This window comes from Dromiciops gliroides, chromosome 6 (genome assembly GCF_019393635.1).
Source record: "Dromiciops gliroides isolate mDroGli1 chromosome 6, mDroGli1.pri, whole genome shotgun sequence".
NCBI lineage: Eukaryota > Metazoa > Chordata > Mammalia > Microbiotheria > Microbiotheriidae > Dromiciops > Dromiciops gliroides.
Window position 1 is genome coordinate 146855853 of NC_057866.1, and position 288358 is coordinate 147144210.

The 288358-nt window shown below is 33.8% G+C and overlaps 1 pseudogene; it reads right to left on the reverse strand.

Moving 5' to 3' along the window:
• Positions 1-77074: 77074 nt before the first annotated feature.
• LOC122732113 lies at positions 77075-85194 on the reverse strand (annotated as a pseudogene).
• Between the last annotated feature and the right edge of the window lie 203164 nt (positions 85195-288358).

The window sequence follows — 288358 nt, forward strand, 5'->3', positions numbered from 1 at the left end:
GCATAATATATTTTGTTCCAACCTTTTACCTTTGCTCTGTCTGTATCTCTCTGCTTCAAATGTGTTTCTTTGAAGTACATATTGTAGGATTCTGGTTTTGAATCCACTCTGCTACCTTCTGTTTTATGAGAGAGTTCCTCTTATTCACAATAAAAATTATGATTGCTAACTGTGTATTTCCCTCCACCGTTTTTTCCCCTTTGGGAATAAGTAGACTCCTTCTAAATGCTTTAATATTAATATAGTTATTAGAAGTTATATGCAACATTTTTCTATTTGGAAATGTGAACATTTTTAACTTAGTAAGTTCTTTATAATTTATCACTGATGTTCACCTTTTTACACCTCTCTTGAGTCTTGTGTTTTTGTATCAAATATTCCAGTCATCCTTTTTAAAATTTAGGGATGTTTGGAAGTCCTGTATTTCATTAAATATCCATTTGCCCACCCTGTTATTATGTTATTATGTTAAGTCTTGCTGGGTATGATGCTTTTGGTTGTAATTATAGTTCCTTTACTTTCCAAAATATCATATTCCAAGCCCTCTTCAACTTTATTGTGGTAGTGCTTAAATCTTTTGTTATCCTTACTGCAGCTTAATCATATTTGAATTGTTTCTGTTTATTGGCAATGTTTTCTCCCTGACTTGGGATTTCTGAAACTTTGTTTCATATTCCTTGGAGTTTTAATTTTGAGTGCCTTTTCAGTGGGTAATTAGTGAATTCTTCAATTTCTATTACCCTAGTTCTAAGATTTCAACAAATTTTTCTTTTATAATTTTTTGAACTATGATGTCTAATTTCTTTTTTTAGTGATAAGATTCTGAGTCTGGATTTTAACTCAGGTCTTCCTGACTCTAGGTCCTCATCTTATATAAGCCTATATGAATTAACTTCACATCTGAAAAAAAATCATGTGTACATACTACCAATTGCTAGTATGAGATAAACATATCATTTACTACAGTAAGTAATGTCACTTAGAGATTTATTTGTTTTTTCTTGTTTCATTATTTCAAGTAATTCATTAAACATTAAGATTTTTTACTTTGAATTAATAGCTTTCTGTGGGCACATATGTATAAGAAAAAATAACACAAAATTTAAAATAATTTATTTTAAGCACTCCTAGAATATAACATGTGGACATTATAATGGTGGAGATGATCCAATATAGATTTTTCTTACTTCAGGCACTAAATATACCCTAGTAAATTTCTGTGTATATTGAATTCTCTTAAGTCAAAGTATATCTTAAACACTCTATTTTTTGATTACTAAAAATGATTCTACAATGGATTGTTGATGATTATTTCAAAAGGAGAACTCCATGTTACACCTTTACTTGTTTCACAAAGAGTCAATAATTTAGCAATAAGCATTTATCAATCACTTATTCTCTACTAGGCACCATTAGATGAGTAATAGAGGTACCTACATACAAATGAAATTATCTGTGCCATAAATTTGCTTACTTTCTTTTGGAAGAGATAAGGTGTACACATGAAAATGCATAAAATAGATATGAAATAAGTGTAATTGTTCTAGGGATAAGTCTGTAGTAGGTGAGAAATACAGAAAAATAATTTCTAGATAAGGGGGTACCTGAACTGAGCTTTAAAGGAAATTCACAGCTTTTAAGAGTCAGAGGTGAAGAAGCAGTGTATTTGAAAAATTAGCAACAACCTTTGCAATGGCATATAAATTAAAATGGAGTTTCAAGTAGAATGAAGCACAAGTAAGTTATTTTCTTAGCAAAAATAGTTTTTGAAAGGGAGTAATGTTTAATGAGGACCGCAAGGTAAATAGGGTTTGGATTATGAAGGCTTTTCAATGCCAAACAGGAATGATGAGAAGTATGGATATTTTATGTAGGAAAAATCTGGATTTTCATATATTGCATAATAGGATTCAGAGGCAGAACTTCTTACCTTGAGAATCATTTAATCTAGGAGTGCTTAAATGGAGTCCACACAAGTATTATTTATTTGCTTATTTACTCATGTGTCCATTTATTTTTATATTTATTGATTCCTTTGTTTGCTTGTTTGGTTATCCAATCATTTATTTCATTATTTGTCCAATTGTTAATTGATTTAGGTATTTATTTCAAAAGTATTCATTTCCTTTGTAATCCTACTTTTATTTTTTTTAAATGAGGAAACTGAAGCTGGGAGATAAAATTATTTCCCCAGATCCTAAAACATGTCCTTTGATTCCTATTGCCAAAATCATTCCAGTGTAACAGGTTTGCTTATAGTGTATATACATTCATGCATACATGCATGCATACACACATACATATTTGTGTGTATATATGTATATTTATATCATGTGTGTATACACATGCATACACTGCCATATTCTCTTCCATTACCATATTTCCACTGTATCAGATTTCCTTGAAGGACTGTTAGATAAAAAATGTATTTACTTTCTTTTATCAAAAATAAAATCTATGACCAATGAATACAAGATCCCTAAATGTATTATCAACACAATAAAGAACTTTCTAATTTTTAGAGTGACCCCAAAATGAAATGGTGCTCCCTATAATTTAGTGAGTTCCAGCTAAATAAATTTGCTTAAGCTGAATAGGGTTACTATTGGTTCAATTATACAAAATTTCTACATTGGAACCTATGATCACACATTCATAGAGTTAGAAGGAAAAGTATACAAGTCAACCTCTCACGGCTGAAGAAGTTGAAGTTCAAAGAACTTGTGTCACCTGTTAAAGGTCACACAAATAGTAAAAGATAGAACACAAATTCAAATACATGTGCTCTAATTTGAACACAGCACTCTTAATCCCTTCACCATTCTGAAATACATGTTGGATGCCATGTCCTACTTATAAGAATCTTTGATTCTTTGGAGGGGCAACAAACATAAATTTATATGAATCTTAAAATTTAGGAATTAATATAAGCAACCATTATTGCAATGTGTTTTGTTTCTATATAATTCTATGTCGTGAATTAATAAATATGAAGAGCAGTGAGGGCACTTGTAGGAGACAGTTTGGAGTATGATCTCAATGCATAATTTACTTTGCTGTTAATTTCCCTATGCACTATGTATGCATATTCATAAGGAACTATTATTTAAAGGATTGATAATACCAATAACATTAATAAATTTCATTAACATTAAAAGGAAGAAGCAATATTTTATGTACCTTTCTTGTCTTCTTAGGATTTTACCTTGGGAGAATTGCCAAAGTCAATAATTCACAGAACATGCATTTAAATATGTCTCTATATTCTTGAATAAATAAGCCTTTTGATAGTTTTAAGGACAATTAGCATAATTCTTCTGTCAGGTATAGATTTTGGATGGTCAAAGATGGAGGTGTATATATCATTTAAGACACTCTGGGGCAGAGGGTAATTATTCCATATGTACTATAGCAATCATGTAGCCCTGTATATCAGCTAATGATTGGTCCTGGCTCCTATTCCTCTGACAATTCTCCCATCAAGGAAAAATCACACACACACACACACACACACACACCAGAAACCCTGTCCTTTCTTTGTATCAAACATTCTTTTTGTGGTACTCATATAAAAAATCAAAACAAATGGAGAATTTTGTTTTCATTTGCATTTGTTCCACTTATTCATCTCTCTCTCTCTCTCTCTCTCTCTCTCTCTCTCTCTCTCTCTCTCTCTCTCTCTCTCTCTCTCTATATATATATATATATATATATATATATATATATATATATATAAAACTCAGAAGTGAAACTATCATTTTTCATACCATTATAAATTCTAAGAAATTATTATGATGTTATATATGCATAGAGTCTCAGAACCACAAAATAATAGAGATAGAAACCTTTTAGACCATCTACTCCTACTCATGTACTTCCACAAATGCCAGAGAGGGCTCTGATAATATGGTATGGTATATGAAGGAAAGGAGACATTTATTAAGCGCCTGCTATGTACCAAGCATTTTGCTAAAATTTTTACTTATATAATTTTATTTAATCCTCTTAGCAACACCATGAGTTTGGTACTATTATTATTCCCATTTTAGAGTTGAGTCTGAGACAGACAAAGGTTAAGTGACTAACCCTATACATATAGCTACTGAGGCAAGACTTGGATTCAGGTTCTCCTGCTTCCAGGCCCAACATTTTATTTAATGAAATGAAGGATATTCACTTAAGCAAAAGAATAATTGACCAGAAGAAGGAGTATATTGATAATCATCTTCAAGGTTTTGATTGGCTGGTATGTGGTACAGGCACAACACTGTTCTTTTTTGACTTAGAAGAGGAAAAAATCCTGGAAGAAATAGGCAGAATATGCAGAGATACATTTTGGCTTACTATAAGGAAAATACTTCCTAACAGTTGCTGCTATCCCAAAGTAGATTGAGATATCTTGGAAAGTTGTGGACTCATCCTTACTGGAGGTCTTTAATGAAGTAAGTAAAAATTCTTTGTTGGTGATGCTGTCATGGGAATTCGTTTTGAGCATAAGTTGAAGGACATTGTGAGATTCCATATATTAAGATCTAAATATGAAATCATGGCTTTTAATGAGTTTGGCTACCTACCTCTGGATATTGTTTGGTTTCTCACTTTATGTATTAAAATTACATGTTTATGTTTGCCATGATGGTAGATACTTGTAGAATTTCTACCTCAGAGGCTGAAGCTAATGGATCCCTTGAGTTCAATAGTTCTAGGATACAAAAGCACTAAGTCTGATCATATTCTTGCATTACTATGGTAAGCACCTACAAGTGGGTTGACCATTGAGTTGTCTAAAGAGGAGTGAACCATCCCACATGAGAAATAGTCAAAGTTCTAATGCCTGTAAGTAGTAAGTTTAGACACTTGAGTGAACACTGTATTTCCTGACCAGGAGACTCGAGAGATCTATTTGCAAAAATCCAAAATAAAGCAAGAGGAGACAAGACAGGATAAGATAAGTAAGATAAGATGAGATGAGATGAGATGAGATAAGATGATAATATGGGTTGGGATTGGATGGGATAGAATAGGATAGGATAGCATTTGATGGATCTAATTGAATACAGTATTCCTGATGTTTAGTGAATAGGTCAAAATACAGAGAGACTCTCACCTCATGAGTATTGCAATATTCCTCTTTAATTCAGTGCAAGAATACAATTGTTATCTTTCCTGCTGTTACATCATACTATTACTCATACTGCTTATTTCCAGATAAATTATTCTCCAGTCATGCCTTCCTTTTATCATACCTGGGAAGTTAATTATTTTATCTAATTGTAAGCTTTTAAAAATATTCTTTTATATTTCATTTTATCTGCACCCCATATGTTAACCTTACAGACCCTTTCTGAATCATAATTCCCTCATCCACTGTGTTAGTTATCCTTCTTGGCTTTGTGTCATTTGTCAAAGTTGAAAACCATACTATCTATTCCTTTAAGTAATTGATACAAATCTCTGGCTATTCATTGAATTTCAAAGCATAATTAAATGTCTATAATATTGATTTTGTAACTTTTTGTTCCTTTTATCATCATAAATCACATTGTCAAGGAAATGTATTATTAGAAAAGGAAGTAGGCTGATCTGATAGTTTAACAACAACAACAGCAACAATAATAACAATATACATTTATTTTGTGCCTACTGTGTGCCAGGCAATAACATTTGGGGATACAAAAAGAGGCAAAAGACAGTTCCTGCTCTCATGGAGCTTACAATATAAAACAAACTACATCATGCAAATAAATATATACAAATCAAGCTGTATAGATGATAAAGAAGGATTAATTAACCAAGAAAAGGCACTGAATATAAGAGAGGTTGAAGAAAACTTCCTAAGGAAAGTAGGATTTTAGTTGGGACTTAAAGGAAGGGGAAATTTAGTAGTCAGAATAGAGAAAGGAGAGAATTTCAGGCATGATGGATGAGCAGAGAAAATATTTGGAGTTGAGAGACTACGTATCTTGTTCCTTGAATGAACTAGAGAATGTTGTCTCTGAATTGAAAAGTATGTCCTAGGAAGTAAGGTATCAGCTTGGAAAGATAGGAGGGTACTAGCTTATAAAAGGCTTTGAATGCCAAAGAGAATATTTTATATTAGATTCTGAAGAAAATGGGGACCTCCTAGAGTTTATTGAGTAGAAGAGAGGTAGCTGACATGATCAGACCAGAGATTTGGGGAAATCACTTTAGTGTCTGAATGAAAGTTTGGAGTAGGGAGGGAATTAAGGCAGGCAGACACAACAGCAGGCTATTGCAATAACCAAGTTGTGAGATGATGAAGGCCTGCAATAGAGGGGTGGCAACTTCAGAAGAGAGATGGAGGTATATTTGAAAGATGTTGCAAAGGCAAAATTGATAATCCTTGGCAACAGGTTGGATAAGCCTAAAGTACTGGGATAATGGTGTTGTCTTCTATAGTAAGAGGGAAGTTGTGTTTGGGTGGGGTAGGGGTAAAGATAATGAGTTCCATTTTGGCTATATTCAATTTAAATTGTGTACTGGATATCCAGTTTGAGATATTTGAAAGTCAGTTGGAGATATGAGATTTGGGGTCAGCAGATTTTTGAGGAAAGTAGATAGATTTAAAAAGTATCACTATAGAGATGGTAATTAAATCTACAAGACCTGATGAGATCACTAAATGAAATAGTATAGAGGGAGAAGAGAAACAAAACAAAACAAAATCAATTACTTCAGGACCTTGAGGGACATCTATGGTTAGAGAGTATGATCTAGAAGAGGATACAGCAAAGGAGTCAGAGAAGGAGTTGTTCCAGATAGGCAGGAAGAGAACCAAGAGAGAGAGTGGTATCCTGAAAATATTGAGAGAATAAAGTATCAAGGAGAAGGGAGTGATCGACAGTATCAAAGGCTACAGAGAAGTCAGGAAAGATGAGGACTGAAGAAAGCCCATTGGATTTGAAACTCAGAGATAATTAGAGATCATACTTCAAAGGAGGGCAGTTTGGGTTAAATGATAAGATCTAAAGCCAGATTGTAAGGAATTAGTAAGAGTGAGATGAGAAAAAGTAGAGGTACCTACTTGTGATGATTAAAATCTAACAGTGATGTCGAAAAATCTAATGGGTGTTCACCTTAAATTAGAAACTCATATCACTGGAATAGAAGAGATAAACCAGACTATCAACCAATTATATACAAAAGATTAGTATTTGATAAACATATGAAAAATATAACCATAGGAAAGGATCATTTAAAAAAATAGTTGGAACATTAGTTGATAATCTGTCAGGAAAAAGATTTAGACTGATGTATTATACCATACACCCCTGCATATAACTATGAAAATGATGAAAGGAAATGGAACAAAGAATATCAATTGTGAAAAGAAGATCTTTTTTCAATTGAATAAAAGTAATTACTATGGAGAATAATACACACACGTGTGTATGTATGTATTGTGAGAAAATAATGGGTTTTGGATCACCCAGAAGACCCCCCCTCCCCATTTTGAGGTGATTATATTAAAATTGATTGGATTGACTTTGCTGATTGACTCACTTGCAGTTGACTTGATTGAAACCATACCTAAATGAGAGCCTGGCCCTCAGAGGGTGTGTTCTCTGAACTCTGACCTTGGCAGTTTCTGTTCATGGTCCAACCTCCAGTCCAGTGAACCAATGGATTTGGGTGATGCTAGCCAATTAGCTTGAAGCAGTGTGTAAGGACCACCTCTCATTGGGACGTGCAGGAAGCTTCCAGTCACACAGGGAGAGAGGTTTTTTTGGGTTTTTTTTGGCCTAAGACTCATAGGTGAAGTCACTTTTTTCTCTCTTCTTCTCTAGATCCTAGCTAGGCTTTCCTAAATTTCAGGGCAATGTGCTCTATCTTAACTGATACCTAATATGATTTAATAAATGCTTAATACCCCCAAACTGGTGCAGTAGCCTCTAATTTCTAAGTAACAAATATATGATAAACCCCAGCTAAAATACCCTACACTTGGAACAGTAATAGGGCCATCACATTTAATTTTATGTATGTATGCATGCATGCATGTATGTATGGAGAGAGAGAGAGAGAGAGAGAGAGAGAGAGAGAGAGAGAGAGAGAGAATATATATTCAGCTCTTTCACAGACCATCATAAATCCCTGTCCCAACATATAAACAATAAATCCAAAGCACTGAGCTTCAATATGATGATAGCTGGACCTGAAAAAATAGATTGTTCTAAGTTCATCTTGCCTGACTCCAATTAATAGCAGCTCTAACCAAGAAAATCTACTTACCCTTCCTGTGGCATAAAAGTGCAAATAGGTTTCACTAAAATGGAAAAAAAAGTTAGATTTTAAGATCAACAATTGACTGAATGTCTTTTAAACCAGAACAACCTAGTGAAAACTTCCTCGTTAGAAGTTTGCTCATGAAATAATGAGTTTCTTAGTCAGAGTAAACCAGAAAGATTATCGTATGATATAGATGGCTGACAATCTAATTTGATACTCAGCAATTAATACTACTTTTGAAGTATGAAAAAAGAAAGTTAGAAGTTTTTACTGTTTTATTATTTTTTCCAGTTTTTAGTTTTATTAAAGGAAAGGCTTCATTTTTCCACAATTGTTATAATTTTTCAATAGCACCAAGATTTTTAAAAGATAATTCTCTTTGTTCAAATATACACAAAGTATTTAATTGATTAATCTTATGACATATTGGTATATAAATTCACCTTCAAGCATAATCCCTTATGAAAAATATAACTATAATATATACTATATAAATATAGTATGTTTACATATATTTAATTATATAATTAATATAATATATAATTCACATAACCATTTGTATAAATCTATATATTATACCTTTATATTTAAATGCATATGTGAATATGTATATGTAATATATGTATATTCATACATATACAGATATATTTGTGTAGAATATGTGTGTGTGTGAGAGAGAGACAGAGAGAGAGAGAGAGAGAGAGAGAGAGAGAGAGAGAGAGAGAGAAAGAGTAAGTCTTTCCTAAGTCACTGACATGCTGCCATTTCATGAATGGATTTAAATCCATATTGGGAAAATGATGCTTTTCTTCCACATGCTAAACTTTAAGATTAATAAACTTGAAATGGGGAAAATTCTATTTTGATAAAGGAGGAAAATTCTAAAGAATTTGGAAGAAAATCCACTTTAGCTAGTGCCTTAGTTAAAATTTGGACTGCAGAGGTACACCTCTTTTTGTTGTTCCACTGCATGTCTTTATTTGGGACAGCAAGTCATTAGCATCTAAGCATGTAGATACATCACCAAAATCAACAATCAATATAAGAATGTGGTTACAATGCAAATGTAATCTAAAACATGCACATCCACTCCAATATCCAACTGGCTTCCAATTTAAGATAAAACATTGAAGTTTTTCTGAAACTCTAAGGACCAACTTTTCCTCCCTCCTCTAGAAATAGAGCTGTTTAGAAAGAACAATGAGAGTTCACTGTTGGCTTACTATAAGCAAACCAACTGTGCCAGGGAGGTGTAGCTGTGTCAGGGCTCCACTCAACCATCTGGAGGCTACAGGATTTCCAAATTCATGGAAGTCTGGAGAGATAATCATTAGACTAGACTAGAATAGGTGGAACATATCTACACTGGGAAAACCAACCATTTACTTTCACAAAGCTTCCTGTTAATAAAGAGATTGTGGATATTCTTCCTATCCATTCCTTATAATAGGCTTCCGCCACTCACGGATGACTATGGATCTGCGCCTTGAAGAGCCACAGGCCACAGTGTGGCTGTGTAGTGTGATACAGGAGCCACAGCTCCTGCTGCAACAAAGATATTGGAAAACTGTGCTCTCTGTTGTCCATCAGTTCCTGAATCTCATTTGTTTTTCTTCCTCCAGAGCTTGGAGGCCTATCTCAGCTGTGTGCAAGCTGCTCCTGAGTACTGAACTCCATGGGGCGAGGTCCTTGGCCATCTCCTCCCAGCTGCCGGTGTCTATTTCCAGATCCCTTAAGTGTCACTTGCATACATCTCGGTAGAGAAGCTGGGGGTGTCCAGCAGATCTTTGGCCTGGGGATAACTCTCAATAGAGTAGGTCTTTAGGAACGCACCTGTCTTGCATGTGGTGCACATGACTGAACCAGCAGAGCCATCTTTGTTTCAGTAGCATGTAGATGCTTGGAAGTTGCAGGTGTTGGAGCACTTCTGTGTTGGTGATCCTATCTGACCAAGATATGCCAAGGATGCACGAAGGCAGTGCCTATGGAAGCTGTTAAGCTTCTTCTCTTGTCTAGTGTATGTAGTCCATGTTTCGCTGCCATACAGTAAGGTACTCAAGACACATGCTCTATAGATGGCGAATTTATTTCGTCTTGTCAGTTTACTGTTTGCCCAGACATGCTTTCCTATACATATAGGAAAATAGAGGCATTACATACTTCAGTAATATTTACTGGGAAAATTATTACCTCCAAATCTACCCTATTTCTTTACCCTTGCAATAAATAAATATTTGCTTCACGGAGACCAAAACATCTAGAGAAACTTTTATGTTGCTCATCTATTCATTTAAGTGCTCACCCATTCATGACTGCTAATATCATTCATTCATTCATTCATTCATTCATTCATTCATTCATTCATTCATTCATTCATTCTTTATTGTGTTGATTTTTTTTGTTTTATTATTGTTGTTTTTAATTCAACTATGAATTACCTAAAGCAAATAGTTGAATTCCTATACTTCTTCAGTGCCTTGGACCTGGAGAATGTAATGTGTAGTGAGAATTATGAATTACTTTATAGGCAGGATCAAATCCAATGAAACAAACAATTTGAATTTGGAGAGTTTGTATACTAGTCACAGATACTATTTCAGGACTGAATTTAATACAGTTAATTACGTTCTAGATGGTATGTATAACAAGCATATTATTTCTTCTTCTCTGTCCCTTCTATTTGTTCTCTTCCACTTCTTCCTCCTTTTGTCATTTTTATATTAATAAATTAATAATAATAATAGAAAGAACAATAGCAATAATAATCTAGGATTTATATAGGCTTTAAGGTTTTCAAAGTGCTTTATACTTTTATTTGATCCCCACAACAAACCTTTGACATATGGACTATGTTTCCCCCTCCCCTTCCCCATTTTATAGATGGGGAAACTGAACTTGACAGAGTTTAAATTACTTGTTCTGGGTCACACAACTAGTATCTAAAGTAGGATTAAAATTTATGTCTTGTTGAGGTTCAAGTCCACACTCTATCCACTGATTTATCTAGCTGTCTAAGACTATAAATTGCAGAGTAGTTGCCTAGCTATATTGGTGGAGGGTTTTTCTTCATTGGGCATTCCATTCTCTATATTAAAAATATCAAAGTTCTGCTCAAAAGAAAACAACTATAACAACAACAACAAGAACAAGATTTCAGATTCCAAACTATGCTGAAATTTCCTAGCCAACAAATGATAGGAATTTTTTTTTTTTTTAGTGAGGCAATTGGGGTTAAGTGACTTGCCCAGGGTCACACAGCTAGTAAGTGTTAAGTGTCTGAGGCCGGATTTGAACTCAGGTACTCCTGACTCCAGGGCCGGTGCTCTATCCACTGAGCAACCTAGCTGCCCAAATGATAGAAATTTAAATAAAATTTTAAAATGTTTTTGTTCCTGTCATGCTTTCTTCTTGTGATATTATTTCCTGCATTGCCCCCTCCCAAACTGATAGAACATTGTATTTAATCACCTTTATGGGTGACATATGAATATCTTCACTTTTTTATCATCTTCCCTCAAATGTACAATTGTTCCTGCTGGTATTAAAGTATATGAAGTTTAAAGGAGACCCTCCAGAGGAAATTGTTTCCTTGATCCTCCCCCTCTCTGCTAGGTTGATTATTGACTCTATCAGGTTTGGCCCTCAATTTTAGAAGTATAATTCTGTCAACTTTCATTTCATTTCTCTTCTATAAACATGATTCACAGTCCTATCTAAATTTCTAAGCCACCTCTGAATTAGATCCATCACCTTGTGAACAACTCTGACTACTGATTCAATATCCAGTTCAATTTGACATTTTGACTTTTGTTTTCAATTTTGATACTTTTGATTCCATACAACCTACCATCTTAGAATCATCATATGGCAGCAAAATGAAATGACACAACGAAAGAAAGAAACATCTTAGAGACCACAGACTCAATATTCCTAAATAAAAATTCCTTATTAAACATATAATGCCTATACAAATATGCAAGGATTTCTGATTATCTCAGCATGGGGAGCTCACAGGTTGGCAGTACCCTCCATTTATAAAAATTGAATCTCATCTGTGACTTATAAGATAAATCTATGGGAGTTTCCTCAGACACATAGGCATTAAGCTACTTTCCCAGGCTCACAGAGTCAGTAAGTGTCAAAGATAAAATTTGAACCAAGGTCTTTCTGACTTCCAGGCATTTTATTTGCTATTCCATATTTTCTTTGCCTACACTATGCAGGGTGAAGCTATTAAGATTCAAAATTACCTTAAGATTTTTTACCAATTATTTTGGACAATTTCCTTATAATTGCCTGTATATAAGGAAAGGAAAATGAAAAAAATGCATAATATTTCATAATAAAAAACAAAAATGATAGTAATAAAACCATCATGAGTTTGACAATCTTTTGACATTGTGGTGATGAATTATAATGGTTGTTTTATGCTGTCCTTTATTTATAATTTTGTAACATATTACTCTGAACACAGCCAATATTTAGAAAATATTTTTGATTGGTTTATAACATTAATTATCCTGGACACACTGCCTGAAGTCATTCATGTTACATTTTACTCATCCCCCAGAGTTCTCTAGTATATTTAAGGTGCCTTGGGATGTTTTGGCTCTTTGCCATTGGTTCTTGTACCTCCCTCTCCCCCTCCCCTGATTGTGTTACCCCAGTTTTAGCAGGTCTCTTACTCCCCAGCACTAAGTACTTACTCCAAAGGTATAGCAAGTCTATACATACATACATTCCCTGTAACACCTGGGAGTGTAATCACCTTCCCCCCCCCCCAATTTGATACTCTGAGAGGAACAGGATAAGGTTCACAGTTTACTGCCATTGTAAGCCTAAAGTCTCTCATTGTTCTTTCCTCAACCCTACACTGCCCATACAGAGACACACCACTGGGCTTTAATTTCAGGAACTGGAGTTTCTTTGGGCTTCCCTACTGGAAGTGGCTGGGGATATAAGGTCACCAAGGCTGGATTCTGGATTTCATTGGAGATTCTATGACCTTCACCTTGAACTGAAAAATATAAATTAAAGAAACAAAAACAAAATCCCAAGCCTATTTCTTGGTATCACAGGAAAGGCGGGTAGTAGAGGAAGGTCAACTTTCTTTTGATCCTTCTGACTCATGGCCCCCATTCTTTGTGTGAGCATGACATTCCCCCTCTCTAAATGCATGGGGCAAGAAAGACTGTCCCCGGGGGCAGCTAGATGGTGCAGTGGATAGAGCACTGGCCCTGGAGTCAGGAGTACCTGAGTTCAAATCCGGGCTCAGACACTTAACACTTACTAGTTGTGTGACCCTGGGCAAGTCACTTAACCCCAATTGCCTCACTAAAAAAAAAAAGAAAGAAAGAAAGACTGTCCCTGTCTAGTAGTATTAAAGATGCTCTTGTTCGGGATATGTTGCCAAAGGAAAGCCTATTCCCACCCATGCAGTAGAGAAACACAAAATGTCTTCTCCTTGAAACAGTCTGCATCTACCTTGGGAGATATGAATATGGGCAAATTCAAGCCTGTTTTTTAGTTTATTGATTCTTAGCTGGGTCAGGGGTTGATTTTTCCAAATGTTACAATTTTCTGTGGAAATATATCAAATAACTTCAAATTTCTTTAGGTAATTTATTTGTAGGGACACAGAGCATCTACAGTACCATGTCTAAAACAATTTTCAGTTCTGACACCACATATTATAATAAAGTTACACAAGTAAAAGTGTAACCAGAAGAGAGTAAAGGGTGAGCAGGATGACAAAACAATTGGAGACTATATTATTTGAGGACTAGATGAAGGAATTGAGACTCATTATCCTGGAAAAGAGAAGCTTTGGGACAATTGGCATGATAACTGTTATCAAGCAAGCTATTCAATTTTCTCTTCTTGTTCCCAGATGGAAGAACTAGAAGTAAGTTGGAAAGCAATAAATTCACACTTACTGGAAGGGAAATGAGAATATTTCCTTCCAATTAGAGCTGAACTGAAATGTAATGGTCTGCCTTAAGAGTGAGGAGGTTTCTACTCACTAGAAGTCTTCAAATAGAGACTCCATGTTCACTTTTCAGAAATATTTCAGAGGAGATTTTTTTGGTCAATTAAGGGCCCCTGAGATCTCTTTAAACTCATTGTTATTTTAATACTCTCATTGTAGAGATGAGAAAACTAAGACCCAGAGTTCTCAAGTGGCTTGTCTGAAGTCACAAAGCTATTTAGTTAATATTAGAACTGGGACATGAAACCAGGTGTCCTAATTCTGAGTCTTTCCGATTTATAGAAATGATTGTACATTTTTTTAAAATAGAAAATCCCATGGTGATGCCAACTCATGCCATTAACCTTGGATTCTCAAAGATTGGCAAAAACACAAGTTCTATTGAGTACTACCAGGCAGGAAATGCTACAAGTATAGGTTCCAGTGACAGACAGGGTATAGGAAGTCTAATGCCTGTCTACCTAAGGGTTTCAGTAGAGGGATGGCAACAAAATGAGGACTTTATGTGTGTGTGTGTGTGTGTGTGTGTATGAGTGTGTGTATGTAGTAGGGCATACTGCATGCCTCAGAAAGACTGAAGAAGTAGCCAGGTGGCATAACAAATAGCGCACTATAAATAACCCTTAGAATCATTGACTTGAATCCCTCATCTCATATTCACTAGCTGTATGACCTTGGATAATTAACAACTTATCTCCATTGTCTCTTAGTTTTCTCATCTGTAAAATGAATATGATGGTAGCACTTAGTTATCATCATTGCTGTGACAATCAAATAAGATAATGTAAGGTAATGAATGTAAAGTATTTTTGATAATTATTTTGCCATGTGAATAACAAACATGATTATTAATATACAGCTTCTAATACAATAGAAGTCAATTTTGCAGAGTGTAAACAACCACAACAACCCATTCTTTCTTGAGGCAGGACATACCTAAAATCAACTTGTGAAATCTCTCTCTCTCTCTGTGCAGATATGTATATCATATCTCAGTATATGTAATCTGTGTGTATGTATGTGTGTGTGTAAACACACTCCAGAGATTACTTGGAGAAATAATCTATTACATTAATTATTATTATGCATTATCATGATGAAGAGTAATTTGTATATATTACCATCATATTGACATCCAATTTAATCATTTTATGAACAATAGGTTAAATATTTTAGAATTGGAAAAAAATTAAACATCTATGTTTAGATCAAGTTTTGATCCTTATCCATGTGACCTGGAACAAGTAATTTAATTTCTCTCAACTTTAGTTTCCTCATATATAAAATTAAAGTTATAAGTGCAGCATGTGCCTTTACTATTTTATTAGAAGGCTTAAGAAAAAAAATTAAAAAGCACAAGATTTTGTAAACTTGAAAGCTTTCTAAAGTTGTCAGATACTGTTTTGATTCCCCATGGATATAGTGAAAATATCCTTGGATTGAAAATCAGAAAATTTGTTCAAAATGAGTTCTATAACTTAGTACCAATTTGGGTGAGGCAAGGCAGTCACCTGAAAGTTTTATTTTCATCAAGTAGAAAATGGAAATAAGCAACACTCATTTCCATTAAAAAAAGAAAACAAAACAACAAACACTTGAAAGTATTGAGATAATTTAATTTTACCTTAAAATAATGAAGAAAAAAATCTACCTAAAATTATTAGCAACTATTATTTGTAATGGGGATAAACTAGAACCCTTCCTAGTAAGAACAGATGTGAAACAAGCAGGCTCACTGTTACCATAGTATTGAATATTGTATTGGGAATCTTAGCAACATCAATAAGAGGAAAGAATGAATCAGAATAGGGAATAAGGTAATAAAATTTCTCCTCTAAAAGATGAGATGATTGATATGCTCAGAAATAGCCCAAAGACAACTAAAAGTTAGTTAAAACAATTTTAGCAAAGTAGCAGGATATAAAGTAAATCCACACAAAGCATCAGCATTCTTATTTATCACAAACAATACCCTGGATGAAGGGATAGTAAGAGATACCCTATATAAAAAAAAAATAATAATTCTAGACATTATAAAATACTTGGACATACCTCTGCAAAAATAAAACTAGGAAGTATATGAAGAAATAAATACTTTTTATAAAAATAAAACAATATTTTAATATTTATTGAAATATTACTTGTTCATGGATAGGCAGGGCCAAAATTTTAAAAAAAGACAATTTTATCCAAATTAATTTATATATTTAATGACATCCCAAATAAGTTACCAAATATTATTTTACTGAATTAGAAAAAAATGACAAAATTCATTTGGAAGAACAAAAAGTCTAGAATACCAAAAGAAGTAATGGAAAAAAAAATAATTTAAAGGATAGAGGTTTAAGAATACCATATCTTAAACTGTATTATAAGGCAATAATTATAAGTCTTGTACTGACTAAGAAATAGTAAGTTAAATCAATGGAATAGTGTAGACAAACAACTTACAGCACCAAATGAATATAATAACCTTGTATTTGACAAATGAAGTTAAGATTTTGGAATAAGAATTAATTATTTGGTAAAAAAAAAAAAGTTGGGAAAACTGGAAAAAAGTTTGGCAAAAATTGGGCATAGACCAATATCTTACACCATTTATGTTTGTAATGATTGGAATGATGCCACCTGCTGCAGACTTACTGTAGAAAAGCTCCTCCATGAAGTGAAGGTCTCTGAGGACAAGACCATGAGTCTTTTCATTGGTGTCAGGAAGTGACTTTTGCTTGTGGGAGGAAGAAGAGCGAGCCTGACGCTTGGACACGTACTCTTATTCCTGAGGAAGCTGGTAGAGAAGGGAGATAGAAATTCTCTCTCCCTTTAATAGATAGAGGAGTTTAGGCCTTTCTCTCTTTCTTTAACAAATTCTTATTCTCCTTAATAAATGCTTAAAAGCCTAACTCTTGCTAAAGCTTATAATTTATTGGCAACCACTCATTAGATATTTTAGACAGTTTAGCTAAAATTTTAGCCCTTAACACATTCAATATAAGGCCAAAATGGATATATGATTTAAATATAAAGAAATATTACAAGAAACTTTGAAGAACATGAAACATCAGACTTATAGATAGGCAAATAATTTTTGAATAAACAAGAGAGAGCAGTGTGAGGTGTAAAATGGATAATTCTGATTACATTACAAAAAAAAAAAGTTTTGTAAAAAAAAAAAACCACATTTACCCAAGAACATAAAGAAAGCAGAAAATTGGGGGAAAATTTTCACCGACTTATTCTAAGATAAAGGACTCATATCTTAAATATATAAAGAACTTTGTCAAATCCATAAGAATACCAGTAATTTCCAAATTGCTAAATTGTCAAAGGATATTAAAAGGCAGTTTTACAATGAAGAAATCAATATAATTTAAAGTTATTTGAAAAAAATGCTCTAAATCATTATTGATTAAAGAAATGTAAATTGAATCATCTTTTTGAGATATCATTTTATACTTATCATATTAGCTAATATGATTGAAGAAGAAAGGGAGAAATGTTGAGGGGATGTGGAAAAATTAGGACACTAATTCATTGTTGGTGGAACTGTGAACTTTTCTCACCATTTTAGAGAGAAATTTGGCATTATGCCCAGAGCCATTGAACTTCTTTTACCTTTTGACCCTGCAATATTACTAATAAGTCTATTTCCAAAGATTATTAGGGAAAAAAGAGAAACAACGTATGTGTTCTAAAATATTTATAGCAGTTCTCTTTTTGAAAGCAGAAAACTGGAAATTGCAGGAATGTCCATCAATTGGAGAATGGCTAAAAAACTTTTGGGATATTATTGTGATGTGAAATGCTGTCCTCTAAAAACATGGATAGACTTGTACAAAATAATGAAGACCACAATAAGCAGAACCAAGAGAACATTTTATACAGTAACAGTAATATTATTTTCAGAATAACTTTTATCAAGCAATTCATTTTGACTATTATAAATACTCAAATCAACTACAAAGGAAGTATGAAGGATGAAACTGTTTTTGTCCAAATCCCTGATAAATAGAAGTTTGTATAGAATGATTATATATATGTACACATATATGTATACATGTGTATGTATATGTATGTATGTATGTATGTATGTATGTATGTATGTATCTGATTGTAGCCATCTCCAAGATAGGGTGGGGAAGGGGAGGAGGAAGGACAAAATAAAAAAAGAAAGTTAAAGGATATCTTTATTAAATATTTAAAATTAATAGCAAGCTGTATCTAATAATTTTTGGGGGGTGAGGGAATTGGAGTTAAGTGACTTGCCTAGTAAGTTTAAAGTGTTTGAGGTCAGATTTGAACTCAGGTCCTCCTGACTCCAGGACCAGTGCTGTATCCACTGCACCATGTAGCTGCCCTGTATCTAATAAATTTGAAGTTTCATGTGTAATCTTTTCTTTTATTCTACTATGACATGGAAATGGTTGTTTTATTTGATAAGTTGAAAACAAAATAATTAATAATACAAGTATGGATATTTCTATTGTACTACTTCAGATAATTATTTAGAAGGTGTAATGACATAGAGTGGGTCCAGGGCTTTGCACACTTTAAAGCATTATATAAATATTAACAATATCATAGCTTCACAATGATAATAATATGGTATATGTATTTGTATGCATATATAAGTATATATTAATATTTGCAAACATATATGTTTATAATCATGTTTTGTAAAATCCTAAACTTCTAATTTCACATGCACACACATACATACACACATATACCATATATACATATCATGTGTACACGTATATGTGTATTATACATCATATAATATGCATATATATAAATCTATATTATACATTCATGTATGGGAATATGTATACACATATAAAATATATTTATGCATTGTGTATACATGCGAATGTTCTAATTGTATTATATATGCATGTACACATGTTTTACATGATATGTATTATATATTTACACATACATGTTTGTATACACATATATTTTACAAAATGCTTAATTCTGTGACCTAGATTCTTTCTATGATCTCTACTTTGCAGATGAGGAAAGTAAGGGAGACAGAGATTAAATGCCTTATACATCATCACACAGCTGGTTTCTAAGGCCAAGAATGCAAATCTTCCTTACTCGAACCCATTCCTCTATCTACTACAACACTTAATTGTATGAGAAAACCTAATAAACATCAGTTCAGCCACATAGGTGCCATTACTAGAGAATATGCTTTGTTCACAGGTAAGATGCTGTTGCTGCTGAAGCTGCTGATCCACATATTCTAACAGATTCTCTTGCTAATTTGTGAATTATAAGGTTCTTCTGAATCCTAACAACTAGGGATAAAGTTTATACTTATACTACATATCACATGACTCTAATAATAATAATTTTACAATTCCTCTTAATTAATTGATAAAATGCAATCAAACTTGCTAAAGTGTGATTTTTAAAAAATAGCAATTATTGGCTATTCACATATTAACTTTTATTTCATTCAAAACTATATTTGATAATACAAGTTCAATTCTACTGTGTGTAAAAATTATGCTAAAAGAACTTAGCATACATAGAATGTATTTTATCTGTAACTGACTTCCCTAATATTAATGAAACACATACTTAGAATGATAACAAAAAGTTCTATTTTAATATGAATGGTTTCCATTTGTATTCAAGGCAGCATGATTATTAAGTCAAAATAATGACATCTCTCTATTTCAGAATTTAGTTTTGTTTATTTTTTGAAATGCTAAGTGTAAATGGCTACAGTAAGTCATTTTTTATTTATATTATATGATATCAAACTTTCAGTCCATATATTATTTTTTATTTTTTGGTTTTTGGTTTTTTGTTTGTTTGTTCATTTTTTTGGCGAGTCAATTGGGGTTAATTGACTTGCTCAGGGTCACACAGCTAGTAAGTATTAAGTGTCTGAGGGCAGATTTGAATGCAGGTCCTCCTGAATCCAGGGCCATTGCTCTATCCACTGTGCCACCTAGCTGCCCCTCAGTCCATATATTATTGATGGGAAATTACCTCATTTCAAATGATGAATGTATGAAGCTATGTATAATGAAGAGAGACACAGGTTACTATAGAGTTAAAAACATTATGATTGCTTCCATTGACAATTTTTATTAAGAACTTGTCACTACATCATGATTAAAAGGTCAGGAGAAGAGCTGTTTTGGGTTAAAAGAGATAAAGAGGAAAAAAGGAGAAAGCAGCATGATAATTAGGTATATCATCACTGCATTTCAGGCTAAAATAGTTCCCTTAGATCTATTTATTCTTTTCAGAGGAAAATATTTTGTGTTTGAATTAATTCAAGTCAATGAAGATTAATTAAGAGACTTTGATGTGGAAAGAATTGTACTTGCTTCAATTCTTCACTATCCTTACATCTATAAAACATGTATGAAAGATAATTTAATAATGAAAATATCCCCCAATTATGATCAGGGAATTTAAGTTTGAATTCAGGCTATATACTTATTCCATATTCATTATTCTTTAAATTTGTTCATTCAAAATCCTTGCTTCAAAGTTGGAGCCTGATGTAGCCATTTTAGGAAAGAAATTTGGACCTATGATTCTAAACTATTAAATTCTTCATGCCTTTTGACTCATTTATAATGCTACTAAGGAGATAAAAATGAGGGAAACAAACACATGTATGAAGAAAGAACCCATATGTACAAAACTGTTTGTAAGAGCACTATTTGTAGTAATAAAGATTTGGGAATGAAGAAGGTTTCCATTAACTGAGGAATGGATGAACAAATTATTATATATGAAAGTGATAAAACAATGCTATAAGGAAACAGTTTCAGAAAAAAATGAGAAAAATTATAGGAACTGATGCAAAATGAAGTGAGAAGAATCAGGAAAAAATTTATATAATAACAACAAAAGATAAACAATTTAAAAATACTTAGGAATTCTGAACACAGTGACTAACCACAAATCCAAAAGACTCATGACAAAATGTTACTTAAGAATAGAGACATGAGAGGTTAGAAATTAAAAATATAGTTTAAGGCATATTTTCTTTTCTTATTTTTTCTCCCCAGAAATAGTTAATTAGAGGATTAGTGTGGCTTAAACATACATATTTTAAACAGGATTTGCTTTTCTTGCTTTTTCAATGGGTAGGAAACTTTAAGTTGGAGGGAGAAAATTAAAAATTAAATTAAATTAAATTTGAGAAAATAAAAGGGCCATCTTAAACTAAATTTACTATGTTTCCTGCAATTGTGAGAACATAATTATTAATAATAGCCTTTTGGGGAAAACAGGTATACACCTACCCCCCACACTCAAAGGCTTAACTCAGAAACTTTAGCTAATCTCTTTTGGGACCAGCCCTGGAGCCCATTTGTGGATCAATAGAAATAAAGATTGAGTAGAGAATAAAAACACACCTTTTCAAGAGTGCCTCTCCTCGTAGAGGGTTTATTTTTGCAGTATGTCCTGCAGCAATGGACAGCTTATTTTAATATGGGCCACCCAGAGGTCAGGCCAACCAATGGGATTTAATGATTTTAGGCAATTAGCTTTGATCATTATGTAAGAGCCACCTCTATCATAAAAGGAAAAGAGACTGGGATCATGAGGTGAATACCATTCTGGTGGAAACAATAGGTGAGGAAGACTGTGGTAGCTAAGCTCTCTGTCTTTCTAAGTAATGTAGAGTTTCTGAACTCTGTTGGGGGTCATGTGTTCTCTCTTAGATAATATGGTGCTAGGTTTTTGTTTTGGGTTTTTCTTTTTTCTTTCTTTCTTTCTTTTTTTTTTTTTTGGCTTGTATTAAATGCAGTCAATGCTCTCCTAACATTTACTATGATTTAATAAATGCTTATTACCTAAATGGGTGCAATAGCCATTAATTTATAACTAACAATATATCTTCAAAACCCCAGCTAAGTTCCCCAATAATATAGGCAGAAAGAGTCTAGTTACCGCAATATTTCAAATGACATTCAATGATGTGTTTCATTACATCAAAGATTTCAGAATATTAGAAGTAACAGATTTTTAGGCACACCACTAATGGCAAATGCATATTTGTCTTCCAAGGAGTCAATTGCTTTTGGGAAATCTAGTACAACAGAACTTGAAGCTTGAAGGAACATTAGAAGACATCAAGGCTGATTAGTTTATTTGCAAATAAATAAAAGAGGGAGGTTAAATTATTTACCAAAAGTTGAACAAAAGTAGGTAGAAAACACATAATTTGAATGTAGTTCTTATGATTCCAAGTACAGTTTCCTCTTCTGACTCATTTTGCTTATTAGAACATCAAAGGGTACAGTTAGGTGGCACAGTGGATAGAGCACTGGCCTTGAAGTCAGGAGGACCTGAGTTCAAATGTGGCCTCAGACATTTGACACTTACTAGCTGTGTGACCTTGGGCAAGTCCCTTAACCCCAATTGTCTCACTTGAAAGAAAGAAAGAAAGGAAGGAAGGAAGGAAGGAAGAAAGAAAGAAAGAAAGAAAGAAAGAAAGAAAGAAAGAAAGAAAGAAAGAAAGAAAGAAAGAAAGAAAGAAAGAAAGAAAGAAAGAAAGAAAGAAGGAAGGAAGGAAGGAAAGAAAGAAAGAAAGAAAGAAAGAAAGAAAGAAAGAAAGAAAGAAAGAAAGAAAGAAAGAAAGAAAGAAAGAAAGAAAGAAAGAAGGAAGGAAAGAAAGAAAGAAAGAAAGAAAGAAAGAAAGAAAGAAAGAAAGAAAGAAAGAAAGAAAGAGAAAGAAAAAGAACAAATCAAAGGCAAAATTTGGATCCAGTAAATGAGAAAGTAGGCAATAAAAATGGAGCTCATCTCCTGTTAAAGTAATAAAAATCACACATACACGCACACACACACAAATATATGCATATAAAGTTTCCCTTTCCCTTTCTGGGTTTAGTATTCCTCATGAATTGACTCAGAATACAGTTTGAAGTGTGGTTCCATATACATTTGGCATTTCAACATTGTTGGAAGACAAAGTAAAAAGCTTTGTATGCTGAAAAATTCTAAGGATAACATGAATTTGATAGTATGAATTTCTGGTGTCTTTTTAAAAAACATTATTTTTAATTTTGCTTTTCATATTTCATTCAATAAGCTATTATTAATTACCTAATACATTCAAGGTTTTATGTAATGCAATCAGGATACAAATACAAAAGTTAAAAAACAGTTTAGAATTTTATGTACCTTGTCTTGTACTAGAAAATACAATATGTAAAAATAATAAGTTATTATGATACAATTTTAGGAGGGAAAGAATTTACTAGACCCATCAAGAAAACTTCATGTAAGAGATTGTTCTTGTACACATATACATACAGATTATATGTGAGAAGGTATAATAACATCCATCATATTTTAGGTGAATTCTAAAGGGGAAGGATGAGTAATCAAACTTTCTGATAAAGCATCAGTAAAAATCATGCATACACATATAAATTTATACACACACACATATTAAGAAAGACAAACAGGAAAAATTAATGCTTAAAAGAACCACAAATAATGAAATAGTTTTGCTGTTAAACATATGTGGATTGAATGTCATTGCATCTAGAAGAAAAAGAGGAAAGGTGATATTGACATAATTACTAAATAAAAAAATAATTAATTAGCCTATGATAAAGGAAATTTACTAAAATCATGTAGACTCATATAAATTTAAAAATGGTTATGTGAAATTAATATTAAGATAGAAGAAAAGGGACATATTTGGGAAATAGGAAATTCAGAAATGTGCAAAATATTTATTGTAATAGTAGGAATTCATGTTTATGAAATATATGGAATTTATAATATATGCACTCAGCTATTGAGAAACAGGTTAACAAATTTTGGTATATTGATGCAATGAGATATGATTTTGTTATATGCAATGGAGAATAAGAAAATTTCTGCAGGGTTAAACTTTCATGAAGTTCTATGAGAAAAAATACAGAAGGACAACATAAATGATGATTCCTGTTCACATTTTAAAAATATGTATCAATTGAGAAATGGCCCTGATTCTTACAAATTTGACTGTGTTATACACATATATTTAACATACATGCAACATATATGCAATATAACACAAGTGTGTACACACATATGTGTATATGTGCATTTATACAATACTTATGTGTATATTTGCATACATATATATGAATACAAAGGAATGCATTCATACAAATTCTGTGTGTATTCAATCACAGATATACATATATACATTTATGAATTTGCATGTACATAATGCACATATGTATATACATTTGAACATACATGTGATTGACTATACACACTCAGAATGACTGAGAACTGACTGAATTTTATATAATATCATTCCCAGGCCAATGAATTTCTGGAGTTGACCCAACATTATATTCTGGCTTTTGGGTTCTTTTCCCTTTTCTATGATATCCTTGGGAAAAAGACCCATAAGTGGTATTGCTGGGACAAAGGGTATGCACAGCTTTATAGTCCTTTGGGCATAATTCCAAATTGCTCTCCAGAATGGTTGGATCAGTTCACAGATCCACCAACAATGCATTAGTGTTCCAATTTTTCCACAGCTTCTCCAACATTTATTATTTTCCTTTTTTGTCATTTTAGCCAATCTGATAGGTGTCAGGTGGTACCTCAGAATTGTTTTAATTTGCATCTCTCTAATCAATAGTGATTTAGAGCATTTTTTTATATGGAAATAGATAGCTTTGATTTCTTCATCAGAAAACTGCCTGTTCATATCCTTTGACCATTTCTCAATTGGGGAATGTCTTGGATTCTTATAAATTTGATTTAGTTCCCTATGTATTTTAGCAATGAGGCATTTATCAGAAGTACTGGCCATAAAAATTGTTTCCCAGCTTTCTGCCTCCCTTCTAATTTTGGATGCATTGCTTCTATTTGTACAAAACCTTTTTAATTTAATGTAATGAAAATCATCCATTTTGCCCTGTGCTGTGCCTCGCTTTTGCCCAAGTCAGACTGACCTTTCCTGAAGTCTTCTAAATTATCTCTGGTTGAAAGACTGTGTCTCTCTGTCTCTTTCCAAGTTCTATAGTTTCAGAATCTATCCAGAGGCTTGATTTAATGTTCTTTTTGAGGAAACAGATGGAGAGCTCAGGCAGCTTGCTGACTCCTTTCCGCCATCTTGGCTCTGCCCCCTAAATTATTTCAATAGTCTGCAGGTTGGTCTCCTAGTTCACTGGAGTCCATCCTTCATTCTGCTATCAAATTGATCTTCCTAAAGTGCAGATCTGATCATGTCACTCACCCATCTAGTTTGTAAACTTCAGTGGATCTCTATTACCTCCCCAGTTAAATATAAGAACCCCCTGTTTGGCTTTTAAATCCTATAATAACCTGACCCCTTCCTACCTTTTTAGTGTTTGTTTAACTTACATGTCCCAAATATATTTTAATCCAGTGACATTAGCTTTTGTGCTGTTCCTAACCTAAGATATTTCATTTTTCAAGTATAATAATTTACACTGGCTATTTCTTATGCTTGAAATTGTTTTCCTTATGAGTCTTTTTCTCCTAATTTCTTCAACTTTCTTCAAGTCAGATAAAAATCAACCTTCTAAAAGAAGCTTCTCCCACTCTTTACTCTTGGTGCCTTTGCTCTAAGATTAGCCCCTAATTTTTCCCGTATGTATTTATTTGTGTATAATTGTTTGTATGTTATCTGTGATAGGAGAGGGGAAAAAAATCACTGAGAGAAGAAACTGTTTTTTGTCTTTTCTGTATCCCCAGCACTTTCCACAATGCCTGACCCATGGTAGGTGCTAAATAAAGGGAGAGTGACTCATTGACAAATACCAAAGATGTTGGAAAATAACCTCTCAGTGCCAAAATCATTTTCTAAAGCCAAAATTGAAGAATTGTTGTGGATCAGAATTGGGACTGTGAGTTTATTCACTAGGAGTTCATTACCAAAGTAAAATCATGGATTTGCGGTCAGAAAATATCCAATCAACAGCAACAATAACAACAACAAAATGTTGCAGTTTTTATCTGTATGAATGGCTATAAAGAAAAAAAAAATGAGTCCCTATTTTCAGGCAACACACATTCTACTAGGAAAAGACATGAACTCTTCAATTTTGCTCATCCAAAGCCTCAGCCATTTTAGGCACATTTTCTATATTTTCAGAAGTTATTTTGTTTCTTATGCTATTACTCACTTCTCTTCTTGAAAGTTATCACATCTAAAATCTAGCACTTTCTGAATGTTAGAAGTTTGGCATCTTGCAAAAATACTTACTTGGGTAGAAGTGGAGAAACAAGGAAAATGTATCACAATGGAAGAATAAAGATAATAATGTGGAATCACTATACAGAAGGACAACATGTTCTTTCATCCTCTTTTTCACTGAGGAAAATGATAGACAGTTGATGATGCATACAAAGGACAGTAAGGCAAAAAAGTAGAGGTGAATCCTTGTTGTGGTAACTGGGTGGTATAGTGGATAGAACACCAGGCCTGCAGTCAGGAAGACCAGAGTTCAAATCCAATCTTAGATAGTTACTTGATGCATGACTCTGGCTGTCACTGTTTGCCTCAGTTTACTCATTTGTAAAATGAACTAGAGAAGAAAACTCCAAATGTGGTTATAGAGAGTCAGATATTAATGAAAGTGACTAGACAGTAACAACGAATCCTTGTTAGATAAATGACGGGGGGAATATGAATCTTGAAAAGAAAGTATAGTACTTCCCCTCCTTCTTCTTTCTAGTTTTTTAATACTTCATTTTCATCAAGGTCATCTATTTTGGACACAGAGGTTAGGTAGAAAATTCTTGTAAATTGATAGATTTACAGAAAGACAGACAGACAGATAGCTAGCTACATAGATAGATAAATACACACATGCACAACCAATTTGATACAAACTCAGTGAGATATTCATCTTCAATTATTTGAGAAAAATTTCCAGGCTGCATGAGGTTTAAAATATATATATATATATATATATATATATATATATATATATATATATATATACAATGTCCCTTATTTTTACTTTGTTTATGACAAATATATGGAATCACTTATTTTATTAGTTTTTGCCTAAAGATTTACAATCTCAAAATGTGTTATTACTATGAAGAAATTATTCTGAATGCAATAATTGAGTGTAAATTGAAAATTGAGAATACAGTTCTTTAAGGGAAAATAATGTATTGATTCTTACAGGATTTTAATGTGAAAATGAAAATACCTTTTTCCATTTAATTAATTGCTATAATAGAATATTCAAAGAAGGTGTTTTTCATTCCAGAAAATAGCAATTATTTGTCTCCTAAACAGATGAGAAGTGATTCTACCTTTATGAAAGTGTCATATCCTCATAATCTTGATTTTTTTCCCTTAAATTATTGTTTAGACCTACTCACAGTCTTACCATAAAATTAAATTCTATTGGTCATTGTAGTAGAAGAGATATTTATGGATATTTTCATTGTTTTTAAAATAAAATATATGCATTATACAATTTTTTATTCAATATTTTTACTCAGATATTATTTTTTCAAATGTTAGTAGATATTTTAAAAGGGAATTTATAAAAAATCTGACATATTGGATAAATTATTCATGTATTCTTCATTTTATTCTATGCAACAATATAAACTGAAATTCTTCATTTCAAAGAGAATTATAAATATTATTGCAATGTTATTTTGTAATACCTATAATTGGGGAAAAGATTAATTTTAGCTTGGATATGATTATTTCTTTAATCTCATCCCACCAATAAAGTTTTTTTTAATATATTTTTGACTATGGTGTGTGAGAAAATAATGGGGTTCTATGAGACCCAGAGGACTCAGATTGAGGGCCTAACCCAGAGAGCCTTCTCTGAACTTTTTAGACCCACCCAGAATCAGTCAAGTTGGACCTTGGACTGTGAATACAGACAATAGAGGTTAAAACCACACCTACCTGAAAAACCTTGCCTCTCAAAGGCAATTACTGTGCCTCTCAGCATGTACTGAATCAGACCACCCTCAAATCCAGTAAACCAATAGATTTGAATGATACTAACCAATTAGCTTTGAGCAGGATGGAAGGGCCACCTCTCCTCCTGACCTCAGGGAGCTTATGCTTCCCAATCTTGCTCTATACCTTAGGACAGAGAAAGGGCAGCCATGTGACCCACTCTTGGGGCTCTTGGCTTTTAATGTTCAAGGAGGAAGGATGAAATTATTCTCTCTCCCTTCTATCCTAGGTATGTAGGTTTTCTGATCTTTCTGAGCAATGTGCTATCTCTTTACTAATATTTAATATGCTTTAATAAATGCTTAATGCCCCAAACTGGTACAGTAGCCTTTAATTTCTAAGTAGCTACATATTAGAACTCCAGCTAAGTTTCTCTAAACTATGGACAGTATATAGGGCAACCCCATATAATTTTTTTGGAGGGGGCGGGCAATGAGGAATAAGTGACTTGCCCAGGGTCACACAGCTAGTAAGTGTCAAGTGTCTGAGGTCGGTTTTGAATTCAGGTCCTCCTGAATCTAGGGCCAGTGCTTTACCACTGTGCCACCTAGCTGCCCAAACCCCATATAATTTTAATCACCACCATTGACTAGATGACCTTGGGTATTTAAAGGTTTCGATAGAAGAAAACAACTTTTGTAAAGTCCTATCTAGCTGAATAGGCTTTGAGTAGTCATGTAGAAAGAGATTTTTTTTTCATTCATTTGAGGACCATACTGCTAAAGTTCAAATGATTTCATTATCAGAAAATTGGCCATAGAGTAATTAATTTTTCCCTGAAATCAATTCATGAAAGTTTATATTAAGGCATGCATGAAATGCTTTATTTTTCTGTATTAATGGAGGACATACAATGATGTAATAACAATATTTTTATATAGGACATATAATATTTTCACAGAAAGAAGCAATGTGATATAGATAATATTGAAGTTTGCCAAAAACAAAACAAGAAGTGAGTCAAAATAAAAGAACACAAATCCAAAGAAGGATAAAGAAATCATTTCATCTCTGTCTCTTCCAGAGGGAAAAAAAATAGGAAAATAAACTGAAGAAATTATTTAGAAAAAAAAGTCTAAATACAATGTCTAAGAAAGAAGAAATAAATTATTATGGTTTTTAAAAAGTAAAGTAAAACTTAAGAAATAAATTACTGTTAATGATGAAATGCAGCCTTCCTATAAATGTCAAAATCACTAACGATGGAGTGAGTCATTTGGGAAATGTAAGGGACCTCCTTTTGGAAGATGACATTCGTCACTCCCGTATCATGTGGATTGGGGCAACCTTTCTTATTGTCTGCATAGCTGGAAGAACCTAATTCTTTACAGCTATCAAACTGGGCCAGACTCTGTCTTGTTCCAACTACATCTAGACAATGGAGGTCCCAGAAACTGAGGTAATATAAGTGGGGTAAGAGGGTATATATCCCTTTCCAGGTATTGGAAAGGGATTTTGTATATTTTTTTCTATTCATTTGAATTAAATATTCATCTGATAAAACTAGTTTGGCTATGAAGGAGCTAAATTAAATTGGGGCTTGGGGGAGCTCTCAAATTCAAGAACACAGTTGTTGGGAGTTTGAGACACATGGGTTGAACACAAACCCCAATATTTCCTTTCCAGCGTACTGGAGAACCTTTCAGTGATAACAATAATTAATTCAATAACAGCAAATAGACCACAGAAATGGGTTTGGGATTTATTTTTTAAAAAAGAGCTTATAGGCTTAATAAAACTAATTGAAAGGCAAAAGAAATAAGATGGCTTGGTGAGAGGTGGAGATCTATACCAACTGATTTTCATCATCTTAAAATGAGCATGGATTTTGTTAAATAAAGTAAAAATGAAAACAAAGGGAAAGATTGACATCATTAAAAGTAAAACCCATAAAGATCCTTCAGATAAATTAATTATAAGAATAAAACTATTAACATAATGAAGAAATATTATGGCAAATGCCCCAGGGAAAGGGAAAAATAGTAAAATAACTACAAACAGAATCCAAGAGGTAAAGGATAGTTGGAAGAAAGTATGCATGGGAAGACAGCTTAGGTTTGAGTTGATTATGGGATGACAGGATGGGATGATCCTAAAAAAATTTAATTGGGCAGGAAAATGTAAAACAGAGCAAATTATCTCATACCAAGGAGTTATAAATCTAAGAACTTTTACAATGGAGGTTATTATGGTGTGGCGGGTGGGTAGTAGGGGAACTTTATTCACATCAGAACTGAGTTAAAGAGGAAATAAAATTCATAACCAACATATAAACATGGGTATACATATATGCATATATTCATTTATGTATACCAAGGAATACTGTCATATCCAGCTGCTCTATATCCTCCTTTCCATTCTACCACATAAAAGTCATTGGCTCCATGGACTCTTGGTTATAAAAGTCTCCTTAAATTACAGAGAAATAGGAGAACATGGGGATAGAACAACCAAAGAACTAATTGAAGGGTGAATTAGAAAGGAATTAATCTCAAATAGATATCTGAAAAGGGATAGTAGAGGGGTGGGTGGAAGAAGGAGAAAGAAGAACAAATAAATAAATGAATGAATGAATAAACAAACAAATAAATAAATAAGAAAAGTCAATGAGTTGAATAGAAGCTTAGATAAGCAATTTGTGATAGACATCTGGAGAGAACTGAATGGGAATATAAATAAATATGTTTCCTCTGATGTATATTAATGATATAGCTACATATAAATAAAGACACATATGTTAATATTTAATAAACATACTAAATATATCAATACAACATAATTTAGAAATATATAAATAAGAAATATTGAATGGATCCTTTTCAGACCATAAATCAATAAAAATATAAAAGAACATGGAGACAGATTAAAATTAATTGGAAACTAAATAATGTAATTTATTTTTTGGTGGGGCAATGAGGGTTAAGTGACTTGACCAGGGTCACACTGCTAGTGTCAAGGGTCTGAGGCTGGATTAGAAAAACAATAAAATAGATGAACCATGAATTAATATAATTCTAAAAAAAGAGAAGAAAAACAAATCAGTATCAAAAATAAAGAGGGTAAATACACTAAAGATGAAATTAAAGCAAATATCCAAAATTATTTTTCCTAATTATATTCCAATAAATGTCACAATCTGAGTGGATGGAAAAATACTTACAAAAACTATAAACTTATCAGTTTAACAGAAGAGGTAACAAAATATATAAATAAACCATTTTAGAAAAAAAATTCAAACAAATTACAAATAAGCTTCCTAGGAAAATAACAACAGGAACACATGGATTTATAAGTGAATTCTTTCTTGTCCAGTCATTTCATTCATGTCCAACTCTTTGTGACTCTATTTATTTATTTATTCATTTATTTTTGTTTGTTTGTTTTGGCAAGAATACTAGAGTGGTTTGCAGTTTCTTTCTCTAGCTCATTTTATAGATAAGTTTGATGTGGGCTGGAATTTGGGGTCAAATTGATTGTGAGTCATCCCAAAAGAATTACAAGACTCAGTGACTCAGTTTCCCAAGTTTTATTGCAATAATATATATGGGTTACCACAGGGAGAGAACCAGAATATTGGAAAGGTATCTTTCAAATAAGGAAAGGAAAGACAGTTATATTTATACTATCCATAAATTGATTATCAGTCTCATTATAATAATCTCCACCTTGGGGAGGTACAGGGGAGGGCCTGTCCTTCTCATTATAATGTTCTCCACTTAGGGGTGTTACAAGGGAGGGCTTCTCCTTTTTTTTTTTAATTAATATTTTATTTTTTTCCTGTTACATGTAAAGATAGTTCTCAACTTTTGTTTATACAAGCTTTCCAATTTCAGATTTTTCTCCCTCCCTCCCCTCCCTCCCTCCTCCCCTAGACAGCAGGTAATCTGATATAGGTTTATATATATATATATATATATATATATATATATATATATATATATATATATATATATATATATATATATATATAAACATTAATCATATTTCTGCATTAGTCATGTTATAAGAGAAAAATCAGAGCAATGATGAAAAACCTCAAAATAGAAAAAACAACAGCACCAAAAACAAAAGAAATAGTATGGTTCATTCATCATCTATACTCCACAGTACTTTTTTTTTTTTCTTGGATTTGGATATCCTCTTCTATCATGAGTTCCCTGGAACTCTTCTGTACCATTGCATTGGTGAGAAGAATATAGTCCATCACAGTAGATCAACACTCAATGCTGATGATACTATGTACAATGTTCTTCTGCTTCTGCTCATCTCACTCATCATCAGCCCATGCAACACCCTCCAGGTTTCTCTGAACTCCTCCTGCTCATCGTTTCTTACAGCACAATAGAATTCCATTACATTCATAGACCACAACTTGTCCACCCACTCCCCAGTTGATGGGCATCCCCTCAACTTCCAATTCCTTGCCACCACATAAAGAGCAGCTATAAATATTTTTGTACATGTGAGTCCCTTTTCCCTTTCCATGATTTCTTTGGGCAAAAGACCCAAAAGTGGTATTGCTGGGACAAAGGGTATGCACAGTTCTATCCCCTTTTGGGCATAATTCCAAATTGCTCTCCAGAATGGTTGGATCAGTTCACAGCTCCACCAACAATGCATTAGTGTTCCAATTTTTCCACAGCTTCTCCAACATTTATTATTTTCCTTTTTTGTCATTTTAGCCAATCTGATAGGTGTCAGGTGGTACCTCAGAGTTGTTTTAATTTGCATCTCTCTAATCATTAGAGATTTAGAGCATTTTTTCATATGGGAATAGATAGCATTGGTTTCTTTATCAGAAAACTGCCTGTTCATATCCTTTGACCATTTCTCAATTGGGGAATGCCTTGTATTCTTATAAATTTGATTTAGTTCCCTATATATTTTAGAGATGAAGCCTTTATCAGAAGTACTGGCCACAAAAATTGTTTCCCAGATTTCTGCCTCCCTTCTAATTTTGGATGCATTGCTTCTGTTTCTACAAAAAATTTTTAATTTAATGTAATCAAAATCATCCACTTTGCATTTCATAATATACTCTATCTCTTGTTTGGTCATAAACCATTTTCCTTTCCAAAGATCTGATAGGTAGACTCTTCCTTTCTCTCTTAATTTACCTATGGTATCACCTGTTATGTCTAAATCATGTATCCATTTTGACCTTATTTTAGTATAAGGTGTAAGATGTTGGTCTATGCCTAATTTCTGCCATACTATCTTCCAGTTTTCCCAGCAGTTTTTGTCAAATACTGAGTTCCTATCCCAGAAGTTGGAGTCTTTGGGTTTATCAAACGCTACATTACTAGTGTCATTTACTACTGCATTTCCTGTGCCTAGCCTATTCCATTGATCTACCACTCTATTTTTTAGCCAGTACCAGATAGCTTCGATGACTGCCGCTTTATAATAAAGCTCCAGGTTTGGTACCGATAACCCACCTTCCTGTGAATTTTTTTTTTCATTATTTCCCTGGATATTCTTGATTTTTTTATTTTTACAGATGAATTTTGTTATTATTTTTTCTTGCTCTATAAGGGAGGGCTTATCCTAATTTGGAGTTCCTTGGGTCCTAAGCCAACCCCCGAGGTGGGTACCTTTTCCAGGGGAGATGTGTTTTGGGGGTTTATGTGTCATAAGGTGAATCTGGGGACAAATTTGGCCTTTTCTGTGCATGTCTTTTTCTGATTCCAATGGCTAGTTTAAAAATAGAATAATTTTTCATTAGAATTTCTATAGGTTGTCTTTTTCCTTTATTGTTATTTTGACCTGACCTGGTCCATTATGGATGTTGATCACTATGGGTACAAGAACCTAACATAAGTTATCCATTAACTGGGATCTGACTCCCTTTTGAAGCTAATATCTGAATTAGAGATTGGGTCTTGGGTTTTTCTATTAACCCTTTTTTGCCTCCTACATCATTCCCCCCTTTTCATATACCCCGGGAAAAAGGACGAAGATCATTTCTTCTGTTACTACTTCCTGTTGAGTGGGGGGTGAAGTAGGGGCCCACAGGGGGTTTATGAATTGAGGGAGATGTAGGAACTAGTGTTACAAATGCAAGAACCACAACATAAAACACAAATGATTTACAAAGAGACCAAGGGGCAACAGGGACCTAATATACAATAAATCTAAGAGTTCCATGAAAAACTTGACAAAGCAAACAGTTGTGAACAGTTTTTGCCATCCGCGTAATCTCTGCACGGCAGCTCAAACTTCAGGAGGCATGCTGAACCATATAGACTCCGCCTCAGTCCAGGACCACATTTGCCAGAGAATTAAAGCACTCTTCCAATTCTTGTAACCCTAATGCTGTAGAATTAGAAACTTATTCCATTACCAAAGTTAAATTTGTAAGCATAGCTTAATGTTCAAGTTACCAAACAAAAGGAATAGTAAAGACAGCAGTTTTTCAGTCCCACCAAAGAAAATTATCTCACATTCCTCTTCTAACTCTAATATGAGAAGAGGTGGTAGCATTTTTACTCTATATTCCAAATAGCCCAAGATAACATATGGGCTTAAGCAGTTGGTAGTTAACACTAAAGACTTATAATCTCCAACTTGATTTAGGAAGGGGAAATACCTTTGGGGCAAGATAGGGTGCAAGGGGACCAGGGCTAGGGTGGACCCGTGAATGGACCTAGCAGCTGATCCAGCAGCAAGGTCTGCTCTGTGATTCCCTTGTACTATGGAGTTGGTAGCTTGGTGCCCTTGGCAGTACATAACAGAGATCTGACTGGGCAGATTTATGATAAAACCTAAAATGCATAACTATGTTTCTTAGTTACCATCCTCCGTCTTATCTGCAATGGGGAGGAATTTCACTTTCTTCTAAACCAAAAAGATACCCAGTTAATTTAACCTTATCATTATACCATGTAAACATGAGCAGGCAGATGACAAACCTGAATATTAATATACCTTGTTGTTTGACATAAAAAGTGACCACACATTTAAACTAAAAACCGTAAGGTCTTACATACTTGCATTGTGCTCATTTCTTCTACTGACTACTTGCTCTGATTATAGAAATCTGCTATAAAAGAAAAAGCAGAGAAATGACTATAAGGCCAGGATAAAACATCCTTAGCTCTGTTTGATTTCAGGTAAAAGTTACAAGTGACCACCAGTCATACAGTAATAGGCAAATTCAGAGATAGCCAGGTGGGGAAACTTTTCCTATTCAGTAGGAACATAATGAGCTAGAAGGAGCCTACCTTGGATTGAGTCCAAAAATTGTCCTCGGCTTTTTCCCAGATACTTCCACCTGTAAGCAACACATTCCCTCTTGTAGCATTGATTTGTGGCATTCTCTCCAGTACTTGCATTACTGGCTTAACCATCCAAACAATTATACCTGAATTCAAAACTCAAAACAATATAAATTACAGTCCCAAAATATTTTATCTTAAATAGCAAACCTCTACTCTCATGAAATTGCAATGAGCAAAAAAGATTTAGCAAGTCATACACATATATTGCTTGATTTTTCCTTTCTTTTTCTCAGGTTTAAACTTTATCCTGGTGTAAAGATCAATCATTAGAAATTACTTCTATACAATTAGCAGCCTTATAAATCCTCAATAAAACCATTTCTTGTAGCCAGCTCTTTTCTGGCAAGTTTACACATTTTTTAAAAAATCTAGAAAGTTTTTTTCTGTGTAATGATTTACCAGCTTCCAATGCTTTCCTCTGTCTTAGAAGAAACAAGTAATGTACCTATTGTTAAAACCATCAATTGCTTTTTTGTCCCCAATAATTTTAACACAATTACAAATTTAACACAATTTTAACACATATACCTCAATTTAAAAATAACTTTAAAACTTTAACAGTACTCTTTGGTTTCTTCCAGAATTCACAAGCCTTGAAATGGCAGGTGAACATTTAAAGTGGCAGTGCACCTTAAATATACTCCCCTCTTCTTTTTTTTTTTCCCCAAGATTCCAAATTCTTTGAACAGTCAGTACAAAACAGCACAGTTTTCTTTCTATTTGCTTTTACCAATTATTTAAAATACTCTGGACAGTTTCTTAAGATTTTCTAAACATTCTCTCTCTCACCCACCACTCTGCTCCGGTGCTGTGCAGCCAGCCAGCATCTGAGAAGGGGGTGGGGGTGGGGGAGCAGCAGTGCAAGTCACGCTTGACTAACTTATTTAAAACTCTTACACATTACAAATAGTTCCTGATTTTTTAAACCATTCCACTACAAAAGATTTCAAAGTAGCAGCATTTTTTTTTCAACCAGCTTTTACAATGTTCATCTAAGGCTATGAATACCTAGCAAAAAAGTTACATTCCAATTCCAAATTCAAAACTCTTAGGTAGACACACATCTATAAACATATCCAGAAGTCAGAGACTTCCCTTCCCCCACCTTCAGAGCCTGGCCATTGCTCTGAAAGGCTATGGCGGTACAACCAAACATTCCCCACAGATTGTACAACACAATTACAACATTTGACAGGCATAAATACACAAGACAACATGCAGGCTAGCAGCTTCACACAGACAAGCAAAACAAACAGCCATACCTTCAATCTTTCTCTTGCAAATAAGTCCTTTGTTTCTTTTCACCCATGTCCAACGTTTTCCCTTTTTTCCCCAAATTTGTAGGGATATAACCGAGGGGTCATAAAGAATGTTTTCTCTCCCTGTCCCTTTAAGGTAGGTTGGGCTAAGACCATACCTGAGAAAAATCCTACCTCAGACCTCGGGGGCCCACCCAATGTGACTGAGGTTTCTGAGGCCACAGAGGGGAAAAACACAATGCATACTCCATATCAGGAAACCCAAGAGCCAAATGAGGGGGTTGCTGAGGCTGGACAGTACTGCAATAAAACATCACCCATTTTCTTTTCCAGGTCAGTGCCATCAGACTTGTCCCTATTTTTCAAGATACACCCCAATGGGGAGTCATTAGGGATGCTGGCCTCCTGACCCATCTGTAACCTCCCAGAGGTTACCGACACTGCACCTGCGTCCATGTGGATGTCCCAAAAGAGCAAAGAACCCAATCCAGGGTGTCCCCCAGACTGCTGGATCTTGCCAACAACAATTCCTTTCGTCCCTTTTCAGAAAAAAAAAAAAGGAAACCCCTCAGGGTAACTCACTTATCCGGGATCAACAAGATATATCCCCACTCTCTTTGGTGAGCCAGCCAGACTCCCAAAGGAGCCAAAAAACCAAACCTGTGTACAGGAGGTTAAAAGCAAATCCCAAACTTACCTTAGCAAGATCTCACCCCTCTGAGTCTGGGACTTGAAGTCACACGGGGCACCAAATAATGTGGGCTGGAATTTGGGGTCAAATTGATTGTGAGTCATGCCAAAAGAATTACAAGACTCAGTGACTCAGTTTCCCAAGTTTTATTGCAATACTGTGGGTTACCACAGGGAGAGAACCAGAATATTGGAAAGGTATCTCTCAAATAAGGAAAGGAAAGACAGTTATATTTATACTATGGATAAATTATCAGTGTCATTATAATAATCTCCACCTTGGGGAGGTACAGGGGAGGGCCTGTCCTTCTTATTATAATATTCTCCACCTAGGGGTGTTACAAGGGAGGGCTTATCCTAATTTGGAGTTCCTGGGGTCCTAAGCCAACCCCCGAGGTGGGTACCTTTTTCAGTGGAGGTGTGTTTTGGGGGTTTACCTATCATAAGGTGAATCTGGGGACAAATTTGGCCTTTTCTGTGCATGTCTCTTTCTGATTCCCATGGCTAGTTTCAAAATATAATCATTTTTCATTAGAATTTCTATAGGTTGTCTTTTTCCTTTATTGTTATTTTGACCTGACTTGTTCTGGTCCGTTATAGATGATGATCACTATGGGTATAAGAACCTAACATAAGTTATCCATTAACTGGGATCTGACTCCCTTTTGGAGCTAATATCTGAATTAGAGTTTGGGTCTTGGGTTTTTCTATTAACCCTTTTTTGCCTCCTACATCAAGTTAATTGAGACAAATGGGGTTATCTGACTATCCCAGGTACACGTAGGTATTAAAGGTTGTGGCCAGCTTTCAACTTTGAACCCAGGTCTCCCTAACTCTAAGCCCAGTCAGTGCTTCATCCAATTAGCCAAATAGTTATTCACAAGTGAATTCTACCAAACACTTAAAGATCAGCTAATTCCAATATTAAATGAATTATTTGGAATAATGTACAAAAAATGTTATCCTTCCTAACTCTTTTTACGAAATAAATTATGGTGCTGAAATCTAAGCCTGGAAGAACAAAAACAGAGAAAGAAAATTAATGACCAATTTAAAAAATCCTAAATAAAATAATAGTTAGGAGACTATAACTATATATCACAAAGATTATACCTTGTGACCAAGTAGGATTTGTATCAGGAATGCAAGCCAAGTTCAATACAAGGAAAACTTAATATAATTGATTATTTCAATAACAATATTGGCAAAAATATATGATTAAATCAATAGTTGCAGAAAAAAGTTTGACAAAAACAATACCCATACCTATTAAAAATATTCAGAAACATAAGTATTAAAAGGGTTTTTCTTAACTTAATAAGATGAGAAGCATTTACCTTAAACCATCTGCAAGCATTCTTTTTAAGAGGAATAGACTAAAAGTCTTCCCAATAAGATCAGGAGTGAGACAAGTCCATTATCACCACTATTAATCAATATTGTAGTAGAAATGCTAACAATAGCAGGAAGAGAACAAAAAGAAATAAAAAGAATCAAAATGGGTAATTAGGAAATACAGCATGATCTTTTTGAAGACAACATGATGATACAGTTGGAAAATCTAAGTGATTCCACTAAAACTGGTTGAAACAATAATATTAGAAAAGTAGCAGGATATAAAATAAAACTACATGTATCATCACCAATTCTATGTGTTACCAACAAAACTCTTCAAAAAGATATAGCAAGTGTCATTGCCCTGCAAAGAAAAAACAAAGAAACAAACAAAGAAGAGATAGCAAGAGGTACTTTATTTAACATACCCATAGACAATTTGCAGGGGGGGTGGTGGAGTTTAACAACACTCCCTGGGCCCTAATTCCTTAATTTGTAAAATGAAGCAGTTACATTAGAAAATTATTAAAGTCCCTTCCAAATATAAACTACTACAAGGATCCTTAATTCAAATGCCCTCAGTCTTATATGAATCTTCAAACTATTAATCATCAACTCTTTCTAATTTGTCCTTTACATGTATGTATGCATGCATGAATGTATGTATGTGTGTATACACATACATATAGTTTCCACAGGTAGACTGTAAGATCCTTAAGGACAAGGTCCATAGACCTTACCCTTATTTTGTATATTTGTAGTGTAGGCCCAGAGTAGAAGCTTAGAAATATTGTTCAAATGAATTGAAAAATAGAAACAGATATGTAGGGCTTTCTTTAATGGGGACAGTGCTTGCTCATTCTAAAATTTGAGGTTTTAAAAGTACTAGATATAATATCTAATTTCATACCTCCTTCCATTACAAGAAATTATGAATCAATCTCTAGCACCCTTATCTACTACTGTATAATCAATATTTATTCAATGCCAGTTTCCAAGGGATTACTTTTAGGGAATTGAAATAACAGAGTAAGTGGTTATTCCAATGACTGCTACACTGGCAAGTACTTGGCAGAATTATTTGTTGGTACTGTTTCAGTTTTCATACATTTTCCCTAATGTGGTCATCACCTTATTGATGGTAAATTCCCATAGGAATGGAAATGTTTTATGATATAAAATTGCATTTTAATTTGTATTTTTATTTATTTGATTAAGAGAAAGTTACAAAATAGTTTATTCTTTCCCCAATCCTTCATTCTCATTAATCTTTTCCTTTTCTGTTTCCAAGTCTGGACATGCATAAATTGATGTGGAGAATTTTTTTAAAATGTCTGAGTGAACATAAGAGAAATAGAAAAGAATTTGAAAAATGTATAATGAACTTATGAGCTCAAAATAAAACCTACAATCTCAATTTTATAATAACATCTTTATACATTTCTTTTAAAAATTGAAAATCTAAATTTATTTATAATCAAACATTTATATTTGTATGTTGCAAATATGTGCATATTTCTTTATATATGACTGCATGTATACATTTGAAAAATAGAAAAAGTCTCAGTTACTGTTGCAAGAACTTTGTATTCAATTTTGTGAGGGAAATGAGAAAGCAGGCTTGCAGAAATTTTTTGTATAGATCAACATATATCATGATAAAGCAAGATATTCTTTAAATGAGTACATGACTGATACCTAAATAATGACATCTTAAGCAAATTAGGGGAGTGAGAGAGAAATCCCCTTTCATTTCTATAAATTGGTGAAGCATTGATCCTCAAACAAGAAATAGAAAGGATAACTAGTGATAAAATGAATAATTTTGATTATATAAAATTTTTAAAATTCATGGGAGATGAAAAATGGCAAAAGCATTGATCTATAACTATTTGCAAATTAATTTGAGGTGATACTACACATTCATCATATTCAGGTAGCTGAAAGAGAACAGAAATTGTTTAGTGAGCAAACTGTCCATCTGATTGCCAAACAGATAATTATGGCTGATATAAGCAATATTATTTTATAGTATAAGAAAATTTTGCAATATTTGAATTCAAATTTTTTTTTGGTGAGTTCTGGAAGATGTAACTTGAATCAACAATATTTAGAGAAGTTTATTGGTACTAAGCTCTCAAAAATATAGTGGCTGTCTAATGGACTTTATAGATTGCTTTTGAGTCAAATGTGGAAATTAGTTATATTATACAAATTACTGACAACTCACTGGATCATTACTAGTTTATCATATTTTTTTCAAAATTATAGTTTAATCAGAATTATGCCATATTTCTATAGAATACAACTGTTCTATAATTCTCAAGTAGTATTATAGATTATAAATTAACCAAAATATCACTACTTGGTACTATTGTTTAACTAGAATTCATTGTTGTTCTTTTCCCTCAGAATCCAAGACTGTCTCTCCACTCAACTTTGTGAAATTGGAGTAAATAATAAGCAATCCTGATGTCTGAGTTAAAGAATGCAGAATAAAACACATTTTTAGATGCGGCCAAAGTAAGAATAACTTTTGTTTTGCTGTATGTATTTGTAAAAGGATTTGTTTTTATTTTCTTCCCCCATTGGAGGAATGGTAAGAGGGAAAGTAACATTCTTTTTACTGAAATAAAAATCTAATTAAAACATAATGGAATCAAAATCTTTAAAAAATAGAAAAAGACAAAAGCAAACAGATGACAAAGTCCAATCTTCTTTCTAGTATAGTGATGATCCTGAAGCACAAGCAACAACAGAAAACAAATTCACAATGTCCATTCACAGAAATTCACAAATATATTTAAGGAAGAATTACAATTATGTAGCATTAATATTCCATTGCTCAAATGTTGCAGTTACTAAAGAATATGCTATACATTGATCATACAAAGGAAGTTCTATTTGTTTTGTAGGGTTCAATAATGTGTCATTTTGAGCTGTGTTCAACCAAATTTTGAATTCAAATGTATTTTATCATATATTTAAAGTTGGAAGTAAAATTAGAGGTAATTTGTTCCAATTGTTTCATTTTATGAATAAGAGAAAATGAGGCTGGAGGTGTACACCTTTTTATGATTATGAGAATACATTTTAAAATGAATTGAGGGTGATTAATCCATATATATGCATATGCATATATATGGATTAATCACCCTCATTTCAGTGTAAGTATGCATGTATGTGTGCATTCATTTCTATATCAACACATATGCACATACACACATACATACTTGTATATGTATACACACTTATATAGAGATAGAGAGACACACATACACACACATACACTACTCCTTGGGTTTGATGACTGCCAGACTAGGAGAATCATGTTCAAACTTCATACTTTCATCCATACCTATGTGACTTCAAAAAAGTATACTCTGTCTTTCGTTTATCCTCATATGTAGAATTTAGAGTGTAATGAATTTGGAGTCTGAGGGACCAAGTTAAAATCTTAGCTTTGATATGTCTGACTTTGTGCTGGTCAAAATGTAACTAACTGCCTCCTAGAACTCTGGTTTCTCATCTGTAAAATCAAAAATACAAATTCAATAAAATTTAATTAAATTTTAAAAATTTTATATTTCTTTTAGAATTTACAATTTAATTAAATAAAATTTAAGTTCCCTTCTAGTTCAAATATATTCCTAATTCTCTAAGTCATTTACAATTTGTTATCTTTACAATATCTACATGTCTTACAATGTACCTCTGAAATCATCTCCTTCATCAATTCTTATTGTACAATAGTAATCATATGCATATATCATAACTTTTTTTTTACATTCTCCAAAGGATGAGTATGTCCTTTTTCAGTAGGTCAGTAAGTATTTGTTAAATACGTACTTTATTAAATATACTCAGCTAAGCCCTGGGGATATAAAGAAAAACAAAACCAAAAGGAAACATAACAACAATAACAAAACCCAAACTGTGCTAAATCAAACAGTCCCTGCTTTCCTGTGGATCATGATGTAATGGAGGAGACAACAAGAAAATAAGTACATCTAAACAAGATGCATATGGGACAAATTGGAGATGATCAACAGAGGAAAGGCACTAACATTAAGGGAGAACAAAAAAGCTTCTGTGCAAACTTGGATGGTAGTTGGAACTTTACAGAAGCCAGGGAAACCTGGAGCCAGAGATGAGGAAGGAGGATATTCTAGAAATGGGGAGGAACCAAGAAAAATTCCAAGCATCTGAAAATAGTGTCTTGTATGAAGAATACTAAGGAGGTCAGTGTAACTGGGTTGTAGTGTAAATTGGGAAGAGGAGAAATATTTAAGAAAACTTGAAAGACAAAAGGGCACCAAATTTTGAATAGCTTTGGATATCAAGTAGAAGATTTTGGAATTATTATGGAGATACTGGAATTTATTAAATTCTGTGGGAAGGGTAACATCAAACTTGCACTTTAGAAAAAACACTTTAATGGCTGAATGGAAGATGGTTTGGAGTGGGAAGACAACTAAGTCACTCAGACCCTTCAGAAGGTTATAAGTGCAGGCATGAAGTTTATCGCAGTGTCAAAAGAATAAAGGATAAATATACCAGAAATATTATAAAGGTTGAATTGACAGGAGTAAACAACAGATTGTATGTGGAAAAGAGGAGTGAGAGTGAAGTGTTGAGTTTGAAATATAAATTGTCAGCCTGACTTACTGGGACTGCTATAGTACAATAAAAAATAACAGGGAAGTTTGGAAGGGGAGAGGGTTTAGGGGGGAAGATAATGAATTTGCTTTTGAATATGGTGAGATGGAGATATTTATGGGACATCTATAGCTAAAATAGCTAACAATTATATTGTACATACTATGTGCCAAGCACTATGTTAACTGCCTTACGATTATTATCTCATCTAGTCTGCAAATAAAACTGGAAAGTAGACACATTATCTTATTATGATGAGGAAATTGAAGCAAGTAAGTGTTTAAGTGATTTTCCCAGAGCCATGCAGCTAGTAAGTTTCTGAGGATAGATTAGAAATTCATATCTTCCTCACTATAGGCCTGACACTCTATCCACTCCACTTAACTGCCCAATGTGGTTGTCAGTACCTAAAGAGGAAATGGAAATTTGCTTCTGGAAGTCAGAAGAGAAGTGACATCTGGATAAGTAGATTGAAGAATCACCACTTCAAGGATGCTAATTGAAAACTTGGAAGATAATGAGACGACCAAGTGAAATATTAAAAAGCAGGTGAATCAAGTAAGCAGCCCTTGGGCCATGTGCCCACATGGCCACTTGTGGCCCACAGCACTGTCAAATTCAACCTGAAGCAGTTTAAAAAAGTAATTGGGAAATATTTAAAAGCTATAATGGGGGCAGCTGGGTGGTGCAGTGAATAAAGCACTGGCCCTGGATTCAGGAGGATCTGAGTTCAAATCTGGACTCAGACACTTGACACTTACTAGCTGTGTGACCCTTGGCAAGTCACTTAACCCTCATTGCTCTGCCAAAAAAAGATATAATAAAACATAATGCATATTGATATAATATAATTATATATTATATATTAATATGTGTTTTTCTAAGTAAATGTATTGACCATTAGTCATCAATATGTATGGTTTAGTGACATTTTTATTTGAATTTGACTCAACTGATATAGAGGGTGAAGAGGACTCAAGATATAGCCTGGGTACACTCACAATTCTTTTCCATCTTAAAAAAGAGCTTTTGCAAGTATTTTTGTCCACATTACTTCTTTCTATCTTTTATATTTTTGTAGGTATAGACCTAGTGGTGGTAGCACTGGGTTAAAGTTTATACTCAGTTTATCAGCTTTGGTTGCACAATTCAAAACTGCTTTCCAGAATGACTAGACTACTTTACCTTACCACCAACAACATATCATTTTCACTCTTTTGTCGATTTTGGCAATTTATTGGGTGTGAGGTAGTAACGTAGAATTGTTTTACTTTCCATTTTTCTAAGTATTAGCAGGTTAGAGCATTTTAAATATGCCTATGGATAGCATAGATTTCTTTTATAACCTATTTATTCATATTATTTGGCCATTTATCAATTGAAGAATGACTTATTCTTATAAATATAACTCAGTTCTTATTGAAAAGATTTTCTCATTTATATGCTTTCATTTTAATTTTAGTTAAATCAATTTTCTTGTGTTTTTCTTTATGTATTAATTATTGTCCATATTATCTTCTGTAATTTTCCCCTCCCCCTCCTCTGTCTGCCAAAGAATCCTCTGCTTCTCTATTGATTTGATAAGTGATTTCTCCTTTGCTCCTCTAATTTATTTATGGAGTCATTCTTTATGCTTATTCATGTATGCATTTGGAGCTTATCTTGGTCCATGTTTTGAGTTGTTGGTCTATACATAGTTTGTACCAGAATGGTTTCTAGCTTTCCCAACAATTTGTGTGTGTGTGCGTTAAATAATGGATTTTTGCCCTAATAGCTAAGGTTTCTCCTTTATCAAACACTAGACTACCATCCTCATCAAAGGCTTTTGGGGAAAAAAGTCTTCAATTTTATATATTATGAATTTAGAGCACATTTTAAATGTACATAAATCAGGTGGTCATAAATATCAGAAGGGTGACTTTCCTTCCTTCCCTTTCCTTTATGTGTTTTTCAATTGTGATTTTACCCTTGCAAATCATTAACCCACAAAAGTTACATTAAGAAAATTTCAAAGAAAAATTCAAAAGGCTTGGTTCTTGCCAGCCAAGTAAGAGACTCAAATGAATGCCATAGTTGGTGCAGCTGCTGCTGGCTGGTATCTATATAAGGCAATTTGTCTGGATTGAATGCATAACTTTGTCTGAGGATAAAACTGGATTGAATGGTCATGCAACACTGAAGATGCTGCTGGAGGGGAATACCTTGGCATATTCAGTAGCTTTCTCACCTGTCGAGCCTGGGAAGACTGCAGAAACTTCACAGGCAGCTGTGAAGGCTAATTTGGGCCATCTATCTAGCTTTGTCTTCACAGTTTTTTATGGCACATATTAACACAGGATGGAGATATGGGACACACACACAAACATACACACACACACATATATATATGTGTGTATTTGTGTATTATATATGTATGTATATATATATACACATACATATATATGCATATATATTTAGAATATTAAGGTGAAGAGGAGAATACTCTCTCTCTCTCTCTCTCTCTCTCTCTCTCTCTCTTTCTCTCTCTCTCTCTCTCTCCTCCTCCTCCTCCTCCTCCTCCTCCTTTCTCTTTAGAATCATAATTGGTAAAATTCAAAAATTGTGGATTTTGAGTTGGAAGGAAGTTAGCAATAATTTGGGCTGATTCCTTTATTTTTACAAATGAAGACAGGGAGGCCCAGAGATAAGTAACTCACCAAAGAACACACAGATAGTAAGTGGAAGAGCTGGAGTTTGAAACCAGATCATCTGACTTTTAGTCCAGAGCATTTTTCACTTTACTACCTTGCCTCACTAAGAGGTAAACCTTGATCACATGAGGAATGTATTATTCTTTCTCTCAGAATTTCAAAATTTTTCCTTTGTTTTTTTTAATAATGTGCTTATATTTGGGTAATCATATCAAAATATATCAGAGTTATTCCACCATAATAACTCTGATGAGTAATGTATAATCATGGTAGTTGACCTTCCTGGGTAAGGGTAACATGTTAGAGAAGAGTCAAGGTATATTGCCAATAACACTGGATCTGATATCAGAGGATCTGGATTGGAATAAAAATTAATTGCCCAAGTCATAGAGGCTTTTGATACTCAGTTCTCTTCTCTTTAAACTAAAAAAAGGGTTAGACTTCATGATCAAAAGTTCATTCCAGCATGAAAAATGTGATCCCATGATTTTAACATCAGTTGCTTTTGAAGTTATATCCTCTACCATTTTCTTCCTACTTGTATACAAATACAAAATTGCTTCAAAATACATTTGATATATTCAAGTGGATCTCATGTATTTGATGTGTTCTCCAGACTATCACTTTTTAATATAGCATTAGGACAGAGTGGTAAGAACTGGAATGCGAATCAGGAGGGAAGAGTTGATTTTGAAATATCGGCCAAATCACCTAGTTTAATTGTCTGTTGAATGAGGGAATTGAATTTGGTACTCTTGGTCTAGTTCAGATCAAGAATTTGATTATTTTATCAGAACTTATTGACTATCTAACATGCTCCAGACATTGTAGAAGATACAGAAAGACTCTTGTTGTCAAAATCCTTCAATATATTTGGGACTATGATATCATGTATTAGGGTTTACTGTTAGAGAAGTTAGTTATATTACTTTTAGGGAAGTAATATAAATATGATTGTTAATTTATGTGAAAGAGAGTGCTGAGGTTCAGAGAGGTCAACTGACTATTCACTAAGGTAATTATATGAGATTGGGGATTTTGACCCAAGCATTCTAATCCAAGACTAGTAATCTATTCATTATATCACATTGTTTTATTTACAAACATGAAAACCAATATTATTATATATTTAAATGACAATAAGACTTTTTGGACACCTTGGATAGTGCTTTAAGGCTTGCAAAATATTCCATACTATTTATCTCATTTAATTCTCAAAAGAATATCATGAGTGTGGTATTACTATTATCCACCTTTTATATAATATTAAGTGACTTACTGAAGGATATATATTTAGTAAATATCCCAAGTGAGATTTCAACTAGGTTATGTTGACTCTAAGTACAGTATTATGTCAACTATACATGACCTTTAAAAAAATAGCAATGATAACATGATAGTCATTAATCAAATGGCAAAAATAATTTATCTTTCTCCCATTTTATCTACTAGTGAGAACCAAAGTTCCCAGTTAAATCATGTGTACAACCATAGACTTAATTTAACTTCTGCAGAGTAGCAATGAATTGGAGACTCTGTGGAGTTGAATTGTTTTAACCCATATTGAACAAATTCATATTAATTGAAACTTTTACTTATTGACTTGTATTAGCATTGGGTAAGCATACCATATCAACCTACTGTCTAAGAAATATATAAAGGAGTTGTGATTTCATTGCCTTAACAAACTCCTAGTATGGGAAGTCCCTCCACATCCACTTCTGGTGGTAGTTTACCTGTAACTTAAAAATTGCAGTGGATTGCCAAAACATATCAACATTAACTGATTTAGTCATAGTCACACAAATATTGTAGCCAGGATTTAAATATATTTATTTCTGAATCCAAGCCCATCATTCTATCCACTACTGACTTTCTCCTCCAGTGTAATGTAGAAAATTTAGTGCACATTTGCTTACTTTTGAATATAGTTAAGCACAAACATTATTTGATGTTTTTGAATAATGAATTATCTATATGTAATTGTATCAAACAGTTTTGTTTTGGGTATTGGGTATTGATAACTTGCTCTATAACTTCAAAGTAAAGAAGACTCTTAGAGAACATCTGTGCTAAAAGCTCCAGATCTTTATTTAAGGTGTGCAAGGCAAACTGAATGAGATGGATTTTTATCTCCAAATGTGATCTTGATAACTAATAAGTCTAACCTTTCCCAGCAGATGTATGAAGTTAAAGGTACTAATTGATCATGTTGGCACTAAGGTGTTGTTCATTCTGCAAAGGCCAAGTTAATTCAAATTGATGTGATTCAAATTCAGCTTAATCAGCTACTAGACACACTGTGATTTTATTCTCAGACTACAATTCTCCATCTCATACCTTTGTATGTCTATAGTCTTGTAAAGGGACTTATCCACACCTCCCACCTCCCCATATATATGTGTGTGTATGTATATATATGTGTATAATGTGCATATATACACACACGTATATGGATATACGTGTGTGTATATATACATGTATTCCTTAAATAAATCAGCATCCATTTATATATCCCACACTATTAGTATAATTTGTCTGAAGATTGACTTTGACTTTTGTGGGGCTTTCACTTAGTTCTGTTTACTCTGAGGTCAAATTATATAGATTTTAGAGAATTACATAACCTCAGAACTCAGTTTTATTTATCTGAATGATAGACAATTGTAATGGATGAAAATCAAACAGCTGTAAATTTTTAGCTCTAATCTTTAGTTAAATTAAATGCAGCAAAATTATAGATGCCAACAAATATCAACTATTATCATGGAATTTAACATTGAATGATAAATGACAGATCTATTTTGAAGACAGAAATGTATCATAGAAAATATATCTTGAATATATATTAAATAATATATTAATGTCAATTAACAATAACATACTTTTGACATAGACAATCTAGAACATGCTTGACTTCAATATTGCATATTCTTACAGAAATGTTCATTAAATTGCTTTTTTAGGTATCTTTTTTAAATTAATTTGAAAGCTTAAGAACTTTCAAAATGTTTCACTGAATTCTTTCCTTTATTTCCCCCCTTGCTTTAAATTGAGGAAGGGGATTGTTTGATGTAGAAAGAAAGAAGTTGTGTGAATATACATGTGCCAAACTCTATATAATGTTCATAAACTTATTTAGAATATTGTGATTGCTGAAAAAAATTGACATCAATTTAGCAATAAGGACTAACATATTTTCTTCTGTTGTTTTAAATGTTCAGTGGTCATGCTAAATCAATTATTTATTTCATTCATACAAACAGACTTTACTAGTCGAAAGATGAAAATTAATGATTCTGAAGTGATTGGAAGCTAATGTTTATGGGACTTGCTTTGTGCGTGCCATATCCCCTAATATAGGGGCACTATGCTTCTAGAAGAAGATATTCTGCATTCTATTCTCACTGGAGGAACCTCCTTTGATACCTTTATCTTTAAAAATACAAAATTGGGAGAGTCTCACCTTCTTTCCTGCATTTTCTTTGGCGCTTGTTTTCTAGAGGGTAAAAAGCTTTTGTTTCATCTCACTCCTTGAAACTATTACATCTATTTTTTTTCTTCTTCCATATTGTGAGTGACCGTAGGAAGTATTTTTAAATAGATATTTTGCCTTCAAAGCATGTGTATATATATATATATATATATAGGTATGTATGTATATATGTATATTTGTTTTTCTTGTCAGTAAATCATTGGTCTTATTGCGGGAAAAAGAAATGAGGATGAAATTTTGGATCCAGAACAAGTAATTTTTAATACTTTCTTCTCACATTCTATACTTGTATTTACCTAGCATAGTATCACACACATAGATGTGATTTAGTAAGCATTTATTGAATAAATACATGAAGAAATGAAGATATGATTGAAGGGAGGATTAGAGTAATAGATCTGAAATTTCATTGGCTTGGGGAATTCCTGGTATGGACAAAGTGTTTGATGATGCAGATCCATGATTTTCTATATTAGATCTGTAACTTGTCTGAAACTTACAGATATAGAGTATTGCTAAAGACAATGAGAGATTAGATGATTTGTCTAGAGTCATATACTCAGTGTCAGAGACAAGGACTGAATTTAGGTTCTCCGAATTACTAGGTGAGTCTTTTAACCACTATGCTGAGTCTTTTTATACACTATGCTATTCTAAACATAATTGAATTTTATGAACTATTAGTCATCATACAGAAATATTTGGTAATCATTTTGTGATATTCATAATTTTCCTTCCATTCTCTAGCTTTTCTTAGTACCTAGCAGCTAGATCATTCTTTTTCTGAGAGTGCTTTGCAAACAGTTTCATGTCAATCTTCATCATGACAGGGAGTCAGAGTTTTAGTTAAAGGGAAAATAGCAATTCCAATCAAATCATTAGCAATTAATTACATATGATGAACAACTGAAAATATACAAAATGCATGTAACACATAAACATGGAAATTAATTATGAAAATAATGGCAATCAAATCCAATTATATTAGAGGCCACTATAAAAAAGTGACAGTGGCAAAACTACAGAGTTTATAAATCATTTGAAATAATATAAAATAATTGCATTACTATATCTGAGAAAACATGAAAGACATGATTATTTCATTTTGCTTAAATTAAAAGGAATACTTTATTTTTACTAAATAATGGAGAGAAAAATTCACTTGAAGAAACTTGTCTGATATCTTCAATATTTGATTGACTGTTGTCAGTGAATGTAAACTAAAAGAAAAAAAAACATACCCGGAATCACTTTAGAAAAATAGATAATGAGCTATATTTCAGGTATGTTTTCATTGAAAGATGGATATATAAAGATTAAAAAAAGGGTAAAGAAAGAGGGAAAGTGGGAGGAGAGGATGAAGAGAATGTAAGGCTAAAAGGACAGGGAAAGTGGAGATTTAAAACATAACATTCAACCTATTGAAATAATGATTATATAATTTGAAAAAAATATTGCTTTAGCTTTTAGAAATATGTACCTATTCATCCTTCTGTGATGACATGTAGTTAGCAAATATTATCCCTTTGTACATGAATAAAGTGATTATAAATGAAATTACAAGCCCAAAGTAATTGATAACAAACTACTATAAAACAGAAGTCTCACACCAAAGCTATTAGAAAATGATTCTTAAAAAATCACTTAAATGATGATTTAAAAGATTCTTAAGCAGTTCTACAAGATTATTATAAGCTTTCCAAAGCTGCTACTGAGGGAGAGGAATTTTTTTTTTACATTTCTGTTTTCTAGTTTATTTTTCTTAACCATGCTGTTAATCAGATTCCTAATTTATAAAATAAGGGGATTGGATTAGATGATCTCTAAGATCATTTTTATCACTTTGTCCTATGATTACAGACTTACATATTATCTCATTTCAAATGTTTCTTTATTTTGCCTTATGAAATTTCTACAAGTTAATTTGTGAAGAGAAATTGTGGATTGAAACATACTTGGATCCAACTTAAAATATTGTAATATAAGTTTAACCTAAACATATATTCCATCTACCAATAAAAAATATAAAATGATTTATGCCTTCACATCTTGTGAGATCGTTTTCTAAGTCATTCTATTTATTTTTCACAGAGTTACCTTTTAATGCACAAAATCATTTTCAGTCATTCAAGTACTATTTTGAAGGTAAGGATGAAAAGCAAGTCTTTGATGTATCTCATGCTCCCAAGATAATTACAAGACACATCTATTTCTGGTTATGCATATCATCAATTATATATTCATTCTACTTCTCATATACAAGTTGTTTGACAGTATATGTAAGGTCATTTAAGCCTCAGATCTTTGTATTTTCCTATATGGAAATTTTATTTTATTTTCAATTCAATAAGTGATACATTGAGCCCTTCCAACCCTAACTATTCTTATTTGTAAAGAAAAAGAAAGAGAAAAAGTACTGTAGAAGATTAACAATTGAAAAAAAAAGGTTGGGAAGAGACACCACAACAAATTGAGTAAAATAATTAGAAAGAATTTCCTTAATTTTAGACTAAAATTCCTGATTATTTAAATGAAATGGATGCATAAGGAAATATATGAAATTTCCAGCAAACATGAAGCAAGAAATAACAAATTTATATAAGATAATATCAGAAAAAAAGAAATTGGACAAGTCAAAAAATAACTACTAGGAAAAAAATGTCCAAGAACATATAGGTTTACAAGTGATTTTATCAAACAGTCCAAGAATAATTAATTCCAATATTAAATGAATTGGTTGTCAAAAGAGGAAAAGAAGGGGTCTATTATATATATAGTCTTGATACCCAAAACACAGGGATAATGACAAACAAAAAAAAGAAATTATTGACTCTAATCTGTAATAAATTTTGAAATGAAATTTTATAGTATCAGAAGTTGTAATTATATAGATATTTCTGAAGAATATAAACATATAAAGCATATGTGAATAAATGCATACATACACCCATACATACACATATAAATACCTCAGAAACATATGAATACAACTTCTGATAGTCTAGAATTTATAACAATTATTTAATTTATTTAAATAATCAAAAAGCAAGAAATATATTATGCAAATAATAAAATTAATATATTAGACAATTTGACAACAAAATCAGATGATTATATTGATTGATGTGGAAAAATAATTTGCAGTATGTAAAAATATTTCTTTTAAAAATGTTAGGAATAAACAGACCTTTCCTTGACAAGGTAAATAAATAGTATCTATGGAAAACCAAGTACCAGATTTATTTGTAAAGGAATTAATCTAGAGGGTTTTTATTATATGATTAAGGATAAACAGTACTTTCAATGGCTACTTTCACCATTCATATTTAATATAGTACTAGAAATAACAGCTATGGTAAGAATTTAATATAAAATTATCAAGAGAAGAAGCATAGATTAAGAGGAAACAATATTATTGCTTGTTTTTTTCAAAAGATATGATGTCTTTACAGAGAACCCTAGTCTGTCAAAAAGAAAAGTATATACAACTTTTAATTGTATATATTCATATATTCACAAAGTAAGAAAATTTAAAACAAACTCATATAAGTCATGGTTATTTCTCTAAATGGTTAATGAAGCCAAATTAAAAGTGATAGAAACAATGTTTTAAATATTTTGTGATCTACTTAAAAAAGCACACAAAAATAAAACTAATAAAAGATGTTTAAATAAGTAAGAGTAATCTAAATAATTGTATACATATTCATTCTTCATTAATTGTTTATGACAATATCATTTAAATGCCAATCAAACTAAATTATTTACTCAATTCCATACCAATGAAACCACCAAAGATTACTTCAGAAAGCAAAAGAAAAATCGTCTATAATCGTGGTGCCAAAACAAAATAGAAACATGGAACACAAAATGATACATGAGGATAACTAAGGGCTGCATATTTACTTACAAAAAATATTTCTCTTTTATTAATACACATACATGTTAAAATAAGATAGGAGCTAAATTTACATCTTGTTTAGGCCACACTTGGTAGTGTTATGTGCTGATCTCATACAGCATACAAACCACATGTTTGAAACGTCTGATCTAAAGGAATAAAAAAATAAAGAATCTCTAGGAAAATAGTGGGGGAAGGGGGAGGAAGCAGTATGAATGAAGTGTGCCCAGAAAACCCAGATCTCAAACTATACTGAAAAGAAGAAATCATCAGAACTTTTTGGTGTGAAAAAGCAAAAGGAAAGGAAAGGAAAGGGAAAGGAAAGAGAGGGAAAAACATATCAGTGTAATACCCAATTTGATTAAGCAAATGACCATAATAATGCCATTTTTCATAAAGCCCAAGATTCCAAATATTTGGACAAATATTAGTTATTTCACAAAAATAAATAAAAGTGTTGGGACAATTGAAAAGTAGTCTGACAGAAATTAGGTTTAAGTGAACATCTTATATCATATATACAGTCATCCCCACATGGATATGAAATGTAAATATAAAAGCTAACATAGAAGGTCCAGGGAATAAAATATCCTTCGAACTAGGGTAGGGAAGAATTCAAAGCCATTCTTCTTTTCATTACCTCTTTTGGTTACTTAAAATTTTTATTCTTCTGAGATTAACAAATAGCATAATTGGAAACCATCTCAGTTAAAGAGATATGATTTGAGGGTAGTAAGTATTGTGGGATCATCACAAATAATAAGCTGTCTACCAAATATTAATAGGATAATTTCTTTTCCAGATATTCTTCTTCCTCCTACTTGCTCTTCCTCCTTTATTCCTGGATCAGTTTAATTCCAAATCTGTAATGCCTATTCAAGATATAGCTTATCTACAACTAAGTCTTGTTATTGTTTGTTTTTCATTCTCAAAGATGACCATGGCATTTGGGTGATGTTATAACTTGCAGTGAATTGGATTTAAGTGGTGAAGTGCCATGCAAAGTCACCATTCTCACTCTTTCCTCCAGAGCCATCTGGGTCAAGTAGCAAGATATATATCAGCATAACTGGAACTGGGTCTGGATGTCTTTAAGACAATTGAGGTAAAATGACTTGCCCAGAGTCACACTGTAAGTGTTAAGGTGAGATTTACACTTAGATCCTCCCAACTTCAGGGACAGTGCTCTATCCATAATATATAGCCCCACAGCTAAGTGTACAGTTCTTACAAAAGAGAAGAGACAGAAAGAAAGAAAGAAAGAAAGAAAGAAAGAAAGAAAGAAAGAAAGAAAGAAAGAAAGAAAGAAAGAAAGAAAGAAAGAAAGAAAGAAAGAAAGAAAGAAAGAAAAAGAAAGAAAGAAAGAAAGAAAGAAAGAAAGAAAGAAAGAAAGAAAGAAAGAAAGAAAGAAAGAAAGAAAGAAAGAAAGAAAGAGAGAATGACATATATATGTGGATAGGTTTTCATATGAAGTCCTATTTTTTGTCTTCATTTTTAATAATGAGAAATAATTGACATGCTAGAAAGAACTATTGTTTCCAGGTGCTTCTCAGATGAGATTCATTTTTTAAATAGTGGGAAAAAATTATATACATGTAGACATGTGTAATATTTATGTATATATACATATACATTTACATGAAAGTTGACTATCTTAGAATGTATAAAGATGAAAAGAATTGCTTATCTTCAGTTTCTTATAAGTAATATTTCACATAAGCATACATATTCTTTCTCTATCTGTAGGTACACACATACATACATGTGAAAATATTCGAATATATCTTTTACATACATTATTTGAAATTATGTATGAATTTTCATATAACAAAACATATGCATATATTTAAAATATAGGGTGTTTTTTGTATTCTGTCCTTGTGATTTCACTACTGTAAAAAGGTTCTGATGATGGATTTCACTCTAACAAGGGAGATCAGAAAATGTTTTGCAAAATAGAGTATAAATTAGCTCTGTGTGACTGTGAGAAATTCTACATCTGACTCAGGATCAGGCAGCCCATATGTGAAATATGTGGGACTTGAATTCAAATCATCTATACTCTGAGGTCATCAATGTGGTTTCTACAACATATTTTTTCTGTTGTTGTATTTCAATTTCAGTATCTCTGTCTCTCATTTTCTCTATCTTTCTCATTAAATCTATCTCTCCCTCTCTATGTTTCTCTGATTCTCCATGTCTGAGTCTTTTTCTCCTCTTCCCTCTCTCTCCTCTCATGAAATAGACAGTTCTCTTAATTTTAAATGTGAAGAAACTAAAAGCATAGACTTGAGGTATCAGACATATGGGTCAATATTGGCTCTTTTTTTTTTTTTGAGTGGAAACACCATTTCTACTTTCCTCAGATTTATGAAGTCTAAAATAAATTGAGATTCTTTGAAAATCAGTCTCCAAGTTCTTTTAAAATCATTCTGTTTCATCCATAATTCTCTATGAATATATTCTGGTCCAGATACACTTCTTGCTTTATCTTCTTTCTTAAATGCCATTGCCACTTCCACATGTGGTACATGGGATATAGAGGAGGAAGAGACGAAATGTGAGAATTCTAGTGTCATTACCAATGAAAATATATTGCCCAGAAGATGCTGGCATATCTTCTTTATTTTGTGGCTGCTTGTTATCCTTTTTCCAGCTTCATTTACTAAAACTCTCAGGGTGATCTGTCTTTGATAGTAGGTCTCAAGCCAAACTTTTTAAACTGGCTTATTTCTTTCTGAGCTGCCTTTTTCTTTTTTCTGAGGTGATACTCTAATGTGTTCCTGTCCTGTGCAGGTAATCCTGGATTTCTGAAAGTTATGTTAGTTTAGTGTAGGATCTGGAAGTTTCTAATTAGTGGGAAAGGCCTCATATGGTTCCAGAAAAGAGCTCTATTACGCATGAACTTGACTACTCTGAAAGGTATTTATCACCAGACACTTGTTCATGAAATAAGAAATTAATTGACTTGTTGAATAATGAAATAGATACAAATAAAAACTGGTTCTCTTTTCTAGGCAACCTTTTCTCCATGTCTGGAAAAATAGTACTATCAAGTTCAGTATTGTGTGAAAAAAATGATCTGCAGATATTCAAGTGTTTAAATGTAAGGGGTTCTTATTTTTATAAGTATATTGGTAAGAAATGCATCAGAACTCATTTAAAAGAACAAGATGTTTAAATATTATGAAAAAAATAACTGGATTTGGAATATGAAATATTTGCCAAATGACAGGTCCATACCCTTTTTATTTTGTGGAATTGACATGTAACACATAGACTTGTAGCCAAATATAAGGGTTGTCCAACTATGTTAGTATCTTTGAGGAATAGGTTGAAAACTTAACTCAGTTTCTATATAGCTTTGTTTCCTTAATATGTTGTATATTAATATTATACCAGAAGCCTTCAAAAATGAAACTATAGAAATAACGTTATTCAACAATGTTACAGCTATTATCATCAAGAAAATAATTGAACAAGGAGGTATATGTTTCCTAAAAGCACTCACCAACTTGAAGTGGGATTCTTATTCAAAGTCCATTTGTTGTTTTTTTGTTTGTTTATTTTCCAGGACAATGAGGGTTAAGTGACTTGCCCAAGGTCACATAGCTAAGTGTCAAGTGTCTGAGTTCATATTTGAACTCAGGTCCTCTTGAATCAAGGATCAGTGTTTTATCCAGTGTTCCACCTAGTTGCTCCCTCAAAGCCCATTTGGAAGAGGGACTCTAATGATGATGTTCTCCTACTGCTACTTCCATAAATTAGAATGTATAATTGTATCGCTCCCTAGAATACTACCCTCAGCATGATGTCCTTTCTTCCTCAAAAGAGATTAGTCTAGCAATTTACAAAGGCTAAAAAGTGGATGAAGAATGCATTTTGTTTAAATCTTGTCATTCAGACACTTAGATGAACCTTTGAGTTACTTTGATGAATCCTTTAAGTTACTTCTTTAGAAATATTGTTTACACAGACATTAAACTGGGATAAGAATTGTATATCATGAGAAGTATGGTCCAGATTGTGTTTTGGAATTATTTATTGCATTAATGATCCCAAAATGCTCCCTGCGTCTACATCCATTTTATCTATTAGCAGTAATGGGATATATAGAAAAATCACACTTGAAAAAAAATCTAAGAAAAACCAAAATTGCTGGCAACTCAAAGGTAATAAATGAATATACAAATGGTGAATATAAACAATAAATTATATCATTATTATTTAAATATTGACCAATTAATTAATTATAAACATTTATCTTTGTCAAAAAATAAGTTATAAAAGAGTTTAATTTAAAATATTCAGATTTTTTAAAGGTGGATTTGACAAATGATTGTTTTTATCCAACAAAAAATAAGTTTCTTTCCCCTCACAATGCCATCCTATACCCTTATAAGAATGAGGGGAATGGATATGTTTCTAAATAAACAAACTTCATATGCTCTCATTTGAACGCTGTTCAGCATATAAGAACTAGATATTTCTTCTTTTTATTTTTTTACAACTACATATTTCTAATGAGAAATCAGTACTGACCTAGAGGAATTTTAAAATTTTACTTTGTCTGGAAAGGGAGATATTTAAGAAGCCAGGCACAACAGGATGTGAATTATAGTGTAATAATTCACACCTTTTTCATTGTTAGATATGAGAATATATTCTGAGCTCCATTAAATGCACAAGGTGTGAATTATTACTCCATAATTCACACTGTCAGATGGTTGATTGTGCTTATAAACAAGTTCTTATCCAAATATTATTTTATTAAAAAGATTAAAATGTTCTAATATAATATATTTTAGAAGGAAGAAAGAGGGAAAATATGAAAGAGATTGACAATAATATCAAACTTAATCTTCAGTTTTAAATCCAGTAATTTTCTACAGATAAGTAAAATAAAATGTGCTTCATATTTTCTCTTCATTGATTTGGGGACATATTCCCATTTTAACAACAAAGTCAGCTTAACTAGCCTAGAGTACATGACCTCCCATCAGAATTTTCTTTCCTGAATCTCCTCCCCTGCTATGTGTCTTAACACTACTTCAGAGCCAGCTGACCCTTCTGAAGTTTCAGTACTGCTTTTTTAAAGGCTTCTGGTTTAGTTCCTCAGCACAAGAAAATCACCAAAGTAGCCCAGCTTGCTTCTGAAGTGCTCTAGATAGTCTGGAGCTAAATACAATGTTTGCTTTTGAAGTTGGATTGTCTGTCAAGTGCTCTCAGTTGTGGGTGGCCAACCTCCACTGGAAATGTAACTTTTGCTCTAAGCTCACCATCAGTTCACAGCAGTTCTTGTTGGGTGGTTAGTATGCTTTCAAATACAGATTTGCAACTGATGAATTTTAAGTAATGACAACCCTGTGTAAATGTAGTTCATAATTAGAAAGTCATCATCTTTGGCTCTAATGGTTCAATAAATTCCTGCTGCTATCATTGCCATCTTTGCAAGCATCTACCTCTATATTCTATTTCTTCTTTAAATGAATCTACACATTTTCAGTAGAAGTAAAGCATCTGAAAAGATCAGCAATTATATCCTCTGTTGAACAAGTCAGTAATTTTCAATTCAATTATATCACCATTTTATGAGTACCTACTGTGTGTCAGAACCATAACTAGGAAAGTTGTGCTAAAGGTAAATGTCATAAAAAAAAAATCTAGGGAAAATGACATTCAAACATTATAAAAATGTGAGAGATGAGCATATAGGATTATTTACTTGTGGTGGGGAGTCAGACACCAGCACAAGATCTCTTCTAGTGAGGAAAGAAAGGTGAGGGATAAACTTATTCTATTATACCATCTGACTGCTTCCTATTTTAGATAATAATTCATGCTATCTGTGAGTTATCCTCTGTTGCTGAAGGACTGCAGGTCTTGCTAATACATCTAAATTAGGAGAAAACTTTGCTTGCCTCACCCTAGTTAAAGCTTTAATGATGCTATTTCAGAAACTGAGGATAAACAAAAGAAAATGTTGCAGCATCCTAAAAGCAAGGAACAGTCTCAGAGTAGAATTAAATATTTACATGAATGACTATATTATAATTTAGAAAATGCTTATATGCACAAAATATATCAATGACAATCTGAAAGATACAAAAGTAGGATCATCCACATTTAAAGAAGGCATCAAAAATGAGATAGTACCTGACCTGAGTCAAGAAGAAGAAGAAGAAGAAGAAGAAGAAGAAGAAGAAGAAGAAGAAGAAGAAGAAGAAGAAGAAGAAGAAGAAGAAGAAGAAGAAAGGTTTTAATTTATGAAGGTGATGTTGTAGCGGTCAGGGAGATTTCATTCTTGTCATGGGAGACAGCATGTGCAAATGCTCAAGGTAGGAGAGAACAGCCTAAGGTTGTAGAAAAATGAATACCCAGATATGGTAGGTACATAGAGAGTGGGGAATCAAGGATAATATCTAAAATATAATGAAATAAAATATAATAAAATAATACCTAAAAATACCTAAAATTACCTGGAGTCCTCTACAGAAATTGGAAAATTTGGAAGAATGAATGTTGTAGGAAAGTTGAGTTTAAAATATTTCCCAGGACATCTAGTTTGAATTGTCCAATGGGCAAATGAGTGATGTGGGAAAGAAGCTCATAGAGCCTGACCTGTGAATCATTTCCATAGAAATTATAACTTAATCCAAAGCAACCATTTGTATGATCAAAAAACAAAGTATAGAGGGAGAAAAGAAAGGTTTCCAGGACAAGCTTTAAGAGAAATATTCACAATTAAGAGATAAGTGATGACTCAGAAAATGAGACCGAAAAGGAACTTAGTGTATGGTCTTCCTAAGTTATTATGCCATCCTCTGCCCCCCAAAAAAGAGTTAAAGAAAGAGAATACATAATTTAATCATCAGGCTCTAATGGCAAACTGACTCAAAATTAGTTTGGTACTTTATCAAAACGCACATTGACTATCTCAACTAATCTACTGCAAACTATCTTAAGTAATGTTCTTTGTTTAGGTTTGGTTTGCAAAAATACATTCAACATAGCAGCTCTTATTAACCCTGTAACCCTCACTACTTTTGTGTCCCAACAAAAAGCCAAATTTGAAAATCATGTGCCATGTATAAATAATATTTAAAGGAGCAGAAAGATAAAATACTAACCTTGTACAAGCTTTTGTTTAGCTACCATATGCTACTTGCTGTTTCTTGAATGTGACATTACATCTCCCAAAACTGTATCCTTTGTTCTGGTTACCTTCCATAACTGGGATTATCTCTCTTCTCACCCTTATTCCTTAATTTCTCTGGCTTCCCTTAACACTCAGTTCCAATCTCACTTTCTGGTAGAGCCCTCCTGTATATTACCCAATTGCAAGAGGCTTCCTTGGATTATGCCCCATAAATTTTAGATGATAGATGGATTGATATAGATAGCTAAAAATATATATATAGATGTGTATACATACAAATATATATGTGTCTATGTGAGAGATACAAATTTGTGTGTGCAGTAAAGTTATTTATTTTTGTTTCATTAGAATGTAAGCTCCATGAGTGCAAAGACAAGCATTTTCACCCTTTTTTTTGTATCTCTATCATTAACAGTCCTTCATTGGAAGTCTGAGGGGGACCATTATCATTATTAAAAAAAAAAAAAACTCCTTCTGAGCAATTGTCTTCAATGCTCAATTTCAGTTAGAGTTTAGGGGAAATAAAGTTTAATAACCATGAATCCCTTGAAATCCTTTGAAAATATAGAGAGGCAGTTAATGATTTGCTGATAAATTTTGTAAAAACCAGCTTATAATAATAAGTGATAAGATGATGATGATAATGATGAAAAAGAAGAGAAAGAAAATATGGTGCTGGTGCTGGTGCTGGTGCTGGTGGTGCTAGTGCTGGTGTTGCTGGTGATAGTATTGGTGCTGGTGTTGCTGGTGCTGGTGCTGAATTGTGATACATTTTTAAGGTTAATTTTACTTCTTGATGTTTCTCTATCATTTTCTTACATCTAAACTTTCAGTAAAACAATAAATCCAGTACTTATTTATAGGATTTATCCAATTTCAATGAATAAATAGTCACATTGAAAATTTAACAATTGGCTCTCTCAATCCTCTAACCTGGCTCCAGCACACACCAAAGTACAAGAAAATACGTGCTATTACAGAGTGTAAAAGAGTGACCTAGGAGTTTGTTTGTTTGTTTTTTTAAATAGAATACTGGAAAATTGTAATAACTATTGGTTTATTAAACAATTTAAGATGTAGCAGTTTGATGCCTATTTAATTCTTTTATATAATACCTCTTCTAAAACTGACATTTTGTCCTTCCATATAATTTTTTAATTATTTGGTCCACACTATTGGAATAATGAGAGTAGCATTCTAACAAAAGATAATTCATTCCATGTTGACTTCTTTATTTTGTTAAGTAAACCTAACCATGTGCATTGAATGTATCTCCAGTTATTAACTTCTTCATTTACTCCTGCAAAAAAAAAAAAAAAAGGTTTATAGTTTCCTTTCATAAGTCATACATGTGCTTTGGCAAGTTAATTCCCTGATAACATATTGTCACTCTTTTAAATAACATTTCTCTTTGTAGCACTTTTTAAAAATTATTTTAAGGGAGAAGGATGACTTAAAGAAGGTCTGTTTATTTTTCATAGATTTATCTTATATCCAAATTTTTAATACATCTATTCTTTGGATTTATTTTTTGTTTGATTCTCATAGACTTCTAATTAAACTATCATATCATTGTGAACATATTTTCTGCTTTTTTATTATTTTATTACTCTAAATTTTATTGTTTTTGATACAGGTAGCAGTCCTAAAATTGCCAAGAAATAGTGGTTAATGTAGAGAACCTTGATTTATACCTGTTTTTGATGGACAAGGACAGTTCTATACTCTTTTCTATTACTTAGAATTTTATTTCTTTCAGAACAATATTAAAATGAAGACTAGCAGGCATGATCAAAACCTGTGATATCAACAGTGCAGGGAATTTCTTATGTGAATAGTCACTCCATTCCTTCAAATTATTAACTGAAATGTTAAGCATTCTCTCTGAGAGTTAGTGAGGCACTAGGGGGTTATTTGCTTATTGCCACATAGAGATATCATAGAAGTATAATTGATATATAAACAATTGGAATATAAAAGTAGTATTGGGATATAAAAGTAATATATGTCATAAGTAGTACTTGAATTGAAATCTGTCTGACTCAAAGGAAGACAAAATGCATTTGTTAAATGCCTATAATTTAACAGGTGACCCCCACAGATAATTGTCTCATTTGATCATCATGACAACACATTTAGATAAGTGCTGTTATTATCCCCACTTTACAGATAAGAAAACCAAGGCAAAGAGCATTTAAATGATTTTCCCAGAGTCACATAGCCAGTGTCTAATCCTAGATTTAAACTTAGATCTTATTCTAAACCTGATCTACTGTGTCAACCATTTCTGCTTGCTTCCTACCCACTATGCCACACTGCTTTTATTTATTTGTTTATATTTGCTCCCTAATGCAAAGAATTACAATTCCTTCCTTTAAGGAACAAAATTATTGTTTTCTTAAGTTAAAAATTAGTTAATATTATTTTGAACAACTCCACTTCATTATTATTGACTTGTTCTTTTTTGAAACCTCTTCCTCAGAAAGGAATGATATTGGAATCTCCAGGATTTTCCTATTTTAATGAATTGGAATTCCAGGTAACATCTCAACACAGGAAAGTTTGGTAGGGGTTGGATAATACAAGGTCACATATAAGTGACACAGGGATTCCTCTAAGGGAACTCTTCCAAGTTCTTCTGGCGCTTAAGTATGCAACCATGGGAATATGACTTAATCCCCTTGAGTCTTAATTTTTGTATCTGCAAAATGGGGATAATAGCTAGAATCTAACTTTATAGGGCTATTCTGAAGACTGGAAGAGAAAATTCATGTAAATTGCTTTATAAAGCTTAGAATGCTACATAAATGGCAGAACTTACTATTATGATAACTGTTTCCTACTCAGAATCTCTGTGCTTTCTCAACTAAAACAAAGTTTCTCTACAATTAAAAATTATTATTTTTTTCCATTCCAAGCAATTGGACAGAAGTAATCAATTTATGAATTTGGTTGTCTAAAATAATTCCTAGTCAAGGTTAATCATTTGCAGAGTGATTGCTAAAAATCAATTAGTTATTTACAATTTTACAGGACAATAGAAATAGATATAAATAATATTCTCTGTTTAATGATTAGCAAACTATCATATACTTATAATATTTCTACCTCTTCTTTGACCTTTTTTTTCAATACCTTTTGATAACAGGGATCTTGTAATATGCTTCTTTTATATCCCAATACCTATTAACATCATAGCAGGTACACAATTGTTCTTAAATTTGCCTCTCATATATAAAAATAGTATGACCATAGGAAAGTCACTTAGGTTCTCTACAATTCACTTTATTTTATAAAATGGGCATGATCATGATAACTGCAGAACTCCTTTGCATGCTATTTTGAGGCTCAAATTAAATAAGATTGTCATATGAGAGTTTATGACAGTTTAGACTTTTACCTCCACTTTGTAATCAATGTCACAGAAAGCAAATGATATATGACAGAGTTAACAAAGTCTTAATATGTTAACAAGGGGTTAAAACCATTATAAAGTGTAACTATCTTTCTTTGATGGAACTAAAAAGAGCAACCTCATTAGACCAACAAAAATTGAATTCACCTTTTTAGGAATTTAAATAGCTAAGCCTTGGAGGAGGGTGGGTCCCCTTCAGGAGAGTACTTAACAAAAGCTGCCTGATTGATCAAACCTATTCTGGGGGAACAGGGGATTTTTATTTTCCTCCCTCTTTCACCTCCACATAAATCATGACATTTAATTCTTTTAACAGGAGACTGCCTGTCCAGAAGTTAGAGAGTATAACGTGGAAGGAGTGGAGATACACAAAAATTCATATAATGTGATAGTTGCTTGCAGAACAAAACAGCTTGGCAAAAAATAAAAGAGATGACCATGGATTGAAGAAGTACCTAGTTCAGGCAACAGAGGAAATAGAAGAACAAAGGAAATTCCTGAAAAAAAAAGAAGTTATTAAAAGACTTCATTAAACAGAGTTTTCAGTTGCCTTGTTATATGAATTCTCTACATGTTCTCCTCCCTACTATTTGAAACCATTCTTCCAATGGACACTGGGTAATTTTACAAAAGTATATTACAGTTTTATGGAATGTGGGGGGTGTTTGGTGTAGGTCCTATTCCTTATCCCATATTAATAAATATATTTTTTCTATGTACAATCAAGTCTACTAGCTGAAAATATCCCTGGAGTATATTTTAGGAGTGCATACTTGCTCAGTATCCATAGAACCTGAAAGCAGCCAACTTATCAAAGAGCAAACCTGTGAGTAAGAGTGTAATTTGAATGAGTAGTAAGCCACATATAGGTGTTCCATATTTAAATTTCTGTGCAGAATTTAATGAAATATAAAAATATCAGTTTAATTATTAGAAAAGGAATCATTTGCTGAGTTGGATTGACTTGAAGTGATTTTAAATACTATTCATTGGGTACAAAAATATATATAGTCAAATGTCATGATCAATTGTAGAGAAAGGTTGGCACAACTGATAAACACTGGACTTGGAATCAGGAAGAACTGTGTGAAAATTGACTAGTTGTGTATTCCTGGACAAGTTACTTAACTTATTGAACTCAGTTTTCTCAGCTGAAAAATAGAGATAACAATAGGATTTATCTTTTAAGGTTATTAGGAGGTTCTTGAGATAATTTTCATGAGGGACTTTGAAATTCTAAAATCCTAAAAAATAGAAGTATTATTAAAATTAGAGATTCTCCTGAATATATAATAATTCTTTGACTTAAGACTGGTTTCCAATCAAGAGTAAAAATTGGTATTATTAGACAGTATAGCTTTCTGCCATATTTATATTTAGAATCTTCAATAAGTTAAAAAACTTCAAAACATTAGCTTTCTTATCTTTAAACTCCTCATATATAAATGAATTGATAGATAGATTGTCTTTCTGTAACTATGGTTTTGAATATATTAATTAATATATAACTAACAGATTTAGTTGAGGACTCCTTTGTCCAGTGTAGAAAAAGCAGAACCCACATCTGTTTATTTTCTTATAGCTTAAAGACAAATTTATTATTTTCCTGTTAGAAATTATATTTAAAAATGTGTTGTGGATAACCAGAAATTATATTATCTGCTGTAATATATTAAAACCAATAAAATACTTTCTCTATTGCTTAGGGAAAAGCAATACATTGAATGATTGATTCACGCAGGTTTTGACAAAGATTTTATTATATCCAAGAGGGTCTATTAACATTTTAATGCTTAGTACAAACCAAGTTTAGATTTGATGAGTAATCAATGTCTTATTTCACATTGCATTGTTCTAATTAACTTGCATTTTGAACTTTTTTAAAAAAACTTTTTTGTAAAAAGATACAAAGGTCACATATTATCTCTTTGGAGAATCAAAGAAAAACAGTGATATTGTAGGGGCATTCTTTCTTTTTACTTGCTATGAGTGCCAGGAAATTCCCATCATTTGACCCCACTTCCCCACATACATCAAATTTTATAAATTTTCTATGGAGATGGGAGTTTTTTAATTGCATTTTAAACATATCTTTGGTGTCATATTTTACTTTTCTGCTTTCTTATTTCTTCCAACCTTGTTACACCAGATAATGGTTTCTCAATTGTCCTCTCTGTAATATTGCCTTTTAAATGATCAGACTATTGCCAAATCTATTTCAATTCCTATCCTCCTTTGAAAAACAAACAAAACAAAACAAAAAATCAGAGGACATAATGTCTCCTACAGGAAAAACCAGATCAGAGACTGACAGGGAAAACTACCAGTTTATTTGTCCCAAGAACAAGCAGGTATAAATCATGCTGAGATCCCTTCCAAAAAAGGAGCTCAAAGACTCCCTCCTTCTGAAGTTATATAAGGTTTCCTTGTTCAAAGGTTACAGGGTGTCATTAGTTTGATTAGCATGATACAAGTCAACTTAAAAGCAAATACTATGACAGGAATGGACATAATGCAAATCAGTTTAAAAATTTCAGTTATAACAAGAATGTAAGCAATTCAGAAAAAGTATAAGATTACGTGATTTGAAAAAGTAGTTTGGCAAGGATGAGAACTCCCAGATGTTCCCACAAGATAGGGATTTACTATCCTGGGGAAAGAAGTCATCAGGTAAGGAATTATCTGCCAGATATCTGGGTTCAATTTGGAGTTCATCAAAGGGCATTTTGCTCCTATTAATCCAGGGTTTCATAAAATACTTTTGAATAATAAGGCAGCTCCATCAAATCCAGGTGGTCCATACATTCTTATTAACATTATACTTAATTCAACAACTTGAATTGAAGATAGGCACTTTCTTTGAAATTCAGTCTTGAAGAGTTTCCTAGGGCACTAAGAGTTTAATTGCTTTATACAAGGTTACAGACACAAAATATTTCAGAAGTAAAATTTGAACCCAATTCTTTCTAAGGACAACTTTTCATCTATCATGTGCAGCTACTCCTTTGGAAGTCCAGTGGTCATAATTTCTTATATTTTCAATGATATGTTTATGTGATAAAAGCTCAGAGAGGAATCTTGGCATATTGGGTAAAGTTCTGGCTAGAAGTCAAGAAGAAGAGAATTCAGATTCTACCATCATTACTTAATGTTGTTGTTGAATCATTTCAGTCTTTTCTAATACTTTATGACTTCATTTGGGGTTTTCTTGGCAAAGATTCTGGAGTAGTTTGCCATTTCCTTCTGTAGTGGATAGAGTAGATTCATTTAGTCAGGAAATCAGAGGTTAATTGACTTGTCCCAGAAGTATCTAGAAGTATCTGGAACTGGATTTGAACTCAGGTCTTCCTGACTCTGGGTGACCCTCCAGATGCCTTTTCCTGGTGATTATTAGTGCTTGACATTTGCAAACCACTGCACTTTTCAGATACTTAGAGACATTTCTAATACTTTATAGACAGGTTGCAGAATGATGTAGTGAGTTCCCACACCAATAAAATCACTTGGGATTGGTGTAATAAGGAAAAATTTTAAATGATCTAATTCTTACCCCTCGTACTTCTTATATGACTGGCCCACTTGTTTTTTCTGTTAATATGTAATTCATTATATTTTATTCTACTTCTGTACATGAATGCCAATAATATGTCCACAACTTCTTGTATGCACCATGTAATTTTCCATTGCCCTTTGAGTCAATTGTAATTTTGATTCTTCTGAGGTGTTGTTGTTTCATGATTATGACTATATAGCATCACAGGGTGAATGATGTTGTTTAGAAGAGTATTCATGTTAAAAATAATGAAGTCAAAGGTTATTTTTTCTTCATATAAAGTTTATCTTCAAGTGATGACCTTATTTGACTGAAATGGCTTTTGTCTGAATTTTTCCCCTGCTATGTTCAACTTATCTTGAATAATACTTGCAAATGTAATATAGGCATTATCTAAAAGAATATATGTCAGTTGCTTCCTATGAAGGATTGCTGTTTTCCAGTTAAAATTCTTTTAGTGGTTTTTTTGTTGTTTTGTTTTCCTAGGCTTTTTAGTTCCAATTTTTTCTTCCACTCTCCCCTCCCTTCCTCCTCCCCAAGAGAGAAAGCAGTCTGATATAGGTTATATATGTACAATCACAATAAACATATTTTTACATTAGTTATCTTCTGAAAGAAGAATCGGAGCATAACGGAAAAACCTCAAAAAAGAAGGGAAAAAAAAACAGCCCCAAAGTAGAAACAGTATGGTTTAATCTGAATTTATAATCCACAGTTCTTTTTTCTAAATGTTGAGAAGATTTTCTATCATGAGTTTTTGGAACTGTTTTGGATCTTTACACTGCTGAAAAAAGCCAAGTCTACCTCCATTGTTCATCACACATTGTTGCTGTTGCTGTGTATAATGTTCTCTTGGTTCTGCCCCTCTCAGTCAGCATCAGTTCATGTAAGTCCTTCCAGGTTTCTCTGAACTCCCCCTGCTCATCATTTCTTACAGCACAATAGTATCCCATTACATTCTTATAACACAACTTGTTCAGCCATTCCCCTATTGATGGGCATTCCCTTGATTTCCATTTCTTTGCCACCACAAAGAGATCTGTTATAAATATTTTTGTACATATGGGTCCTTTTCCCTCTTCTATGGTCTCTTTGTGATATAGACCTAGGAGTGGTACCACTGAGTCAAACGGTATGAACCATCCCATAGGCCTTTGGGTATAGTTCCAAATTGTTCTCCAGAACAATTCACAGCTCAACCAACAATTCATTAGTGTTCCAATTTTTCCACAGCTTCTCCAACATTTATTATTTTCCTTTTTTTGTCATATTAGCTAATCTGATAGCTGTGAGGTGATACCTCAGAGTTGTTTTAATTTGCATTTCTCTAATCAATAGTGATTTAGAGCATTTTTTCATATGACAATACATAGCTTTTATTTCTTCATCAGAAAACTGCCTGTTCATATCCTTTGACCATCAATTGGGGAATGACTTGGATTCTTATAAATTTGATTTAGTTCCCTACATATTTTAGAAATGTGGCCTTTATCAGAAATACTGGCTGTAAAAAATATTTCCCAACTTTCTACCTCCCTTCAAAATTTGGCTGCTTGCTTCTGTTTCTGCAAATACTTTAAAATTAATGTAAAGTCTTCCATCTTGCAATTCATAATACTTATAATAAACTATAATCATTTACTTCTAGTTGAGATTCTTGAAGACTAATTCTAGTACTAGGATGACTAGAAGTTATTAATTAAACACTTAATGAACTGATCCAATAAAATATTTTTCTTATCTTTCAGCAGAAAATTAACATGGTCCAAAATCCATCTCATTCACTGTCATTGTCATTTCAATTGCTAGGAAATATTCATGATTTGAAGCAGTTATTTCACTGCTTCACCAGTGAATCATTTGGGGTTTTCTTGGCAAAGATTCTGGAGTAGTTTGCCATTTCCTTCTGTAGTGGATAGAGTAGATTCATTTAGTCAGGAAATCAGAGGTTAATAGACTTGTCCCAGAAGTATCTAGAAGTATCTGGAACTGGATTTGAACTCAGGTCTTCCTGACTCTGGGTGACCCCCCAGATGCCTTTTCCTGGTGATTATTAGTGCTTGACATTTGCAAACCACTGCACTTTTCAGATACTTAGAGACATTTCTAATACTTTATAGACAGGTTGCAGAATGATGTAGTGAGTTCCCACACCAATAAAATCACTTGGGATTGGTGTAATAAGGAAAAATTTTAAATGATCTAATTCTTACCCCTCGTACTTCTTATATGACTGGCCCACTTGTTTTTTCTGTTAATATGTAATTCATTATATTTTATTCTACTTCTGTACATGAATGCCAATAATATGTCCACAACTTCTTGTATGCACCATGTAATTTTCCATTGCCCTTTGAGTCAATTGTAATTGGTGAATCTTCCTTTAATGGTACAGTTCTGAATTGATCCATGTCTTATCCTGTGTAACTCATTCATGTTCTCACATAAATATTTCTCTGAGAGTCCCTCAAACATATTAGTGATATTCCTCATATTGTCACCATTATTTTGACAAATTAGAGACATATAGGCTGTCCACTGTTAATCCTTTGCTCTTACTGCTAAACTAATTCAAATTGTTTTCTGTTTATATATCCCTTTGCATAATTTGTGCCAGATCTCTTACACATTTCTTGGAATATAATGTTTTGTAATTAATATACAACCACAATATTCCTTGATTTTCTCACTTGAGTGACCTTAAACTCGAATTCTTTAGAAAGTGATATCCTGTGACTTGATGCCATACAGTATCACCAAAATAATTATAGTAAAGTTGACACTTTAAAAATGACAAATGATGCTGATTTGTCATTGTTCTCTCCTTTACCATTTATAGTTGAACATTTTACTGTCACTATTCTTCAGGCTTCTGACTTCATTGGCATGGGATACTTCTGGTGTGGAATACCATTTATTGATATATATCACCAACTGTCATCTCCCATATTTACCACAATAGATTTCTTCATTTCCATTTGACATCCATATGATTTCCAATATAAGATTCCACCCCTTCTACATGTCTTAATATTATTATGTTTAATTACACATGAAATTCTTTTAGAACATCTTTTACTATATGATTTATATAAATTGTGTATACATTATGCTGTCAGATCTGATAGATTTTAAAGTATAACAGATATAGTTTTATTGCAAAAAATATTAGATTATCATCCAAAACTCTTTCTGAATAACCTTTTCATCAAAGAACCAACTTTAAATGGGACAATGAATCATTATGCTTTGGAGACTGCTCCAATGGGTGGCACAGTTTAATTCAACAAAAATAAGGTAAAATAAAATTAAATAAAAGGCATACTACATAGAAAAGACTGGAGATACAAGGAAACAAATTCAAAAGCAGCTGACTATTAATATAAACACATTTACATTCAATCTTTACATAACTCATAAATGTTCAAATTCCATAAGTAAAATGAGTATCAAAATTCAACTATGCATTCGATTTCTTGGATTCCTAATGTGTAATTTAAGATTCTAAATGTGGATTCTAATCTGTTCCCCCAGTTTTGGGGGAAACTGACTAAAATCACTGATAAAACGAGTTTAGGTTTTTAAGGGTTTATTGGAAAATAGAAAGAAAAAGATTGAGAACAGAATTCCAACACCCTGGCATTCCTATCTTTCCTCAAATTTCCTGTGAAGTCCTCTGCTGCCACCACCATCCAGTCAGGAACCCAAAAATCCCCAGAGCTCTCCACGCAGGCTCCCTTTCCTCCTTCTTGTCTCCTCCCAGACCATAGGAGGCTCCTCAAGTTGATTGGCTGGTAGCCTTGATAGACAGCCCCCATGAGCAAACGTCATTTCCTGACGCCAAGGAAAAGCCACAATGCTTCTGAGGCATTTTCCTCATGGTGGAGCTTTCCCACAGCAAGTGTCCAGTAGGTGGCATCATTCCAATCATTACACTAAAATTGGATGATGGAAACTGTTCTTAGTCCATTTGCTATAGAAGATATTCCCTAGTTTGAGGTAGGGAAGGTTCTTCTCGCACCTGGCCTGTTCTCTGGTCTGAATATAACCTCAAGCCAACTTGCTAAGTAAACTTTATGTGCTATGGTTCTTAGCTCTGATGAGCCTGTACCCCTCACCCACCTCAGCCTCCTGCCACTCAAGATTTCTTCCTGGTTTCCCACTGGGGTGGGATATCCAAATTCCCCCTTAGGTCCTGCAGACACCCCTGTATTTTCCACTACCTCTCTCCCCCCTACTCCCTGGCCAGATGTTCGGCCCTCTCACCCAACTATAAGCTTATTTCCAGAAGACACTGGTGGTGCGGCTGATTTGGAGGTTTGTGGGTAAGTTTCGCTGGTGCAGCTTGCCTGGGGACTATATTGGTGTGATCCTGGGTCTGAACTCTACTCGAAGTCCAACATGGCCCTCTCTAAGCTGTTTTTAGCTGGAAAGTAATTTCAGCCAGTCTTTCCTCCACCATCTTGGCTTGGCATCAATTTTATTTTAAATAGTAAAATACATTTATATAGTACTTTAAAGAGATATTTCCTTAAAAAAAAAAAACTATGAGGTTGATTCTTGCAACAGTAATAAATAAAATCGGTATAGTAACATATCTAACAAAGAACTTCTTTCACAGTAGCTCAGCAAAGTACATTTCATCATCATCATCCTCAATCAATACTCATCATCATCAATCAAACCTCATCTTCATCAATTAATCCTCACCCATGTCAGTCCTCCTCAACAGTCAGTCCTACTCAACAGTCAGTCCTACTCAACCAATTCTCATCTTCTTCCAATCATCATCAATCCATCAATCTTCATCATCAACATCATCTTACATTACTATTGCCTCTGCTTCAATTTTTTTCAGTTACTATTGTTGACTGTGTCCCTCAATCCTATTCAATCCCCTATCATATTTACTTTATTTTCTATGTTCTTTCACCCTATCCCTCCTCAAACATGTTTTGCTTTTGACTGTCTCCTCCCCCAATCTTCCTTCCCTTCTTTCACCCCTCCCTCCTTATTCCCTTCTCATCCTATAATCCTTCATATTTAAATTACTCCACTCTATTGAGTGTGTGCTATTCCCTCCTTGAGCCAACTCTGATGATATTAAGGTCTTTGAGCTGATTCTGATGAGTGTAAGGCTCATTCAATGCCCCAGTTAGATAGATTACTCCACCCAATTGAGTGCCCTGCTCCTCCACCATATCTCCTCCCACTCCATAAGCCCTTTCCTGCTTCTTTCATATGGGATTTCACTCAATTCTACTTGTCCCCTTCCCCCTCCCCAGTATAGTCCTCTCACCCCTCAATTTTCCCCTAAAGTATCATCATGGGGCAGCTGGGTGACACAATGGACAAAACACCCACCCTGGACCCAGGAGGACCCAAGTCCAAATCCAGCCTGAGGCACAAGACCCCCACTATGCTACCCAACAACAATCACCCCACAAAAAAAAAAAAACAACGAAAAATGCTTTATAAGTATCATCCCTCATAATCAATTACCACCTGTGCCCTCTGTCTAAATTTATTCTTATAATCTGCCCGAATACTCAAAAAGTTCTTATGAGTTAGATGTATCATCTTCCCATATAGGAATGTAAACAGTTTAACCTTGTAACATCCCTCATGATTTCTCTTTCCTGTTTACTTTTTTAGGCTTCTCTAGCTTCTTGCATTTGGAAGTCCTATTTTCTATTCAGTTCATGTCTTTTCATTGCAAATACTTGAAAGTCTTCTTTTCATTGAAGTCCCATTTTTCCTCCTGAAAGATTACACATAGTTTTTCTGGGTAGGTGATTCTTGGTTGTAATTCCAATTCCTTTGCCCTATGGAATATCATATTCCATGCCCTTTGATCCTTTAATGTAGAAGCTGCTAGATCTTGTGCTATCCTGACTGTAGCTCCACAGAACTTGAATTTTTCTTTCTGGCTGCTTGCAATATTTTCTTCTTGACCTAAGAACTCTGGAATTTGGCTTTAATATTCATGGAAGTTTTCAATTTGTGATCTTTTCTAGGAAATGATTGGTGGATTCTTTCAATTTCTGTTTTACCTTCTGTTTCTAGAATGTCAAGGCAATTTTCCCTGACAATTTCTTGGAAGATCTTGTTTAAACTCTTGTTTTGATCATGGTTTTCAGGTAGTCCAATAATTTTCAAATTATCTCTACTGGATCTCTTTTCCACATCAGCTGTTTTTCCTAGAAGATATTTCATATTTCCCTCTATTTTAAAAAATTAATTTATACTAACTTTATTGTGTCTTGGTTTCTCATAAAGTCCCTAATTTTCATTTTTTCAATCCTAATTCTTAGGCAATTATTTTCGTCAGAGAGCTTTTCCATTTGGCTTTTCAATCTCTTGACTTTTTTTCTCATGACTTCCTGCATCACTCTCATTTTTTTCCTCTACCTCTCTTACTTTATCTTCAACCTCCTTTTTGTGTGCCTCTATGACCTGAGACCAATCCATATATTTCTTGGAAACTTTGGATGTAGGAGTCCTGACATTGCTATCCTCTTCTGAGGGTTCACCTCAATCTTCCTTGACACTAAAGAAACTTTATATGGTTCTCATCATTCTCTGTCTGCTTATCTTGTAGACATTTTACTTGACTTTTAGCTCATTCTTAAAGTGGGACACTGTTTCCAGGCTTCACTCTCCCAAGCTCCAGGGGGTCCCAGGTGGTACAGTTTAATGAAAGGCACATTCTGCACTTGCCTGGCAAGGACTCTAGTCTTAAAAATAACTCCAGGCCTACTTGCTCTTCAACCAGGAAAAAAAAATGTTTATTTTGCTCTGTAGATAGCTCAGGCAATCCTGTGAACCTCTCCCACATGGGCCATCATCACTCAAAGTTGCTTCCTGGTTCTTAGCAGCTGTAAAACAACTGAGCTCCACCTCAGTGACAGTGGAAACCCCTGTAATCTTACCCTGGCCAACTGCTCAGCCCTCTCACCAGACTGTGCTTAGTTACAGAAGAAGCTTGCACTGCAGCTGAATCAGGGTCTCCAAAGGTCTCTTTCTTTGGTGCAGCCTTCCTGGGGCTGAATATATGTTGGCTCAATCTCAGGGTTCAAATCCACTCCCACCTCAGTATGGCAGAGCCCTCCTGCCAAACTTCTAAGCCATCTTTGGCTGGAAAATAATCTCACCCCATCCTTTTGTGGGTTCTGCTGCTCCTGATATCATCTTATGATATTATTTGAAGGGATTTGGAGGGATTTGGGGTAAGTTCTGAGGAGTCACTCTTCGGCCATCTTGAACTCCACCCAGTGAAGAATCATCTTAATAACAAAGAATCTATGTATCTAAAACTGTAAGCAAGCAACAAGTGAGATGGGAATACTCTAAATGAGGAAAGGAGGAAAACAAATATGTTCACTTTTCCAATGATTATTTGACATACTTTTAAAACATTTCAAAATAGCAAGAAAAAAAGAAAGGTATAAAATAGCTAAAGAGAAGAAAAAGCTATCCTTATTATTTTATGAAATGGTTTACTTAGTAAAACCAAGAAAATCAGCAAAGTAAAGTAATTCATGACAAAAGTTTTAATAAAACTACAGGTTATAAAATAAATCCTGAAAAATGAACAAAAAATTTTATACTAATAAAAATGCAAATATAGAAATGGATATCCATTCAAAATTAATTGAAATATTTGGGAATTCATATACTAAAATGTACACTAAACTTCTATAGCTTAAAATCTTTAAGGAACAAAATTATTCCTCAATGAAATAATGTATTTGCTGGATAAATATTCAGTACTCATGGCTGGGCTATTCCAATATCAGTTTTATAAATTATAATACTAACACAGTTAATGCATAGATTTAATACTTTACCTATTGAATAAATAGAGATACATTAGACAAAAATAATTTAAAAATTGTTTGGAGGATTAAAATATTGATGTAATAAAACTGTAAGGATGTGGAGAAAAGAACACTTCTGGATGTCAAAGTATAAAATAAATTCATCAAAAAAACCCATAGTATTTGTTCAAAATAGATAAGGAGATTAAAGGAGTAGTTTACAAAAGTGAGAATCAGAAATTTTGATGTTCAATATGTTTATATTCAATAAACCTGAAAGAGAAGCATTTAAGAATGATCTATTTTTAGAACTACTGGGAAAACAGGAAAGCATTTTATCAGAAACTATGGTTAGTACAATATCTAACATCACATCCTGCAATAAATTTAAAATGATACCCTTTTGCAAAAAATAAAGAGGTCCTGTATATTTCATGTCTATAAATAAGCAGTGAAAAAAGTACGTTTTTTTAAAGTTAGTAATTATGCTCACAGAATTGAAAAGTGTTTTTTTTCCCCCATAAACCAATGTATCTATGATAAATAGGTGATCAATGGACAGGGTGAAATTATTTGTAAAACTGTCTCTCATATTATTTTAGTGTAAAAGGTTTAAAGACAACTCAGAATCATTTAAGAACAAATGTAATTTTATTTTTTTTTAATTTAATAGCTTTATTGAACAAAAGATAAAACTTGGAAGTTTGAATCCATGAAGCAAAGACACTTTCTTGATAAATGTGCAAATTGTTATAAGTAATCTTATTAACAGCATATCAGGAGAGGACATGCCATACCTAAGTTATTTTAATGCTCAATGAGAACAGGGAGAATTCATGGTGTTGAAGACACAATAGCACTAGGAAAAAATCGAGTTTCTTAAGTTGAAACTGCTCTTGTTCCCTATCCCCATATATTCAGTAATAATTAATTATATCAATTAATTGTTGCTATAAGTGAAAAAATGTTTGAAAATTATTTTAAAAATTAGTATTTTTGGTAGCTATCAATTTTTAAAAAATTGATATTTCTATTTTATGTGCCTGCATGAGGAGGAAAAATAATTATACCAATGGTGGCAAACTCTATACAGAGATAAGGGCCTTACTTGGAATGTATCTCACCTAGTTAGGTGGGCATTGAAAGATAGTCAAAATACTCTGAACATAAGGAAGCAACTCATCTCAGACTGTGTCCTTTGAAAAACTTACATTCAAAAAACAAAATGAAAAATTTCCCCACTTGAAGCTCTCAGAACATTGTTATAGATAAACTGTATCCTACTGGCTAGGTGAGTAATTAGGCTTCGTCCTTTAAATAGAAACACCTATAAGACTCCCACCCAACACATAGTCATGCAAAGTAGGGGTTTACAGATGTGAAACATCTGAGCAAATACTATTCATCTGCCTTGGATAAACATCCAGTCCTAGTAAATAGACATGCTGGATCTTTTTTGTTAACCACAGATAAAAATTCTACAACCTACAGTCATCACAGACATCATCATTTTCAGTCAGTATACCAATTGCTATAGGTTAAGTCTAATTTAGAACTATTAAAGAACAACAACAATAAAGAACACGCCTAACAAGATCCATATAGGACTACATTAAGTGAATTGATAGCACTGGTTTAAAGGGACAGAAAGAGTTGACTTTCTGGAAGGGGACCCTAAGTTTTCTTCTGGTAGAAAAAATGTTAGATTAAAAGCCTGGATACCACCAAATGATTCAGGCAGGTCATACACTTTTTGACACTCATCCTTTTCTAAATCATACATCTGTACTATTTCTCCTGTCAAATGATTATTCTAAGAGTAACCAACCACCACATAGACCTTATCTTTGAACACAACAAGGCCAACATCACTCTATACTCTGGATATCATAGCAGTGATAAGAAATCTCTGGTCACGGACCAGCAGATAGTATTCACAGCTCAGAACACTATCATAATCACTGGTCCCTCTAAAATTTTTGTTCAATGGGACATATGTAGTGCAACTTTCTGGCAGTGGTCATGGGAGCCTTCTGAATCTATTTGTCTGTGTCTAGGTTAAAACATATGAACTCATTTTGGAAAATGGCATGAGTCATTCCTCCAAAATATACATCAACCTAAAATAAAAAACAAAAACAAAAGATATATATATATATATACACACATCAACCTTCAGTGATCATGAGGCCATACTAGGGTTTACTAATCTTGATCAAACAGTTCTACTCATTCTCCTTGGGACTGTATCATTCCAACGTGGCCAGTTTGCTGGCAGCATTTTGGCCAGTGATGGCATACAGGTGGCCCTTGTGGTCACTCAGGTGGAAAAAAATGGCTCTTTTCATTGAGCAGTGTAACCTGTGTCCAGCTATCAGAGAGAAACTCAAATTAGAAGACCACATCCACCCTGTTTTTGCTTTTGGTATCATAATTACTTAACCACCTAAGATGTAGAGGAAATGTCCAATGAAAGTGATGCCTGTTTATTAGCAAGGAGCATTCCTGGGAGTCAAAGATGCCCACCTGCACTTCTCATCAAACATCCTCAATTCCTTGCTGACCACCAGCTGTTATGTCAGAACCCCTTTAACATGGCCAGGTTGGTGCTTTCAGAGCAGATGCCAGTGATTGATAGGCTTTATGTAGGACGTCATTTGGTAATTGCTGGCCATGAGAAGCAGGCTTATGCAGTTGATAGCTATCCTGATTTCCACAGTCTGCACTTAGTTGATGAGGTCCTAGAGAGACAGGAACAGGAAGTGCATGGTCTTCCCATGCACAGTTCCTTGCAGTGACTTAGAAGTGTGTGGCCTTCCACAGTTACAGCTTACTGCTTTGCTTTAGGCTGTTGCTGGCCAGCACAATTTCAAGATACTAGAAGGACAGCTTCTACAACTGGGATAAAATATAATTTTAAGTTGAAAAGTGACATTTAAGAGAAATGTTCATAGTCACATGGACACCATTTTGATCATTTTCCAATTTGTTCCCATTTCCAATTTCTGTCCTCCTCAACCACAATAAATACATTCATTTATCCATTTGAGCTGAATACATGTGGGTCTTTCCTCAAAAAAACAAAAAAACCACTTTGTTTGTGCTCAAATCCCAACGCAGCTTTTGTAATATGCAATAATATTTCAGAGTGGTCTGATGCCTTTAATTTTTTGCATGGATTCAGACTAGAAATGTTAAATTGGAAGAAAGATAAAAAAACGTCAAAGATGGTATTTTCATGGCTGCTATAAAAATAAGCACTCTCCTTCAAAAGAAATAATTTTCATTTTTTAAATAAAATTTAACATTGTTTTTAAATGAATGAAGTACATTTAACTTTGAAATTAACTCAATAACTTTTAATTCATATAATGAAATAAAAATTAAAAAGCCAAAAACCAGAAGGAATTATAAAGTGGGGGTTATTCTCCCTAAACTTGTATATCAGCATTTTAATGGACTGTTAAACTTCCTTTAATGGCTTAATTTAAAGACTGTGATTTCTTTGTCATAGGTACTCATTCCATCTTACAGGTAACAGCAAACTCTATTTCTTCAAATAAAATATAATGAGTTGTGAAGTAATAATAATAAAAAGAATACCTAGTACCCAGCCTAAGTAATTGATTTTAAAAAGCAATTGGAAACATGAGACCTCTCACAATCTTTCACACCACATATCCAATAAGTTGAAAAATATTGGCAATACAAAATCTTTAACATTTTCCATATTTTCCCACCTCATTAAATATTATCCTAGGTCAGATGATTATAAATTCTTTCCTGTAACATTGGAGGAGGTTCCTAATTAATCTTCATGGCTCATGTAATTCATCCACCACAAAATTGCTAAACTGATATTCCTAGCCCACATATGACTAGCATACTTTAATTTAATAATTTTTAACCACTGCCCCCATTAATTTTAGAATCAACTAAAAACCGTTTTGCCACATAAAGTCCATCACAATCCATTTCCAATTTATTTCTAGGATTATCATACATTGTTTTCTTTAACACATTCTGGGGTCTAGCCAAATTGGACTTGTTTTTCTCAACATAAAACCTTTCATTTCATATGTTCATACTTTTGCACAAACTGTCTCACATTTCTGAAAAATATTCTTTTCTTACCTGAAACTTTTATATTCACACATCTCCTCCAAAGTTTAGCTCATATACCACCTCGTATTTTAGAACTTTTCTAGTCCTTACCACAGTTTCTCCCCATATATTCACATTGTATTTATTTTGTATTTAGAAGTATAAACATAGTTTTCAACATAATAATACCATATTCTTGAAGAAAGAGATTGGCTAGTTTTGGGGGGATTTTCCCCCCTTTCTATCTCCACAGCATAAAACAGAGCCTGTCATCTTGTAGGAACTTAATGAATGCTTAATTCATCACTTGGTTGTTTGAGGGAATCCTACATTTTAAAAGCATTTTCTCTACATCATATGAAGAAACTCATAAATATTGGTTCCAGTTCTCAAATGGCCTGAAAACATATCTCTTTCACATGACTGGTATTTTGAGAACTAAGAATAAATTTATTGGGGGCAGCTAGGTGGCACAGTTGAAAAAACACCAGGCCTGGATTCAGGAGGACCTGAGTTCAAATCCGGCCTCAGACACTTGACACTTACTAGCTGTGTGACCCTGGACAAGTCACTTAACCCTCATTGCCCCCCAAAACAACCAAACGACCAAATAAACTAACAAAAAAACCCAAGAATATATTTATTAATGCCTACTGAAAGAAACATTTTTTCATGCCTTTGTATTTTTATTTTTAAACAGGAACATTAAAAGGGGTAATATTTGTGCTAAATATTGATTATATTTCTAAAATAATTTTATATTTTAGTTATATTTCAATTTCTATTTAGTTCTACTTCTCCTATTGATCACTTTGTTTGACATCTCTACTGCTTAGCAATCTTGAATAATCTCTTGCAGTTCCATAGTTAGAAAGAAGGGGCCAAGGTAGAGCCAAGATTGAGGATTGGGAGTTGCCATCCAACTGAATTCTCTTACCATTCCCTTACAAACAACCTTAAAATAATTCCTCAATTAAAATTTTTGAGCAACACAACCAACAAAATGTCAGTGTAAGAAATTTTTTTTTGCTTAGAAAGATTAAGGGCTTGTTTTTCAGATGAGAAACTTAGAAGGTACACAAAATGTTTATACAACAATTTTTGTGGTTGCAAAGAATTGGAAATCAAGTGGACACTAATCAATCTGGGAATGTCTGAACAAGCCAGGGCTTAAAATTGTGATGGACTGCTATTGTGCTATTTAAAAAAAAAAATATGACAAGAGGCAAGGCTGGTAGTTTCAGACAAAATCTCTCAAGACCTGTGTGAACTGAAGAAAAGTGAACTGAGAAGAATCAGGATACAATAGTGTATAGTAATAGCAAAGTTGAAGTAGTGATAGTTGTGAAAGACCTTGCTACTGTGATTAAGTCCATCATACAAGATAATCCCAAATGACTCACTATTTAAAAATGCTATAGATGAGCTCTGGATGCAAATTGAAGTAAAGTTTTCTGGATTTTTTATTTTCTTTTTTTGTAAAAAAATATGGCTAATATGAAAATACATTTTGACTGATTTCATATGTATAATTGATATATTTCTTGCTTTCTTAGTGGGTAATGTGTGGGGAGGGATGTAGGCAGAGAAGTTGGAACACATAATTTAAAAACAAAACAAGGTGTAAAATAAAGAATAAATACAAATGTTTAAAATTGCAATAAAGTATTTTTTAGAAAAAAAAGGAAAAGAGTAGGATAATTTGGAATTTACCCTTTTAATTCTAAAGTAGGGTTTAGGTTTATTTATTGATAGTTTTTGTGTGTTCTTGAACTGCTTTACTGATCAGAAACTATTTTAGACAATATCTGTGAAATAATGCAAATATTTAAAGATCTATGCTATTAGTATATATACTGAAATTTGCTTAGTATAAACATCATTACTGTCATGAGGGGGAAAAACATACTTGGGATTGGAACGTGGAATAGTTATTGTACAATGAAAGTTGTGTGAAATCCACGTATCAGTGAATGAATTCCTTTTAGTTTATTCCTTGATATGTCCTTTGTAGTTAATTTGAACATTTATAATAGTCATAATCACATATTCACTCAAAGTTGTTGGGGTTAAAACAATACTCTATATGTCCTCTTTGTTCTGCTTATTTTGCTCTTCCCTATTTCATGCAATTCTATATATTCTCTTTTAGTATGATTGAGGTCAGCATTCCTTATAGTACAGTAGCATTCCATTACAATAATATACCACAATTATTTCAGCCATTGCCCAGTTAATGAGCATTGCCACAATTTCCAGTTCTTTGTCCCCACAAAGAGAGGGGCTATACATATTTTAGAAAACAGAAGTTCCTTGGATTTTTTCCTAATCATTTTTGGAAATAAACCAAGTTATGGTATTTCTGGTTCAATGGAGTATAGGCAGTTTAATAACTTTTGGGGAATAATTCCAGATTGCTCTCCAAAATGGTTGGATCAGTTCACAATTCCACTAACAATGAATTTGCGTTATAAGTTTTCCATATCCCCTCCAACATTTGTCACTTTCCCCTTTAATCATTTTATTTAGATATGTGTAAATGATATCTCAAGGTTATTTCCATTTGAATTTTTCTAATCAATAATTATTTAGAGTATTTTTCATATGCCTATGACTTATTTTGATTTCTTCATCAGAAAACTGACCTACCTTTTATTGTTTGTTTGTTTGTTTGCTATACCAAGGTAACAAATGCTATGTTTATTAGGTCTTTAAATTTGTAGAGTATTCAAATATATTAGCTAACAATGAACTAAGTAAAACCAATCACAAAATAAAGTAACACTAAAAAAATGAGGGAGGATTTTTTTTTTCAAAATAACAATAATGAGAACAATGTTCTTATGAAGGCAATGTTGACATTGCCAATTTTCATGTCCCTTAAAGAATGCCCATTGTGGAAAAACACTTTGGAAAAAAAATACTAACTCCCTAAATTTGAATACATTCTTCACTGTCCAATTCTTCTAGTGAACTGGGAGTGGGGAAATGGTCATTGTGATCATGTCCTCTTTCCCTCTTTTGGCCAAAGCTCAAGGCAATCATATCCATAACTATCCCAGCTCTGGTATTCACTCCCTCCTCTGAAATAGGCAAGATGGATTAACTTCAACTATGTCCGGGGCCAACAGGAAATGATTTTATCAATTACAGAATGATCCTTATAGATTCGACAAAATTCTTTGTTTATTTGGGATATGAGATATTCACCTGAGAAAATTTATAAAGGGTTTCCCCCCCCAATTTTCTGCTTACCTTCTGATCTTGGACACATTTCTTTTTATTTTTGTAAAAACTTTTTAAATTAATAGAATCAAAATTATCCATCTTACATCTCACTCTGCTATCTATTGTTTATTCTTAAATTGTTTGCCTATCCATAAGTCTGATAAGCAATACGTTCCATGTTCTTCAGATTTTCTTGTAATCCATACAGTATATATGTGTGTATATATACATATATATGTGTGTGTGTGTGTGTTTATGTGCATATGTATGTGTGTGTTTGTATATGTGTGTGTGTGATACCATTTTGATCCTATCTTGGTAAATGGTATAAATATTGAGCTATGACATATTTCTGACATACTGCTTTCCAGTTTTCCCAGCAATAATTTTTACTAAATAATGAACTTTAATCTCAAAATCCTCTTTAAATTTGTCAAATACAAGATTGCTATGCTTATTTGCTGCTGTAAATTGTGTCTACTCTCTTCCATTTATTTTTACCTTTTTGTTTCTTACCCAGTACCATATAGTTTTATAATTACTGCCTTATAATACATTTTAAGGTTTTGAAGGTGTTCTCAAGTGGAATTCACAGTCTAGCTTCTGAGAACAATACCTTCTTAAGGGCTAGCCAGGTGTGATTACAATCCAGTTAACTTGAAGTAGGCTAATCAGCAGTCAATAACTCTCACTTGATTAATCAATATAGATTAATCTCTAGGTAGGTCCTGCTAAATCCCATTATTTTATCACAACACTTAACTAGCTGTGTGACCCTGGTCAGGTCACTTAACCCTCATTGCCCTGCAATATATATATATATATATATATATGGGACTTGATCATTTATAATTAAAAAAGTAAACAAGGCACTGTAGTGAGTTATGTTTTTGAGATAACTAGGGTTTGAGTCAGGAAGAACTAAAATCAAGTGATAAGTCTGATACTTATCCACAATAAATGAATCAATTATTTTCTTCATTTCTTTCCTAGCCTTAATTGCTGAATGGGAATTGCCTCAAGCATTCTGAGACCTGGGAAAGACATTAACTTAAAAAGGCCAATATCTCTCACTGCTTCAGGTGCCATGTCCAGTCATCCTGATACATATCTTGCCACTGGACCCAAATGGCTCTGGAGGAGAGAGTGAGGCTGGCGATTTTGCAGATCCCTCCCTCATTTCCCTCTAATTCACTACAAGTGAAGACATCACCTCCTGATGTCATAGTCCTCTTTGAGAATGAAGGACAAACAACAACAACAGCAACAACATTTATGTTGAGTATGGAGCAATCACTTAATCTTTCTGAACTTCTGTTCCCTCATCCAGATACCTGGCATAATACCAGTAATACCTCTCACAGAAAGGTAAGTCTCAAAGAATATGCTGAATTATCAATACTTACAATAATTAAAATAATATGAAGATGTCTGTAACCATGGTCCTGACCAGATAAATAGTGTCTTAGATTCAACATCTCTGGGTTCAAATACACATTTTCTCACTTAGTCTTGATTTCATGTGGGGCAACTTCTCCTATTGAGGCCTCAGTTTCATCAGCCATAATATGAGGGCTTTAGATTAGATGAATTTTACAATCATTCTCATATTTAAATTCAATTTACAGTTAACAATTTGAAATTAAATTGTATTTAACTTTAGCAGTCTTGTCTTTGAAGTTTTATCAGCTCGAGAGACTTGTTGTGGAAATTCCCTCTATATATGTTAATCATTTTCCTTTATACCTAAAGAGGACCAAAATGACATCACTATTTTTGGTCAGTATACAGTGTGCTGACTGTGGCTAATGAGACCAATATGAGCCAAGAAGGTTCTAATAATATGTTGGGCAGAAATAGGGCATATATGTAAATGGATATATTGATAGGAAATTTTAGTCTTAAGATTGTAGACTGTGGCACAGAGACAATCAATAACTTGTGCAGGATCACACAAATAGTATATTTAAAAGACTTAAAAGCAGTTCTAAATTCTAAGGTCAACCTTGTAATGACTATGCCATGTTGTTTCTCTCTATCTGTCTGTCTGTATGTTTGTCTCTCTTTATCCCAGCTTTGTGATTTGCCCAGGCTCATACAGCAAGTAAGTGTCTGACGTTAGATCTGAAATCATATTCTCCTGACTCCAGGGCCAATGCTCTATCCACCACATCACCTACCTTCCCTGCAATACTGGCTTTTTATAAATTCAAAACATCTATAAAAAATATAACAAAGCCCTTGGAAATCCATTCAGGTCTTTTTTACCTTGTATCCCTCACAGTATCCTTTTGTAGAGAGCATCAAAGATAATCTAGTACCACTAGGCTGATAGATGAAAGCCATTATTGAGGAGACTTTTGTATCCTTATAACCTATAGGTCTCAGTGCCTGGCTCATGGTAGACATTTAGTAAACATTTGTTTAATATCAAATGAATGAATGAGACTCTAAAGATATTTTTCCATTCATAAATTATTACAAACTTTTGTTAATTAAAATTAAGCTAAACTCTACCTTGTGAAGAATTAATTGTTATTTGAGGTTTTTATGACCCCATCTTTTAGCTAGAATAAAAAAAAAAAAAATCAGTGCGTGCAGTTGCCTCTGGGGCTCCGCAAATGGCACGGTGCTCTACCCACTGGTTATAGCCATTGCCATGGTGCCGGCACCTCACATCATCACCACTCTCCGACGCCTACCTGGACCTGGCAAAATTATAATGATTGGAAGCCTAGTGAGGGCAGTCATGTGACTGTCAGAGTGGCCAGCCAATTGACTAGAGGCTGTGTGTGGTCAGCCTGGGGTCTGCTGGGAAGAATGGAGTTTTTCTGGCATTCTAACTTTAAGCTGGAAGGCAACAGGATGCTGCTGTGTGTTCTCAGCTGATTCCTGCATGGTGGTGTTGTTCAGGTTGTATCATTTCCCTTTCCCCATTTTATTTCCTTTCCCTTAATCCTACTGATCCTGTTTGTGTTTTTTTTTTTAAGTTTGTTCTTGTTAAATAAATCTGCTCTGTTTTGAGGGAGGCTGTCTGTCTCCTTCCTTGCCCCAATATTGTGGTGAGCTGCTTAGCTAACACTCCCCAATTAAAAATTGGTCCCCACAATCTTAATTACAAAGTAGAGTGTTGGGAATACATTATTCAGTTAATATGGGGTTACATATGCGATAAAAATTCTGGTATGTATATATCAACATAGGTGCATATATCATACATTGATGGCTAAAGGTATATTTAAAGGTGTTTAGTTTGTGTTTTAGTAATGCAAAATGATGCTAAACATATTGACAAGTATCCATATCAGGAAATTATTAACAATTATTTATACTTACTCCAATTTCCCCATGGATCTGTGAACTCATTTATGTGAGCTCTTCCTGCATTGACCTACATCATAACTCTGTCAAGAATAATCACCCACATCTTTTGTCCCACATCCTCATGTACATACTTGTTAAATGATTCAACTAATAGCATGGGAAGTAAAGGTAGTCATTAAATTTTAATTTTCTTAACAATGTGCAGTGGTCAGATGAACACAGGAATTATCAGTTATTGATCATGTCTTACCTTATGAATAATGATTTTTTTGGGGGGGTCATACATGTAATTGATAATAACCACTATGCTACTTCTTTTGTATGTTTCCTTGTTTGTAAGGTATGAAAGTCTGTTTATATCCACTAGGAACTTTTTCATTTTTTTTTAGTTTACTTTCCAGAGTTCTCTAAGTAAACTGTTATATCAGTTGAACATTGTGAAAATGTTGTTTAATTGTTGCTTATGCTGATTCTTTTAATATATCATTCCTTATTTGATTACTATAGCTATCAATTCTAAGAAAATAGTGAATAGTAATGATGAACATGGGCACACCTAATTTAGCCCTGATCTTACTGGAAAATTGTAGGGATTGTTTACATTACACATTGTTTCCTCTTGGTTTTAAATGGAAATTTTTATAAATTTAAGAAAACTTCCCTTTTCCCCTATGCTTTCTGTTGTTGTGGTGGTGGTGGTAGTTGTTAACAAGAGTGGGCATTTTGTTTTGTCAAATAACTTTTTTCTTAATCTATTGATATAATCACAAAATTTTGTTGTTTTTACTCTTAATATAGTCAATCCTGCCTATCCAATATTGAAACTAATTTTCCTTTTATAAATCCAGCACAATAATAGTGCATGAGTTTCATTATATATTGATGCAATCTTCTTGTTAGTATTCCAATTAAAATTTTCATTAATAGCATTAAAGTAATTATTTTGTAGTTTTCTTTTCTTTTCTTTTCTTTTTTTTGACTAGGTTTCAAGACCATATTTGCATCATAGAAAGAATTTGGTAGGACTCTTACTTTATCTATTTTATATTATTATTATTATTATTATTATTATTTTTGGTGGGGCAATGAGGGTTAAGTGACTTACTCAGTGTCACACAGCTAGTAAGTGTTAAGTGTCTGAGGCCGGATTTGAGCTCAGGTACTCCTGAATCCAGGGCCAGTGCTTTATCCACTACACCCCCTAACTGCAATTGTATTATGCAATTTTTTGGTATATTATTTCATTTATTTCATTATCTTTCATTAAATTATTGATTATTTATATGATTTGTTTTTACCTTATTCTTCAGATTTAGGTTTGTAGTTTGCAAATAATTTCTATCAATGTTTCAAAGGTCCTTGAGTTATGATTAAAATATGCATTAAATATTCCTGTTTTTCTGCATTTATTTTGATGTTTTTATACTTTAATTCATTTTCAATTTTTAAGGAAGGTTCCATGAACAGTTGATATTACTTCTATTCCCATTCAATATTTTTCAGGGGGTTATCATATCAATAAATCAATAAAGTTTTATTAAATATCTCTTATGTGTTTGGTGCTAAGTTAAGTTCTGGGGATACAAAGAAAGGCAAAAGATAGACTATGCCCTCAAGTATTTTACAATCTCATTGAGAGGAGTAGAGGGACGATATGTATATACATATATTCAAAGCAAGAAATATATACATATATACATACATACATATACATATATACATACATACATATATATATACATATATATATATATATATGATACATAGGAAATTTTCAACAGAGGGAAGGGACTAGAAATAAATGTGTTAGGGATGGGATTTTAGGTGGGACTTAAAGGAAGCCACAGAGGTCAGTTGTCAGAGTGGAGAAGGAATAGCATTCCAGTTATGATAGTCCTCTAGGGGGAATTTAGGGAACTGAGATATAGAGTGTATTATTTATGGAAAAGCTTGGAGGTCAGTATTACTGAACCAAAGAATACATGTTAAAGTATACAGTATAAGAAGCCTGGGAAGGCAAGAGAGTGGTTTTAAAGCACTGTGAATGCCAAACAGAACATTTTGTATTTGTTGCTGGAGGCAATACCACTGAAGTTTATAAGGACCAGAAGCACATGCCCAATTTATTTTATTCATTGACTATTAATCCATCATTTTCAATTTTTTAGTGGTAATTCCAAAATCACTTTAGTGGATGAAAATAGGATAGAATGGAGTTTGTAGATACTTGAATTGGGTAATCACTCCACAGGCCATTACAATAAGTCAAGGTATAAGGTCACGTGAGAATTGGAATTGCACCCCCTGCTGGAGAGATACTGTAAGGAAGCTCCACCATGAGGAGAAGGCATGTGAGGAGAAGCCATTTGACTTTAACATTTGGAAGTTGGCAAGCGTCTGGAACTTGTATCTGTAGAGCTGCCTGATAGTTCTGTCAATCAGTGCTGTAAACCAATTAGCTTAGAGCTGTGGTTGTGTGGACAGCCCTGTTTCCTGTTGGAGAGGAGGCTTCTGGGAGAAGGAAGGAGCAAACAAGGTCTCTTGGGTTCCTGACGTTGGTATGGCAGGTTGGATGCTGGGGTCTCTTACAAATAGTTAGGTTTTTATCTCTTTCTCGCTCCTCACCAAATTCTTATGCTCTTTAATAAATACTTAAAAGTCTAAGCTCTTGCTAGAGCTTCAAATTTTACCACTCATTAGATTTTAGTAGATTTTAGACATTCTAGCTAGAATTTTAGCACCCTTACAGATGGCAACTTTAGAGTCAGGAGGGCCTAAATTAGAGTGGTAATACTGTTAGAGGAGAGGAGTCATTTTCAAAAGAAGTCGAAAAGGTGAAATCAAGGCTTTGGTAAAACAAAAACAAAACAAAAACAAAAACAAAACAAAACAAAACAACAAAACTTGTATATGGGGGTTGAGAGATAGTGAAGTATCCCAGGAAGACTCCTAGGCTGTGAGTCAGAGGGACTGGGGTATTGGTATTACCCTCTATATTATTAGGTAAGGTAGGGATAAAAGAAGGTTTATGAGGAAAGGAAATTACTTATGTTTTGGACATATTGAGTTGAAAATATCTACTGGATATCCGGTTTGAAATGCATGAAAGGAAATTTGAGATATGAGGTAGCTGTTACTATTTCCCATATTTTATAGATAAGGAAATTGAGTGTTCAAAAGACACTATGTCATGTACAAGGACATACACATAGTCAACATTTGAGATTTGAGGTGGGATTTAAATTCAAGGCTCCTCATCTTCAATTTCAGTGTTCTCTTCATAGCTTCAAGCTGTATGAGACAGGTTACTAACTAATCATGTGGCTGTAATACATATTAAATATTTTTAAGCTGTTTATCACTGTAATAAGTGTTAGAGAAAGTAGTGGACACAAGTTCTGCTTAAGATAGTCTACAAGAAGGTGGTAGTAAAACAAAAGAAGCAATGTGTAAATGCAGTTGCATCAATGTAAATATCAAGATTAGTTCCACAAATCAACCGAAATAAAGAGAGTAATTGGGAAATTAAGAAGGATTAAAGACAAGATTTTAGTAAGACTAACATAATGCAAATAATGGATGTTTGTTTTCATGAATATGTGCAATTTTGAAGGCAGTTATGAAGGTATATGGGGTCATGATCAATGGAGAAGAAAAGGAGGGAGTTAAGAGTCTTTATAGGTATCACAGTCTTTGCATTGTCTCATATTGGGGAAAGGGAGTGACTAAGAATGCATATCTTGAAGCCCACTAGAGATTAGCACATGAAGGAAAAAGAAAGGAATGCTTTAATGGAATTCACAATTTGTGAAAAAAAAAAGATGTAATCTACCAACATTATAAGGTACTAAAATGGTTACTGGTATTAGCAAAAGAATAATACAAAATTAATTAAAAATTGGACAATCTTTGGATAAAACTTTAATCACAACTTTAACTTCTATATACCTAGGATGCTTAAAGGGACAATAATTTTATATCTAGGTACTACCTTACCTGGACAGATTGCAAACCATCTATGCATTCTCATGCTATGTTACCTTGTCTGTGTCTTTTCATAAATTTTATTAATAAAATAAGCAATTGATGTTTTCAAAATGTTTGATAGCTTATTTTATTATGCAAGTCACATTTTGGAATAGACTTTATTCCTGATTTACCATTGGAGTTCCTGAGAGGTACAGATATCCAGTTGATATGGAAAGCTATTTGCCAAGTTTATCATGGGTGTTTTGTTTACTTTAGCACTGATTTAAAATGTATTTATGTATACAGTCATCTCTGGTGCTCCATTTGCTATCTTACCTATGCTGAATTCTTATTACACAAACAGTGACTAAAGCTATAAATGTGGGTTTGATTTAAATATATATATGCATTTATTTATCTAGATAAAGATCTATATAGACATAGTTAAATCTATATAAATACACATAAATATTTCTACAGATATTTAAATTTAATTCACATTTATTTAACTATAAAGAAAGATATATGAGAGATATACAGACAGTGAGAGATGCACATACTCCTATCACACACTCTTTTCTTTCCATTGCTTTTAAGCACCATTTCATCATAGCAGAGATTCCAGATTATAACTCTCTTCTATTGTATGTCTTCTAATCTTGTTCACTTTACAGAAATGTTGAGCACCTAGATATTGAACCATTTTTTTTTTGCTAATTCTAGTAGATCCTCAGGGCTTCACTTTTGTCCCTCATTTTTTCAGTGTATATTGAAGGGGAGATTGTTTCCTGTGGATTTGATTACTTATGTATTGAGGCGAGTATTCATTTGGGTCTATAATGTTAGACATTAGCCATCTATAGGACACTGATATCTAGTATTAGCATAGTGAAAGCATAATATCATTAACATAATAGACACAGTTAGGTGGCATAGTGTATACAATATAGCATCTAGAGCCAGAAAGACCTGAGTGCAAATTGAACCTCTGATAATTATTAGCCATGTGACTTTGGGTATATCTCTTAAACTATCTCAGTTTACTCAACTATAAAAAGGAGATAATAAATACCTCATGGGGTTATTGTGAGAAACAAATGTGACATTTATAAAGCTCTTGGCACACTGCCTAGCATAGGAGGCACTTAAATGACCGATGAGGGAGAGAAGGGGTTAAGTTAGAGGGAAAAGGTAATAAGTGGAACTAGAAGTAGGATTAGTCACTCTGACATAAATTATACTAAGCAAGGACACAAAGAGATAAAGGCAGGGCCAAGAATGTATGTATGGTTGCTTTAAGGGATGGCGCTATATAAAGGTTTCAAATCCCTTAGATCCTCATGGTAAAGTTTATGCTTGCTTGATCCTTACTAAATTTGTCCTTTAAGGTTTCAGTAATGATCTTGTTGACATAGAAAATGAAAATATGATAAAAAGGGGGAAAGAAAAGAAAAAAGAAAAAAAAAACCCTCCACAATTGGCATAATATTTGAACTTCCTATACAATTGTAATTTAAGTATTTTACAAGATTACAAAATCTTAGTACAGTGTTTGAAAAGAGCCTAAGCAGACATGTAGGCCACCTGATTCCTCTTCAATAACTTTTTGAAGGTATTCTATGAGAAGTGATAATCTGGCCTTCACTTGAATACACAGTAACCCATTCTTTTATGATGAAGAATTTTCAAAATGTTGTTGCAGCACTGTGGATTACATGAGAGCTCCTTTGGAAAGAAGCCTGCCATTGCCCTCAGAGATGAGCATATGAAAAATTGTGGGATGGTTTTAGGTTGAGACTCTAGGCAGAAGCAATCAAAGGGAAGAAAATGGTATATACACAGTGGCTTCCCATTAAAAAGGAAACACACAATCACATTCAAATCCATTTCAAAAAGCACACATGAAATCATGAAATGCATACTGTGCTCCCAGCCTCATCATTGCGTAAAATGAGAGAGAGAAAGAGAGAGAGAGAGAGAGAGAGAGAGAGAGAGAGAGAGAGAGAGAGAGAGAGATCATTATTCAAGGAACTTTCCTTTCCTTGATGGAGGAGAGAGTGTGCAAGGAGACACCATGTCCTAAGATACAAATAAATGCAAAATTATTTCAGGTTTGGAAAAAATACACTAAAAATTGGGGAATCAAAAATAGCCTGGTATAGGGAGTAAACATTCAAGAAAATCATTCTATATTTCTAGAACACATTTCTTTACCACAATTCCCACATTTCTTTCCCAATGCTCCATGTCTTCTCTGTATTTTAAGTAGTCCCTGAAATCCTAAATCAATGGACAGGTGACCAATTCCTATGTGATACATCTGAAAAAAATTATTCACATGAATATTGTCCCAACTCTAAGGATAACACAATATATGCTTACTTTTTGTTCCAAAAATTCCTTTGCTTTCCATGACATCTATATTTAGGAAATGTCTTGCCCATCTATGCATTTGCTTTTCATTTTTAACTAACTTATAATTAGTACTTAATGATGGCCACATTGGTTTATCTGTCTTGGATTATGTGCTTCTAATAACTCCCAAACTTAGTCTTGTGGTTCTCAGCATGCCCTCACACAACCCAATTATCTCCAATTTTATTTATTTTTAATGCAATTTTATATCAAAATTAACATATTTCAGAGCTCTCTTGCTATCCATCTTTTTCTGAGTTTGCCACAAAATAGTTTTTGGCATTGTTGTTCTGTCTTTTTTCAGGGGAGTGGGGCAGGAGAATGGTAGCGGGTATCAAAAAGAACTGTATGATAAATGATGGTTGAGAATCACTGTTCTGGGAGTACTGTAGAGCTCTGGCCCAGGGAATACATCCATTGTCAAGTCTATAATTATTGCTATTTGATGATAAGGACAGTGATGAGGATGATGACGATGATGAAAGTTTGTATGAACTTTTAACCAGGGGAATTCTTGTCCTGTAGCAAGCACATAAAAAAAAATGCTTTCTTTTCAAAGCCCCCAAGTAATTGTATTGGAAAAAAGATTATCTTAGAGAAAGGAGATATATATATATATATATATATATATATATATATATATATATATATATATAAAGGAGAAGTACACTACAACATATGGTTAGGTAATTATATTGTAAAATATCAAAGGGAGATAGCTGCTTGAGAGATGGCACAAAACCAATAAAACTACAAGCATAGGGAGATTTAAGTGACCAAGTGACAACAGTTTTAAAATCCTAATAATGTGTGACAAATTGATTTCCTTTGCAACACATTCTATTTAAAGGGGTGGGAGATCTAAAACAAAAGACCATGTAAAAACAACCTAAAATAAGCAGAACGTAGGTGGAGAATGCTGACATCAATGCTGAGTTTGTGAAAAAGTAGGAGTGGAACACTGAAGAATTATCCATTACAGTTGGTCTACATGCAAATATGAGGATAATCTGAGATTTCCTCAGATTACATGTAGTCTAGTATTTAGTAGTAGGTAGGTTCTAGGGAGTTACCTGAGGCACATAAAGGCTATCTCACTTGGTTAGGGACACATACAAACACAAACACAGGCACACACACACACGTGCATGTACACACAAATACCTCAAAGGTCTTATTTGAAACCACATTTTTTTCCTCCAATATTTTATACAACACCATCCTTTATACCTTCAAATAACTGGACAAGACAGAGACAAATTTTGGCCTCTGGCAGGGAATAATCAAATTTTCAAACTGTGAAATATAAATATATCAGTCAATGATTAGTTTTTTTTTTTTTTTTAGTGAGGCAATTGGGGTTAAGTGACTTGCCCAGGGTCACACAGCTAGTAAGTGTTAAGTGTCTGTCTGAGGGAGGATTTGAACTCAGGTACTCCTGACTCCAGGGCCAGTGCTCTATCCACTGCACCACCTAGCTACCCCGATGATTACTTATTTATTCAAATTTCTCTGGGTAACATGTATTGATTATTACAAAGGAATTCAATATCTACTTTTTTTTTTACATTGCTGTTATTGATGACTGAAAAACTAAAAGTTGCTGTCTTTTTAATTTTCTTCTGAAGGCTTGCTCATCAGTCCCATAATAGATTAGAAAAGATCATTGGTGCTACAATCGGGGGACCTCAGTTCAGATACATTATTATTCATGTCAGGTTAAGAAAGTCACCTAACTTCTTGGGCATCATCTTCCTCATCTGTAAAATGATGGATTTAGGGTACATGGCCTCTATGTTCAATTTGAACCTTAGATTTATGAGGCTTTTAAAAACATTCCTCCTCTCCTACTTTCTCCTTCTCTAATTCTCCCTTCTCCCCATGCTTCTCCTCTTCTTCCTTATTCTCATTCTCCTCTTCTAAACTACTTCTTTTTTGCCTCCTGTACCTTCTAAGCCTAATGTGGGGAAACTCTTTAAATAACTTGACAAGACAAATAGTTATATATTCTGGACTCTTACAAAATGTAAACAAACTATTAATATGGCGAATATTAGGAAGTTAGAGAATACTGGGGGGACTTCAGATGCAACAATAATAACAAAGTTAGCCTTTACCTTTTTTGACCAATAAATATAATTTATAATAACAATAACCAATATTCCCGTAACACTTTAATATTTAACACAAAACTACTTAAGTTATCTTAGTATAGCTACACAACATTTCAGAGGCAAGGAATCTAAAGCTCAGGAGGAAGCCTTACTTGAGATAACATAATAAAGTACATGTACAATATAAAGCCAGTCATTCCTAGGTGCAAGTTCAGTAGTTTTTTTTTTCTCTACATAATAACAATTATTATTATGACATGGTGACCATTGTAAAATGTATTTTTCATCTCATAACTATTATACATATTAAATGTATAAGGAAATAAAAGCTACTCACACAATCCTTGTGCCCTGATAATAGTGGTTCCAAAAAAAACTTTGTCAAAATGCAATGAAAAAATGAAGAATTCCAGCAAAACTTCCAAGAGAATGGAAGCTTCTTCAGGTAAGGGACTATCTTACTTTTGTATCTATATTCCCAGCATATGTGTATACCAGCAGATAAGGAGGTGGCCTCAGAAACAGGAAGATATGGATTCAAATCCCATCTATGACTCATGTAGCTGTGTAAGCCTGGTCAAATCCCTTAATAGGGACTTGTAAAGAAAATCTGTATTCCATGAATTCCCATGTTAGTGGAATTACAGTTGTTACCTTTATCCCTCATTGCCTAACTTGTCCCGGAGGAAAGCACAGTACCTAAGAAGCTAGCATTAAACATCCGTGTCAGTTTTTTTTTTTTCAAGCATATAATGAAGAAAGAATACTTGTATTACCTACCTCACTGGATTGATTAAAGGAAAAAAGTGCATCTAAAGCATTTTGGGTGCTAAATAGATTGTGACCTTCTTGAGGTAAGAAATGTTTTTGGTTTTTTTGCCCTTCTGTATATCCCCAGTTCTTAGTTCATGCTAAGTACAGTACAGAGCAAGAGCTTAATAAAATATTTTTGTCTTGTTCCTTTGACTTTATATGAAAGAGGAGGGAGTGGGAGCCAAAACTAGTTAATTTGAAGTTAAGTAAGTAGTAGGGATCGAGTAGAGTTTTTTTTACATCTATACATATGTGTTGAAGGTCAAATTACAATGGGAAGAAAAAAGCAACAATAATCTCAATAATAATCTAAATATAGATAATTCCACTAGAGAGGTGAAATGCCCTTTGCCATCAAGAGAATTGTATGCTATTTACTTACCTATCTCTCTATCTGTATGAAAATATATTACTTTCTACTTCCATATATACTTTCTTTCTCTATGATTCTATTTACTTTGTTCCAAAGAGAATTATCTCCTTTTTTCCATTTTAGATTATTTTTGTCTTTGTTTTGCAAAAAAAGAAATTGACATATGAGCATGGGGTAACTGGATGAGCAAGTGATATAAATTTATGTTGGAATTATTGATATTTGAAGAGCAAGATCATCACTTTTATTTGTGTGTGTGTGTCTCTGTGTGTTTGTGTTTCCTTTGTAATTTGGCCTTTATCCTTGGAAGACAGTGTTATACATTATATTTCCTTGTTAAAATGATTATTTACTTCTAAAGGATTGTCTGTTTTCCTTCTTCCTTATGACAAGCTTTCTCACCTATTTATAAATATGTCATAAAGTGCTGTCACAAAGACCAGCTCTGTTTCTGGGAAGCAGGTGCATAAAGCATTAAGCAGCAAGGCTGGTGAGTCATGGCTACTTAAAAATATAAACATCATTATTTTGTTGGACTTCATTTGAAAGAGACCAGTCAGAGTATGAGAGATTCAAACACTCCAGGGCCAGTCTTCACTAGGAATACTTTTCTTTTCAGGACAAGCAAGTCATCACGGGAATTTGGTTATTTAAAAAACAACAACTGCAAAAATAGATGTTTAAAAGATGTGTTAGATTTAGTCAATCCCGCATCAAGCATAAAAGCTCAGGATACATATTTTTAGATTTTATCCAGTAACATAATTTTAAATCAACCAATTACTTCAGTTTATGGGGAAAAACAACTATTTTAAACTTATTAGATCCATCTTGTTGTGTGTTTAGTGGCCAGAGTATGTTATTCTGGACAAAACAGAGAAAAACAGTTCAAAGCAGCAATGAATAGTAGAAACTTAGGTCAATTTGCCAAGGACATCATTTATTCATCAAAGTTTCCTGGGACCATCTTCATCACAAATTCAAGAAGAAATAAAACTTAAGAAGATAAAATGACTCAAGCTATGTGACTGAAAAAAGAATGTTGGGACCTGGAAAAAGTCAGCTATTCCAGAGGAATGTATGACATTGCCGCATTTTTAAAAGATAATTCAACAATTTGCTGATAGCACACATAGGAATATGCTTTATTATTAGTAAGTGTTCTGTAATAAATTTTAAAATAATCTATATACTTTAGTGGATTGAGTGCAATACTTGCCGTCAAGCAATCTAAGTTTCAAATCCTTCCTGACAGTGAATAGATGAGCAATCTTAGTCAAGCCAATGAAACTCTGAATCTCAATTTTTTCATCTGGGTAATGGAGATGATAAAGTAAAAATAACTATATCTCCTACCTCACATCATTGTTTTGAAGAATAAATGGGATAAAAATGCAAAGCTCTTTGTAAACTTCACAATATGATATGTGTCACTGATAATTAATATTGATTGGAGGTTGATAATGATGCTGTCATGCCACATAATTCATACAGAAAAGGGAACATCACTTAATGCTCTCATAATAAGAATATTTTACATTTATACAAGCAATATTTTTTTCATAACAATTCTTTAAAATTATTCAAAATGGGGCAGCTAGGTGGCACAGTGGATAGAGCACCAGCCCGGGATTCAGGAGGACCTGAGTTCAAATCCAGTCTCAGATACTTGATACTCAGATACTAGCTGTGTGACCCTGGGAAAGTCACTTAACCCCAATTGCCTCACCAAAAACCAAATCATTCAAAACTTGAGTTTTCCAATATATTATCTAATATTTCCAATACAATATTTTCTATTGTTTTCAAATATTACAGTATACAATGTTATAATATTTTATAATATGATATATTTCATAGTTAAGAGAGTGATATGATGGAATTAAGGTCAGGAAGACCCAGTTATAAATCTTGTCTCTAACATTTACTAGCTAAGAGACCAAATCTACAATGACAATAGGTGACTCCACAAGTAGTGTGTGGCAAAAGACACATATTCTTTCATTTAAAAAACATCCTCTTTGGCCCTGGAGAATTCTTCTCATTTGATTTGTCTTGGATTTCCAGTCTGCATATATTTCAGGCCATAGTCTAGCAGCATACTCCTCACTTGGGAGAACCAGATTATATAAAACAGTTCCAATGGTCTTCTTATCTTAGATGACTTATTTTTTCCTACTTAACCAGCACCTGGCTAGCTTCACATGGTAATTTCCCTTTACTGAAATGCTCCCAGATGAATCTGACCTCTCTAAACATGTTTTGCATTTTATTTTCTATCTGCTATCCTGATTTTCCCAATTAGTGCCTCTTCTAAATTCTATAGCCTTATGGGTGAGTCCTTTCCTAGAATCAGAGGACAACTACAGTTATCTTAACTAGGTTTGAATAATTAAATAATGGATTGGTAACTTGCTCTTAGGCCCTTATTCTTTAGAAAATGGTCTTCTACTACACAGTCCTCTGAGAAAACATAATATTAGTATTGGAAGTGATGCTATTGTGTTTATAGAAAGCAAGTGAGTATGAATACCTTGATATTCTGAAGGTAGAGAATGCACAGAATTGGAAAAGAGCTTCTATTTACTAAGATGTTTTGAACATTATTTCTGTCACAAGTTAAAAATATTTAGCACTGAGAACCAGGTAAAACACCCAAATTATCTTCAGACTCTCCCTTTACCTATAATAGAATGAGTGTGTTCCTAAAATGTGAGCGTGTTTTTATCAAAGCAATCTGGGTCATGTTCTGTATACTTGTGCATTTCCTCTGATGAGCCCTAGAAGCTCTGATCCATGGCCCATTCTTCTGCTGCTTTGTTCCAGTATTGCTAGTTATTACTTCCCTTTTAACCAATCTGAAGTATTTAGGTTAGAAGGACTAGGAGTTCATGACTGAGACCTTCTCCACTTTACATTTTGATCATGCTTAACTACACAAGGGCAGTAGTTAAGTTAGCTTAATAATAGCCAGGAGAAATGACTCTAATCCAATTGGTAACAGGGTAGCTATCACCAAAACCTATTTCTTTATAATTAAAAAGGTGCTTGTGGATACTGTAAAAAAAATTGGAAGTTGCCCCTGGATTTAGGGGAAGTGTGGAGATTTTTTTCCCCCCATAAACAGCAGCAGCATTGAAGCAAATTCTGAATCACTCTGATAAGCTTTGCTTTTGAATTTACATTAAGAAGTTCAATAGTGGCTACCTGGAAGAACAGCTCATGCTTCTAAATGGACTCATGTCCTGTGGAGATTATGGACAAAGGCCTCTAGGATATTACCACAACATCACTGGGTTTAAGTGACACCCAATCCATTTTATTGACACAGAATCCAGCCTGCAAAACAAGCAACTGTTTTTTTAATGGGGACATAATGAAAATGTGGTATGTCTCCATGGGCCAGAAAATAATGGCATTTTACACATTATTGCTTGTGGGTGTTGGCAGGGTCCATAAATGAGCCCAACAGTACTCATTATAGTTTGTGAGTAGACACAGGCACCAGCATACTAATTCAATGTAGGATGCCCAAGGAGCTTTGCATTACTTTTTAATTTTACCCAAGTCTTACCTTAGTCTATGGACATTAAGCCTTATTCATTGAGTCAGGCAGGCTACTATCTTGCATTGTTAAAATTCTTATTTCACCTTGGCATTCAATTGCCAGGCCAGGCAGGTGTTGATTTGATTTCTAATTGTTTGTTTTCAGCAACTTGAACTTGGATCTGCTGCTTTTGTATAGAGCAGAAAAAAATCAGTAGGTAGGTGAAGAGTTCTCCTATATTTCATTGAATGTCATTCTTATCTCAGAATGTGGTCCAGATGACCCATTTGCTATGATGGAGCTGTGAACCTGAGATGTGAAGAAATATTGAATTGAATTTCTTCAGTAACATTAGAGATCTGACATTTTGGAAACATTTCTGCCAGCTATCTGTACTCTATAATTATGGACTTAGATTTTCCTAACACCTTGGTAAACCACACTGCCATTCTTTTTCTCTAGTTTTTATTTATTTATTTTTTTAATTTACACCATAAAAACTTTCTGTGGACTGAAGGTGATAAAGATATTGTTACACTGGTATCCCTGTGAAAGTCACATGACAGAAAATATAAAACTCCAAAAAAAAGTCAGTTTCCCAAAACAGTAGATACAAGGGAAGAAAAAAAAAACTAAAAAGAGTAAAATTCATTCCTTGAAATGAAACTACTCTATTTCATCAGCCTTTTCTTTTGATTCATAATCAGAAATTATTTAAAATAAAGGCTTGTAAATTAATTTAGACTGAGGTCTCATGAATGTGTCATTATTTCTTTTGTATTCAAAGGTTTATATTTTTAAAATTTCTTTCCTTAATATAAAATATTTCTATTTTCCCCTTACTTTTTTAAATTAAAAAATATTAGATTTTAAATAGATGATAGCTGAGCCATTTGGTTTCTGGAGCTTCTAAGTTCTGAGCTGTGAAGTATGTTGCCCACAGTATGTTCAAATTAATTTGTTTGTTTGTTTGTTTAATCCCAGTTGTACAATGGGGAAGTTGATATTTGCATTTGTAAGTGGAATCATAAAAGTATAGAATTAATAACTGAAATGGACATTAAAAATCAAATAGCTCATCCCCTTTATTTGACAATTGTGGAAATTAAGGCCCAGAGAGAAGTGATTTGAAAAAGATTACAAAAAGACCAAATAGTAAAGCTGGAATTTGAAGCTAGAAACTTTGCCCTTAATTAGGGGCTCTTTCCACCATACACTACCCAGGCACTCCTTGATACAAATTGTTGTGGTGTTTATTTCACAGCTGCCAGATATGGGGTTGTCAATATGATGTCTTTAATACAGAGAGTACAAAGGCAGGCTAAGGGGAAGATTGAAAAATTCATTCTAAGGAGCAGGCAGCAACATAATCAGTTATGATCCATGAGACATAGTGTTAGGAGAAGCCTGGTCAGCCAAGTGTTAAGGGCTAAAATTCTAGCTAGTCTGTCTAAAATATCTAATGAGTAGTCGCCAATAAATTATAAGCTTTAGCAAGAGTTAGACTTTTAAGCATTTATTAAGGAGAATAAGAATTTGGTAAAGAGAGAGAAAGGCCTAGATTCCTATCTATTAAAGGGAGAGCACATTTCTAGCTCCCTTCTCCGCCAGCGTCCCCAGGAAAGAGAGCGAGACTGAGCGCCAGTCTCTTCCTTCCTCCTCCCACTAGCCCGCGTCACTTCCTGACTCCTGGTCTTGCCCTCAAAGACCTTTCCTTCATGGGCAGAACTCTTCTACAGTAAGTATCCAGCAGGTGGCGTCATTCCAATTGTTACAGTCCCCCCTGTTGTTCCTCAAGAAACAAAATGTTTCCTTGACGGAACAGTAAAAACAATATAATAACTATTGCTAACTAATAATATGTGAACAACAATATAGAAAAGGAAGAGAGGAAAGTTTTGTCCAGAGGGGCGATTTTTTTTTTTGTCCTCATGAACCGATGCTTTGACATTAGTCCTGCAAAGGGAGGGCCTCTGCAGAGAATACATGTTACAGATGGTGTATATTATAACAGAAAGAGAAAAAAAACAACAAATCAAAACTGTTCATTTAAAGTCTCTGAAAGTCTTTTCTCAGATGTCCTCTAGGTGTAGTCGTGGAATGGAAGTCTTTTCAGGGGTTGATGTGTGGATGCTGGTAATCAGCCAGGAAAATTTCCTACAAAATTGAGCTTAACACAGCTATAAAATAGCTTTGTCAATAATCAAATCAAACAATGAAAGTTCTCAAAAACATGTCTAAGGGAATTCAGAATCTTAGTTGTTACACATGAAACATATAATAAAACAAAAATTGAACCATTCTTTAAAATTATAATATTACTATAGTCCCCCCTTATGGAGGGTAATTGAGAAGACAATTGCTGCAATATTAATTAATAAAAATAATTTTTATCTTTGTTTCATCACTTTTTGCATCATCTGCCTAATTATCCTCATGCCATTATGAGAAATTAGAAAATCTAATATAATTGGTAACAGGTGTCAAGGCCAAATTCAACACTGTTATTTATCATGACACCTGAGATAATTATGGGGGTTACCATAAAAGAACAGAGAAATGATGGGATATGAGCATTCCCACACTTGAGCAATATATACTGCCCATGCAGTATGCCAGGTCTAAAATAGGTGGATGGAATATATGTCCATGCCACCGAACATATTGGAAGAAACTGAGTCAGACTTAATCAGATGCATGGGATTGAGATGTCCATGGCATCAGGCATATAGGAGGGAGCATAGAAGCCAGGTGTAGAAGTGAGATGGGTGGGATCAATACTTCCAGCCATCTGTACAATATTGTGGGGAAAAATAAAATAAAATATTAAACCAAGAGAATCCAACCTCAACATTTGTCAAAAGCCGTTCCCTCGGCCATACCTTGACTTCATGCATGTCTCCCCTCATGTGACAGTTCAGTGTCTGCTCTTGCATGTATTCCTCTTGTGATTGGATGGCATCTTGGCCAACTGGCATCTGATAACTCAGAATAAAGGCAATTAATGTCTTAAATGATAAGTTCCCATAATCCAAGTCTCATATGGATTTAAAAATTGAGGATAATAAATGATTGCAAAAAATGTGAATACATCTTGACTCAGAACACAATATATAATTATGCTACAATTTCAAATAATACCCGTTTTTTTTTACTTAGTATACAATTACTTTTGTGAAAAATCAGAACATATTCAAATACAAGTTAAAGCACAACAGAATCTCAAAGAAAACTTTTTTTTTGAAAAAAGAAAACTTTTACAAATGTTCCCCTCTTTTTTTTTTTTTGGAATATGCTTATCAAAAATAATATTTCTAGAATCAATTTACACTTGCCATGGCAACCAGTTTGCCAAGGAAATGCTTTAAAGGGTTTGATCAAATAATCAGTTGAGAAAAAAATAACAGAAACAAACAACTCAGAATATGGGAGCACAATACTCCTAGAATTAACATTGTATTATGAAATCAAAACCATGTTTCAAAATTAGATAGATGAATGAATAGAAGAAAATACACGTGGAATAATAAAAGACAATGAAATTCAAACTAGGGAAATCTAAATGAATATGAATTTAATATTAATAAGAGTACTATAAAATATAAACTTGATCACATGACTATAAAAAGCTTTTACAAATATTCTCCTTGTTTTAAAAACTAAGTATAAGACACAATCTCAAAAGCATGAAAATCTCTATGAAAATAAACCCATACCATTAATTTCAAAATGTATATATAATAGCATAGAAATCCTATGTAACCTCTGAACTGACATTAATACTCTGAGTGAATTCAGAACACTTTTGATTCCGATATCTAAAATCCCCAACACTCATATCAATACCTTGCTGTTTACTTCTACATTTCTGTAAAATATATATACTTCCATGGCAAAAGAAGCGGAGTCTTGAACTATGTTGATGATTGTCATTCTCATTCAGCTTAAGTTTTTCTTCTTTAACCCCTCTATATTGTCTGTCAGTCTTTTCACCATACAAATGCTTTATAAGATTACTAATTAAAGACAAAAGCAGGTTAGCAAAATTATGAACAAAATGAGTATATCTGGAATTTAAAGGGTTTTCTAAGGTTGTCTCAGAAGCACAGCCAGGCTGGGGAAGGGCTGAGCCTGAAGCTGCAAATGTAGTTAGAGAAAGTTGCGCATGAGCATTAGATCTCTGGACTTCCCAGGCCGGGGAAGCAATGGGCTTGGCCATAGGAGGAGTAGAGGGTGGAGTCTGAAGAGGGGGGGAGGGACCAGCGCAATTTGAATCAGACTTGATTTTGAACTCAGGCCTGGATTCCTCTTCCCCCACTTTGCCTCCAGGTGCTAGGGGATTAAAAGCTTCTAGAGGGTGGGTCTTTGCCTCCAGGCATGCAAAATTAAAGCAACAATTAGTGTTAGAACTGGGAAAAGCTGCGGGAATGTCTTCAGGTTTCTCTGAAAAAGCATGGTTGGGAGAGGGAGAGATATTTCCTTGTGTGAGTAAGTTGCTGGCTCTTTTAACAAAAATAAAAAGAAAAATAGAAAATCCACAAAAACAAAGCATTAACATGATCTTATCCCCCATTTGTCTGGTTAAACAGACTAAAATCAAAAATAGGGTAATTAGGGAGTTTAAAAGGTCCATTCGAAAAAATTTAAAGGTAAAACACAGCCAGTACGCCAGTACTCAGCAGTTAAAGGGAGAGGGAGGGGAAATTTCTTACCCAACCAGAAGATCAGAAGAAGACTGAGGTTTAGCTTTCCTCTTCGTGGTCAGCCATCTGTTAAGGGCTAAAATTCTAGCTAGTCTGTCTAAAATATCTAATGAGTGGTCGCCAATAAATTATAAGCTTTAGCAAGAGTTAGACTTTTAAGCATTTATTAAGGAGAATAAGAATTTGGTAAAGAGAGAGAAAGGCCTAGATTCCTATCTATTAAAGGGAGAGCACATTTCTAGCTCCCTTCTCCGCCAGCGTCCCCAGGAAAGAGAGCGAGACTGAGAGCCAGTCTCTTCCTTCCTCCTCCCACTAGCCCGCGTCACTTCCTGACTCCTGGTCTTGCCCTCAAAGACCTTTCCTTCATGGGCAGAACTCTTCTACAGTAAGTATCCAGCAGGTGGCGTCATTCCAATCGTTACACAAGGTTGACAAAACTAATTAAAAGGTCTAGGATGAAATGTCCAAGTCAGAAGGCTGGAAAACGGAAGCCATGTATATAAGGTAATTAGAGTTTAAAGAGTTAAGGTGATTTATCTTTTGACTTAATACATTGTACTTTATCTTTTTGATATGCTATGATCACATTGCTGCTTGATCCTCAAACTGCTGGTATCTAGGCAGATATCTGTTCTAGTTTAGTTGGCTCCAGAAGACTCACCTACAGTAGGGATCTTATGCTAATTCAATACAGTTCAATTGAATTAAATTGACTGCAATTCCACAAGCATTTATTAAGAACTAGGAATATAAATCCAAAGGTAACCAAGCAACAAAACAAACAAATAAACCAACCAAGCAACAAAATTTCCCTTGCCTCAAGGAATATAAATTCTACTAGGAAAGAAAAATAGTATACTCAGATAAGTTAATACAAAACAGATATGAAAAATTTCCAAATAATAACTTTAGCAAAAGGAATGATGTGGATACTAGAAGGACTTATCTGACCTTAGGTTTCTTTATTTGAGAAAAAAAAAAGATGTAGAATTATCAGTCCAAAAATTTTCTTCTAGTTGGTCTTCCTGCCCCCATGTTTGATCTCCTACTTATATTTAGGAAAAAATATTTTACCAAATAAATCTCCAAGCTCAGATGACTGACTGTTCTTTTCCCTATATCTCCTTCTTCTCTTTCAATTCTGCCCTTTGTTTGAGTATGCAGTGAAGAAAATAAAGAGTAGGGGATGGACTTAAGGAGAAGAAAGTAGTGGAACTTGGGGTTTTAAAATGATCAGGCTGAACACAGAGATACTTATAAAGCCAGCAATATAAAGTATTTTATAATTCACTTTTAGATTGGGTGGTCTGAGTAATATCTGAACATATTTCAGCTAAACAACTACTGATACTCTTTAATACTACACTGATAACTTCACATGTAAGATATGTGGAGGGTTGTCATGATATTTTTATGTTCATCATCATGAATTACATATTTGAATATTACAAATGTAGTGGTCATGGCCAGAATTGCTTTCTTCCCTCTTACATTTATTTAAGAATGAGTAAATGCTCAACAAAAAGGGAGAATTTTTCTCCTTGGGTCCACATTGTCACATTTACTCTATGACATTTACTTTAATGTATATCTTAATAAAAACTGGAGCTCAGTTTTTAAAAGAGAGTGAGGGTGGAGGAAGGTGTTTATAGCGAGTGATATAGAAGAAAGATTGAAGCTGGATAAAAATCTCCCACGTGGTTGATGAAAATATGAGATTCCATTCATGCTTCATCAGTTAATCCCCATTGACCAATTTAACCTTGCTAGATAAGAATCACTTGTTTCTGGTATGGTGGATATCACATGATATTTAAACTTATTTTATGATCCTAAGAGGAAAGTAAACTTCAATTATGGTTGTGAGAAGATGGTTTCAGTTTGATGTGTAGAGTGTTTTTCCCCTTAAGGCAAATTTAGACCTTTCATCCCAAGCTGCCCTCTGGATCACTTATAACCCACTATTTCTTTCTTTCTTTCTTTCTTTCTTTCTTTCTTTCTTTCTTTTTGCATTGTATGAGCAACAATATCCCTTTGGCAAAAGTCAATCCATTTATGACACTTCTTTTTCTCATATTTTTGCCATATAATATTACTGCAACATGCCTTGGATGTAAATCCTTTTATACTATATTCTGTTCTCTTCTTGTTATTTTATAGAAATCCTAGGTAGTCATCCTGTAAAGACTTAGGAAACTCTACTTCCTTTTTTCATGAGGTTTTATCCAAATCATTCCAATTAAATAGCATTAGTTCAAAGGTCAATTAGGTAGAACTGCCAAAGACATATACAATGTAAGACTCTCTAATAAAATATTAAGCACCTTAATTGCATAAACTTTTTTAAAAAATTGTATTTAATTTATTTATAATAATTCCTGCTTCATAGTAAGTACATAGTAAATGGACTTTGATTGGTTGATCAACTTATATCCACAGTGGTCACAAGTTACCTTACTGAACTTGTGCAATATATGTTCTGAACACTCTGCTCTTAGATCTGCTAGGTTCGACTGAAATGTTTGAGATTAAGATTTTTTTTTCCCTCGAGGAACTGGAAACTGGAATTATATTTATTCATTTGTGTAAGGATGAAGATTTAAAATCACTGCAGTATGATAAATAAATGAACATATTTAAAATAAAGAAAGAAGTCGTCCTTGTTGCTATTTCCACGCCCCTAAAATGATAGTTCAAAGAATTGTGTCCTTTGCTTTAGAACTAGCTAGAATCCTAGCAATTGTTTAATTACAGAATCATTGTTTCAGAGTATGAAGGGACCCTAGTGGCTGTCTCTCACAACCTGCATTCCTCTAAAAGAATTCCCATTAGAACAAACAAGTGGCATTCAACCTTTACTTGAATACTTTTGGTGGATGTAAAACCTCCCACATTTTGAGATCTGAGAGTCCAGTTATTTTTTTTTTTTCATTGCTTTGATAGGAGGTTTTTTCAGCACTTCAGAAAGGGAGTAGGACAAAGTTGTCATTTAATGAACAATTGTTGACCTATTGACTGGTATCCAACTTAAATTTGTGTATTTGTTGCTTCCAGGTGTTTCTATAGGTTTTACCTTCTGAGGTCAAGCAGAAAAAATAAATCCTCCTCCTGCATAAGAGTGCTACAGCTTGATAAGACAACTACCATAGACCCAGAGAGTTTTCTCTTTTCTGCCTTTAAACTATCATGTTTCTGCAGTTTGTTATCATCTTGCATGTATTTGAACGTCTTTACCATCTGTCTCCTTCCTCCCCCAACACAGTTGAATGTTCTCCACATTAATGTACCCCAACCCCATTTAGAGAGGAAGAAACTGAAATTCATGTGGTTAATATGACTTGACCAATTTTGAGAAAATAATTATTAAGAGCAATTTTCTTTGGGACTTAGGGACCCATTTTTTAAGTCCCCTTCACCACCACTTCAGAAAGCTCATTCCTTGAGTATGTTCTAATTTCTTTCAGGGCCTAATCCTGTTCAGGGCAGATTCAAGGAATGGAGATAGACGCTTTTTTCTAGTTCACTGAATTGAGGGGATTAAGCCACATCTATATGAATGTGCCTTTACCCCTCAGAGTGTCTCTGCCATTAAGCTCTGATTTCATTAAGGTACAGATAATTTTAATATGGATTACCCTCAAGTCACACCAACCAATAGAATTGAATGATACTAGTCAATTAGTTTTGATCAATATGTAGTAACATTCCTCTATAAAAAGAGGATAAAAGGAGACTCCTGGCTGGTGCCATTTTGGAACAAAACTCTAGGTCTGGACCTGCTGTCAGCTGGTTAGTGCTCCCTTCTTAGGACATGATAGGTTGTTAGAACATGTGATCTCTTTCTTAGAAATATAGCACTGGGGGGTTTTAGGCTTGTGTTAGCTGTCATGTGGTCAATATTCTTCTAATATTTAATTTAATAATAAATACTTAAGGCCAAAACAGGTGCAAAAGTCATTATTATATAAATAACAATTAATATATAATTAGGAAACCCATCCTAGCTCCCCAATAATTTAGTAAATACAATTAGCACCACAAAAACAGGTAGAAACTGATAATTTAAATAACACACAAGTCATAGAGATGATATTCAAACCTATATGTTCTCTGATACAAAATCCATTGTTTCAGTACTATACCACAAAAATTATTAAATTTCCTTTCATGTACAACCGTCAGGTTCCTCTGACAATGATGTCCATATGCCTTATCCTTGCTACTGCTCTAAGTTATATGAGTATATCAATATTTATATCTCATCTATCCTTGCTCAGTAAAACCTATAAAAATTGCCAGAAAAGATAAGTAGCTCTCATAAATATCCTTCCTGCTTAACAAATTGTACCTGCAAAGTGAGCAAAAGAAAATACATAATTCTTGGAATCTACTATGCTTTATAGTAATTTAAAAATTTTAATTTGTTTTATTATTTTTCCCCTCTCCTGTTACTTTCCTCAACCCACAGGGATTACCTAAGACTATATACAAACAAAACATCTTTTGACCTGCTAAAACATACAACCTGCCCTTATACATATTTATATAATAAATAGGGTGGCACAGTGGAAAGAGTGCTAGACCTGCAGTCAGAAAGAACTGAGTTCAAATATGGGTTCAGACACTAGCTCTGTGACTCTGGACAAATTGCTTAGCTCTGATTGCTTGAATTTCCTCATCTAGAAAATGAGCTAGAGAAGGAAATGGCAACCTGATTCCAGGATCTTGTCAAGAAAATGCTAAAAGGGGTCATGAAGAGCTAGACGTGAGTAAAAAATGACAAAAGAACAACAATCCCTACAGTTTTAAATTATGAACAAGAAAACAATTGCTATCATTTATATGACCCTTAATTTGCTTAGTGTATCAGATAGTTGCTAAACATTCTTTTCTTTGAATTCTACTTAATGTAGTCTAGGTAATAGCTCTGTGGCATTGAACTACATTGAATTACAAATTATACACACACATGCACACAAACACACACATATACATATATACATGAATAGACACATAAACATATACATATATATGTATATACATACACACACATATATATGTATGTGTGTGTATAATATAGACTTAGAAAGGTAGACAGACACTAAGCAACAACTGGCTTAATGGATGCCTAAAGCCTCTGAAGTGAGATAATGATAATGGATAATTAGCATATTAATTGTACTTAAATCTTAAAATGTGAAATTTAGTAATTTTCAATATTTATTAGCCTTACAATAAACCTGGATGGAAGATGAAGGCACTCCAGTCCAAAGAGTTGTGTAATGTGTAGAAGAGTACAGATACTGATCATAACTTTTCCTCATTTGAAGCACACTGCTCTACTAGATCCTGTTCCTTCTTTTTTAATTTTTTAAAAAATTTTTTTAGTGAGGCAATTTTGGGTTAAGTGACTTGCCCAGGGTCACACAGCTACTGAGTATTAAGTGTCTGAGGCCGGATTTGAATTCAGGTACTCCTGACTCCAGAGCCGGTGCTTTATCCACTGCGCCACCTAGCTGCCCCAATCCTGTTCCTTCTTTTCTTTTCTTTCTTTTTTTTTCTTTTTTTTTTTTTTTAGTGAGGCAATTGGGGTTAAGAGACTTGCCCAGGGTCACACAGCTAGTAAGTGTTAAGTGTCTGAGGCCGAACTTGAACTCAGGTCCTCCTGACTCCAGGGCTGGTGCTCTATCCACTGCACCACTTAGCTGCCCCTATCCTGTTCCTTCTTAACGATAGCTAAAATGCTTTAACAGACCTTCCATCTATCATGTTTTGGGCAAATTTTTAGGGAATATTTAAGTGAATTGTTAGTGGACTTCTTTTTAAGATCAAATTTTAATATATTAATTTTAAGTTCCCTTTACAGCCTCAAATATTTTACTATGATGATTCTAAAATGAATCTGAGCTCCCGTGGTATTTTAGAGAAGAGCTCTGAGTTTAGTCAAAGAATCTGTATTCAAATTGTTTTTACCAGAGATTCAAGAAATGTTTTAACCTCTCAGAACTCAGTTTTATCTTTTGCAAAATAAGTGGGTTAGATTATATAACCTTTGAAGTCCCTTCCTGAATTACAACTATGATTATTTTAGCATGTGTATATGTTTTTTTTTTTTTTTTTGCTGTACTGTACTTTTGGATGTTTAAATATCCTTTCATCAATAGGGGAGAGAATAATATATAGATTATGGACCAAATTGGAAAGATAAAAGTACTTCTTTATGTAAAATGTTATCATTTGAAAATTATTTAACTATGCCAATTAACACATGTATTAAATGTTTGTATACACACACAATACATACATACATATATGTGTGTGTGTGTGTAATTCTTATTTCTTGAGTCCAAAAGAACCAGGGGCAAGTCCTGCCTCTGATAAGTAATTGTTATGGGCTACTCATTTAAGCTATAAATGTCTCAGTCAACTGAGACAGATGAGTTGGTCATTTGTATTCAGAATAGGGAATTTCCCCTAAAACTGCTCTGGTTACATACCATAAGTATTGGTGTGTTGTCTGATTATTTTCATTCTCTTGATGAAATTATTATTCCTCTGATTTGTTGTTTGAACCATTCATTTTTTAGAATGAGATTATTTAGTTTATATTAATTTTTTTTGCAGGGCATTGGGGGTTAAGTGACTTGCCCAAGGTCACACAGCTAGTAAGTGTCAAGTGTCTGAGGCCGGATTTGAACTCAGGAACTCCTGAATCCAGGGCCAGTGCTTTATCCACTGTGCCACCTAGCCACCCCCTATAATTAATTTTCAGTTTAACTTTCCATGACTCTTTATCACTCAAAATTTTTTTTGCATTATGATCTGAAAATGAAGCATTTACTATTTCTGTCTTTTGGCATTTTACTGTGAGGTTCTTATGCCCTAATACATGGTCATAATTTTGTGTAGATGCCATTTACTGCTGAGAAAAAGGGTCTACTGTCTCTTTCTTCCTGTAATCTACAACTTCTCTTCTAAGAATTTGGATGATATACCACTGGATACATATATGTTTACTATAGAAACTTATCTGCCCTCCCTTCTATCATTCTCCTCCCTTTTTCTTTCTTCTTCCCCCTACTACTTCTGCCCTCCCTTCTATCAGAGACCCCCATGCTTTCCCACTTCCCCCCTACTTCCCTATAGGGTAAGATACATTTATTTTCCCAAGTGATTGTAAATGTTATTCCCTCTTTGATTCAAATCTGAAGAGATTAATTTTCCAACAATTGTCACCCCCTCCTTTCTTGCCTTCCACTGTAATCAATATCTTTTCTTCTTCATGTGATATAATTTACCCCATTCTATGTTCCCTTTCCTCTTCTCCCAGTATATTCCTTTTTTTTTCACCCCTGATTTTTTATATCATCAAACCAACACCAATTTATATACACACTCAGTTTTTGTATATTCCTTCTATCTGCCCTAATAAAGATATAGTTCTCAAGAGTTATAAAGGTTATCTACCCATGTAGGGGTGGAAACAGTTTAACCTTATTGAATGACATTTTCCCCTATTTTCCTTGTCATGCTTCTCTTGAGTCTTGTATTTGAAGATAAAATTTTCTTTTCATTTTTTTCCCAATCAGGAAAATTTTAAAGACTTCTATTTTATTGAATATCCACCTTTTCCTCTGAAAGGTTATACTTAATTTTGCTGGGTAATTAATTCTTGGCTGAGGTCAAAGCTCCTTTGCCTTCTAGAATATTATATTCCAAGCCCTTCAATCATTTAATGTTGAAGCTGCCAAGTCCTATATAATCCTGACTGTGATAACAAGACATTTATTTATTTTTTTCTTTCCAGCTTCTCACAGTACATTCTCCTTCACCTCATAATTCTGGAATTAGGCTACAATATTGCTTAGAATTTTCATTTTGGAATCACTTTCAGGAGGAGATAGGTGGGTTATTTCAGTAGTATTTAACCTTTGGTTCTAGGATATAAGGGAAATTCTCCTTGACAATTTCCTGAAATATGCTTTCCAGACTTTAATCAACTTTCTTTTTCATAGTAAGATCTAACTATAAAATATATAAGAAAGAAGTTTAGAAAAGAAATATAATCTTAGAAAAGTTAAAGATGATAGAATACAAAGGAAAGTAGTAAATCTTTCTCAGCTATAAATGCCACCTTCACAAAAATGTTATACCATTTCCTTCCTACTTCCCTGTTGGGTAAGATAGATTTCTATATCCAATAGAGTACATCCAGGTACATACATATGTATGTTCGTATGTGCACCTGTGCATACATATATGTGAAAGATAAGGCTGGAATGATTGGATAATAGCAAAATACTGTGACAAATGGTTATTTGTAACATATTTTGGAACTCAGTGTATAACCCCATGCACTAAGGACAAGGTCCACTTACAATGTTCAGGATATTCTAAGAATTTAGTTCTCATTCTGTGAAAGTCAATTCAGAGAAAGGACAATTTCAAAAGTCTTATTAGAGCAATATAAGCCAGGGAAGGTGAATTTTTCCTCTTTGAGATAAATTTCTAAAGAAATAAAAATAACCATTTATTACAAAAGCATTCATTATAGAAAATAACACATAGATACTAAAAGTGTGTATATAAGGGGCAGGGATCTTTAGCAATATAAAAAAGTAAAGGAAAAAACAATGAAAAAAAAGGTGTATATGTATAAAATATTTATAGCAGCACTTTCCAGCTTAATAAAGAACTAAAAACAAAAGAAATGTGCCCATAAATTATGAAATACTTGAAAAAATATTCATCTAAGGGAATATTATTCTTTAAGGAATGATGGGAGAAATGGTTTCAGAAAAGTAGAATCAGGAGGACAATTATAAGGAGTGAGTGCCTTAAATGTCTTAATAATTTCAGAAGTAAAAATGTAGATGTAGCCCACTTATATTTAAAACATTGACATTTCTTATTAAATTTAAACAAAGGTGTCATCTTTTCATATCTATCAATCTATTAACTTTGAACCTTTGTAAAAAAAAAATATCAGCAGCTACCCCGTGACAAAATGGAATTTATTTGAAATTTGATCCTTAAAGAGCATGAAAAGAATGAGGTCTTGATGTATAAATGATAAATTTGAGGTGACGCTACAAGAAAAAAAATAATGGAGATAGATCAGGTGACTAAAGTGGCCAAGAGGGATCTCTTCTACTAAATCACATCTGAAAAAAAATCACTCAGAAAATAAAGTATATAAAAAAATTCCAAAATTCACAAAAGTAAAAAAAAAGTAAAATATTAAAATAAATTAACTTTTCAAGTAGTTTTGTTTTACATTTATGCTTCTGACTGTTAATGATTAAAAGTTCACTAAGGATATAGTGAGAATAAAACAAACAGGCTTATAAAGAATAGCAACAAATGGTAAATCATGATAAACAGCTGATAAAGAATCATATTATCCATTGTTTGTGAGTGGGGTTATGGACTAGAAATACAAAAAAGGTGGCATATATTTTTGGACATGGAAATTTCCAGGATTTGTTTTGCTTGACTATGCCTATTTTCTAAGAAGATTGTGCTTTTCTTTTTGTTGGGGGGGGGGGAATGAAAGGCAATAGAAATAGTGTAAAAAAATAAGAAGATAATTAAAAGGATAATTAAAGTGGTTTTTTTTTAAACACACAGAAGAGAGCAGAAGGATGCAAAGAATTAAATATAGGGAATGAAGACAGCTTTGAAAATAAGACATGACATTTATTACATACTTTAAAAAATTAACATAATATAACTTAAAGTTTTATGGTCAACTTATTTTCTATTGTATTGTAGATAGATAGATAGATAGATAGATAGATAGATAGATAGATAGATAGATAGATAGATAGATAGATAGATAGATAGACAGACAGAAAGACAGACAGACAGACAGACAGACAGATAGATAGATAGATAGATAGATAGATAGATAGATAGATAGATAGATAGATAGATAGATAGATAGATAGATATACTTTTGGTGTTTATTAACTGAACATTTAAAAACTAAAAATAAATATAAAATAACCTGAGAAATAGAGAATCATGAAGGTGCCTTAATATTAAGCTTTAAAGTGATACACCAGAAAGAAAATGTAAATTATTGTTAAAATTTATTTGAAAATGCATATAAAAAGAGGTCATCATTAGAAATCATCATGGCTTTCCTAAATCTAATTACTACTATTAATTCATAATTATACAGTGTTTTAGGTTTTAAGGAGAGGTTTTCTCACATCTCACATCTCACATGTAAGGCAGTTTCCACAAATTATATCTGTATTTTACAGATGAAAAAGCAAAGACAGAAATATTGTGACATGTTGAGGAACTCAGTACTAGTATATGCCAGTGGGACTTCCGGGTAGAGGTAGCATTATGTCTAATATATTTGGATTCTGAGATTTGTGCTTATTCTACTCTACACATGAAAAACTAGCATTATTTCATTTTTATACTCAGTATAGTATTATAAGAGGGAGATTCCACAGGCATAGTATATTTTGATACAAGAAAACAATTTGGTGATCACTATCAAGATAATCTTTTGGAGAAAAGATATAAGGTGGAGTTGAAAGTAATGGAGCAAACAGCTGAAAATTGCTAATTGATAGATTAATTTCACCCTAGGGAAAAGTCTGTCTGTGACATAGGACTCTGAACCTTGTCTATTCTAACTTATTGTATTATCTACAACTCTAAAGAATATGTAGATAAAATACTTATTAAATGTTCAGAAAAAAGTATAAATCCTGATGAGATACTATGATTAATTGATGAGCAGATAAAATCATGTTTTAGATATTCTAAAGGTTAGAATAATGGGTTGGTTGAAAAACATAATTTAATTGGAACAAATGCAAATAGTTTCATTCAGTTAAAAAAAGCAAATCAGAGAAAATCTATGTGGACATAATAGCAAGGTTAGATTTATTTATTTATTTAAACCTAAAAGATTCATTTAATGAAAAAAAACAACAACATTATGGTCTGATATGGTTGCTAAATAAACAAATTAACAATGAAATAAATTAATAGATAGATAATTATATAAGCAGATAAATGAATGAGTGAATGAATGAATGAACATAAACTATTTTAAATTGCATTAGTGGAAAGATGGGGGTTAAATCATAGACAATATTAGCTCTAATTTGTGACTAGACCATAGTGAAATAATTGTATTTCTTTCTGGATGCCACAAAAAGAACACTGTGGATTAGTGGGAAGGGAAGTGTTCAGACAAAGGTAACAAACATATTGAAAAATTTGGAATAAATGTCACATGATGAATGGTGGATTTAATAGAAGTGAATATTTATCTTGATAAAAAGAAGACTTGGTGTCAGTGAGAATATTTATCCTTAAAAAGAGAATATTTAAGAGTGGGAAGTTAAAAGTCCAAATATATAATGGATCTTGTATGGACCTAAGACTTGTTCGCTACATTTCCAAAAGACAAGAGTGATGATTATAAGGACAAAAATAATGCTGAATACAAGAGAAAATAATACTGACCCAACAATAAAAACCAAACCAAACAAACAAACAAACAAAAACGTGCTTTGTAAAGGAGTGGTCACTGGAGTGTCAAGCAAGGTTTGGATGCTATTCTGCCAGAGATGTCATAAAAGAGATTTCTTATTCAAAGGGACATATAGCTAGGAGCTTTCCAAGGTCTCTTCCAACAAAGTATTCCTTAATTTATGAATCAAAAGTAATTATTTAATGACTTAAAAGTACACAGGAACTTTAATTGAAGCATTCAGAAACTAACAGTACCCTGGAACCTCATTATAATGCTACTAAAATAATGGGGGATATGTGATATCTTATAAAGGTAGGCCTATCCTGGATCATATCAAAAGAAAATGAGTTACTCTAGTACCACAAAAATCTTAGAAATAGTTATAATTTCTAAGGATTTCTGTCTAATTTTTTAAGGAAAAATCTTCTTCTGTTGCATCTCTCATAATCACTCACTTCTGTCTGCTTTCATCACTGGTCATTAAGACCATTGCAATAAACTCCTAAGTGGTATCCCTAACTCATTTCTCTTCTCTCTAATCAATCCACTTTACAGATGAAAAAACACAGGTCTGATCACAGTACAACTCTGTCTAGTTAACTGCAGTGGTTTCCTATTACCTCTAGGACCAAATACAAGTTCCTTAATTTGAAATCAAAAACATTTAAAACCCCAGATTCAACCTGCCTTTCCAAGCTTATTATACAGTATTCCTTTTATGTCTCCATACAATCGAACCAAACAATTTCTTGCTGTTTCCTACATATCCTCTTTCACGTCCAATCTACTGGCCTTTACACAATCTGTCCCTCGTGCCCAGAAGTATAGTTCTCTTCACACATTTCTAACAATCCTGAGGTAGATTCAAAGCACAGCTTTCTTCTGATAAACCCAGCTCATTTTACATCCCTGCCATCAAAACTTCTTTGTCTCATTGTCTCCAGGTAAGCAATAGACAATTATTTTGGGCAATATGAATTACCAGTGACTAGAATGGTTTCTGGCATATTAATAACTGTTCACATATTTTTATTAATTGATTTGTGGGGCAGCTAGGTGGCACAGTGGATAAAGTACTGGCCCTGGATTAAGGAGGACCTGAGTTGAAAGCTGGCCTCAGACAGTTGACATTTACTAGCTGTGTGATCCTGGGCAAGTCACTTAACCCTCATTGTCCTGACGCCCCCCCCCCCACCAAAAAGAAAGTTAATTAATTGATTTGGGAGATAAAAATCCAAATGATCAGAAAATAGAGTATAAACAGGTAACCTGTAAACATAAATACATAAATGAATGAATGAATAAACTAAGTTTATCTGTTCTTCAGAAAGAGGAATATTTTAAGACACAAATGTATAACAGGATAATTATAACAAAATCTTATTGTGTGTTGTCTCCAATATAAAAGTTATTCCAAGTTATCAACGTGTAATATTTTCATGAGTGTAAGCTAGAAAATATTTAAGCCTAAGCATAAAGCAGCTTGAGTCAAATATACTCATCATCATTTTATTTTAATATTAAAGAGAAAGTCTTTTATTCAGAACCAGAATAAACTGTAGGGAATATAATTATTTATATAAGTATGTTATTTTAATTATTTAATTGAAATTTTGGCTTACACAGTCACCACTATGATAAATAAATATTTTCATGATTAAAGGAGGGAAAAGTAAAGTAGAAGTTTTATTGATAGGATTTTGTTAGGTATCAAAAGCATAAAGGATTTCAAGTACAATTTCCTTTTACTCTCCCAACACATATTGTCTAGCTAATAAGAGCACTTATTCACATTCTTTAATTTTCTTTGAAGATTAAAGACTTGCTTTTCTTTAGACTCTTGCTGTGTGGGAAGTTGGTTGGCAGCCATTAAAATAAATGTATAGAATCTAGACATTTGAAGATCTTGATTTTCAAAGTACATTCAAATATATATTCTTCTATATGTAAGGGACATGTTTTCCTAAGACATCTGGATATGGACACGTCAAAGTTTCATAAGGACTTTCTTGACTGAGAAAACAACTACATTAACAATACTGATTAAAACTGCTTTCTGGTCAGGACTTTCAAAAGAATGATGGTATATATGTCATGTAATTTACCCCTCTTGCTGTGCAATTAATCAACCAAAAATTCCTACTTAAAACATACATACTCTTCGAATCTTGGAGAAAAGTGATGGTAAATACAGAGAAGAATTAATTTGACAATGGGAAAATCAGAAGAAGACTTGGTAAGAATGTTAGAAGACTTGGACTTCAATAACTGCTTAGTAACTTACAGGTGTGATCAATATTTTCAATACGCTTACTCTCAGTTTGTCCATATGTAAGCTTAAAAATCTCAGTGAGGGTTCTCCTGCTAATACTCTGTGAACATGGTTTAAACTACTGGACTGATTTCCTTTTATATGCAAATGATTTCATCACTGTGAGGAACTTCTATTACCAACATAGGTGGTTTATAAGTCATTAGTCATTCAGTCAGTTAAGAAAAATTAATAAAATGCCATTTTTCAAAAATGTTGTGCAAATACAAAGAAAGGTAAATTACAGTCCCTGTGCTCAAGGAGCTAACAATCACATAAGACTGAAGAAGTAGAAGGAGGCTAAAAATACTTTAAATGCCTTTTTCCAGTATGATCTAAGTGTTAGATATCAAAGATAGATTTTGATCCCATGACTTTTGAATTCAAAATCCAATGCCCTATCCATTCTTGCATATTAACTGGCTTCTTTATATACAGTCTTGGAAAAAAGCAAAAATGAAAACACATTGTTCTTTCCCTAACAACGACCAACCACCATACACAAACATGTCAAGATTGTTCTCTTTTGAAATGAACATCTTCAGATTTGTACCTTTAAGTACACATGTTTCATTCTCAGTGATACCTCAGTTGAAAATGAAATCAGCACTGGAGAGAGAAAGGTCAGCCTCTCACTGAGCTGACATGTTCCTGAAGCAATTGGACCTGTTAACACTGGAGAATTATTTTGGCTACTTCTTCATCCAGGCTTCTCTGTTTTAAAGACACCTCAGAGAGTTGTCTAAGGAAGAGCTAGACCCAAGTGCTGGGCAACAGTGGCAATAATGTTGATGGATGACTCCTGCTTCATGAGTGGATTGCTTATCTGGACATGAACAAAATACAGTGCTGGCATTTCCCTTTTATTTTAGCTTATTTTGGAGATGAATAAATTCACTTAGCCTTCATGTAAAATTTGACACTTGGATGCAGCATCAATATTTCCAACAGTTTTTAATCTTTAATTTTTTTGGCACCACTTAGATGAAAAAAAATGGTATAAAGAAAAAAACAACCCAAGAAACTGTTTGTTTTTTTTTTTCCTTTATTTAAATGGAAAGGTGCTAAAGAAACAAGTAAATGTTACATAAATAGCAACACTCATGAACATAAATTTAACCAGAGCAGAATTAAATAGCAGATTTTCTAAAGTGATTCCACTAAGAAATTAGAAGAGTAAAGACTTGTGCTCACTGTAAAAGGAACACATTTTAATAACTTAGCAAGGTATTTTGACACAAATGATCAAGCAACCAGGCCTTGCTGTTTTTCAAAATTAGTATTGTTATTGCTATTACCTCTGCTTCTGCTACCAGTAAGAATTATACTAGTGACAGGATGTAGTTTAAAACATGACCTCTCACCACTAAAAATTACTTATGAGAGGTCATAAGGAAAAGGTTTAAGCATGCAATAGTAGTTTTTCAATTTGCTTTTATAAGCTACTATGCTTCCTGATTACCATATCACAGATGATTATTGGGTATACATAATTCATTTTATCACCACTTCCAGTCTTCATATCACAAAGTTTCCCCCCCATTAATCTACCACCCCCTATACACATGCACATTGAGTCAAGTTCCACTTTGTAACAAAAGAAAAAACGACTAATTTCAGCCCTCTCTGTCCAGCAATATGTGCCAAATTCCACATTTAAAGATCACTACCTCACTACTTAGAGAAAGAAAGTTTTGTTATCAGTACTCCAAGATTGAGAATTAATCAGAGTTCAGCTGTTTTCTTAATGTTATATTTTTAGTTATTGAGTCATGTGACAATTTGTGAAACCATTTGGGGTTTTCTTGGAAAAGATATTGATGTGGTTTACTATTTCCTCCTCCAGCTCATTTTACAGATGAGGACACTGAGGCCAGATTTAAATTCAGAAAAATGTGTCTTCCTGACTCCAGTCTCAGCACTCTATTCACTGCATCAACCATGTGTCTTAATTGTCATTATATATGGATTCTTGTTTAAAGGATAAGGTAATATGGAGTGAAGATAATTAAGAATTTTGGAATGATTTATTTTTGCATATTTATAGCAGAGACAAACTATTTTAGCTCCTCACGAGTACATTTTAAATGCCTTTATGCCTTGGGAGCAGACTATGCCTTGTACGCTGTAGATACTTAAGTATTTAATTAGTTGTTTAGATTTGAATTGAAGCAATTGTTCCAAAATTAATATACAAAACTGAAATTATCTAAATAATATTTTGTTAAACAAGTAGCCTCAGTGTTTTAAAAATAGTAATGTGATGAAATATAATTTCTGATCATTCTATGTCCTTTTAAATGATCAATTCTTTTAAAAGAAAATTGAAATATTTCATTTTTTGTGGGACAATGATGGTTAAGTTACTTGCCCAGGGTCACACAGCTAGTAAGTGTCAAGTGTCTGAGGCTAGATTTGAACTCAGGTCCTCCTGAATGCAAGACTAGTACTTTATCCACTGCACTATCTAGCTGCTCCTGAAATATTTTATTTTAAATAACTGTCAATAAAATGCTTAAAATCTTTATGAAGCAGAATTGTCAAACTAGTTTCTGACACCAACAGCAACTTCTATCACATCCTTGATTAACACTGATATTTGAAATCAAATATCTGTGGAAGCTCCCTTTATGGGGAGTGAAGAAACATTAAAAATATTTATTCTTTTTCTCTCAAAGCAAAATTTACAATTTTAGGAGATTAAGACCACTCAATATTCCCTTTCTTCTTGCCTTCTTATTTAACAAACATTTTACTTATTGATAAAAAAATGACACAGGAATAAGTTGAGTCTTGATACAAAGTTTACTCTAATTAGCCCCAAGAAATAATTTTCATATTTCTGAATTTTCATGGTTCATAAAAAAGTACATCTAATTGGTTTCATGTAATCTTAAGTAATAAGAAATCATAACTAAGTTCAAAATGTGTCCCTTTTGGTGATTTCTTGGTTAAGGTTGACATTATGAAAGAGAACTTAGTTACCACCACAGAGACAAATACAATTCTCACTGGTCATCTGCACATGGTAATATGCTTCTTACCTCTAGCATTAGTTATTTTTTTTTGTTTGCTTGTTTGTTTGCTTTTTTTGTTTTTAAGTTAGCCTTTATCTCTAACCTCACTGTGTACAAAGCTTTCTCCAGCGTCATGTTTTTTTTTTCCTCCATAAAAGTAGAAAGATGGAGTTTACAAACTAACTAATGGGATTAAAATATGAATGGTTGGGGATAGAGTAAAAAGGGATTGAAAAAATTATTTATGGGGCATATGACATAGATTCCAACAAAAAATTTTTTGAAGGATTCCCAAGTAGAAGAGAGATCAGTTAACATATTTTATACTGTGTGGATTTGAATAAGTGAATACAATATCATTCTATGTCCAATTGCTCTAACATATTTATCCATTTCATTCCACTCACATTGCCCCCTCACTAACTATACCCCAGATAAAATGCCTTTTCTTTTTTTGAATATTTTAATACATGAATGAGTGAGTTAATGGGTGTTCCTCTCCAGCTCAAGAATCTTCAAAAACTTTAGTTTATTCATGTTGTCTTTCAGGTGTCTCTAAATACTGATAGCAATATTCCTTTTCAAATTTATTTTCCATTATTTTCTTACATAAAACCTTATTGCAAGAGGGTTTAACCCACGTTATTCCTCATCATGCATAAATTATAATTGTGGGCTTCTGATACTTGACACTTACTAGCTGCGCATCCCTAGGCAAATCACTTAACCCCAATTGCCTAACCAAAAGAAAAAATTATAATTGTGCCTCATATTTTCCCTCATATTATACAAATGCCATTCATTTTTCAAGTTATATCTCTTCCAATAAGTTTCCTTCACTCTACTACCTCAAATTTAGCACGTAAAATTTGAATATATTCTCCTGAAAATAAAAAAAAAAAATACTTTCCTACTTTGTTCTACTGATGCCATAAGAAGAAAGGAAAGGAAAAGAGGATCAGCATTATATAGTGTCTACTATGTGCCAAACACTGAGCTATTAGATTTTAAAATATTATCTCATTTGATCCTCACAATAATCCTGTGAGGCACATGCTTTTATTATCTTTCTTTTAGAGTTGAAGAAACAGATAAAACAAAGATGAAGTGACTCATATAGGATCATATTAGGTAGTAAGTGGCTGAAGCTAGATTTTGAACTCAGATTGTCATGAATCTAGATCTAGTTCTCTATTCATTGGATGGGGTAGTTGCATAACCAGCCTTCTTATCATTGAGGATTTTTACAAAAATTAATATTTTATATTTCCCTTTTTTTACTCTCCATGTCCAAATATATGGCATGTTGCGTAAGTTTTACTTCCACAATGTCTATTCATTATATACCCTTTCACTTTCAATCTATGTACATTGCCACCACACTAGTTCAGGGCCTCATCAACGGATATTTAATATATTTTCAAAACCTACTAAATGGTCTCCCAGCTTTCTATCTTTTTTTCTTACTGATCTATCATACAGGTAGCAACATGTTCCTCCTGAAAAATAAATCTAATATTTCCTATACACAAATTTTACCTTTTTGTTTTCTTTTATTGATGTGTTTTGGTGTTAAATTGAATTTACTGACTCTTCTTACTTCATGAGAGATCTCATAAATAAGTAAAACAATTATGTAATACAGTATAATAGCAATATGTTTAGCTTATCATAAATTACAAGTAAAATTTATCATCTTTAGTACAGTTTTATTTTTGCAGTTTTTTTTAAATAACAGAAGTCAATTTCCCCTCCTTCCCTCAAACCAACAATTTAATCTGAGAAGAAAAAAAGCACACATTTCTTTTAACAAATATGCATAGTCCATGAAAACAAAGGCTGTACACAACTCTCTCTGTCTCTGTCTCTCTACGTCTCCATCTCTCTGATTGCCTCCCTGAGTATGCATAATATTCTACCACAAATTAATCAAAATGTAATTTAAATTTAAATTTTAGAACTATTTTTGTTAGACTTTGGCCTTTAGATTTTTTTTAAGTTTTCATTTTCTCTCCATTTTAATGTTTGTTTCAAAACTACATTTATCTTACAGTAGATATTTAGTAGGATAACTTTTTTTTTTACTATTTTTACCAGCTTCCATACAAAGACATGTCTGATTCCCCCATTTTTGTTGCTCCCTTTCTAATGATAATATTTATTTTTTAAAATATTCTTATCTGTGGCCATGTTGTATCTCCACATGAGAAAGTAACCCTTCAGTATACAGAATATTAACTGTATTTGTCTTGTAATTAAAAATTGCTCATTTGCTTTTATAATTTTCATTTTATAACTTTTTTTAACATCTTGAAATTTTTTTTTTGCTTTTACATACCATGCCTATGCGTAGCACTGAAGACAATCCCTACCACATAATCGATCTGGGACAAGCAACCAAAACAAAACAAAACAAAAAAAAGCATGCAAAAATGAATTATAAAAGAAAATTCAGTTGAATGAGAGAAATATTAAAGTAAGACTTCAGATCTTTGAAAAAAGGGGTCTATAGAAGAAGTTACTTTTAGACACTGGCTCTATAAGTAGGGAAAACATTGTTGTAGTTCTTTTGTCATTTCTCAGTTATGTCTACCTCTTTGTGAACCCTTTTGAGGTTTCCTTGGGAAAGACATTAGAGTAGTTTGTTCTTTCTTTCTCCAGCTCACTTTACAAATGAACAAAATTGAAGCAAAGAGGATTAAATGATTTGTACAGGGTTACACTGCTAGTATGTGTCTGAGGCAGGATTTGAATTCAGGAAAAGGAATCTTCCTGACTCCAGGCCTAGTATTCTAGCCACTATCCCATCTAGTCATACATCAGTTACATCAAGAATGTTTCAGATTTAGGAATAGCATGGGAACAGTTTATGGGAAAGTGTATGTTAGAGAGCTAATAAATCTTACTAACTAAATTCTGAATTCAATTCTTTTCAGCTGTTTCTGTTTGCCAAAGGAGAGAAAGAGTTGTCAACATTCAATTTCCCCTCTTAGGATCCTCTTAATGGCCTGGGAGAAAAAAAAAAGAGAGAAGTTCACTACTACCTAGTTATGATGTATGTGTTTGTTTGCACTTTTCACAAACATCCTTGTTAAAGTATATAACTAAAGAACTGACTCTATATAATATTTTTGATTGAGAAATTGTAAAGGTAAAATTTAATGTTTTATTCTTTATTTTCCAAATTTCACCAAACTGCATTGTAGCATAAACCTGTCTGAACAGTTGAGTTGCCAGTAACGTGTAGAGAAGAGTTTTGTTTCATTTGAGAATTCTAGTCACCAATGCCCAAGAAGAGGTTTCAACCCTGCACCTTATATCACTCAGTCAAAAAGAGACACATGTATAAATAGATTGCCCCATGCAGATTACAAAGTGAAAGTCAAGTTTAAAGAATGCTTTCATTAACTCTGCAAGTGGAAACCAGGATTATTCCACAGTTTTAACTGGGTTACAATAATAATGACACATGACTTCAAAAGCAAATGGATCATGTATTCCTGTATATCAAATCTTGCAAAAACTCTTTCAACAATTTTGTCTTCAGCTTAGCATGGCAGGTGCGAAATCAAATCCCCTTGTCGAACAAAGCACAGTCTGTCTTACATTAATTTAGTAATTCTACTAATCAGGCAATATTTGTCACACTGAGACATGCAGAAATACACACACACACACACACACACACACACACACAAATAATGATATCAAAAAACCTACAGAAGTTTAAATCTGTTTCCAGACACTTTGAAGTCTTTAAATTCCACTTCTTCAAGATGTGTAGGACTGTACTGCAACTATGACTTTGTTCCATTGCCTCTCTGCTGACACTATAAAGCACAGTGAATTTTATGTGAGATTTAGCTGCCAGCTTGAGGACACAAATATCTAGTTTTCAGAGTTTCGATCTCAACATTTTGCTTGGCAGTCTCTATGACAAGTTGTTGTTACTCTCCATGTTTGATGTGAGCAGCTTAGGCTAAACCCACACGAAGAACAGCATATTTATAAGATTAGGTTTTAATGACATTTTAAAAAATAATCTGCACTAACATTAATTTAAACACCACTATCATCCTTTTAATCTTCTGAGATCACAGGATTATAAACCAAAAAGGACTTTTTAAGATAATCTGGTCCAAAGATTTCATTTTACATTTTTTAAAAATGAAGTCCATGTATGGAAACAATTTGCTCAGTTTCATATAATTCATTGATGAATTTAAGTTCTCCACATCTAGAAATTAATCTTTCTGACTCTTACACCATAGTTTCTTAAATCTTCATATTTTGTAAATTATTGGAAAAAATTGTATAGTAGACAAAGATCTGGCCATGGATTCTATAAGACATTATCTGAAGTTTAGACTTTGGTGCAGAAAATCTGTGCAAATCTGGCAAATCTCACTTTTCAGTGCTCCAGGTATTTCTCTAGGACTATAGATTGCATAGTTGTTGCCAGTTAAATTGTTGATACTGGCACCTCTTAAAATCGGTGAAATCAAAGGACTATAAACTTTATGTATATGTATGTTTGTATTTATGTATGCAGTAATTTTGAACTGAATTTTGTTTTAATGTTTTTTATTAAACATACTTTGCTTGTCACTACACTGACATTTCAAGGGAAAATATACTTTATTAAGGACAATAGGTAAAGGGATTATAGCTTGTTCTTGCATATTCATATCCTAAGTATCCTCATTTTTACCAATGTTTCTAATCTTTCTTTAAAAGTTTTTCCCATGTTTCTTCTGTTTCTCATTATCCTTCATTAAGGGCTAGGATTTAAAAATAAGAACCGAATGTCAGATTTTGAAAAGTAACAGTTTTTTGAGTGTGTTGTTGGTTTTTTTTAATGTTATTTTAAATCTTCCAATATGTGCTAAGGCTAGACATCAGAGAAGAGGGAATGTGCAAAATTAAACATCTGTTCAGAGTTCACATGTCCATCTTTCTTTTATACATATTTCATTAAGTTGCACTTAACTTTAACTATGCCTAAAGTGGGAAATAAAAGTTATGCTTCTAAAAACAGGGTTTTGTTTAAATAGTAATGATATGCTACATTTTCTTCAAAACAATCCACAAGGATTCAATGAGAGTATACTGATAGCATTGCTTTGAGTGGCAGTGTCCAGAATGGGGGGAAATTAGTTCTTTCTGTATGTTATGTTTATGAGGCCATATATTGAGGATTGTGTTCAGTTTGGGGAGCTACAGTGTTAAAAGATATGGATGAAGGGAAAGAAATTTAAGTGGGCTATTGGCAAAGTTGAAAAATGCATACCAAGTTATATGAGAATTAGATTTTAACTGAGAACATAAGACTTCACTGTCTTCAAGTACATGAAGGGTACTCATGGGGGACAAAAGGATTCAGCTTGCTTGAAAAGGCGGGTTTAATGAGAAGTTGCAGAGACAGATTTCATTCTTCTAAAAATGCTGAATAAAAGTGAAATGAAAAAAAGGAAAAAAGTGAAATGAATAGCTCCAAGAGTAATTGTTTACTGTTATCTTGAGCCTTCTCAAGTGAATGTTCGATTGGTCCCTTACTAATTAGATTGTTTAGGTCTAAGTTGAGCTAGCTGGGATACACACACACACACACACACACACACACACACACACACACACACACACGCACGCACAACATGAACTGATGAGCTTGGAATGTATTAAGAGAAACAAAATTTCACAGAATCATTGAATATCAGGAATAGCAAAGGTCTTAAACACCTAGGACAACTTGCAAACATGAATTCCTTTTACATCATTCCAAGAAAGCATTATACTGACTTTTCTCCTAAAGATTTCAAACTATGGGCAACCCATAACTTCTTGATGTAGGCCATTCCATACATGAATGGTTTAATTGTTAGAAAGTATTCCTTTATATCATGCCTAAGTTTGCTTCTTTGTAATTTCTATTCCTTTCCCCTAGCTCTGACCACTGAAAAATGAGAACAAGTTTATTGACTCTTCATCAAGACAGGCCTTAATAAATTTTAATTTACTTGCAAAAACACAATTTTAGAACAATTCATTTAATAAGTTTGAAACACTGTATTCAATTTTTTTTTTTTTGTCATGCAGGGCTATGGGGGTTAAGTGACTTGCCCAGGGTCACACAGCTAGTAAGTGTCAAGTGACTGAGGCCGGATTTGAACTCAGGTACTCCTGAATCCAGGACCGGTTCTTTATCCACTGCACCACCTAGCTGCCCACCCTTTTTTTTTTTTTTTTAGTAAAAAGACAGACAGACTCAATGAGATGAAAGAGTATGTCTTCCTTGGAGATTGTACAATATTTATGTGGGCACCCAGGTTGATTAAAACTCTAGGTGTGGAATGTTATGAGCTTGAAGAAAAAGGAAATAAGGCACAATTTATTATGTAGTGCTCCGGATATTCAAATAACAATGAACATGAAGGGCTTAAAGAATTATTCTAATCTATAAAGAGAAAATGTTCACAAATATCTTCAGAAATATAGAATTGAAGGCTATCACTGAAGTCTGATACTTATAAACATTGCCTAGAGAGTCACTAAGCAGTTTTTGTCAGTTTTCATATACATCTTAACAAATGAAGAATTTTGTATTTCTTAAAAATGTAAAACAACTAAAAAAGTTTGGCAAGAATAAGGCATAGGGGGCAGTTAGGTGGTGCAGTAGATAAGGCACTAGCATTGGATTCAGGATGACCTGAGTTCAAACCCAAACTCAGACACTTACTAGCTGTGTGACCCTGGGCAAGTCACTTAACCCTCATTGCCCTGGGGGAAAAAATAAGGCATAATCACATTTATAGCCTACTAAAAAGGCAATAAAACAGTAGTATTCTAAGGAAATACACAGTGATTTTCCTTCAAGTTGCTCTCACTCTCTCAGACATAAAAGAAAGAAAGAAAGAAAGAAAGAAAGAAAGAAAGAAAGAAAGAAAGAAAGAAAGAAAGAAAGAAAGAAAGAAAGAAAAATTTGGCATCCTTTATGTCTCTGGATGATGGAATACCACAACTCCAAGGAATCAAAATTTCATGTCTCCCATAGGACATTAGGAAGATGAACTGTGGGCTTGAATATTATACTGCATTATAAATGTTAATTACATTCATAAAGCAGCATGAAATGTATTATTAGAGAGGCATATGACTACAAAATGAGGTGGGATAATCATTTGGTAAGAGTAAGGGCAATCTGTAAATAGTCCATGTTTTGCATATCTATGCCATGTCAATGGATCTAGAGAAGGCACTTGGCATGTTAAGTGTAATCATTGTTAATGATTAATTAGTGGAAAAGAGCCTCAAAGGGTAAAGTTCATAGTATGTGTGTGTGTGTGTGTGTGTGTGTGTGTGTGTGTGTGTGTGTGTATGGATGAACTATGTTTATATATGTATATATACATATAGTTAGATATGGATATATATGTGTATGTGTGAGTGTGTGTATATATATGTATACATATACACACATATACATACACACATGTATATCTATATGTATATATGTGTATATAAACATATATGTACATATTTATAAATATATATGTGTATATTATATTTACATAACATATACACTTTTTTCTTTCTTTATTTAGATTTTTATTTTCCAATACATTGAAAAAAATTGAACATCATTTTTTAAAATTTTGTGTTCCAAATTATCTTCTTTCCTCCCTGTTCCCCCCAAGAAGGCAAGCTATTCAATATAAGTTATACATGTGCAGTCAGAAAATCATTTCGGTATTATCCCATATTAGTGAGGCTGTGAAAGAAAATAGACAAAAGCATTAATGAAAAATAAACTAAAATTATTATGCTTCAAGTTATATTCAGACATCATCACTTCTTTCTCTGGAGACAGATCACATTTTTTATTGTAATTCCTTCAGAGTTGTTTTGGAACATCGTAATGCTGAGAAGAGCAAAGTCATTCACAGCTGATAATCTTACAATATTCCTGTTACTTTGTATACAGTACATTTCACTTTGCATCAGCTTATGTAAATCTTTCCAGGTTTTTGGAGAGCATCCTGCTCATCATTTCTTATAGCATAATAGTGTTCCATCATAATCACATTCCACAATTTCTTCAGTCATTCCCAACTTGATGGCATCTCCTTAATTTTGAATTCTTTGCACCAGAAAAGAGATGCCATAAAATATATACACACACACACACACACACACACACACACACACACACATATATTACATATAGGTCTTTTAACTTTTTGTTTTTTTATCTCTTTTTGACTCAGTAGTGGTATTACTGGATAAAAGAGTATGCATGGTTTTATAGCCCTTTGGGCGTAGTTCTAAATTGCTCTACAGAATGTTTGAATCAGTTTAAAACTCCATCAACAATATATTAATGTCTCAGCTTCCCCAAATCCCTTACATTTGTCATTTTCCTCTGCTTTCCTACTATTAAATCCAATAGGTATGAAGTAGGACCCCAGAATTGTTTTGACTTACATCTTTCTAAAGAATATTCAGTTGGATGACCATAACTATAAAACACTTTTCATAGAAATAAAGTCATATCTAAACAATCAAAAATATTAATTGCTCATGGGTAGGCAAAGCCAATATAATAAAAATGACAATCGTACCTAAGTTAATTTATTTATTTACTGTTATAACAATCAAACTATCAAAAATATATTACATAGCTAGAAAAAATACTAACAAAATTCATCTGGAAAAACAAAAGTTCAAGGATATCATGGGAATCAGTGAAAAAATTACAAAAGGCGGTAGTCTAGTAGTACCAGATCTCAAACTATAATATGAAGCAGTAATTATCAAAAAAAATCTGGTACTGGCTAAGAAATAGAAAGGTAGGGGGCGGCTAGGTGGCGCAGTGGATAAAGCACCGGCCCTGGATTCAGGAGTACCTGAGTTCAAATCTGGCCTCAGACACTTGACACTTGCTAGCTGTGTGACCCTGGGCAAGTCACTTAACCCCCATTGCCCCGGAAAAAAAAAAAAGAAATAGAAAGGTAGATCAGAGGAATAGAATAAATAGAAATTACGCTATAGCAAATGACTACAGAAATCTTATATATGATAAGCCCAAAGATGCAAATTTTTTTAACAAAACCTCATTATTTAACAACAACTGCTGGGAAAACTGGAAAACAGTATGGCAGAAACTAGGTGCAGACCAACATGTCACACTGTATATTAAAATAAAGTCAAAATGGTTACATGATTTACAGATGGAATAGGATAACATAAGCAAATTAAGGGAGTATGGAATAGTTTTTCTGTCAGATTTATGGGCAGGGGAAGAATTTAGAACTAAAGAAGATATAGATAATAAAATTAAATGTAAACTGGATCATTTTTATTATTTAAAATTAAAAAGATTTTGCATAAACAAAACTAATGTAACCAAGATTAAAGGGGAAGTATAAAACAGGGAAAGAATTTTTTAAACAAATATCTTTAATAAAGGCATCATTTCTTAAATATATAGAGATCTGAGTCATTTTTATAAAAATACAAGTCATTCCCCAGTTGATAAATGGTAAAAGGAAATGAACAGGCAGTTTTCAGACAAAGAAATAAAAGCTATCTATAATTATATGGAAAAAATGGTCTAGATCATTATTGATCAGAGAAATGCAAATTAAAACAACTCTGAGGTATCACTTCACATCTATCAGAGTGGTGAATATTATAAAAATGGAAAATATTGCATGTTGGAGGGCTGTGGAAAAGCTGAGATGCTAATCCACTGTTGGTGGAGTTGAAAAAAGATCAAAACACTCTGGAGAGCAATTTGGAACTATGCCCAAATGGCTATAGAACTGTGCAGAACCTTGGATACACCATTATCACGGCTAGGTTTATATCCCAAAGACATCCCACAAAACGAGGGGAAAAAATCTATTTGTACAAATATACTTACAGCAGCTCTTTTGTGGTGGTTAAGAAGTGGAAATCAACGGAAGGACTATCAATTGGGAAATGGCTAAACAAACCATGGTATAGATGGTGATGGAATATTATTGAACTATAAGAAATAACAAGCAGGATGACTTCAGAAAGGACTGAAAAGCCATGTATGAAATGATGTATTGTGAAGTGAGCAGAACCAAGATAACATTGTACAGAAAGACAGCAATATTGTTTGATGAAGAACTGTGAATGACTTGACTATTCTCTTTGTGATCTAAGACAAAGGATTATTGATGAAGTATACCATCCACCTGCAAAGAAAGTACTGATATTGATGGAACACACTGAAGCATGCTATTTTTCACTTTCTTTATTTTTTTCCTTTTAATTAAGTTTGCTTGTACAAAATGACAAATATGGTTATGTTTTACATAATCATACATGTATAATCTATATCTGATTGCTTGCCACTTTAGGGAGGGGCAAGAGGAGGAAGGGAAAGAGGGACAAAATTTGGAACCCAAAAGTATAAATAAAATAATTTGCTATTAAAAAATGTGAGTTAGAGCATTTTTCCATGACTACAGATAGCTCCGATTATTTCATACTAAATTGTTCATATCTTTTGATCATTTATCAATTGGAAAATGGCTCTTTTTTTAAAAAACAATTTTGACTCAGTTCTCTATAGGTTTGAGAAAGGAGGCTTTTATCAAATGCTTCAAAAAATTTCATGATTACTATTGCTAACTCTATTTTCTTCCATCCTATTCAATCCCCTCGACCTTTACTTGATTCTCTGTCTCCTTTTACCCTGTCACTCCTCAAAAGTGTTATCCTTTTGTTGACCCTTCCCCCAATATTCCCTCCCTTCTAACTCAACTCCCTCTCCCATTTTTTGCAGGGTAAGACATATTTCAATACTGAATTGAATGTGAATGTTATTCCCTCTTGGAGAAAAATCTAATAAGATTCACCCAAGCCTGTCACCTTCCCCATCATGCCCTCCACTGTATAAACTTTTTCTTGTTTCTTTTATAAGAGATACTTTACCCCATTCCAAATATCCTTTTCCCTTTCCTCCCTTACCCCTTAATTTCATTTTTTAAATCATCCCTTCATATTCAACTCACACCTGTGCCCTCTGTCTAAAAATAGTCCATTCAGCTGCCCTAATAATTAGAAAGTTCTTATGAGTTTCAAGTATCATCTTCCAGTGTAGGAATATAAACAGGTTAACCATTTAATATTTCTTATTATTTCTTTCTCCTGTTTATTTTTTGTGCTTCTATTGAGTTTTGTATTTGAAAGCAAAATTTTCTATTCAGCTCAGGTCTTTTCATTAAGAATGCCTGAAAGTGCTCTCTTTCATTGGATTCCAATTTCTTTCCCCTGGAAGGATTATAATAAATTTTCCTTGGTTGTAATCCCAGTTCCTTTGCCCTCTGGAAGACCATATTCTAAGACCTCTGTTCCTTTAATGTATAAGGTGCTAAATGCTAAATCTTGAGTTATTCTGACTGTGTCTCAACCATATTTGAATTATTTCTTTCTGGCTGCTTGCAATTTTTTCATCTTGACATGGTAGCTTAGGAAATTGGCTGTAAAATTCCTGGAAGTTTTTATTTTGGGATCTCTTTCAGGAGGTGGTCAGTGGATTCTTTCATTTTCTATTTTAACTTCTGGTTCTAGAATATCAGGGCAATTTCCCTTGAAAATTACATGGATGGGAGGTCAGCTAGGTGGCACAGTGGATAAAGCACTGGCCCTGGATTCAGGAGGACCTGAATTCAAATCCAGCATCAGACTCTTGACACTTACTAGCTGTGTGGCCCTAGGAATGTCACTTAACCCTCATTGCCCCACAAAACAAAAAGAAAAGAAAAAAAATCCATGGAAGATGATGTCTGGGCTCTTCTTTAGATTATGGCTTTCAGGTAGTCCAATAATTTTCAAATGATCTCTCCTGGATTTATTTTTCAGGTCAGTTTTTGTTGTTGCTGTTGTTTTGTTTGTTTTGTTTTGTTTTTTCTAATGAGATATTTCACATTGCCTTCTATATCTTCATTCTTTTGGTTTTTCTAATTGATTCTTGATTTCTCATGAAGTCATTAGCTTCAATTTGCTCAATCCTAATTTTTAAGGGGTGGTTTTCTTCAGATAGCTTTTATAATCCCTTTCCAATTGGCGAATTAAGCTTTTCAAGACATTCTTTTCTAACTGTAATTCTTTTACCAATTAGCCTAATCTGTTTTCAAAGTATTATTTTCTTCAGCATTTTTTGTATCCTTTATCAAGATATTGACTTTTTTCATGATTTTCTGGCATCACTCTCTTTTCTCTTTCCATATTTCCCCCTGCCTTTCTTACTTTATTTTCAAAGTTCTTGTTTGAATGTTTCTATGGCCTGAGACTAATTAATATTTTCTTGGAAGCTTTGGATAAAGGAACTTTGACTTTGGTATCTTTTTATGATCATTTATTTTGATTTTCCCTGTCTTCATAAAAACTTTCTAGGGTAAGATTGTTTTCTATTTGCTCATTTTCCCAGTCTATTTGTTGATTTTTTACTCTTTGTTAAAGTGTGGCACTGCTTCCAGGGTCAAGGGTTCACTGCCCCAAACTTCAGGGACTTCGTGCAACTGTTTTCAGAGATACTTTCTTTATGGAGAACATGGCCATTCTCACTGTCATCTGGTGAAGAGGAGATAGGGTGACCCACAATGATATTTCAAGGATTTATTCTAAGGTTTTAAAGATTGATTCTAATAATACTGTTAGCTTAGGTAGATAAGTTTAATAAATTAGTGTTGAAATATTTTTACTTTCTGCTGGCCAATAAAGTTGAGCTAAAATACCTGCTTGTCCTTTCTGCCTCTCCTACATTTTTTAAAAACATTTTTACTGCATTCAGTTAACATTCAAGTGGACCTGTGTTATTGCAGGGAGCGGGGGTGAGAGAATAAAACCTTTTTTGTTATCCTCAGTATCCTCAGAGGTGGAGAGGACATTCTCAGCCCTATAAATTACAACATTTGGTACAATATCAAATGTTCCTGGATAATAACATGGCAGAATTAGAGATATCTTGTGTATAACCTGAATGGGAAGCTAATAAACAATGTTTTGCTTTGTTTTGTTTTTAATACATATTATTGCATATATAGGAAGTAAGTAGTCTTGTTATTACAGGCAGTATGATGCCAGAATTTAACTTTTCACTATCAATAATTAGAGGGTTTCACTTCCTCGAATAGTCCACTGAGTCATGGCAATAATAAGGCACTCAAAAAGGTTATTAAATCACATATGATATTTCATGGAAAAACAATATGAAACTATGGAAAATGGTGAGTAAGCCTTGGAGTTAGGAAAATCTAAGCTTAAGTTCTGCCTCTGATTTGTATTAGACCCATTACACTGGAAAAGTCAGAAAAAAAGTGCCTTAAGGTATCTATTTTAGACTGTAAATTACAGAGTTGTCAATCTGGTAAACACAATTTCCATATTTAGTTCCCTGTAAGAATAAAATGAAGAACTATCCTCTCTCTCCCCCCACAATACAATGTTTTCCACTTTCATGACCTGAATTTTCTACAAGTATGAAGATTCTTTAAAATGAGGATTTTTTTAAATAACAAAATGCTAGCTATCATGAAAAAATCCTTAAATATTATTTTTTCCAAGAAAAGTTTCCCTGTCTAGTAAAGAATACTATGTTGTGATTTAAATTATTTGAAAAACACAAATAAAGATGATTTAAATAAATGATTCATTATCACCTTATTTAATAATGGAATGGAACAGGTTCATAAAGAATGAGATCTGTCATGCTAAACTAATACCTTCTGTGCCAGTGACAGGCTTGGTAGTACAAAGGGGAAATAATTGATGTAATCTATCTTGACTTCAGGAAGATTTTGGATTCTGTCCTGCCTGACATTCAATCAATAACTTGGGAAAATAGGGTCCAGACCACCCAAACATTCAATAGGTTTGTACCCAACTAGGGGATTATACTCAGAATAGTTATCAATGGATCAATGTCAACATGAAGGTACCTAACAAGTAGTTTTCTCAAGGCACTTGCCCTGGGACCAGTTGTAATAAATATTTATCATCTAAAATCTGGCTTGGATGATTGACTAGAAAGTCCAGAGAAATTGTGAAGCATTTATATTATTAAACCCAGGTCTTGTTGGAATAGAGGAATGTCACCTAGTCTGAATTGCATGACAAAGATATGATTGTCATTTGAAAGGTCTCTGAAAACAAACAAAGAAAAAACTCAAGATCATTAAGTTTTGAAACAGCACAAAGAAGGAAGGGGGGAAGTATGAGTACCTTGAACTATGCCTCCGTTTCATTACCTGTAAAATGAGGGGTTGGACTATATGAGCCATAAAGTCTCTTCCAAGTCTAACTGTGATACCATGAACTTATTCAGTCAGATCAAAAACTGACAGATAATTTAGGTGCCACTATTTAAATATTATGCAGAGAATGATGAGACTGGTTTAACTTTTACACTCACTATGAAGGAAACAGAAAAAGCACTGGACTTAATATTAAAATATTAAAAATTAAAACATTATATCTAACCTTAATTGGGGTAGAAAGAATTTCCCACTGTACTCTTGAAATTCTAAAGTAATTTATGTGTTTATACAGAAACATTTTGTTCAAGAATTTTTCTTGATAGCTCATCCCAAAATAAATTCCTACTATTGGACAAAGTATACTTTAGAATGAATTACATATAACGGATGTCTATATTGATCAAACTCACATTATAATTATAACACTTGCCACTTTGAAAACTTTATCCTAGGAATTAATTAACACATTCAGAGAAATCATTTGGTTAAAATACTGAGGCTAACACATCTACTTTTTTTTTTCTTTTTGCAAAAGTGTCAAAGGCTTTGAAATGAATTTTTAAAAACACACAATCTCTTCATTTTGTCATTCCCTGCTTCTCTATACAGTTTTCTTTACAAAAATTAGGGGAAACAATCAATGTCAAGGAATGAGGAGAAGCCTATTCTAACAATGCAGAAATCTCTACCTTTATAATCTTAGAGTTGTTGGTGTCACTGAGAGGACAGGTGTTTTCCAGAGGGTCACAATGCCATCATTTGTCAGAAGAAGACTTTGAAATCATGATTCTAAGGCAGTCTTGCTATCTACTATATCACTACACTATAATAAATAAGTATATGCATATGTATTGACACATATATGTGGCTATTAGTATACACATTTATTCCTGTCTGCAAATATTTCTACATTCATCCATATACATGTGTATGAGTATATATATATATATACATGCATACATATAGATGATTGGTAAATGTATAAGGGTATATTTATTTACATCTCTACATGTGACTGTGGATGATAAATACACATAAACACAACATATACATATATACATAGTATGTACATATGTACACATACATAGATACAAATAATCATATATACAAAGGTACATTGATTGTGCCAACCTCTAACACATACATGCATATGTTTATGTGCATATGCATATATGTCTATTATGAAACTATACATGTATTTATACAAATGCATACCAGTACATATTATGTTGCCAAATTAGAGATGTCTTATGTAAAATTGGTGCCAAATTTTGGAGACTTTGAGTGTGAGGTAGGTAAATTGTTCTTTCACTCAGAAGACTGTAGTGATTCTCTAAAGAATTTTGAGCATAGAAGTGACATGATGTCATGAAAATTTCTAAGTCTGATGAAGGAAAAGAAAGAACAAGTTTCCAAGGTATAGAAAGATAGGTTTATTGAGAGAGGGCCTATCTCACAATAAAGCCTGTCATTCAGGGGTAGGACCTGAAAGACCATGAGTAGTGTCACTGGGCTTCTTTGATACCACAACAGGGGTGTAAAGTATTTATACAATGCTAATGTTAGACATACAACATAATCAAAATGGGCATTTCTGCAAATCAAACATACTCAAACTCAAAGTAATACTTGTTAGTACATAATTAAAAGAATAAAATCATGGAGCATAAGCAATATGGGGGCTTCCACAACAAAAGTACATGGGTCATTGTGGATGATCAGTCCTGACTTGTCTATCTTGCTCAGGAGTTACTATTCTTGATAGTTGACCTTTCAAGTTTGTGGATTTGAATGATGATTATGTGTGTATTTATCTGACAGCTTGTGTTTTAAAACCTACTTCAATGTAGTATGTGGATAGCCTAACATCTATCAAAACCTAACCATTTATTATTGACTTAATCTACTAATAAAATAAAATATCTAGATATACTAAATCAAAATTCTAACTAATATACTAATTATGACAATTGGTAAATCACTTATAACTAAGGGGTGGGGAAAATCTTACTCACAATGAGTAGATTTATTCATAAGAAAGACTATTCTGGAAATAAGATTACAGAATGATGAGAGTGGTAGTATAATGATATCTATAGCAGATTTTGGATTCTCCTCCAAATAATTTTAAAATTACAACTCAAATGAAATTTTAGAACAGCAAAGCCAATAAAAAGTCAAGGTGAGATATTTTTTCAGTTTAAGACAACTGAGGAGGTTTACATGAGATTTACATGACACCAAAGTGGGGGTGAGCAGGAATGCATGTGGCAGCAATACCAGTGTTGGCCTTGAAAAGAAACAGGAGAACAGAAGAAGTGGCTTTATGAGCTCCCACCTAAAAGACTATAAGAGTGTCCAAAAAGTGGTATAAAAGAGATTACCCGGGACAATTTGCTGGCACAGTGTGCAGCTCATGATGATTGGCAACTCTATTTTCCATACACATTTCTGAATCACAGTTCCATGGTGGAGAGGTGAGCTTGTTGTTAGACACAAAGGAACAGGGACAATGGTCGCAGTTCTAAGGCAGAGAAGAGAAATATAGCTTTCAGTTACAGATCAACACACCTAATCATACCATCAAGGCCAAAGTGAGAGCAAGCACATTTAGCTACAGTGGAACAGGGGCATTTCCTGGTTAAAGAACCAAGTATAGACCAAGATAGCAGTGATCACACTTCTACTCAAATCATGTCACCTGGGAAGAACCAAAAACTTGTAGATGCCCAGAACTAGGTCTGAAAACAAAACAAAAAATATGCTTATTTTTTTTTCAGAGCAATGAGGATTAAGTGACTTGCCCAGGGTCATACAGCTAGTAAGTGTCAAGTGTCTGAGGCTGGATTTGAACTCACATCCTCCTGAACCCAAGACTGCTGCTTTATCCACTGCACCAACTAGCTGCTTCCTATACTTAATTTTAATATGAAGTTTAGAGTTAAGAAATAGTCTGGAATAATGAGCTCTCAACAACAACAACAAAAGAATCTATGAACATGTACTAGGGTAGCACATATGAGCAAAAAAACAATCTCTGAAGATGACAATTTGAAAAGAACTACAAGCAAAGCCTCAAAGAAAATGTTAATTTGTACCCAAGTACAATAAGAAGTCCTAAAAGATTTAAAGAAATATATGATTATTAGAGGAAGAAAATAGGAAAAGAAATAATAGTGATGCATGAAAATTATGAAGAGAATTAACAGCTTGGTAAAAGAAAAAATATATAGTAAAGAAAATAAAACCATGTAAAATAAAATTTGGTAAAAAAGGCACAGAATCCTCTGAAGAAAAGAACTTTTTTAAAGTAACAAACATTTTTATTTATATTTTTAGCTTCCAATTTTTATCCCTAGTTCTCTTCCCTCCTGCTTCCCTGAGCTTGTAAGCAATCAGATGTAGGTTATACATGTACAGTTATGTAAAACATTACCATATTAGGTAACGTATATAAGAAAAAGTGAATAAAAAATAAAGGAAAGTGTAAAATAGCATGCTTCAGTTTGTGTTCCATCAATATCAGTTCTTTCTTTGGATGTAGATAGTATGTTTCATCAATGATCCTTTGGGATTGTCTTAGATCATTGTATTATTGAGAATAGTTGAGCCTTTCACAGTTCTTCATCAAGCAACTATTTATGTGCCTAATGTTGTCTTGGTTCTGCTCACTTCACTATATATATATATCAGTTCATAGAGGTCTTTCCAGGCTTTTCTGAAATTATCATGCTTATTATTTATTATACCACAATAATATTTCATCAACATCATATACAACAGCTTTTTTAGTAGGTTTTCTATTGGTTTGGAGGGAAAATTTGGCAGAGCTCCAGGGTTGCTTTTCACCCAGCCATCTTGGCACAGGAAGTACAAAATAACTCTTTAAAAAACAGAATAATCCAAATGACAAAGGGTGAAAAAAATCTCATTGAATAAAAACATCCCTTAAAGAGAAGAAGTGGTTAAATGGGGGAAAAAGAGATAAAAAGTCAATTGAAGAAAATAATTTCTTAAAAATTAGCATTAGTATGACAATTCCACCTAAATTAATTTACCTATTCAGTGCCACACCAGTCAGAATACCTAAAAATTATTTTATAGAGCTAGAAAAAATAATAAGAAAATTCATCTGGAAAAAGAAAATATCAAGGGAACTAATGAAAAAAAATGCACAGGAAGGTGGGCTAGCTGTACCAAATCGGAAGCTCTACTATAAAGCAGCAGTCATCAAAACTATTTGGTACTGGCTAAGAAATAGAGTAGAGGATCAATGGAATAGACTAGGCACAGGAGAAACAGTAGTAAATGAATTTAGTAAAGTACTGTTTGATAAACCCAAAGACTCCAGCTTCTGGTATAGGAACTCAGTATTTCACAAAAACTGCTGGGAAACCTGGAAAAGAGTATGGCAGAAATTAGGCATAGACCAACATCTGACACCTTATAATAAAATAAGGTCAAAATGGTACATGATTTAGACATAAGAGGTGATACCATAGCTAAATTATGAGAGGAAGGAATAGTTTACCTTTCAGTTCTCTGGAAATGAGAAAAGTTTATGACCAAACAAGAGATAGAGAATATTATAAAATGAAAAATGGATGATTTTGATTACATTAAATAAAAATGGTTTTGTACAAACAGAAGCAATGCATCCAAAATTAGAAGGGAAGCAGAAAGCTGGGAAACAATTTTTATAGCCAGTACTTCTTATAAAGGCCTCATTTCTAAAATATATTGGGAAATAAATCAAATTTAGAAGAACCCAAGTCATTCCCCAATTGAGAAATAGTCAAATGATATAAACAGGCAGTTTTCTGATCAATAAATCAAAGCTATCTACTGCCATATAAAAAAATGGTCTAAATCACTATTGATTAGAAATGCAAATTAAATCAACTCTGGGGTACCACCTGACACCTATCCAATTGGCTAATATGACAAAAAAGGAAAATAATAAATGTTGGAGAAGCTGTGGAAAAATTGGAACACTAATGCACTGTTGGTGGAGCTGTGAACTGATCCAACCATTCTGGAGAACAATTTCGAATTATGCCCAAAGGGCTATAAAGCTGTGCATACTATTTGACCCAGCAATACCACTATTGGGTCTTTTTACCAAAGAGATCATAAAAAAGAGAAACGGACGTACATGTACAAAAAGATTTATAGCTGCTCTTTTTGTGGTGGCAAGGAATTGGAAATTGAGGGGCTGCCCATCACTTGGGGAATGGCTGAACAAGTTGTGGTATATGAATGTAATGGAATTCTATTGTGCTGTAAGAAATGATGAGCAGGTGAATTTCAGAGAAACCTGGAAAGACTTGCATGAACTGATGATGAGTGAGATGAGCAGAATCAGGAGAACATTGTACACAGTGTCAGCAACATTATGTGTCAATCAACTGTGATAGACTTGATTCTTCTCAGCAATACAACAGTAGAAGATAGTTCCAAGAGACTCATGATGGAAGGGACTCTCCAAATACAGAAAAAAATAAAAAAGAACTGTGGAATATGGATGCAGATTGAACCATACCATTTCTTTTGTTTTTGGTGCTGTTGTTTTTCTTTTTTGAGGTTTTTCCTTTTTGCTCTGATTCTTCTCTTATAACATGACTGATTGGGCAGCTAGATGGTACAGTGGATAGAGCACCGGCCCTGGAGTCAAGAATACCTGAGTTCAAATCCGGCCTCAGACACTTAACACTCACTAGCTGTGTGACCCTGGGCAAGTCACTTAATCCCAATTGCCTCACTAAAAAAATAATAATAATATGACTGATGCAGAAATATCTTTAATGTTATTGTAGATATATAACCTATATCAATTTGCTTGCTGTCTTGGGGTGGGGGGAAGGTGGGGAGAGAGGGAGAAAAATTTGAAACTAGAAATCTTATAGAAACAAATGTTGAAAACTATCTCTGCATGTAACTGGAAAATAATAAAATACTTTTATAATAAAAAAAATTAGCATTAGGAAAGTGGAAGTTCATGATTCCATGAGAAATCAAGAAACCATTAAACATAAATAAAATAATAATAAAAAACAGAAGAAAAAGTAAACAATCCAATTAGAATAAATAAGTAACCTGGAAAGTAGCCTAAGGAGAGATAACTGAAGAAATATTAGATTACCTGAAAGCCATGACCCGCCCCCTCCTTGAAAAAATATAGCCTAAACATCGTATTTCAAGAATTTATAAAGGACAGCTGCCCTGATATCTTAGATTCAGAGGGTCAAATATAAATTGAAAGAATCCAGCAACTACTTCCTTAAAATTTTTACGAAATGATTAAATCTGGGATATTATAGCAATATTCAGGAGCTCCCTGGTCAAGGAGAAAATATCAACTATCATTGAGACATGATCAGTAATGCCCAAGATTTAGCAGCTTCCACATAAAGGAGCAAAAGGTTTGTAATGTGATGTTCTACAAGGCATAAGAGCTGAGATTACTTCCATGGATAACCTGCCCAACAAAGCTGAGTATGTTCCTTCAAGGGAAAAAAAAATGTAGATTTATTGAAATAAAGACTTTCAATCATCGCTGATAGAAAGATCAGAGTCAAACAGAAAATTTGACATTCAGATACAAAAGTAAAGAGAAGCATCAAAAGGCAAACATGAAAGAGAAATCATTAGGGACTCAATAAAGTTAAACTGTTTTCATTCCTTTATGGGAAGGTGATTCATATACTCCCAAGAGCTTTATCATTATTAGAACAGTTAGAAGGGATCTACATAGACAGAGGAGACAATATTGAGTTGATAATATTGGGATGATCTGAAAATATAATGAAGGGGCAATATACACATATCACAAATATGCATGCATATACATATGTGTATGTATGATATGTACACATATAATATATTTCTATATTTTGTGCATATACATGTGTGTATGTATACATGTGTGTGTGTTCGTTTATCTCACCTCAAGGGGAAGTAAGAAAGGAAGAGTATAAGAGAAAAGCATGAGTGATAAAAGGGAGGGTGGGTTAAGGGAAGCAGAGTTCAGAAGCAAGACAGACTTTTGAGGAGAGACTGGGTGGGGCAGAGAGAGAGAAACAGGAACAGAGAGAATTAGAGATAGAGAGATACAAAATGAGAGAGAAGAAGAAATAGAAGAAAAGGGATGAAGACAAATACACAGTTAGCAAATACAACTGTGGTTTGGCATGAGATGAACTCATACAACAGAAATGGATAGCAGAATGTATTAAAAATCAGAATCCAATGATGTGTTGTTTACAAGAAACACATTTTAAACAGAAAGAGAAACACAGAGTTGAAATAAGGGGCTAGATCAGAATCTATTATGCTTTAGTTGAAGTAAAAAGGCAGGGGCAGCAAGCATGATTTCAGGCAAAGCAAAACCAAAAAATAGATCTATTTAAAAAAATATATTCAGGGAAATTATATTTTGCTAAAATGTATCATAGAAAATGAAGTAACAAAAATACAGCAAGTTTATCTGATAAATGCCTAATTTCATGAAAATATATTTGGGAACTGAGTCAAATTTAAAAAAAAAAGAGCCATTTGCCATTTGATAAATGGTCAAAGGATGTGAATGGTTTCCAAAACTGACAGTTTCCAGGGATTTTCTGGAAAAAAATCCAAATTCTCTTTAGTTTTATGGGGGAAAAAAGTCTAATCACTATGACTAGAAAAATACAACTTAAACCAAGTCTGAGGTTCTGCTTCACACCTATCAGAAATGACAAATGCTACAGGGGAAGAGGTAAAATAGGTACACTAATAAACTCTGAGACTTTTTTTGTGAGTTGGTCTAAACATTCTGAGGAACAATTTGGAACTATGCCCCAAAAGGCTATAAAACGCTGCGAACTCTTTCAAGCAGCAGTGACGCTACTAGGTTTGAATACCAGAATGATTCAAGTAAAGGGAAAAGGACTTATCTCTACAAAGATATTTATGGCATCTCTTTTTGTGGTGGCAAAGAACTGGAAATTTAGGGCATTCCAATTTATTGGGGAATGACTGAAGAATTTGTTGCATATAGTTGTGATAGAGTAATATCGTGCAATAAGAAATAAAGAGGGTATATATTCATGCTTATATGTATGTATAGTATATATGTTTATTTGTTCACACATTAAGGGATGTATTTCCTCTTGCCTTTGTAGACGTGATACAAGAATCATTTTTCTGGGGCAGCTAGGTGGCATAGTGAGAAAAGCACTAGCCCTGGATTCAGGAGGACCTGAGTTCAAATCCACCCTCAGACACTTGACACTTACTAGCTGTGTGACCCTGGACAAGTCACTTAACCCCAATTGCCTCACAGAAAAAAAAAGAATCATTTTTCTTTTCTTTTTTACCCAAATGGGGTTGGTAGTGAGAGAAAGTATATTTATGTTAATTTCAAGTGAAGAAGTGAGAGTGTTTCAGATGTAGAATGTTGTATGCACTTTCTGATGGGGTCACTATGTTTAATTTTACTTAACTCTTTATTACAAAAAACCTCTTTTGAAGTGGGAGTACTCTATAAGTATATGTAATTTGAAAACAAAATGCACAAACAAAACTTTTAAATACCTGGAAAAATATGGAAATTTAGGAAACAAGAAGTTAAATGACTTTTTCATGGTTATATAGCATGAAAATGAAAGGAAATAGGACTTGAACCCAGAATACTTGTGACTACCTGTTCACAGATTTTTTTTTTTCCCCTTGTAAGATCATGGTAATAATATCTGACTTGATAATGATGATATAATTGATTAAATGTTTGTCTTTTAGCATAGAAAAAGGAAAAACTAACAGTTATAAAATGTAGATCATTTAATAATGATAAAGTTTAATTTAAAATTCATATATATACATATACATACATACATATATACACACATATATACACACACACGTGCACACACACATATATATTCTGGAATTCATGGGGTATTTTGAGTTACAGGATTACCATGGTCAGATTTCATCACCATGACAAATCATTATTTTCTATGTTGTATTTATGCTGAATTAAGACAATATTAGTTTGATATATTAAATTCTCAAATAAAAAGCACTGCAGTAAACAAAGTATTTTGTGATGTATTTTTTTTTTCAGAAAAGCTATTGCAATAGTATTGAAGGTGGTCATGAGTTTCTATAATAAGATATTGGCAATAGGAAACAGGGAAAGAAATGGAAGGATTTAAGAAGTATTATACAGAGGGAATGGATAGAACTTGGAAAATGTTTAAGATTGAAATGTGATTCCTGGGCATTTAGAGTCTATTTTTCAGTCACTAACTGTTTTAGGCTATTGATGAGTACTTGAAATTGGTGGAAACCAAATATAAATTCTGACTATAAAAGAGTTTTAGTTAGTGGAATGCCATTTCCTTTATTCTAAATAGGAGTTTCATCCTAGAACAAGAGTACTGAGTTCTTGTTCTTTTCAGTAAATAGCTTCAGAAATTATATGATAGTCAATAATTTCCAAGTCATCACTTTGTTATACTATGAAGTGTTGCCACTGTTTTTCCATGACAGCAAATACAATAGGCTCTATTTGGCATTTAAAACAATTCACTGTCTGTCTCAACTTTCCTTTCCAGGTGTATTACATATTACTCTCCCACATACACTTTTCTATTTATCCACACTGGCCTCCTTATTTTTCTTCCATGAAACATTACATTTCCCATCTCTGTTCCTTTGTAGACTGTTCCCCATATTTATAATTGTTTTCTTTCTTGTTCTGCCTCTCAGAATCCCTGGTTTATTTCAAAGTTTAGCCAAATTAATCTTCCTTCAAAAGCTCTTTCCTGAAGCCCCAAATATTAGTGCTTAGTTTCCAAAATTATCTTCCATTTACTTTGCGTGTATATGTATATACAAACCTATACACATATGTGTGTATATATATATATATATATATATATATATGTATATATATATATATATATGTATATATGCATACATGTGGGTATCTATCTATATGTACATATCCATACCATTTTCCTAATAGAATCTAAGCTCCCTCGGGACAAGGACTAGGAATAAACTATAAATATTTGTAAAGCAAAAAAAAACCAAAATATTGATGAGATTTTAAAAACCAATAATGAAAAAGAAGATAAAGGTGAACTAAAGAAGTGAAGGTGGGATGGGATTTTTTAGCATTAATTATTAAAATAAATCTTTATTCATAGAAAATGTCAGGGAGTAGTAATCAAATAATTACTGAGCTGAGAAGTTATATGCCAATTTTCCACTGAAAGCACATTTTACATGCCTGAATAATAAATCTGTGTAAAGGGATGCTTGATAAGGGAAACACTGGCAAAAGTAGAGCAGTGGTACACATAATGCTATCCTTGGTCAAGAAACTTCACATTCTGTGCATCTCAGATACCATATGGAAATGTTTCAGAGGGTTTTGTTTGTTTCTTTGCTTTGAGAGTGTTTGGCCAGGTCATAGGCATACTTTTTGCTGGGCCAATATATTATCCCATTTTAGGCTCCCTGTCCAAAAGAGAGTAGCCTCTTCCTTGATCATCTCTTTGAAAAGAATTCTATATAGATAAGAAACATAGAATTGCCTTTTTGAAACTACCTGAAATATACATGACCAAATAGCAACTTTTGATCTCAGAAACACTTTTCTCATTAAAAAAGGGAAAGTAAACCTGGCTTTTATTCCTCTTTATGCAAATAGTAGCTCTGATCCTTCAGTAACAAAGTTGTTTTTAAGGTAAGAACACCTACCATGGATGAGCATTGATCTTCCCTGTCACCTTCTACAAACTCTGACTGAGGAATGGACATGAATTTCAATATAGCACCTAAGAATTCTTGGAAAAAAGCACCTCATTCCATTAGGTTTGGGTCCTGACTATGGGAATTTCTTGATCACTGCTGAACTTGAAATAAAGAAGACAATTGCTCCCATCCACAATTACCAGAGTTCTATGCACTTAGGATACCCAGCTCTTAAGATTCCTTATATGTGCTATGAATCCTACAACTTCAGTTTGATAAAAATTACTGTCTTTCATTCTCTTACCCTGATAATTTTTCCCTGTAGTCTTCTTCTTTACAAATCATATTTTAAGACAAAATCATTTTACACAATGCTATATCTTTGGAAGAAACAATAATTTATGGAATCTTGCATTTTCATTACAGGTTTTTTTGGATCACCACGAAGTTTCTGGCACACTTTCAGAATATTTGAAAATTTTGTGGTTATGAACAGGCAGGTACCATTGACAAGTAGCATCCAGATGTAAGGTTATAATACTATGACCTTTTTAATAACAATGGCAACAGCAATATTTTTTTGCAGATGTTAGCATTACAGAAATATATACGGCATATTCCTATGGTAAAAAAGAGGCAGTCTCACAATATATGATGTTAGAATATACAGACATAACAGACATATTTATTTATATATGTATAAACACTTACGTCTACACCCATATACATATTAATGTGTGCACGTATAATTTATATCACATATGTATATATAATTTAATATATACATAGGTGTGTGAACCTATATGGGCGTGCATAGATGAATACACATATGAATCTCATATTTTATTGGGACTGTTTTCGGTATGAGAACACAAAGGAAAAAATCACAGCTCAATAAGCTAAACTAATATACTCATGTCACACAGAAAGGGTAATAGAAACCATGAGATATAAAATCTTCTTATTCAGATATTTTCAACTATGCTGTGGGACAATGTAGAAATCTAAAGAATGCGAGATTTGGAGTCAAGATGGTATGAATTTAAATCCACTCTTTGACACTTAATAGCTATGTGGCCATGGCAAAGTAATACCTTCTATGAGTCTCAATATTCTGGCAAGTTGGTGATACAATGGACAGAGTACTAGGCCCAGTGTCAGCAAGATGAGAGAAAATCCAAACTCAGACACTAGCTCTGAAACTTCTATCTCAGTTTTCTCATCTGTAAAATGAGTGTAGTAATACCATCTAACTTGCAGGGCTGTTTTGAGGATCACATGAGATAATATTTGTAAAGTAATTAACATGGTGCCTGCCACATAGTAGTTACTTTCCTTTCCTATTCTGCAAAATGGGAACTAGGCTTATAGTTATAATTACCACCCACAATTTCTGGGAAGTTAGAATGAGATAATAAAGGTAAATTGTGCTGCAGACTTCATACGTCATACTACATAAATTTCAATTACTATTATAATCCTACTTCAAATACTTTGATACCCAAATGCATAACTTTAAATATCATATAAGATGTGATATTAAGCAACTATGGTAATGTATAAAACTTTTGGCTAGGGAAAACAATCAAGAGTTCTCTATCAGGCGTATTTTGTATGATTGGTTTTTGTTGTTGCTGTTGTTGTTGTTGTTTTTGTTTTGTGGGGCAATGAGGGTTAAGTGACTTGCCCAGGGTCACACAGCTACTAAGTGTCATGTGTCTGAGATCAGATTTGAACTCAGGTCCTCCTGAATCCAAGGCAGTGCTTTATCCTCTGCACCACCTAGCTGCCCCCACAGGCATTGTGTTTTGATGTTATAGATAGCACTTATAATCCTTTAATGGTATAGTAAAAGAAAAATTAAAGCTTAGGACCTAATAAGCAAGAATGATAATTATAACAAGAAGCTACTAAAATCATGGGTCTTAAGGAATTCCTGTATTTACTGGCCTCCTAACCCTTTTCTTTTTTTTGTTTTTTTTTAGTGAGACAGTTGGGGTTAAGTGACTTGCCCAGGGTCACACAGCTAGTAAGTGTTAAGCGTCTGAGGCCGGATTTGAATTCAGGTACTCCTGACTCCAGGGCCGGTGCTCTATCCACTGTGCCACCTAGCTGCCCCTCTCCTAACCCTTTTCTAACAATTTCCTTGAGCTGTTTTCTTTTTGTCTCTTGGCCTTCCCTCCCCTGTGCATACATTTTTGCACTTATCCAAGGAAAAATAATGCAAATTAGCTTCCTTGTAGGTCTGTGATGGACTATCTCTTTGACTTGTCTATGTGTCATAACCTGGGTAATGTGAAATATTATTTTTATTTTTATTTTTTTTGAGGGACAATGAGTGTTAAGTGACTTGCATGGGGTCACACAGCTAGTAAGTGCCAAGTGTTTGAGGACAGACTTGAACTCAGGTCTGCCTGAATCCAGGGCCAGTATTTTATCCACTGTACCACATAGCTATTCCCATGAAATCTTATTTTTCTTTTTTTTTTCTTTTGTGACTTGCATACACATTACAGATACACATTGAACAGGCCTTGTATTAAATAGAAGGAACTAGGCTGGATATTGCTTAAGACTTGAGTTTCAATAATTCTGTATATTCTCTCTTGCTAAAGACCACATCATCACCACCACCACCATCATCATTGTATTCTTTCTTCCAGTAGTTCTGAATGCTGGATAATAAAGAATGGCATGATCTGAAAAGAATCACCAAGCACAAATGGGGAAAAAACAACATTAAAAAACAAACAAACCAAAAAAAACTTGTGATAAGGGTATGTAAGCAGTAGCATATTATAAGTGGTAACTTCTGAATGAAATGTGGCATGAACAACACCAAGATATAAATATGTGTATGTATATTCTGATGTGGTATGTGTGTATGTGAAGAATAATTCCATATATATATATATATATATATCCTTAGTTATACACCAGAGAGTTTTATGATTTGTTTATTTTTATGATGAGATCTTCCTCCACCAGTGTTATTCCATTGTTCCATTTAAAACTTAGCTGGCACATCACAATGTTCATAGTAACAAAGTGACTTGACCTTAGGCACAGAGTTATTTAAGTGTCAATGCTGGAATTTGAGTTCATGCCTTCTGGTTTTTAAACCCAGCACTTCATTCAATATGTCACCTTTTCTTCCTATAGTAGTGTCATATAGAAGATAGATAGATAGATAGATAGATAGATAGATAGATAGATAGATAGATAGATAGATAGACAGAGAGAGAGAGAGAGAGAGAGAGAGAGAGAGAACAATATGGAAGGTTTATACTAGAACTTTTTATGGAATATGAGGACAATTTGGCTACTTATTCTCTGGTACAATACTCTTTATCCTGATCATTTAAGTTATTATTTGACTTTATTGGCAACTGCTTCCTATACCCACCCACTCATTCTCACTTTCACCAAGAAAATCTAGCTTTCTAAGCCAGCCTATATCTTAAGTGAATGTTTACTTAGGGACTACATTTAGAAGTAGGTAGATGGTGTAAAGTATTAGACACCAAAAGCAGGAAGAGTTGAGTATAAATACTGTTTCAGATGCTTACTAATTATGTGGCCTGAGGCAGTCACTTAAGGTGTCAGATTTAATTTCCTCATCTGGAAAATGAAGATAATAATACCTCCTTCAACTAGAGTTATCTTGAGAATCAAATGAAATAATGTATTGAAACATTTTACAAATATTAAAATACTAGGTAAATGTTAACTTATTAGAAATACAGAGCATTCAATACTTTATATATGATGTGTAATCTTTAAAAAATTATATAGACCACTTAGAGGTTAAGTTGCTCTAGCCTAGAGCAGGACTTCTCAAACCTTTTCCACTCATGGCCCCTTTTCACCCAAGAAATTTTCATGTGATCCTGGATATATAGGTCTATAAAATAAGAATGCATAGCTTTTTACTGTGGCAAATTTTTTTGCAACCCCCACATTCAGTTATATGACCCTATATGGGGTCAGAATCCACAGTTTAAGAAGCTAGGCTCTAGAGTAGTATTTTTTTAAACTTTTTTTTTTTGGTTTATTTTTTGTTTTTGTGTTTGTTTTTTTGGCAGGACAATGAGGGTTAAGTGACTTGCCCAGGGTCACACAGCTAGTAAGTGTCAAGTGTCTGAGGCCTAATTTGAACTCAGGCCTCCTGAATCCAGGGCTGGTGCTTTATCCACTGTGCCACCTAGCTACCCCTCTAGAGTAGTATTAATGACTAAACATGACACTTCTAAACATAAAAAGGAAGCATTATATCAAGAACACTGGGTTTAGTGAGGAACTGGAAACTTTAAATTTATCTCTCATACTAATTACGAAGTACTCTCTGAAAGCATTTCTTGAAAAATGGGTTTGAATACTCATCATATTGAACTCCTAGACTTATAGAAAGGAGAAAATTAAATGATGAATAAAAATAATTTTTCAACTGTAATCTATTATTGAAAAGTCAACTGCTGTTGCTGACATTTTATTCATGTTTGTTGTCATTGTTGTTGGAAAAGATGGCCATTGGGGGAGCCAAGATAGAAGAGAGAAGCCAGAAAGGTGCCTAAGCTTTTGTTTCCCTCAAAAAAAAAATTAAATAAATTCTCCCATAAAAAGGAAGCGAATAGCAGAGTGGATTAAAAATCAGAACCCTACAGTATGCTGTTTACAAAAAACACATGTGAAGCAGAGAGACACACACAAAGTAAAAGGTAAAAGGTTGGAGCAGAATATATCATGCTTCAGCAGAAGTCAAAAAAATAGGGGTGGCAATCCTTATCTCAGACAAAGTAAAAGTTAAAATAGATCCTAATTAAAAGAGATAAGGAAAGAAACTATATCTTGCTAAAAGGTATAATAGGTAATGAAGTAATATCAATATTAAACATGTATGCACCAAGTGGTATAGCATACAAATTCTTAGGGGAGAAGTTAAATGAGCTACAAGAGGAAATAGCAAAACCTACTAGTGGGAGATCTGAACCTTCCACTCTCAAAATTAGATAAATATAACCAAAAAATAAATAAGAAAGAAGTTAAAGAGGTGAATAGAATGTAATAAAAGTTAGATATGATAGATATCTGGAGAAAATTGAATTGGGATAGAAAGCAATGTATCTTTTTCTCAATAGTACATGGCAAGTACTCAAAAATTGACCATGCATTAGGAGACAAAAACCTTATAGTCAAATGTAGAAAGGCAGAAATAATAAATGTATCCTCTTCAGATCATGATGCAATAAAAATTACATGTAATAAGGAGCCATGGAAAGGTAGACAGAAAATTAATTGGAAACTAAATAATCTCATCCTAAAGAATGAGTGGATCAAACAACATATCATAGAAATAATCGATAACTTCATCCAAGAGAATGACAATAATGAGACAACACACCAAAACCTATGAGATACAGAGAAATCAGTTCTTAGGGGAAATTTTATATTTCTAAATGTTTACATGAACAAAAAAGAGAAGAGGAGATCAGTGAATTGGGCATGCAACTAAAAAAGCTATAAAAAGAAGAAATTAAAAATCCTCTATTAAATACTTAATTAGAAATTCTGAAAAGCAAAGCAGAAATTCATAGAATTGAAAGCAATACAACTATTTAATTAATCAATAAAACTAAGAGCTGGTTTTATGAGGAAAAAAACAATAAAACAGATACACCTTTGGTTAATTTGATTTAAGAAAAAATAAAGAAGAAAACCCAATTACCAGTATCAAAAATGAAAGGGGTGATTTTACCACCAATGAAATGGAAATTAAACCAGTAATTAGGACCTATTTTGCCCACCTGTATGCCAATAAATTAGACAATCTAAATGAAATGGATAAATATTTACAAAAATACAAATTGCTCAGGTTACCTCAAGAGGAAATAAAATCCTTAAACAGGTCCATTTTAGAAAAAGAAATTGAACAAGCCATCAACGAACTCCCTAAGAAAAAATGTCCAGGGCCGGATGTGTTTACGAGTGAATTCTATCAAACATTTAAAGAACAATTAATTCCAATATTATACAAATTACTTGGAAAAATGGGTGAATAAGGAGTTCCACCAAATTTCTTTTATGACACAAATATGGTGTTAATACCTAAACCAGGTAGTGGCAAAACAGAGAAAGAAAATTACACACAAATTTGCCTAGTGAATATTGATGCAAAAAAAAAAAATATTTGCAAGGAGATTACAAGAAGGGATCACCAGGATAAAACACTATCAAGTGGGGCAGCTAGGTGGCACAGTGGATAAATCACCGGCCCTGGATTCAGGAGGACTTGAGTTCAAATCCATCCTCAGACAATTGACACTTACTAGCTGTGTGATCCTGGTCAAGTCACTTAACCTTCACTGCCTTGCCAAAAAAACAAAACAAAACACTATTACCAGGTGGCATTTATACCAGGAATGCAAGGCTGGCTCAACATTAGAAAAACTATCAACATAATCAACCACATCAATAACAAAACTAGCCAAATAATTTCTAAGATATATAAGGAATTACATCAAATTTATAAGTATGTAAGTCATTTACCAATTGAGAAATGAGCAAAAGATATGAACAGTTTTCAGATGAAGAAATCAAAGCTATCTATTGGCATTTAAAAATGCTCTAAATCTCTATTAATTAGAGAAATGTAAATTAAAATAACTCTGAGGTACCACCTGACACCTATAAGATTGGATATGTCAAAAAAGGAAAATAACAAATCTTGGAGAAGCTGTGGGAAAAAATGGAACATTAATGCATTGCTGGTGGAGCTTTGAACTGATCCAACCATTCTGGAGAGCAATTTGGAACTATGCCCAAAGAGTTATGGGACTGTTCATACCCTTTGACCCAGTGGTACCACTGCTAAGTCTGTATCCCAAAGAGATCATAGAAGAGTAAAAATCACCCACATGCACAAAAATATTTATAGCAGATCTCTTTGTGGTGGCAAAGAATTGGAAATCAAGGTAATGCCCATCAATTGGGGAATGGCTAAACAAGTTGTGGTATATGAACGTAATGAAATACTATTGTGCTATAAGAAATGATGAGCAGGAGTTCAGATAAACCTGGAATGATTTACATGAACTGATGCAGAACCAGGACAACATTGTACACAGTAACAGTAACATTATGCGATGAACAATGATGATAGACTTTGCTCCCCTCAGCAGTCCAATGATCCAAGACAATTTCAAAGAACTCATGATAGAGAGTGCTCCCAACATCCAAAAATAAGAACTGTGGAATATGAATGCATATTGAACCACTATTTCTACTTTTGGGCTGCTTCTTTTTCTTTTCTTTTTTTTATGTTTTTCCTTTGTCCTCTGATTCTTCTTCCATAATTTGACCAATGCAGAAATATGTTTAATGTGATTACACATATATAATCTATATCAGACTGCCCTTCTGTCTTGGGGAGGGGGGAGGGAAGGTAGGGTGGAAGAAAAATTTGGAACTAAAAATCCTATGAAAATAAATGTAGAGAACTATCCTTATATGTAACAGGAAACTGATAAAATACTTTTATTTATTAAAAAAGAAGAAGAAAAAAGAAAAAAGAAAAGTTGGCCATTGTAAAGGTGTAATTTGTAGGATGGTCAAGACCGTACTGATCCAACATGATCTTTAAAAGGAGTTTATCATCACAGACCTTTCCATCCTATGTAGGCTAAAAGCTCTAGTCTTTGAGACAATAATATGTTTAAAAAAAAAAGAATGGAAGACAATAAAAACAAAATGCTCTGCGTGTGTAAGTGTCTGTCTGAATTATGAGGGCTGCAAGTATAGAGAACATTTGTAGTTGTTTTTATTAATTATATACAGTTCATACATAGTCTTCACACAATCTCTGAATAGTACAATAGCATGGATTAGTTTACCAGAACAATCAAATTTTACCATTAGAAGCCACATAAAAATAATCTTGAATGCGTCAAAGAAAAGGTATACCTAAATTTAAATGCCAAATCAGGTAAATGGCAGATAGGGAGGGCAGAGAGCTTAGAAAAATGTCTGGGGTTAAATTGATATAAGGGTTTGAGAGAGATGATATAAAAATTATGAGACCAAATATATGAGGTATTATGCATTCAGAGGGGATGGAGGATGGAAAATAAAGAAGAAAGCCACCAAAATGAATGTGTGGAGAACAAAGATTTACAAATTCAAACTTTAAATTTGAATGGTTTTTGACCATAATCATTTCAAAGAAAAAAATCATCAAATAACCACAGAAAGGTTGAAACTATTGTCTTAAAAGGTAAATACTATGGGGAAGGTTTTAGAAGTTTAGATAGGAGGTATTTTCAATCCCTCTGCAATGTTGTATTATGATTAAATTCCATATTAATCTCCAAGGTCTAAATGAAAACTGTAAAATTACATTTCCTATTAAAATATTAGAAGCTAAGTTTGACACTTTTTTCTTCCTATTAAAGAAAAGAAATCACTTGTGGAAATACATCACGATTTTTTTTCTTTGGAAATATTTACTAACCATTTGAGACATTATCAAGGACTTTTCAACTGATACTACCATGCATTTTAGAGTATAAAATGACTACCAACTGGAGTAAATTCCCAGACCATTCCCTGAATTATCAGAAGTTATGAGTACTGAGGGCCTTTTCCACATAGTATAGAGTTGATGAACTTTGGATTCAATCCCTGGAAAAAGTTTGTCTTCTGATAAGTGAACTGTCCTTTATGGCACTTCCTAACAATAATACCTCTATTTTGTTTGTCCCCTTCTTCATTGGAACCTTGGACTATATTCTTTCTACCCCATCCTGGATTCTGATATCATTGCCATATCTTTCCCAGAACCAGCCTGCATACAATATCCTGGGAATTGCCACATCATACATTTGATCATTTCAGTTTCATTGCATGTCATGTATTGACTCAGGGTTATGTTTAAAATAGCTTTCAGATCATTTTCAGTGAGCAATTCATGGAGGATTCTTGAAACCACTTTCTGCTCTATCAATCCAGATTATCATTATAGCAAGCATTTATATAACTCTTTAGGCTTTCCTAAATACTTTTAAAATTACCTCATGTTATATTCTCCACAGCAGGACAGATGTGCAATTGTTAATCCCATTGTACAGGTGAGGAACATGAGGTAGATAGAGATAAAGTGATATGCCCAAGGATCATGTAAAAGGCTGAAGTTGAATTCAAACTCAGGACTTCATGCTGTGCCTATGAACTTGTTTCTTGACAAGAAGCTAAACTCTACAGAACCCAAAGTGAAATTCAAAATACAATGACATTTATGAATGTCATCGTATTTGGATAGGTTCCCTTGTCCTATAGGCAGTATGTATACATTAGCCATTAGGAAGCAATAAAACACCTTGGGAGTTGTAATCTTTTAGTCAAAGTTTAAAGCAAGCCTCTGTCTCTGTCTCCATCTCTGTCCATCTCCCTTTGTCTCTGTGTCTTTCTCTCTGTAACATTTTCTTTGGGAACTATAACAATATAGTCTGGGTTTAAGAAATGTTGTGAAATGAAAATAACTGTGTGTTCAAATATAACCAAATAATAGATGCAGAGCTCGTCTGCTACACCAGACGGATCCCTTGTTGAGCTTGAAACCTATCCAGAGAATTCTGCCAGCTTGCTTTTTTGCCTACTTTTTCTACAACACAACTTCTAAAATGCATATCAAAATAGATGCTTTTCTTTCTTTGGAAATTGTGGCTATAATACCATGTTTTCCTTTTGTTGGCTATAGAAATGAAAGTGAAAATGACCTTGAAATATATGTTGCTGTTATTGTTTGTCCTTTGTTTTTGAAGAAGATTAATGATATCACAGGTGATGTATTGACTTGTATGTGAGTTGGACTTAAAAGTGACAGAGTTACACAAAGTGGTCAGCCTAACTCTCTTTTCCTTAGTCAAGGAAATCCAGTGGCAAGACAAAACTCAGGACAACTGGCAATGGCCTAGGATGGAGTGAATGACTTTGGCATCTCCAATGTCTGACCAAGTTCCAAGTGCTCCAAAGCACCTGCCTTATCCACCTACATAGCCATTGGAACAAGTTGTTCTCATCCATCTATTTGACTACGTAAAGTGCTCATAAACTTGGGGAAGATATTCCGCTAACTCACTAACAGGTATGAGGCCTGTTGGTTACTCTCAAATTGGTTTAGACCCTTCTGTTGAGACAGTTTACTGAGGTGTAGTCAGTAAGCATGTGGTTGTTTCTTGGAGCCTCAGGTAAGAGATGGGTGAATCTGGGGACATCAAAAGTAGATGTACAGCCCTAAAAAGGGCTTGACAAGCCCTCATCTCAGAGATGCTAGTCCTCCTAAACATCCCATATATCCTGTGAAATATATTCCCCTTCAACAAAAAAGGAGGAAGAAAAACAGAAGAAAATTAGTCATGACTGCTATTGTGCCTAATAAAGTGTTTAAGACCCAAACTCAATTTCATGATATGGAAATATTTCTCTTCATTATTTATTAAACATGAATGAAGAAGTATTATGAATCTCTTTTATGAAATGTGGGATGTTAGCTGAGTTAAAGGAATTTTAGAAATAACAGTTGCCTTTTACTAGACTTTAAGTGAAAATAACTTAATAGATTTCATATTTTACTATTCATGTCTTACATGGTCCATCCAGTCCTAAATGATATGAACTCTGATGTTTAATCTGTATTTTTCACTAGGGATGCATTTACATTTACAAATAATATGAGATCAAGAAATAAATTATATGATACATATCATTTTTTTAAATCCAATAACAATTTTCTTAGTCTCATATTTTATAATCTGAGAAGAAGAAAGGAGATGAAAGGACAGGAGAGGTGAGGAGAGGAGAGGACAGAAGATAAAAGAGAAAAGAAGAAAAAAGAAGAGAATAGAAATGAAGAGAGAAGAATAGAAAGACAGTGAACATTAACCGAGTGTGGAACATGATTTGACAGAGGATTTGGTACTGAGTTCAACTTCAATATGCTAGTTAAAGATATTCTATTATATATCTGTGAAGCATGTCATGACACATATTGATCTCATTTAAAGCATGTTTCAAGAATCTTAACTTATTTCAGTAAATTTCACCTATTTTACACTATAAGTTCACAAAGCCAATTATTTCTGGCCCATTATTTTGATTCTATTTACTTTTTAAGTATTTACACACACATATGTCTATTTCTGTTTATTACAAATTTATTTGCTATTTCTAATAATTGTTGGCAAGTTTTTAATGAAGGCATATATAAGTGACTTGCCAAGGGTCACTCAGCTAGTAAGTGTTAAGTGTATGAGGCCGGATTTGAACTCAGGTCCTCCTGAATCCAGGGCCAGTGCTCTATCTCCTGTGCCACCTAGCTGCTCAATAAACTGTCATTTTTTAATGTTACAGTACACAATCTGTCTTGTAGTTCCCTTGAATCAATGTTAAAAATTCCTTTTATATGTGTTATATTAATGGCTTTCCTATATCCTTAGTGAGCTTTTATTTGTAAATTCATGTTATAACTATTGCTAATTTTATCTTATTCTTTCTCATAAATGAAAAAGGAGCACTGTGATCTAAATAATACCTCTACATCCAAATTTCTGAAAAAAAGTTCAGCAAAATTGAAGACACTGCATTTAAAAGATCAAGAACTAGGGGCAGCTAGGTGGCACAGTGGATAGAGCACTGGCCCTGGATTCAGGAGCACCTGAGTTCAAATCCGGTTTCAGACCCTTGACACTTACTAGCTGTGTGACCCTGGGCAAGTCACTTAACCCCTATTGCCTCACCAAAAAAAAAAAAAAATAGATCAAGAACTTATGTTCAAATATGCATTCTGTTCCTTACTAGCTTTGCTACCTTTGTCAACAATTTAACTTCTCTAGACTGCAGTTTGCTCATCCCAAAAATGAATGGATTGGACTCTATTAATGCTAAAGTCCCTTTCAGCTTGAAATCTATAAATTCAATAAGACAATTAATACTTACTTTAGTAACACTTAATATCAAATATTCCTTGATATTTCCTTCTCCAGTACAAATATTTTACCTCAATCAAATATTTTATTCTTTCTATTTTAAAATGCTCTTGTTTTCCCTGTAATTTAGGGCAAATGTATTAGTTTGAAGGTATAAAACCTGGATGTGTTTTCTTGATAAGGCAAAGTGATTTAGAATTTCTATAATCCATATAGTACTCTCCAAATTCTGCATATATTCAATTAGGGAGTCTTAAATTTGATACATTAATTTTATAAACATTAAGACAGGAAAACAGGTCAAGAATACTTTAAAAATGCAAACATATTCAAGTGTTTTCAGATTTATACTTAAATAAATAAGGGAAGAAGGGAAGGGTGAAGAAAGGAAGGAAGCAAAATAAATCAACTCAGCAAGCATTTTTTTCATTGGATACTAGTAGAGTACACTGTGCTATATGTTGAGGATATAATGACAAAACAACAACAAGAACAATCAAGCAGTATTTTATTATTATTTTGAGGGGAAATAAGGGTTAAGTGACTTGCCCAGTGTCACACAACTAGTAAGTGTCAAATGTCTGAAGCCAGATTTGAACTCAGGTGCTCCTGAATCTAGGTTTGGTGCTTTATCCACTGCACCACTTAGCTGCCCCCAGTATTTTTTTAATAGTATTTTCCCCCAATTACCTTTCAAGACAATCTTTTAGCATTCATTTTTCCAAGATTTTGAGTTCCAAATATTTCTGCTTTCCTTCCTCCCCTACCTTCTTGTAAAATGGTAGGCAATTTGCTATAGGGTATACATGTGCTATCATGCAAAATATATTTCCATCTTAATCACAGTCTTGAAAGAAGAAACAGATCAAAAGAAAAGGAAAGAAAAAAAAGAATAAAGTGAATAAATGTATCTGCCCTCAGAGTCCATCAGTTCTTTAACTGGATGCAGATAGCATTTTCCTTCTTGAGACCTTTATGCTTGTTTTTATTATTGTGTTGCTGAAAAGAGCTGTCATTTATAGTTGATCATCACACAATATTGCTGATACTGTGTATGTTTTCCTGGTTCTACTGATTTCACTTTGCAACACTTCATACAAGTTTTTTCCATGTTTTTCTTAAACCTCTCTGTTCACTATTTTTTTATTACATTCATATACCACATCTCATATAGACATTTCCTAATTGACAGGCACCCCCTCAATTTCAAATATTTTTCCATGCCAAAAAGGACTGCTATAAATATGTTTGGACATATCTGACATACACAGAAACACACATGTTAAGAATCTCTGGGGTATTGGTTGTGTATAATATCTTTAGTATTAAAGCATATTTTCAGAGATCAGAACCTGAAGTTCTTATGTGCCAGAGGATAGGGATAAAGAGAAAGGGATAAACATTACATCTGTTACTAGTGGTCCATCTTGGGGAGAAAAGTACGTATCATCCTTCCAGAGAAGGGATAACACTATCAGTAGAAAACAAGCTATTCCTTTTGGCTCTCTTACTTTGCCTGTTTCTATCAAATCTGTTCACATATATACTGACAATTTGTTTTTGTTCTTTTAAACAAGAAGAACATCATAGATTTAGAGAAAGTAGAGGCCATGGAGGTCATCCAGGCAAACCCCTCATTTTTTCTGAAGCCCAGACAGGTGAAGTAAATTGTTTGAATTTCTGAAGATTATAAGTGAGAGAGCCATAGTTTAAACTCAGGGCTTCTGATGTAGCTTCCATAGTAGTTTCCTGTATTCTTTTGTATCCTGCTTTGCAACTAATTCTATGATTTGTACATAGTAGAGACTTATTAAACGTTTGATGAGTAAGGGGAGGTTGTTGAATAGCTTGACTTAGTTCTTAGAATAGAATAAAGAAGATATATCAAAACCTAAACATTCTAGACATTTGTTCAGTAGGTAAAATAAGTTGCCTGGGATCCTATCTCTATGCTAACTCATCTATTAAAGCACATAATTAGTTTACCATGATAAAAAAAAGTACCATCACTGAGATCAGAAAACTTAAGCAGTTATCTTTTGTGCACATTATCTTTGTTGTCTTTGGTGCACCTGCCTTCCACAAATGCCAAATGAAGATTTTTTTTTTAAAAGCGGAAAGATACCTGCAGGTGTATCTATTTTTTATGCTTAAAATAAAATACAAACTAATGAGATAAACAGAAAAATAGTATTTTCTTCTTTGTTTTATTTGATCTTCCTCCAAATAATGATTTTTTCAACACTTCTCAGATATAAAATTGTTGCATTTTCACAGTGAAAGGTAAATAAGATGGTTTATCTCCATTAGGATTGCAGAGTATTTCCAGCATGTCATTTATCTGTATTTTTAGATACATTTTTGAAATCAAAACTTTTGGGCTAGCTAAACTACTTCCAGAAGTTAGCATCAGTAAACATGGCTCTCTTAAGTATGATTTCAATTGACTTTGATTTATGGAACTGAATTAAATTAAATTCATTTATCATTTACTTATTTTAATACTTGAATGAAAAATTATAGCCATAGAAATATAGCAATGTGTTTATTTTCCCAAAATTTAAGAGAACATAAAATTAAGCAATCTTTTAGATTAAAATATATAAATTTCAGGTCTAGATTATGAAATATATCATTCTGAATTTTGGCTTCTATGACCCTAAGAAATATCAAGATGAATACTCTATAGATCACTAGTCTATCAAAGAATAGACAAAAAAAAATGACATTTCATATTTCTTAGAGCAAATCAGTTTGAGGGCATAGTATTCAGTTCCAAGTTGACCTTAAACTTTTTTTTTTAATTAGTTTATATTTTAAAAACTTTCTGTCCTTCCTGTCCCATCCTTAGTACTTCTTTTCATCTCTTCTTTCCCTGTTGGGTTTACACTTTGAAAGTGGTAATGCATTGTAGTAAAAAGCATACTAGACTTTGAGGCATGAGAGACCTGGGCTAAAACCCCAACTTAGATATTTACTAGTACTTTATCTATGGACATGTCTCTGATCTTCAGTTAATGTATTTTTTTTCTTTTTATAAAATTTTAAGAATGCTAACAAATAATAGGTTTTAATATTCACCAGTGCCTCAAAGAAGAGAAGACCCTCAATTTCATATTGTTCAACCCATTAACAAATGAAGAATAATATTATTAATAATGATGATGATGACAATAATAATGGCACATATATGTATAGTGTCTGCTATGTTCCTACTACCATACTGAGTGGTGGATAATTTTTATCTAATTTGTCCTCACAATAACCCTGGGATATAGGTGCTATTATTACTCCCATTTTACAGATAAGATGACTTGCCCAGTGTCACACAACTAGGTATTTTCTGAGTTTGGATTTGAACTTGAGCTTTCCTGACTTCATGCCCTGTGCTCTGCTTACCACTTAGGATTAGTGACAGACTGGGGGATATTGAAGGTGCAATTTTCTGGAAATCACTGGATGGAATGAGATCACTTATGCATGTAAAGGGATTTGCCTTGTCAAGGAGAAGTGCCATCTATTCATGAGACACAGTTCTAAAGGCAGAGATAGAATTCATTAGTTTTTCTCACAAATCCTCAGCTCTTCCAAACTTCTATATTCCTAAATTACCACCCCCCATCTTCTCAATATGGCAGTCTCTTCACCTTCATGTCATCTTGACTCCTTTCTTCACCTCACTCTAAATTTCTAGTCAATTTCCAAATCTACTGTTTCTAAATTCTCTGTATATCTTTTATAGGCCCCCTTCACTTCATTTACAGACACTTTTTTGCAAGGCAATGAGGGTTAAGTGACTTGACCAGGGTCACCCAGCTAGTAAGTGTCAAGTGTCTGAGGCCAGATTTTAACTCAGGGCCTCCTGAGTCCATGGCAGGTGCTATATCCACTGAGCCATGTAGCTGCCCCCTACAAACACTATTCTGATGCATACCCTCATCTCCTCAAACATGGACTGTTTCAATAAATTCTAAGTTGGTTTCCCTAATACAAATCTCTACCTACTGTCATCTACTCTTTTGTCAAAATTATCTTCCTAGAGTATAGATCTGACCATGTCACCTTCATATTCAATTAACCCCAATGGCTATTACCTCCCAGATGAAATACAAAATCTTGTTGTTTTTCAAAGTCCTTTACATCCTTCCCTTTCCACCTATCCAGTCTTCTTACACATTTATTTCATACAATGTATTGGTGGTCCAGAAGTCCTGGATGCCTTGTTTGTTCCACACAGAATACTCTATCTCCTAAATAAGCCCCAATTGTTTTTTATGGGTATCTCCTATTCCTGGAATCTCCTACCTCCTGAATTCTATTTCCTTTATTCACTGGCTTCCTTCAAGACTTAGTTCAAATCTCACCTTAATCGGGAGGCTTTTTCTCAATCACCAAAAATGTTACTACTTTTCTTCTGTGCTTGCCTTCCATGTACTCTGTCTATAGTTCTATCGTATAATTAGCATGGGAGATTCTTTAGGGAGATGACTGTTTTGACTTTCCTTTCCAGAGACTTGCCAATAATAAGTGCTTAATAAATGTCTCTTGACTGACTGCTGTTTACTTGTTTTAGTCACATGGAAAACTGTCAGAATTTTGGATCAAGGAAATGAAATGCATGAGGAAAAGAGATCAAGGTTTTGAGCATACTTGCATGTCAGGTTGAATTCAAAGTGTTTAACATCATGCATAAGGGGATTGAGGAGTCAGGTGGTTAGGTTGTGTGAGCATTCATCTAAATAAATATTGATATCCCCAGGATAAGGTCAGGGGCTATAGAGTAGAGGAATATATTCATCCCAGATCTTAATTCCTAGAGGCAAGTGATTAAGTGCTTCTAGTTTTATATCCCAAAGAAAAAGACCTATTTGTACAAAATTTTTATAGCACCATTTTTGTGATGAATAAGATTTGGAAGTCAAAGGAATGCCCATCAATTTGGGAATGGCTGAACATGCTATGGCATATGATTGCAATGGAATATTATTGTGCTATCAGAAATGACAAGCAGAAGGTTTTCAGAAAGGCATGGAAAGGAATGTGAATTGATCAGGAGGTTTTAGTAAAGCTATAGCCAGTGTTAGAGAGAGTGAACAGGGATGATTGACATCTAGAGAGAGCCAGATCTCAATAAGTGCAACTAGATGAAAGAAGCATAAGACAATGATGTCTAAAATAAAGAGAAGCATGTTCTTTGTAGAATGGGATTTCCATAGGTTTCTGTAGAAGAGTGAGGCAAAGTTGTAGTGAGACAAGGTTTAGTTGTTGTTGAGGAAGATGTAGATATGAGGTATAATTATCCTGTAAAGGACACAATTGTTAAGACCTTTAAATGAAAATATTGGAGTATTTTTTTTCTAAGAGAGAATAGAAGTTACTACAGGTTTGGGGGCAGAAATGTGACATGGCCAGATCTATCGTTCAGAAATATTTTTGGCAGCATTATGGATGGATTGGAGCAGGATTAATGTAGACTAATTAGGAGGCTGTTAAAATAGTTCAGACTGACTAAAAATAGTGGCAGTGTAAATGGAGAAAAGAGGATAGTTAAAAGACCCATACTTAAAGACCACCAAGAGGAAAATAAACTAACAAAGAGATCAAAGAGTGATTTGATAGTGAAGAAGTAGAGGGAGAAAGGATATGCTATTCTTTTTAAGAGTTTATCAGTAAGTAGGAGTAAAGATAAAAGCTAAGCATTTGAGGAACTGACAGTCAAAAAAGGCTTTTTCAGAATATCAAAGACCTAAGCATAATCGTAGGTGGAGGAGAGGAGGCTATATTTAACAAATACAAGGCATTTTTCTCATATTAATCTTGATATTTTTCTGAGAGTTTTATGGAATGAATCATAGGAAGGGATTCTCAAATATCAGTGCTGAAATGGATAGAAGAGATAATCAAATTCAACCCCCACATTTTATAAGTTAAACTATTTTTATTGGGAAATATATTAATTTTTAAAATTAAAATAAATTAGGAAGGATCTTGGGAATTATATATTCTAGACCCCTGAATTATAAATAAAGAAACTTGAAAAAAAAATCCAAATAAGGTCATAGGAAAATGCCTGGAGGAGCAAAACTCACAGAAGAATATGCTGAAATCATCTTCTAACGAAGAACAGCTTGGAAGGTCAGAAGGAGGGAGCTGCTGTGCTGATACAGGAGTCAGGCCCAACTCCACACTCACCCTGACAAAGATCCAGTCTCAGGAAGTCCTTGCCAGAGAAGGAGACCCCCAGAGCCTCTGAATCAGCTGAAGCACCAGTGTCATCTGGAAGTAAGCTCACAGTCTGGTGAGTGGGCTAAGCCCTGGGCAGGGGAGAGACTACAGGGGTCTATGCTGGTGCTAAAGCAGAACTTGGATTTTACACCCCTATTGAGAACCAGGTGGTAGGCTCGAGTAGAAGTGGCCCAGGTCAGGGAGGGGCACAGGCTCGTCAGAGCTAACAACCACAACACACAAAGCTGGTTGATTAGCAAGTTGGTCTGGGGTCATCTAGGACCAGGAAACAGGCCGGGTGAGGGAAGTACCTGATTCACCTTAAATCATACCACCTGGGACTTCTTAAGCTTGGGATACTGCAGCCTAGAAACAGTGCCCCACTTTAAGGAGCTAAAAGTCTAGTAAAAGAAAGGCAACATGAGCCGACAAAGAAAGGTGAGGACCATAGAAAGTTTCTTCAGTAACAAGGAAGACCAAGGGGCACCCTCAGAGGAAGATGTCAACATCAGGGCCCCTATATCTAAAGCTTCCAAGAAAAATGCGAATTGGTCTCAGGCCATAGAGGTGATCAAAAAGGACTTTGAAGATAAAATTAGAGAGATAGAGGAAAAAATGGAAAGAGAAATGAGGGTGATGCAGGGAAGACATGAGAAAAAAGTCAACAGTTTGAAAAGTCAAATGGAAAAGGAGGTACAAAAGCTCTCTGATGAAAATAATTGCCTAAGAATTAGGATTGAACCAAGACACAATAAAGCAAATCCAAATGAATAAAAAAAAAAAAAAAATAGAAGGCAATGTGAAATATCTTCTGGGAAAAACTGCCGACCTGGAAAATAGGTGCAGGAGAGATAATTTGAAAATTATCGGTCTACCTGAAAACCATGATCAAGGAAAGAGCTTAGACACCATCTTCCAAGATATTCTCAGGGAAAACTTCCCTGAAATTCTAGAAGAAGAAGCTAAAATAGAAATTGAAAGAATCCACCGATCACCTCCAGAAAGAGATCCCAAAAAGAAAAACTCCTAGAAATATTATAGCCAAATTGCAGAGCTCTCAGGTCAAGGAGAAAATATTGCAAGCTGCCAAAAAGAAAGAATTCAAGTACCATGGAGCCCCAGTCAGGATAGCACAAGATCTAGCAGCTTCTAAATTAAAGGACCGGAGGGCAGGGAATATGATATTCCAAAGGGCAAAGGAAATGGGATTACAACCAAGAATCACCTACCCAGCAAAGCTCAGCATTATCTTTCAGTGGAATAAATGGGACTTTAATGAAAAAGGAGACTTTCAGATATTTGTGATGAAAAGACCTGAACTGAATGGCAAATTTGACTTTCAAATACAAGACCCTAGCGAACCATTAAAAAAAAAAAAATGGAGCTGGGGGACATACCTGGGTTTGTGCAGTGGGCCACTGTCTTGTGTCTGAGGCCAGGTTTTGGCTGGGACCCCCCTGGGTCCAGGGGTGATGATTTGTCCACTGTGTCACTTAGCTAGAAGATAACATCTATAGGATTAAATTGAGGGGTGAAGGGATTTCATTGGGGGAGGGGGAAGGACAGAAGTGAAATCCTACATGAAAGTAACAGGATAAGACTTATGGAGTGGGGGAAGAGATGGAAGAGGAGCAGGGCAGTAAATGAATCAGAAATCAGAAAAGGGGAAAAGATCTTAAACTCATCAGAGCTGCCTCAAGGAGGGACTAATAAACACACCCAACTGGGTGGAGTAATCTATTTAATCTGGGCAGTAAATGAGCCTAACACTCATCAAAATTGGCTCAAAGACCTCAATCTCATTAGAATTGGCTCTAGGAGTAAATAATGTATACACTCAATGGGGTGGAGTAATCTCTATAACCCTGCAGGAAAATAGGAGGGGAAAGGGACAAAGAGAGAGGGGCAAAAGAAGGAAGGGCAGAGTGAGGGAGGGGACAGACAGAAGCAAATCCCTTTTGAAGAGGGATAGGATGAAAGAAGTTGGATAATAGAATAATTTAAAATAAAGAAAGAAAGAAATAAAGAAATTTAGTGGCAAAGAGGTAAAGTGTTCCCCCTGGGTAGTGACAGTGATAAAGCAGATTCTCAATAATACTGGAACAATTCTCGCTTTACATAGCACCTGGATAATGAGGAGGGTATAGAGTTTATGATAAAAAGAACTCATTCTTCTCTTTAAGACCAAATTAATTGCATTTTACTCCCTCATCTTATATTCTCCCATCAAGAGGGCAAACATTGTCTTGATGGAGGAGGTTAAAAAGGTTTAACATACAAATGTAATACCTGAGCTCTAAAAAGGGGTAACAGATAACCTAAGACTTGAGTCCTTATCAATAGTACCTACAAGGGTTAAGAGAGAAACTAAACTTTGTGTTCTTTTCAACAGTATTGTAAACAAGAGGGTACAATTCCTTATCAACCAACACTATCAATAGCAACAGTAGCTAGGACCATTAACCATTAATAGCCATTAATATTCCTACCAAATCTTAAGTAAAGAGATATCAAAAACACAGAGACCTTCTGGGTCTAACAAGTTTAAGCATGTCTTTAGGAACATGTGCAGAAAGGGCCAAATGTGTCCTTAGATTCTCCTAATGATGTGTAAACCGCCCCCCTCCCCCCAAAAAAAAGAACAACAACACACCTCCAAGGAAAAAGGCACCCACGTTGGAGGTTCTCTTAGGACCCCAGAAAGTCCAAATTAGGATAAAACCTCCCATGGACCTCCTTAAGGAGGAGATTAAGATAATGAGGAGATAACCTTATTTTTCTCACTATAAATATAACCATTTTTCTGTCTCTATTTGAGACATCTCCCTGATGCCCTCCCTGTGGTCAGGACAGTATTTCAATGAAACTTAGGAAACTGAGTCACTGAATCTTGTAATACTTTGGGAAACCTCAAGATCAATTTGACCAATTAAATCCATCCCCCACATGAGTCTGACACAACCATAGCTGCAGGAAAACATCTGTAGCTGAGGTACACATTGGGTAGGTATTTATCTGACCCACTTTTGAGATCACTAACCTTCCAAAATATTGACCATATACCAGAGGTAATGCCTAAGGAAGAAGAGGTCATGTAACATCGCTCTTTCATAACAACAAAAAAACAAAAAAACAAAAACAAAAACAAAAAAACCCAGAAATATAAATATCTATAGGATGGTAAAAAGAATAGGATATTAAAGGTGTTTCATGGAGACTATAACCTATACACAAAAGTGAAAAAAACAAAACAGTCAGGATCATTATAAACTTTAACTATTTTTTTTTTGAGGGAAAGGGAATTTAGATATGATTTCCCTGGTGTAAAGGACTTCCAATTAGGAAACTTGGTCTATCAATGCAGATTATCAACTTACCAATAATTTATATTTTTGAAATTGCTTAAGGGCACTGAAGGATTCAGTGGGTTCCTTTTGGTCACACATATAGATAGTTTTTAAAATAAGTCTTCCTGCCTCCAAAGCAAGATCCACAGTGAAATTTTCACAATTTAAATATATATCTCCATATTGTAGGTTTTTCTTTGATTCTCATACTCTATGTGTTATTAAGTTGGAATCAGAGATTTATCACTGTGATGGTTTTTTGTGCTGGTGAATGATTTCTTCAGTAATTTACTTGAGTGTTATTATTTTGACATGAAAGGGGATGTTCCTCTATCCATATCACAACTACAATCAAATTGCTTAATCCTTAAACCTTATAATCTATTTTGGCATCATTTTTATGGTTCTCTATGAATATCATAAGCAAAAATTTGCATCTTTAATTCTATCATATGTTCCCACTTTCAGAAAACCAACCAGAGAGTTGCCTCCTGCCACCAAGAAACTTTGACACTGAAGCAAAAGACATTTTTCTTCTATTCCTGAAAGAATTTGCAATCCATTTAGTAGCACCGATGTTATACCAGGCTTATAAACTTGTCAGTTCCCTTGCTTTATCTGCAACAATGCCAGAAAATTGTGAATTTTGCTGAAATAAAGTGCTCTTTCCTTCAGCAGATATTATTCTATCAATTTAATAAATGAAAATGTAGCCAAATCAATTTCTCTAGTTATTGTGAATAGTAAAATCAAGGCCTACTCAATAAGAGCTATTTTATCTGTATTTACATGGCAGTGCCAATTGTGAGCTAGTTTGTGTCAAATACAGTAAGAATGGAACCGCCCAACAATTTCATTTCTCTGTGGTTAAAGATTATTCATTTCATTTCCCCATTTATTTCTACTTAATATAGAGGAGAAAGTTCTCCACAGAAATCTTACTCTGATGTGAAAATGTGAGAGGGATAGGAAACCCAACTATAAGTCAACAGGGAAATTGAAGGTGAAAAGAACTAAGAGAACCAGGTCAAATATGATTTTTTATTTCCGATGTCTCTTCATTCATATAGTCATGCTCTGATGACTTATGATATGAATATGATCCTATATTCTTGAAAACTTTTACAATGAAGCACAGGTTTTAGGAAGCTTTAACATCCTTAAAATTTTAGAAACCAGTCCCAATGATAGCTTGTGTCTGCATTCTGATAATGCAACCTAGTAAAAGTTAGGAAAGTTCATCAATAACTGATAGTCACTAGGTAATGAATTATTTGGCCATATAAATACAGAAAATAAAGAAAAAAATTTTAAAAATCTCAGACTTTCCAATTCTATGATTATAGTGAGTGGGAAATTAGTAGAAATGGGGGTGGCAGGGGAAGTTAGAAGCATAGATTTTTATCTGACAGCATTCTAATTGGGAGGTTTTTATTCATTGAGCCAAGTCAGATAGAACACTGGGAAAACACAACCTATAAATATTCATTTTTATAATATAAAATCATTTCATAGGTAACTGATTCCACTTTTGGGGTTGTTTTCATACAAACCATTTATTTAAAAAAGACCATAAATGAAGATAACTACAATTTACACATCTGTTGCAGATATTTTGTGCAGAGTTAAGTGTTCTACAATGAGAATAAGATACCCATAAAACTCCAGTTTAAATCAATTTTCAATTGAAATTTGAAGAAAGGCAAAATAAGTCACATTTTACTTGAGATTGTGTAAATATAATGTATGAAAAGGGATGAGGGTGTATAAATAATTCTAATAGCTGTATTTATAATCTAAAAATAAACAGAGAGAAAGAAGGAAAGGAAGAATGAAAAAAGAAAGAAAAAAGAGAAAAAAACTTTCATGAACTTGACATGAGTAAGCAGAATTTTGGAAAATATTGAAAATGTTCTTGGTCAAAAAAATATTTAAATCAATTGATTATTCTGAGCATTTCTAACTAGTGAAATAAGTAGTTATCAATAAAGAATGAAAAACCAGTTGCCAATGTTATTAATGAATCATTTTCGAATTCAAATTTGAAAATGACAAATATATATATGTATATATGTATATACCTATATACATATATGTTTTTTCATTGTGATAGATAGTGATGAAAAACTCATGTTCCCTTAAAAAACTTTTCATCCTAGAAAAATAAGAATTAGATAAAAAATAGGAATCCCCACATATTATTATTTACAAAGGGAGATTAAATGAAATAGATAAATTGCCACACAAATGCTACAATGACATCCACCAAAACAACAAGCACCTCAGTCAGCCAACTTGGCAGACACTGACCACTTTAATTCAGATAATTAACTTGTTTGCAAAATTTCATGGAAGAGAACTGTGGAAGATTTGATGGGAGGAAATGGACAGAAATAGAACAATATAATTTGTGGATGGACTGTCACCTGGAGAAAAGTCCTATTCAAAATATATTTTTTCCATATGATCATACTTTCATTAAGATATAGAACTGGGGAGGATATTTATATTCCTCTTAAATTGTATTATCTTCCTGAAGTAAGGTTTACACCTACATTGAGGAGGTAATCCTGGACCTTATGACTACCACTGATGCATTTCCTTGCAACCTCTTGATAATTGTTAGATGTGATGGCAGAGATACACTCCTGGGGCACATTATGACTTTTATTCTTATTCTGAGAATATAGAGAATAGTGTATTCTGTTATCATAATAATGGCCTTATTTTTCACTCAATGAGCTATAGGAAAGAGGGAAAAGAAAATCAGGCTAGATTTTAATTGGGATGATGATAACAACATACTCATAATTCTGAAAGATGAATTCAAAATTCAGTTCTCAGCATCTCCTGTTCCTGAGGTCCCTACTTCTCTCTGATTGGAGATGGTGGAAGATGGGTATTGAGGACCTGCTCCTTGATTATCCACAACATTAAGGAGGGCCTTGTGAGAATTCATCTTATCATGTGCTACCTGCCACTTTCCTGGACTTCATCATCTTCAAAAATGTATCATTTTTCAAAGCAAAATCAACTCTGAACCTCTCACCTTCTCATACAATCTTTCACAACTCTAGGAGGATGCCCTGCTAGGATGCACCCCTCCTCTGACCTTTTAAACTAATTTTTATGTATTATCTTTTGTCATTAGGCTTTAAGCTTCAAAGGGCTTTCTTATACCTCCTTTTGTATCCCTGTTGCTTAACACAGTGATTGGCAGATTATAGGTGCTTAATAAATGGTTGGTTGGTTGTTTTCCTTTGACAGAGACATTTATTTGAAGTTTCCAGATTTTTCAACATATATTTTCTAATTCGATCCTCCTGACAACTGTCTAGGGTAGCTACAATTAACAATACCATTTATGAATTGATTACATAGCCAATACTTGTTGGGGGTGAACCCTGGAATTTTCCAGACTATACCTCTAGTATCCTCTTCATGATATTATTCTTCTTTTCAGTTTGGTACTAGTAAATGGATATAGATATATATGATTGTCTCTACTACACTCTTTTTGATGATGAACAAGCTAATCTCTCTAAGCCTCACTTTCTTCATAGACTTCCTTATATAAAAACTATAGGCATAATCCTCTGCAGGATTTTCTCAAGTCAGATTTAGTGAAGGGAAGTGTCAACATTATTCAAAGCAATAGATACTGAAACCCAGATATCTCCAGACTCCAGGTGCCACATGCTTTGAAATTTAGCATGCAACCAAGATATTTTTCTTAATAAAATTGCACAATGGAAAGGGGAGGTAAAAGGATATCATATTCCCCAGTACTATCAAAGGCTGCATGGTATCATGCCAATAGTCTGGAGTCTGAAGACAGGAACATTGTTGTATGTAGTAAGAGTAGTATTTTTAAAGAACAACTTAGAGTGACTCAGTCTTTTTGAACATTGTAAATACCCAAATTAACTATAAAGAACACATGAGGGTACACTCTATCTGCATCCAGAGAAAGATCTGATGAAGAGAATTAGGTATAGAATGATTTACATACATGCAGATATGGGCAAGCATGTATTTGTATGTGTGCATGCATGTGCACAAATATTCATATATGTAGCCATACATGGTTACATGTGTATGATTGTGTGTAGCCATCTCTAGGGTAGCATAAAGGGAAGACAGAAAAGGAAAATTTAATTTAAAAGATAAATTTATTATATATTTAAAAGGAATAACATGTTGTTCATAAAATATTTTTAATTTCATGTGCAATCCTTTTGATTATTCTACTATGTTGTGGAAATGCTTGTTCTATTTCATAAATTAAAAAATAAAATAAATAAAAATACCAAATAGTGCCTTATATACTTATGACCTTTGTTATTTTGTGGAAGTCACTTTACCTGAGTGAGCATCAGTTTCTTTAGCTGTATAATGAGGGAATTGTACTAGTTCCAGAATTTCCTTGCAGCTCTATATCCAGGAATATAGTTCAATCTTTCCAAGAGGATGTCAGCTGTTTGTGGGGAGGAATATTCCATTTTTTTCTTTGTATCCTTAGTGGATAAAAGAGTATCTTGGAATTAGAAAAACTTAATTTAAAATAATTGAATTGAATTTTTCAATACTTTTTTTTTGTCTTGGTTGATCTTTAGGGTGCCCAATGACAAGCCAAAACTTTCTTACCAAAAAAGGAATAGCTTTTAGTATTTTCTCCTACTTCCCCAAAGATCAGAATTATTCATTGCAAATCTCTGATAACTGCCTTTCCCAAATTCTTACTAAATTAAACTATACCCCAGTCATTTTCTACTTCTCCTATTTTGGAATTATTAGGAGGATAAAAATCACATACATGTTCTAGGATATAATTTTACAAAGCTTGTGCTCTGTCCAATTTTCTAATAGCTTTGAATGCCTAATATAGTTCCTACATTAAAGGCATAGAATGCCTGTCAGCACTAAAGTCATCTCTTTATTTCTCTGTCCTCCTCCTTTTTCAACCTTACCTCCCTCTCCATTCTTCTTTTAAAATGTATTTAGCTCCTGAGACAGCTCTTAAACTCCCCCTCCCCCATTAATTCCAGAGCCAATAACTTAGCATTTCAAATACTAAATTCATTTAACTTACTTTTCCTTTGTGCCTCATAATATATTATGATGTTTCTTATTTAGTTTTCTTTTAATAGAGACAGAAGAATGAATAATATATTCAATATTCTACATATATTAAATTATTACAGTGTTTTGCTTTCTATCATACTGATATAACATTACTTTTCATTTTGTCATTTCTTTAAGTTATTTTTGTTCTACCTAAATTAATTTTAATGCATTCCTATGGAGTAAATTAAACATACGCTTTGCTAAAAATCATATAGTAAGTTCCAAAAATACATATGCAAAATGTTTCATGTGTGTATTTCAACCCCCTCCTTCTAATTCATTTATATGATTCCCTTAAAATGGAAGAAAAAATATTTTTGGAATGTGATACATTTTCTTTCACTATATCCAAAAGGAAAATTATAGACTTTTTCAATATTAAATGTTTTCTTTAACAAAGCGTCTTGTATTTGAATTCATTTCAATGCCCACTATTGGTCCAAGATAATAGAGGAGACGACAGAAGGGGAATGTTACATACAATTTTAGTTGGAATTTATTTTTATCATTTAGTTCTGTGTGACTCTGCTTTAACACGTAAGGGTTATAATATGAAATTTAGCTGTGAAAAAATGAAAAGAAACAAAGGCATCAATATTTTCTTTAAATTTAGATGCAGCTAGCGCCCATGTATATAATGCTACATAACAGTCTGGCTATTAGATATTTCTTATCATTTTCTTTCCCACCTGGATAGTTAGACCAAACTCTTTGGAAATTATTTCATATGTCATTTCGGAAGTTATATAGTACATACAAGCTTGATGTGATCAGGACAATATCACATGCAAAGGTCATCTCGATGACCTGACTATAGGGAATATTTCTTCCCTTTGCACTCTGAAGTGGGCACTACAAGACCATGACAAACAGCTTTAGTGTTCATGCTTCTCTCAATTTAGTGTGTTCTTTGATATTAATGTAGGAGTGGGTGATTGGAGGAACCCCTCTTTTCCTGTAGTAGGGTAACTTCAATGGAGATAAAGATGTGTTCTAACCTCTTTGACAAGATACATGTGCCAGACTGTGATGCCACAGTTAACTTCTGATTGCTTTCCAGCAACAGGAACTTTCTTTGATGGTAGCAATAGGAAATTAAAAGTCCTTATCCTCCTCTGTCCTGAAGAAACATGCTACTGTGGCAAGGGCAGGATAATACAAAGAGTTCTCTTCCCAAACCATGCATATTTACTGCATGTAAAAAGGAAACAAAGGATGTGCAATAGGGGAAGAGTTCAAAACAACAGCAGCCAGCAAAGGAGTTAGAGTGCATATTCATCTCCATGGGAGGTTCCTCAGTTCAGCAAGTCATGACTTCTAATACCTACTAAATTGATAAAATATAGATCATATTTGTAACTTTTATACTTGATAATAAATCTGGCATGATCTTTACATATTCATTGAAGGTTATTTACTAGATAGGAGACTTTAAAAATAATATTCTTCATCTATTGTGACTTTTTTTTTTACAATTAAAAAATGGAAGTGGTTTTATGTGTAAAATGTATGAGTTGTGAAACTAAGTCTTTTTTCATTGAGTTTAAATGGAGAAGACAATATACAAACTGGTATGTACTAACAAACTATATACAACATAAATTGGAAATAATCAACAAAAGGAAAGCACTAGAATTAAGAGGGATTGGGAAGAGCTTACTGTAGAAAGTAGGATTTTAACTTGGACTTGAAGGAAGCCAAGAGACAGTTGGAAGAGCTTTCCTGTCATGGGGGATAGTCAGTGAATTCCTGGAGCCAGGACAAGAAATATATATATTTTTGTGGAATATCAAGGAATCCCATTATTGATTAGAGACTACATTGTGGGATGAAGGTATAAGATATAAGAAGATTTGAAAGTTTGAGAGAAGGCATTAAGTTTTGAAGGGCAATGAACTCCAAAGAGAAAAATTTTTATATTTGATCCAAGAGGTTGTATGGAGTCAATGAAGTTTATTGACATGGTCATATCTGTGCCTTAGTAAAAATCACTCAATGGATAAATGAAGGGTGGACTGAAATGAGGGGAAACTTGTGGCAATAGGACCCACTGCCAGGCTTTTGCAAAAGTCCAGATATGTAAAGATGGGGGCCTATATCATGGTGAAAGTATAAAAGGAGAAAAGGGGGAAAAACAAAAAAAAATGTTGCAATTGTAAAATCAACAAGTCTTGTCAATAGAATGTATTGGGGGTGGTGGGGAAAGTGAGGAGTTGAGGATGACACCTAAGTTTTGGGCCTGAGAGATTAGAAAGACGGTGATGCCCTTGAGAGCAATAGGGAATTTTGGAAAGGGGAGCATATCTTTTTAGGGGAAAAAAAGTTCAATTTTGGAAATGCAGAATTAAAATGTCTACAGGACATATACTTTAAGATGCCTATTAGGTAGTTAAAGATGTGAGCCTGAAGGTTGAGAGAATATTTAGGTCTAGAAAATCATCAAATTAGAGATAATTTCATGGTATCTGATATCACCAATTGAAATACTATAAAGGGCAGGGGAAGAGAGTTTAGGTAAGAGCTCTATGGGAAAGTTATGGTTAGTAATGTGACCTGGATAAAGATCCAGGAAAGGTAACTTGGAAGGAGATAGGAGGAGAACCAGCATAGATTAGTTTCCCAAAACCCTGGCAAGAAGAGACTAGTAAGGAGATGAGAGCGAATGACAATATCAATGCAAGCAAAGAGGTCAAGAAGGATAATGGCAGAAAAAAAAGACTAGAGAATAGGACAGAGTATTATTGAGGATGCACCTTCCTATTTCACTCCTTTTACCTTCATTACATACCCAGACTTGACTCTATCTCTGGAACTTGCCCAGAATCATGAATCTAGGTGTAGGGTTCACAAAGTGTGATCTCTCATAACTGGTTTAGATAAATTTTGCATTTCTTGAAATTTATATTGCCAATAGCAGCAGTAAAAAGGCAATACAAAAGCAATAGCTTTCCCAAAATTCAATTCTCCACACTTACTTCCCCAAATATCTTCGATAGATAGATAGATAGATGGACAGATAGATAGGTAGAGATAGAGATGGAGATAAGGATGGAGCCTAGAGATAGAGGTAGACATAGACATAGATAATCTCCCATTTGTGTATATGTATATATACACACATATATACATATATATATATACACACACACATATCCACATACACATATATACATGCCTGTATACATATATACCCAGTACATATACATACCTGCATGTACATACACATAATCCACATACAGAAAATCTATCTGGCACATTTTATATAGAACAGAGGTTAAAAAAACAGCAATAAGACCTGGGGCAGCTAGGAGGCACAGTGGATGAATCATTGGCCTTGGATTCAGGAGGACCTGAGTTCAAATCCAACCTCAGACATTTGATACTGACTAGCTGCGTGACCCTGTTCAAGTCACTTAACCCTCATTGTCCCCCCGTAAAAAAAAAAAAAAAAACACACGCAAAAAACAATAAGAACTGGATTCAAGTCCAACCTCTCTGACTGGCTGTATGATCCTAGGGAAATCACTTAACTTTTAAGTGTTCTGGAATATTATCTGGGACCATAAATGGCAGAGAAGGTATTGAACAGCACTTCTAGTGGGCATTTCCTCATGTGGGAGTTCCCCGCAAGACTTGGTTTTTGTATAGCTATATTTCAAAAGCTGAACTGTGAATGTGCAATTAAAATTCTGTTGAAAATTAGTAATTAGATCAACTGCTTCCCTACCACTCTTGTTAAATATAAGAAGCTTCTCAAATATTTCCTCCCTGAATCATTGATTCAAACACAGAGAGTATGACTGCTTTTATTACCATGTAGAAGACAGTTCATAGGAAAATCGCTAACCAATTGCAAAATATGTATTTCATTGTGCACTGATCAAAACCCATAACTAGACTTAACAGATTTTGGAAATTTACTTGGCCATAATCAAACCTATCAAATGGCTAACATGAAAAATAAAATGGAATCTTGGTTCTTAATAGGCATCAATAAATTAATTAATCAAAAACATTGATTTGGAACCTATTATCTGCCTAATGAGGTAGCTGGATAGGTCAAGATAGAGCACTAGGCTTGGAGTCAGGAAGACCTGAGTTCAAGTCCAGACTCAAACATTTACTAGTTGTATGACCAGAGCAAGTCATTTACATTGTTTGCCTTATCAACTGGAGAAGTAAATAGCAAACTATATCAGTAACTTTGCCAAGAAAAACACATGGTATAGACTATGGCATCACAAAGAGTTGGGCACAACTGAGCATCTGAACAAGAAAATTTAGCCTTATCTCCAATCATGTGGCCTAGGGAAATGTGAAGGTTATAACAAACTGTGATTCAGAACATTTGGAGTTTAGTAGAATACTGTCTGTGCCTCTGAGTCATCATAGAATACATAATATATTCTGAAGTTAAAATAGTATCTTCAAAGAAAATTGTTGATATATCATTTTAATGAATGATGGTGTTGTTTCACATATAGGATTTACTTTTTTGTACATTATATGATGGATTTTAAATAAGTAGTAAATGGTGTTATAGAAGATCTCATTATCTAAAGTGACATAAATTGTGTCATCAATATTCTTCATTCAGTAAAATACAGAGGATTCATGGTCTTAAAATGATTTCTAGAACTGTTTTCCATAATAAGTATTTTCATTCATAGGAAATGCCTGTCCAATTGCTATTGTAATGAACTTTGGAAGCTTGGAGCCAGTAAAGAACATCACTACATATTAATTTGAATGGAGCTCCTTTCACTTTTGATGAATAATACAACTGTCTTGACTACTTTAATGCACATGAAACAGAATACGAAAGTATTACAACATTGATGTTTTAACCCTATCTATTAAATCTCTCCATATTAAAATTAAATTTTCCTTCCTTTTTTCTTTGTCTACTTCTTTTCCTTGCTTGTTGTTCAATATAATTCTTAATAATGACATTAAAATTAATTTCATGAGGATTATATTTGAGTTTTCTCTTTTAGTCAATGACTTACTCATAGAACAGCCAGCTTCTGAGTACTTTTGCTTTCAACTCTTTCCTATTTTAGACAAATTAGACATTCATCATTATTTGCTGTTAGCTGGCTTTGAAGCCTATGAACGAATTAACTTGAATGTTTCTAATTTTTTTGATCTATTCTATTTTTATAGGAATACTTTGATTTCTCTGACATTAAAAAGCTAACAGAGAAAGGAGTTTCAGTAATCACTTTTACAATATATTGTTTCAACAAATGTTACTAATGATGCTTAGCGATCTTTACTTTGTAAGAGAATCCTACTATATTAAGACTTGTATATAACTGTCTCCATAACATAAGAGAATCATTTCTCTAGTATTACAAATTATTGTTTATGTTTTCCTCAAATAAGAGCTGAAAACTACTCTTATGTCCTACACATGACTTGCATCAGTATCTATTCAACAACATATCTTCGCGATACTGGTCTTTTTACTAGAAAAAAGGAGAGTGCATACAAGTAGGTATTTAATTAAGCAGGAAGAAAGATATACAAACATAAAGAACCACTCTAGTTGAAGGAATATAGTACATATATAATACAATGTCTTGTCATGGAATTGAGACCTGGCTGAAACACTTCTCCTTTAGCAAAGTTTCTATTTGCTGTTTTCTTGAATATATGTTATACTTCCTTGTATCCTTTGCTTCTCTGCTACCATTTTTTGGCTTTCTTCTGGGATACCACTGCCACCTACTGACTGGATTATCACCTATAAGCAAACTATTCCCAACAGGGAATAACAGCTCTTGAGAGCCCCTAGTCTAGGGATTATTTCAACTCTTTTTTCAAGTAAAACCTTATCAATCTAGTGATATCCTTTAGGTAAGTTATGTCTTTTGAACTTGTCTTTCTTTTTCCTAGCAAGAACTGACTTCACCTAGTATTTGGAATGAATGAATGTGCATCATATCCTTGATAGTTTACCTAGGTCTATCCTTGTTATTCTGGAGCTTCTTTTAGCAAAACTGGAAGAATAATAGTGATCCTGCTGTTTTCTGTCCTCTATCTTGACAAAAATTACACATCTTTATTCTCAATGGAAGATAAAATATTCCTTTGTTTAATGCAATCAAACTGCAGATCTGCCACTTAGCAGCCATATCTCCTTGAGAATGTCTGAAATTCTGAGCCCTAGTTTTCCCATCTGTAAGGGAAAAAAATGTGTTTAATCATACTGCCACTCTATGTATCCATATATGTGTGTATATGTATATGCATATGTATATGCACGTGTATGTATACATACACATTTTATTCAGAATGATCATAGGTAATTGCACAATTAAAATACTATATAAACATACACATAACCCAAGTCCCAAAGTCCATTGGTATAAGACTCTCTTCTCATTGTTACAAGGTCAATTTCTTATAAATAAGTGAGGAGTAAGGTAGATTTGATGAGAGGAAAGAGACCAGAACTTCATATCTTCAAATCTTTGGAATTGCTTTATGTTCAAGAGTCTCTTCAGACACTTGGTTTCTAGCTTCAAGAGAGTAGATAGACATTGTCACTTCATATTGTTGAAGGAAAATACTCTGAAAAGAAGCTGATGTAAGAAATTATCATTTTAATCTTTTATTAAATCTAATTGAATACATTTTCAATAGCAATAAAATCAAAAAACAGTTGTTGTTTGTGCTTCATTCTTTATTTTTTGTTCCCTGAGGCAACTGGAGTTAAATGACTTGCCTGGGGTCACACAGCTAGTAAGTGTCTAGTGTCTGAGGCCAGATTTGAATTCAGGTCCTTCTGAATCCAGGGCTGGTGCTCTATCCACTGTGCCACATAGGTGCCCTGTTTGTCCTTCATTCTTGAAGAGGACCATTACATCAGGATGATGTCATGATTTGCAGTGAATTGGACTTAAGTGAGAGAGGTCTTTGCAAGTTCACCCACCTCTCTCCCTCCTCCAGAGCAATCTAATGGCAAGATATACATTAGGAAAACTGGAGATGGTCCTGGATATTTAAAAGAATTGGGGTTAAATGACTTTCCCAGGATCATGCAGCTGGTATCTGTGGTGAGATTTGAAAACAGGTCTTCCTGAATCCAGGCCCAGTGCTTTATCCACTGTGCCACTTAGCTTCCCCATGAAAGAACAATAAGAACATGATAAAAAAATTAGTTATCTGAAGTTATGGTGAGTAAAACTGGCTACAAAGAACAGAAATAATAAATATCTTATCTTGTCCATCTATTGATAGAAATTTTGGACAATTAATATAAACGAATCCATATAGTACCAGACTTTTTCCAATGCATTTGTAATTTTTTATGACCTGTCTACACACACATATACATATATACTGTGTATTATATATTTAATAAATGGTTTAATATATTTAATATTGTATTATTTATATATTCAATATATAGAAATATTTATGGACAGTTCAATATACATATATACACTATGCATACAAACACACAATGTACATATGTGCCTATTTATGTATGCATGTTTGTAAATATCCATACATTCATATATCCCCTTTTTATAAATTATTACATGGGAGAAAAGGTAGTATATTTTGAAAAATCCAGGTGCTGGAAAAAAAAGGTACCAATGAATGATAATTTTTTTTAAAAAAGATACCAAGATACAATAGAATTTTAAAATCTATTAAATTTCATTTATGTGGCATTGTAAATTTTCTTCTCTTTTAGCAAGCAACCTAGGTATCAGTGAACATAGAGTTGAATTGGTCCTACTTTCAGGACTTCTAATAAATAAACTGATAAAAAATAAAATAAAAATAAATTGATGTTTGAAAATTTCTATGTATATATGTTTTATTTATAGATTATTTCTGAAAGAGGATACCTGTATTGGGATACAGGTAATTGCATATTCTAGGAGATCAATGATGGATCTGCATGATTGTTCTCTTGTTTCCACTCTACAAAAATAGACTTAGAAACATATAATACCAAATCTATAATATAAAGTTTTTAAAAATCATAGAAAAATCCATAAAACAAGAGAGGCAGAATCATAAAGCATAGATAACAAAAATCATATAAAACAAACTAATCAAAAGCATATTCACTCTTTCTTCCAATCAAAGTATTAGTTTTGTCTGCTACATTATATACATAAATAGATTCACTAGTGGCATCATCATCTTCTGTGATGAAGAATAATCTTACTTTAATGAACGTACCTTTGAAATCTCCAGCGCTAGACTCTTACCTTCATATCAATTACATATTTCTAAGTTTCTATACAACATTTACACTTGGGCATTTTGCTATTTCTGTAAATTCCATATGTCTTAAATTGAACTCAACTTCTACAAATTTGGCTTCTATACTAAAGCTCATATCTCTCTGTGACTAGGGGAAAAAAATCACTTTCTCACCTAAGGAACATTTTGGTTCCCTCTACACCACCTTTAAAATCCAATTTGTTGCAAAAATTATGTTGTATCATTTTCAAAATATCATTTAAGTTAATTTTCCCCTCTTTCTATCCATTATTATGTTTCATTACAGTAAACTAGAATGATTGTGACAGGCTGAACATTGGCATCTTTGATTCTAGTCACGGTTCCTGCCAATCCATCTGAAATAGGAACCAAACTTCTTTGATGCCCCAATACTTAATGAATTTAATGCATGTTCTACTGCCGGATTTTGAAATCTTGTCCTATCCCAGTTCTACTCAAGCATTCAGTATTATTTCTCATATTATTCTAACAATTAGTCTCTGCTGTAATGAAGTAGTTATATTTTCTCAATGCTTATTCTGGACTTCATACCTTTGATTATATTCTTCCATGTCTTGAGAATCCAGCTATTATGTAAAATCATACTTTATCATCTTTATTATTATTATTATTAATAATAATAATACTGTATCATCTTGAAGAGAAATGAATCTTCAACTAGACATCACTAGATTTCTATATCATTAGAGATCACTTTGACCACTAGTGTCAAAGTTAATGCTACTCCCAGAAAATAGAACTAAAGACTGAAAACAAAAAAAAACAACCAACAACAAAAAGAACAAAAACCTTACATGTATGTCATTTAGTCCAATGCCCTCATTTTACAAATGGGAACATTGGTCCCCAGAGATGACCAGGTACTTGCTCAAAATTCATAGGTATTAAGTGGAAGAAGCTGAATTGGAACCAAATTCCAAACCAGAACTCTTCACTCTTCCATTCTCACTCTCACTCTCCTAATATTACCTTCTCCTTTCCCTTTTCATTAATTTATTAAACTTCTAAAGTCCTGCTCAAATTCTGCCTTTCAAACTTACATTCAACTCATTTTCACTCATCCTTTCTACCATACAGTAAATCTTGGAGGTGAGGGGGAAGGGTCATTGTGCAAACTGTTTTTCATTCTATGTTTTTTTTTTAATAATCAAAAAATTGCCTCTACCAGTGTAGGTGGATGTTCACAGTCCAAGGAAGCTATATCTATACAATGGTGGTATGAGAGAACTATCAGCAAATAATGCTTATGGTCACCCAGCTCAACATTCAATTTTTACCAACATTTTGTTTATAAAGAGGGGATTCACACTAATATAAAGGATGACATTTTTGTAACAAAGAAAATGTTCTTTGTTATTAAATCACTGCAGCTAAATCCATTCTTGGGGTGGTAAGGACAATGTAGTAAAAGTAGTAAGAGTTCTAACCATAAAAAGTTCAAATGGTATTTCAAGCCCTGTCTCTGACACTTATGAGCATATGCAACCTTGTGGTTCAGAGACTGTGCCCAAAACTTGTACCTCAATTTCCACACTTATAAAACAGGAATTACCTCACAGACCTATTGTGAGGAACAAATGAGGTAATATATGTGAAAGTCTTTTATAATTTTAAAATGCTATACAATATCAGCTATTATTATTCCCTGCAAGGGATCTTTACTTCTTCACCTATTTGAGAATAACCAGTAACACTACTTGAAACATATGTTTTAGTAGTATGGACTGAGTTTAATAATAAAGGCTAAAGACTGCAAGCAAAGTTGATGTTAACTCCCACTCCAATTTTAACTATGGAAAATCACTGACAAACATCTGACCATTTTTAAATAATATGTACTAGTTTGAGCATGTCATTCTTCTGTTCAAGAAGTATCAGGGGTGTGCATACTCTTTGATCTAGCTGGTATCACTGATATGTTTATATCCCAAAGACCACCAAAGAAGAGAGAAAAAAAAAAGATGTATTTGTACAAAAATATTTATAGCAGCTCTTTTTATAGTGCAAGGAATAGTTAATCAAAAAAATGCACATCAATTGGGGAAATGCTAAACAAGCTGTGGTATATGATTATAAAGGAATATCATTGTGCTATAAGAAATGACAAACAGGATGATTTCAGATAAGCCTGGAAAAACTTGTATTAACTGATGTGTAGTGAAGTGAGCAAAACCAGGAAACTGCTGTGCACAAAGGCAGTAATATTTTTTGATGAAAAACTTTGAATGACTTAATGATACTCAGCAATACAATGATCCAAGACAATTGCAAAGCCTAATGATAAAGCATAATATCGATCTCCAAAGAAAGAATTTATACATACTGAACACAGACTGAAGCATGCTATTTTTCGCTTTATTTCATTTATTTCTTTTATTCAAGTTTTCTTATGTAAACAACTAATATGGTAATGTTTTACATAACTGTACATGTAAATCATATGTCTGATTGCTTACATCCTAGGGGAAGGTGGGGGAGGGAGGGAAGGAGAGATATAATTTGGAACTCAAAACTTTAAATAAAAATGTTTCTTATTTTTGCTCTTTATTTGGTTTTGGTTGGGTAATGAGGGTTAAGTGACTTACCCAAGGTCACACAGCTAGTGTCAAGTGTCTGAGGCCAGATTTGAACTCAGGTCCTCCTGAATCCAAGGCAGGTGCTTTATCCACTGTGCTACCTAGCTGCCCAAATGTTTATTATTTTTTAAAAGTATCAGTTGTGCCTTATTGTCTCTAGGGAAAAAAATGTAAATTTATCTTGGATTTTAAAGCACTTCATAATCAAGCTCCAGTCTATTTTTGTTTTGTTGTGTTTTTTTTTTTAATACAAATTCCTTGCACTCATTTTATGTTATACCTAAACTGTCCCTAAATTCAGGATCCCATTTCCCATTCCCATGTCACTATTATCTAGAATATTCTGCTTATTCATCTCAACATCTTGTAATACTAAGTTCCTTTAATGTTAAAATAAGATGCAACTTTCTGCATGATATTTTGCTTGATTCTTTCAGCTGGTATTGATTTTCCCCTTCTGTAATTGCTTTTTGTTTACCTGTATCTTTCCATCCCCTAGAAGAAGGTAAACTTCTTGACTGCTAGCAATCCTTTGTTCTTGTCTTTATATAATGCTTGGCATAGTAAGTGATTAGAAAAAAACTTTTTTAATTGCATTCCTGTGACTTAATTTCCTTCTCTTTGTTCGAATGACTGTTATACAATAATATAATAGACTGACATGAAAGCAAATATTTTATATTGGACAGTTTAATTCAGGCAATTCTATATGATCCTAGACTTCAAAGTTTAGGAATTTACACCTGTGCTCCAAAAGCCAACCTCCTCCCCCCCCAAAAAGAAAAAACAAACCACACCTTATTTTCCAGTTATGTTTCTGTTACTTCTAAATGTAGCTAAATCTTTTAAAATTGTTTTCAATTTTTATTCTTCCATCACTACTTGAAATAACAAGTCTTATAAGCTTACTCCATGTAAAGCTGTATAGTTAATGAGAATGGTCCCTGGAATTCTACAAAAGAATTAAGCTTGTGTATGGCAGATTTTTTACCTTGGTAATAATACAACTTGTCAGATTCTATCTAATAAATGAAACAGGGAGAGATTTTTGTACTGAGAATATGACTATATCTTTCTCAGAAACATGGGATTATGATATGCATAGATCTTAGCAGGTAAATTTTACCCAAAAAAAAGAATATATATCTAAAGAATATATATATATATATATATAAAGAATATATATATATATATATATATATAAAGAATATATATATTATATATATATAATTCTATCTGATCCCAATTTTGCATAAGAGATTGAAAGATGTCTAATATAAGACAAATATTTATATGATGAAAAAATACAAAGTGGTGTTGTTGTTTTGTTTTGTTTTTTCATAGACAGGATGATAAATAGAACTTGAATTGGTGATAAAGGTTGAGCCATCTCATTTAGCATCAACTGAGAATTTGTCATGCTTAAATGGGGGAAAGGTTATGAATTGAAGACACCTACTCATGAAGGGGCTAATATATTATCTTAGTTGTGAAATGTCTCACTCAAGATAGAAAATATCTACTTAAATATCTGAGGTAAGAGTCATATTTTATACTAGAAGTGTGAATTAATACCAAGACTATCAAATTGAAGAGGGGAAGCAAAGTAATGTGGTCTGGGATAAGACTGATGATCCAATAGGATGAGGCCAAATATGGTTTACCTTCACATAGGTCTGAATCAATTTGCATTGCTTAGAATCAACAACTGTATGGCTGCTATAATAATCTTTCTAAAGCACAGGCATAACAATGAAACTTTTCTCCTTAAGAACTTTCTGTTACTTTATATCAAAATATAAACTTCTCAGCTTGATAGGTACCATCTCATTTCAGTCAGCTTTGTCATACTTACTATATGTTAACCCCCTTTTCTCATTTCACATTCCAGTCAAGCTGTACAACTTTCTATTCCCCAATTTTATCACTCTATCACCTACATCTGTACGGAGCACCCCAGAAGTTTTCTAGGGCACATTAAGGAACCTTCTCTTCCTCGAGAAACTAAACCAGAGGACAGATAATGCCTAGAGAGATAATCAGAACTAAATTGGACTGAGCTGGCTTTCAGATTCCCACCCTTCATTCTAGTCTCCCTTACCCTGGGGAGATAAATTTGGGTGTGGCTGTGGCCTTTGTGTCCTGGAGAGGGATCCTTAGCCGCCCTTCACCCAATTCCTCTAGTCACTACCAGTGGGGGATGGTCATCCACTCCTTACCCAATTCCCCCACTACCACCAGTGAGGGATGGTCCTCCCTCACTAAAGGAACTTTCCACTGTCAAATGGTCACCCCTCCCCCCATTAGTCCTCTATAAAAGTACCTACCATGGGGCAGCTAGGTGGCACAGTGGATAGAGCACCGGCCCTGGAGTTAGGAGTACCTGAGTTCAAATCCGGCCTCAGACACTTAACACTTACTAGCTGTGTGACCCTGGGCAAGTCACTTAACCCCAATTGCCTCACTAAAAAAAAAAAAAAAGTACCTACCATTCTCCTGCTCCAGGAGATTGGTACCTCTGAGCCATGTGCCTTGTGCCTATCTCCCCATAAGATGTCCAAGGATTTCTGTCATGGCTCCCCACCCCCCCTTCCCTTGCTCCTAAATAAACTAGCATTTTATTCTAACTGCTTTTGTGTGCAAGAGGGTATAATTCTTTAAAGAGGAATTCCTAAGAACCCCAACCCCTAACCCAAACCCGTACCCCATTTTCCTCCATGACACTTTGAGAAGCTGTTCCCCATATCTAGAATTCTCTCTCTCCTCATTTCCTCCTTTTGCAATCCTTTCTCCAGGGTTCAACACATACATGACTTCTTTTGAAAAGCCTTTCCTGACTCCTTACATCATCACCCTTTCTGTTTCCTTTTTTATGATTACTCACATATATTTGTCAGTTTACATAGTGTATTATTCCATACCTAGAACAGTGACATATGTAGTGGGCATTTAATAAATGTTTGTGGTTTGAATTATAATAAATTGATTCACCATCCTATAAGATACACTATAGATCCAGAAAAAAAAAATCCCCTGGGAAAGAAGATTAAAAAGTTTCCAAAAAGAATTCAGGTTGTTCTCAAAAAAACAAAACAAATCTCTATCTAACATGCAGAAAATGCTCCTGCAGCAATTTCTACTACTTTGGGCTCTTTCATCCAGCTGAGGGAGGAGGTAGACTTTTGCCTGGAGGCATTAAGAGTAACCTCTACTGTAATACAAAATACCACTTAGCCTTCTAAGCATTTCAGCACAGTATTCAGGAAGCTCTCACTCTTTGCTTAGCATTCCAAAATAGCTTTAGGTGCAATAGAATGTAATTTATAAACAAAGAAAAATGATGTTTTTAAAGTTTTCAAAAGCCAATAACTCAGATTTATAGAATTGTTGTCAGCATTCGTAAAACAAATATTTCCTGTAATTATACACATAATTTTTTTTTAAAAGCATTAAGGAAAAACACTATTTTACCCCAGAGGATAGGAAGGCATGACCAAAAGAACAGGTATTTAGGATGAATGTTCTTCAAGCTTGCCTATTGAGGGGAATGTTGCCCATGAAATAAAGTGCAAAGTAGTGGGTAGACAAAGAGGTACTGGAGCTAGCTCAAACCTGTACACTGAACCAGTTGTTAAGTTTTCAGTGAACATTTGCATCATAGAAATTTCCAATCATAAAAAATCGGACTTGATTGATTATTTTCTTGATTTTTTTAAACTTAAGAAAATGTGAATAATGCAGATTAAAGATGAAACTTAAATGTGTATTTTTCCCCTGAGAGAGCATTTGCTAAACATTTATCAGGGCACACCTGTATTTTGCTTTACAAATATTTCTTGAGGGGACAGCTAGGTGGGCACAGTGGATAAAGCACGGGCCCTGGATTCAGGAGTTCCTGAGTTCAAATCCGGCCTCAGACACTTGACACTTACTGGCTGTGTGACCCTGGCAAGTCACTTAACCCCAATTGCCTCACTAAAAAAAACCAAAAAAACAATATTTCTTGAACTTAGCAGGGAAATAGTAGAAAGATTGGAAAATAAAGTTTTCAAACCAGAGGCCCAGTATGGTTCTGTGCTCCTCTTTTTACTACTACTACTACCACCACCACTGCGCACCACCACTACTACTACCACTACCACTGCCCCCATGAGACATTTATATAGTGCTTTAATATTTGCAAAGTACTTTACAACTAATATCTCATTTGAGGTTACAATACTCCTAAGTATTTACTTGTTGTTTGGTCATTTTTGTTGTAGGATGAAAGATCCCAGCCCCAAGGAATTCTTAGACTTCCCCAATGGAAAAATAGTACTGCCTCCTACCTGAGAAAGAAGGTGTGGCAAAGCAGGACCTTGGTACACTGATAAGCACTACCAAGGTCTGCAAGATGATATGCAAGACATGGATGGATGATGCATATCCTACTGATACCTCATTATTCAAAGATTCCCTCCCAGTTATCTTGCCCTTCCCAGTTTTATGTTTCCTCTTGCTTTGTCATTCCCTCCCCTTTGTTTTGTAAACATCCAAAGGACCAGGTTTTCTCTTACTCAAGAAGTACAGTCTTGGTAGTCAATTTGTCCACTGTCATAAAGTCCTCTCTCCTAATAAATTTCTTTTTATTTTACAAGATGCATGATGGGCCTCTGATTCTTTGGGTGAGATTACCCCCAAATCCAGGTCACAAGTTCCCCCAGCACTTTAGTGCCAAAACCCAGGAATGTCATGTAAAAAAAGGGGGCTGCTCATTTGGCCCTTGGATTCCCTCGGTGGGATATGCACTGTGCTCTCCCCTCTGTCAGCAGCCTCAGTAGCATTTGGTGGCTCCCGTGGTTGAGGTCAGATAGCCGGCTACCTCAGGATCTTCATCTCTCTACAATCTGGAGACATCCTGATTTGATAGTTGCAGGCTTTTTTTGTTTGTTTGTTTTTGGCACCCACTTGGCTGAGAATACTGTCATCACTCAGTGAGATCTTGTCCAATCCACCTTGATAAGGGAAAAGGAGAGAGACACTCCCCCCTCAGATGTATCCTTAAAAAATTGGGAAAAAATTGACTTAGTAACAAAGAAATGAATAATTTTCTACTGTAACACCAAATAACCATTATTTACAGGAGAGAGAATTAAGGTATACAAACCTCCTCATCAACCCCTACCAAACCCTGAGTGGGATAGACAGGAAAAAGTAACCTTCACTATCTCCCAGTTGTTGGTTTGTTTGTGTGTCTTATGTGTGTTTTATGTGAATTTAATCTGTCCATCAAATGTTGTATTTGTGGTGTACGTGATATGGCAATTTTGATTGTAACTCATAAGCTGATTCTAAACCGCTTCCCCTTCCTGAGCTGTGGCCAGGTTAAGATGGTAGAGAGAGCAGGACTCTAACAGCAGATATGTTTTACATTGTGAACTACTAAGAGTTTGAATTTGGCACTGGAATGTAATTCCTCTTCTAGACATTCCTAGGGTTAGATGAACATTGTAAAAGTGGTTTGTTGGTTTTTTTTCTTTGTTTTTTATAAAGTAGTTAATGTTGCCAAAGTCAACAATCTGTAAATTAACTCTTGAAATTCTATAAGGTTGAGCTGCAAGACAACTAGAAGGGTGCATTATTATATAAAATCTTAAACATTGAAATACTAACTCCTGTGAAACATGCCACTCCCTGTCAGCATTAAGAAGGCTACTGAAAAAGGGGAAAAAAAATAAAAAAGGTTTGTTTGCACTGACAGTGTAAATGGAGAATTTGAAAGTAAACAGTTTGAAAACTTTTGAGGAAATAAAGGGGGGGGGCAATCATACTGTCACTTTAAGTGCCTGCTTACAATTAAAAGGTCTGTGTTATGGAAGGGGGAAAGGGACCCACATGTACAAAAATATTTATAGCTGCTCTTTACGTGGTAGGCAAGGAATTGGAAGTTGAGGGGTGGGCCCATCAATTGGGGAATGGCTGGACAATTTGTGGTATATTGATACAATGGAATTCTATTGTGCTGTAAGAGAAATGATGAGCAGGAAGAGTTCAGAGAAACCTGGAGGGTCTTACGTGAGCTGATGATGAGTGAGATGAGCAGAACCAGAAGAACATTGTACACAGCATCATCAACATTGAGTGTTGACCTACTGTGATGGACTTATTCTCTCACCAATGCAATGGTACAGAAGAATTCCAGGGAACTCATGATAGAAGAGGATCTCCAAATCCAAGAAAAAAAAAGAAAGAAAGAACTGTGGAGTATAGATGCTGATTGAACATATTATTTCTTTTGTTTTGGGTGCTGTTCTTTTCTTTTTCTATTTTTGAGTTTTGCATCACTGCTCTGATTCTTTCTCTTGTAACAGGATTAATGCAGAAATAGGATTAATGTTATTATGTGTATATATATGTGTGTGTATATATATATCTATATGTATATGTATAGATATATATAGATATAACCTATATCAGATTACCTGCTGTCTAGGGAGGGGGGGAGGGAGGGGAGGAGGGAGGGAGAAAAATCTGAAATTGTAAAGCATGTATAAACAAAAGTTGAGAACTATCTTTACATGTAACGGAAAAAATAAAATATCTAAAATTAAAAAAAAAAAAAAAAAAAAAAAAAAAAAGGTCTGTGTTAATCTGGGAAAAAACAAAAAGCAATTGAGTTTGGTTGAAATATCAGGTTGGATATTTATGGATTCTTGAAAACTAAAGGAAAGTACTGGTCAATTTTAAAGTAACTTTTAAATTTATGTGTGTCAAAATTATAAACAACTGTAAATTGCATGAGATTCCTATCCATTTTTGTTATAGACTATGTTAATTGTTCTGTTTCCTCTCTAAGGAAGTCTTGCCCCAAATTTTGTAGCCCTATTTGGGGTTTTCTTTGCAAAAATAATGAAGTGGTTTATCATTTCCTTCTCTAGCTGATTTTATAAATTAAAAACTGAGCTAAACAGATTTAAGGTACTTACCCAGGGTCACACAGATAGTGTCTGAGGCTAGATTTGAGCTCAGATCCTCTTGAATGTGGAGACAGTAGTCTATCTACTGTACCACTGGGCTGCTCAACTCCTATGGAGTCCTTCAGGAAATCTAGAGTTAAAATTCTTCCCCTGACATCTAGTAGGGCATAATTATTTATTAATCATCTAATATATACCAAAACATTATGCCTTACAAATATTATTTCATTCAATACTCACAATAACCTTATGAAGTGTTTTTTTAATTAATTCAATTTTGCAGTTGAGGGAATTAAAGCAGACAGAGGTTAAGTGCTGGATTTGAATTCAGGTCTTCTGAACAACAGGATCCTCACAGTGTCTCACTATATGACCTTGGCCAATTTGTTTGCCTCTCTATCATATCATATCATATCATATCATATCATATCATATCATATCATATCATATCATATCATATCATATCATATATCACATCATATCACATCGTATATATCTATCTCTATTATGAAAAAGAAAAATAATATCTGCAGTACCCATTTCATTTGGTTGGTATAAGAATTAAAAGGGATAGATAATCAGTACAAAGCTCTGTGAAAACTTTAAAGTATTATATAAATGTTATCTCTCACACTGCAAAAAAGCCACTGGATGGAACAAGGTACTGGGAGAAAACTGGATACATGATGAACCGCAAGTTAAGAAATCCAGCATTCATTCAGGACATGTAAGAAATTTTTAGGTGATATTGTAGACTGTATGAAGTCATTCTTTTTTTGTTGTTGTTGTTGGGTTTTGTTTGTTTGTTTGTTTTGGTTTTTGGTGAGGCAATTGGGGTTAAGTGACTTGTCCAGGGTCACACAGCTAGTAAGTGTCAAGGGTCTGAGGCCAGATTTGAACTCAGGTACTCCTGAATCCAGGGCCGGTGCTCTATCCACTATGCCACCTAGAAGTCATTCTTATTAAAACTTTATGTATATTATCAAAATAGATAAGAAAATAACTGGATCACACCCCCCCCACCCAAAGAATGATCATTAAGGATGTTTAGTAACTAAAAGAACACATTTAGGTTTGGGTGATATTCAATTCTTATACTTTTCCCCCAGGGGAGAGGAAAGTGGAACTGTTTCATTTATGCAATGCTTTGGGATTTTAAAAAAATGTAATCTTTATTTATTATAGAGGTGGAAAAATGTGTTTTTTCATTAGACCTTTAATAATAAGATCCTGTTTCCTACCTTATTTGACCCTTCGCTGAAATAATATTGAAAGGGAAATCATTTGGGGGCAGAACAGAGCTAAAAGTCTGTCTGATTCAATTCTCTAAAAATGTCTTTTATTTCCTCTATCAGCACTTCTCAAATTTGGAGCAGAACCCTCTTTTTGGGCTAGGAAGTCTGGACATTAGAAGTCTGACTTCTTAAGCCTATGTATATCATGCTGACATCTGGATTTCCTGGGAGTACTGTGAATTGTACAATATTATCTTATGAGCAAACTTCCTGAAAATCTACTTGGAATAATGTCACATCAGATACTTAACCTATATGACATTGAATCTTTAATATTCAAAGGATGCTACACTGGAAATTAAAAATAAAATATTAATTTATTTGAGCTATACTAATTCAGGTAATCATCTATAAAATATTCCTTTTGGAACTCATCTTCAAAAAAAATTTTGCACATTAACTTTCATCATATTGTCATTTATCACTTCCTCTGCAAACATTTTTGAACTTTTACAGAATATTGCTTCAGGAATTGCTTTAAAAACATAGAATAGTTAAATATATGTTTTGTCTCTTCCTATTATATTTTACCTGGAGAGATGATGATGATAACAATGATGATGATTACCAGCATAGTTGGCTACTGAGTTTGGAAAACTCTCTACATAATTGCATTTTTCATCTGTTCATGTAATCCGTGATCCTGCCATAGATATGTAGCTGATAGATAATTAATGGTTGCCAGAAATGTAAAAAGCAACAGACCAATCATATGTTGACCAAATGTCCTGATGGGCGGTTACTTCTTTCTCATCAGTGCACACTTCCATGTTTCTTCCTACATTTCTGTGAATTATGCCCTATATCTCACCTCATGGTCATTTCAAGATATAAAATTTAGCTTGCCCCATGAAGCCTTCTATCTATCCCCTTGCCGTCATGCTCCAATATTTTTCTTTCCTTGCTATCATATTGTCTCATGCTCCATTGAAGACTTCATTTCTTTATTTTGTAAAATCAACCTTCTCATGGATTTTCCCTTATTCATCCTGGATGTTGCCCAGAAGAAAACCTAGCTCCCCTCCATATGACAACACATCAAGGATTTGAAGCACATTATGTCCCATCTATTTCTCCTTTTGGTCATACTAAGTGATATAGAGGTCTCAGTGATTTTTGTTGTCTTTTTGAAGTTTAACTTTCTAAAGTACAACTATATTAGATTTATCATCAAAGATGAAGGAACCCAGGAATATATAAAGAAAAACACAATGAACTTTCTGTCCTCTCCTCCCTCCAAAAATGTCATAGCACCTTTGCCTCTTCTTTCTGTCTTTCAAAGAGATGTGTTTTTTGTGTTTGTTTGTTTTTTTCCAACCTTGAAGGTCTACAGCCTCCAAAACTGTCACTGTACTACATCCTCTTTCTTCCTTCAGATCTGAGCAAATGCCAGATAGCATTGTATCTGATTCCAGTTTTTCCATGGTTGGGCAAGAAAAAAGCTTAAGACCATATGGTAAGAGAAAGCAGAAAAATGACTGGTTTTCCCATTCCTGTCTCTGCCTGTTATAGTCTTAAATAGAGCATCATCTTCCAGGCTGATTTTATCTCCTGGCAGCTGCCAGGGTCTGCCACCAATACAAATAACAGGATGGAAATGGAATCAGGGCTAAATTACAGTTGGAATATATCTTCTGAAGTCTAAAATGCAAAATGGCTTGGATCAAAACTTGATCTCTCCTAAATGTTTATGGCTGCAGTTTCCAAATGAGGTTACCCTAGTCTATCTTTGCCCATTCAAATCCTAACTCCATTTTCCAGTACTACTGCTCTTTCTCCAGCCTGTTGTATTCCTATTATCAAATCCTTCATTATTTCCCCATTATTTCTTGGAGAAAAAGTAAAAGCCCTTTTTTTCTCTGTTATTTAAGGGTTTATTTAAGATCAGAAAGTTGGATTTGTTGGTTATTATTCTCTATGGGAATTATCCTCTCTCCTTATCCCACCCCTCTGTTCTCCCCAATTCCTGATTGTTAAATTTGGTGTATTCTCTTTTAAATTAGATTATATTAATATCTTTTTTTATTCATGACCCCCATTTCCCCCAGCATCACTCCTCATCCCTCTTTCAAGAGAGCCAATTCATGTGACAAGAACTATTAAAAAAAAAGAAAAGTGAAAGAGAAAAAAAAATCACTAATACAATTAGTAAACAAAGAAAAGAAATATGACAGTATATACAACATTGAATAATACCTCTTCTTTTTAGAGAAATGTGAGGTTGTGAATGCTAATATATCATGTTTGGAACCAAGTTTGTTCTTTGAAATTTTGTAAGATTCATGTTCCATTTTTTCCGGTTGGTATTTTTTCCTCTTATGGTGATGCATTCATTGTGCTTAGATTGTATACTTCTCTCCACTGTTCATGTCACTTTCCACCTCTCATGGTATACATCACATTTTTTTTTCTTATACCTTAGCCCTTTCCTATTTTGGTATTTACTGGATTTCCAGTTCCTCACTACCACAAAAATTCCTGCTTCAAATATTTTGACATAAGAAATCATTTGTTTTTATTAATGACCTTCTTGAAGTAGATGACCAGTATTAGAATTTCACAGCAAGATTACATTTGTATTTTTGTCTCTTTATTAGCTAATTCTATACTACTTTCCAAAATGACTGTACTTATTCACAGCTCCATCAGCAAAATATGAATGTATCTATCTTTTCACAATTCTCAACTATGTCCTATGCATGCCCCCAAAATGGTGAGTATCATATTTTGTAAGTTTTGCAATTTTCTGGATGGGGAGGTATCTCTTCAAAGTGAATGTTGATTTTTTAGAATTGCATTTTCCTATTCCTAGTGTGATTAGGAATAATTAGGTGACCTTACTGGATAGGGAACTGGTCATAGAGTTGGGGAAGACCTGAATCGATTTGGATTCAGACAGTTACCTGGGCAAAGTCATTTAACCTCTATTTGTCTCTGTCTCTTCATCAATTAAATGGAAATAAAGATAGTTCCCACTTTTCATAGTTGTTGTGAGGCTAAAATGAGGTAAAACGATTTGCAAACCTTAAAGTTCTATATAAGTGCTAACAATTATTCTAGTTTAATACCCTGCAATTCTCCTTTTAAGCAATGTTTGTTAATGTCTTTTCGTCACTCTTATCAGTAAGGAATGTCTTTAATCTATATTATATATGGACCTAAGTACTACATGTGTATATGTGTCTATATCCATTTAAATGTATGCATTTATACACATATACACATATGTGCACATATGTATGTGTATATGTGTATATGTAAATATAAATACATCGATCATCTAGAGATTAGAAATCAGGAGATCAGGAAAAATATCAGGTTGGATAAAGAGAACTAAGAAACATCCTTATAGAGAAGATAGTTGAATCTGTAGGAACTAATACGATCAACAAGAAAAATAGTACAGAGGGAAAAGAGAGTGCAGAACATCACCTTTGTAGATACCCAATGTCAGCTAGCTCAACTCGATAAATATTCAGAATAGAAGAATCTTGCAAAACTCACAGCCTTCCTTAGTCTTCCAAGCCTTCTTCTTGGAGGAATCATGCAATAGTCATGAGGTGGTGTGGGGTATGATGTCAACAATATAGAAGGGCCAATAAATTTTATATTATACAAAACATGGGTTACAGCAGGCCTGCCTCTTACCACTTTACACGGCATTACCTACTCTTCTGCCACTGGTCTGTTGCTGTTGGAAGATAATTCCTTGGCATTTTCTATACCCATTGCCCCTTTTGCCTGAATCTTAGTAGTTTTCTGATTTGCCACTGTCAACTGTTAATCCCATTGCAAGGACAGGACAACTGCTACAACTGCTACTCTTAGAACGTAAAGTCTTCTGAAAAGCACTAGAATCCTAGTTGAATTCATAACATTGAAATAAAAAATAGGCCTTTTGAAATTTCAGTCTAGGTATGCCTATGTACTTTTCAAAAGTACAGGTAAAAATTCTTGGATTTGTAGTAAATAGATAATTTCATTGACCTTAGTTTCTTTAATATCTCCTTCTTTAGATTTATATGTGTATATATGTATATGTCACCAGAGTGAGAGGCAGCACCCTTAGAGACCTGCTTTTCACCAATGATGACTCACTTGCCTGTCACTCAGAGCATGAATTGCAGACCTTGATGGATCGCTTCTCCCAAGCTTGCATGGACTTTGGCCTAACCATTAATCTTAAAAAAGATGAAAGTCACGTGTCATGGTGCTATGTTGCTCAATTGATACACATCAGTAGCTACCAGTTGGATGTTATAAGCCAATTCTCGTATCTTGGCTCTATTGTCAGTGACAATTTGTCACTTGATTCTGAAATCAATCAGAGGATTGGGAAAGCTACTTCAAACATATCTAAGCTTGCCAAGTATGTCTGGGCAAACAGTAAACTGACAAGACAAACCAAATTTGCCATCTATAGAGCATGCATCTTGAGTACCTTACTGTATGGCAGCGAAACATGGACTACATACACAAGACAAGAGAAGAAGCTTAACAGCTTCCACATGTGCTGCCTTCAGCTCATCTTTGGCATATCTTGGTCAGATAGGATCACCAACACAGAAGTGCTCCAACGGGCACACAACTTCGAGCATCTATCACTACTGAAACAAAGACAGCTGGGCTGGGCTTTAGTCATGTGCACCGCATGCAGATGGGGTGCATTCCTAAAGACCTACTCTATGGTGAGTTAGCCCCAGGCCAAAGACCTGCTGGATTCCCCCAGCTTTGCTACAGAGGTATATGCAAGTGAGACTTGAGGGCTCTGGGAATAGACACTGGCAGCTGGAGGAGATGGCCAAGGCCTCGCCCCATGGGAGTTCAGTACTCAGGAGCAGCTTGTGCACAGCTGAGATGGGTCTCCAAGCTCTGGAGGAAGAAAAACAAATGAGACGCAGGAACTGCCGGGGCAACAGAGAGCGCAGTTTTCCAATGTCCCTCGTTTGCAGCCTGGAGCTGGGCTCCGTATCAGACTGCACAGCCACACTGGGGCCTGTGCCTCTTCAAGGTGCTGATCCATGGTTGTCCACGACTGGTGGAAGCCTACTATATGTAAATGTATATATACATGTACATGTTTATATGTCCATACATACACAATGAATATAAGTACACACATATGTGTATGCATATATGTGTATGTGTGTATAGTCTCTTATTTCAATAAAACTAAGAATCGTGTTATTTCTTATGATTGCCTTATAGTGGTTGGCACAATGCTGTTTGTCAGCAATATTTATTAAATGCATACTCTCTGCCACACATTGTGTTGAGATGGGGATACAAAAAGAGGCAAAAGATAGTCCTTGTTCCCAATGAGCTCACAATCTAACGACAGAACTAAAACCAAAATCAAACAACCAGAACAAAAACAAAACATACAAACAAAAGAAAAGAAAAGAAACATAAAATTTCTTGTTTATAACCTATAAGATCTGTTTCAAGGTTTGTTACGATTTAGTGTTGACATAAATGCTTTCATATTTTCATTATATATGATGTATATTGTTGATTGTCAGCTTTAGTGCTCAGTACTGAAGCATTTATTCAGGTGTATATTATAATTCTGTCATATCACAACAGAGAGGAGCTCCACACATCTTGCTAAATTCTGTGATAAACTCATCATCTTGATGGGTTCCAGTAGCGTCATCATATATTCAGGAACAGTTGTATCTTGTTGACCAGGGTGCTAACTTAATCAATCAGTGATATCACCAGCATGCAATTTTCCAGTCTTTCAGGTTCCTATGAGGCCTTCACAGATTCCATAAAACCTGTACTAATTAATGAAGTTTTCAGACTTTCTCAATAGTTTTTGTTATTAATCTAGTGTAGATTTTAACATGCAGATAAAAAAGTGGTAAAAATCAGTCAACCTATGACAAAAGAGCTACATATATTGCAATTTTAACTACACTTCCCCAAAAGTAGAAATTAAAATGTATGTGGGGTCATTAAATTGTTTAGGAGGTGCAGAAAATTGTTGAGGAGACAGGATTAACTTCCATATGAAAATAAGAATCATGATACAGATTCATCATCAGTATGCAATGCACTATTGATTTATTGTTGTTGTTATTATTATTATTATACCATGAAGCAGATATTAATTTATGATAAGTCATTTACACAAACTCCCTTAATTCCCTAGGGTTTGTCCTTCAGGTTGTGACAATGGAATTGAACACATCTAATTGGCCCTCTTGAGGATTTAAATTATGGTATTGGATCAAGACACCATGTTCTATATAAAATCAATTTAGCTCACCAGCTAATAAAAGAATAGATAAAAATTAAAGATAAAAAAGAATAAAAGTTAAACTAACAAAATAGTAAAACAATAATAACTTATTACAATAAAGGAAAGATTCCCTTAGGTGATCTTCCACTCTCAGAGAATATGATCACATGTATCTAAAAAAACAAATAGAAGTTCACGTCAAGGTTTTAAAATTAGTATACTACCCTAAAATTTCTAGCAGTTCAAAATAATGAATGGAGCTCAATCTCTATTTTAATTTGCTTAATGTAGCATATTTTGTATGTGCGTTTATCCTTAAAATTATTTTTTTATTAATGGCTACATAATACACTATAGAGATAGAAATATTATACCAAGATTCAAACCCAGGTCTTAGGTTACTCAAATAAAATTAATTCCCCAGCTCACGCAAATATATCATAGGCACACAAAGTAATATTAGTATTGCAATATGGGCCATCTCAAAGTCCATATTGTCAGAGCTTTTCAAGACATTTTTTAGTACTCCAAGTCCACGTTGATTCACTGCTGGGACATTTTACAGATAATAGAACTAGCGACTGCTTTCTGCCATGTTGTAGAGACACCATAGAAAGGAGTTGGCATTTTAGAAAGATGTATTAAATCTTGAAAGGTTTCTTGGGCACCCTCTTCATGTATTAAAAACAGAGACCTTCTGGAGGCAGCTAGGTGGCACAGTAGACAAAGTACCGGCCCTGGATACAGGAGAACCTGAATTCAAATATGGACAGAGAAACTTGACACTTACCAGCTGTGTGGCCTGGGCAAATCACTTAACCCTCATTGCCCTACAAGATAGATAGATAGATAGATAGATAGATAGATAGATAGATAGATAGATAGATAGATAGATAGATAGAGATAGATAGATTAGATAGATAGATAGATTAGATAGGTGGATTGATAGGTAGATGGTAGATAGGTAGATAAACAAATATATGAGTGAATGAATAAATAAACAAGTAGACACATAAGTGAACAAATAAATGAATGAATGAATGAATGAATAAATGAATAAATAGATAAATGAATTAATGGATAAATAAAGACAGACAGACAGATTAGATAGATAGATAGATAGATAGATAGATAGATAGATAGATAGATAGATAGATAGATAGATAGATAGATAGACAAAGAAGTTCATAACCAAAACAAAACAGAGAGCTTCTGCTTGGCCTTTACTTCAAATTTCTATGTAACAAGCAATACACTCATTGAAACTCTGTGAGCCTCAATATCCTCATGTCTAATGTGGGCAATGTTATCCTTGTCCTCACTTATTCTCTTGGATTCCCTACTAAGGAAATCTAAACTAAATCCTGGAGTTCACATGCTTTCTCTGACACATATTGCTATAGGCTCTTGGGCAAGCCTCAGCTTTGATTCTCTAGTTCAAGAGAATGAGATGTGGGCACTTTAAGGTGATGCTTAGGCAACTGATTAGGAAACAAAGATTAGAGATGACAAGACCTGAAGAGGCCCAGGTAATTTTGTCTATTTAAATCTACAGTATATTTGGGGTTAATGATGTTAATGATTCAAGAATTCCAGAAACAAATCACCATAACCTCAGATTAGAAATAATTTTTGTGAGATTTTTGTGTTTGCACTCTCTAGTACAGCCCCCATAAATCACTTAAGCTGTCATACATTAACATTTGTGAATACTTAGATGTTTGAAAATACAATTAATTTTGATTTTTAACAAGATTAAATGTTCAAATTTTTTTTTAAATAATGTTATCAGTGAATGTACCTTCACCCTACCCTTACACGAATCATCTACCTTTCAAAGTTATATCATAGGAAATGTATTCTTAGCTAAATAAGATGTGGAAACAATAAGAAAAGGCACAAAATATAATTTTCATTGTGTTAAATTAATAAGTTCTGCAAAGGAAAATAATTAATCTAGAAGAAGGAAAAAGGTCAAATAAGAATATTTATATCAACTTTCCCAGATAAAAGTTTGGTATACAAGATTAGATAGATAGAAAGATGATTGAAGAACAGATGGAAGGATGGACAGACAGACAGATAGATCAACACACCATTCTATAATAGATGTTTAGACAAAGATCACAAAGAAAGTTCTCAAAAGAATTACAAACTACTAATAATCAGTTTAAAAACTTTGCTACAGAATACTACAATCACATTTTACATTCTAGCCAGGAAATCAGTCATCAATGATGACAAAAGATGGAAATAGTAAATTTTAGGCATAAGAAGAGAGGTACAGTAGTGCATTGCTGTTGGAGCTATTAATCAGTACAATGATTTTAGAAAACTCGTTGGCATTATGCAGTTTGAATACTTAAAATGTCCCTACAATTTTACCCAGAGAATTCACTACTAGAATTATACCTCAAGAATGTCATTGATAAGAAGAAAACCTCTATATATACCACAATACTTATAGCAACTAAAAGCAATGTAGATGCCCATTGATTGGGGAATGGCTAAACAAATTTTGGTACATAAATATAATGGAAAAATATTGTACCCTAAGAAAGAACTAATGTGGGGGGCAGCTAGGTGGTGCAATGGATAAGGCACTAGCCTTGGATTCAGGGAGGACCTGGGTTCAAGACCCAGCCTCAGACACTTACTAGCTTTGTGACCCTGGGCAAGTCACTTAAACCCCATTGCCCTGCAAAAAAAAATATAAGAAAAGAAAAGAAAAAAAGAACTAATGTGATGAATACAAAAAAGAATGGAAAGCTACACAGGAACTATTGAGTGAAAGAAGAAACAAGAAAAAAATATAATAAGAATATATATTGTAAGAATTTATAAGTATATATATACATATATAAATACAAATATTATAAGTTTATATATACATACATATTCATACAAACATACATAAATGTATGTGTATATTTATAGCTATATGTGTGTATCTGTGTGTACCTGCAGTTACTACATTAAAGAAAAAAATAAGAATAATACCCCAAAGTGAATGCTTTAAAATTACAAAGTAGATCATGGCTCCAAGGAGATTTATGAGAAGAATCTCTGAAAACAACCCTGTTCCTTTTAATATTTGGGGGGAGGGGGTTCCACCAGTTTTGAACATTACATATATTTTCATTTATTAATCTTTTTGCTGGTCTTTTCTTTTTCTTTTTCCTTTATTTAAATATGTTATTTGCAGTAATTGATTGTTTCCTAGGAGGGCAGCGGATGAGGAATTTGGAGAAAATGTTTTGGCAATGTATAAATAAAATTATGTTTAAAACATAAAAATATTACTTAATCTAGAACCCCATAGTTTTCTAAAAATGAAGATAATAACCGCTGCCCAGCTAATTTTGATTTTCACTTGTGGGATTAATTATCATACATTAGAGAATAGAGGGCAAAGGGAATAACATTAGCATCAAGCAACAGCATCAAATTTCACTCATTTACTAGATATTGAAATCATGTAATGATTTAGGGAAAATGTATTGCATATGGCATTGAATTTTGAGTTAGGTGTATCAAATCATGGCTCAGCTGCTTCCTAGATCTCTTATTCATTTCATACCCCTTTATCTCTCTGTCCATTAACTGATCTTTAAAATGAGTATGGACTGGATGCCTTCCATGGTCCCTTTCAGCACTTAATCTATGATGTTATAAATCTGTGAATTAACCCCTTTGTCTCTAAGTTCACTTATTTGTGATATAAGATGTTTTAAGTTCAAGGTCCCAAAGGATTTTAAAATCCTTTAAATCATGGAATCAAACACTTAAACAGAAAGGGAACTTCATCCAACCCTAACCAAAATTTAGCAAATTCCTTATACAATATTTATTATAACATGCATCCATCAGACATCTACTGTAGGTTAGAACTAGAAATATAAATGTATGAAATAAAAATTTCTTTCAAGAAGTTTTAGAACAAGGGTTTACATTCCTACAGTAGGTCATCCAGCCTCTGATTTAGTCATGTGAGATGAGGGTTGGAGTTTGAACAAAGTTTGATATTTGACCCCAAATTGTGTTCTATGCAATTAGATGTGTATCCCTATGTAAGTCACTTTAACTCTATCAATGTCAGTCTCCTTATCTGTAATAATGGCAACTACCTCACATAACTGTTGTAAGGATTGAATAAAACAAAATGCAAGTAAAATAAAATGTGAAAATGAATGATGGATAGAGAAGCTCAGGGAAATCATGAAATCTTGACCAGTATCACAAAGTTAGTAAATCTTTAGGGTCACAAGTTAGACCTAGGTTTTTTGGACTTTAAATCTATAATTCTATCTACTATATCATTAGTAGATAAATAGATTTTTTAAAAAAGATTATTTGTCAAGCTCATAGTTTTATGGAAGATTATGTTTGCATTGTTTTTTTATTTTTTCTGTTTAGAATTTTATTTTCCAAATTACATGTAAAAACAAATTTTGACATCAATTTTTAAAAACTTTGTGTGCCAATTTCTCTTCCTCCCTCCCTTTCCACCCCCACCCCCCAAGAAATCAAGCAATTCAATTTAAGTTATACATGAGTAGTCATGGAAAACATCTCCACATTGGCTAGGTTATGAGAGAAAACAGATCAAAACAAAACTTCAGATTAAGGAAATATTTTTAAAAATTTTGCTTCAATCTGTTTTCAGATACCATCAGTTCTTTCTCTGTAGATGGATTGAAATTTTCATAAGTTCTTCAGATTTATATTGGATTATTGAATTGCTGAAAATAGCCACATGCTTCCTACTATTGCTGTTACTTTGTATACAGTACATCTCACTCACTCTGCTTCAGTTCATGTAGGTCTTTCAAGGTTTTTCTGATAGCATCCTGTTCATCATAACTTTTATATAGTACCTTAAACTTGACAAAGAATTTTCTTACAATAGCCCAGAAAAGTAGGTACCATACATTTTGCCACTATAGTTAATCATCATAATTTCCCTCCATCCTATTAATGTCCCATGTTATTTACTTTATTTTCTATCTTCTGTTACCCCATTCCTCTTCAAAAGTGTTTTGCTTCTGACTACCCCTCCCCACCCTACCTTCTTTCACCCTTCCCTCCTTATCCTCTTCCTCTCCTAATTTCCTGTAGGATTAGATAGATTACTCTTCCCAGTTGGGTGGGTATGTTATTCCCTCCTTGAGCCAACTCTTATGAGATTAAGGTCTTTGACCTAATTCTGTGTTCAAAATGTTCTTCCCTCCTCAACCCTCCCTTTTAAATCAAGCAATTCAATATAAGTAATACATGTGCAGTTATGCAGAACATATTCACTTTCCTGGAAAGTGTTTTGCTTTTTACTGCTCCCTCCTCCAATCTGCCCTTCCCTCCTTCCCCTCCTACTTTCCCTCAGGGCAACATCTATTACTATACTTACTTGAGTATGCATTGCATTCTAATTTTTATTTTTATTTACAATTTTATTTCTCCAATTACATATAAAACTAATTTTTATTTTTCATTTTAAAATCTTTTGGTTCTATACCCTTTCCCTTCCTCCCCCACCATTGAGAAGGCAAAAAAATTGATATAGGTTATACAAATGTAGTCATGCAAAATATTTCTATATTAGTCATGTTGTGAAAGAAACCATAGACCCCCAAAAAATACCTAAAGAAAAATAAAGTATAAAAAAGGTATGTTCAGTTTGTATTTAGACACTATTAGTTCTTTCTCTGGGAATTGAGAGCATTTTTTACTGTAAATCCATCAGAGTTCTCTTGGATCATTGTATTGTTGATAATAGCTAAGCTATTCACAATTGATCATCTTACAATATTGTTGTAAATTTATGCATAGAACATTTCGCTTTGCGTCAACTCATGCAAATCTTTCCAGGTTTTTTGGGAGAATCCTGCTCTTCATTTCTTATAGCACAATAGTAAGGAATATTATCTTTACTCTTAAAATGTGTTCATCTTAAATAATTAGTAAAAGCTTTAATGATAAAACCAGAAGTTTTACATGGAAAATAGTTTTCTTTGAATTGATGTTTGTGGATTTTAATGAAATATCAGCTTATAATTCAAATTTGTAGGAAAAAACAAGCATTTCTCAGAGCACCTATCACTGAAACAAAGCTACAATTGGAGATGAAAAAAATAAAAGTCATCCCAGTTATCATGTTTTATGTATTGATCCAATAAATAATAAGTAGTAACTCTAGGCAAAACATTGTGCTGGTAGCAGAAACAAACCAAATTTTCAATGAGACTTGCTTCCTATCCTTATGGAGTTTCCAATCTAGAATAGGTATAGTGTGTGAATTACTGCATTGTCCATCAATATAGAAGTGCATCACCAATTTATGAAATGAGGAACAATGTGAGATCTAAGGAAAAAGTTTACTACTCACCCAGGTTTTAGAAGAGATGATGTGGCAGAAATGGACTTTAAGGATTAATAGGAATTCAGACAGAATCAGAGAAAATAATTTTGAGAATAGGGAACAATGTGAGCTCAGGATTCTTTCAGAAGTAGGGAATATATTAACTTTGCTATGCATAAAAGTACTAGAGAGAAGTTATAAGAAGTTATAAGCTTTTGAAATAGGTAGCAGCAAATTGTGAAGAAATTTGAATGGCTGGCAAAGAATTTTGGAATTGCTTGGCAGCTAACAGGAAGATATAGAAATAGAAACAGAGATAAATAGACAGATAGGTAGATAGATATTTTAGATAAATATAGATATTAATAAAGATATAGACATATAGATATATGTGTTTATGAATGAATGGAGTCACTAGATGTAAAGCTAAGAAAGATGATTACACCAGTGGCATGAGGACGCAGCTTTTGAAAGTGGCTGATTATTTTAGGAAGATAATTAATTCTTTATGTAGCTTCACCAATAAACAATTTTGGCTTCGTTCTGCTGCAGTAGTTATTCCTCTATAACTTGTACTTGGAGAGATTTTCTCCCAGGTGGAATAAAGTAATTAATTTGTGTAGGGGATACTTTTAAAATGAAAAACTTCACACAATGAAAAATCTCTAGTCATCTGTAAAATTAATCTTTTTTTATATAAAAAGGCAAAAGGGTACATGTAGAAATTAGTAACTAGTTCTTTTGGGGACTGAAAGTAGTTACTACAAAATTGGGAAGTTTTATGGTAGATCAGGAAGAGAAAAAGAGTTCACAAGAATGCTATGACTGTCTGTTTTATTTTAATTGTATGTGTACTTATGTGTGTGTATACATGTGGTATATATGCATTTTAGCTCATCTGTTTCAGTAGCATATTATTGACTGAAAAATATTTTTTCTCAATTGCATTTTAATTCACTAATACAGACATCATCACCATCATCATCATCAATTTTCCTGAATTCTCCCTTATCTGGCCTCTCTCTCTTTTATCTCCTCTCCCATTCTTAATCCAAAATTGTACTAGAGGCAGGGGCATCAATATCTTGCAATTAAAAAAATGGCAAATTTAATGACATTGACAAAGACTCAGTAGTCTACTTTCTAGGGAAGACAAGACATAGGGAGGTAAGGAAGGGAGAATAAAAGGAACAAAGGGAGTGAGGAAGGAAGAAAAAAGGAAGGGAAGATGTAGAGGAAGAGAAGGAAAGAGAAAGAAAAAAGAATCTAATATCTAGTGTAAATACTAGTACTTTAGTATCTATGAATAAATATAGTATGCTATATGTAATATAAATTCTAATATTTAGTCCAATATGTACATAGTGTCAACAAATTTGGAACTTTGATGTTTTCTCTATCAAAGGTAAATTAAAATAACAGCTTCCTGCTAGAATAATTCATGAGACTTCTTGTCTTAAGGAAAAATAAATAAATAAATGAAGCAGGAATATTAGCTCATGGAAAACTCTTAGGACTACAGAAATATAAACTTGGGAGGTCAAAGAAGCTTAGAATTCGTTTAGTTCACATCTTCATTTTTAAGATCAAGAAACAGGGGGCAGCTAGGTGGTACAGGAGATAGAGCACTGGCCCTGGATTCAGGAGGACCAGAGTTCAAATCTGGCCTCAGATCCTTGACACTTACTAGCTGTGTGACCCTGGGCAAGTCACTTAACCCCAATTGCCTCACCAAAAAAAAAAAAATCAAGAAATGGACTGAGAAGTGAAGTGACTTGATCTATAACAACCTGGTAATAAATGGTAAGGCAGAGGCCTGAACTTGAGCTCTCTGATACTTGAAATTCTGATTCCTACTCATAAGAATGTAAAAAGCATTTCTTGTGCATAATCAAATCACCCAAGATGGACACACTCACGTGGGAGACGGCAGGCACCTAGTTCTGGACAAAGACATACTTTGCTCTCATACCATGTGGGTAGTAATAGTCACTGACTGCACTGGTAAAATAGGCTGAATAAATTAAATTACTAGACTGGGGCAGTCTATTCTCTTTCTTTCTGTCTTTCTATCACTCCTCTCTGTCTCTGTCTCTTTATCTCAGTCTTTGTCTCCATTTCTCTCTCTTAGTCTCTGTGTCTTTGCTTCTCTCTGTGTCTCTCAGTATGTCTCTCTTTGTCTCTCCATTTCTTTCCTCTCTCTATCACTGTTTGTCTGTCTGTCTCTTTCTCCACCCCCTTCTCTCTATCTTTCCTGTACTGACTGTTCATTTCACATTGAGTTTATGGACAATACATTCAAATGTGTGAGAAGGTAGGCCTTCTCACACACCTTTGCATCCCTGTGGTCTTGAGAAGAGTGCTTGGGTTTTTTACCAGTTTCACTTATTTTTCAGGTTTAGGTACATGTGGTAGAGTTACTGAACTTAGGAGCTTTAGCCACACAACACAGACAAATGTAGATTTCACCTCAGTATGGAAGGCTTGAGTAGCCAGAGTGCTTTGATTAACACTCATTTGAGTCTTTGCCCCACCCACATGTGTTACAGGGGCAGAGTAGGGGTGAGTAATATTTGTAGGTTTCTCTTAGCAATAGCATTGAAGGAAATGTTTCTTTATTATAAACAACAACTAATTTGACCCCTAAAGGGTTAATTGGAACTGGGATGAAGGAGACCTCTGAAATTGGGAGAAAACATTCAATGACGTCTTCAGTCAATGGCTGAGGTACTAGATATCCTCAAAACCCCATCAGAGAACCCGAGAACCCTGAGAGGAAGGGAAAATGCAAAATACCTAGCCTTTAGACAATGGAAGCCAGAATAGTCCCTAAAACCACATTAGAGAACATGTGATTTTTTTTAAAATGACTTCAAATTTTCTCAGTCATCATGTCCTGGTTAGATAAGAAATGTGATATCTATTTGATGAATGGAATTTTCCCCAGTTTGCATGGACCCAGAACTTTCCCCAACTTTTCTTGCTTTTTGTGGTAAAAATTCAGAGGGAACCAAATATTAAAGAGACAAGTTAATATTTGCATGATACTTTTATACTTAAAAGTTTTTACTATGAGACTATTCTATAAACTTTAAAGTATATTCCTTTTAGCTACCATAATACTGAGAACATGCTTATGAGTTGGAAATATTATCTTACCACATAGGAATGTAAACAGTTTAACCTTTTAATATCCCTCATGATTTCTTTTTCCTGGTTAACTTTTTATGCTTCTCTAGGGTCTTGTATTTGAAAGTCAAATTTTCTATTCAGTTCAGGTCTTTTCATCACAAATGCCTGAAAAATCCCCTTTTTCATTGAAGTCCAATTTTTCCCCTAAAAGACAATAATCAGTTTTGCTGGGTAGGTTTTTCTTGGCTCTAGTCCCAGTTCCTTTGCCCTCTGGAATACCATATTCCATGTCTTCCAGCCCTTTAATGTAGAGGCTGTTAGATATTGTGTTACCCTGACTGTAGCTACACACTATTTGAATTTCTTTTTTCTTGCTAGTTGCAAAATTTTCTCCTTGACCTGGGAGCTCTAGAATTTGGCTATAATATTCCTGTAAGTTTTCATTTTGGGTTCTCTTTATGGAGGTGACTTGTGGATTCTTTCAAGTTCTATTTTAGCTTCTACTTCTAGAATATCAGGGCAATGTTCCCTGACAATTTCTTGGAAGATGATGTCTAAGCTCTTATTTTGATCATGATTTTCAAGTAGTACAATTATTTTCAAATGATCTCTCCTGGAGCTATTTTCCAGATCAGCTGTTTTTTCTAAGGACATATTTCATTTTGCCCTCTATTTTTTTTTTTATTAATTTGGATTAGCTTCATTGTGTCTTGATTTCTCATAAAGTCATTAGCTTCCATTTGATCTATACTTTTTTTTCCTTTTTTTTGATGAGGCAATTGGGGTTAAGTGACTTGCCCAGGGTCACACAGCTAGGAAGTGTCAAGTGTCTGAGGCTAGATTTGAACTCAGGTACCCCTGACTCCAGGGCGAGTGCTCTATCCACTGTGCCACCAAGCTGCCCCAATCTATTCTAATTCTTAATCAATGCTTTTCTTCATAGAGTTTATGTACCTCCTTTTCCATTTGGCCTAGTTAGCTTTTCAAATTGTTGACATTTTTTTTTTTTCATGATCCTCTTGCATCACTCTCATTTCTTTTTCCATTTTTCTTCTACCTCTTACTTTTCCCTCTACCTCTCTTACTTTATCTTCAAAGCCTTTTTTTTGAGTGCTCCCATGGCTTGAGACCCATTTGTATTTTTCTTGGAAGCTTTGGATATAGGAACTTTGACTTTGTTGTCTCTTTTGAGGGTCTATTTTGATCTACCTTGACACCAAAGAATCTTTTGATGGTCTGCTGCTTTCTCTGCCTCCTCATCTTTTTTGCCTATTTTTTGGCTTTGAACTACTTCTTATAGTGGAGCACTGCTTCCAGGATGCACTGTCCCAATATATAATGGGGGTACCAGCTGATATGAATTTGGCTCATTCTCAGACAGCCTGCCTTTAAGTTTTCTCTTTAACCAGGAAGCAGAAATCTGATTGAAATCTGATTCTCTATGGTGAAAATCTTGGCATGCCTGAACCCCTCCACCACTGTGCCACTGCCACACAAGTCTACTCCCTGAGTAACCCCACAGAGCTCCCACCTCTGCTCCAGCAGAGACACACTAATATTTCTCCCTGGGTACCCATTAGACCTCACTGTTCTGTGAGTGAGTTTCAGAAGAAGCCTCTGATGCTGAAGATTAGGAGGCTCAGGAGGCACAGCCTGCTTAGCACTATATCTGCACTGCACATGAGTTCCTCTCTCACCCTGTTTAGCAAACAATCCATGCCACCTATTTAAGCCATCTATTGCTGGAAAATAGTCTCACTCTGTTCTTTTGTGGGGATTGCTGCTCCAGGAGTTGCATAATGTTTTTTGTTTTTGTTTTTGTTATTGGATATAAGTGGCTGGATTTGTTGGCAGCTCAGAGAGTCATAGCCTTTTCTTCACCATCTTTGCTCCTCTCCTCCAGACATTATTTTCTAAAGATCATGGGTAATCCCTGAAGAATTTTGAAGTAAGTAATAACATAGCCAGACATATCCCTTACGAAGAGTCAATGCAGTTAAATAAATATTCAAGGTAATGACAAGTACTATGCTAGATTCCAAGGATATTAGAACAACAGTTAAAAACTACCTGACCTCAGTGATCCAACTAAACAAATTTGGAAGCTCTTTAAATAAAAGTTAAAAGGATCGAGACTAAATTAGAGTGATGGATAAGAAAATGGAGATTCTCATGAGCAGATATTGTGGCGAATGTATCATAATTACATGGCAACTAATGAGATAGGTCATTCCCCCTCAGTGAAGGAAAGTATGGTGAAGACTGATTAAATTTATGAAGATGGGTAACAAGGCATATGGTGGTACCTTCAAGAGAAAAATAAATAGGAAAGTTCAGAGAAATAGACTTGATGGGGAATTATAATCAGTACTACTTGGTTTAAAAAAGAGCCATATAAGATTTCCCTATGAATTTTTGAGGTATAAAATTAAAAAAAAATCATAGCTACAAGTACCCACCACATTCTCATTGAATATATTGGTGTTGCTGACTTTTTTTTAGATGTGGCTGCCTCCCTCTCTGAGAGACACAGTCACCATTTGCTGTACTGGGGAGGGATTAAAGTGTTCCTACCTCATTCAATTGAGGAAAAAGTCCTCAATTTAATTATTGTCTGAGCCAAAAATTCCTAAACAAGTTTTCTACTTCCTGGTTTCCCTAAATGTGAATGGCTTAGCGTACTCTTTACACCTTCCTTATTCAACCAGTTCACTAAGAGAGAATTTGATAAGGAAATACCATCGATGTAACTCTGTTTTGCCTTCATACAATATGCCCTTTTTTATCAAATCCCAGATTTTTATTCAGGTTATTTTAGTTATTTTCAAGTTTATTTTCTTATATAATAACCTAATATAACCAAAGTGTTACTCTTCCTTACCCTTAGTTTCCCACCTCAGATACAAGCCAATTATGCGCTTAAACTTTTGTACATTCTAGTAACTTGCAATGACAAAGCAATAATTATAGTGAAGAGAGACCTCTATTTGCATCCCACTTTTGTTGCATATTACCAATGTGACTCTGAGCAAATCACACCTTTTTGTAAGTCTCATTTTCCTCACTTATAAAACTGGAATAATCATTGCTTGAACTGCCAACCTCACAACGCTATTAGGAGGAAAATGTTCTGTCAGCATTAAAGTGATATATAAATCTGAATTAGTATTGAATTTGAGTAAACAACTCATCACACAATTATTAAGTACTTATTATCTTAAAGTGGTGTGCTAATATGCTCAGGATAGCATTACAAAATGGTAGAATGCTCTAGAATTGAGGAGTTTTCTTTCTATATAGTAGAAAAATATATTCAAAGGTGTTTTGTTTCATGTTAGGTCTAGATGTGTCAGAATATTGGTGTAGATAATTCTCAGTGAGGAAAGTCCCTCTTCCAAGGAAAGCTTGAAAAAAATACACACAAACATACATATACACACACACACATATATAAGTGTCTGTGTGTGTGTTCATTTTTTTAAAAAGTTGCCTAGAGACATTGATATGTTAGGTGACTTATCTACAATCCACAGAGCTAATCTGTATGTAAGAGGACAGAATTGAATCAAATGTTATTCACTAAATGTTTGGCTTTCTATCCACTAGCTCATATTTATATGAAACTTTAAGATGTACAGATGATTTACAAGCATTATTTCATTTGATCCTCATAACAACCCTGAGACTATAAGGAAGATAAAAAATACATTGGTGGGTGAGCTAACAGAAATTCAAAGGGTAGAATAGGAAAAGTTTTGTGCAATAGACTGAGTTATTTCTTGATTCCAGCTGGATGTTCTCCCAGATAGAAGAGAAAATCAAGTGAATTCCATGTATGGGGGTGAGGTTGCATAAGGGTAAGAAGACAGAAAAAAAAAAGCAATGTCATGAATATAGGAAGAAGGTTAGACAGTTTCACTAAAATGTATAGGCAATTATTACTTTTCTAGTAGATTATTATCTCTTGGATACATATGAGAATGAACCTAGAGAATGATAGAATTAGAGAATCACAGGATAAAATATCAAAGTTGGAACAAAACCCTCACATTAAGGGAATCTCAATTATAATATATATTATAAGTGGTCATCCATGTTCTACTTGATGAGCTCTAAGCCAGAAGAGTCCTCTTCTTAAGCTTATTCCTTTGGAATAACTCAAATTGATAGAAGCTTTTTTTAGACACCAATACTAAATTAACTTCTCTTAAACTTCCACCAACTATTTCTGATACTGTCCTATGGGTCCAAACAGAACAAATCTAATATTTCTCCTAATGACATCCCTTCAAATAATTGAGGATGCTTATCATGTCTCTTTTCCTCTGGGACAAAACTGCTGAGTCTTTTCATGTGCCATGTAACATGTCATGGACTCATGGTTCTTCTTGGTTGTGGTTATTGTTCAGGAAAAAACAACAACAATAATCTAGAGCTTTTAGTCAACTGCAAGATCAGTATCAGTAAATATGTGATGTGGAAGCCAAAAAAACAAAAACAAATAATAACTGATACTAACTTGTGCTATAAGGTCCACTCTACTTTGCCCTGGTCAGATTCCATCTATAGTATTGTGTTCACTTCCGGACACCAACATTTAAGGAATATATTGATATTAGATAGAGTGTAGAGAGGACAATAAAAGTGTGCTGAACTTTGAGTCCATGTCATATGATCAAGGTGTGTAACCATGCCAGTTGACTTCCTCTGTATCTTTTTCAATTTATCAATGACCCACTTAAACTTAGTGCTCAGGACAAAACAAAATACTAAATATATAATCTTAATAGAGCAGAGTTTGGCAACACTGTCACCTATTTTTTAATAGAAAGCTAACCAAACCCCCAAAATTGTGTACTTCTCTACAAATTAGTTAGCTCTATCAATGCACAATACATGTGCATTAATATATAAAAATTTATGAAATACTTAAATTATTCTAGGCATTTTCCTAAGCATTAGGGCTACAAAGAGAAAAGTGAACCCATCCCTGACTTCAAACAGTCCACATGCAAAATGAGGGAGACAACATATACAATGCGTGGTACTCATTTAATAAATACATGCTAATTCTTTGATTATTATACACAAATAAGCATATATCAGGCACACATCCAAAACAGAATAACTTCAGATGGAAAGGCACTAATAACAGGAATGGAGAGTGGTGATGGATAGACCACCTGAAGAAGGTAGCATTTGGGGTGATTCTTTAAAAAGACTAGAAATTCCAAGTGGTAGAAATGTAGAGAGAATGGGGAACAATTGGTGCAAATACAGAAGTGAGAAATCAAGTTTTGTATGTGAAGGATAGCAAGTACAACAGAATAGATGTCAAAATGTCTGAGAGGAACAATGTATAAGATGACTTCAGACTTAGGAAAGTGGCAGATTGTTAAAAATGTCAAATTCAGTTTAGATTTGATATTTATTTGGATATATGCTATTATTATATTGCAATTCATATGTCCTTGATCTTAATCACCAGAAGGAAGTGAGGTGTGACTATTTAGTTTTCAATGCTTTCATACACATATTATTTTGCAAATCTTCATCATAAATATAGTTATTAAGCCTTTCAGTGTAACAATATCACCATGACATTCCTTATTTATATAGTCATTGATTATATATTTGTCTTTCATTGGTATTAATATATCATTGAAAATGAAATACTAATTTGACTTAGCTCGTATTAAATTTACTTAGTTTCTGATTTCATTTCTGAGTGATATTTAAATTCCCCAATGGGTCCTACCAAAGTAACTATTTATAATGTATCAAGAGCTAAATAGACATGTCAATTTGAGCCAGTAAAAATGTATATTTCCATAAGAACAACATAATTGTGATGGTAACTAACCACCTACAATTCTACCTATGTTAAGCTACTAGAGGGTCTTGTTGATTAGGAACAAAAACACTTAGCAATAAGAAGGCAAAACTCATATATAAATATCCTTACTAAAATTATGATAAGCTCCTAAAAGGGAGGAATTTCATCTTTTTTTTTCAGATTTCACATTTAGAGTTTGACATATTGAAAGTACTGGGAAAAGTCACAATAACAACAACAGAGGAATGAGACATTTGTGTGTTATATGATGAAATTACATCTGTATTTTAGATGTCATCAAATAAATGTATAAGTTTAAAAGACAGTGGCCTGTTCACATGATAAGAATGTGGAATAAATAAAAGACAACCCATTAGTATCCATTTTATTTCAAAATTAAAAAAAAAAGGTCCTCAGAAAGTTGAATGGATTCAACAATGGAGAACTTATAATTGAACATGAATAAGAATCATAGGATGGGGCAGGAATAGATGTGTTTTAAAGTTAATTATTCAATGTTTCCAATGATGAGATTCATAGATCCTTGTGAATATTAATATTTCTACTCTTTCCAAATATTTTACATAAAAAGTAAAACATTCAGGCATAATAAAAATGAACACAGTGTAATCAATCACAAAATTTCAAAATTCAAGTATGATTAGCTAAATGTATAATCATGTACTTATAACCAGCAATATTTGCCACAATTCCAGGTAAACTGAACAATCCTCTAAATGATTATATAATATTTTAACATTAACCTATTGACTTCAGAAAGATTTTTTTTCTGGTAGGATAAAATAATCACTGCTTGAAAATTAATAACTGAAATTTCAATTTAATATTTATCTAGTTAATTATAATGCATGTGTTGTTAAATCTTAGAAGATCAAATAATTATATGTCATTACCATACAAGTGAAAGAATAGGAGGTCATTAGGATATATATATATATATATATATATATATATATATATATATATATATATATATATATATATATATATATATATATATAATATATATATATAAACATAAACAAGTGAATACATAAATAGATGGATATGCACAGAAACTTGGATATGCAACAGAAAGAGAAAATAAAGACTCTACTTTGTACTTTTCAGGTGCCCTTAAATCATTCTCCCAATTCCTTTGGAAACTATTCAAGCTCTAAGTCATCATTTTCAAATTAACATGGAGTTGAATTAGCCATCCCAAATTGCTTAGCTTTATTGAAAGAGAATCAAATAGTTTGCCTATTAGCAAATACAGTCTTTGCTTAGAATTGATTCTTTTCTATCTATAAAGTCATTATTTGGCCTCCAGACATTTGTATAGAAATTAATAGACTGGGATTTGATTCTGTCACTCAATCTCTGCATTTCCTTTAGCAACTGGTGTCCCTTTCTCCCTCTATGAAACAAGATTTGTGATATGTTCATTTTAATAGTGTTTAGCTCTCTCAAGCAAAAGAAAAATCTTGGACAAAGATACCATTAGCATCCACCAGTGTTGTTATATATGGCATAAGATGGTGAATGGTTCCCCTGTCATGCTAGGCTCATATTGACTTTGCACAGTACTGCATGAAGGCTACATAGCCCTGGGACCATAATTTTGAAATGTACTAAGATATGTCAAAATAAGAGGAGGATGCAGAAGAATGCTCCCCTGTCATAATTCTCTGGGGTGTTATCTGGCTCCTAGGATATCTCCAGGGGTTTACTGCTATATGTACTTTATGAATTCACAATAGTACATTTCCCTCAACCACACAGTTGAAAACATAACTCTAGGCAGAAGCTGGGAGAATCTTTATTGCACCCAAGTGTAAACTCTAAAAAATGAGAAGAAAAAATATGTGATTTTTTTCCCCTTTTTATTTCCTATAACAAGGTTCACAGGCCAGTGTTCCTGGGCATCAAGGTGAACAACAATTCAGTGAATTTTAAGTGAAGATAAAATAATTTGAATGCTATTCACTTAAAAAATAATTTTGTCTCCCAAAATTATATAGCTGCTGTAAATATGTCCTTATGCAAAGAATTCCCTTAGATATGATACACAACAACTCAAAAGAATTTGATGTAATCAGCCATCTTTTGAGGTGAGTGGGGGGGGTAGATAAAAAGTACCTACTGTTCAGTCTATAATATACAGTTTTAAAAGTGCAGAAATCTTCCCCATTGCTATGTATAACTTGAACAGATACCCTAGATTGCCAATTGACTGTACCAGGAACTGAATTTAAGGGATGTGCGCTAGATTGTTCTGAGAAATTATACTGTACTTTTAATGACCCCAAGCTTCTTCCTGAAAGAAAAGTGCATCTTCTTAAATACAGCATTTTTCTAGAGATATTATAGGACACTGAATCATGGAACACTAGAGTCAATGAAAAATTTACATTTTACATTATTGAAAAAGCAGTGGAGAGAGGTACAGGAATGAATAGACTTCAACATATTATGAACAAATACTTTTACGGGAATATTATAAATCATGTCAATTAGACATATATTATAAACATAAATAGGGGAATGGCCAGTCAGTTTATGAGAACAAGCCATAAAAATTGAGCAGCCTAAATGGTCTTGGGTATCCCTACAACATTCTAAGATTTACTGATATGCACCCCAGAAAGTTGGGTAGACCTCTGTGGATGATTCTGTGAGAATAAGTATGTCACACGTAATAAGAAGTCATGGTTACTTATGATAAGCGTAATTGGAGGGGATATTCATACCAATGATATCATAGAGCCACAGGAATATTGAATAACAATATACTAAATTTACTATTCCTTCCACAATCATTTCCCACCCAACTCAAATACATACTCCTTTGGAAAAGGTAATGGGAAAACACAAATGTAATCATAATTAAGGAAATTGTACTAGATAAAAACTTATTTTATTGCATTCATTCCTGCTGACTTTGCATAACTATGGTGATTGTGATGGAGAAAATTAAAACAACTGAACCACAAACCATACCCTTGTTCATAGAATTGCAAAGAATGTCAATTTCAGAAGGGAACTCAGTGGTCATTAAGAAATTTAAAAAAAAAAAAAACTTTTTCGAAGGAATAGTTTACCTTTCAGATCTATGGAAAGGAGATCTATTTATGACCAAACAAGAGAGAGAGAATATTATGAAATGTAAAATGGATGATTTTGATTACATTAAATAAAAAAGTTTTTGTACAAACAGAAGCATTTCAGTCAAAATTACAAGGGAGGCATATGACCAAATGTTCTAAATAACTATTGATTAGATAAATGCAAATTAAAACAATTCTGAGGTACGACCTCACACCTATCAGATTGGCTAATATGACAAAAAAGGAAAATAATAAATGTTGGAGAAGTTAGGGGAAAATTGGAATATGAATGTTTTGTTGGTGGAGCTGGGAACTGATCCAACCATTCTGGAGAGCAATTTGAAACTATTCCCAAAGGGCTATGGGACTGTGCATACCCTTTGACTCAGTGTTACCACTGCTATGTCTGTATCCCAAAGAGATATTAGTGTGTTGCTTAAAAATCTAATTATGGGTTCTAATCTGTTCCCTCAGCTTTTGGGGAAACTGGCTAAATTCACTGATAAATTCACCAAGAGTTTAGGCTTTTAAGGGTTTATTAAAAGATACAAGATAGTAAAGAGAGAGAAAGATTGAGAACAGATTTGCTATAGCATGGAAATCCTACCCTTCTTAATATCCCATGTGAAGTCCTGCCACCAAGCCGATGTCTTGAACCCCCCAAAAAAGAAAACCCTTCTGCCAGTGTCCGTTTCCTACTTCGTGTTGTCCTGCCAGCAATGGGAGGCTCCTCAAGTTGATGGGCTGATAGTTTTGAAAGATAGTACCCAAGAGCAAACGTCACTTCCTGACGCCAAGGACCTTGACCACATATCTTGCCCTTAGACCCCTTCTCCTCATGGCGGAGCTTTCATATAGTAACTCTCCAGCAGGTGGCATCACTATAATCGTTACAATAGAAAAAGGAAAAAGACCCAAATGTACAAAAATATTTATAGCAACACTGTTTGAGGTGGCAAAGAATTAGAAATTGAGGGAATGGCCATCAACTAGGGAGTGGGTGGACAAGTTGTGGTCTATGAATGTAATGGAATACTATTGTGCTATAAGAAACAATGAACAGGAGGATGTCAGAGAAACCTGGAGGTACTTACATGAACTCATGCTGAGTGAAATGAGAAGAACCAGGAGAATATTATACACAGTAACAGCAACATTATGTGATAATCAAGACATCTTTCCTTAGTCACATTAACTATAATAGTTTTTGTGTTCAGAAACATATTCAATTCTCAATCCATCAAACTGCACTAACATATCTCTCCATCTTTTCCATAAAATAGACAAAAGAGATTTCTCTAAGTGTTTTAATATAGATTGTATAGCCTATATCTAAGTAGTCCTGTGATCTGACTATGGTGTACCTAATTTCAAAAATGAAATGCAGGGCAGCTAGGTGGCTCAGTGGATAGAGCACCGGCCCTGGAGTCAGGAGTACCTGGGTTCAAATCCAGCCTCAGACACTTAACACTTACTAGCTGTGACACCCTAGACAAGTCACTTAACCCCAATTGCCTCACTAAAAAAAAATAAAAATTAAAAATTAAAAAAAAATGAAATACATTTCATTTGGCTTGATTTATTGTTAAATAAAACCATGATGATTTTATAAGTGGGAGGGATTACTGCCACCTTTTCTAGTTATTAACTACTTTTGAATAAAATAATCATCTCTAGATTTATTTTTTCTAGCATGACAATTCCTGCAAGTCACTCCTTGTCCTGGGTTAAACTCTCAGCACCCACATTGACTCGCAATGTGACATGAACAGGCCACTCTCAAGAAGGATCACTATGGCACCTTAACTCTTATTGATTTTCTCTCCTACCTGATGCACACTCACTCTAAAGTTGTAGTCTTCTGGTTCACACTGGAACAATGAAAATATCCAGGAAACTTTCTTGCTACTTCCTCATGTCTCAAAACAATGATAATTTTTCTCAAAATACCAATATTCTAAAAATGACTAATATCTAAATAACAATAATATATAGCATTTATGTAGAGCTTTAAAGTTTGTGCAGTAGACTATTTGATGCTCACAACAACAAAGTGGATTCCATTATTATCATCTCTATTTTACAGAAAAGGAAACTGAGGCTAAAAGGAGGAAGTAGGATTTGAACTCAAACCTACCTGACTCCAGGCCCTACTTGCTACCTAGCTTCCAGGTGATTATAACTCCCTGAAGAATATTATAATAATATCATCTTCAGCTCCAATATAATAGCATAAATTTGATGGAGAGAAGTGGGGTAGAAGTGGAGGTAGGGGATAAATCATCTGTTTTTAGGGGCAGCATCTAAATCTGTCTCCACCTTTCCACATCTTGAGCTCCTAGCCCAAGTGTGGAAATAAGCTTTAAGGAAAAGAGATATAAATTTTTAGTCTGAAGCCTATTTCTGGCCAGAATTTCTGACATGGTATGTAAATACAGAAAAATGTACTGGTCTAGAGCAAATCATGCTTTCCATGTTAAAAGGCTATTGCAATGGCATAGATTGATTGCTGTGATGACATCTACTCGTTTTGTGTTTGAAAGAATGGTGAACCAACTCTAGATCGAAATGACATAGTAGTATAAAAAAAAATACTGGGTATATTGGTTAATTTGCAGCTTTGTTCCTAACTATGGAGATGCTTTTATATCATTCATATAATCTTTCTAGGCTTCTGTTTTCTCATAGGTAAAATGAAGGTGACTTGTTGACCTTCTTTTCTCTTTCTAGGTCTGGAATATTATTTTATGGTATTATGTTCTATTGTTCACAGAAAAGATATAATGAGGACATGTAAGTATTATTTTCTTATGACAAACTTATGAGGTAAATACTACTTTTATTATAATTTTCATTCTATAGATGAAAAAACAGAGAATCAGAGAAGTTAGATATATGCCGAGGGTTACAGCAATGTGTAAGCAGGATTTGAAGGCAGGTCTTATTAGTTCTAAACTCAACATACTGTCATTTAATGCTATCTCTAGATTGGTGCTCACCTGAAAGTACAAGTTCTATGACACTTTTGTGGCTGTAGTTGCATTTGTCATCTGACTCAGCAAAATTGCTTAATTACACAAAAATCTTCTTTTCAATAGAAATAGGAAAATTGTCCACCAAAATCTTCAGTAACACGTATCCTTAGGATTTCAGGAAACAGTCCAATTTAGGGGGCTGGGGGTGGAAATTATCCAGCCAACCTAACTGTAACAAAGTATGTTTTTTTTTTTCCTCATAGTTGATTTTTCTATTGGAGTAAAATAAGCCCTTGAGTATGCTGAAAAGTTAAATGCTACTTGTAAATCCATGCAAAACAAAGAAGAAAAAGAAAAAAAAAATGCAGCTGACTCCACTTACTTTTCAGGAATACATTTTATCGTTCAGCATCATCTTTCACAAAAATAGAAAAAGGAAGAACAGTCTTAACCCTTGTTCATATTCTCACATTCTTGTGTATATCCTTTGTCATGAAAGAATTTAAATTTCAATACCATCTGTGCTTTCACCTATGAGCAAACATCCTTTTGAAAAGGCTTTATATTTACAAGTCAGACTAAGAGTATGTGTATCTGTGTGTTAATATGTATACTAGTGATTTGGAAGGAGGGAGGGAGAGAGGGAGAGAGAGAGAGACAGAGAGACAGAGAGACAGACAGGGACAGAGACAGAGAAAATGATAGAGCCACAAAGAAAGAGTAAAGAGAGAGCGAGAAAGAGATGGAGTCAGAGAAAGAGAGACAGAAAAAGAGAGGAGGCAGATAGAAACAGAGACACGCAGAAAGACACAGAGAGACAGAGACAGAAATCAAAGACAGACAGAGACAGAGATATTGACACACACCCAACTAAAAAAAGAGAGAGACAGAGAGACAGAAAGACAGAGAGTCAGAGAGAGAAAGAGACAGAGAAACAGAGAGGCACACACCAGAGACAGAGAGAGAGAGAGTAGACAGACATACACAGATAAACAAAGAGAAAAATAGTAAGAAAGGAAGAGAGACAGACAGAGAGTCAGAGACAGATAAACAGAGCAGCATTTTTCAGTGACATATCCATCCTGAAGAGTCACATATATTACCCTCATATGTTTATCCGCAATCATAAATTTAAAAATAACATTATAGATAAAATATTTTAATATACTCAATTTATGGGTATTAGCAAGGATTAATCGACAGTATGCTGAGTTGAAGTTGTGAAGATCTGGAGTTCAAATCTTCACTGCCACTTATTTAGTTCCATGAAGCCTGAACCTACGGAATTCAAAATCAATATGGCTAATACGGACATATAGTTTGTGTGACTTCACTTATATAACAGATATCATATTTCTTGCCTTCTCAATTGTGACAGAAAAATTAGAGGGAGGTAAAAAATTTAAAACTAAGTATTTACATAGAATGTAAAAAAAGAACATATTTGTTTTTCAAGAAACTCAATCTCCTATAAAATGAGGATAATAATGCCTATATCAAGGTTCCCCAGGAGCCTACTATGTTGTATACACAGCATTAGAGTAAGGTAGATGGCACAATAGAATTAGTGCTGGACTTGGAGACAAAAAGGCCTGAGTTAAAATTCTGTCTAAAATATTTACTAGAGTTATAACCCTGGGCAAGATGCCTAGACTTTGTCTCAAATTCCATATTTGTGAAGTTGATATAATAATAGTACTTACGGTCAAGGGGTAAAATAAGATAATATTTTGAAAGTGTCTTGTAAATGTTAAAGTCCTATATAAAATTATCTCTGCTCTTATATGTTTTTATCTTTCTTACTATGACCATTTGTTTATTACTTTTGAAATCCATGGTGATATCAATGAAATTCAAAGAAAATAATTATATAAAGAATCCTGTCATATATTCACCAATATAATTTCTAATCAACCAAAAACTGCTAATAACATATTAATTTTAGAATATAATAATGGAGTTCTTAACTATACATGAATATTTGGTTCCTTTCTAGCATAAATGATATGCATGCATATATTTCATTTTATATGAATATATGGTGCATATATAGTGTGTTTATATGTACATTATGTGGAAGGATTAATAAATATGAATATCAGCTTACTAACTTGTATTTCTGAACTGAGCATTTCATATTTCCAACTCTCTAAAAACATCTTTATTTTGACTGTGACAGTGTACTTTGATCTTATGTTCAAAAATAATTTTTCTGATTCCCTTTTTTAATATTTTTATTAAGAAAGTTGAAATTTGGGACAATTGTGTACAATTATATTTCATCATGATAAACTGTTTTATTTTAAAAGCTGTTCTTTAAATTAACTTAATTATATAATTTTTCTGGGCAGGGCAGTGGGGGTTAAGTGACTTTGCCAGAGGTCACACAGTTAGTGAATGTCAAGTGTCTAAGTCCAGATTTGAACTCAACTCCTCCTAAATCCTGGGTCGGTGCTTTATCTGATGTGCCACCTAGCTGCCCCCTGTTCTTTAAATTTAAAAGGTTAAATGGACTATATATAATTTTATGAAATGAAAGAAATTTTTAAAATAATTCTACTTTCTTAGTTATTTATGAAATAGTCTCTCCTGTCATATTCATTATGTGTCATTTGAAATTAGATGGGGGTGCCTGTCTTTGTCCCAAGTTTTAGGGAATTTAGCTGGGATTTCTAATATATTGTTTCTTAGAAATAAGAGGCTATAGCACCAGTTTGGGGCATTAAGTATTTATTACAGAACATTAAATATTAGTTAAGAGAGAGCACATGGCTCTGAAAGTTCAGGAGCCCTACATACCTATGATAGAGGGGAGAGTCTGCAGTGTCCCTGCCTCATTCCATGTATCTGGCCAAGAGAGCATGTGAGAGTGTAAGCTCCCTGAGGTCTGGGAGGAGCAACAGCCCTTGCACACTGCTCCAAACTAATTGGCCGGCATCATTCAAATCTATTGTTTTACTGGACTTGAGAGTGGTCCATGAACAGTACATGCTGAGGGCAGAGTCCAGAGGACAGACCCTGGTGGGAGGGAAGGGGCAAGGTGAAGGTTTGCAGGTAGGTGTGGTTTTAGTCTCTATTGTCTGTATTCACAGTACAAGGTCCAATTTGACTGATGCTGGGCTGGCCTTAAAAAAGTCAGGCAAGGCTCCCTCAAGTGGAGCCCAGAGGGCTCCCCCAAAACCCATTCTTTTCTCACAATAAACATTTCAAAAATGAATATTCCATAAAATAATTTCCATTTGTAATTTAAAATATGTTACAATTTGTGAGACTGGAATTGGCTAGCATCCATCAAAACATGAATTATAAGTGATATGTTACATGACATTTTGATTAATTTTTATTGGTTCTTTAGATTTTTATTTTTGTATTTTCATTAAGATTTTTTAAAAAATTATTTCCCCCCTTTGGAAGAGGGAAAGAAAAAGGCTACAAGGGGAAAATTATGCAATTAAAAAAAAACAATAAACTGTAACAAAATTTTTTCTTTCCTTTATTTAGAAAAGGTGCTTCCTTTTCCTATTCCATGTTTCATTTGTTTACCATCAGATTTTTTTGAGGGGGGATTACCTTAATACAAATTCTTCTAAAAAATTTTAGCAAGTACCTCCTGGTCTTCTATTTACCTTCTTTCCCTTTTGCTCTCTTTCTTTTCTTCTCTTCCCACCCCCCCCCATATAATCAAAGTTCTTCCCTCCTCTTCTCTCCCCTCTTCTCAGCTCTACTTTTTTCTATCCTACTAGGAATATAGAAAAAAAAATCACTTGTCCCCAAGGCCCTCTGACAGGCTTTGTCTTTGACATACAACTTGAGTTAACGAATGTGTACTATCTTGAAATATTATACCATTTGTCCCAAAAGTCTTACTGTTATAGTTCCAAAAGTACAAATGCTACCAACTTAACAAAGAAAAAAATAATAAAATTTCATTTAAAATTTCTTGAAAAAAAATTATTTGGGGGATTTTTAAAAATTTATCAAAATTAGATACCCTGTCATTATGCATGCAATTATTTCTGATGGACAATTTCTCAGTCATCATGCTTGCACCTTTAGTCAAAATTACTAGACATTCACCTCACTAAACTTTTTTCTTGTGGAGTCACAACAACGTGTTTTGCATGCAACAAAACGTCTTGTTTTTCCCATGGAAGTAGATTGAAGATAAATCATATGTGGAAGAATTTGGAGATATTGGATCTGGAAAAAAATTAAGAAGGTTAACAATGAAGAGGAGGAAGTTATAAAAAAAGTAAACAAGACAGACATGTCAAAATGTTTTTCTTTGTTTTCCTATAGAGTGAAGAGCTTAGACAAGCTTGTAGGCATATTTGTGGATGTACCAATATACAGGGAGAGATTGAAAAGGCATCAGAGAGAGGGAATGCTTCCTGGAAAAGGGAGGAAGGGACAGGATCAAAAGCACAGGTAAAGTGGCATATTTAGGAGAGATGAAAACAAATGGTGCTGTTCAGAAGAGTTGAGAAATAGATTATGGAGGTACCGTGAACTCTCACCTAGGTTCCATGCCCCTGTGAGCCCATTATTGAGAAAACATTATTCCATAAGAGCCCATCGACTATTTTCCTCCAGAGAGTGAGAACTGATGAGTATATATGTTTGACTGAAACATTTTTTAAACTTTTTTTTTTACTTTGTTTTGCAACATGACTAATATGGAAATGTTTTTTCCCATGGTTTCAAATGAATAACTGATATCACATTTCTTGCCTTCTCAATGGGTGAGGGAGGGATAGGTGGGAAGGGTAAGAAGTAGGAAATATTTTTTTGATGATTGTTAAAAGAAATAAATAATTTTTAAACTATCTCTGGACCATTACATGTTTTAAAAAAATTACAAAAATTAGAGTTCACTTTTGTTTCTTTTTTGTTCATTTTGTTTGTTTGTTTAACCATAGGCTCTTGCTCATTGAATATCTACAAGCAACAGTTGAATGAACACATTTTGTATGCTGTAGTGGGCATCCATGGATCCTTCTTCAGGTACAGGTTGGAAAAGTTTCCTCTTGAGTTTCCAGTGAGATGTGAAAATCCATGATCTAATAATTCATCAAGGCCTGTTGATTTGATGACACTTATTCTTTTTTATCATAAAATTATTTTAGTATTTTCCAGTTTTATGTAAAGACAGTTTTCAACATTTGTTTTCATAAGATTTTTACTTCCAAATTTTTCCCTCCCTGCCTTCCTTCCCTCCCCAAGACAGAAAGCCAACTGATAAAGATTATATATGTACAATCACATTAAACATATTTCTGCATTAATCATGTTGTGAAAGAAAAATCAGAACACAAGGGAAGAACCTCAAAAAAGAAAAAGAAAATAACAACCAAAAAGTAGAAACAGCATGGTTCCTTCTGCATTCAGAAACCAATGTTCTTTTATCTGGATGTGGAGAACATTTTCCATCTTGAGTTCTTTGGAATGTCTTGGATCATTGTACTTGCTGAGAAGAGCCAAGTCTATCACAGTTCCTTGTCACACAATGTTGCTGTTACTGCATAAAGTGCACTAACTTATTCTTACCTTACTCTATTCTACCTGCATATGCTGCCTGGGAATGAGAAAAAAAAAGAAAAAGAAAAGAAAAGGCATAATTTTGTATTTTTTAGAGTGCTGCCTTGGAGTCAGATAATTCTACTACCACCTACAAGAAGCAATTATCTATTCCCTCACTTGTCACTACCCCTTCCATAATTACTTTATATTTATTTATTTGTGTACATGTTGATTCACCCCAGTAAAATTTGAGCTCTGTTAGGGTAAGAATTGTTTTCTTATTTTCATAATGCCAGTGCCTAGAACATTTGTCTGTTGTATTGTAAGTATTTAATAAATACTTGTTGATTATCTCCCTTTTGGGGCCAATCATTTAACCTATCTGAACCTTTGTGTCCAGTTCTATAAAATGTGGTTGATTATCATTTTATCTTCCTTCAGGTTTTCTATGGGGCTCAAAGGAGATAAAATATACAAATCAATTTGCAAACTTTAAAACGCTTTTTAAATGTCAGATTCTTTTTCAAAAGAAATGGATGACCTTGGTTAATAGAAACACAATGATAAAAATGTAGAATTAAAAATAATTATGGATTGATTCTAAATGTATCTCACTCCTCCCTGTGATTTCATTTATTCAAGTATTTTACTGAACAAGTCAATAAAATTACTCTGTTTCTAACAATTTAATAAAAAGAATATGTCAAATAAATGGTACAGAGCATAAGGAACAAGGAAATATAAACATAACTCTCAGTTAAGTATGGGCTTCATCTTCCACTTGCAAAAAAAAAAAATCTTTAACATGACTCTGGAATACAAAGACAAGGCACAGATCTTTTTGTGAATGGAGAACATATGTTTGTGGAATTTATAGACCATAAGCCCATGTCATAGGTAACAGTGGCCATGATTTTTATCAAAGGTTGTTTTCTTTTTCCCTACAAAATGAGCCATGTGTATATTCTCTACTCCAGTTCCTTCAAATAAGAGGTGATTAGAAAATTAAAAGTTAAAATTTCAAGGATAAAGTGGCAGGCAAAAAAAAATATTAATCTATTTCCAGCTGAGTTCATGTAACAAGGCAGTCTGCCTTTGAAGTAAGCAAAGAGTCTATCCTTAGGGAGAAGAGAATGACAAAATACAAAGAGAGGTTTGAAACATATCTCCCCTCTAGGAGAGTATTTATTTTTTAAATTACGAACTTTTTATAAAGTGAGAATATAAAGGGTACAAACCATGCTTTGAAGCTAATGTGTTCTTGATGTACTTAGGGTGAAGTGGAATAAAGTCTCCATCTTTCTTTAAGTCATTCTTCTGCTTAGAACAAAAATGAAAACAAAAAAGTCCTGTTAGGCAGGGTTGTATGCCTGTAGCCCAAATTTTATGGATGTATTAATATTTTTCATTTAAAATTTTTAGGCTATGCCAAAATATTTGTATGAAGAATATGAAACTCAGTTAATAATCTCAACATTTGACCTACTTAATAACAAATACCAAGATGTAACCAAAAGTTGAAAATATCCAGATGTTTTAGATATATATATATATATATATATATAAACACAGTATGTCTTCCATTCTTCTTTTTCATTGGTTTCTGCCTAATTAGAAGTAATGGTGGGGAAAGCAGATTTTGGAGGAGTTAGTATCTAAATTATGATTTAAAATGGGTAGAGATTCAACAGGTGAAGAAGTTGTTTAGACATTTTTTTCAGTCATATCTGAGCCTTTTTTACCTCATTTGGGGTTTTCTTGGGAGATACTGTAATGGTTTGCCATTGCCTTCTCTAACTAATTTTACAGAGGGGGAATTAATGTAAATGGGATTAAGTGATGTGCAGGACCATATAGCTAGTAAGTGTGTAAGGCTGAATTGGGATTTCAAAACATGTCTTCCTGAATCCAGGCTTGGCATTCTGTCCATTATACTATATAGCTCCCCAAGTACAGGGATAGAAAGAGGATATTCCATTCAACAAATATATGGAAAGGTAAAACATGGGGTAGTTTTAGGAACCGGGAGACATCCAAAATTCAACAAATTGCTTTTCTTTTCTTTTTCTTTCTCTTTTTCTTTTTCTTTTTCTTTTTTTATTCTTCTTCTTCTTCTTTTTTTTTTGGTGGGGCAATGGGGATTAAGCGACTTGCCCATGATCACACAGCTAGTAAGTGTCAAGTGTCTGAGGCCGGATTTGAACTCAAGGCCTCCTGAGTCCAGGGCCTGTGCTTTATCCACTGTGCCACCTAGCTGCCCTCTATGTGTTTCTTTTTTAAACACTTCTGGCAATATGGGAGGTGCTGGGGGAAATAGAAAGTTTAGATAAAACATCATCTCCATCCTCATTCAGTTTATAGAAGTTGAAATCATATAAACAAATAGATAAATGTGTGTGTTACAGGATTAATACATTAGGGAATTCCAAAATAGAGACCAAATTAAATTACAAGATGGATAGGTAATTATTATTACAGAAAAACATGACTGAGGTGGCTTGTGAGTGGTGCTTTAAAGGATGGATAAGAATTCAAAGAGTACCAGAAAGATATTCCCCATGCAGAAAATATGAAAAAGATCACAAAGTGTATTTATGAGGAGGCATGTTAGGAGGAGATGAGTTTAACTTGAGTAGAACATAGAGTGTCTTTGGAATTCAATTAATGTGACTCATACTTGACACAGGAACTTCTCAGAAATACCCAACCCACATAGTTATCCAGCTTTCATTTGAAGAACTCCACTAAGGAGCAGCATTATTACCTAAGGCATACAAATAAAATTCCAGATCATTAAAATTGTTAGGGAAGTTGTTTTGTTTGTTAAATTGTTTGAATTTAGCCAAAATAGATCTCCTCACCACTTCAAAATTTTGTTCCTAAATCTGTCATCAGAGATGAAATAGAATGTGAAATAGTCTGGGAAGATCAAGTGACAAAAAATCGGGGAGGGTTTTAACATCAGGCTGCAGAGTTTGAATTTAATTTGGTAATGCAGATGGAAGGCAATGAAAATTTCTAATCAAAGGAGTGTTATGCCCAGATTTATTAATAAGAAAGATTATGTTGGCAGCCTATGTAGGAGAAATTAAAGAAAACATAGATATAATAACAGCTTATAGCAAGTTATTGCAATACTGGGAAAAAGTATGGATGGGGACCTATAATAAAGTGATTGCAGTAGAAATAAAATGAACAATTTTAGCAGTGTGGTGTGTTAGAGAGAATCTAGGCTCATTAATCAAGGTTACTCGGTGATTAAATGATCAGTTTGTTGGATTTAGAGTCAGGAATATGTTCAGATCCTGTCTCAGATTTTTACTTAATATGAACCTGAGCAATGAACTGAACCTTTCTTAGCCTCAGTTTCCTTATGTAAAAAATGAAAAAATTAGACTCTATGATGTCTGACCTCATTTACAGTTGTGTCTATGGTAATATGATCTTATTCATAATTCTGCCTATCCAATTACTATGTGTGTTACCTTGGATAAAGTTACTTTAAGCTTCTCTAGTCCTCAGTATCCTCAGATATAAAATAATTTTGTTGCAATATGTGGCTTCTAAAGTCTTTTTCAATTTTAAATCTATCACCTGTGAACCTTGAATTCAGACTTTACTGTGAGATCATGATAAGAGCTATTAAGAATGTGCAATATATGGATCTTTATAACATTTTTATGAAAAGGAAGCAAGGATCATTTCATGATTTTAAACATAATTGACAGAAGGAATGGTGTTTCCACAAGGAGAAATACTTAAGTTTAATGAAGAAGCACAATTAGGAATAAATATTGTAACCTTGCTTTTTAATATTATTAGTGTGATATTCTATCCATGGAAGATTTGTTTTGTAGGCAGAGATAGGATTCCAAAGCACAGAAGATCCATTTTGGAGTTTTCCATATAGATGGGATATTGAATTCTAAGAAGTAACTTAAATTAACCAAAAGAGTATATAAAAAGAAAAGAGTTAAGGATAAACTCTGATATTCACATCAAAAGGTTCAGAAAACAGTGAGAAGTTGGCAAGGAAGATAGACAAATGTGGATATAGTCCTAATAGGAGAACAGGGAGAATGCAGTGTCTTTGAAAACCAAGGAGAAACATGTACAGTTGGGGATTCATCAACAATGACTAAAACAACATTGGTTAATGAGCATGTACATTAAAATTGAAAGTAGTCATTGAATTTCTTGTTTTAAAAGACATGGTTGATCTGTGAGAGAGCAAAAAAAAAAGGTTTTTAATTTTTAATTGAGAATGATATATTTAATATTAAACCAATATGTTTTTAAATGACTACAACCCACTCAATTCATTCACTACCATTAAATGCATTTATTTTTTAGAAGCAGATATTCAATCATCTTCTACATCCTTTGAGACAAGAGGCATTATTAAGCACTCACTGTGTAATACCATCCTCTAGACTATTTTTTCCATACCCTAATCACTAAATACTCTAATCACTAAATGATTGAAACTCAGAAATAAAATATAGATTAAAAAAAGAGTTGTGCTGCTAATGAAAAGTAGACTACATGTTATCTTACATCATATTTCATATAAATAGTACTCAACTCTCCTCTTTGCCTCTAACAACCTGTGTGATATTGCATAAGTCACTTTACCTCACATAGCATCAGTTTCCATAACTGTTTGATTAGAGCATGTCTAAGATTTCTTTCATCTCAATCTGTGATTTTATGAATCCTAGATCCAGCTTTCAAAATCTAAACTACAGCAATTCAAGATGACCCCAACTATTTTCATTTTCCTTCCAATGTTTATGTGCTTAAAGAGTTCATAGTTCTGAAATAGAGATACTGACATCAAAATAGATCACCAATGTACTGAACATTTAAATAACAGAATAGAAAATTAATAGTATTGGGAAAAATGAAATTCTTTCATACAGGAGGACCTGTAGAATGAAAGGGGGAAGATATGCCCCATAAAGGCTGCCAAAAATGAAAATAAGAACGGTATCTGGTTGATATTTACTATGAGTGTAAAGACTAAAATATTAAAAATTATCTTAAGGGACAACTAGGTGGTGCAGTGGATAAAGCACCAGTCCTGTATTCTGGAGGACCTGAGTTCAAATCCAGCCTCAGACACTTGACACTTACTTGCTGTGTGACCCTGAGAAAGTCACTTAAACCTCATTGCCCGTCCACAAAAAATTAAATTAAAATTTAATTTAATTTAATTTAAAAAATAACTTTAAAAAGCCCAAATAACTTCTTGAGTTACTTTAATTTCTGGCCCAGTTACATCAAGTTTGTTCATTTTTAAATAGTTGGCCATTAGAGGATGATAGAGTTTTCTCCCAAGAAGCAGATGCCAATCATTTGACTGAAATTGCTATTCAAAATACCTTATTCTTAGAAAGTCATTCCTGAGTGATGTGAAGAAAATTCCCCTACCATTCAGTGGTTCACCATCTTAAAGTAACAAGTACAGAGATAATGAACTCAATCTAATACAGGAGAAAATCACTACTTAATTTTTCCTACTTTATTTGGTCCTACTTTTTTAGTAAACCTAGAGGGAATTTCATAATACCAATGATTTTCCCTGGAATTACTTTTATATCATAGGAAAGGTTTTTAGTAAATATAATCAGCCAACAGTCTGACCATTAAGTCCTCCCCTTGTTATAGAGTTCTACTCTCCACACTAATTTCTGTCAACTCACTTCTCCAATTGTATCAAATCTTAGCACTAACAATTTTTAAGAATAGTATAGAGATATTTATCATAAATAATCCCTGACATGGAAAATCCTAAAGTAGTATATGTTTGAGGGATATACAATCTGAAAAAAAATAATAATGTTCCTCCTTTTTTCTTTTGTAGAAAAAATGGAAACACTAACAAGTAGTGGAGCATAGATTCCTTTTTCCTTGATGTTTTAAAGATTGGTATTCTATGCAACAACAACAATAGTCTCTATAACAGAGTTGGAATTACAACTAGGAAGGCTGGATTCCATATCCTTGTGATGTTGTCTATCAGATATCATAAGGAATATTTTAACTATATATAAGGTGTTCTGTAAGTGTATAGATTTGATTTTCTAAAATGCTAATAGCCACATGTACATTTTAAGTAAATAAAACAGGAAAAAAATACATAAAATGACCTTGAAAAAATTTCAATCACATATTTATCCAGAAATAAAAGATATAGTTTGTTATTATAAAAGTTCATTTCTTTTGTTTAGAAATGAGGCTTAGATTTGAGAATTTTTTTTTCAAAAGAAAATAAATTTTATCTAAACCATTTTCAGTCTGTTAAATATGAACCCTTATAATGGTGAGTGATAAATTGGAGATAACCTATAACTTGGGTTCAAGTACTATGTATGACATACATTAACTATGTAACCTTGCACAAAGAAACTTTAATTATTAGTGCCATGACAGATATCCAAGATTATGTTACACAGGACAACAGAAATTCTTCACAATGTTGACCTCACGTGTCAAAATACTATACCCTGTTTTTTCTCTTTTTTATTACATACACATATGTATATATCTATACACACATATATGTCATGATATATATATAGATACATATATACCATCTATATTTCCAATATGTTCTGAAAACTAACATTATTCTTAACTTCGTACTCAACATATCAAATCATTGTCCAAAAGTTGAAATATTGTCTTATCATATGTTATCTGAAATATTTCAATGGCTTAATTGATCTTCTACATTTAAATGGTTCCATTTTTCTTTTGTTTGTATGGGGTTTTGTTTTTGTTGTAGGGCATTGAGGGTTAAGTGACTTGCCCAGGGTCACATAGCTAGTAAGTGTCAAGTGTCTGAGACTGAATTTGAACCCATTTGACTTTTAACAGTAGTAATTAGTCTTTCTAGGAATATCAACTGTTATTTCTCTCTGTACACAAGCATATAGAAAGAATCCTTCCCTTCCCCTCCCTTACCTTCTCCTTCCTTATTTCCTCCCTTTTCTTCCTTCCTTCCATCCTTCTTTACTTCATGTAACATGGTTAATGGAAAGTTTTCTCAATGTTTCATGTTCATAATGTGGTTTTTTTTTTAATTTCTTGCCTTCTCACTGGTAATGAGGGGGGTAAAGGAAGATTAGAATGTGAAACTAAACATAAAATAAATTAAATTTAAAAAGAAAGAAAAAACCCACAGTCAAGAGCTGGAGTGGCTTTTTCAAGAAAAACCAAGGATACCAATGTCATTAGTTCAAAAAATAGGTGGGGAATTGTAAGGTTTAAATAAGACTTAACAGTGGAGGCTGGGCAAAAGGTGGGAATGTTAGAGATGCTAGGTTATAATGAATATGGATATCAAAATAGAGGATTTTATATTTTTTCCATAAAAGTATTTTATTGTTTTCCAGTTACATATGGAGATAGTTTGCAACATTGTTTTTATAAGATTTCTAGATTCAACTTTTCTCCCTCCCTCCCTGCCCCCACCCCACCCAAGACAGCTAGCAATCTGATATAGGTTATAAAAGTACAATCACATTAAACATATTTCTGCATTAAACATGCTATGAAGAATCAGACCAAAAAAGAAAAGCCTCAAAAAAGAAAAACAGAAAAAATAGAGATAGTATGGTTCAATCAGCATCTAGATTTCATAGATTTTTATTTTTTATTTTTTGATTTGGAGAGCATTTTCCATCCTCAGTCTTTTGGAATGATCTTAGACCATTGTATTGCTGAGAAGAGTCAAGACCATCACAATTCATCAGCACACAATGTTGTTGATACTGTGTACAATGTTCTCCTGGTTCTGCTCACTTCATTCAGCATCAATTCATGTAAGTCCTTCCAGGTTTCTCTGAAACCTGCCTGCTCATCATTTCTTACAGTACAATAGAATTCCATTACATTCATATACCACACCTTGTTCATCCATTCTCCAACTGATGGGCATCCCTTCAATTTCAAATTCCTTGCCACAACAAAAAGAGCAGCTATAAAAAAATTTTATATACGTGGGTTCTTTTCCCTTTTATATGATCTCTTTGGGAAAAAGACCTAGTAGTGGTATTGCTGGGTTAAAGGGTATACACAGCTTTATAGCCCTTTAGTCATAGTTTCAAATACTCTCCAGAATGGTTGGATCAGTTCACAGCTCTGCCAAAAATGCTTTAGTGTTCCAATTTTTCCACAACTCCAACATTTATTATTTTCCTTTTTTGTCATATTAGCCAATCTGATAAGGGTCAGGTGGTACCTCAGAGTTGTTTTAATTTGCATTTCTCTAATCAATAGGGATTTAGAACATTTTTTTCATATGACAATAAATAGCTTTGATTTCTTCATCAGAAAACTGCCTGTTCATATCCTTTGACCATTTCTCAACTTTTTCATTTAAGGTAATCAAAATCATCCATTTTGCATTTCATAATATTCTCTATCTCTTGTTTCGTCATAAACTGTTCTCCTTTCCATAAATCTGAGAGGTAAACCATTACTTCATCTCTTAATTGACCTATGGTGTAACCTTTTATATCTAAATCATGTACCCATTTTGACCTTATTTTAATATAAGGTGTAAGTTGTTGGTCTATGCCTATTTTCTGCCATACTCTCTTCCAGTTTTCCCAGCAGTGTTTGTCAGATACTGAGTTTCTATCCCAGAAGCTTCAGTCTTTGGGTTTATCAAACAGTAGATTACAAAAGTCACTTACTAGGAGAACTCTGAAAATGGCAGAGGAAAGACATTAAATGAACAGAGCTCCTGATACAATCACCCCAAAAACAGCAATAAAAGAACCCCTGGAGCAGAAAAACACATAAAAATATGGGCTGAGATTATTCTCTAGCTATGTATAGATTTCAGGGTACTGTGCTGGACCACAAGTAAAGTCTAACCCCGCAAGCAAGCTGACAGTCACACAAGACATGCAGCCAGAGGAATTTACCCCAGAGCCTCTGAATCAGCTACAGCACTGATGTCTTTTGGAGCCTGAGCATGCAGTCTGGTGAGAGGGGAGATCAGCTGGATGGGGGCTGGGTAGAAACTGAAGGGGTACCAGAAGGACAGGGACAATTTGGCTTTCCCAACCCAGCAGGAAAACAGGAAGAAATGCTGAGTGGCAGGAGGCTCAGGTGGGGGAGGTGGGCAGGGTCCTGGAACCTAAGAACCACACCACAGAAAGTTTTGCTGGTTGGTTGTTTAGTAAGTAGGCTTGAGGTTATCTTCTGCACAAAGAACAGGCCAGGCAAGAACAGGAGAGGAGGCAAGAAGCAGCCCCACCCCCACCCCCACCCCCACCCCCGCAGTGGAGAGTTTTAAATCAATTGAAATATGAGTAAACAAAGAAATTACAAAACTATAGAAAGCTGTTTCAGTGACAAGGAAGATCAAGGTGCAGAATCAGATGAGGAAATCAATCACAGGGCCCCTACATCCAAAGCTTCCCAAAAAAATATGGACTGGCCTCAGTGAATGGAAGCTTTCAAAAGGGACTTTGAAGAGAAAATAGGAGAGATAGAAGGAAGACACACACACACACACACACACACACACACACACACACACACACACACATATATATATATATATATATATATACAGAGAGAGAGACTGAGAGAGAGATTGAGAGAGAGAGAGAGAGAGAGAGAGAGAGAGAGAGAGAGAGAGAGAGGAAATAATGGAAAGAGAAATGAGAGCAATGAAGCAGAGTCATGAGAAAAAAGTCGACAGCTTGAAAAACCAAATGGAAAAGTAAATTTAAAAAATGTCTGATGAAAATAAATGCCTAAGAATTAGGATTGAAAAAATGGAAGCTAGTGACCTTATGAGAAACCAAGACACAATAAAGCAAATCCAACTGAATGAAAAAAATAGAGGGCAATGTGAAATATCTCCTTGGAAAAACAGCTGACCTAGAAAATAATTGGACTACCTGGAAACCATGACCAAAACAAGCGCTTAGACACCATCCTCCAAGAGATTGTGAGGGAAAATTGCCCTGATATTCTAGAAGCAGAAGCTAAAATAGAAATGGAAAGAATCCACCAATTACCTCCTGAAAGAGATCCCAAATGCAAAACCTCCAGGAATATTATAGCCAAATTCCAGAACTCCCAGGTCAAGGAGAAAATATTGCAAGCAGCTAGACAGAAGGAATTCAAATACTGTGGAGCTCCAATAAGGATAAAGCAAGATCTAGCACCATATATATTAAAGGACCATAGAGCATGGAATATGATATACCAGAGGACAAAGGCACTGGGACTACAGTCCAAAACCATGTACCCAATAAAACTTAGCATAATTTTTCATGGAAAAACATGGAATTTCAATAAAAAACAGGACTTTTAAGCATTTTTGATGAAAAGTCCTTAACTAAATAGAAAATTTGACATTCAAATACAAGACCATGGAGAATAATAAAAAGGTAAACTGAAAAAAGAAATCACAAGGGCCATTAAAAGATCAAACTGTTTATAGTCATACATGAGAAAATAATACTTCCAACTAATAAGAACTTTTTCAGCAAGGAATACACAGAGGTTACAGGTCTGAAATGAATATGAAGGGATAGTATTTGTAAAACATTTATTTTTTGTATATCCTTGTTCTTTGTGGAGCAAACAAGGTGGGTTGTCTGATGTTTGGGGCCAGATTTGGACTCTGGGCCTCCTGGGTTCAGGGATGGTGCTTTGTCCACTGTGCCACCTATCTAACTCATGATGACATCTTTAAAATAAGGGTGAGGTATAGGAGGAATAGACTGGGGGAATCTGAGGGGAGAGGTGGAATGGGGAGAATTAGGTAATAGGAAGGAAACAAGAAAAAAGCCTATGGAGGGGAGGGGAAGAGGGGGAGTGAGTGAACTTCACTATCATCAGAATTGGTTCAAAGAGGGAATAATATACATATTCAAGTTGGTATAATAATATATTTTTGCCCTGAGGAAAAGTGGGAGGAGAAGAAGATGGGGGAGGTTGGGGAGAAGAGGCGAAAGAGGGAAGGGAAGTTTGGGGGAGGGAGCTGTAAAAAGCAAAACACTTTAGATGAAGGTGAAGATGTTCAGCATAACGCCCTGTGTATGACATATATTGAATTGCCTGATTTCATAGGGAGAGTTGAGGAGGGAGAGAGGAAGAAAAATTTAGAAAACAGAATTAACTCAAAGGCCATAACCTCATCAGAGGGGCTCAAGGAGGGAATAACACACACATCCAATAGAGAAGAGTAATCTATTCAACCCTTCAGGAAAGTAGGAAGGGAAGAGGATAAGGAGGGTAGGGTGAATGAAGGGAGGGTCAAGCAGGGGAGGGGGCAGTCAGTAGTAAAACACTATGAGAAGGATTGGGGCAAAATAAGGTAGACATTGGAATAAATATCATTGGAAGTAATGGGATGGAGGGAAAAGGTTATGTTGATTGACTACAATGTCAAAATATATGGTACCTACTCTGCTGGGATATTATGAAGAAAATTCTCTGTCAAGTCCAAGGTATTATGTAGAAATTGTGATGAACAGGATGCTATCAGAAAAACTTGGAAAGACTCACATGAACTGAAGCAGAGAGAAATGTACTATATACAAGATGACAGCATTAGTGTAAGATGATCTGCTGGGAAGCACATGGTTATTTTCAGCAAGGCAATGATCCAATATAACTCTGAAGAACCTAGGAAAATTGCAGTAAATATACAGAGAAAGAACTGATGGTATCTGAAAACAGACAAACACATTTTTTTTTTGATAATTCTTTAATCTGAAGTTTTGTTTTTATCTGTTTCCTCTCACAACCTAGATACTGTAGAACTGTTTGCCATGACTATTCATGTATAATTTATGTTGAATTGTTTGAGTTCTTGGGGTGGGAGTGGGAGGGGAGGGAGGAAGAGAAGTTGGAATACAAAGTTTAAAAAAAATTGATGTCAAAATTTGCTTTTACATGTAATTTGGGAAAAAAATTTAAAAAAATATATAAAAAAGTCACTTACTACTGTGTCTCCTGTGCCTAACCTATTCCATTGATCCTCCACTGTATTTCTTAGCCAATACCAGATAATTTTGATGATTGCTGCTTTATAGTAAAGGTTCAGATTTGGTACACCTTCCTGTGCATTTTTTAAAATTAGTTACCTTGATATTCTTGACTTTTTTTTTCCAGATGAATTTTGTCATTACTTTTTCTAAATCTACAAAACAATTTTTAAGTAGTCTGATTGGTATGACACCGAATAAATTCATTTACAAAGAATTGTCATTTTTATTATATTAGCTCAGTCATGAGCAACAGATATTCTTCAAATTATTTAGATCTGATTTGATTTGTGTGTAAATTATTTTATAATTATGTTCATAGAGTTCCTGGGTTTGTCTTGGCAAGTAGACTCTCAAATATTTTATATTGTCTACTGTTACTTTAAATGGAATTTCTCGTTCTATTCCTCCCTGCTGGATGTTGTTGGTCATTTATAGAAATGCTGATGATTTATGTGGTTTTATTTTATATCCTGCTACTTTGCTAAAGTTGTTAACTGTTTCAAGCAGTTTTTTAGTTGATTCTCTAGGATTCTCGAAGTATACCATCATATCATGTACAAAGAGTGATAGTTTTTTTTTTTCCTCTTTGCCTATTCTAATTCCATTAATTCATTTTTCTACTCTGATTGCTAAAGCTAACATTTCTAGTATAATATTAAATAATAGAGGTGATAATGGACATCCCTGTTTCACCCCTGATCTTATTGGGAAGGTCTCTAAGTTATCTCCATTACATATAATGGTTGCTGATAGTGCTTATTATTTTAAGGAAAGCATCACCTATCCAGATGTTCTCTTGTGTTCTTGTTAGGAATGGATGCTGTATTTTGTCAAAAACTTTCTCTGCATCTATTAAGATAATAATTGTTTTGGTTAGTTTTCTTATTGATGTGATTGATTATGTCAATGGTTTTCATAATGTTGAACCAGCCCTGCATTCCTGGTATAAATCCCACCTGGTCATAGTGTATTATGCTGGTGAACACTTGCTGTAATCTCCTTGATACTATATGATTTAAGATTTTTGCATCAATATTCATTAGGAAAAGTGGTACATAATTTTCTTTCTCTGTTTTCCCTCTGCCTGGTTTTGGCATCAACCCCATGTTTGTGTCATAAAAGGAATTTGGTAGAACTCCTTCAAGTATTTTCCCAAATAATTTTTATAGTGTTGGAATTAATTGTTCTTTAAATGTTTAGTAGAATTCACTTATAAACCCATCTGGCCCTGGAGATGTTTTCTTAGGGGAGTTCATTAATGGCTTGTTCAATTTCTCTTTTCTAATATGGCTTTATTTAAGGATTTTATTTCCTCTTTAGTTATCCTGGGCAATTTGTATTTTTGTAAATATTCATCCATTTCATTTATTTGTTTTTTTTTTTTTTTGGTGAGGCAATTGGGGTTAAGTGACTTGCCCAGGGTCACACAGCTAGTAAGTGTTAAGTGTCTGAGGCCAGATTTGAACTCAGGTACTCCTGACTCCAGGGCCGGTGCTCTATCCACTGCGCCATCTAGCTGCCCCGATCCATTTCATTTAGATTGTCAAATTTATTGGTATACAGTTGGGCAAAATAGTTCCTAATTATTTCTTTAATTTCCACTTTATTAGTGGTGAAATAAATCACCCCTTTAATTTTTGATACTGGTTATTTAGGGTTTTTTTTTTCTTTTTTAAATCAAATTAACCGATGGTTTATCTATTTTTTTCATAAAACCAGCTCTTAGTTTTATTTATTAATTCTATAGTTTTCTTGCTTTCAATTTTATTAATTTCTCATTTGATTTTCAGGATTTTAAGTTTAGTATTTAATTTGAGATTTTAAATTTGTTCTTTTCTTGCTTTTTTAAGTTGCATGCCCAATTCATTGATCACCTCTTTCTCTTTTTTATTGATGTAAGAATTTAAAGATATGAAATTTCCCCTAAGCACCGCTTTGGCTGAATCCCATAAGTTTTGGTATGGTGTCTCATTTTGTCATTCTCATGGATGAAGGTATTTATTGTTTCTATGATTTGTTGTTTGACCCACTCATTCTTTAGAATAAGATTATTTAGTTTCCAATTAATTTTCATTCTACCTTTCCATGGCTTTTTATTACATGTAATTTTTATTGTATCATGATCTGAGAAGGATGCATTTACTATTTCTGCCTTTCTACATTTTACCATGAGGTTTTTGTGCCCTAATACATGGTCAATTTTTGAATATGTGTGATGTTCTGCTGAGAAAAAAGGTATATTCCTTTCCATCCCAATTAATTTTTATCCAGATATCTATCAAATCTAACTTTTGTAACATTCTATTTACCTCTTTAACTTCTTTCCCATTTATTTTGTGGCTAGATTTATCTAATTTTGAGAGGGGAAGATTCAGAACCCCTACTAGTATAGTTGTGCTATCTATTTCCTCTTGTAACTCATTTAACTTCTCCTCTATAAATTTGGATGTTATACTACTTGGCACATAATTGTTTAGTATTGATATTACTTCATTATCTATGGTACCTTTGAGCAAGATATAGTTTCCTTCCTTATCTCTTTTAATTTGATCTATTTTTGCCTTTACTTTGTCTGAGCTAAGGATTGCTACCCCTGCTTTTTTGACTTCAGCTGAAGCATAATATATTGTGCTCCAACCTATTACCTTTACTCTGTGTGTATCTCTCTGCTTCAGATGTGTTCCTTGTAAACAACATATTGTAGGATTCTTTTTTTTTAAATCTGCTTTGCTATTCACTTCCATTTTATGTCAGAGTTCATCCCATTTACATTCTCTGTTATTATTACTATTTCTCTCCATCCTATTTACCCCCTTTGTACTTTTCCCCCTATTCCTCTTCACCAAGGTTTTGCTTATTACCCCTGCCTCCCCCAATGTTCCCTGCCTTTTTTCAGCCTCCCTCCCTTTTCTTTACTCTTTTCTCCCCTGCTTCTGCCCTGACTTCTATCAGCCCCCCACTTTTCCCCTTCCCCTTTTACTTCCCTAAAGACTAAGCTAAATTTCTTTATACAAATGAACATATTTGTTATTCCCTCTTCAAACAACAAATCTAGTGAGAGTAAGGTTGAAACGATGTTCACCCCTCCTTTGTTTCACTCTATTGTAATAGGTTTTTTGCACCTCTTCCTATGATGTAATTAACTCCATTTCACCACCCCTTTCCTCTTCTCCCCCTAAACTCCTTTTTTACCCCTTAATTTTCTTTATATCATCACATCAATGACAATTTAGTTATATCCTCTGTGTATAATCCTTCTGTTTACCCAAATAGATATACAATTCTCAAGAGTTATAAGTATTATTTTCCTGTGTAGTGATATAAACAGTTTAACTTTATTGAATAACTTTTGTTCCCATTTACCTTTTTTACACTTCTCTTTAGTCTTCTATGTTAAGATCAAATTTTCTATTCAGTTCTGGTCTTTTCATCAGGAAGCATTGAAAGACCCTATTTCATTGAATGTTTGTCTTTTCCCCCAAAAGAGAATGTTCAGTTTTGCTGGGTATTTGCTTCTTAGTTGCAATCCAACCTCCTTTGCCTTCCATAATATCATATTCCAAGCCTTGTGATCTATTAATATTGAAACTGCCAGGTCCTGTGCAATCCTGATTGTGGCTCCATGATATTTAAACTGCTTCTTTCTGGCTGCTTGGAATATTTTCTCCTTCACCTTTTCACCTTCACCTCTAGGCTGTGGCCTAGTGCTTCCTTCTGCCTTCCCCTGACCCCCTCCCACACTGCTTTGTGCTGTGGTGGGCTGTGCCTCCCTTTTGCTCAAATGAGACCACCCTTTCCTGAAGTCTTCTAAATTATCTCAAGTGGGAAGATTGTGTCTCTCTTTCTTTTTGTAGGTTTTGTAGTTTCAGAATCCTTTTAGAGACTTGATTTAATGTTCTTTTTGAGGGAACTGAAGGAGAGCTCATGCAACTTGCTGGCTTCTCTCTGCCAACTTCAAGGATTTTATATTTTAACAAGAAGGTAATACTGAGTCACTATTGTCTATTGAGTAAGGATAGCAATGGTTGGACATGTACTTTTGGAAAAATCACTTTAGTGGCTAAATGGATGATGGACTGAGGTAGAAAGAAGCTCTGGCAGTTAGACTCACCAGTGGAATTTAGCATTAGTTCAGGTGTGAGGAGATGAGAATCTAGAGCAAGGTGGTGGCTGTGTCAGAGAAGAGATGGGGGAATAGTTGAGAGATGTTGCAAAGGTAAAATTGATGGGTCCTGACAACAAATTGAATATAGCGAGAAGGAATTGAGAGTGGGGAATTGAGAATGGCTACCAGATTGAAAGGCTTGTGGATGGGAGGATGGTGGTGCCCTCAACAATTATCGAAATGTTTGGAAGGGTGGTGAGATTTCTTGGGGAGAAATATAGCTTTAGTATATTTGTGTTTCTTCCAAACATTCAATAAACAACCGTTATTTTGCGTCAAAAACTTATTGTATTGGATTCACAAAGACAGGGCCAAACATACAATACCCTCAAGGAGCTTGCACTCTGACAGTGAAGAAAATATATGTACAGTACACATTACATGCAAAGCACATAGAAGTCTACTTCTAAGAGGAACATACTACCAGTGGAAGGAGGGTGATGGCTCTCAGAAAAATGTGCCCTGCAGAAAATATGGCTTGAGCTCCATATTAGGGGAAATCATGGAATCTGAGAGGTGGAGAGAAGAGGAATAAGGACTACTCATTGTAGCAATGAGACACAACCAATGCAAAGGCATGGAGAGAGGAAACTGAGCTTCATGGCTGACGAATAATAATCAGGCCAATATTGTTATGCTATAGAGTATTTACAGGGAATATTTTTTTTAATGTAAACATATTTTTAGGTCAAAATTTGTATCAACAAATAGATTTTATATATGATACTAGAAACTATGGAAAACCACTAGAATTATTTAGAATAGGGGAGAGTCATTACCTACTTTATTTTGTACATTCAAGAATTTCTAAAAGGGGAAATTGATATATCATCATAATTATTTTATTGATAACAAGTATCACCAATACCATCACCATAGAGTATTTATCTAGCATTATTTATTAATGCTTATTTAAAATGGGATCACCATGGATTAACAATCAACTACCTAGCTTCTAAATTGAGATATATTTTATTCTATTTGTTTATTATAATAGTTCTATGACATTCTGGTGAAACATGGACTACTAGCTTCTCAGTTTTGTATAGTGACTGTGAGCTACTTTATCAATGAAACAGTATGTAAGAATAACACAAAAATAATATCAGGAATTTGTTAGAATTGGTTAGATAGGAGCAAGAATTTGCTGGTAAATTCTTAACAACCAGAATTCCAGGGGAAAAAAAAGTATTCACAATATTTTTACTTTTAATCAGTATTTTTATTATTCTTTACATAATTTTCTGGTGTCTGGGAAATCAAAAACAATAAATATTAACATATAGTTTTTTGCCAATATCCAAGTATAAATTTCACATCAAAAATTTAACAATCAGCTCTCATGAGCCAGTTCAAGCAGTTCAATCTGGCTCAAGCATACCTGTGGATTTGAAGACAAATAATAGCAGCTGCTCTTGGATATTTTTTCTTCCATGACTGGGTCTTCCTGGATTGTTATGTTCTGCCAATTTTCCACAGAGCAGCAGGCATGTTCTACATTTTGATCTAATGTCTTGGGTAACTGATTGTAATTCACACACTCAGCAAAGCTGGCAGCTGGCATTATGGGTCCCTGAGTGCTGGAGATTGAATATCAGGGGCAAAATATGCTTCTATCTATTCCTCTTGCTTGAATATTTACATTCAAATCAAGTTCATCTTGGCATATGTCTTTTGAAATAGGGCTGTGTTCAATCAGAATAATCAATTGTTTAGATAGATAGGCAGATAGATAGATAGATAGATAGATAGATAGATAGATAGATAGATAGATATCTTAAAATATGTTCCAATGGTAATGATTCTACTTTTAAGAAAATGTTATCCCCCTTAAACTTTTTGTGAGGAAAAATTGCTCCCAGTGAGAGACACACTCTACTAATACCAATCAGTATCTTCTTTGCAACTTATATTCTTAATGATTTACTTGGGACACTGAGAGGTGAAGGGACCTTCCCAGAATTACACAGAGAGTATGTATCAAGGATGGATTTGACACAAGATGAGAAATTCCTTGTTGCTTATAAGACCAGTCCTCTCTGTAAAATGCAATGCTTCCTTTCAAACCATATATTATAACTTCTATTTTAACAAAAAATGTTCATTGAAAAAAGTATTATATTCCATATTCATTGTATGGTTTCATTTGATGCTTGTGAAGATGGCCTGTTTTTATCATTCTTTGATAAATTCTTAGAATAATTCTAAGCACATAATAAGTGATTAATAAATGTTTATTAAATGAGGAGTTAAAAAGAAATATAAAATATCCAGATACAATGAAGTTAGTGAATTTTTACTCTGATGACCTGTGAACATGAAATGAAGTTCATCTTGAAATGGAATGTGCTCTTGTTTCTAAAAATAATAGACAAAATCTACCCTATTGAGATCATGCAGTCATCCTCCTACCTTACTTTTGCTAGTAAGACCACTATTTACCTCTGGAGATGCACAGATTGTGTGACAAGCAGAGGAATGTAACCCAGTGAATTTGAGTATCCAGGTCATCCTGAAAGTCAGTTCATTTCCAGGGCTGTTATGGACTGGAGCTAGCCTGAGGGATTCAGTCTGATTTTTAGCCACCTTGCAGATGCATAGTATTCTCAGGAAGTCCTTATAATAGCACAGGGCATAGTTAAATTAGTTTCAGTAAAGCCAAAGGGATTAGCAACCACTGTAGGACACACACATACCAACACACATACCCATGATTCTCCACAGTCTATCCAGCACACATGTAGGAAGGTTGTGGCCATTTTGGGGTGCTGAATTAATATTCCTTTTAGGTGTAGGGTAGGGATAAGTCTGTATAGTCCCTGTGTACAATGGGTCAGTGATTACCTTTCTCTTAGCATATACGTTTTTCCTTGCTTGGTAATTTAGAAATAAACAACTCCAAAATGAGAATGCCATTTGGATTTTGCCACAGATCCTATGTTATTCAAGCACTCTTTTTACTTACACCTTCTAAATTGCTTTCTGTCTTCTTGAAAGATTGAAATGACAACTTGTTCTGCATTCAATTTATTTGGGTTTCTTCATCAGACGTATGGAGGCTGGTTGATAGTTGCTAAGTTGAAAGCACCAATGATTTCAATTACTTTCCCTTCAGCTGAGCTTTTAAAGGTAAACATTGAAACCTCTGTTTAGAACAAAATTAAAAATGTATTATTCATTCCTGGACACTTCCTAAATGCCAAAAATATGCTAGCTACTGCACCGAACAGAGTTAAGTATAGTCGCCATACCCAAGGAATTAGAACTCTTAAATTTCCTCTATTAGTAAAAGGGTGTAATGTAGGAAAAAGGGAAAAGTACATAGGGTCAGGAGACCTGAGTTATAATCCCTGCTCTTCCATTTACTGGCATATGCTAGTAGCCATGGCCAAATTGTTCACCTCTCAGACACTCAGCTTTTTCATGTGTAAACTGGAGATGGTAATAATTGAAATACCAACCACAGAAAACATGCTTGGCGAACTTTAAATGGTGCTATGTAATTAGGATTGGTGAATATTCTGAAAGGAGGAATGCCAAGCTTGTAAGTCTTGATTAGTGGTAGGACAAGTTTTAATAAAGCAGTCTTAAAGTATGGTCTACTTGGGGGTTTTTAATTGTGACAGGTTCTCTTTTTATTTGGAGTCAAGAAATTGGATTTGTATTCTGTCTCTACTAATTATTACTCTGATTTAGAGCAGGTTATTTAACCTCTCTGATTTCAGTTTCTTCAAGTATAAACTGAAATAATATGTTAGATGATATATATTATCCTTTTCAGATGAAGTTAAAAGAAAAAAAAAGGTAGAGTACGGGGGGAAAAGTCAGTGCACTGGACAAAGATGATGCTTAATAAAAGTCTGTTGAATTGAACTGTTAAGAGCTTTTCATCCCTTCTCTCTCCTCACTTTCAAATTTATTTTACTCATTCCTTTTACTTCCATCTTTCCTCTTCCCTTTCCTTTCCTCTTTCATCTCTTATTCCCTTTTCACTTCTTTTTAATTTTCCCCTTTCTTCTTTCCTTCCTTTTTCTTACCATATTCCCTTTGCCCTTACCTTTCTCATTCCTTTTTATTCAGTACATTGGTTTTGTAGGCTTGTCTTAACTTCCTTGTTTGTGTCTCATCACAACTACTAAAGCAAACTTGATTCCTTACAAGGAAATCCTCTTCCAGTGATAAGAAGAATGAATCATGATCCAGATCTCTGTTTGCCTCTGTGTTCACTTAATTCAATTAAACATATGTTTATTAGACACCTACTATGTACAAAGCATTATTCCAGGCTCTGAAGATAGAAAGATGTAAAACCTCTCAACAAAGAACTGTAATGGCACACTCTCTTGTCATTACAAAACTTAAAATTTAATAGTAGAGTGTAGGGTGGAAGGGATAGAACATATATACAAATAAGCATGATTAAAAAGTAGGATGCAATATAAGCAAAGGAAGAAGCTAGATAACATGCTCACAGGAAAAATGTAGGATTAGAAGATGACATGCAGGTCCTTTTCTTGGCAGGTTCATCTGATTATTATTCTGGAAAACAGAAGACAATGTTTCTAGGTGATGGACACTTAAGAAATACTTAGAGACAGAAGGAGAGTGATTTCTGGCTTACTGTATCAACCTAGACAGCAAGTTTTTCGGCACCAAAATGATAATTTATGGTGTGCCTCCTATTTTTTCTTCTTCTTTTTGAAATAAAAGATTTATGAGTGTGCAACTGTTTGAAAATCTGGCATTATTGCCTAGGCGACATTTGGGTACGGCCAAATGACAGGTTTAATTTTTGCATTGTTGCAGATGCTATTTGAGATATTTTAAGGAAATGCTTTGCTGAAGAAGGAATTGTCAACTGCTGTGAGAAACAACACTGCATGCTTGGCCTTTTACAGCAGACACCCATTGGTATGGAGAGGATCTTGCTTCTTATACTTGTGTTGCTTGGGCAATCACCCATCTTCTTATTTGTTTTGGGAATTATGTTTCTTTGATTTGAATCTTTTATTTCATCAGTTTAAAGAACTCCCAGTGGAAACTTTCTCCATGAATGCAAAACAAATATCTATCTAGTTTTAAAGAATATCCTTGGGCATTGAAAAATTAGGTAATTTGCTCAAGTTAGGTAATGGGGCTTGAACCTAGTGGGCTTGAACCTAGGTCTTCCTGACCCCAAGACAAGCCTTCTATGCATTACTACATCTTTTGCTTGGTAAAGAGCATAAATTTTTGTTATTAAGACTTCCCTTTTATTTTCAATCTCTATTTACGTTTTGCTTGTTTTTTCCTTGTGTTCCATTTCATAACATTTAACAACTATAATGATCAAAACCTGACAAACTCCTTATATTTCCATAGTGTTTTGAAGAGAACAAAATACTTCCTTCACAATGGCTTTTTGAAGATTTAAAAAAAAGAGACTATTATGCACAGATGAAAAAATAGAATAGTAGATCCCTGGATCTAGGTTCAAATCTCGGTTCTTTTACTCATTATTCTTGTTATCTTGAATAGGTAACTTAACCCTCTTTGGACCTTCTTATATAAAATGAGGGTGTTAGACTAGATGACTTCTAAGATACCTTCCCCTTCTCCAATCTATGATGTTATGATTTAGCTAATTACACAGCTGATAAATATAAAAACTAGAATTTAAAGCCAGATCTGCTTATCTCAAGCACAGAATTCTTAAGTGCTTAACTTTATCTCCACCTTAGCTATTGCTGTTCCAACAAGATAACTTTGGAAAGGTGAATTTTCAAATTTATTTCTATGAGTCCTGGGAAGAATTTTACTGATATAATAATAACAACTAATAATGATGATGGTGGTGATGAACTTTTATTTTTCAAGTAGGAGTTATATAAATTTCATGTTAAAACAACAAATAGGTATTTGAAAATTTGAAAGCTGGTGCATATTTTCTTTTGCCTTGAAACAGAATTTGCCCAAAATAACCAAGAAAAGGAAACACACACACATATAATTATTCCATGTTGAAAGATGTGTGGGGGAGTATTAAAACAAAATTCTTTCTGATTATATTCCTTAATATTGCGAAATTAATATTTATTTGTTTATACCAGCTTACCACCCATGATTTTAGTGCCCACATTCTCTTAGAGGATGACAATAAAATTTTGCAGTTAAAAAAGAAATATATCTTTGTAGGGAAGGAGAAACAAAGGTGGCAAACATCCTCAGAATTTAATGTAATCCTAATTTAATACCTGGTTTATTTAGAAGAAATAACCCACTTCTGTCTGAATGAAGCCATGTGGCTAGTTTATAATTCATGATCTATAAATATAGACAAAGAGGGATATTAGATACAAAATGACAAATGAATGTATTAACATTAAATTGAAGTATCATAATTAGGAACCTTATACTTTTTTTTAAAGAAAAACAATTCCTTTAAGACAAAAATTAAAAATCTTGCATAAGCTATTATAAATTATGCCTTATACTTAGCAGAGACATTAAGTCATCTAGAGTGTCTGTTTAGCTGTAACAATTGTATATACAAACCAGGGCATCTAGCTGTCCCTATTCTGTCCATCAGGTAAGGAGTAGCAAAATTCTATTATTAAATCACTTCTTGCTGATTACAAAAATGGTAAAAAGTAAGTTGTTGTTTGTCACCTGTTCCTCTCTTCCAATTTAAGTCATAAAGATAACAGCAACTCATTTTGTATAAGTATTTTATACTGTGCAACAATTTCAGGTAGGAAATGCAGGAAGTATTTTTGTACCCCTTGTGCAAGGGTGAAAACTATGGCTCAGTGTGGTGAAATGACATGTCAAAAACTTATAAGTAGCAAGTTGAAGTACTAGAACAGCAACCAGAAGTTTTCACATTTGTGGCAAGGAGAAGATAGACTCCCAAATCAGAAAAATAAATGTAGTGGTGGACCTGAAGCATTAGAGGCCACAGGGCGATGCATAGCAATTTCTGAGGAAGCTATTTCTTGGGAGCAAGGGGTCAGGATAGGGTCAGGCTAGAAAGGGATAACATGAGGGAAACAATAGCTGGGAAAGGTCATGCTATCCAACTAGTGACTTCCTATTTTAACTAATTATTCTTTCTAATACAAGAGACAACATACATAATGGATACATAGCTTACCTCAGAGTTAGCAAGATCCTTAGTTTAAGTCCCATCTCTGATTCATATGTTCTGTGTGACCCTGTACAAGTCATTTATGCTCAGTGGTGCTGACAACTTTCTGAGAGTATAAATTTCAAAGTATGTTCTGATTGTCATTACTAAAGAAGTTTCCTTTAGTTCCCAACTAAAATGAAATCACAAATTTGTACTAAAAAAAAATGGCCATATCAACAACAAAATTCATATGAATTAGCTGTTCTAATATTGAGATTTTTCTAAAGGATTTTAAGGCCTTACAAACTCCTAAACACTTTATTGTCAAAGAAAATGGTAAGGTATGAAAGAAGGAAGGAATGAAAGAAGGGAGAGATGGATGGAAAGAGGGAGAAGGGAAAGAAGGAGGCAGAAAGAAAGGAGGTAAGGAAGGAAAGGAGGGAGGAAAGAAAGTTAGGAAATAGGGAAGGAGGATGGTAAGAAAGGAAATAATGGTAGAGGGAAAAGAATGGAAGAAGAGAAGGAAGAAAGGGAGGAAGAGAGGCAATAATGGAAGAAAGGAAAGAAAAAGAGGGAGAAAAGAAGGAAGGAAAGTAAAGAGGAAGATAGAGAAGAAGAGAGGAAGCAAAGGAGGAAAGAAGAGAGTAAGGAAAGGAGGAAGAAAAGAAGGAAAGAAGAAAGGAAGGAAATAACATTGTATAGACTCACTACACAAAAGCAATTCTAAGGTGAAATCAAGCATTCAGAAAGCTAGACAAATGGACATTTCATTTTACAATGTCTACATTTCAGTTATATGGTTGAACCTGTTTGAAAAAGGAAAGTCTGTAGGGTGAGATTACTTCATCCTGGTAAAGATTTTAAGTCCAAATGTCTGAAGCGCTCCCTTTGATTAAGTAGTGACATTAATGAGGTTCTTTTGTTGATGTTTTCCTCAAATATATGCAGTTTTTTTGTACAATTGTTATGCACTTAATATATGCCAAATGCCATGCTAAGCACTTTATAATTATCTTGCTTGATTCTCACAACAACCATGGGGAATAGGTGCTATTATTGTTCACATTTACAGTTGAAAAGAGTGAGGCAATCAAAAATTAAGTGAGTTGTTCAGGGACACAGAGGTAGCAAACATCTGAGGCCATATTTGAACTAATTTCTTCCTGACTCTAGGTATAGAATTACCTAACTTTCTCTAATATCTGTCAGGTAGGCTTTTAGGGAGGAACATTATTTCTAGGTTACTTTTGGTGTTCCTAGTAATCCTCCTCTTGACTGTGGTCCAAGTGGTCTTTAAATAATGCCAAATTCTGAAGTACTGTGATGTTAATGCAAGACTTTAGGAGGCAGAGTCAAGATAGTGGAGGAAAGGAACTGACACCTTAGTTCTTCCCATATCTTCAAATACCATGAAACAATGCCATAAAACAATTCCTATAGCAGCAGAACCCAAAACAGGACAGAGTGAAATAATTTCCCATTCAAAGACAATTTAGAAGATTGTCAAGAAAAGTCTGTTGCATGCAAGTGAAATTGGGGCAAAGTCTAGCACAGGCCACACAAGTTCAGACCAGGTCCAAACAAACCAGAAGTAGGCTTTGTGAACCAGTGAATCAGCAGTGGCAGTGCCTACTTCTTGAATTCTCAGCCCAAAGACAATAAGGGTGTTGAACTACTGATCAGAATATTAAAGATGTCTGTTTTCTAGCCATGGGGGCAGAATTCTGTTAGTTTTCTCAAATTCAGATTTAGGTTGTAGTTCTAGGTGGCAGCCCCAGGGCAGGTAGGAGCAATAGTACACCAGAGCCTGCAGCCACAGTAGAGAAGGCACTTTCTTCACAGTTCTGGGGCAAAAAAGAGGGCTCAAGTTTGCTGACAGACTAGACCATAGGGTAGGAGAGGAGTAGGCACACCTCTCCTTGGATCATGCTAAAAACTTACAGGTACCTAGAAGTATCTCTCAAAACAGCAGCACAAAATTACTGAAACTTGATACAGTGTGCTCTCCACCCTGGAAGCAGAGCACTGCTTTAAAAAAGAACAAAAAGTAAATAAATAGCCTAAGAAAATGAGAAAACAAAACAGAAAAAAAATATATGAGCATAGAAAGTTACTGTGGTTACAAGGAAGAGCAAAATACACCCTCAGAGGAAAAAAAAGTCAAAGCTCCTACATTGAAGGCCTCCAAGAAAAATATGAATTGGTTGCCGGCCATAGAGGGGCTCAATAAAGACTTTGAAGATAAAGTAAAAGTGGTAGAGGAAAAGTTGAGAAGAGAAATGATAATGATGCAAGAAAATTATGAAGAAAAAGAAAGCCAGCAGCTTGGTAAAGGAGACACAAATATATTTAAGAAAGTAACATATTCAAAACAAAGTAGGCCAAATGATAAAATATGTACATATGCATATACATATACATATGTGCATACACATATATTTTATGTGTGTGTATGTGTGTATACACACATATTTATTTATTTCTATTTCAACTGCTATTTCTATTTACACTTCTATTTATAGTGTATGTGTGTATGTATGCAGATAGAGACAGACAGTTAGATGGCACAGGTGTGAATTGAATATGAAGAGATGATATCTAAAAAAGATTAATGATTGAGACTGTAATGCACTTGGAGAAAGGGAAAGGGAAAGTTGCAGTGGTGTAAAAGATCTTACATAAAACAAGCAAGAAAAAGCTTATGCAGTGGAGGGGAAGATGGGATATGAGGAGGAGTGAGTGAACCCTACTTGCATCAGAATTGGCTCAAAGAGGGAATAACACACACTTGATTAGGTACAGAAATCTTTCCCTACAGTAAACTAGGAGGGGAAGGGAATGGGGCAGGGGAGAAGATTATAGAAGGGAGGAAAGATTTGGGAGGGGGTATAGTCATGTACAGGCCAAATTTATTATGGGGAGAGTTAATTGGGTCACTCACCATAATAATGGGATTCAGAAAATAATGAGAGACCTCTAGGTCCAAAGTTTCCTCCCTTCTAAACTGCCTTTTTAGTTATTTCTCCCAGGCTGATAAGAAAGTAGATTATCAGCCTCTTTTCCACAAACAAACCAGGTTTTATTAATGGGAACAAAATTTATAACAAAGGTGAAGTTAATAAAGCTAGGGACAAGAGAATAAGGGAAGAGAAAACAAATAAGCTCCATGGCTCTAGTAAAGACTGACTCAAACCCCAAACTTGCTTCTTGCTCAGTTAGCTCAAAGAGCTGGCTTTAATTCCACTCACCACCTTGGGGGGGGGGGGTCTGTCATTTCAATGGGAGTCAGCTGTGCATTCCCACTCTGTTATGCTTCTCCGCTCACCAAAAGGAAAAGAGAGCTTCCCCAAGTGAGTATTCCCTTTTTCTACTCTTTCTCTCCCTCCCCCAAAAGGGAGGTCCTTCAAGTTGGTTGTCTGAGAGTAGTCCCCCTGCTGATATCAGCAGTATACATCACTCAGGGCTGGCCAGGTGTGGCCTCCAATCATTCCCAAGTAGGTACTTAGTTTCTCATTCTCATCAAATTCAAACAACACTAAATCAATCAGGTGGAGCCCCTTGGTGTCTGCTAAATTCCGTTATTTTATCACATTCAGAAGCCAAACTTCAGTGAATTACTGAATATTTGAGACTCTATAGGCTTATTCAGAACTTTTGCCCTAAAGTTATATCTAAAAAGAGTGGCCATTAACACAGTACTTTAAGGTACTATGCCCTGGCACAGATGACCCCTCCTGCTGACCTTCTAAACTGTCTTTGGCTGGAAAATAATCTCACCCCATCCTTTGGGGGTTGTGCTGCTCCAGGTATTGTTTTATGGCATTGTTTGAAGGGATTTGGAGGGATTTAGGGGAGAACTTGAAGGAGTCACTGCCTGTCCTCCCCAACAAATATCTTTAAAAATTGTTATACATATTTCTTTGCATATTCTCATCTATAATCCCCAAATCCCTACTTGGTGGGACTAATACTAATATGGTCATTTCATTTAACTTCCTATTATTGTTGTGGATCTTACCAACATCCTTCTGGTATTTTAATAACCAGAACCAAAAGCAATGATCCTGTTGTGTTCTTACCAAAGATGAGTGGAAAAGGAGCCTCTTTTTCTTAGAATCCACTGTCTCTCTTAAAACAGCCCCAAATAACATTAACATTTTGAATAGCACTTCTGAATAATGTATAATCTCCTAAAAATCCCAGATCAGTTTTCAGAATAACTACTATTTTAAAATGTAACAAAACATACTTGTTACATTTTTTAAATACAGTGTAAGATTGTATCACTAATGCATTCTATTTCCTTAATTTCAGTCTAATATATTAGCTTTTATCATCAATTTGGAATTGAGCAATTAATGACTACTATCATTTGATTCTGTTCATTCAGCATTTTGTGAAATAATCTATTTTATCACCTATTCCAAAATTATCCACGTTTCCATAAGAATAGAATGAGATTTATTTGAAAAGTTTTACTAAATTCCACTTAAACTTTGCTTTCAGCACTCCCTTTATTAAGTGTGAAGAAGGGAGTGAATATTTGTTAAGCAACATCTATAGTCCAGGTACTTGGCTAAGTAGTTTACTAATATTTTGGGCCTCAGTTTCTTTAATTATAAAATATTGTAGGAATTGGCACATGATGTATCTAAGGTTCCTTCCAGAATCTCTATGATCTTGTGGGATAGGGACCCAAGGTAAATCAAAGTCTATGTTACAAGAAGCAAAGTTTATAATTACATCTTTTCCTCCCTCTCTGTCAGTAATGTATTCAGAATGAAATAAAAGAAGGGGGCCAATTAACTATGAGTTCACTTAAGAATGGTATAAAAATAACCACTGAATACAAAAGACAAAAACATGGAGGGCAATCAGGTGAATAATTACATTTAAACAAAAGGATGATGCAAAGCCTGGGATATCCTTAAACTTTATTCAATTATCTTTTCTACCACAGTTCTGACAACAGGAAGAAGCTGACAGACTCTCTCTGTTATTGTCATGGGCATTGGCCAGTGTGACTTTGTGTAGCTTATCTTGCCTGGCTCATATCCTGTGGCATAATTAAAAAATAACACATTATCATGAACAATCCATGTGAGATTTCAGAGAATCAGGGCTTGCCAAAATAAAGTATTTTCACTGTATTTTGAAATAATCCTACAGCAGGAGAGAGTACTCAATAAACTCCACATATATTAAGGAATCTCATGTTTCTGGTCCTGAAAGAGGGAGGAAAAAGGGAGTAAAAGTGAGAAGAAGATAATGAAGAAGAAGAAGAAGAAGAAGAAGAAGAAGAAGAAGAAGAAGAAGAAGAAGAAGAAGAAGAAGGAGGAGGAGGAGGAGGAGGAGGAGGAGGAGGAAGAGAAGCAATACCCTTGGTAAATTTGAATTATGAAATTTGAGCAATAAGTCCAGTTAATGATTTGCATAAAGCCATCCAGAAAATCATTAATATACATGGACTAGATATCAGGCTTCCAGATTCAAAGGTTAGATTCATTATAATTAAATCTTACTCCCTATCAAAATCCACAAATTCAAGAAACAATAATTGTCTGTTAATCTAATAGTTTGCTATGTTCTAGAGTATAGTTACAAATATACATAAAATATGCTTCCTTACATCAAGAATTGAGAGTATAGCAAACACGTGTCAAAGTGAGAGAATTCAGTGAGGAAGGACTTTCTTCCAGTGAAAGGATACTATAACAATTGGAGTGATGTCACCTGCTGGAGAGTTACTGTAGGAAAGCTCCACAATGAGGACAAGGCTTCTGAGGGCAAGCCATGTGGTTTTCCTTGGCATCAGGAAGTGACTTTTGCTCATGGGTACTGACTATAAAAGAGGTAAGGCTTGCTCTCTCACTTTCTTTCTGGAGGACCTCAGGAAGGAGAGGAGCTGGAGACATTGGCTCCCTGAGATAGACAGCTGAATCTCGGTCTCTTTCTCTCTCTTCACCAAATTCTTATTCTCCTTAATAAATGCTTAAAAGTCTAAACTCTTGCTAAAACTTATAATTTATTGGCGACCACTCATTAGATGTTTTAGACAGACTCGCTAGAATTTTAGCCCTTACAATACAAACTCTAAGATCTCATAGATAAGATTCAAATTACAGGAGAGCCTGCTGAACCTAGACCTAGAGCTCATGTCTAGATTCTTTCCTAAAAGGCATTTACAACATCTAGAAAGTTACTCAAAGTAACTTACAAAGTAGTAGGTAAAAGGAAGTTATTTTTTTCTTTGAATATTTGTTTATCACAAATTCATATTGGCAAATATTTGATATTTAGATAGTAATAGATAGCTCTTATCACACTCTATCTGGATGTAAGGGCTACTGGAAAACTTGTAGGACTGCTCAACAAGCATTTAACTTTCTCTCCAAAAATGCCTGGTCAGAGCAATTTAATCAATGTCACTATTTCCTTCAACACTAGGCATTCTTGGCTTATCCTTCTTTCTATGTTCATCTTCTCTTTAGGGAAAAGTATGACTATAAGAAGGCTTTTCTCCTTAGTAGCCAACAGCAACCCCACCCCCGCCCCACCCAATGACTCCAGACCTTTTAGCTTGTATAGTATCTAAGCCATCTGGGGAAAAAAAAAATGTATCTCATAATAACTGTTCAGTGAACTTGCTCATGTAAAGAAATAAAACCCAATGAGGCACCTAGGGGATTGAGATTCAGTCTCATCAAGTATATATACTCATAATCCTATGGTTATAGCCACCATAGCTATTGCAGAAAAGGGAAAGAAGTTTCCTTCTTCTTCTAACATTGGAAGTCTGAGGAAGAACTGGATAAATCCAAGACAACATACTTTAGAAAGAGAAAGGGGGAGGGGAGTGAGGGGGTTTTCAAAAGACAGAAGACACCAGGGACAGTGGACTGAAAAAGCACTCACAGCCATTACCCTTAAATGCTCCTAACTGGGTAGCTCTCTTGGCTCAACTCTCAGGCTTGTTGGAAGACTTCCATTCCCTACTATGACCCTGCTGTCATGAGGACCAAAGGTAGAAAGGGAAGTCTCTGATATCATATGCATTTCATCAAAAAGTCATGTAAGCATAGATGTGATAAAAATTGGCCATGTCCATCCCCATACATGCTGCACAATGTGCCCTCCAAAAGTGTCAATAAAGATGACTTACATTGATTATCCCATTTCACTAATGAGAACAACAAGATATATGTGAGAGAAGATTTATATGAATGGATGAAGTCTGAAGTAAGTGGAACCATGCATTTCTCCTGGTTGAAATTAAAGTACTATGGATTTGTATGAAACACTGATACTCTGGGATTTTCTCCTCTGTGAAACTATTTGTCCTAAAATGTTTTTTTCTACTTTTTATTATGCCCTACAAAATACTGAACTAAAATGAAATTTGGAAATGTTTTTCTCTCTGTCATTATATTTTCTGTTAAGTAATACTTCAATGTGAAGAAAATCACTGGCATGTGTTATTACTTCAATGCATTGATGTCTTCAATCCACCTGTTAAGAAATGAAAATTCAGGCACTCATTGAGTATTGTATTTTTCTTTCCATTTGAACAGATACCAAAGTATGTGTAAGTATATATTTGTGTACTGCAATGTTTAACTTCTGAAAAAAATATTTGTTCATTGCTGTCATGTAGAAATTTGTTTTTCTTTTCATGCATCCTTACAAAAATACTGATTTACAGAAGTTCCCCAAGGTCTGCAAATATTTTGGCCCTGCTGCAGTTTTAGCATATATTAAGAACAAGGCTTCTGTGTGTAATGAGCTGTGTCCACATGCTTATACCAAGCCTGCAGTCATTATCTTACTTAAACCAAATATATGTACAGACAATAGAACAACCTAGCCATTCACAAAGCAGTCAGACCCCAATCACTTAAAGCATAAAAGGATAGCTGTCATCTGACAGCTGCAATAGCTTATTCAGAGATGTATCTTTTAGTTATTCTTTTACTGGAGAGCAACATTATAGTTTTGAAGAAATTTAGCAGGGATGATGTATATTCCATTATAAAAATGCTTTCCCTAAAATGATTTTTATTTTATTTTACACAATAAGGAATTTCACAACAAAATAATTAAAAATACCTTTAAATATACAGGACTGAAAGGTTTTGTTCAGTAGAGTAACATAATCAATGACTTCGGTCGACAAATTTATTTGCAACTTATCGTCTGGATTGAAGGATGAGAGAAGACAGGGAAAAGTTGTGCTGATAAGATGGGATGATCATTTGAACTAGAATGGCATTAAGGAGAATATAAAGTAAAACAGCATCCAAAACAATTGGAATAGAAAAAAAAGAGGAAGGATTTGCTAATCTTTCATTTCCAATAGATGATTTGGGAAATTGATGATACCAAAAGATGCTCACGAAATTCCTTTTATATCAGTCTTTACAATTATAGCCTCAAGGTAATATGCAAATGAGGAAGTGAGAAGCCATTATACCAAATTTAGGTGAATCAGGCATTTTTTCAAGGTTAGTCATCATAGAACATGTATGACTTTGGGGAACCATTTAAATCTTTACTCCTCATTTATGCAATAGGTTTTAAGATGAGATAAACTTCACAAACCATATTAGTTATACATAAAATATAGGACCTAGAGCTATATTCCCGAAACTTAAGTAGGGCACCTCTCTTTTTAAACATTATTATATTTTTATTTCTTGGTGACAAAGTAATTTTTTTCCTGATCATGGTAGGGTCCAAAGGGGACAAATGTATCATCTCTTAATATTTGAATGTAAGGACTTTATCCTTGTTTAGTTCCTTATCATTGTTCATTCATGTTTACTTTTTTTATGTTTCCCTTCACTCCTGCATTTGAAATTCTCAGTTTCTCTGAAACACTTGTCTTTTTATCTGGAATGCTTAGAAGTCTTGTATTTCATTAAAGTTAATCTTTTTTCCCCTAGAAGCAGTATACCTAGGTTTGAAAATTTTTTGTTGGATATAATCCCGTTTCTACTGACTTCTGGAATATCATATTTTATGTTCTCCATGTCTTTAATATTCTGCTGTTATTGCTCACTCATTTTCAATAATGGCTGACTCTTTATGACCCATTTTGGGGTTTTATTGAAAGAGATACTGGAGTTTTTTTGTTTTTGTTTTTTGGAGGGCAATGAGGGTTAAGTGACTTGCCCAGGGTCACACAGCTAGCAAGTGACAAGTGCCTGAGGCCGGATTTGAACTCAGGTCCTCCTGAATCCAAGGCTGGTGTTTTATCTAGTGTGCCACTTAGCTTCCCCAGATACTGAAGTTTTCTGCCATTTCCTTTTCTAGCACATTTTACAAATGAGGAAACTGAGGTAAATGGGGTTAAGTGCCTTTCCCTAATCACACATCTAATAAGTGTTTTGAGACCAGATTTGAATTCAGGAAGATAAATCTTCCTTACTCCAGGCTCAGCAGTCTATCTCCTCTGCCACCTACCTACTATCTCACATACGATCCTTTCTTTTTCCCTTTGATACTTGAATTCTTTCTTTCTGGATGCTTGCATTTTTTTTTCTTTGATCTAGAAGTTATGGATTTAGGTAATCATGTTCCAAGGAGTTTTCATTTGGAGGCTTTTGAGTAGGTGATAAGTGGATTCCTTTTACTTCCATTGTCCCCTCCATTTCTAAAAGATATGGAGCATTTTAAGATTCTTAAAATTTGTTTTTCAGGTTTTTTATCAATAAGTTCAAAATGATTCTTTTTTTTCTTGATATATTTTCCTGAACAGCTATTTTTTTTGCTATGAAATACTTTACATTTGCTTCTATTTTTTCAGTCTTTTGATTTTGATTTAATATTTTTGTTGTCTCATGGAGACATTTGCTGCTTCTACTTTTTTTTTCTTCTAATTTTCCAGGATTTTATTGCTTGGGTAAAAATTTGTACCTATTGTGGCAGGCTATTAATTCCCTTTCTATTTCTTTCTTTGATAGCTCTCTTCTTTTTCCATCCCTGCCCACCCTCCCTCCACCCCACTGTAATGCTCTTATTTACTTAGTAAAAATAACTGTTATTTTATACCTCTTTATATCTTCAAGAACTTACAGTTGAATTTGTGCCCAAACTATGTTTCTTTGAGGTTTTAGTTGTAGATATTTTGTAGTTATTCTTTTCTTGTGAGGTTATATCTTGATTATCCCTGCCTAAATACTGTTACTTTGCTCTTGATCAGGTCACTTTGTGGCATTGAAAAGTTGGGAATCATAGCTCTGAGCTTTCTTTGAAATCTTGGAATAACAACACTTAATTACCCCAAGAAAGAAGCAACAAGATTAGTCTGGAACTTACCTTTGCATGTTTTCGGAGTCTGGCCTTAATAGCAAGTCTGACATCAGAAAGTAGTCTGGAAGGGGGCTGGGGGATGGGGGGAAGTGCTGAATTTAGAATAACAGGACCTCTGTTTAAATACTAACCCTTCCATTATCTGTCTGTGCTACTATGGGTAAGTAATATAATGTTTCTGGACCTTGGTTTTCTCATCTGTACAGTGAAGAAAGTCGACCAAATGGCTCCTACATTCCTATCCAGATCTGAAGCTTTGATCCTATTTCTCTTCTCATATAACTACTATACTTGAGCCTCTTAATTGTTCTCATTGCTTCTAGTTTCTCTATTTTATCAGTTTTCAACATAATTCTCAAATCAATATTCTTTATTTTAAATTTGTTTTTGGCAGGGCAATGATGGTTAAGTGACTTAATGTAAAGAATTAATTGTTATTTGAGGTTTTTATGCCTCGTGAGCACTGGCCTGGGGCTCCGCAAATCTCAGGACGCTCCACCCACTGGTTGTAGCCGTTGCCAGGGCTCTGGTACCTCATGTCATCAAAACCTCAAATAACAATTAATTCTTTACATTACCCAGTGTCACATGGCTAGTAAGTGTCAAGTGTCTGGGGCCAGATTTGAACTCAAGTCCTCCTGAATCCAGGGCCAGTGCTTTATCCACTGTGCCACGTAGGTGCCTCCATAAAATTAATATTCTTAAACCACAGAACTGATCATGGCTTTTCTTTGCTCTAGGAGTAATATTTGTCTATGAAGTAAAGCTCATATCCCTTTATCTGTCATTTACTTGTGCCACAAAGAATACCTGACCTCTTTCAAAACACTGCTCAGAAGGCATCTCTTACAGCAGATCTTTTCTGAATCTTCGAATAACTATTTCTCTTCCTCTGAAGTTACATTGTGTTTAGTCTGCATATGTTTTACATTTACTTATGTGTATACATCACCCTCCCTCATCCCCTCCCTTCCTTATGTATCTTATAAAATCCTTAAAGTCAGAGTATGTTTTATTTTCCTCTTTATATATGTTATACCATGTCTGATACATATTAGAACTCCCCAAATATAACAGATTCTTTAAAATGATTGAATTAAGGCAACTCTGTTATGTTGTGGAGAAACAATATGCTTGTCTACTTATATATCATGCATATATATGTACATATATGTGTGTATATATATAAACATATGTATATATGAATATAATATGTGGGTATTTTAAATTTGTCTTTAATGCAGAATTCTTGTGAGGTTTTTTTTTTCATGCAAATCATATAGAGAAGAGTTAAATTAAAGTTGGCAGTCCCTACTTTTCCTCCATTAATAGAATTGAAAGATTTATTCAAATACACTGGATGGAAAACATTTTTATGATTATTTAATTTTCCTGCCATTCGTGTGGCATTCTTATGAAAGTCTATTTTTTTTTTGTCAAATGGCAGATAAATCTCTCTTTTGATTTGCTAAATCAGTGGTAGAGAGAGAATTTTGTAGAACAGAATATGTCACTTCAAGTCTTCAGAAGATCTGATGAAGATCATTGCTATCTTTAATCAAAATCAAAGATGCTTGGGTTTCAGTTACAATTTTATTTTTTAAGATTATGCATTATAAATAAACTGTTCAAATGTTATGTTATAATATGTCTCCCTATATATTACTTTATACTGACTTTGGGAGGAAAGCATATTCCTGAATTAATTCAAAATATGCAAAAGTATACAAATGTGGAATCATTTACCAACTGATTTAAGAAAACATTGTGGAATGCTGGCCTATTTCATTAGGAGAAAATAAAATAATAGAATCTAGAAGTTAACTTTTTGAAATGCTTTCTTCAAGGGTATTTCTTATTTGTATCTATTTCATTAACCTAGTTGTCCATTTAGATGAAAATGAATTCGGTCAGCTGGAATACAGAAACTAGCAAATGTCTTAATATTTGCAATAAATATCTTATATCAGTAGAATGAATTAGTAATTTTTAATGAAATGTGTAATCAAAGAGAGTATTTGTTAGGATTCCTTCAATGGACTCATTTTTTCTACCATGTTTTATTCGTAAAAGTTTAATAACATATTTTTTGCTAACATAACCTTTTTTTTAAATGTGGTCCCCACCCCATCACTGGAATTATATCATTCCTTGTAGCAAGAAAAATAGCTAATCAAAAAGAAACATTATTGAGAGCAGAAACTTTCATTTTTATCTTTCAATGCCTAGTGTCTAGCAGTGTGACCAGGACAAAGAGAGCAAATAATAATGATGATAATAAAAAATAAAAATAATTATGATGATTAAAGAATTTATATAGCTCCTACTATATGCCAGATACTATGTTTAGTTCTTTATAAATATTAACTCATTTTCATCCTCAGAACAATCCTGGAAAGATGGTGATATTATTATACTCATTTTAAAGTTGAGGAAACTGAGGCAGACAGAGCTTAAGTGACTTGCCCAGGGTCCTACAGTCAGTAAATGTGAGTCAAAATTCAAACTTAAGTTTTCTTGAATCCAGTTTCATCACTCTATTCCTTTTTTGTTTTAATTGCCCATGATAATGTGAAATTCTACTACCGTGGTCTCTCATTTCTCTTTGGAGAGGAGATAGCATGCCTAGTTGTCTATTCTACAGGACCAATATTCTTCTATTGCTGGTTTTGTTTTTTTCAATTTATAAGGCCAATTTAGAAAGCCCATTTAATTTTTGAAGCCTCAGTCATGGCATTTATAGAAAAGTTTGATATCATAGGAATCTTTTCACTATGAATCACAACACTGGTAAAGTGGTTGATATTAGGAATCATAGTGTAGAATATGATAAGAATTCAGAGTTAAAAATAAAAAAAAAACTTAAGAGACTGTGAAGGTAGGAGGCTCTTGGAATAATCTACTTCACTAGGCTAATACTTACCATAGGCCATGGATCCAGAGTGTCTGCCAAGTTACCACATTTTCCATTCGACATAAAACAAATTAAAGATATTATTGCACGTTTTACACTATTAGAAATTGTTATTGTTTTAGTTTCACATAATACAAACTTCACAATTACAAAATCAAAATTTTATATATATATATATATATATATATATATATTTTTTTTTTTTTTCAGTGGCATGACCATTCAGAGTACTACTGCATGGAACAGTGAAGGGTGATGGAACAAAACTGCTTGGTATATTGTATAAGGAAACTGTCTTTTCTGAGAGACACCATATAAGTTTTCGTGTGTGTGTGTGTGTGTGTGTGTGTGTGTGTGTGTGTGTGTGTGTGTGGCAATTGGGGTTAAGTGACTTGCCCAAGGTCACACAGCTAGTAAGTGTTAAGTGTCTGAGACCTGATTTGAACTCAGGATCTCCTGAATCCAGGGTCATTGCTCTATCCACTGCTCCACCTAGCTGCCCCACCATATAAGTTTTATAGGGGTCATTCTAATAATATCATCCATCCAGTGTTTAAAGACTGCAGCATGTTTTAAACCATTTGGACCTTTAAAATAAAACAAGAAGTCCTGAACTATCAACTGGGATCATAAATTTAGAAGTATAAAACAAATTTGGGGTCATCTAGTTTAATCCCCTTACTTTACATTTGAAGGTACTGAGACCTAGAGAAGTTAAAGAAATTGCCCAAAATCATACATGCAGTAAGTGGCAGAGGCAGGATTTGAATATAGATCCTCTGATTCCAAATTCACAACTCCTACCATACCATTTATGTGTAGCTGAGGCCCTTGAGGCCCCAAAAGGTTAATTATTCTCATAGCTAAAAAGTGCTAGAGATATCCCTGTTCTTCTCAATCCAAAATTTTTGTTTGGTTGTTTCATGTCTGACTCTTTTTTACCCCATTTGAGATTTTTTTTTTGGGGGGTGGGCAGGGCAATGCAGGTTAAGTGACTTGCCCAGGGTCACACAACTAGTAAGTGTCAAGTGTCTGAGGCTGCATTTGAACTCAGGTCCTCCTGAATCCAGGGCTGCTGCTTTATCCACTGCACCACCTAGCTGCCCCTTATTTGGGATTCTCTTGTCAAAGATAGTGGAATATATTACATTTCCTTTCCATAGATGAGGAAAATGAGATAAACGGGGTTAACTGACTTTCCCAGGGTCATACAATTAGTAAGAGTCTGAGGTCAAATTTGAATATAGGAATATGTCTTCCTAAGTCTAGGTTTGTCACTCTATCCACTTTGTCAGCTAGCGGCCCCATAATTCTAAACATTGCATTCTATCAATTACACAAAGTTGCTACTTGGATTATTTGCCATAACTTATTTCCAAACAATTACTTTACCCTTCAGGGACGGTTTATGCTTTAATTGATCTTGCTAAGCTAGGATGACCAGAGGCAAACTTTAAAATTCAGATTTATATTTTACATTACAGTATAGGAAAATTCTCTAGGACCTAAATATCTAGAGTTCAAGGTAAGAAAAGAATGTATCTACTAATCTCTCTTATTTTAGGGATAAAAATATTAAACTGTCTTGACCAAGGGTTACATATAATTATCAGAGCTAGAATTCAATCTCAGTTTTCATGATCTTTTCATCTTTAATATGTATATATACACATATATGTGTGTATGTACATATACATACAAATTCATATATACACACATACAAATATACATTTACACATACATATGACCACATATTTCTTATGTGTATATAAATATATACACAAATATTTGTGTACATGTGAGATTTTCTATAAAATGTCATGTCTGAAAGCTTGACTCTGAGCCTTTTTTTTTTTTTTTTGGCAGGACAATGGGGGTTAAGTGACTTGCCCAGGGTCACATAGCTAGTAAGTGTCAAGTGTCTGAGGTCAGATTTGAACTCAGGTACTCCTGAATCCAGGGCCAGCATTTTAACCACTGCTCCACCTAGCTACCTCCTGAGTCTGAGCCTTTCTGATGGTCTCATTGAGGATGCCTTCAACAGTAGTGTACATTATTCTCATGAAATATGTTATATGAATGAAAAAATAAGCATATGATATAGGGAACAAAAATTTTCCATATTCTCTAGGTTTTTTTTAAACCATTTTCTCTTTTCTCTCTTTTCATATTAATGCCCTCTACATTACATTTATAAGGCTTCATACAAATAAACATTTTACCAATTCTTATTAAGTATATCCAATCTTTGTTTGAGTCCTTTATTTTAATCCATGGTTCAAATCTAAAGCATATTATTAGATATCACATTGGTAAGCATATATTTACTTCCCCCATCTGCCTTTCTCTTCCAAAATCTCTCTTTTGATTCTTCAGGAATGATACTATCACCTGGTTTGTGAGCTATATCTTACTTACAAGTTTATATTTCTCAGCACCCTTTTCTTTATCCTTAGTTTCAATCTTTTTAAAATGAAATAGTTCAACCAAATGACCTGCAAGGTCCCTTTAAGCTTTAAATCATATCATTATTGTCCTATAAATTAATAAAAAGAGCAACATCAAGGCCTACAAAGTCAGAGTAGGAAATAATTAATCAACTATGATTTAATAGAGTGTAGATGACTCCTTATTTCAAAATCTCTCAAACATCAGATGTCACAATCCTTGATGATACATCATTGATAATTAATGGTTTGACAATTTTATTTTCCTGATGAATCAACAAAGCAAAAATGCACCTATGTTTCAGTAAGAGATATATGTGTATGTGTGTGTCTATTTTATTTTAAAGATCACCAACCTCTATGATAGAATAATGACCATAATGTATTGCACACTGGATTTCTTTTGAAACAGATAATAAAATAGAATGGAAGATAACTGAATAAAGGATCAGTATGGAACATGAAAGAAAATTCATTCTATTTTCTTCTTATTATTTTTAATTTCCTTGTTCATGGGAAACTCCTGGAATGCTAGTTATATGTCATGACACAAACTGCCAATTCCTTTATAACTTAGAGTTTTAGAGTTACATAGGCAAGGAAAGATTAGGTGACTTATCCAGCACCACAAATTCAAAACATATAGTTAACTCTTCCTGAAATCAGAATGGGTTACTGTATTCTTTATAACACACTCATATTTTTTCTAGAATTCTGCCTAGTTAGTAAGACTTTCCTGTTTCCATATAATTTGTACCTTTCTTCTACCACTTAACATATTCTACTTTTAATTAGTTATTTTGATCATGCCTTATCTCCTATTCAATTTGGAAGTTACTGGATTCCAGACAATACTGTCATTTTAAATGTGTAACCCCTAAAAGGCCTAATAGAGTGCTTTACCAGAAGCAGACTCTCAATAATGGTTGTTGAGGGAAAATAACATTTACATAGATAAATAAATGCTATTTATTTCTATGTATAGTTCTGTATATGTTTATATATACAAAAATATTCATAAAAGCACATATGTATGTGTGTATCAGAAGTACTAAATAATTTAGGTAATGATGAAAAAATTAATACCTTCTAGGTGGGGGATGAGAAAAGACCTCATGCAGGAAGTGGCTCTGAAAGGAGCTAAAGATTCCATATGAAAACCCTTATTTTACTGTTAGTGGTTACTATTTTACTATATTTATTTGCTTTGGGCATAAAGTATCACAAGACCAATATAGACATTCATTCATTCATTCATTCATTCATGTAACAAATATTGAAAAACAGCAGATATTTATAAAGTCCTTTTGAATAAATATCCATGTTCAAATTTGATCTCTAATATTTATTACCTGTATGACCTTTAGAAGTTTACTTGCCTGATGATGTTTTCTTAATGAATCCTGGGACTGGGAAGGATCAAGGTACCCATGTGGAACAAGATTTCAAATCATTACAACTATTGAATCTGTTGAAAACCCACATCCACCTTAATTTTGCTGCATTTCACACAACTCTTGGGGTCTTTGGCTTTGGTTTTAGCACACATGTAGAGCTGAATCACAAAATAGCTGTATTTTTTTCTTCAGAAAAAGAAGTACTTAATGGGGATAATCAAACTATAGAGAACATAAGGGAATTCTTAGATTAAAAAAAACTCAGTTCTATTCTGAACATGCTAGTCTAGTATAAAGAAATAAAATTGCTAAACACATGTACCACAGTAAAATCATTAGCATACTGACATACAAATATATCAATAATATCATCTAGATATTAACAATAGAATTTATAACAGCAATCATTCCTCTACATAGTACTTTGGTTGCATCCCAAATGTTTTGGTATGTTGTTTAATTATTTTAATCCTTATTATTGAAATTACTGATTCTTTCTATGATTTTTTCTATGACCCAGTCATTCTTTAAGAGTAGATTCAGGGGTGGCTAGGTGGCCCAGTGGATAAAGCACCAGCCCTGGATTCAGGAGTACCTGAGTTCAAACCGGGCCTCAGACACTTGACACTTACAAGCTGTGTGACCCTGGGCAAGTCACTTAACCCCCATTGCCCCACAAAAAAAAAAGAAAAGAAAAAAAAGAGTAGATTCAGTTTCAAATTAACTTTTAATCTATACTTCCATGACCCTTTATTGAATATAATTTTATTATGTTATGACTGAAAAGATGCATTAAATATCTCAGCTTTTCTGCATTTAGTTGTGAGTTTTTTATATGCTGACACATGTTCAATTTCTGTGAAAGTTCCATGTACAGCTGAGAAAAAAATCTACAATCCTTTCTATTCCCATTGAATTTACTCCAGAGGTCTATCATATTTTCTAAAAGTATATTCATCTCTTTATTATTTTTAAAAATTTATTTTGTTGTAAGATTTATCCAGTTCTAAGAAGGGGAAAAGTGAGGTCCCCCATTACTATAATTGACTACTTCTTCCTGCAATTAATGTAATTGTTACTTTAAGAATTTGGAAGCTTATTTTATTTGCATAAAACTTTAATATTAATATCATTTCATTTTCTGTGGTGCTGTTTAGCAAACTGTAGGTTCCCTACTCATCTCTTTTAATTAGGTCTAATTTTATTTTCCTTTGTATGAGATCATGATTTCTAATGCCTGGCGGTTTTGTTTTTTTGTTTTTTTGTTTTTGGTGCTTCAGCTGAATTGTAATAGATTCCACCCAGGCCTTTATTTTAACTCTTTGTCTCTTCCTTTCAAGTGTCTTTCTATCTACTTTCATTTTGTGGTTGAATTCATTCCATTCAAATTCAAAGTTATTATTACTAACTACATTTTCATTATACTATTTTCTTCTTCATATTCTTTTCTCTTTTTATCCTGTTGCTCCTCTAAAGTCAGCTTTAATTCTAAGCATTGACCTTTTCATCCATCCTCCTTTTCCTCATCTGCCCTTTCTGTTATCTGCTGCTGCTTCGAGTTCCTTGTTGGGTAGATAGAATTATATACACAATTAAGTTTGGATACATGTTTTTCCCTCTATGAAGCAATTTAGATGAAAGTGATTTTCAAGTATTGCCCTGTCCACACCATTATCCACTCCACTATAAATGCTCTTCTTCATGTGCCTCTTTTTCATCAGATCATTTTCCCCATTCTCCTCTCTTCCCCTTCTCCCAGGGCAACCCCCTTTGTCACTCATTGATTTTTTACCTCATCCCAAAATTATTAATATACCCTGGCCCCCTTATTTTTGTAGAAACTCTCTGAGTGCTCCAATAAAGATGAAGCTTTTTTTATAGTTGCATATACCATGTTCCCATATAGGAATGTAAACTGTTTAAACCAATTGAGTCCCCTATTATTACCCTTTCTTGTTGATCTGTGTATGATCTCTTGAGTCTGGTATTTGAAAGTCAATTATTCTATTGAGTTTCATCAAGGATGAAAACAGTTATACTCAGTTTTTCTGGGTAGGTTATGCTTGCTTGTAATTTTTGGTTGGGTTCCTCAGGGTCCCTGATCCCTTGTGATAGAAAATCATATTTCCATTCATGAGTCCTGCTCCCTTGTCATCAAAAAAGCTCTTCTCCACCCTTAAACTGTTACTGAGAAGTGTGTAGGGGCAATGAAGTTGCTAATGAACTACATCCAGGACTAGCAAGATTCTCTATAATATTTTTCTAACCAGTTACTAGATCCCCTTACTTTATTTGGCTCTTAAAGCTGCTGCTACTTATGAAACCAATACCTATTCCTACCACTCATGCTGAATATGTGTAGGCTTTTGGCCTGCCTCCACTTCAATGGCACATATCTATCTTAGCCCCTAAATTGTTTTGAGCATTAAAAATGTTTCACCTTGAACTTTTGTTGACTGTGTCATTCCAGAATATAATTGGAGACATTATTCGAAAGTGGTTTGGAGAGATATCTCATTCTGCCATCTAGGCTCTCAATACATTCATTATTATAAATTGTGTCTTTAATTATAAATTATCAACATTTTATTATTGTACCATGTCAATTTCAAAAGTAAACATGTGATAATATTGGCATGTTATTTGATTCACAATGTATATGAGCTTTTCCCCTTGCTACCCATATTTAATTCTGTTCAACATATCATAATAATAATGACCGAAATGTCTATAATGTTTTAAGATGTGTGGAATACTGTATGTGAATGTACACACATATATGGATATATATGCATACATACAGATAGGTAGACAGACAGATGGAAAGATAGGCAGATGGATATATGGACAGATGGATGGATGGATGGATGGATGGATGGATGGATGGATGGATGGATGGATGGATGGATGGATGGATGACAGGACTGAAATACAAAATTTCTGATTTACAATTTCAAAAACATTGAGAAAATGATAATACATCTATCAAATTGATTCTTAAAAATATACCAAAAGACTTGGGGGGGGGTCTTTACTGAAATCTTATTTCAAGTATTTTTTCTAAGTCTTCTGGAAAAAATTGAAATTTAAAAAATATTATTTCTGGAACAAATTAGAGATATTGTATATGTACTCTCTCACAGACACACACCTAAGAAAGCAAATTTTGACTCATTTTATTTGACTGAAAATCTAATAGTTATCTTAACCTGATATTCAGTTTATCACAGATATAGAAGTAGAAGGGAGCTCATAGGTAATCTATCTAATCATCACTGATTTAATAAATAAATGAAGAGAGAGAGACAGAGAGACAGAGAGAGACACACACACACACACACACACACACACAGAGAGAGAGAGAGAGAGAGAGAGAGAGAGAGAGAGAGAGAGAGAGAGAGAGAGAGAGAGAGAGAGTTACCCAAGATCATGGGGATAATGAGCAGCAGAAATAGGATATAAATTTAGAAATCCCTATTCCAAATCCAGTATTCTTTGGCTACACTGTTCAATAGCTTATATTCCAAATTATCCTAGTAAACATTCAAAAACCTATTCCTAAATGCTTACAAAATCTGAAATCATTTCCCCCATATAAATTTAATCTTTTTCTTACATATATGTGGGATTATGTATTTAATCACATGTTCTTTAAAACATATGTTTTGAAAGTAAACCATGTAATTATTTTTATAATGAATCATATATTTTGTTTTTAAAGCATAGGTATATAATAGCTGTATATAAAGCAAAAGATTCAGGAGTATTGCTTAGGGATAAAGGAGTAAAAAAAATAACTTCCCAATCCTTTCCTCTATTCAATGTGATGAAGCTGAATAATTGAAACTTTAAATCCTTTTGTACCATCAAACAGCCCAGATTTGTGAAGCATACACAACAATCTCAGAGTTTTTCATATATTCCTTTCAAGTACATCTAGTTATATTCATTAAAGTAATCTAGAAATCATTTTACTTCTCTACCCAATAACCACCGGTCATAATTATAAAAGTAATTTTCAATGTATTGTTATTAGAAAAAAAAGATTTCCTTTAAGCAGTCAAAATAGACCTATTTCCCCAAAGTAAAATTTAATAAGTTAAAGAAACTATAAACTATAAATTAATAAAACAAAGAAATTAATAAGTATGACCATAGGAGTACAGAAAGAAAAGGGGAAAGGATTTGGTTTTAGAACTATCAATGTGAATGTGGAATTCTCTAAAATAAAATTTTTTAAATGGCCAGTTAAGAATTCCTCACATTTGCCCAGGCTTCTAGCATTTCCAGCTAAAAGATACTTAGAAGTCTTTTAAACTAATGGCCTTTTCAATCATTTTGCAGATGAGCATTCAGAAGAGGAAGAGATAATTTTGAAGACTGCTGTGAAGGAGTAAATATTTGAATTTGGTTTCCTATTTCCAGATTATGTATTCTTCAGCTACACTGTTATTATTCCATATATATGTGTCCTTCCAAATCAACTTTTAAAATTATTACTCTTCCATTTTGACATGAATTTCTTTTTTTTTTGTCCCGAATTCTCTCCCTCTGTCACTCATTCACTGAGAAGTCAAGGAATATTATATCCATTATACATGTGAATTCATACAAAGTATATTTCCATATCTGTGATAATTCAAAAAAGCAAGACAAATAAAGTGAGAAAATTATACTTTAGTTTACACCGTGTTTTTATTTTTCTCTCTGAAAATGAGTGGCACTTTTTCATCATAAGTCCTTTGTTGTCTCTGATCATCATACTTGTCAGAGTAGTCAAGTCTTTCATAGTTGATCATCATTACAACATTACTGTTACTGTCCACAATGACCTTGTTCTTTTCACTGCACTTTGCATCAGTTAAAATAGCTCTTGTCACATTGTTTTTTAACTAATTCCTTCATAATTTCTTACAGGACAATAGTACACTAACATCATCATATGCCATAACTTGGGTAGACATTTCCAAATTCATGAGAATCCCTTCAATTTCCAATACATTACCACAACAAAAAAGAGTTGGTATAAATATTTTTGTACATATAGGTCCTCTTCCTTCTTCTTTGGTTTCTTTAGGATACAGAACAAATAGTAGTATTAAAATCATATAGACAGTTTTATAGCTCTTTGGGCATAATTCCAAATTGTTCTCCGGAATGGGTACACCAGTTCACTATTCCATCAGTAGTTCATTAGTGCAACAATTTGTCACTTATCTGTTTCAGCATTTGTCATTTCAGATGGGTATTAGGTGGTAACTCAGGGTTGTTTTAATTTGTCTTTCTCTAAGCAATAGTCACATAGAGAATTGTTTATTCCTGTGACTATAAATAACTTTGATTTCTTCTTCTGGAAGCTCCCTATTAATATCCTTTGGCTATTTATCAGTTGAGGAATGGGTCTTATTTTTATAAATTCAATTCATTTCTATACTTAGAATATATATGAGAAATGAAGGGAGGTAACTTAGTAGTACAAGATTTCAGACTATATTACTAAGCAGTAATCATCAAAATGATCTGACATTAGTTAAGGAGTAGAGTGGTAGATCAGTGGAATATATTAAGTACATTATAAATAGTAGTAAATCACCACAGTAATCTAGTGTTTGATTAAACCCAAAGATCAAAGCTTTGGGGTAAGAACTCACCATTTGAAAAAAATTCTGGGAAAATAGTTTGACAGAAATTAGGCAAAGAACAACATATACCAAGACAATGTCCAAAAGGATAAATGATTTAAACATGGTATCATAAGTAAATCAAGGGAACATGAAAAGCATATGTGTTAGTTCTATAGATAAGAAGTTTTTTTTGTTGTTGTTTGTTTTTAGGTGGGGCAATGAGGGTTAAGTGACTAGCTGTCACTCAAAGAAAAGGGGGAAAACACCAGTTTGTACCAAAATATTCATAGCAGTTCTTTTTGTCATGGCAAATAATTGGAAATTGAGGAAATGCTCATCAGTTGGAGAATAGCTGAAGTTCTGGCATCTTACTGAGATACAATAATTTTCTGCTATAAAAAGTGAAAAGAAGGATCATTTCAGGAAAAAAAAAAGAAAACAAAAACAGGGAACACTTAAATGAATTTCTGTAAAGTGAAGTGAGCAAATCCAGGAAAACACTGCACACAACAGCAATATTGTAAGAATGATCAAGTGTGAAAGATAATACCTATTCTGGTAAAAATGATAAAAGAAAATTCAAAATGACTCAAGATGAAAAATTCTGTGCACCTCATGCAGGAGAACTGATGAACTCTGAGTGCTAATTGAAATTTTTACTTTATTTTTTTGTTGTTGTTTATTTGTGTTTTCTTGTTCAACATGACTAATACAGAAATATGTTTTGCATTATTTCACATGTATAATTGATATATTGCTTGCCTTCTCGAGGGGTAGAAGAGAGGTAATAGAGAGGCAGTATATTTGGAAATCAAATTTGTTTCCTTCCATAAAAGTATTTTATTGTTTTCCAGTTACATATAGAGATAGTTTTCAACATTTAATTGTATAAGATTTCTAGGTACAAGTTTTTCTCCCTTACTCCCTTACCTCCCTTTCCCCAAGACAGCAAGTAATCTGATATTGGTTATATATGTACATTCACATTAAACATATTTCTTCATTATTCATGCTGGGTAGGAAGAATCAGAGCAAAAAGGAAAAACCTCAAAAAAGGAAACAATAACAACAAAAACAATAGAAATCATGTGGTTCAATCTGCATCCAGATTCCACAGGTCTTTTGTTTTGTTTTGGGTTTTTTTCTGGATTTGGAGAGCATTTTCCATCATGAGTCCTTTGGAACTATCTTGGACCATTGCAGTGCTGAGAAGAATCAAGTCTATCAGAATTGATCAACACATAATGTTGTTGATACTATGTACAATGTTCTCCTGGTTATTCTTATTTCACTCAGCATCAGTTCATGTAAGTCATTCCAGGTTTCTCTGGAATCTGCCTGCTCATCATTTCATACAGCACAACAGTATTCCGTTGCATTTATATACCATAACTTGTTTAGCTGTTCCCCAATGGATGGGCAACACCTCAATTTCCAATTCCTTGCCAACACAAAAAGGTCACTATAAATATTTTTGTACATGTGGGCCCTTTTCCCTTTTTATGATACCTTTGGGGAAAAGACCTAAAAGTGGTATTGCTGGGTCAAAGGGTATGCACAGCTTTATAGCCCTTTGGGCATAATTCCAAATTGTTCTCCAGAATGGTTGGATCAGTTCACAGCTCCGCTAACAATGCATTAGTGTTCCGATTTTTCTACAGCTTCTCCAACATTTATGATTTTCCTTTATTTTGTCATGTTAGCCAATCTGATAGGTATAAGGTGTTACCTCAGAGTTGTTTTAATTTGCATTTCTTTAATCAATAGTGATTTAGAGCATTTTTCATATGGCAATAGATAGCTTTGATTTCTTCATCAGAAAACTGCCTGTTCATATCCTTTGACCGTTTTAATGACTTGGTTTCTTATCAACTTTTGATTTAGTTGCCAATATATTTTAGAAATGAGCTTTAGGGACAGCTAGGTAGCAGAGTGGATAGAGCACCGGCCCTGGAATCAGGAGGACCTGAGTTCAAATCCGGCCTCAGACACTTAACATTTACTAGCTGTGTGACCCTGGGCAAGTCACTTAACCTCAATTGCCTTACAAAAAAAGAGAAAGAAATGAGGCCTTAATCAGAAATACTAGCTATAAAATTTGTTTCCCAGCTTTCTGTCTGTCTTCTAGTGTTGGATGTATTGCATCTGTTTGTACAGAAACTTTTTATATTCAATGTAATCAAAATCATACATTTTGTATTTTATAATATTCTCTATATCTTTTTTGGTCATAAAATGTTCTCCTAACCATAGGTCTGAGAGGTAAACTATTCCTTCCTCTCCTAATGTATCCTCTCCTATGGTATCACATTTTATGTATAAATCATGTACCCATTTTGACCTTATTTTAGTATAAGTTGTAAGATGTTGGTCTTTGCCTTGTTTTTGACATACAATCTTCCAGTTTTCCCAGCAGATTCTGTCAAATACTGAGTTCCTATCCCAGAAGCTGGAGTCTTTAGGTAAATCAAATGGTAGATTCCTATAGTCATTTACCACTGTGTCTCTTGGGCCTAACCTATTCCATTGATCCTTCACTCTATTTCTTATCCAGTACCAAATAGTTTTGATGAATTCTGCTTTATAGTAGAGGTTCAGAATTGGTACAGCTAGCCCACCTTCCTGTGCATTTTTTTTCATTAGTTCCCTAGATATTCTTGACCTTTTGTTTTTTTCCAGATTAATTTTGGTATTATTTTTACTAGCTCTATAAAACACTTTGTAAATAGTATGATTAGTATGCCAATGAATAAGTAAATTAATTTAGGTAGAATTGTCATTTTTATTATATTATCTCAGTCTATCCATGAGCAAATGATAATTTTCCAATTATTTATATCTGATTTGATTTGTGTATAAACTATTTTGTAAATGTGTTCATATATTTCCTGGATTTGTCTTGGCAAGTAGAATCCCAATTATTTTATATTGTCTACCATTACTTTAAATGACATTTCTCTTTCTATCTCTCCCTGCTGGACTTTGTTGGTCATGTATAGATATGATGATTTATGTGGATTTATTTTATATCCTGAAACTTTGCTCAAGTTGTTAATTGTTTCAAGCAGTTTTTTTCATTGTTTCTTTACGATTCTCTAAGTATATCATTATATCATCTGCAAAGAGTGATAGTTTGCTTTCCTCCTTGCCTATTCTAATTCTTTTAATTCTTTTTTCTTCTTTGATTGCAAAAGCTAACATTTTTGGTACAATATTAAATAACAGAGGTGATATTGGGCAGTCCTATTACACCCCTGACCTTATTGGGAAGACTTATAACTTATCTGCATTACATATAATGCTTACTGATGCTTTTAGGTAGATACTGCTTATTATTTTAAGGAAAGCTCCACCTATTCCTAAGCTCTCTAGTGTTTTTATTAGGAATGTGTGCTGTATTTTGTCAAAAGCTTTCTCTGCATCTATTGAGATAATCATTTAATTTTGGTTAGTTTTCTTATTGATGTGGTTGATTATGTTAATAGTTTTCCTAAAGTTGAACCAGCTCTGCATTCCTGATATAAATCCCATCTGGTCATAATGTATTATCCTGTTGATCACTTGCTGTAATCTCCTTGCTAATATTATATTTATTGGTATACATTTGTGCAAAATAGTTCCTAATTATTGCTTTAATTTCTATTTCATTGGTGGTGAAATCACCCATTTCATTTTTGATACTGGTAAAAGTGTTTTTCTAATTTCTTATTTTTAATCAAATTAACCAATTGTTTATCTATTTTATTGTTTTACCATAAAACCAAATCTTAGTTGTATTGATTAATGCTATAGTTTTTTGCTTTCAATTTTATTAATATCTCCTTTAATTTTCAGCATTTCTAAGTTAGTAATTAATTGGGGATTTTTAATTTGTTCTTTTTCTAGCTTTTTAAGTTGCTGCCCAATGCATTGATCCCCTATTTCTCTTTTTTATTGAGGCAAGCATTTAGAGATAGAAAATTTCCCCTAAGCACTGCTTTGGCTACTTCCCATAAATTTTGGTATGGTTCATCATTATTTTCATTGTCTTGGATGAAGTTATTGATTGTTTTTATGATTTGTTCTTTGACCCACTCATTTTTTAAGATGAGATTCTTTAATTTCCAATTAATTTTCCGTCTACCTATCCATGGCTATTTATTCCATGTAATTTTTATTGCATAATGATCTGAGAAGGATGCAGTTACTATTTCTGCCTTTCTACATTTGACTACGTGGTGTTTGTGCCCTAATACATGGTCAATTTTTGAATATATGCCATGTACCACTGAGAAAAGTTATATTTCTTTCTATCTCCATTCAATTTTCTCCAGACAGCTATCATATCTAAATTTTCTAACATTCTATTCACCTCTTTAACTTCTTTATTATTTATTTTGTGGTTAGATTTATCTAATTCTGAGATGGGAAGATTCAGGTCCCCCACTATTATAGTTATGCTGTCTATTTCCTCTTGTAACTCATTTAACTTTTCTTCTAAGAATTTGGATGTTATGCCACTGGACGCATACATGTTTAATATTGATATTACTTCATTATCTATCATAACTTTTAGCAAGATGTAGTTTCCCTCCTTATCTCTTTTGATTTGATTTTTTTCCCTCCTTATCTCTTTTAATTAGATCTATTTTTGCCTGAGCTTTTCCTGAGATAAGGATTGCTACCCCCTGATTTTTTTTGACTTCGCTGAAGCATAATTCTGCTCCAATCTTTTACCTTTACTCTGTGTGTATCTCTTTGCTTCAAATGTGTCTCTTGTAAACAGCATATCGAAGGATTCTGGTTTTTAATGTAATCTAGTATTCATTTCTCTTTTATAGCAGAGTTCATCCCATTCATATTCATGGTTATTATTACTAACTGTCTATTTCCATCCATTCTATTTACCCCCCTAGTACTTTTCCTTCCTTTTTTAACCCTATTCCTCCCCCAATCTGCCCTCCCATTTATCAGCCCCTCTCCTGTTTCTTTACCTTTTTCTCCCCTGATACTTCTCTCCCTTCTTTCAGTTCCCCCACTTTTCCCTTACCCTTTTAGTTCCCTAAAGAATAAGCTCAATTTTCTTATCCACATGAATGTATATGTTATTCACTCTTTGAACCAAATCTGATGAGAGTATGTTTGAAACAATGCTCACCCCTCCCCTCTTTCCATGTATCATAATATGCTTTTTGCACCTGTTCATATGATATAATCAACCCCATTCCACCTCCCCTTTCCTCTTTTCCCCCTAAGCTCCTTTTTTGACCCCTTAATTTTCTTTATATCATCACATCAAATAAATTTTATATTTTTACCCTGTATGTATACTCGTTCGGTCTGTCCAAATAAACATACATTTCTCAAGAGTTATAAGTATTGTCTTCTCATGAAGGGATGTAAACAGTTTAACCATATTGAATAACATTTTTTTCCTGTTTACCTCTTTAAACTTCTCTTGAATCTTGTATATTAATATGAGATTTTCTTTTAAGTTCTAGTCTTTTCATCAGGAAATCTTGAAAGTCCCCTATTTCATTGAATTTCCATCTTTTCCCCTAAAAGGGAATGATCAGTTTTCCTGGGTAGCTGATTATGGGTTGTAATCCAACCTCCATTACCTCCCAGAGCATCATATTCCAAGCCTTGTGATCCTTTAGGGTTGACGCTGCCAGGTCCTGTGCAATCCTGACTGTGGTTCCATGATATTTAAATTGCTTCTTTTTGGCTGTTTGGAGTATTTTTTTCCTTCATCTGATAATTCTGGAATTTGTCTACAATGTTTCTAATCATGGCTTTCAGGTAATCCAATAATTTTAAAATTGTGTCTTCTGGATCTATTTTCCAGGTCAGTTGTCTTCAATGAGGTATTTCACATTTTCTTCTATAGTTTCATTCTTTTGATTCTGTTTGACTGATTCATGTTGTCCCATGGACTCATAAGCTTCCGTCTGTCAAATTCAAATTTTTAAGGCATTGTTTTCTTCAGTAAACATTTGCACCTCCTTTTCCATTTGGCAAAATGGATTTTTTTTTTTAAAGAATGTTCTTCCTTTTCCAAGCTGCTAATTCTTTTCCTTTCCTTTCCTTTTCTTTTCTTTTTTTTTAATTTTGTAGGGCAACGGGGGTTAAGTGACTTGCCCAGGGTCACACAGCTATAAAGAGTCAAGTGTCTGAGGCTTGATTTGAACTCAGACACTCCTGAATCCAGGGCTGGTGCTTTATCCACTGCACCACCTAGCTGCCCCTGCTAATTCTTTTTTCATAATTTTCTTGCATTGCTTTCATTTCTCTTCCCATTTTTTCTTCTACCTCTCTCAATTGATTTTTAAAATCCTTTTTGAGCTCTTCCAATATGATTTCTTTTTCTTGAGACCAATTCATCTTCCCTCTTGTGGCTTCACATGTAGGCAATTTGAGAGTATTGTCCTCATCTGAATTTCTGTTTTGCTTTTCCCTATCCACACAGAAGCTCTTAATGGTAAGAGCCTTCTTCTGTTTCTTATTTATTGCAGCTTATTTTTTTAAACTTGAGGTCTGCTTCTGAGGCAAAAAGGTCACTGTTTCAAGCTTCTTGTGCTAGGGGATAGTGATTGTGTCACTGGCTTTCTACTCTGAGGCCTCTATGGCTTGTGGATTTCTCACCACCTTGGTCTTGCTCCCTGAGCTTGCTCTTGGTGCAGGTATGGTCAGGCCTGTTGAACCTATCCTGTGGGTGGCTCGCCAGCTGGAAGCATGCTCTCTGTGCTGATGCCAGTGTGCCTGCTGTGTCAAAAGCTTGCTGAGCCAGGTTCAAGGGGCCTCAGTTGCTCAGCTGTGGCCAAGAACTTCCTGCTGATGTGGCCAGACCCCCTCTGTGCTGTGCAGCACCATGAGCTGCGCTTTGCTCCCCTCTTGCTTGAGTGAGACTGATCTTTCCTGAAGTCTAGGTTATCTCAAGTTGGAAGATTGTGTCTCTGTTGTTGTTTTTTTTTTTTTTTTTTTTTTTTGTAGTTTCTCTAGTTTCAGAATCTGTTTAGAGGCTTGATTTAATGTTGTTTTTAAGGGAAACTTGGGAGAGCTCAGGCAACTTCCTGGCTTCTCTCCACCATCTTGAATCCACCCCTGGAATGCAACATTTTTAAAAAAGACATTCTATGTTATGTACATTTAATTGGGTAATGTTTAATGAAATAAATTAAAATAAAGATAGGAAATAACACTTAGAAGAACTTAGACTTAGTTGAATGACTTGAATAAAAATTGATGCATAATTGATCATTTAAAATGGTCTTAGATCATGTTCCCCAGGGCTCTGTCCTATATCCACCATTGTTTTTTATCAATACATTAGAGGATAGTTTAAATGGCACATTTATAAAATCTAGTTAATGTCAAAAAGTTAGAAAGGATGTATGATACACTAGAAAAGAAATAGTATCTGTAAGGATATCAACAGGCTCTTAAGTATAGGTCAAGACAAATCAGGTAATATGTCTATTTTCACATTTATCTATCATCTTGTCTTTTGGGATATTCTTTCAAGTCATATAAATCTCAATAACTCTCTAATTGAATAGATATTCTTCCTGTTTGTGTATGGCAAAACTTCATCACCCCACCATGGCGCTGATGATGAGATTTTCTAACAATAGCTAGTCTAGTCTTTGGGCAGATGTCATTCAGTCATGTGGCCCATACTCCAAGTCTTTTTAATTTGATGAAATGTTGCAGAGATTGTACTCATCTTTGTTAGTTGCTAAGAATTCTTAGAAAGCCAGAGTGAAACATCAAAGTAGGACTTTAGTGGAACAAAACAATTTAATCAAGATTAACGTAGGAAATATCTTTGGCATGGTGCACAGAGAGCTTATCTTATATCCAAAAGCTAGGTTGACATTCCACAACTGGCACATACCTGTTCTTTGACTCTTGGCAAGTCATGTAACCTCTCAGCATTCTCCACAATTATATGAAGTGAACAATTGCAGAGAAAGTGAGTCATTTAATAGGCATGTGCCTATACCAATGGCAATAAAGATCTAGTCACTAGACCTAACCATAATTTTTATCAAGCAGTTAAAATTTGATATAAAATGGCATGAGGATTTTAGAAGATGGTTAGCTCTATATGGGGAGAGATTTTTATTGGGTAAACAAAAATGCTGACCAAACCTCATGCTTTCTGAACAGAAACATGGTATCCAAAGCTGAGAGAAGGGAGACTCCAATTGAAATCTGTCCTATTGGGATTTTATTTTAACTACTATGTTAAATTCTGGATGCCAAATTTTAAGAAAAATTATGTTAAACCTGAATCTATCGAGAGGATTGAGGCCAGAATCAAACACAAAACACTTATGGTAAATTGTCTTATGGAGATAATCTGAAGGAGCTGGGAATAATCAGTCTGGAGGACAGAATACATAGGAGAGGCACATTGAATACCTAGTCATAAGTAGCTGATGCACAAAGACTGATAAGTAAAAAGTAGAAAAGTCTTCCCCTTATGCCCAGAGGACAGAACTCATGATGTGTGGAAATGGTGAAGAGTTGTAATTTCATCTCATTAAGGGGAAACTTTTCTTGGAAATTAAATCTATCCTAATGTGAAAATTACTTCAAGAGGTAGAGGATTACTCATTCTTGGAGTTTGTCAAGGTGAGCATTGATGACAATTTTCTAAGGGGGCTCAAGAAATAAATTCTGTTTTGGTTAATGCTGGACTATCAAATGATCTCTGAAGTTCCCTCTATGTCTTAGATTATGTTTTAGTGATATTAGTTAGATCTTATTTCATTTAATCTGTTCAATTTATTTATTTATTTATTTAATAAAGTATTTTTTCCCATTACATTTAAAGATAGTTCTCAACTTTTCTTTATACAAGCTTTTCAAGTTCAGATTTTTCTCCCTCCCTCCCTCCCCACCCTCCCCCATCCCCTGGACAGCAGGCAATCTGATATAGGGTGTATATATATATATATATATATATATATATATATATATATATATATATATATATATATATACACACACACATATACATATACATATATACACATATACATATATATATACACACATATACATATACCTATATATACACATAATAACATTAAACATATTTCTGCATGTTATAAGTCATGTTATAAAATAAAAATCAGAGCAATGACAAAAAACCTCAAAATTGAAAAACAACAACACCAAAAACAAAAGAAATAGTATGGTTCATTCAGCATCTATACTCATGGTTCTTTTTTTCCCCCCTGGATTTGGAGATCCTCTTCCATCATGGGTCCCCTGGAACTCTTCTGTACCATTGCATTGGTGAGAAGAATATAGTCCATCAAAGTAGATCAACACACAATGTTGATGATGCTGTGTACAATGTTCTTCTGGTTCTGCTCCTCTCACTCATCATCAGCCCATGCAAGACCCTCAAGGTTTCTCTGATCTCCTCCTTCTCATTGTTTCTTACAGCATAATAGTATTCCATGACATTCATATATTACAACTTGTCCAGCCATTCCCCAATTGATGGGAATCCCCTTAATTTCCAATTCTGTGCCACCACGTAAAGAGCAGCTATAAATATTTTTGTACATGTGGGTCCTTTTCCCCTTTAAATGATCTCTCTGGGGAAAAGACCCAAAAGTGGTATTGCTGGGTTAAAGGGTATGCACAGCTTTATAGTTCTTTGGGCATAATTCCAAATTGCTTTCCAAAATGGTTGGATCAGTTCACAGCTCCACCAACAATGCATTAGTGTTCCAATTTTCCCACAGCTTCTCCAACATTTTTTATTTTCCTTTTTTGTAATTTTGGCCAATCTGATAGGTATCAGGTAGTACCTCAGAGTTGTTTTAATTTGCATCTCTCTAATCATTAGAGATTTAGAGCATTTTTTTCATATGGGAATAGATAGCTTTGGTTTCTTCATCAGAAAACTGCCTGTTCATATCCTTTGACCATTTCTCAATTGGGGAATGACTTGGATTCTTATAAATTTTATGTAGTTCCCTATATATTTTAGAAATGAGGCCTTTATCAAAAGTACCAGCCATAAACATTTTTTCCCAGCTTTCTGCCTCCCTTCTAATTTTGGATGCATTGCTTCTGTTTGTACAATTTTTTTTTTAAATTTAATGTAATAAAAATCATCCATTTTGCATTTTATAATATTTTCTATCTCTTATTTGGTTATAAACTGTTTTCTTTTCCAAATATCTGAAAGGTAGACTATTCCTTTCTCTTCTAATTTACCTATGGTAGCACGTCTTATGTCTAGATCATGTATCTATTTTGACCTTATTTTAGTATAAGGTGTAATATGTTGGTCTATGCCTAATTTCTGCCATACTATCTTCCAGTTTTCCCAACAGTTTTTGTGAAATACTGGGTTCCTGTCCAAGAAGCTAGAGTCTTTGGGTTTATCAAACACTACATTACTAGTGTCATTTACTATTGTGTTTCCTGTGCCTAGTCTATTCCATTGATCCTCCACTCCATTTCTTAGCTAGTACCAGATAGTTTTGATGACTGCCACTTCATAGTAAAGCTCCAGGATTGGTACCACTAACCCACTTTCCTGTGAATTTCCCTGGATATTCTTGATTTTTTGTTTTTCCAGATGAATTTTGTTATTATTTTTTTAGCTCTATAAAAGAATTTCTAGGTAATCTGATTGGTATGGCACTGAATAAGTAAATTAATTTAGGTAGTATTGTTATTTTTACTATATTAGCTCTGTGTATCCATGAGCAATTGATATCTTTCCAATTATTTAGATCTGATTTGATTTGTGTGAAGAGTGTTTGGTAATTGTGCTCATAGAGTTCCTGGGTTTGTCTTGGAAAGTAGACTCCCAAATATTTTATATTATCTACCTTTACTTTAAATGGAATTTCTCTTTCTATATCTTGTTGTTACACTTTGTTGGTTATATATAGAAACGCTGATGCTTTATGTAGATTTATTTTATATCCTGATACTTTGCTAAAGTTGTTAATTGTTTCAATTAATTTTTGAGTTGTTTCTCTAGGATTCTTTAAGTATACCATCATATCATCTGCAAAGAGTGATAGTTTTGTTTCCTCCTTGCCTATTCTAATTCCTTTAATTCCTTTCTCTTCTCTGATTGCTAAAGCTAACATTTCTAGCAAATATTAAATAATAGGGGACGTTTGTGAGAAGGAATAGGGTGAAAGAAGGGGAAAAAAGCAGAAAGGGAGTAAATAGAATAGAGGGGAATAGAAAGTTAGTAATAATAACGGTGAATGTGATTGGGATGAATTCTGCTACAAAATGGAAGCAAGGGCAACTAGGTGGCACAGTACATAAAGCACTGGCCCTGGAATCAGGAATACCTGAGTTCAAATCCGGCCTCAGACACTTGACTAGATGTGTGACCCTGGGCAAGTCACTTAACCACCATTACCCCTCAAAAACAAACAAACAAACAAAAAAACAGAAGCGGATTGCAGAGTGGATTAAAAACCAGAATCCTACAATATGTTTTTTACAAGAAACACATTTGAAGCAGAGAGATGGATACAGAGTAAAGGTAAAAGGCTGGAGCAGAATATATTATGCTTCAGCTAAAGTTAAAAAAAGCAGCGGTAGCAACTCTTATCTCAGACAAAGTGCAGGCAAAATAGATCTCATTAAAAGAGATAAGGAAGGAAATTACATCTTGCTTAAAGGTACTATAGATAATGAAGTAATTTCAGTATTAAATATGTATGCACCAAGTGGTATAGCACCCAAATTCTTAGAGGAGAAGTTAAATGAGTTACAAAAGGAATTAGACAGTAATACTATACTAGTGGGGAATCTGAATCTCCCCCTCTCAGAATTAGATAAATCTAGCTAAAATATAAAAAAGAAAGAAGTGGAAGAGGTTAATAGATTACTAGAAAAGTTAGACATGATAGATGTCTGGAGAAAATTGAATGGAGATAGAAAGGAATATACCTTTTCTCCAGCAGTACATGGCACATTTTCAAAAATTGACCATGCATTAGGGCACAAAAACATCATAGTCGAATTTGGAAAGGCAGAAATATTAAATGCATACTTCTCAGATCATGATGCAATAAAAATTACATGGAATAAAGAGCCATGGAAAAGTAGACTGAAAATCAATTGGAAACTAAATAATTTCATTCTAAAGAATGAATGGGTCAAACAACAAACCATAGAAACAATCAATAACAATATCCAAGAGAATGACAATAATGAGACAAGCTACCAAAATCTATGGGATGCAGTCAAAGAAGTGCTCAGGGGAAAATTTATAGCTCTAAATGCTTACATGAATAAAGAAGAGAAAGGAGAGATTAATGAATTGAGCATGCATCTTAAAAAGCTAGAAAAAGAACAAATTAGAAATCCCCAATTAGATACTAAACTAGAGATCCTGAAAATTAAAGGAGAAATTAATAAGATTGAAAGCCAGATAACTATAGAATTATTCAATAAAACTAAGAGCTGGTTTTATGAAAAAATACAATAAAATAGACAAAATATTGGTTAATTTGATTAAAAAACAAGAGAGAAGAAAACCAAATTACCTGTATCAAAATGAAAAGGGTGGTATTACCACCAATGAAGTGGAAATTAAATCAATAATTAGGAATTAATTTGCCCAACTGAATGCCAATAAATTTGACAATCTAACTGAAATGGATGAATATTTCTAAAAATACAAACTGCCAAGGTTAACAGAAGAGGAAATAAAATCTTTAAATAAACCCATATTAGAAGAAAAATTGAATAAGCCATTAATGAACTCTATAAGAAAAAATCCCCAGGGCCAGATGGGTTTACAGGTAAATTCTACCAAACATTTAAAGAACAATTAATTCCAATATTATACAAATTATTTGGAAAAATAGGTGAAGAAGGAATTCTACCAATTTTGTTTTATGACACAAATATGGTGGTGATACCAAATCCAGGAAAAGCAAAAACAGAGAAAGAAAATTATAGACCAATTTCCCCAATGAATATTGATGCTAAAATCTTAAATAAGATATTAGCAAGGAGATTACAGCAAGTGATCACCAGGATAATACACTATGACCAGGTGGGATTTATACCAGGAATGCAGGGCTGGTTCAACTTTAGGAAAACTATTAACATAATCAACCACATCAATATGAAAACTCACCAAAATCATATGATTATCTCAATAGATGCAAAGAAAGCTTTTGATAAAATACAGCTCCCATTCCTTATAAAAATGCTAGAGAGCTTAGGAATAGGTGGAGCTTTCCTTAAAATAATAAACAGTATCTACCTAAAACCATCAGCAAGCATTATACGCAATGGAGATAACTTAGAGGCCTTCCCAATAAGATCATGAGTGATACATGGTAATCTGTTCAATTTAAAGTATGAAAATTAATGAATACCACAGTCAAAACTGATGGTCAGTTTTCTAGGATCTAACCTGCAGACATTTCATGAGTGTTGCAATTCTCTAATTTCAAATATTACTTCAGAAATTAACAAACCATATCTGTGGAATGTCCCATGATCTCATTGGGAAATTAGCTGCCTGCCTTAAGTTTCAGTGGCCAAAACTGAGTAATAAGGCAAGATAGGAAATGGTTTATGAAGTCATTTATATATACATATATATATATATATATATATATATATATATATATATATATATATATATATACATATATATATATATTGTGTACTGCCAAATGCCTGAAATTGCCTTAGGTCTTTTAAATAACTCCATAAAATATAACCTAGAGCATCTTTCGGGCATTATAATGAATTCTTTATTGTAAAGCTACATTTCAGATTTATAATGGAGGGAACAATAGAGAACTTTAAAAAAACTAAATTATAAGACATGGCTAAATGAACTTTCAAGGGAAAAAGAGACAGAGTGTTATCACATACTCTTTTCTAACATATCTAATATAGAATATTCTTTTTGTTTTAATGTAAAACCAAGGACATCTACATAAACATGTATCAGTGGTATATAATCCAATATTCCTTTTTAAAAATAACCTTGGCCTCCCTTTTGATAATTTTCTAATACTATTTCATGGTGATGGCTCCTACACTCAGCTAAATTTTATTGGCATCTGTGATGTTCTTCACATTTATTTTCTATCATGAAATCCAAGTTTAGACTATGCCTAACAGGTGCTAGTGATGCCTTGTAAAACTTGGCAGTAACTGCATCTATTTGAATATTTGCTGGATTCATGATATCATCAATGTCGCTACTACTTCCATCAATGCAAGTCACAAGTCATACTAACCTGGGAAAGCCTTCTCTATTTCTTTCTGTAAACCCTCCATTGGAAGGTTACCCTGTGAGTGTAAGACCTTCCTTTCCCTGTCTGTCTGTTTTTTTGTTTAATATTGTTGTGTTGTAATGCAACACTCAGCTGTGCTGTCTATCTGCCCCCCCACCTCATTCTCCATACTTAATTCATCCAGTTCTTTTTTTGATGGTAGTCTTCAATGGTGTGTCTTACATTATTTTACACACTAGATAACTTTTGGAAATTGTTAATGTCTACTAATGCTATGATGTGTTTTCAATGGACTTTTGCCCTATCTGAAGTTCTGTTTCATTTGATTCAGTGTTCTAATCTTACAGTCATAGGATCACCAGTAAATTTGTACTGTTAAAAAGAAGTTGGGTTTTTTCTATCTGAGCCAATTTAAAATATAGGGAGACAAATGAGATTTTTTCTAAGTAAATCAGGATGGAAGCTAAAAGGACCAGTAGTTTTGTTGTGGTCTAATATACATGCCAAAGGTAGGAATTTGGTCTTTACCTGCTTCATGTAGCTTTTATTCTTGTACAGGTTCATTTGTGTGCTAACTTTTGATGATTTTGAGAACTAGGAGTCTCACATTTCCTCAACCTCCTACAAATCTCATTTATGGAATTATTTTGTCAGAGTCCCCCCCAAACAATAAAAATGCAATGTTGGTTGTTTAATAGGAGTTATAAAGACCTTGAGATAAAAACAGAAAAATAGCATCAAGTAACAGAATATCTTAGCCCAGTACTTCTTTTAACTTTTTTCCCTCTCTATGTGTGGTTGCCCCAGCTATGTGCCAAAAACTAATTAGCTTTTTATTATGAAGAGGTGTTTTAGCCATTGTACCTTAATAAAAATTGTACATATATAGTATGTATACATACTATATATATATATATATATCCCATTTTCTGATTTACCCTCTATTATTATCATTCAACAAACTCTCCTCTTTTGAGGTAAAATTACTCACTTTCATCACACAAAGTGGATGCTGGTGGCCACTATCTGCTGAGCTTTAAGACATTTCATTTTGTTTCTCACTGAGTTCCATGCTTAGCTCTTTACAATTCTACCCTAAATCTTGCTCTCATACTGGAGGACATCAGCATGATTGTCACTATCCAATGATGTTCAACTTCTGTGTTCATGCATTTTGAAATTCCTTTGCCTTATACTATATCTAATTATGTCAGCTCCCCCTATGTCTTATGAATTCTAACACTATTCTTTTTCCTGAGTGGGACTTCTAACCCCATTAACTTTCAAAAATTTCCGGGCCACTATCCCTGTACTTTTCAGTAAACCAATTAATTCTGTTCTCTATCTTAGAATCCCTTGACCCAGGTCTTATTAGTCATCATGCCTTGCCATGCATCCTTTCCATATTACTTAAAATCAAAACTCTTATTTACATGCAGAAGAAAACAAGACATAGTTACAATACAATAGTGATTTGTTGATTGAATTGCGTCCAGTACAAACTTATGATAACTAATCTCAATTGTACTTTTACATTTTATATTTTTCAAGGCAAATTCATTTACATGGACTCTTGATCCCCTCCCTCTCTCTCTATATTATCCAGCAGTTGATCAGTTAGTTGATCTCTGTCACTTCTCTCTCTCTCTCTCTCTCTCTCTCTCTCTCTCTCTCTCTCTCTCTCTCTCTTTCTCTCTCTGGGAAATTTTACAATTTATTCTAGACAGGTCACAGCTTCTCAAAGCCTCAACTTTATCATAGGAATGACAATAACATCTACCTTACACAGTTGCTATGAAGATAAAATGTCATAGAAAGAAAAGTGTTTTGTTTTTTAAACTTAGAGCACTACATAATTCTAGGTAACATTATCATTAATTTTCTTATTGTTGTTATGATTAATGAATTGGATCTAACTAAACTGAGCTTTAACATTTTTTTGAGGAGTTTGGATTTTATCCTATAATTAAATGGGAGTCATTGATTGTTTTGAGAGTTAGTTTCTATTTCATAGTTAGATTTTATTTCATGACTATGTCACTGTTAACACTGTCTGGGATAGATGTTACAGGAGAGATTCAAAGCAGAAAGGTCATTTAAGAGGTAATTTTTCTTGTAGCATTGAGGCAATAAGCACTAAGTGGGAATAGAAAGAATGCAAAGTTTTAATTTTAGACACAAATGTTGCCAAATGTGATAGTTTTTTTCTGTGAATTCCATTAATTTTTCAACAATAATTTATTAATTGTAGGATATATAGGTGGTATAGTGCATAGAGATATAAGCCTGGAGTAAGGGAGATTAATCTTTCCTAGTTCAAATTTGGCCTCAGACACTTACAGTTGTGTAACCCAGGGCAAGTAAGATAACCTTGTTATCTACAATTTCTTCATATGTAAAATGAACTGGAGAAAGAAATGGCAAGCCACTCCATTATCTTAGCCAAGAAAATCCAATAGGAAGTCATGAGGAGTTGAAAATGACTGAAATGATTTAACAACAACAATTTATTAAATATGCTTTATGCACCAGGCATTGTATGAGGCCTTGGGGACAAAACAGTAAAAATTAAATTGTCTCCACTCAGTCAACTAGCATTTTCTTAGACGGAAATATCACATATAGAGAAAGGTTAAAAATGTATATTTTGATATCTATTATCAACAATTTATAAGAAAATATATAGTGTGTGTTTTGTGTAATATGCAAAATAATATAGTAATTTATATGAGAATATGCTAATAGCTGGGATAATTAGGAAATTATTTGAATTGGAGGCAATGTTGAGTTGAGTCAGGTAAGAAGCTATATATTGGAAGAGGTAGAAGTAAGTGGCAGAGCAAATCATTCACAGGGGACATTTTTGTAAAATGTCTGACATGGCTCAGATATATCATATGGGGAATAGCAAAGTACATCAGTTTGACATAAATTTGGGCTGATGAAGGAAAATTCTTTTCATTAAGCCTAAAATCTAGGCTAGAGCTAAGAAACCTTATATTCTCATTTCAGTATTTGAAGATTCTTCCAAATATTTCTGCCTACCACAAACTTCCTTAACAATAAATGAAATGCACAATTAAAAAAAATTCTTCACATATGTGGAAAGTCATAACGATAAATTACTTGGTAATTTGGTGTTAATGGCATATCTGCATTTATACCTGAGATTCAAATATGGGATGGCAGTAGTAAAAAGGCCCAATTAATTAGGGTTAAGTTTTAGAAAACA